General features: G+C 35.8%; 3 protein-coding genes across 3 annotated transcripts; 1 reads left to right on the top strand and 2 right to left on the bottom strand.

Annotated features, from left to right (window-relative positions):
- Positions 1-414: 414 nt before the first annotated feature.
- LOC145670954 (uncharacterized) lies at positions 415-82045 on the top strand. The gene is made up of 5 exons (XM_081739586.1): positions 415-833; positions 48472-49606; positions 54457-54586; positions 74833-74959; positions 80879-82045. The coding sequence occupies exons 1-5, from the start codon at positions 752-754 to the stop codon at positions 82018-82020; spliced, it is 2616 nt and encodes an 871-aa protein (XP_081595712.1). The 5' UTR covers positions 415-751; the 3' UTR covers positions 82021-82045.
- Positions 82046-86418: 4373 nt separating this feature from the next.
- On the bottom strand, positions 86419-131594 carry LOC145666757 (salivary endonuclease-like). Its single transcript, XM_081734313.1, has 2 exons — positions 131363-131594; positions 86419-87594 (listed from the first exon to the last, which is right to left on the bottom strand). The coding sequence occupies exons 1-2, from the start codon at positions 131460-131462 to the stop codon at positions 86486-86488; spliced, it is 1209 nt and encodes a 402-aa protein (XP_081590439.1). The 5' UTR covers positions 131463-131594; the 3' UTR covers positions 86419-86485.
- Positions 131595-178836: 47242 nt separating this feature from the next.
- On the bottom strand, positions 178837-198931 carry LOC145666750 (salivary endonuclease-like). Its single transcript, XM_081734301.1, has 2 exons — positions 198808-198931; positions 178837-180728 (listed from the first exon to the last, which is right to left on the bottom strand). The coding sequence occupies exons 1-2, from the start codon at positions 198866-198868 to the stop codon at positions 179587-179589; spliced, it is 1203 nt and encodes a 400-aa protein (XP_081590427.1). The 5' UTR covers positions 198869-198931; the 3' UTR covers positions 178837-179586.
- Positions 198932-243793: the final 44862 nt, after the last annotated feature.

Below are 243793 nucleotides of genomic sequence, written 5' to 3'. Positions count from 1 at the left end.
ACATGTAAATAAAACCCATCCAAGAGTTTGGAGCTCTTAAAAGTAGCTCTAAGTAGCAGTATTATAATCCACCGCCCCCCCAGAAATCCGGCCTGGATCCGCCACTGGCTTGAGCAAAAAATTCCTAAACGTAATTAATGAATTGAATTGTCATATGTGGGGATAAATTTTATTCATAAAGTCCGGCTTTCTAAGTCAATGTGTCCGGCTTTTTAATCATTGCCTTCTGGCCACCCTAGATATATTGAAGAGAAAATTGAAAACTGAATATGAGCATATAACTTTCAGTGGTCATTAAGAAGAAATTCCTTCTTCTCTAACACGTTTACGCAAATGAGGAAATATCTAGCTTATTAGTCATGTTGCCTAACAGCCCGCATTGGAAACCTCTGCAGTAAAAGACACCTGTGTGGGTTGGTTTATACTTTAATGGCTGGAAGGAGTAACTGTTTAAAATATTTGCTGTTACTATTAACGCACCTTCAATTAGACAAAGCACCTCTTCGAAACATATGCTAACATAAGTGTCCTCGAGTAAAAGAACTTTTTGTTTTAAATGACATTGTCGTGTAAGATGAAGTAAATATTTTGCTTTCGGCTATTTTTGAAACATCCGTCGACTGACGAAGTGGATATAAATGGACAGACATTTTTAAAAGTTCAGTGTGTAAATACTGTGCATGTGTATCGACGCTGTATTCACCTTGCTAACAAAAGGAATTTTGAATAACTGATTTTGCACTCAATCAAAATGGCATCATTCATTTTCTGCTGGCTATTTCTGATGCTCGTCATGATGATTATGTCTGTCAATGGCGAAATCAATGATACAGGTAACAGTTATCATTTGGTTTGTGTTATTATTGTTAGTAGAGATATTGCTTTCAAGGCTGTACTGTACATAGAGGACGGGATTTACCACTAAGCACACTAGGTTCAATAGGTCCAAGCTTAGGACTCAACGTTCTTAACGGTGCACATTGGACGAACATTTAATAAATAAAAAAAGACAAAAAGATTAAAAAAGGTTTAATAATAATAATAATAATAATAATAATAATAATAATAATAATAATAATAATAATAATAATAATAATAATAATAATAATAATAATAATAATAATAATAATTAGTGATTAGCAAATGCACATCCAGTCTTGGTCTTGGTCTTGCACTGGAACCTTTGGTCTTGGTTTGGTCTTGCTGCAAGAGTCTTGCAAGTCTTGCTTTTAAGAAATCTTATGCTTTTCATAGATAAATTTTACTCTGGATAAATTCTACAATAGTAACGGAAATACAATGTATGTTTCTAAATGTAATATAGTTTGCCTTCGTGTAAGTATGATGATAGTACAGGGTGCGTTCACAAAGTTTCAAGATTGGTCTCAGAATAACAAATGTATTACACATTTTTGTACAGCGATCTAAAAGTCTTCGAAATATGACCCTTAGGTATCAACACACTGCTGCCAACGTATTTTCAATTGTTCATAGGCTCCCTGAAAGTCTTCGCGTGCAAGGCTGTAAACAGACCTCGTCGAAGCCGCCTGGACGGCTGGAATCGTGTAGAATCGCTTCCCTTTCAGGTCTTTCTTGATTCGGGGGAACAAACATAGTCACTGGGAGCGAGGTCAGGGCTGTAGGGTGGATGCGACAGTACTGCCAAGACCTGAAAGGGAAGCGATTCCACACGATTCCAGCGGCCCACGCGGCTTCGACGAGGTCTCTTCACAGCCTTGCGTGCGATGATTTTCAGGGAGCCTATGAACAATGGAAAACACGCTGGCAGCGGTGTGTTGATACCTAAAGGTCATATTTTGAAGACTTTCAGTTTGCTGTACAAAAATATGTAATACATTTATTATTCTGAGACCAGTCTTGAAACGTTGTGAACGCACCCTGTATACAACATAAGCGATAACCTTTATTTTTTTCAATAGGTCACCACGCTTCACTATTTATAAGATAAATTACAACGTTTCATAATTTTTTAAAATATTTTTTAACCGATTCAATACTCCACTGGTTCCCAAATTGGAGAGACACATAAAAGAAAATCAAGGCGGCACAGTTTACTGAAATACTATGAATTGGTAAATTATTTTTACACTCTAAAGGCGTCAGATATTTTTTAAATATTCAACCAAGATTAGCTAATCTTTGTATTGAACAAACTTCCAATTAAATATTGAGATTTTATTTTACTGATTCCAATATGTACTCTATGGGACAGAAACATGGACATTACGCAAAAACGATGAAAAAAATATTGGAGACTTTCGAAAAAAAAGAGAATTAGCTGTGTTCAACGGAAAACGAATGAGATGTTAGAAATAGTAGCAGTAGGAGAGAAAAGAAGAATTTTAGATGTAAATAAGAGGGGGAAAAGGAACTGGTTGGGGCATTGGCTGAGGAGGAACTTTATTATGAAGGACATGATAGACACTAATATCTGCCATTTTCTACTACTTTTACATATCCCGGTAAAACGCCTATGATCTTCTGGTTCCAATTTTGAAAAAACAACTCCTCTGGCCCGCAGCCGATGGGGGCTGTATTTGGAAGTCAACACCTGTGGGAGTATCACCATTCATCTCAGCGACAGCGAGCACAATGGATTTGACACGAATATCGGTCATTTTCCATTATTTTTACATGTCTGGCAATGCTCCAGCCCCGGTCACTCCCGGCCCGCATATAATAGTGGCTGAATTTGAAAATCATCGCTAATGAAAGTATCACCATTGATCTCAGCGACCGCGAAAACTATGGATTTGACACTCATATCGGTCATTGTGGATTATTTTTACGTCTCGTGATCCTCCCCCGTTCCTTAGCTGATGGGGGCTAAATGTGAAAGTAAACGCGGTCTTGAGTTTCACCATTGAGCTCAGCGACCTCAAAAACTATGAATTTGACATTAATATCGGTCATTTTCGATTATTTTTACATGTCTCTGAATTCCCCCCTCTAGTGACCCAAGGCCCGCATACAATAGTGGATGAATTTGAAAGTCATCGCTAATGGTAGTGTCACCATTTATCTCAGCGACCGCGAAAACTATGGATTTGACACTAACATTCGGTATTCCTTCCCCCCCCCGTTGACCCCGGCCGGCAGCCGAATAGGGTAAATTTGCAAGTTAATGCGATTGGAGTTTTACCATTGATCTCAGCGACCGCGAAAACTATGAAATCGACACTAATATCGGTTATTTTCTACTACTTTTACCTGTCTCAGTAAACGCAACCCTGAGACCTCCCTGATTCCAATTTTGTCAAAAACGCTTCGCTTTGGTCTGGGACCTGGACAAAGGTATCCGTGACCAAATTTTGAAAACTTTCGGTCCACTCGTCTGGTCCACAGGTGGCACACAGATAGACAGGCAGACAAACAAACTCTTTATTTTATTTATATTAGAAAGGTGAGATCCACCGTTATTGTAATAGAGCGGTGCTTGAGCGGTTGATCATAGAAATTCGAAATCCGATGAGTGATAGGCCTAATTTTATAGCCTTGTTTTATTACAAGTTTAAACTCTTTAGTCAGTAGAGAAAAGGGCGTGAATCATGGGTCAGAGTTGATGACAATGGGTTTTGGTGGGTCTGTGGGTCACAGTGGGTGAGAGCGGTTCACGTTGGGTGGTGGGTCAGAGTGGGTCACGATGGTTGGTGGGTCAATTGGTCGTGGCTAAAGTTTTCATTGCCCAACGTCCTCTCTGAACTACAGTGTTGAAAATTAATCAGTGAAAATCAATTGCAATTGATCAATCAATTGAAAGTAACTGCTGTGGAAACCAATTGCAATTGAATTAATTGCCAATTAATTTCAATTGCAATTGAATGATTGAATTCAATTTCAATTACTTTCCATTGCAATTACTTTCAATCGATTGATTAATTGCAATTGATTCTCCTTTATTAATGGCCAACTGCAATTAACAATTAATCATTACTTACTTCAATTGTTAATTGCAATTAACAGTTAAATTTACAGGTTAATTGTTAATTCAATTTAAATTTGGAGCTCCTCCGTGGCTAAGCGGTTAGCGTACGCGCCCTTAGCACGGGAGACCCGGGTTCGATTCCCGGTGGGAGCTCATGTGGTTCGGATTCCACGTTAATCAGTAGGTCCACGTCTCACATAGCCTCGCTGCTGAAAGGGACGCTAAACTAAAATTCAACTCAACTCAATTTAAATTTGCCCAACACTGCTACCTATTCATATATCGTAATTGTGCTTATACTGATTTTTGGTGCTTTGTTTAATTTTATGATTTTTGCAAACTCGTAATACTTCATTTTTTGTTTTCTGCAACTTTATGATGTAACATTTTCATATCTCGATGTCAAACACATAATATCTAGTCATATACCGTAATTGTACTTATACTGTTTTAATATGAACTTATACTGTTATATGACTAAAGCATTTTAGTGAAGGGCGATCAATATTTTATTGGTTTTGGCTCAATATTTTGTAAACCTTGTTATATTAAATGCAAATAAAATTCAATCCCAGTCTGGTGCTGTAGGTCATTCACACATGCAAAGAAAACAAGGAAGTCTCATAATAATTTAAAACTATGTCTAGTTAAAACATTCTTCTAAATAGGAAATATAAAAATATGTTACGTAGCAATGTATCAAGGAAATAATAACACTTCCCACTTCACGTTATGAAGTAAGTCTAAAAATGTAATGGTAAGCGGAAGAAATGACGCTACCAAAACTAGGAAGAAAAGGTAGGTGGACGAAAAAGAGTTGAGAACTAAACAGAGTTCTGAAGTGACCGTCTGACTGGAAGGATCGACATCTCAAAATTTTCACTCGTCAAAGTCTGGGTGAGTACAATGCTGGTTATTAATTGATATCACACTTTATTATTCGACCTTGTCTCAAAATTCGTTTAATTCTTATCCTATCTTCAAAATTCATTATGACAGCTATTATAAATTTTAACGTAAGGCCTCAGCACCAGATTTGGGTAATTTTCTGATCTGATATCTCTACTTTTATTTCTACAATCTAATTCATCCATCTTAACTAATATTTGCTCTACCTAAAATTTAATGGTTAAGTTTATTATAAGAAGACTCTTCAAATTGCCCCCATGCTATTATGGTTATTAATACATTGAGTTTGTGTGTGGATAAAATTGTATATGTCAACGTCCGGATTCTCGGTCCAATATGTTGGCATATGTTATAGTGGAATAAGCGCCGAATTTTGTGGCTAGCGCCCGTGTTAGAAACACGTTATAGAACAATTTTCCGTTTAAAATATAGATATAGATCCCGAAGCCACACATATATGAGTAAGGAATTAAATCATGCAGAGAAAAATTACATGAAATATCAGATTTGTTATTATCCAGGATGGTGCTGATATATATGTTTGAATATGTGCATACCATTTCCTATAGAGAATTCTGTGGTAACTTACAACAAAGAAATATTACATATACATATAGATACGTTTTGCGTTCATGTTTTAGTTGTTTTTCATATGTCAGGCATTCTTAGGATATCGTATTGCGTGCATTGAAACAGGAAATGCTTATGTAGACATTAGCGTGTGCGAAGGTTATCTTGAAAAACGAAGTTAGTTTCAGTACAGAAATCACGTTCAAGAATTAAATATTATTCTTATAAAACTTATGAGCAGACGTAGGGTGAAATTAAGATCAGACATGGCGACCCCTCTATCTCTCTCCCATAATGTTTCTCTCAGTCTGGAACACCCAACCAAAATTCACGACCTATTGTAAATGTGTATAGCAATGTTTTTCCTTTTCCTAAATATGATCCGAAAGAAATGACTATTCAGCAATTCTTTTCTGCATTTGACGATACTATAAAGGTAAACAAATTATCCCCGGATGAGGCTAAATATTTAGTAATTACGTGTTTTTCAGGAAAAGATAAAGAAAGATTACGTGTTTTTATAAATAGAAAGCAGTTAAATTCTAAGTCATATGACACATTTAAGGAAGAAGTAAAAAAGTGTTTTAAAACACCGAAAGAGAATGTAGATATCTTTGCTAAAATTCAAAACAGAGTTCAAAAGAAACACGAGTCGGTACAGAGTTACATATACGATGTATTAGGACTAATAGATAAAGGAGCACCTACATTAACGGAAGCTCAGATTATTTCTATTTTGACAAACGGTTTGAGGCCATACTTTTTAGAAAGAGTAGGTGTGCAGCAATTTAATTCATTGGATGAGTTTATTCAAGGCTTGAATAATCTCGAAACGAATAGGTATAGGGTGAAAAATAGGAAGAAACACGAGCTTCATGCTAGACTAAATTCATCAATGAAAAAGGAGTTGCGTAAATTGGGAAAATTGCGTAAATATATGTCGTCGGATTCTGAAACATCATCAGAATCAAGTGAGGCCGAATTATCCGACTCAGATGAAGATGAAGATAATATAGTTTTTCGTCAAAATAGAAGATCGCGTAATAATATAAGATCTAGTTCGCAGGTTGCGAAAGTGACTAAACAGGACGACAATAAATTTGAAACTAGTGGATCGGAACGGAATAACAAAGAACATGACAAAATATCGCAGGCAATGGAGAATGTTCAGAAACAACTAGAACAATTAACGTTGAAAATGGAAAATTTTGAGGATACACAAAAACAATGTGAGGAAACTAATGTCCAGATAACACAGGGAAATAATTCTGCGAAACAAAATTTTAATCAGAACAACAGAGGTTTCCATAGAGGAAATTTTCGTGGAAATTTCAGAGGAAATTCGAGAAATTATAGACAAAATAATTATCAGTCACAAAATAGTGTTGGAACAGGTTCATATAGAGGCAAAGCTTTTAGGGGTAAAAATAATTTTAAAAGTAGAGGTCGAAATAATTACTACCCACAACGGTCATTTGCACCCCAGATGTATCAAACTTGGCAATTACCAGTAGTTAATGACCCTAATTGTATGTCACAGGGAAATCTGTGCATTCCACAAATGGTACCAGTACAACAAAGCTTTCCCCAATATGTAGTTCCTACTTATCAAAATATGCATTGTTCAAACGCAAATGCATCTCAAACGCAAGGTTTAAACTGAGTTCATCCGTGCATGACGGCGGTGCATGTTCGGAGAATAACAAAGTACAGCCTAATAATCAAAACCGTCAACAGAAAGATAATCTAGTCACATATAACGAATGGCGTAAAAATGCTAGAAAATCGAAAAAGGAATTCATTCAAGTCCCTTTAAATATAGAAAACGAAATAGCTAAGTTTCCTATAGACGTAAATTCTAAGACAGTTAATGCTATTGCTGATTCTGCTTCTACTATCAGCATCATAGAAAAATAATTGTTGCCCAGAAATGTAACACTTATTGAAACGCAGACTAAAGTGTCGGGTGTATCCCAGAACCCCGTAATTATAAAATATATGGCAATTGTTCGTTTTTGCATTAATGGAAGGACTTTTCACCACAAGTTTCGTGTCTTGGAACATTTTAAACCGAAAGTGTTAATAGGAAACGATTTCTTAATATTTCACCAAGCTAACTTGTGTCTAGGAAAGAATCTTTTAACGTTAACTAGGTTTGGATTACCACCCAAGAATACAGAAATTGATGTAAATAAGGAGCATAATGTGTCGAATTTCGTATTCTTTTTGGTTGAGGAAGCTCTTGCACCTAAATTTGTTGTAAAGAAAAGATCTATGCTACCAGCGAGATCTAAGGTTATAGTTCCACTTACATTAAAACAATCTAGGTCACATAAAGAAATTGTTCTTGAACCGAATCAAGAATTGCCGGAAAGGTTAGGAATTTTAATTCCGAGAGCTCTTGTGTCAGATAAGTCTCCAGTTATTGAAATAATAAATCCATTAACACATAAGGTAGTATTGAATGCTAATCTTGTAGTTGGTAAGGCAGAAGACGTATATATTCAACCGACAGATGTTATTACCGCATTAGAAGATGACGATTACATAAATTATGAATTTTTGGAAGAAGGTCAAAGGTTATTTGATGCTTCAAAATTGAAAATAGGAGAAAAAGCTAGTCCAGAATATAAACAAAAAGTAATAGATTTATGTCGGGAATTTGCCGATATTTTTACCTGGAATTCAAATAAATTAGGCCGTGCGAGAGGATATCAATACAGGGTGCAACTAAAGTCAGAGTTACCTACCTCTCGTAAACAATATCAAATTCCGAAAGCCTTGCAATCAGAAGTACGTGAATACATGAATACTTTAATTCAGCAACGTGTTGTGGAAAGGTCTAATTCTCCTTTTAATTCGCCAGTGTTATTTTTGAGAAAACCATCGGGAAAGCTGAGAAAAATAGCTGATATGCGACTGTTGAATTCAAAAGTGGTTCATCATTCCTTGGCCTTACCACCTATACATGATATAATTTTTTCCATGGCTGGACATGTTTGGTATGTAAATTTGGACGTCTCTTCAGCATACTTTAATATCGAATTAACACCAGATTCTCGTCCATATTTTGCCTTTTCTTTAACGTCACTTGGGACATTTCAGTATTGTGTTACTCCCCAAGGATTTGTAAATAGTGGTGCTGTGTACAATAGATTCATGTCTATGGTGTTGGCCAACCTCCATCCAGAAAACATAGCCTGTTATGTAGACGATTTATACATTTTTGACAACTCACAGGAACAAATTATTGAGATTTTAAGAGATCTATTTAAACGTCTTAGAAAATCAGGACTTAGAATTTCACTAGAAAAATCTCAATTTTTATTTCAAGAAATTTTAGCGCTCGGACACAAAGTGTCGCGTTATGGCTACCAAATCTCAGATCGGCTGTTAAAAGCAATTGAAACTTATTCTGTCCCAAAATCGACGAAGAATGTTAGATCGTTTCTCGGTTTGTGCAATTTTGTAAGGAAATTTTTACCTAATTACGCGGAAGTAGTACAAAATTTACAAAAGTTATTAAAAAAGGGCGTAAAATTTAGTTGGGACTCTACTCACCAACAGGCATTTGAGACATTAAAGAAGAAACTTTTGGAAGCAGCAATACTAGCTCCTTACCGGCCAGACAAACCTTTGTGTTTATGGACAGATGCATCCAAAGTAGGAATTTCTGCAATGTGTACGCAGTGTACGGACGAAAAATTACAAGATTGGACTCCCATTGGTTATTACTCGAGGCTTTTGACACCAGCAGAACAGAAACTTTCAACAATAGAACAGGAATTGCTAGCCGTATTAGCCGCAGTAAAGGCATTTAAATATTATTTAATAGGAAGGCATTTTTATTTGAAAATAGACAACCGAGCATTAGTCTACCTCAAGACAGCAGCTAATCTACCGCCCAAACTACTTCGTTGGAGTTTAATTTTGTCGGAGTATGATTTTACCCCTGTTCATGTTCGCAGTGAGAATAACCCTGTAGACTCGATGAGTCGCATTTCGGTGGTTCCCCCACAACCGGGAGACCTGTTATTAGAAGATTTGGACGAACAGAGATGTTTAGTAAATTTCCAAGCACCCGAAAATATTGAAGAAATGCAGAAGACGGACCCTTATTTTGGACCCATACACAGATGCTTATAGGAAAATAAGCAAGGAGAAGACTACAGGCTCGAACGGCAAGCTAGAGCATTTCAATTAATTGATGGAAAGTTATACAGTGCACATAGATTTGGAAATATCACGAAGCATTTATTGTGTATTCCATTCAAAATCAGAGATGAAATTTTTAACTTATTGCACGCTCATCCGTCAGCCGCAGCGCATGCAGGCCAGTATCGTACATATCAATTAGCGCTACAAAAGGTGTATTTTTCACACATGCGCAATTACTTTCGTCAGAAAATTAGACAATGTGTTTCTTGTCAAGTGAATAAAAGAGGAAGCCAAGTAGCTACTATTAAACCTCAAATATTTCCAAAAGCGGCCCCATTTTCAGTAGTCACAATTGATCAATGCGGCCCCTTTCCAACATCTTCTACATATCGTCACAAGTATATTTTAATTATGTGTGATGCGTGTACAAGATATGTCATAGCTGAAAGCATACCGTATTTAACGGGAGACACTATTGCGACTGCTATTTATAATAAACTCATCTTAAAGTACGGGGCACCATCATCTTTAATACTAGACCGTCTTCCATCTCATAAATCTAAGATCATGTGAGAATTAGCAAAATTATTGGGAATAGAATTGAAATTCATTCCAGTTAATTCACATTATTCTCTCAATTTGGCTGAGAAAACAAGTGACACAATTCAAAGAGCTTTACGTCACTACATCAAATCAACTGGAAATAATTGGGACATCATGTTACCGCAAATTGTGTTTGGATTAAATAATTTGAAGAATCAAACTACTAAAAATTCGAGTTTATACTTGCTTCATGGATTTGAAGCAAAGATTGTTTTTGATCTCCAATTTAATACTCCAATTCAAGAGGAAGAAAATATCGAACGGATGGAAACGATGCGTCTCGCGAGAGATGATGCCTATCAGAATATGTATAAAAGTTATCTCAAGCAATTGGAGAAATACGAAAACCTTCATGCGCAAACACAATTTCACCCAGGACAAAAGGTGCTCATTCAAAACGTGACAAGACATAAAGGAATACCAGCAGCATTTGATTTCCGTTATGACAAGCAAGGTGTGATACTATCACGTTTGCCCAGCTCAAACAAATATCTTGTTTCTTTTAAAAATGCAAAAGGAGCTGATATCCAAGATGAGATAGAAGTACGTCGATTAAAGCCGCTGCAATCTTCAACAGCAAATGAAAATGCGAACAAAGGACAAGAAAAGACAAACGTCATCCTTGAAAATATGCAACCAGTGAAACACAGCATAATTGTGCAAGAAGAAGTCTATATCTAAATTATGAAAATAACTTAAATAACATAATTAGTGAAATTCATGAAAGAAAAGAGTAAGTTAGAATATTTTTATTTCATTTCCTTTTCCCCTCTGTAAATACGGTTTAAGTTAGGTTATATGTTGGTGTGGTCTATTTGTACTAAATAGTATTCTTTGTGGGTGAGCGAGTATAAGGCGCTCTCCTAAAACTCAACCAAACCTTAAGCTAAAAGCTGCAAAATCGAGCTGCGGAAATGTAGTTCAAACCTTCATTTTTCGAACATTGAATACGATTTAGTACTCTTGTAACATTGTGTTGTCTCTTTCATCTATCTTTGGGGTAGAATAGGACGTCATTTCGATTCGAATCCCCTCCCATTCCCCTCCCCCAGAATAAAATTTTCGTTAGAGACATTAGCTAAAACTGATATTTATATATACATATACATATTGCATTTTAGATTAATTAATGTTATATTTTTTTGCATTAGTAAAGTACACAACCTATTATTTCGTTTTTCTCCTTTTATTTCAGGCAACATGAACGAAATCATTAGGAAATTGATCATAGCTTCAATTATTGTTTTCGCTAGTGTTGATACATACGCAAGTGTGCACGATTTAATTGAACATTCTCAGTTAACTTTACAGAAGTTCGGCGTTGCTATTCATAAAATTGGACTTTCGATTCAACATAGTGACCAAATTTTCGTTCCTTTAAGGATACATTTTGATTTGAAATTTGAAACAATACGAATTAACCATTGTTCTAATTCACATTTATTTGCGAAATCTTGGATTCAAAACGACACGACATTTTACGACCAATTAGCGAATCTCATTCCATGTCATTTCATGTTTTCGGAACAAAACAACACGTTAGCATGTGAATCTAAGAAGAAACGGTCCATATTCTTCTCAGCTTTATCTGGACTTTTAAGTCTTGGCTTTTCATCATATAATTATTACGAAACACAAAAGTTAAAGCACGTAGTTAACAATCTTAAAAATCACGATCAAATTCTCACTACTGAAATTTCAAAATTGAAGGCAGATTTTAAGAATCAAATGTCTATACAACATGACACTATTTTGGTAATACAATCGGCTCTTCATGAATTAAAGAAAGACATGTTTGAACAATATTGTAACCATCTGTCCTCTGATGCTTGGTTATTGGCTAAACAAGCTTACGAAGCTTCAAAAGATGAAACCTTACGTACTTTTAGAGATGTGCTATCAAATAAATTAACTTTTCGAATTCTAAATTCTATTCATGCCAAAGAACTTATTGCTAATCATTCTTTACTCAACTATAGTGTGTTTCAAAGAGACTTAGGTTTATTTTATACTATTACGAAAACGCTTCTTTTAGAGTATAATCCCAACATTCATACGCTATCTGTTTTATTAGACATTCCTTTAATTCTTTCACAAAACATAAATCCTTTATACCAAGTAACCAATTTGGGTTATTTATCACAAAATCGTATTGTTTCCTTCAAGCTTCCAGAACATGTATACTTATACCAAGATTCTCTTCACTTAATAGAAAAAGATCAGTGCCATTGGATTTCTTTCTTGTTTCTTTGCTACACTAATCAAATGTCGATCTTACCTAAAGCGAAATGTTTATCAAACTTATTGTTTCATAATTCTACAGAATTTTGTGAAATGCAAACCAGAGAAACAAATGCTAAGTTTATTTTCAAACATACTCCTTTGGGAATATGAACAATGGAAAACACGCTGGCAGCGGTGTGTGATACCTAAGGGTCATATTTCGAAGACTTTCAGTTTGCTGTACAAAAATATGTAATACATTTGTTATTCTGAGACCAGTCTTGAAACATTGTGAACGCACCCTGTGTACAACATAGGCGATAACCTTTATTTTTTTCAATAGGTCCCCACGCTTCACTATTTATAAGATAAATTACAACGTTTCATAATTTTTTAAAATATTTTTTAACCGATTCAATACTCCACTGGTTCCCAAATTGGAGAGACGCATAAAAGAAAATCAAGACGGCACAGTTTACTGAAATACTATGAATTGGTAAATTATTTTTACACTCTAAAGGCGTCAGATATTTTTTAAATATTCAACCAAGATTAGCTAATCTTTGTATTGAACAAACTTCCAATTAAATATTGAGATTTTATTTTACTGATTCCAATATGTACTCTATGGGACAGAAACACGGACATTACGCAAAAACGATGAAAAAAATATTGGAGACTTTCGAAAAAAAGAGAATTAGCTGTGTTCAACGGAAAACGAATGAGATGTTAGAAATAGTAGCAGTAGGAGAGAAAAGAAGAATTTTAGATGTAAATAAGAGGGGGAAAAGGAACTGGTTGGGGCATTGGCTGAGGAGGAACTTTAATATGAAGGACATGATAGACACTAATATCTGCCATTTTCTACTACTTTTACATATCCCGGTAAAACGCCTATGATCTTCTGGTTCCAATTTTGAAAAAACAACTCCTCTGGCCCGCAGCCGATGGGGGCTGTATTTGGAAGTCAACACCTGTGGGAGTATCACCATTCATCTCAGCGACAGCGAGCACAATGGATTTGACATGAATATCGGTCATTTTCCATTATTTTTACATGTCTGGCAATGCTCCAGCCCCGGTCACTCCCGGCCCGCATATAATAGTGGCTGAATTTGAAAATCATCGCTAATGAAAGTATCACCATTGATCTCAGCGACCGCGAAAACTATGGATTTGACACTCATATCGGTCATTGTGGATTATTTTTACGTCTCGTGATCCTCCCCCGTTCCTTAGCTGATGGGGGCTAAATGTGAAAGTAAACGCGGTCTTGAGTTTCACCATTGAGCTCAGCGACCTCAAAAACTATGAATTTGACATTAATATCGGTCATTTTCGATTATTTTTACATGTCTCTGAATTCCCCCCTCTAGTGACCCAAGGCCCGCATACAATAGTGGATGAATTTGAAAGTCATCGCTAATGGTAGTGTCACCATTTATCTCAGCGACCGCGAAAACTATGGATTTGACACTAACATTCGGTATTCCTTCCCCCCCCGTTGACCCCGGCCGGCAGCCGAATAGGGTAAATTTGCAAGTTAATGCGATTGGAGTTTTACCATTGATCTCAGCGACCGCGAAAACTATGAAATCGACACTAATATCGGTTATTTTCTACTACTTTTACCTGTCTCAGTAAACGCAACCCTGAGACCTCCCTGATTCCAATTTTGTCAAAAACGCTTCGCTTTGGTCTGGGACCTGGACAAAGGTATCCGTGACCAAATTTTGAAAACTTTCGGTCCACTCGTCTGGTCCACAGGTGGCACACAGATAGACAGGCAGACAAACAAACTCTTTATTTTATTTATATTAGAAAGGTGAGATCCACCGTTATTGTAATAGAGCGGTGCTTGAGCGGTTGATCATAGAAATTCGAAATCCGATGAGTGATAGGCCTAATTTTATAGCCTAGTTTTATTACAAGTTTAAACTCTTTAGTCAGTAGAGAAAAGGGCGTGAATCATGGGTCAGAGTTGATGACAATGGGTTTTGGTGGGTCTGTGGGTCACAGTGGGTGAGAGCGGTTCACGTTGGGTGGTGGGTCAGAGTGGGTCACGATGGTTGGTGGGTCAATTGGTCGTGGCTAAAGTTTTCATTGCCCAACGCCCTCTCTGAACTACAGTGTTGAAAATTAATCAGTGAAAATCAATTGCAATTGATCAATCAATTGAAAGTAACTGCTGTGGAAACCAATTGCAATTGAATTAATTGCCAATTAATTTCAATTGCAATTGAATGATTGAATTCAATTTCAATTACTTTCCATTGCAATTACTTTCAATCGATTGATTAATTGCAATTGATTCTCCTTTATTAATGGCCAACTGCAATTAACAATTAACCATTACTTACTTCAACTGTTAATTGCAATTAACAGTTAAATTTACAGGTTAATTGTTAATTCAATTTAAATTTGGAGCTCCTCCGTGGCTAAGCGGTTAGCGTACGCGACCTTAGCGCGGGAGACCCGGGTTCGATTCCCGGTGGGAGCTCATGTGGTTCGGATTCCAAGTTAATCAGTAGGTCCACGTCTCACATAGCCTCGCTGCTGAAAGGGACGCTAAACTAAAATTCAACTCAACTCAATTTAAATTTGCCCAACACTGCTACCTATTCATATATCGTAATTGTGCTTATACTGATTTTTGGTGCTTTGTTTAATTTTATGATTTTTGCAAACTCGTAATACTTCATTTTTTGTTTTCTGCAACTTTATGATGTAACATTTTCATATCTCGATGTCAAACACATAATATCTAGTCATATACCGTAATTGTACTTATGAACTTATACTGTTGCAAGATGTACTTTATATATATACACAGTGGCGTATCTGTTTTCAACATTGGAAGGGGGAGGGGCAAGTAAGACCGTTTCCTCAAATATTTGTGAAGTTGAAAAACAATCCTGTGAAGGATCAGGGAGCAGAGTTATCTTCAACATCGCGACACTGGCAGATTTGAAGCTTATTCTGGGGAGGGGGACATCAATTTCATCTCACTTTCCTTTGTGGTAATCGGACAGAAATCATCATATTTTATCCAAAAAACACATTTCAAATCGGATTGTTGGGGGGTTCAGTTTTACCCCAATTCCAAGATTGGAGGGGACATATCCTCCTCATCCCCTCCGGGATTTGCACCAGTATATATATATATATATATATATATATATATATATATATATATATATATATATATATATATATATATATATATATATATATATATATATATATGGATAGAGAGAGAGAGGTACATTTGGAAACTACAGTTTTTGTATATTTGTGTTATCTCTTGTCAGTGTTACCAACACTATTTTGTATTAGGCAAATCTTTAATTCAAGATTCGCCTATACTTTCTCTTGTGTTAACATCTGTAAATTCCAAAGCCTGAGGTTATTAATCGAATTTTGAATAGGCGAAAGTTGAAGTCACCTAATCTTCTGGTACACAGGATGCGATTTTCTCTGTTCCTTTTCTCAGTGAATTGCTTCCTTCTGCGTACCTACACCCATTTATGTATTTAATTAATGGAGTGGTTTATCTAGGTAGTAGGTATCATCTAGAAAAAAAGCATAAAATGCTTTTAGAAAATAGCACAAACAGTGTGGCAGCCTTTATGTTTGAGTAGACTTATTAATACATGCGTTTACATAATTAATTGAAAATGCCTTCTCTATTGTCATATATGCCTTTTATGTCACAGATTTTCACAAAAAAGTGTACTCTTTTAAAAAACTTAAGCCTACACCACTAATGTTAGGTATTTTCAGAGATTAAAAGAAAACGAAATTCAAAGAGTCACTTCGATCCATTGTAGTGTCTAAGTGTGAGTATGCGGAGCGTTCATTGTACTATATTAAACCATGTGATGTAATATGTAGCAGTTAAGATGGACATATTTAATATGACGTTATAAACAAGTGCAACGTGTGTCCTTTGTCTTCTTGAGAACAGAAAAACACACAGCACTATAAACATTCTTTTTATCACTTTCTTATCAGATAAACTTTATTGTTTGATACATTTTAAAGGAACTTATAAAAAGGACATGTTTCGTTGTTTTGCGTAAACATTTATCACAAAACCTTGACAAAAGACATTGTAATATACGTAATATTCTATTATGCATTCAATTACACTATCAACACTTATTTTCAGATAGAATAGTACTGCAAATTAACATTTTTTAAAAATATATAGCTATTATTAGGCTGAATTTCCAAGTAACAATTCTCAGTGGCATCTATTTCATTAATCTAAAACGAAACCGCATTCAGACTTGCACGATAGCAATTGCAATGAAATTGGATTCTCATAGCAATCAATCAAGAAGAATAAAGCAACACTACTATTAAATTGATGTGCGCATAAGATGGATGAAATGAAATTTCTAGCTTAACGTCCCACGATTATGCACTAAGCCTAGGTGAGGCTTTGATGATGATAGTGAATGGTGAAATGAAACAGGTGGGAGGAAACGGGAGAACTCCGAGGAAATCCACGAACATGGTGTTTGTCCACCTCAAAGTTCACTTGGTGCGAGCTAGGATCAAACCAGGGGTTCTACACACCAGAGATGAACTCAGCCACAGGGGTCCACTGCACACAGAAGGACCTTTAATACAGGTCCGTTCCGTTTGCCCATTTGCGATAAAAGATCATAGAAAATTAATGAGACGTACAGTCCGCAGCAAAAAACCTGCAACATAAGCATGTAAGTTTATTGTGAAACTACGCCTAACAGCGCAGGGAATCAACATAACGTCTAAGTGGTACGAATCACGCCAGGAGAAACCTCGGCGTCCTCCCCTGCGCACTTATTTTGGAGCAAAATACTCCGTCGTTTCACAATAAACTTACATGGTCATGTTGCAGTTTTTTTTCTGCAGACTGTACCAGTATGCACGAACCGAGAGCACTGTTGTTTTAACCCTCACAAGACAGTTAACACTTGCCGTCAATTCTGTATAAGGTTGAATTTGCTCCAAGTACTACACGATTATTGAGAATCTAAAGCAAAGTTCCCTTTGTTCCAAAAATGGACGTTACGAAAATGGACCAGCAGAAGTTTGAGTAACGTTGTGTCATCAAATTTTGTGTAAAGCTTGGCAAATCCGTTTCTGTGACATGAAAATTTACAAAGGTCTTATGGAGAAACTCAAAAACGGATGACAATTAATGTGAAGAGTCTCTCATGAGGTCAGGTCGTCAATTGAAGATGAGAATGATCAGTAGTAAGTTAAATTAGAACACGTTTACCGTCCATCAAATTTTAACACTGGATTTGGACATGAGAAAAGTGCTCACCAAGATTGCTCCAAAGAACTTCCATGTCACACAGCAGTCTTCATTAATAAATGAATTTTTGGCAGAAAAAAATCCTGTGATTCCTCAGTTTCCCTATTCGCCGGCTTTCACTCCGTGACATCTTTATATTCCCTTTACTCAAAACCACTAGAAAGTGGTTTATGTTTGTATGTCCAATATTGCTACCAAGAATGGGAACGATTCCTCCATCATTGTGTAACTGCTTAAGAGGACTATTTGAAGGAGACAAGATTGATTTGTAAAATTAATAAAATTCATCGTTAACAGAAAATATCTCATTACTTTTCTTGCACACCTCGCATTTCAACTAAAACGTTCAAATTCTTGCTTCTACTTTTATGTATATATATTGTTTGTATTATAAGTTAAAAACAGTATGTAGTTACTGTTACCGGTGCTGTACAAAATATAGGACTATATACTTTACAAACCGATGTATGTAGTTTACAATTTTACTCTGGATTCGTATTGTTTCGTGTATGTACAAAGTGTTAATGAACTATACCAACAAACTTTAAGAGGTGATTCCTTACACCAAAGTAAGAGAAAAAGTTGATAGGCCTATGGACCTATGGCGAAAAGTGCATAGTTTCAGAGCTAGGACTGTCCAAAATCGCGAAAAAGACAAATTTCAAGAAGCCCTATTTTAAATTCGAGAGACTGTGGATGGTGGTCCTTATCAGCGTAAAGGAAGTCACGCATAAGCAATCCAAAAGTGCATATTTCATTAATGTTCAATGGGTGCACAGATTATTCCCAGACATGCCATCAACCGAATTTTGAGATATGCTCTGACTTTATGATTGGTCCAAAGTAGGCAAACGATAAGCTTTGAGAGCAGTGAACACGGACATGAGAAAAGTGCTCGATGTCGGAAGTGCGATGTCGGAAGTGTTAAGGATCGTCAGCAGCACGGTTTCTCGTACTCGGGAAAACGCATGGTGCGATGTTTTCTTAACGCTTATAAGTGAAGTAACCGCGAAATATACCGTGACGAAATACATATCATCAAACGTTTTTCCGAACACAAAGAAACATGGAGCTGCCTGTTCCTAACAATTCCGACTTCCCTCCGAAGCATTGGATGTCCATTGTTGTCAAGGTTTACCTCCTGCCTACTTTGGACCCTTCTTGAAATCAGAGTATATCTAAAAACTCTATTGAAAGCATATCTGAGAACTACACCATGTAGGGAATACCCTCTACACCTATTGACAATTGATGAAATATGCACTTTTGGATTATGCATGTGTGGCTTCCTTTACGCTGATAAGAACCACCATCCACAGCCTCTCGAATTCAAAATAGGACCTCTTGAAATTTGGCTTTTTCGCGATTTTGAACAGCCTAGCTTTTAAACTATGCACTTTTCGCCACATGTCCATATGAACTTTTTTTTTTTTTTTTTGATGTGAGGAATCATCTCTTACAGTTTGTCGATATAGTTAATTAACACCCTGTATATTATAAACACGACATGGCAATTAAAGCACGAATTGTGTTTTTTGGTATTGTATTAGTATAGAGGATAAGAGGAATAGGTAGTAGGAGCAGAAGTTTGGTAAATTTTAGAAGGCCTAAGTAAATTAATGTTAAACAGTAAACAAAGAAAGTAAATAAAGAAAAAAACAATCCTATGAAATTAAAAGAAAATTACCGTGAAGTTTTTAACTTAATAAAGTAAGCCAAACGCTGAAATAAAGATAAGTTCACTCACACGCTGTATAAGAAATATATTAGTATAATCCCCTAATCCTCACAAATTCCAACAAGATGTAGTTACCTACAGTCTTACTTTGCAGGAGAATAGTGATCTAACCTGTGCTGTGGTTACGACTTGTAGGCTACGAGTCCTACGTTCTTTTCATTTTCTTTAATAGATCACTAGCGTAGGAGACCCGGGTTCGATTCCCGGCGGGAGCTCATGTGGTTCGGATTCCACGTTAATCAGTGAGTCCACGTCTCAAATAGCCTCGTTGCTGAACGGGACGTTAAACTCAAAATCAACTCAGCTGATAGCAGTAATGAATTTTGCTTCGCCCTTCTTCTAGAGAGGTTGAGTTGATTTTGAGTTTAACGTCCCTTTCAGCAGCAAGGCTATATGAGACGGGACCTACTGATTGACGTGGAATCTGAAACACATGAGCTCTTGCCGGGAATCGACATGAATTCAGAAACATCGAGGACAAATAAAATTCTTCCCTTCCTACTACAGAGGGACTCGAAAACCTCATGATCGTGAGTCTAATAATGATGTCAACCCGCTCGGCTCGAGCTCCGGCTCTGCTCGGTTTAACTGAACCAACAGCTCCAGTCGGTTCGGTTGAGATGAGCCATCAGCTCGAGCCGGCTCGGTTGGAATAAGCCATCTGCTCGGTTCGGTTAGGCGCAGGTGAGTCGTCGGTTCGAGGCGGCTACGTTGGGGTGAGCAATTGGCACGGCTCGGTTTGGTCCAATTGAGCCGAGGACTCGAGCCAGCTCGATAGGGTGAGGTGTGGACTCGGCTCACTTCTCGGTTTGGATCGGTGGTGACTGAGCCATGAGCCGAGCCGCTCGAACCGTTGACAACACTACAGTCTAACACCTCAGACTGCTCAGCTACACTCACCGGCTTCCACTGGGCCACTGCGGCCCCTAGCTTTGTAACAGTTTGTAATAATATTCATTATCTTCATCCTTGCAATCAGCTATCGAGTCACGGTGATTAAATTATTCATAATATGTATTTTATTTATTTATTTACTAAAAGATTTACGATACAGCCAAAAGGTCATTATTTTTGTAAAATGTTTATTATTTTCATGAAGCAAAGAGTGAATATTCTACTTGGGTTTAGAACTATCGCTACTACACTTTTAATTGAAAACTAAAGGTTTGTGTTCAATATTTCTGTCTGTTTTCTACAAATTACTTGCAGAGATTATTCGGATTAAATGTTTTATTTTAGTAATGTTTCATTAAAGTTTAGTCATATGTTAATTACTATTTCAAATATTTATAAATTTCCCCGTCCGATTAGGATAATGATTAGAAATGAAGTTTCCTCTGTTCATAAAATTCTTGATAATTGTAATACTTTATTTAAAGAGTGTAATTCTGGATTATTTGGAGATATTCAAATAAACTAGAATGAAGACGATAATACTAAGCAATATTATTAGAACAAAACATTGCTGTTTAAGAAATGGACAGAATCAAGCTTTTCTTAAAAAAGGGGAAACTAGGGTATGGGATTCGAACTGATGTTCGTGGATAAAAACAAAATTCTTGGGAGCGCTAACCGTCTACTCTACGAAGGTATGTTAATGTTCATGCTCTTAGTAAACGCATATTAGAAAATCACTACCACAAACTGCCTGATCGCTTCGCATATTTTGTGGCTTACTTCGTTTTATTTATTTGTTTAAGTATAAGATGTTTAATAACTATTATTATTAAAGCTGTGCAATATGTATAGTAACTAACATTATGAAAGATTTAAGTTGTATTTCTGATAAAGCATAAAATTCTCTCTCTCTCTCTGTAAATTTCGCCGCGCGTTTGCCACGCTTACGAAAATGGAACTTAGAATTTGGCGATGAGTTTCGGAGATTTCTTTTATTAATTATAACTTCTTTATTTCTTAATTTTTTTACAGAAATATTTTTTGGAAATATTAATATGTGGTTCCCTTTTTCTGCATATTTCTAAGAAGACCTATAAGATTTTCTATCATAAGAAAGAGATTTATTTCTATTTATGTAATTTTGAAAGACATGCGACAGAAATTCTGGACAAAAGTTTAATTTCTTTCATGTACACTCCATTCCTAGATACAGGCAAAACAACTTTCCTCCATTTTATTGTTCTTAAACAAATCACCTAATGACCCATACCTTTGGTTCGGTCTTACTTCTTAGCTCTAACCTTCATGTGTCTCGATTCGTTTTATTTTACTTTTCTATTTGTGCTCAAGAATTAAAAATGGTTCTGCGTGGGAATCTATCCGTGGATAGGGATGCACGCGAGACGAGACGAGACGAGAAATGGAAAAGTCTCGTCTCGTCTCGCAGCCTCAAATGTTGGTCTCGTCTCGCGTCTCGTCTCGTCTCGCAAACGTGAAGTCTCGTCTCGCGTCTCGCATAAAATTTTGAGTCTCGTCTCGCGTCTCGCGCGAGACTTTCTCGCATGGTCTCGCATATATTCTGGTCAAAATTTTGCAATGTGTTATTCTATGGCTGTTAATGAATGATGATGTGATATTCTGTCCGAAAACAGGTATTTGACCTAAAAGTCCCTTGGCAAGCTGAATCCTTGGTGGTATGCCACTGCTTTCCATGGGATGAATATTCATAACATCCTAAGGAGAAGGAACCTAAAGTTCAACATGGTATCCGAACTTGTGTCCCCCTCCGCTCCAAATTAAAAGAAAAGTTGTGCTGGAATTTGATTTCTGGACCATTAATTTTCGTCAAATTAACCCTTTCCGGTACCCGGCTTTTTGGGCTATATTTTAGACTTTCAGTCAAGCAGCTACTGCATCGTCACTATTTATCCTAGGATCATGCTTCATACCTCATTCTCTTCAGAATGAAGCGTGCTTTCAAGTGGTACCACTTGTATGCTCATACCATATACCAGGAGCGGGAAAAATGATGTCAAAGGGAAAATTACGGAGGGAATTTTTTCTCGCACTTTGGGCCTCTGTGGAGCGGCCCTGTGTGAACGTACGCACCTAAAAAAAAATCTGATAAATAGTACTTGGTACACTAAATGTGTGTGCCAAATTTCAAGTTTCTATCTTGAATATTAAGGCCGGAAGAAATTTTATCAGGAATTCTCACCATTCCCCAAATTACCGTAAAACACCATGATCTCAGGTAAAAAAATTTCCTGAGACATCCCTAATTACCCTAGGGTCATGTTTCGCCCATCATTCTCTTCAGCTTAGAACTGCCTTTCAGGCGGTATGACTCACATGTCTCCATCGTGTATCTAAGGCGGGAAAATCCCGAAAAAGGGATTTTTGGGTCTAAATATCCTTTTTTTCAAATTTTAGCCCCTCTGGACCCCCCTGTTTTAACGCAGAGATCTGAAAAAATCTGATAAATACTACTAGGTGGGAAGAATGTTTATGCACAATTCCAATTTTCCAGGTGCAAAAGTAAGCCCGCCAAAAAAATATATACTGACAATGTCCCATATACAGAGGGAAATTTTCAAACATTCCCTGAGACATCCCTAATTACCCTAGAATCATGGTTTGCACATCATTCTCTTCAGAATAGAACTGCCTTTCAGGCTGTACCATTCACTTGTCTCCAGCATGTATCTAAGGCGAGAAAATCCCGTGAAAGGGATTTTTTGTAAAAATTTTTCTTTTTCAACGTTCAGCCTCTTTGTACCCCCATGTTTCAACACAGAAGTACGAAGAAAATCTCGTAAATACTCCTCGAAGCCCGCAAAAAATAATACCGAAAATGTCCAAAATTCCCCTATACAGAAGTATATTTTCATAAAAATTCCCTGACACTTCCCTAATTACCCTAGGTTCATGTGTCGCACATCATTCCCTTCAGAATAAAACTGCCTTTCAGGCGGTACCATTCACTTGTCTCCATCATGTATCTAAGGTGGGAAAATCGCGAAGAAAGGGATTTTTTTGGTAAAATATCCCTTTTTTCAACTTTTTACCCCTCTGGATCCCCCCTGTTTTAACGCAGAAATCTGAAAAAAAATCTGGTAAATACTACTCGGTGGACTGAATGTTTGTGCAAAATTTCAATCTTCTACGTGTAAAAATAAGCCCGCCAAAGAATAATGAACATAGACCGGCCCCGCAATATTAAAAGAAAATATATATTTTAGAATTATGATGTCATCACCTCCTATGTCTCGACGCAGGAAGGTGTGAAACCATACGTAAGGTCTTCTACAATGTCTCTGGACTTGAAAAACAGAAACAAAACAAAAACGGTCGAAAAAGCTCAAATAGGAGAGTTATAACGCAATGTATACACGACTCCAAAAGTGCATTACCACCTGCAATTCTCCTTTTCCTGCAATAGCAGGCAACCCAAAAAGCTCGGCGGTTGGGTTGGTTGCGAATTCGAAAGGCGTTGGACAAAACCTCAATTTAGTCACAAATATATCAGTGTGGCAAACTGCAAATAAGGGAATAAAATAAATTGTTAAGAATGACAATTTTATTATTGTGATGGAGTTGGATGACATCAAAAGTTACAAAATGACTTACTTAAGCAGTTAAAACAAGATGAATGATAAGAAACAGATATCAGAAGAAAGCATTTCTCTCTTTCCCCCCGCCCCACCCAAAAAAAGAAACTCATAAAAAGAAAAAGTTACATAATATAAAAGTTTCATATAAAAGCCTAACAGCACAAAAACAAATATCTACACGAAACGAAAAAGAGACAAACACAGAATAGGGGACACCAGTGGCGTAGCAGACTTGCGGTCTTCCCATGCAAGATAAAGAGACAAGACCCTAGTTGTAAACCCCATTGTTATAATAATAATAATAATAATAATAATAATAATAATAATAATAATAATAATAATAATAATAAAATAATAATAATAATAATAATAATAATAATAATAATAATAATTATTATTATTATTATTATTATTATTATTATTATTAAAAAGTCGTTTCCTTTTCTAAATCTCTGACTCTGCCTGAGAGCATAAATGCATATAGCGATCATGTGTGCACCTTTTGTCAATTAGCGGTCCCAAAGGCCAAAAGGGATGAAAATCTCCAAGCAAGAGAAACAAAAAACTTTCTTACGGTAAATTCTAGTTCAAAGTTCGAAGTACTTGCTTTTCCACGTGATTTTTTGTTTCTTTCTTCAGGGAACAAAAAAGTTCTAGCGCCTAAGAAATTACATCATATAATATTGCAAATTTGCAAGTGGATGTATTTACATTGCAATGTTTGGTAATAAAGATATTATGGTGAGAAAACAATCTTGCAAAAAGTAAGTTTAATTTCTTCATCCATCGCAAGTCTTAGGGGACCTTTATACCTCGCATCCCCACTCCCCGAATATCGATATCGAAAATTTAGAATGATTATATTCATGTCCATATATTTGCGATATCGAATGTTGATATATGATAATATAGATATCGATAATAGCGATATATCGACATATCACAGGCCCAGATTCCGAGAAGTGATGCTTGAGATATACTGGAATCAACAATCAAATTCTAAATAAGTTTTTCATTTCCGTATCCAATGTTGAGGGGGAAGGGTGGGAGTCTACTTAGCTACAGAGGCCATATCAATTGTGTTCTCAAACCAGCCATTACACCAGCTGTTATCAAAGTGTTAAGTCAGCCATTGTCTGCGAGTTACCCCAGTTCCATTTGAAGTTTGAATTGAAAACCTGAATTACAAAACATCCCAAGTCCACTCTTTTTCTTCGTATTTTTCGTTTTCTGTTTTTTATGTTAGCATCTATGTTTCAGGGCTATTCACTTGCATAATACGTAAGTCCAAGTCAAAACTTTTTTAAAAATAAATCAAAATAATTTCAGCTAAACAGAATAGCATTCCAAGTATAATCTTCTTGTCTTTCTTCTAAAAACAAAAAAGTACTCCGGTGGACTTCGGATGTTCTGCAATTCAGATCTTCAATTTTATTTACGTTCTTTAACCATCTTTAACTCGCAGGCTCCTTGCTTTCATAAAAAGCATTTGTTGTGTAGATTAAAATCAAAAATGAATTAATCTATATTCTTGGGAACTTATTGTTGCATCAACACATATATATACAGGGTGTAACAAAAAGGTACGGCAAAATTTCAGAGGTGGATTCCTTATGGGTAGACAAGCAAAATCGTTCATATGACCATATGTCGGGAAATGTATCATTACAGAGTTACGGCCATTGAGCCGCCTAATGGCGGAAATAGTTATATTCTGGTCGCTCCTTAATGTGACTCAATTTAAACCTCAATAACTCAGACCCTAATTAACCTAGGAAGATATTTTTGATATCTATGTATTTCTAAAGGACGATGCTTTCCGCCTATATATATAGGTTGAGTCAAAAGTCTTGGACACCTGCATAAGTTTTAAAATCGACGGGAAAAGTAAAAAGTGATGATGGGAAAAGAGGTTTGATGAGGGGCTGCAACTTTTGGAGTGTATGTCATTCATGGCCGCCATCTCGAAATCCGCCATTTTGGATTCAAGTCTTTTTTAAATGGGAAAGTGTATGTCACATCAAATAACACTAGCTTGAGCTCAGAAATTTAGTGGTGTAATTTGCTTTTTTCTATCTTGTACAGTTTAGAAGTTATTAATGTTCAAAAGTGGGAAATTACCTTGATACTGACCCAGTTCTCTCTGTTCCAGGTGATCTAAAATAGGTCTGACACGTGAACAGAAGATCGAAATCATCCTTATATCAGTGGAACGCAGCTACCGAACAATAGCAGCTGACTACAACCGACGGCACTCAGACAGAGAACCGGTATCGCACAGCACGGTGGCTCACGTGAACACCAAATTCCGAGAGACGGGCTCTGTTCAAGATAGGGCACGCAGTGGGCGACCAAAGACTGTCACCAATGACGAAACTGCAACGGCGGTTGTCGCGTCGTTTGTGAAAAGTCCTACACGAAGTACCCGTCGTGTGTCCCTAGCATGTCCAATAAGCCAATCCTCCGTTATCCGGATATTGCACATCAATCAGTGGCATCCTTACAAGCTCACATGCAACATAAACTGAACGAGGATAACCCTGATCGCCGGTTGGAGTTCTGCATGTGGGCTACTGAACAACACGAACTGGATCCTGCATTTGTCAAGGGCATACTGTTCAGTGGCGAGGCGTATCTCACTTTGAACGGGGAGGTATATCGACATAATTGTCGACACTGGTGTGACGCAAATCCGATCTGGGTTGACCCGAGTCGAGAACATAGTCCAGCGAAGGTGATGGTTTGGTGTGGCATATGGGAAACCCGCATCATTGGGCCATTTTTCAGTTACAACACCTTAACTGCACCACAGTATCTGATGCTGTTGTAGGACTATGTGTTCCCTGCCACACTGAACGCTGACGGCATTTTCCCATCTTATTTTCAGCACCATGGACCCCTCCACACTATAGACTTGGTGTCCGTCAATGGTTGGATGAACAACTGCCACGGAACTGAATTGGTCGCCGTGGTCCCGTGGAGTGGCTGCCAAGATCCCCTGACTTAACGCCCCTTGATTTTTATCTATGGGGACATCTTAAGCAGCTAGTGTATGCTGAGACAATCCGTGATTTGAGACATCTGCAGGAACGCATCCAACAAGCCTGTGACCAAACATTAGGAGACATCTCCTCCGTGTGAGACTCCAGTCAGAGAGGTTGCAGGGACTACAGTTGTGCATTGCACGAAATGGACAACACGTAGAACATGTGTTGTAGCATTCAGTATCAAGGTAATTTCCCGCTTTTGAACATTAATAACTTCTAAACTGTACTAGATAGGAAAAACAAATTACACCACTAAATTCCTGAGCTCAAGCTAGTGTTATTTGATGGGTCATACACCCCCTTCCCATTTTAAAAAATGACGTGAATCCAAAATGGCGGATTTCAAGATGACATACACTTCAAAAGTTGCGGCCCCTCATCAAACCTCTGTTCCCATCATTACTTTTTACTTTTCCTGTCGATTTTCACTTATGCAGGTGTCCAAGGACTTTTGACTCACCCTGTATATTTTATGTATGTGTGGGAGTACCACGGTGGACATGGGAGGGTAATTACTTGTTTTTCGTTTGATTTTTGCATCAGCATTTTGGAGATGGCATTCCTTGGGGATACACTCATAAAATGCACATCAGCGGAAAGCTTAATTTTTGCAGAACACGTTGCTGCTAAAATTACCTTCCTATCTTAATCAGAGTTTGATATATTGAGGTTTAAATTGAGACACATTAAGGAGCGACCAGAATGTGACTATTTCACACCAGTAGTCGGCTCAAAGGCCGTAATTCTGGAACAATGCATTTCCCGACATATGGTCATCGGAACGTTTTTGCTTGTCTACCAATAAGGAATCCACCCATGAAGTTTTGTCGTACCTTTTAGTTACAACCTCTATATACAAAATCCGTTTTGTTGATTTACGAAATCATTCTTTTTTCCTCAAACAATTTACAAAAAGGGTCTTGAATGAGGTGGTCGCACTAGTAATGACATCCCGTAGCGTCGTTACGTAACACACACAGTATAAATAAAGCTTCAAAACCACAAATTGCAAGTTCTGCCGCAGATAATTCGGTAAGGTGTCTGCTTGTTGAGTGGGCAACCCAGATTCATATCATGGCTGGTACGGTTTGCTTTTTTTCCTTTAAAAATACGTTTCTATATGTTTATATTTCTTCTTAATAATTACTTTCTTGAAATCTTAAATTAGTCGGGGTTAAGTAGTCAGAAGATTAAAATACATGTATGACTACTTTATCCGTGTGTGTGTACTCATATATGTATCTTTACATATTTGTTTCTTTCTTGGGGCCGCGGCGGCTCAGTGGTAGAGCGTTCAACTTTGATGCTTGGGGTCCGGGTTCGATCCCAGTCCCCGACAAGTAAAATTTGTGGTGGACAAACACCGTGTGCGTGGGGTTTTCTCGGGGTTCTCCCGCTTTGTTAATTCCACCATTTCATTCATTACTCATCATCACCGTCTCCTTTAGCCTAACCGGCATAATCGTGGGACGTAAAACCCAAAGATTTCATTAGTTTCTTTCTTTCAACTAGTGTTGCCACGAGACCAGACAGAAACCTTTGATACGAGACACGAGACGAGACTGACTACTTGTCCCGTCTCGTTTCCGAGACGAGACGAGACGTCTCTTGAAATGCCTCATATCGTCTCATATCTCAAAAATGAAAAGACAGTTTTTGAAATTGTTTAAAAATGTATTAACTCGGAATAAATTATTGCCTTCGAAAGTATACCAGCGTTTATTATTTCAAATGAGGACTATCCTAAAAGAACAAGGAAGACCTAAAGTTATTTTTTAAATGATTCTTACAAACAGCTTTCATTTCTATTTTCCAACCGATTCAAGTTTAAATATTTAGTGATACTGTTCCAGATTCAAGTAAAATGTTAAACCATTCTTTGAGATCAGTGTTTCAGAATATTTCATTTCGAGGGCTGGTGGTTATATATATGTATAAAAATCCTTAGAAATACAAGTTCTCTTAATGCCAGTTTCATCAGCAACTAACCATTGTTCATGACTTTTCTCGTTCCGAACAAAGATAGAAATGTGTAGGCCTTTTCCTGTACTGAGTTTGAAAGGATGCTGGTTTGACAATAAAATTTAGTTTCGTTTTATTGTTTTATGATATTATTCGAACCAAAGTCATTTTTGAAATCAGAAAGTCACATGGGCCTTCTTATATTTTGAAGTGCCGCCAGAGGTTTTGAAAAAAGGATTTCAGAATAAGTGGGGAAGGCTTTCTTTCGACTGTACCTACGATATTGACAAATATTCCTGTCGTAATAATTCATTACTGGAAACCATTGGCGCCCGAAGAATTTTTAAGGGGGTCATCTCCTTGATTGCTATATTACATCTGATATTTAATATACGTAGTTTGCTATATTACACATATATTTTCGTGAGCAAGGGCGGCCGGGCCCCTTCCCCCTCCCTTCGGGCGCCCGTGGTCGAAACTAAGTAGTCGTTGTTTTAAGCAGTGTTTCTTCCAGACATGTTTTTGGGGTGCTGCCCCCTGGAACTCTAAGAGTACCCCCCACGGGGAGACCAAAATAATACATCTATAATAGAATAATACCAGCAGTACCCCCGGAATCCTAAATATACCCTCCCAGGAACATTTTATCTGAAAGAAACACTGATTGGAAGATTGTAGTCATGTTGTGTGTTGTGCTGATAACCAAACAAAAGTGGTTAAAAGCTGTAATTTTAACCACTTTGTATAACAGCTCCTTTTTGTGGGCCTCATCCGCTCTAGTGTTGCCACGAGACGAGACATTTCTGGTGTCTCGTCTCACGAGATTAGACAGCTTGAAGTCTTCTCTCGTCTCATCTCGTGGAAACACTACTTTCGACCATGTGGGTTACTGCCTCGATCTTGGAAATTTCCTCGAAGGGATTGTGCTATGAATAACAGATTTTATTCGAACTAATTGACTGACTCCGATGCAACATTGTTCCAATTTCGCAATGTAATGGAATAGACAAACACGTTTATATGGTTACATGAAGGCGGTCCCGTGTTCGATTCCTGGTGGGGGCACTCGGTCGAAAAATTTAAAAGTTTTTCAGGCCAGTCACCTTGAATGAGATTTTCCTTGGTTTTCCACATTCACACCAGGAAGATGCCAGGGTGATACCTTAGGTTTCAGATCACTTCCTTTCTTCCCCAATCCTTTCTTCCTTTCCTTTCCCCGGAAAGTGTGTTCGCCTAGAGATGTCATCCCTAGAACGTGACGGGTTAAATGGTCTCAGATGCCGAAAGCCCAGAAATCTAAATCCTAAATCCTAAATTTACAAAGTAACTTCTGGGAAACATTGTTCTTTCATAATATATTTCTATATATTGATATTTATTATTATTAATTGCTTTCTTTCATCTTTCCTACATTATTCTAGATTAGTTACCATCGGTTAGTTTAGTCACATTATGTATAGTTAAATACGGTTACGTATGTTTACTGTTTCTTTTCTTTTTTCAACATACATTCCTATTTGATCACATGTATTGTTAATAATTTATTTGTTGCATTTTTAATAATTTATTTCATACACACAACAGATAAAACAACTCATACATTTTAATTACACAGCACATAGTTCTTTGACATGGAGGGAAATCTCCTTTGGCTATAGGAGCATATAGTATTACCAATGGGGATTTCCCTCATCCCCCTTGTAATTCGCACATCGTCAACAGATATAGAACATTGTTGAACATTTCTTGAACCACTTCATCACACTCCTGGCCTTGTGACATGGTGCATTATTTTGTCGAAAAATGCCACTACCGTTGGGAAACATGGTCGTCATCAAGGGGTGTGCGTAGTCTGCAAGCAGTGTGCGATACGCGTCGGCCGTCATTGTGCCTTGCTCGAGCTATACTAGATACGTGGTCACGTGTATGTGCCCCAGAGCATTATTATTATTATTATTATTATTATTATTATTATTATTATTATTATTATTATTATTATTATTATTATTATTATTATTATATTTGAAGTACAATCAAATATCACGACATTAATTATTAGTTTTAATTAACGGAATTGAGCTGAAAATTAAATCTTGATTTTGAAAGATTAACCATTAAGTTTATGCGTTCGGTACCTTTCTAAAGTAATAAATACTGGAATTGGTTTCAAGGCTGTTTCTGACTGAATACTTTCTTCAAAATAATATTGGGTCAGTCCATATATAATCATCGAAATTAGAAAAAAATCCCCAGTCGACCATTTGGGATTTTGATGAAATTTGACACACAGGTACCTACATCCCTTGTAAGAGAGCCAGTAAGTTTTTATTAAAAAATAAAACATTACAGACTTTCTTACGATGGATGTAGGTGCTTGTGTGCCAAATTTCATCAATATCCCAGATGGTCACCTGGGGAGTGTTCGACGATTTATAATGGAATAACCCTATTAGAAATTATAGAAAGATTTTCGACACATTCGAGTCGAGTCAAGATTTTTACGAAAAGTCTCGACTCGACTCGTGTCTCGGCTCGAAAATTAGAGTCGAGAAATAAATTTGTCTTGACTCGTCTCGAATTTTACAAAGTGTGTCAACTCGAATTTCAGTCCAGATTCGAGACATGTCTCGACTCGTGCGCATCCCTAAATATTCATATTTTAAATGTGCAATAATACCTCGCGAAAAATGACCGCGAAGTTAATTTACCAAAGTCTACTTTCTTCTTGTTAGATTAGTGATCGTGGTTTAGGATAGATTATGTAAAGTCAGACATGGTTATGTATGTTTACAATTTCGTTTCTTTCTTTCAAAATGCATTCCTATCTGTTCCCATTTATTATTAATAATTTATTTCTTGCATTTATTAATAACTATCAGAAAAACCCATTATTCGCATGGTGGCTGTATTTGGAAGTCAACGCCTCTATAGTATCACCGTTGATTTCAGCGAGTGCGAAAACTTTGGATTTGACATTAATATCGGCCATTTTGGATTATTTTTACATGTCACTTATCATCTCCGGTACCCCGACCCTCAACTAAGTGGGGTTAATTTGGAAGTTAATGCAATCGGAGTTTCACCATTGATCTCAGCGACCGCCAAAACTTTGAATTCGACACTAATATCGGTTATCTTCTACTACTTTTACATGTCCCTGTAAACGTCTCCTGAGACTTCCTGGTTCGATTTAAAAAAAACGCTTCGTCTTGATCCGGAACCTGGGCCAAGGTACCCAAGATCAAAATTTGGTAACTCTCGGTCCTCTTGTCTGGTCTCCAGGCAGCACACAGATACATACATACAGACAGACAGACACACAAACAAACTTTTTATTTTATTTATATTAGATTAGGTGTATGTCAAACAGTGCTTCTTCCAGAAGTGTTTTTAGGGGTACTGCCCGCCCGGAGCTCTGAGAGTGCCCCCCGGAAGAGACCAAAATAATACATCTATAATATAATAAAAAATAGAAAGTTATCGATAGTGCCCCCGGAATACGAAGTGTGCTCCCCCGGAACATAGTTTCTGAAAGAAACACTGATTTCAAACACAACAGATAGAACCAACGGCGCCGACTTTCCAAAATGTATGTGGGTGCATATAAATGGCGGGACGAGTTATATGTTTTCAGGGGAGTCTCGATTTTTTGATTGATTTCTTTTTAGTTAAAATCTTTTATGAACACTGTCATAAAGGGCTGTGCTGTGATAAAGTAAAATATACCGGTAATATAAGGATAAGTTGGGACTGTCCTAGCTCAGTCGGTAACACGGCTGACTTAAACGTAAAGAAACAGGTTGAAACCCGGGTTCAAGTTTAATTCCTGTAATGCATATTCCCAACATATATAATCGTGGTATTTAGTGTATATTTTCAACAACTTACATGATGAACAATGAGTGCAAGAGGCAGTGATATTATCAAACGTTACTAAAAGAAATAATACTACATTCATACAAATTAAAATGAAAATGTCATCATAAAAGAAAATAATTTTAATGGTATTGCAAAAAGAACTTGCAAGTATTTTGAAAATGAAATCTTTGAGTCTTGCGTCCCACGGTTATGCCGGTTAGGCTAAAGGAGACGGTGATGATGAGAGATGAATGAAATGGTGGAATGAAGAAAGTGGTAGGAAACGGGAGTGCCCCGAGAAAACCCAAGAGCACGGTGTTTGTCCACCACAAGGTTCACTTGGCGGGGACTGATCGAACCCGGGATCATAAGAAGCACCAGAGGTGAATATTCTACCACTGAGCCACCGCGCCCCCTGCAAGGATTTTGTTGTGGACATAAAGTATAAAGTGACTAACTTAGTGTGTTCCTTGGTTGCCTTTGCAAAAACACATTTGAAACAATCAATTATGTTTTAGAGGTTAGAAATTTTAACTCCCATCTCTATGTTTTAATTGTTTATTTTTTAATAGTGTCAAGGGAGAAATATTTATTTTATTATGTTTATTATGTTTCGAAACTAAAAATCTTGCCTGCAGCGCCCTGAGTTGAGTTGATTTTAGTTTAGCGTCCCTTTCAGCAGCGAGGCTATATGAGACGTGGACCTACTGATTAACGTGGAATCCGAACCACATGAGCTCCCGCCGGGAATCGAACCGGGGTCTCCCACACCAAAGGCGCGTACGCTAACCGCTTAGCCACGGAGGAGCTCCTGCAGCGCCCTGACAAGATTATTTGTGTGAGTGCTTTAACCAGGGAACACCAAGGAGGCGGCGCACATAGACAGAACAACCCCCAGCATTTCTTACACAGTACAACGTTGTTTGGCATATAACGTTGCTCCTGTACTAGCGAGTTCCAGCTAGTTAGGCCTTTTATTAACAGCCGGAGGCAGCATTCTGTTATATCGTTGTAGTGAGTGGCGTGTTAAAATACTCCTAGTATCAGTTTTTTCATTGTTCGATTGACCTTGAAGGACCAACAAATGCCTTTTGAGGAATACAAGTTCCCTTTAATTCATGAAGTTAATATAGAAATGACCTTCAAACCTATGCTCTGCATAAATGCTGGAAGTCTTATAAAACGGTTTTATCCGTGTGTCAGTAGACCAGAGCCCTGCAAAGCCAGGCCCGAAGACGGCCCGGATGGATCTGTATTCTGTGTCCGTCTCGACCCGATCCGGCCCGAATCTCGAGCCGGGCAGAGAATGGGCCGGACTCTAAACTGGCCGGGCACAAAGGAGCCGGGCTCTAAACGGGCCGGGCGTAACCGGCGTGAGAACAACCAAGTTGATAAATCAAGTCACTCCTTCAATATGTAATGGAAAATGAGAAATATGTCGTGATAATATTGCACTGTCTATTTGTCCTCAAATAGGAAAATCGTGTGAAAAGTTACCCAAGGTTTGTTTTCTATATCCCTATACTGTCTGTCTATTTGTTATTTGTGCTTGCTCTGTCCAGCCATGTTTATTATACAATAATACAGCTCATGGACGTAAAAGTCTTATACTACACTCATTAATGCATTACAAGTAACAGAGAAGATATGTAAAACTTCTACACCGTATGTGATACTAATACTACAACTACTACTGCTAATACTATTATTACTATTGCGATTACGAATGCTAGTGCTAATTCCACTATTGCCGCCACTGCTACTACTGTTACTATTACAACTACTGCTACTACTTATTACTATACTAATACGACAGCGAATACCACTACTGCTATTACTAGTAATACGAAAACAAAACAATGCAAATGAAATCTTTGAGTTTTACGTCCCACAGTTATGCCGGCTAGGCTAAAGGAGACGGTGATGATGGTGGAATAAATGAAATGAAATGGTGGAATTAATAAAGTGGGAGGAAACGGGAGAACGTCAAGAACCCCCACACACGGTGTTTGTCCACCACAAATTTCATTTGGCGAGACCTGGGATCGAACCAGGGACCCCATCCTCCAGTGGTGAACGCTCAATCACTGAGCCACTGTTCCAGGAACACCTAATCCGCCCTGGCGTCTTGGTGATTTATTTTCTCATAATATTTTGTTATATTTGTAGTATCATACTATGATATAAAGAATACAGGAACATGTAACATCATTTGGTATTTGGCTTGCTAATTGAACATAACTACAAATTGCACTGATCTTATGAGCACGCCAGTTCACGGTTTTGCCGTCCGTGGTCTAAAGGTAGCGTACCAAATTCTACTTAGTAGGTCAAGTACTTGACTTTGTCATACGTTCTTTAGGTAACTACGGCTCAGGCTGTATGGATGATGATGGGATGAATTGGTGGAATGAAAACAGTGGGAGGAAGCTGGACCACACCGGAAACTTCCACGCACACGGTATTTGTCCACCACAAAGCTCACATAGCATCTGGGTGGTAGTTCTGTACGGATCCAATGAACTACGGAATAACGTAGCAGAAACTCCCTACTCTGTAAATATATACTGCTAATATTCGTAAGTTTCAAGCTTGTAAAAGAACGTAGCTGTTTTGTCTTTCTATTAAGGTTTACGATATTTCTATCGTATCTTGTCTGAGCTGCAAAACGAGAGGTAATACGTTTATCGATTTATGGTTAGGGATTGGTCCTTTAAAACATTTAATTATTTCGAGAGGTGATAGAAACATACTATCCCGCGAAAAACGTACATTTTCTTTTGTGACAGATGATAACACTACTTCAAGTTTCACTATTGAATTCATATTGTTTGGAAATCTTCGTTTCATACTGTGAAACGATACTCACTTCTTTTAGTTTGGTATTGGTACTGGTAACTCCTCTAATATATGCAACAAGTTGAAACTCTTAGTCATAGATTAAAAATGTAGCAATACACGTTGAAACCGAGCTTGGCTAACTTCAGCTACTTCTTTTTTGAATAGGAATTGGTGGAAAGTATTCTTGGGATGCTGAATTCTTGGAGGAACATGTCCTTACGACTCTGATATATTTAAAAAAGCCGTATCTTGATATCTCCTATTGTTTTGATTCCCGGAAACAAGAATTGAAATAGGAAATGATAGTTAATTGGAACCATTTCCTGTTGATCGTAAAAAAAAAAAAAAAAAAAAAAGCCGTATCCTGATATCTCCTATTGTTTTGATCTATGGAAAAAAGAATTGAGATAGGAAGTAATAGTCAATTTGAACCACTTCCTGTTCCGGTAGGGTGTTGACAATAATTATGGTATGTTGCCTAGAGACGGTAAATCGTTTGGACAAAAATGTTCTATCTGTTACTGTTTTTGCTCTACGGCGAGGAACGTTCAAACAGAATATGGCTAATTTTAACAAATTCTGCTTTGATCAAAGCTGCCACGGAAATGGAGGAGGCTATTCTTGAGACGATGTTCGATTGCAAAAAGCCACTTTTTAATATCTTTTACCATTTTTGCTCTACGGAAATCAGTATTGGAACAGGAAGTACTAGTAAATTTGAACAATTTCCAGTTTTAGTAGAGTTATATGGATAGTAACGATATGTTTGTTGAGAGGCTGAATCGTTTGCTTAAAACTGTTTCTAGCTATCTGCTGCCGTTTTCATTCTATAGCGATAAACGTTGAAACCGTTATTGAAACCAGAAGTTATAATAAATTCTAACTACAGCCGAATTTAGTATTGTAGATATTTGTCTTTAGACTCTAAATCGTTTGCAGAAACCACTTCTTACTACCCGTTATCATTTTCTTTATATATCGACAAACGTTGAAATCGGAAATGGCTAATTTGAAGCAATTCCGGTTTGAGTAGAAGGTTAACGGAGGAAATAAAATATATTCTTTGGATACTGAATTAATTGCAAAAGACCACATCTTGAAGCATTTACTATTTCTATTAGGCGGAAATTGGAAATTGAAACCGGAAGTAATAGTAAATTTCAACCATTTATAATTTCGGTAGAATATTTTGTGTACCCATGATGTTGACTCTAGATGATAACTCGTTTTCAAAAATCAGTTCTCACTATGTTACCGTTTTATGCTATGACGATGAAATTTGAAACTGTTGTTGAAACCGGAAGTAATAATAAATTTAAACCATTTTCAATTTTAGTAGAGATTCTGAATGACCATGATATGTTGCCTATACACGCGAAATCGTTTACAAAAAAAAAAAAAACGTTTCCATGTATGTTACCGTTTTCATCTATGGGTTAAATGTTAGAACCGGAAATTGCTAATTTGAACCACTTCTGGGTTCAATATAAAGTTAACGGATGAGATGGAACCTATTCTATTCATTGGATGAAGAATCAATAGCAGAAAACCATTTCTCTATACAGGGGCGGATCCAGGACCGACTTCTGGGGGGGGGCGGTAGGTTGTCATAATGCTACTTTTAAGGGTTCCAAACTCTGGGATGGATTTTATTTATATATAAAAAATAAGAAAGTTTCCTCTTCTGGGGGGGGGCGATTGCCCCGATCGCCCCCCTAGGATCCGCCCCTGTCTCTATATCACTTTCTGTCTTTGCTTTGGTATCTGTCAACAGACACACGGATGAAACCACTCTATAAGATTTCCGACTTTATGCACAGCACAGTTTGGTAGTTTAAAACCTGTCTTTGGTTCCATAAATATTATTAACACTAACATATCAATGATACTCTTGTGTATGATTCAAAAAGTTAGCCGTGAAATTTAATCTAGATTGGAAGTAGTTGTGGAAAGGCCTCTTGCTATAACAGATGTGTGGGTGTTCAGATAAAACCAACATAATCTTTCTATTTCACAACGGGTGAGTAATGCATAGGTCATTTCTACTGTATATCAACTTCACGGACCAAAGCGACTTGTGACTTGATGTGAAACCATTTGTTAGTTCTTCAAGGTCAATAACAACAAAATAGCTAATACTAGCACTACACGCGACCCATTACTTCGATAGGAGAGGCAGATTCAATAGACATGTTTACGTATAAAAGAAGCCCCCCGGCACTTAGGCTGGGTGGAAGCAACAACATTCTACGCGAAAGAACGCTGTTTGTTCTATCTGTTCGAGTTTGCTTGTGTGTCTGTCTGTGTGCGGCCTGGGGATCAGACGAGTTGACAAAAAGTTACTAAATTTTAATAACGGATACTTTTGTCCAGGCCCCAGACCAGGACCAAGTGGTTTTTATTTTAAAAAATCGAACCAGGGGTCTCAGGGGAGGGGGACGTTTACCGAGACATGTAATAATATTAGAAAATTGCCGATATTTGTGTCGAATTCATAGTATTCACGGTCATTGAGATCAATGGTGACACTTCAATTAGCGATGACTTTCAAAATCAGCTACCATTGCGTGCGGGCCGGGGTCACCGGGAGGGGGGAGATGTACAGAAACACGTAAAAATAATTCAAAATGACCTATATTAGTATCAAATCCTTAGTTTTCACGGTCGCTGAGATGAATGGTGATTCTTACAGAGGCGTTGAATTTTAAATACAGCTCCCATCGCTTGGGAGCCAGAGGCGTTCTTTTTAAATTTTGAACCAGGGGGTCTCAAGGGGCGTTTCCCGCGATATGTAAAAGTAGTAAAAAATTACCGATATATTTTCGTTTCGTTGTTCAGTTTGTTTACATAGATATTTTATCTGACCCATGCGAAAAGTGGTTATTTTCAGCTAGTTATTATTAAATGCAAGAAATAAATTATTATTAATATACAGGGTGGCCCAAAAGTACGTATACAGTACCGTACTGTTCAGCTCATTGCATTATATATAATTTCTTATTTTTATCCATCAGGTACACTTAGTTTCTTTATTATTTGTTCTTAATATGTTTTTACGTACATCTTAAGCTCAGAAGAGCCGAAGCAAATAAACTCATACACTAGAATGTTATAGTTGATCAATACAGAGGTGTATGCCTACGTTTGGACTACGTGAACAGATAGGAGTGCATTTTGAAAGAAAGAAACGAAAATGTAAACATACATAACCGTATTTGACTTTACATAATCTATCCTAAACCGCGGTCACTAATCTAAGATAATGTAGGAAAAAATACAAGAAAGTATTTAATAATAATAATAAATATGAACATCTAAAAATATATTTTGAAAGAAAAAAGTTCCCCTGGCAGAACTTGTTTACTCCAGACGCCGAAACGTTAACCAGAGTTGGAGTGGGTGAGTGGGTCAGTGGGTCGGTGAGTCGAGTTTTCTGAGTGGGAAGTGGGTCAACAGCATGTGACCCACCACCCACCGCGACCCACTGCGACCCATCACCCACCATGACCCACTCTGCTCATTGCATTGTAAACAGCATTTTCTGAACAGCATATTTTTTTTCACCCTCGACTCTAGCCATAGAAAGTAAAAACTAAAAAGAAGAAGAACATTGAAGAAGCAGTTGAAGTTAAATTTATATCATGGCAGTAACGGTGGTTCATATCAAGGACTGCCTAATATCAATATTAGGCAGTCAACTAATATCGATCGTTTTCGATTATTTTTAGAAATCAATCCTATATATAGAAAATTCCCCTCCCCCTTCCAACAAAAGGGAGTTTTAAAAAATGATATTGAGATTAGGGCCTAACTATGTATATGCCAAATGTAATTTCAGTTGACTTTGATGTTGATGATCACACATACATAGTTATATTAAATTTTTATATAATAATTCATACATTATAGGTGATTCAAAATAAAGCAAGTAGTTAGCTCCTCTAAAAACTCTTAGGCTGTGTCTGAAAAGTCAAGAAGTAAGTCCTATTGCTATTATTACAATTGCAAATATGATCAATTTCCTAAAGTTCTGCAAGAGTGCCTGAAGTTCTTTCTTCAATAGAAACAAATGAAAAAGAAGAAAAAAGAAGGCCTTGAAAGTAAAACGTAGACAAATTCACCAGTGCTCAGAAGAAGCTGTCTACAATGCACCGAGCAGAATGGGTTGGTGAGTCACAGTAGTTCGGTGGGTCAGCGTGGGTCAGAACGGATTGTTTGGTCAAAGTGGGTCACGGTGGGTTGTGTGTCGCAGTGAGTCATATCCTGTTGACCCACAACCCACTTAAAAATCTTAATCCAATTGACCCACTGACACTCCATTTTTTCAGTCATTTTTACCGAAATCCAGAATATCAACATTTTCGATTACTTTCCAAAATTGGCCCTGTAGTGGCGAAACGGTCAGTGAGTAGTGGTTGTGCCTATTAATTTTTTTCTCAGAATCACAATACCTACAACATATCACAGTTTGTCATTTTTACCGAAATCCAGAATATCACCATCTTTGGTTACTTTCAAGTGGCCTGGTTGTGGCCAAACGGTCAGTAATTATTGGTTGTACCCATTAGGACATTTTCTCAGAATCACAATATCTACAACATATCACAGTTTCAGTCATTGTTACCTAAATGCAGAACATCACCATTTTAGCTTACTTTCAAAAAAGTCATCTCGTAGTGTCCAAACGGCCAGTGATTATTGGCTGTGCCCATTAAGACTTTCTCTCAGAATCACAATATCTACAACATATCACAGTTTCAGTCGTTTTTACTGAAATCCAGGACATCAACATTTTCGGTTACTTTCAAGCAAGTGGCCTGTAATGGCCAAACGGAAATTGATTAGTGTGTGTGCCCATTAAGACCTTTTCTCGGAATCACAAGATTTACAACATATCACAGTTTCAGTCACTTCTGTCGAAATCCAGAACATCACCATGTTCCGTTACTTTCACGAAAGTGGCCCGGTAGTGGCCAAACGGTCAGTAATTATTAGTTGTGCCCATTAGGACATTTTCTCAGAATCACAATATCTACAACATATCACAGTTTCAGTCATTTTTACCGAAATCCAGAAAATCAACATATTCGATTACTTTCCAAAAATTGGCCCTGTAGTGGCCAAACGTTGAGTGATTAGTGGTTCTGCCCTTTTCTCAGAATCACAAGATCTACAACATATCACAGTTTTATTTTTTTCGAAACCCAGAACATCATCTTCGATTACTTTCAAGAAAGTGGCCTGGTTGTGGCCAAAGGTCAGTGATTAGTTTGTGTGCCCATGGAGACCTTACAAGATCTAAAACATATCACTTTTCAGTCATTTGTACCTAAATCCAGAACATCACCATGTTCCGTTACTTTAAAAAATTGGCCCTGTAATGGCCAAACTGTCAGTGATTAGTGGGTATGCCCATTCAGACCTTTTCTCGGAATCACAAGATCTACAACATATCACAGTTCCAGTCATTTTTACCGAAATCCAGAACATCAACATTTTCGATTACTATCCAAAAAGTGGCAATGTAGTGGCCAAACGGTTACTGATTAGGTGTTGTACCATTTTCTCAGAATTACAAGATCTACAACATATCACAGTTTCAGTCATTTTTACCGAAATCCAGAACATCACCATCCTCGCTTACTTTCAAGAAAGTGGCCTGGTTGTGGCCAAACGGTCAGTGATTAGTGGGTGTGCCCATTGAGACCTTTTCTCGGAATCTCAAGATCTACAACATATCACAGTTTCAGTTATTTTTTTAAGAAATCCAGAACATCACCATGTTCCGTTACTTTCAAGAAAAGTGGCCCTGTAGTATCGAAACGATCAGTGATTAGTGGTTGTGCCTATTAAATCCTTTTCTCAGGATCACAATATCTACAACATATCACAGTTTCAGTCATTTTTACCGAAATCCAGAAAATCAACATTTTCGATTACTTTCCAAAATTGGCCCTGTAGTGGCGAAACGGTCAGTGAGTAGTGGTAGTGCCTATTAAATCCTTTTCTCAGAATCACAATATCTACAACATATCACAGTTTCAGTCATTTTTACCGAAATCTAGAATGTCTCCATCTTTGGTTACTTTCAATTGGCCTGGTTGTGGCTAAACGGCCAATAATTTTTTGGATGTTCCCATTAGGACATTTTCTCATAATCACAATATCTAAAACATCTCACAGTTTTAGTCATTTTACCTAATTCCAGAACATCACCATTTTAGCTTACTTTAAAAAATGTGGTCTCGTAGTGTCCAAACGGCCAGTGATTATTGGCTGTACCCATTAAGACTTTTTCTCAGAATCACAATATCTACAACGTATCACAGTTTCAGTCATTTTTACCGAAATCCAGGCCATCAATATTTTCGGTTCTTTCAAGAAAGCGGCCTGCTTCTGGCCAATGGTCAGCGATTAGTGGTTGTGCCTATTAGGACCTTTCCTCAGAATCAGCAATCTACAACATATCACAGTTTCGGTCATTTTTACCGAAATCCAGGACATCGCCATCTTCGGTTACTTTCAAGAAAGTGGCCTGGTTGTTGCCAAACGGTCAGTGATTAGTGGGTGTGCCCACTGAGACCTTTTCTCAGAATCAGAAGATCTACAAAACATCACAGTTTCAGTCATTTTTACCGAAATCCAGAACATCACCATGTTCCGTTACTTTCAAAAAAGTGCCCTCGTAGTGTCCAAACGGCCAGCGATTATTGGCTGTGCCCATTAAGACTTTTTCTCACAATCACAATGGTTACAACATATCGCAATTTCAGTCAATTTTACCGAAATACAGGCCATCAATATTTTCGGTTACTTTCAAGAAAGTGGCCTGGTTGTGGCCAAAGGTCAGTGACTAATGGTTGTGCCTATTAAGACCTTTTCTTAGAATCACCACATCTACAACATTTCACAATTTCAGTCATTTTTACCGAAATCCAGAACATCACCATGTTCCGTTACATTCAAAAAAGTCGCCCTGTAGTGGCCAAAGGTCAATGATTAATGGTTGTGCCTATTAAGACTTTTTCTTAGAATCACCACATCTACAACATATCACAGTTTCAGTCATTTTTACCGAAATCCAGAACATCACCATGTTCCGTTACTTTCAAAAAAGTGGCCTAACGGTCAGTAATTATTGGTTGTGCCCATTAGGACATTTTCTCAGAATCACAATATCTACAACATATCACAGTTTTAGTCATTTTTACCGAAATCAAGAACATCGCCATCTTCGGTTACTTTCAAAATAGTGGCCTCGTGGTGGCCAAACGATCAGTGATTAGTGGTTGTGCTCATTAAGACCTTTTCTCAGAATCACAATATCTACAAAATATCACAGTTTCAGTGATTTTACCGAAATCCAGAAAGTGGCTATCTTCGGTTATTTTCAAAATAATGGCCTCGTTGTGGCCAAACGGTCATTGATTAGTGTTTGTGCCCATTAAGACCTTTTCTCAGAATCTCAATATCTACAACATATCACAGTTTTAGTCATTTTTACCGAAATCAAGAACATCGCCATCTTCGGTTACTTTCAAGAAAGTGGCCTCGTTGTGGCCAAACGGTCATTGATTAGTGTTTGTGCCCATTAAGACCTTTTCTCAGAATTACCACATCTACAACATATCACAGTTTCAGTCATTTTACCGAAATCCAGAAAGTGGCTATCTTCGGTTAGTTTCAAAATAGTGGCCTCGTGGTGGCCAAACGATCAGTGATTAGTGGTTATGCTCATTAAGACCTTTTCTCAGAATCACAAAATCTACAAAATATCACAGTTTCAGTGATTTTACCGAAATCCAGAACATGGCCATCTTCGGTTACTTTCAAGAAAGTGGCCTCGTTGTGGCCAAACGGTCATTGATTAGTGTTTGTGCCCATTAAGACCTTTTCTCAGAATCTCAATATCTACAACATATCACAGTTTTAGTCATTTTTACCGAAATCAAGAACATCGCCATCTTCGGTTACTTTCAAAACAGTGGCCCCGTAGTGGTCAAACGATCAGTGATTAGTGGTTGTGCTCATTAAGACCTTTTCCCAGAATCACAATATCTACTACATATCACCGTTTCAAGCAATTGCTATGAAATCCAAAATAACGTTAAGTTCTGCTGTTGGCAAAAATGTGGCTCTGTAGTTACCAAACGGTCAGTGATTGGTGGTTGTGCTTATTGAGACTTTTTCTCAGGATCACAACATCTACAACCCATCACAGTTTTACTGATTTTCATTGAAATCCAGAATATCACTATGTTTGGCTGTTTTCAAAAAAGTACCATTGTAGTGGCCAAATATCAGTGTTTGGTGGTTATGGCCATAAGGACCTTTTCGGAATCACAATATCTACAACATCACCGTTTTAGTATTTTTGTCCAAAATCTCGAATGTCGTTTTCTTCGGCTTTTTTTAAGAAAGTGGCCTCATGGTGGCCAAACGGCCAATGATTTTTGGTTGTGTCCATTGAGACTTTTTCTCAGGAACATAATATCTACAACATAACACGGTTCCAAGCAATTCCACCGAAATCCAATTTCCATAAAAATTGTTCGGGGTTCTTTCTCATTTCGAAGGAGCATTGCCTCTGCAAAACTTCTCTGTGAAAAACTTCAAAACCCGTATTTTGTACTTTGAAGTCATCTTTGCATCGGCAGAGTATCGTACCTTTAATTTGGTCCTTTTAAATCAAAGGTACCCTTTTTTAAAAGGGACCCTTTGCCTCCTTTAACCTGTTCTCCGTAAGAAACAACAACAACAAAAAATGTGTGCATTTATTTTCGGTCTAGTATATATGTGCCAAGTTTGAAGAAAATCAGATGAATAGAAAACCTTGTGAAGCTATCTCCTTTATAGTTACACTTTTTGGACTTGACAAGTCGTTTGTCCCGAAGTCCTCAATTTCTTTATTACCTCAAATTGCATTGTGAATAAATGCACTTGCAAATTTGCAATATTATATACTGTAATTTCTTAGCCGATACAATTTTCTGTCCCCGAAAAACAAGAACGCCCCCGACAAAAGCAATTCCTCGAACTTTCCCCTAGAATTTATCATAAGAAAGTTTTTTGTTCCTCTCTCTCAGAGATTTGCATCCCTTTTACCTTTAGGACCACTCATTGACAAAAGGTACTCACATGACCGCTATATGCAGACATGCTCTTAGGTAGGTCAGAGATTGGGAAAGTAGACGATTTTTAATAATAATAATAATAATAATAATAATAATTATTATTATTATTATTATTATTATTATTATAACAATTAGGTTTACAACTAGGGTCCCATCTCTTTATCTTGTATGAGAGGCCCGCTAGTCAGCTAAGCCATTGGTGTTCCTTATTCTGTGTTTCTCTCTCTTTCTGTGTCGTGTGGATGTTTGTTTTGGGGTGTTAGGCTTTTATATTAAACCTTTGCATTATATAATCTTTTTCTTTTTTACGAGATTTTCTTTTGAAAAAGGAAAGAAACTGCTTTCCTCTTATGTGTGTTTCTTACCATTCACCTTGTTTGAACTGCTTAGGTAAGATGATTTTGTAACTTTTATGTCATCCATTGCCATCACGATAATAAAATGGTAAGTCTTAACAATTTATTTTATTCTCTTATTTGCAGTTTGCCACACTGATATATTTGTAACAAAATTGAGGTTTGGTCCAACGCCTTTCGAATGTGCAACCAACCCAAGCGCTGAGCTTTTTGGGTTGCCTGCTATTGCAGGAAAGGGAGAATTGCAGGTGGTAATGCACTTTTGGAGTCGTGTATACCATGAAACACCCCGTATGGTACAGATTGTACCATGGGATCCCCAAATGGTTAATAGCATAATTTACAGCATAAATTGTTGCTTGATCCAACATTGTTTTCCAGCTTAGAGGTCTCCAGTAATATTTGGCTCTTCTAAAATATCGTCGCCACTATCAACATTTACACGTTTTGGTCGTTTCCTTCAAGGGTGATTTTCCATTATAAAGATGTTTTTATACCACCAAAAGCGCTTGTAGACAGCAAAAGAACTCCTCACAACACAATACGACCCAATTCTTTTGGTTCGTTCGCGCTTGTAGCAATGTTGCATTATCGCATTTTATAAACTTTCGCTTTCAACTTATATAGTGTTGCCAGATCTAGAAAATAAAATTACTCACAGATATAAGGCCATTCCTATCATCTCGCATCAAACCTATAGTGCCATCCTACCAAACCAGTGTTTGAATTAAACTCCCGAACTAGAGGGGGATGTTTTTGATAAATATATAGAAAGAAAATACTTATTCCATGTAAAAATATCATGTTATTTATGCGAGACGCACCCGGGATAAACTTTGACGAGATGGGATTTTCCCGCCATTCCCCAACATAAATCGCTAGTAGTAATGTGAAAAAGACAGAAACAACGGAAATATCACGTTTTGCAGCAATAGGGAGTCTTATTTGCTTTTCAGACTAAAAAACAGAAGTTCATGTATTCGTGCGCGCCCGCGTGTATGTGTTTGTGTCGCAAAATAAAGTCCTAAATCGATGCTGTAATAAATTTCCAATTTACAAAGCTTTTCTTTTTTAATGATGTTTAGAAACTAAAGAAGGCTTTAATTCTGAAAATCAACCTTGAATAATAATAAATCTCATAAAATGTCTATTGTCCCAATCACTTTTTTGTTCCTGGAGGCATTAATGCTCAACTTAGAAAATTCAATAAATGTAAAATCACTAAATATATAATTACATGTAATTCATAAATGTTGCGAGACTGCGAGAAGTCTCGCGAGACTTCTCGTGCGAGACTTAACTAAGTCTCGTCTCGCGTCTCGTCTCGCATGGTTTAGTCTCGTCTCGCGTCTCGCATAAAATTTTCAGTCTCGTCTCGCAAATGCGAGACGAGACGCGAGACGAGACGAGACTTCTCGCGTCTCGCGTGCATCCCTATCCGTGGACTACAAGTTGTTCAGAACACCTTGGTATCAAATACTCTACGAGGGAAGATGGCCAGAGCAGAGAAACTGATTTCTTTGTTCAAGAAACATACGCACATTACTCTGGCTTCGTTACCTGGATCTGTGTGTGAATTTACACAACTAACTCCGTCTTCAAATTTTAAACGTGATTTCGCCAACAAGTTATTATTAACTTTAACGCTACATGAAACGTTGATAAAGCATTAAAGGAATAACACAAATTACAAATAGTGATCGAACTTACAACTCTAGTCACAAGAACTATTCTATTGAAGGTAGCACCTCACCTTTCTATTTAGAAAAAAATCAGGGTCGATTCCCGGCAGGAGCTCATGTGTTTCAGATTCCACGTCAATCAGTAGGTCCCGTCTCATATAGCCTTGCTGCTGAAAGGGACGTTAAACTCAAAATCAACTTAACCTATCTAGAAGAAGGGCGAAACAAAATTCATTACTGCTACCAGCTAACAAATATTTATACTCCATTTCTTGTTCTCATAAAATAATAATTCTATCTGTCAATCCATAAATGTAATAATATTATTACGCTCATTTGTAAACCTAAAAATAATCTGACATAAAGTATATCTCTTCTGTTCCTATCAATAGCTTCGACTGTGTGTTTTTCTTTCTTTCTTTTGTCATCCTAATAATAATAATAATAATAATAATAATAATAATAATAATAATAATAATAATAATAATAATAATAATAATAATAATAATAATAATAATAATAATAAATGGACACTGTTTTCCTCAGAAACTTGCTACTTTAAGGTCTACAGTGTAGAGCTCTGCTGACGACAACACACTGGACATTGTTTAAAACAAGACCGAAAAACATTATTCACTAATTTATTATCTACGGTTTGAACTGCACGAAATTATCATATTTCTTTAGCGTCATACTAAAGGCCTGACTACTGCAGGAAACATATGTTAGTCGAACTCTAGTATGGCACTAATCACACGTCAGAACGACTCTCCATAAGGCCTTAAATGTTTCTTGTAAAGCGCAGATGATGTGATAATCCATCTTCCCCACCCGATCACGCCCAATTAAAACAATTAAATTGCATTACGGCGAATTAAGATCAGCTATGAGTCACATACGTGAATTTCATTATGAAAATTGAGATCCAGATCAAATAAGTGTTGTCGTACGTTAAAGTCATATGAATTTGTCTTCTTGTGTTTCTGCAGAAAAATATTTGTCTAATCGGTTTCATTTTATTATTATTATTATTATTATTATTATTATTATTATTATTATTATTATTATTATTATTATTAGTAGTAGTAGTAGTAGTAGTAGTAGTAGTAGTAGTAGTAGTAGAAGAAGAAGAAGAAGAAGAAGAAGAAGAAAATTGGGCCTACCCTCTTGAAACTATCGCCCTTCGCCACTTCTCCTGTGCCATAAATATAATGCTGCAATAGCACAAAATGGAGTTTTATTGTATTGTAATACACGAAGTATTCGTCACCAATCATGGTGGTGTCTAGTAGCGTCCGAAAAACTGTAAACAAATGAGCAACAAATTGAAGTTTTGTATTTGATCGTTCATATTGCATGTAAAAGCTTTAGTTAACTTATTTAACCAAATGACTATCAAAGACAAGTTTGATACAACATTTGATGGAAAACTATGACCATGTATAATTCGCTTAAAGTAGTGGAACGGAACAAACGTAATTTTGCACTGAGCAAGGAAAAGTCTTAATAACGCTGCTTAATTTTAATGATCTTGTTGAGATGTATTAGCAAGTAGTAGTGACATAATTCGATTTTCACTAGTTTTATTTAATAATACATATATATATTTATATTTTTTGTAGAATGTCGAGTATCCACCAGACAGGACTTATCGGAATATACACCGCTCATTCTAATGATTGGAGGACCTAAAACGACAAAAGGATTCTACCAACCGAATTCTAATGGTACCATCTCCTTTACGACTGGTGAAGAAGTTCTTTTAGCCTGTCCTGGAAGGAACAATTTATTGAATGCAACTGGACAATCTCAATCTGTGGCCACATGTCACTCAGGAAACCATTTTACAATAAGCAACAAACTATATCGTTTTTCTGACTTTAAGTGTACTTATCAACCATATCACATCGCACGAAGTATCGGTAACTGCTCACATTATTATGATTTAATACATATTGGTTTTATGGTAGGCCAACATTTTTATTCACTGATAGAAGTATGTTTTGATCAATATCTCAAACGGACATTATACTCAAAGTTTACTCAATTGACATCTATTGCTGGTAGACAGTACAATGTTTCAAGACCATATTTCATTGAAGGAAGATTTTATCCCAATTTCTCTCCTAGTCAAGCGTACAAGAGGGAAAGTCAACGTGAAACTATATCGATGAATCTTGGATCCGATAAACTGGGAGCTTTATATGTTCAGAACAATAACGATTTCTTTCTGGCTAGAGGACACTTAACGGCGAAGGCTGATTTTGTCTATGGATCACAACAAAGAGCCACATTCTATTATATTAATGCAGCACCACAATGGCAAATCTTCAACGATGGTAACTGGAATTTATTAGAAACATCCATTCGTAATTTCTGTGTTGACAGAGGACTGGAACTAGTCATCTATACTGGAACACACGGCGTGGCCACTCTTCCTGATGTCAACGGCTCTCAGAAGCAACTTTATTTACATAAAGATGAAAATAATAATAATCTATTTCCTGTTCCAAAATTCTTCTGGAAAGTTTTGTACCATGTATCATCTAAGAAAAGTATCGCTTTCGTTGGTGTTAATAATCCATATGTTAACGTAACATCAGAATATGTGTTATGTACAGATGTATGTGACAAAATTAACTACATCAGTTGGAAAAGAAAGAATATAACAAAAGGGTACTCTTATTGTTGTGAAGTGAATGAGTTCCGTAATGTTGTGGCCGAATTGCCCTATTTTGAAGTTACTGATCTGTTAACGTAAATACGCGATCGACAGTCAATCTTTCGAAACGTTCCTGAGGATCACTTTATAGTGTTTCCTGCTTTCTCAACTCTTATAAACACTTTTACGAATGTATTTTTAAATTAATTTAAAATGTTTTTGGTGTGAACTTGTAGACAAAGTAATTGTATGTTATAACAATTTTATTTTACAGCTACAGTAATAGGCTATTATAATTACATAAAAACATTATTTCATTTGAGAATTCGTGATAAATTTATTAATGATAAGTCAAAATAATTATAAATTACTTTTTGATAAAATTAGATTTAAAATATTATTCCAGACGACCATTAACTATAGTTTCAGACAAACACGATTTAGTGGGTCTGAGTCATCTGATATGATTTGAAAATTTCATATTGTTGGATTGTGTATTTACGGACAGCAAAGAAGAGGAAATTCTTACGGTAAATGTATTTACGTCTAGACTAACACTTAAATATAAGTAGCAACAACATGACAGTTCACTGAATTAAGTTGGGAAGATATAAAATTATTTTAAAACGAAATGTAATTAAGACCGGGCTTATTGAGCCAAGGGGCTATTTGAATTAAGAACAAATATTCGGTACGTATTTACTGCACGCAACAAGGTCATGAACTTCTGTTCAGTTGAGAGTTTGTTGTTTTGATATTCTCAATTTATTCAAAAGTTGCGAATGTTAACCTTCTCTTTGCAAGGTAAGTTGCAATGACTTATCTTTTGCCTGACGTAATATTATATACACAGCAATAACGATGCCAAGGCTTCTGATTATATGTAATACTGAAACGTATGTATATTGTAATATTTATATGGTAGAGACAATGACAGTCCGGGATTCTAGCCGTTCATCTAATTTATTCAATAAAAATATTACAAAATAGTCTTTGTATCTACAAAGTGAATATCTTAAAATCTTCCTTATGACCAGTAAAGTGAAGGAAGGAAATGTTTTATATGAGAACCCTTTAGCTCATAGCAGCCTCCAGGGCGTCTTGCAGCGACTCCAGAATACGGTACTTTTGGTAACTCTCTTAGCTCATGGCAGCCTCCAGAGGTTTGAGTTGATGTTAGGTCCTTAGGAATCCCCTTCGCTCATGCCACGGATTTTAGGCAAGGTAGTACTCCTTCGTCCAGGGCGACCTCATATCAGGAGCAAGTGTAAGTTAAATGATCAATGGTCAACTGGTACTTCTGTCCTCTTGGATTCCATTTTTATAGGCCATTTCTGGGCAACTCGTTCCTCCTCGGTCACATCTTTCTGGTTTTGTGGATCGTCTGCTATACTAACACTTATAAACAATAGCACACGTTGCTTGAAAAACATGTACTTACATTAAAAGATGGGGATCCTTACAATATGTATGAGACATAATATCTTCATATTGCGGTCGCCAATTTGGCACCTATCATGATCACGCCTGCAAGACCATTTTCTTATTCGCAAAAGTAAATAATGGGGCTAAAAAATCTATCTGGGTCAGAGGCTGTTTGGGTCAAAATTAGAATTGTGACTCGTTCAAGCTTGATGCCATTTCTGAATTTTTTTTTCACCATTGTATTTTACAGGACTTCGTGTGTGTAGACAGAGACGAGGGTAGTTCCTCCAGTTAAAGTCGTCATTTATAAGCAGACGCAATATTTTTTTTTCAAGTCACTTGATAACATGAAACAGCAACTACCTAGAGAAGAATTTAGATAACAACGTAGGCTCCATTGTCAAGTAGGGGCAGGGTGGGTCCGTGATAGAGCATTTGCCTCTGGTGCGCAGGGTCCCCGGTCAACTAAATTTGTGGGGGACAAGAACATATTCATGGGTTTTCTCGGGGTACTCCCGTTTCCTTCCACACTCTCATTCCACTAATAATTCTATCATCATTCACTTACCTTAATCATGCAGCTCCGTTAGCCTAAAAGGCATACACGTAGGACGTTAAACTGAAAGATTACATTTAATTTTTTCCATCGTCAAGTGAGCTCTCTACTTGAATTTTGGCAACTGGAACACTTGAATCGACGTAATTTTTCTTAACATAGCTGCTTTCTTAAATTCTTCCTACTCCCACGAAAAATTCAGGAGTATATTCAAGAAGAGGAAACCAACCACACGACTCTTTACGTGTGCAGGGAATGTTCACAGTGTCATACAAAATGAAGGTTGTTTGTTAATGGAAACATTTTGGTTTACTATTCTAAAGATAAAGATAATCTTTAAGGAAAATCATAGACAATCTGTTGTAACCAATAATAACCACAGTGACCAACATGAGTTCTTTATGAATTTTGCTATGAAAATGAATTGTGCCATGTGTAATACAAATGACAATCAGTGCCGTACTTACGCATGGGCCAACATGAGGCATGAGTCTCGTGTAACTTTGTTCTTCATACGCCAGTTCTGGAAAGTAGAGAAATTTGGCGGCAAACATTGATATTGAGGGGCGGCATTTTTAAATGTATCGGGGTGGAAAAGTATTTAATACTGCCCTAATCATAGTTAAATATTATTCTTAAGAATTGTTAGGAAAGATGATTCGATCGCTGTGAAACATGTAAACAATGGTATTCTTAGACACATACCGGCCTTACTTCTCTCCAGATCAGGGTGGTTCTCTATCTTGCAGATATTAGGGTAAGGACATGCCGAAGATACCTCGTGATCGAGGTTGAGGTTCAAGTGGCGGTCGCACCCTCGATACTGGCACAAACCCATGTATTCAAATGAATAAGCGCATGCCGAAGATGTACGCTACATCGCGACCTAGAGGTCGACCGCGAGGGTGAATTAGTGATCGCGATGATGAACAACTGAGTTTGTTTTTACATCGATGTTCAGTGGAAGCATCGCTGTGGCTCGTGTTTTCATTGGCTCTCCCTGAAGAGTTACATGGAATAAAGTCTTCATTTGTTTAGAATTTCGTCTGCAGAGGATTGTGTGTGTCTATGCTCCAGAGGTTTTGCTGCACGATTATATTTGATTATGAAAGACATATTAATAGAACTAATGAGGAATGTTCCAGCAATATGGAATAAGAAACACAAACAACATCATAATGGGCACGTTTCAAATAGAGAATGGAAGAAAATAGCAACTTAAATGGGGATGTCAGATAAGTTATTTATTTGAGAATTATACTGTAGCTTAGTATTATATAAGGCAGTGGCGGTCACAGGCTTTGGCGGTCACAGGCAGTGGCGGCCGTAGCTTTTGGGCTTAAGTCCGTAAATTGTAGAATTTTTAAAGAGAAAAAGAAGCTACTGTTAATCATATCTACGCTTAAAAACTCCACATCCCCCCCCAATTCCGAGATTAATAAAAAGGGTTTCTTCTAAATTCGTTATTGATATAAGGTAAAGAAATACTTTTAAAGACAGGCACGTATCCATAGGGAGGAAACGTCGAATAATGCAATTACAGTGCCGAAACCTCATTTGCTGCATTTAATAGCCCCTCCACCCCGAAACCTGAAGACATACCTGATTTATTTATTAAATTTTACTGGCAAACGATTTCTCACCTGAGTGCTGAAAGAGGGCATTTTTTTTTTTTTTTTTTACAGAAAATTAAATAAAGGGGAAAAGTCTTTGATTTAGAGTATTGATAGAGATGAACAAGAGATGAGACTCAAATATTTTTGCGAAACAAGAGACGAGACTTTGGTATTTCTCATATCTCGTCTCGCGTCCATCTCTATTTATAAACTGGTCCTTTGAATTTCAAAATGTGGTTTCGCAGTGATTTTTTTTTTTTTTTTTTTTGCACTGACGGAATAATTTCACATGCGTCACAGCAATGTTTCTCCTTAAACTGAGAACTTTACGGCGAGGGTGCGACCTCCTCGCTATGTGCGTCCTTTATTCATCGCGACCTAGACATCGAGGTAGCGACCGCGACTTAAACCTCGACTTCGATCGCGAGGTATCTTCGGCATGTCCCTACCCTTACTGTCACCAGTAAGTATGATTGTTTTTTTTTTTTTCCTTAGACAGCAAACTGAATCCCACTGGATGTTGGTTGGCCTCAAGATTAGGTTTCCACTGTTCGGCTGGTTTTGCTCCAAATCCCCAAATTTACAGATAGTGCTGTAAAGACGCCCCACTATCGTAACAGTTGTAATTACATCTCGCGCGAGACGATAATAACTATTCCTTGGTCACCACCGAAGCGTCACCTCCGAAAATTCTAGATAACGCACTCACTGCGATATGTTACCCAAGTTCACCGAGTGGGGGCGTGGTAGAGCGTTCACCTCCAGTGCTTGGGGTCCCTGGTTCGATCCCAGCTCGCGTCGTGTGGACTTTGTGGTGGATAAACACCGTGCTCGTGGGATTTCTTGGGGTTCTCCCGTTTCCTCCCACTTTCTTCATTCTACCATTTTCACTCATCTCTCATTATCACCGTCTCCTTTAGCCTAACCGGCGTAATCGCGGGACGTTAAACTTAAGATTTCATTTCCAAGTTCACCAAGCGAAATGACGTTTCCCATAAGCTGGAACTGAATCTCGACATGACAAAATTAACTTGCTACGAGTTTAGAACACTATTTGATATCGCAATATTAAACTCCTCTACGAAAAACAAAATCATTTGAATGAATAGATTAAAAATGTAATTATGGTAATCCATAATATAGCCAAATAAAGTGGAACAATTACATACTCTGTTTAGATAAAAATGTGTAAAATTATTTAATGACCTCAAATTCTGGGATAAGGCATTCAGGCTGTTATGTTTTTAAATCTTGCTTTTTGTATATGGTAGAAATGTTGATCGTCATTCAGTAGATCCCGTAGACAGTGCTATGTTTTTCTTTCGGTATTTATATGTAATAATAATAGCGATTTATATACTGCTTCGTATGTTATGGAAATAAAAAAGAAAAATCAAACAACCACAGAGGATTCTGATCCACCTCATGATGTCGATGTCGCAATTCAGTTTGCGCTGCTACACCCGTTCCGCACTCCAGTAAGTAGGTCTATAACAAAAGCTTAGTTTATATATATATATATATATATATATATATATATATATATATATATATTTTAAAGCTAAGTATAGTGTTTAACATCTATAAAAAAAAGAATGATTTTTGGAAAGAGTAAATATGCTGTTCCGCCGTTCATAAAAAAGAATGACACCTTTTTAAATGTGTACATATGTTCTCCTATTGTTCATTTAAAAATAAAATAAAATGTCATGTAGCCTACAAAGATAAAAATGAAGTCAATGATAAAAACGAAGTCAATATCCTATGTGTTAAAAAACGACTCTTCACTTTAGTAAGATACATAGAGAACACAACCATTCATAAAAAATGAATATTGTTTTTAACAAAAAATAGACTTTCTATGAAATTGTGGGATAAATAACGAAATTTGATTACTTTTTAATGCAAATTAGTTAGAAAATGCCATATAAGGACGTAAACTGCTCAAAAATCTTAAAATTTCAGCATCTTTCGGGTAAAATTATCGGTAAAGTAGACCAGTGATCCGCAACCTTTTGCTCCTCGTGGCACACCATAAATTATTTATAACTCAATACGCCACACCAAAATGTAATTTCGCTCATGTAATGTTGATATTGGCATTGCTAATACAAACATGTAATATAATCATTAATTATATTATTATATTTATTATTGTTATTAAACATAAATAGACTTCTGAATTTATTAATAATTTATGAACTGTAAGTCACTGTAGATCAACTGTTAAAATATAAGAAAATACGTACTTTAAGACCTTTTATTAAAATAAATAATTGTACTGATACTTTACACAGTAATGGAATAAAAATGAAATAAAATTTATTTTGTTTACACTATAATTATGAAAAATTCTCGTCATACCTTTCACCTTGTGCTGGCACTTTGGTGTGTGGCACATCGGTGGAGGATCACTGAACTAGACATATATGCTGGCGAAACTTAACTGCAATGTTCCTCTCATTTTCCCATCCGACTACGCCATTAGGCTGTTTCACAATCACAAGCAGAAGACTGCGTAGGAACTTGACAATTACATAATATGTGGTGAGAGAAGACGAGAACAGATACTGGGAGATAAAATAAAAGGTAAATGTTGTTTTCATGGATCAAAACCCATTATGTAAATTCAGAGAAAGTCAAAATTTCAAAATAAAACAAACTAGCTGTTAAGTTTAGAAAAAAGAATGGTACTCATGCGATGTCCGCAGATTTTTGTGGAATGCGTGTATGCATGGCAAACAATAACTTTCACTGGTGTAGGGAAAGATGGGAGAAATCAAATCTCTAGTTGCTGGGGTAAGATAGTCTATTGAATAAAAACAGATATGCACAAAGAGTGCACTTGACATATTTTTAACGAAGGAGTAAGGACTATGAGCGGTAATAATTAAGAAAGTAGTTACATTCTTAAGAAGCGATGATTGAACAATATTTTTATTTGTGTAGAAAAATATGCTGTCATTACAATTATCAGAAATATAATCTGGTATTGTTGTTTGTTTGTTTACTAAAGACCTCTTTAGTTTTGTGGCTATATAGATCGGAACGTTTCATGTTCCTCGTACATCACTTCGACAAAGAATTAAGGACTGAAGTTCGGGATTTCGACAACACCAATAACGCAGAAAGCACACCAAGTTAAGTTTGAATCCCGAAGTTATACCATTCAGAGACGTCGCAATCACTTCATATTAAGTAGAATCCAGTTACTTTTCTCACTCCAGGGTTATTTCTTCTCTTTTAAGATGCAGCAATACTACAAAAATTATTAGTGTCAAGTGGACCAGAATCCGGTAAATGCAGAGGATTTTATTTTGCCAAAGATGCTTTCTTCCAATACAATGCAAGTACAGCTGACGAACTCGCTACATTTTATCCACCATTCCAAGAAAATACTAGTGCACCATTTATTACGTTGAACTAGTTAAGGATCTAAGAAGGTCAAAGCTTTACTTCGTGAGATAATTCCTAATCCTCAAATAAAACATTCTAATTATAAGAGAAAACGGTCATCGGCTTCCTTTGAGCTAACTTGTCATGATTATATTAAGCAACTTGAAGCGGAGAATACATTGACATCTTCTATTAAATGATAGCAACAACTGTGATGTCTTCATCAAATTAGGACGGGAACAACTATTCCAGAGGGAAATTAGTATGACCCTAAGAATCAGTAGGACTGGCATCAGTGTATTAATTGTAATGGTTGGTGTCATGAAGAATGCTTTAATGATAATTTGAAGACCAATGGAAAATCTATTGCTTGTTCTAGTTGTTAATAACATCATGTTCTTTAGCTGATTTCAAGCACACAACTAGTGTAAGTTGGCTCCTTTGGTATGTTGGAAATTGGACTTATATTATTGTTATTTGTAGTTACCATTAACTGTTCTGCATATTTATGGACTATGTATCCAATTGAAATAAATAAACAATTAGCAATTAGTATAATCAATTTTTGTCATTCAATAGCTTAATCTGTCTTAGGATGTGCCTGCCGTCTTTGTCCAAACTACCCTATGTAATGCAAATATAAGCCACTGGTAGTCGGAAGGAATGGAATTAATAAAATATCTCACTACGCACTACACTATCAGTACGCATTACATTATCAGTTGCTTTCTCCATGCCAAATAGCAGGAGATTGGATGAAAGTAAGGGCTATAAATTTAAATAGTTTTATAAGTACTAAATATAGAGTTGCAACTTTCTCGTATTATACGGGACAACGTGAGCACAATTTTTAAATGAAGACTTTGGGACAAAAAACTGTCAAGTCCAAAAAGTAAAAGTGTAAAGGAGATAGCTTAACAAGGGTTTGTCTTCAACCGATTTTCTTCAAACTTGGCACTTATATACTAGACCAAAAAAAAAAAAAATCGATGTATTTTTTTGTTTCTTTCGAAATATAAGTTAAGGGGACAAAGGGCCCCTTTTCAGAAAAGGGTTCCCTAGATTAAAATGGTCACATTAAAGAAACGAAACTCTGCCTATGCAAAGATAACTTCAAAGTAGGAAATACGGGTTTTGCCGTTGTTGCTAGAAAAGGGTTGCAGGGGGCAATGGCTTGAATCACTGATCATTTGGTCACTACAGGGCCACTTTTTTGAAAAGAGCCGAAGATAAGACATTCTGGATTTCGCCAAAAATGACTGAAACCGTAACATGTTGTAGATATTGTGATCCTGTGAAAAAGTCTTAATGGGCATAACCACCAATCATTCATCGTTTGGCCACTTTTTTGAAAGCAGCCGAAGATAACATCCTGGATTTCGGTAAAAATGACTAAAACCGTGATATGTTGTAGATATTGTGATCCTGAGAAAAAGCCTTAATGGCATAACCACCAATTACTGACAGTTTGGTCACTACAGGGTCACATTTTTGAAAACAGCAGAAGGTAACGTTATTCTGAATTTCGTTGAAATTGCTTGGAACCGTGATATGTTGTAGATATTGTGATCCTGAAAAAAAGTGTCAATTTGCACAACCATCTATATCACTGACCGTTTGACTGCTACAGGACCACGTTTTTGTAAAAGAGCTGAAGGTAACAGTATTCTGAATTTCGGTTGCATTGCTTGAAACCCTGATATGTTGTAGATGTTGTAATCCTGAAAAAAAGTCTCAACAGGCGCAGCCACCAATCGATGACCGTTTGGCCACTACAGGACAACTTTTTCTTTTTTTTTAACGAGCAAAATGTAACGGTATTCTGGATTTGGGTGTAATTGCTTGAAACTGTGATATGTTGTAGATATTGTGATCCTGAAAAAAGTCTCAACAGGCGCAGCCACCAATCGATGACCGTTTGGCCACTACAGGACAACTTTTTCTTTTTTTAACGAGCAAAATGTAACGGTATTCTGGATTTCGGTGTAATTGCTTGAAACTGTGATATGTTGTAGATGTAATCCTGAAAAAAGTCTCAACAGGCGCAGCCACCAATCGATGACCGTTTGGCCACTACAGGACAACTTTTTCTTTTTTTTTTTTTTAACGAGCAAAATGTAACGGTATTCTGGATTTCGGTGTAATTGCTTGAAACTGTGATATGTTGTAGATATTGTGATCCTGAGAAAAAGTCTCAATGGACACAACTACCAATCAGTGACCATTTAGCAACTACAGGGCTACATTTTTTAAAAAAACAACAGAAGGTAAAGATACTCTGCAATTTTGGTAGAATTGTATGAAACCGTCCTATCACACAACCCGGAAAAGGGATGGGGAGAGTAGCGGCCAACATCATTTAAACATAGGCAACATTCAGATGTTCATCTTGCAATACAAAGGTAAACCCTAGAAAGCTCTAGACAATTTTTCTCAGGATCACGACATTTACAACATATCACAGTTTTACTCGTTTACACTGTAATAAAAAATATCGTTATACCCGGCTGTTTTTTTAAAAAATCTGGACCTGTAGTGGCCAAACTTTCATAATTCGATGGTTGTGTCCATTAGGACTTTTTTTCATAATAATAAGATCTTCAACGTATCTTAGTTTTACTCAATCTTACCGAAATCCAGAACATCGTTATACTAGCCTGTTTTCAAGAAAGTAACCCTGCAGTGACCAAACGATTAGTGATTTGTGATTGTTTCTATTGAGACTTTTCCTCAGGATGACAATATCTACAACATATCACTGTTTCTATCAGTTTGACCGAAATCCATAACATATCTATCTTCGGCTCGGCCGCTTTCAAAAAAGTGGCCTCTTAGTGACCAAACACTCAGTGATTAGTGGTTGTGCCCATTAAGATCTTTTCTTAGGATCACAATATCTACAACATATCACAATTTGTCATTTTTAACGAAATCCACCACATCACTACCTTCGGTTGCTTTCAAAAAAGTGGCCTCGTAGTGGCCAAACAGTCAGTGAGTGGTAGTTAGGCCCATTAAAACTTTTCCTCAGGATTACAATTCCACAGGAATCCAGAATACCGATACTTTCTGTTTCAGGGCCATGAACAATTTGAACAATTCCTCTGGATAGGATAAATCACTGAACCAGTTGTCGATGTCTATTTCTTTACATTATGAGTGGTTACAACTAATACAATAAAAGCTGGATAAAATTGTTTCTGAATATGGTGCAGTTGCTAATTATTAAAATAATAATAAAAACAATAGTTAGTCGTCTACTTACACCGACTCGAACCTGCTTGAAAAGGTAAGGTTAAATAGTTGTTATTATCATCGGAGCTAAACAATAATAATGACAAATATATCACTAATATAGAAAAGCGACTGTTACTGAGAGCATAGAAATGTAAACAATTTTGTATATGAAAACATTACATGTTTGTCTTGAGAGTTTAGAAATAAATATGTCTGCATAATATTAGAAACAATAAAAAAGCAACTAACTGTTAAAATGGCAAACGATTGATCAAAATGTTATTTTATACTGTACTGTATAGGAGGCTACCATTTAACCGAATTACGATTGGACAGTCAGAACCAAAGTCGGTCGTAAGTAGACGACTAACTGCAATAATAATGGTAAGTTCCGAATCGTCTCTCTAAAATTGTTCCTGTACTCATAAGCACCCCGGTCAAAAATTACTAAGTACTTTATTGGTCAATAAGGCGTTACATCACCACGAGCGTAGATTACAGCTTCATTTCTGTGGCATACTGTCAATGTCAATGAGACAATGACGTTCATTTTGCCTTATGCCTGGAACAACTTGTCCCTCAGAGCGGGCAACGATGGAGTGGATGTTGATGTCTCCTCTTCTCGGTCCGTTCGAACATGCCACAAACTTTCTACACAACGTTGAGATAAGGCGAATTTGAGTACCAGGTGAGGTGTGGAATGTTCAGTAAACCATTCCCGCACAACCCTGGCTCGCTGAATGGTGCAGTTGTGTCGTCTTGATACTGTGATTCCGAAATGTTACCATCTCGTAGAAACTTGCCAAATGGCAAAACGTTATTATCCAGAATGAACACGTAATCCACAGCCTTCATGCGGTTTGGGCACTTTTATTAAGACACCCACACCAGTACTCGAAATACACCGCACATAACAATCCCTCTTTTGTATAGCCCTTAGCACACACTCAGCTTTGTAGGTTTCTCTGGCCTGCCGCATCACCCTGGAGTAGCAGTCATTAGAATAGAGACAAAACAGAATTCGTCTGACCAGACAATACGTTGCTACTGGTTTCCAGTACACCCCCCACGGCAGGCGAGTTTTCTTCTGTTTGACAATTAGACTGGGGTGTACCCTGGCAACATGACTGAATATGCCAACAATATGTAGTTCTCGTCGCAGCGTTTGCTCAGAGACTTGATTACTGGGTCATGCATTATACTCCAAGCACTTCCTGCCGGGTTTGGAACCGTTTAGAGGTCGTTACAGTGATCGCGAGGAGTGATCTACATTTATGAATTTTAATACCCAATAGAACGAGTGGATTTGTCCCAGTCATGAACTCAGACCCATAAAATTTTGCCAGTGTCGTCTCTCGCTCTATATGGAGAACATCTCCTGAGAGTGCAGTGTTTTCGGATTGCCGCTAAGTTTGATTTTGTTGTTGTCATTGTTGTATATTACCATTGAATTCGAATAATTGTTAGTATTCATGTTATAATTCTTTAATTGCTTTTTTTTTTTTTTGTCGCTCATTTACCATTCCTCTAAGTTTGGCAACGTTGTTAGTGCACTTTTGCTGTTTCACTTCTTCTCAAGTGTGTGTTCGGAAGGCAGCTCCCGAATTGTTACGAATTCTCCCGATGCATAACACGTAAGGGAAAGCAATTCTATGATTCGTGTAGAACCCAGGCTTCACGAGTCGTTGCGACACAGCTGGAACATAACTCAGATAACACTCATTATTATCATATTGACGATATTCTGTTTCAAATTAATCATAAAAGTGATAAATAGAATTTACAACTGAAAGTAAAAGCAGCTGTAAAACGAATTGAGGTTAGTAGAGTAAGGAAAAATGATAGTGGGGTTGAAGTTCGTCTATCACCCGATTAAGCGCGAATACTGGGTTTTGATCACATACAACAAGAAAATATTGCACTTATGCATTATGTTTGTTATCCATCTGATTTACAAAAATCGCTACCTGCACATATGTACTTATAGCGATATTGTAGAACTACAGCTGGTAGGTGATACTGTTACTCCACTGTTACGTACAAATATTAAAGAGTACAGTGCTAGTAATGTGAATACCTTTGAAAATCCTCATTATATCCCCGTGCAACGTAAACAGTTTGATCAGATTATTATTGATGTAAGAGATGGCACAGGAAATCCACTTAGTTTCCAATATGGCAGTGAATGTGTAAAATTACACTTTTGCCGTTGTGATAATAATAATAATAATAATAATAATAATAATAATAATAATAATAATAATAATAATAATAATAATAATAATAATAATAAGGTAATAAAAATAAACGAGTGAGAATATTAATAGCAGCAAAATGCAATGGGAGTGTACGAAATCAGAATTAGATTTATTTGCGGGTCTGCTCGCTCAAACTAGTATTATAGGTAATAAGACAGTACCATATAAACCAGTGGCGTCAATGTCTGATAATGAACCCATAGTTCCAAGCCATGGTGATGATTACATTCATTTACCTATACAATGTTACATATTAAAGGTAAAATTATTAACCTGATGGTTCTAATTTAATGTCTGCTGATAAGAAATTTGGTCCTGAAAACGATTTTCTCACTGCAATGTTCAGTGAGGTACAGATATATTTGAATAATCATCTAATTTTCTATTCCTCGCATACATATCCATATCGTTTGTATATTGAAAAACTACTGAATTATAATGTGAATCCAAAAACAACTCATCTTCAGAGCACAATGTGGTTTAAAGATACTACTAGTTATATGAACAGTGTGGCCGATAATAATAATCAGGGTTTTAAACAACGCTCACTTCCCACAGCGTTAAGTCAGCCCTTTGAATTACTAGGCTATATTTGTAATGTACCATTACAGTTGAAAGTAATGGCAATTTTTTTTTACACACCCTGTACCTAGTAATTTTTTTTTTATTCAATTTCGGTTTAGCTACACAATTTATTTACTCTCTCTACTTCGAATTAAATATAATGAACCCAAAGGTTTCGTTAGTAACCATATTCCCACTGTATAATATATTTATTTACATTTTGATTAAGTGTAAATCCCATTTTCTGATATATAAGTTGAAAATTTCCAGGTTTACCATTCTGACGTCATACCGAAACATAGTTCTGTCATTGGATATAAATTTTCTTAATTTCAGACCAATGTAGAATTTAGTCAGGTACCTAATTTTTCCCTCACCCCCTCTCAGTAGTCCATAGTCACTTTCAGATCCGGTTATATCTGGATTTACCAAATTTCCATTCGCTTTGTAATTTCCGCGGCTAAAGTTTTCTTTCTGATTGGAGGAATTCTCCTACCTCTGGCTTTTTCGGCGCAATGTTATTAGAATAATAGAAGACACCTTACGAGACGCAGCTTATATTTTCGCCTACCTATCTGCGTTAAAAGGACTAGGATTTTAATAGAATTCAGGTAAAAATATGATTTAATTTCATAATTGAACACTGAAGGCTGTGTAGGAGCCCCCAAAACAGTGAAAAAAGCTACATTTTCCGTAAAGAAACAATAAGTTAGTGAAGCATCCAGTTCTGTTTTTCTAGGAAGCCATGTTTGCTGCCCAGCTATAATAGCAGAAGTGAAAGAGTGACTTTATTTTTTTTTGTTATTCCAAATTCAATTAGGGATTAGGGACATTACGACCTGATTAGTGCATGTTGGTCGTGTATACAGTAAATGTGATTTATCATTATTTATTTCGTAATTGCATGTATGTAGTAGGTTTGATAGTACTGTAAATAATCATAATGGCAGCTTAAGTTAGCTTAAAAGGGCTCCTATCCCCTTTTCCAAATTGAACCAGTTCTAGCGGGGGAATGGGTTAGTTATTGTTCGTTTTAGGGCCTTTTCCCCTCTCAGGGGAAGGGTCCCTCCATAAACCTCGTTAAGGTGCCCCCCGGGCATCAATTTTTGGCAATCATTATGTAAACAATTGGTCAGGTCAATTGGACCTAGTGTTACTTTTCTCATTTTTGACCCCCTTTAAATTAAATAGAGCCGACTGTATATATCGACGAGGGAGTAATGTATTTTAAATTTAATGTGTTAGGTTATTTTCGTCAACATGCATGCAACTAAATGGTGCATGTTTAGTTTAGTTAGTTGTCTTTATGTATAGTACTAACAGCGGTGTATGTAGTTAGTAGTTTTGTGTGAGTGTGTGAATTTTCGATTTGGACAGTGTATAAATATGCTTTAATTTAGTACCATTTTGCTAACATAAATAAACCAGAGTAAATATTAAATTTCTGATTAATAAGTACAAGTATAGATTTCAGTACACGGTAAATTATGCCTCCACTACAGCGCCACAGCGTCCGGTTTCGGTACTCAATAGTTTGTTGACAGTACGACATCGCATGACTTAGTGATTTAGATTGTTTGATTTTGGACAGTTATTCTCAAATTACTTCCCGTGGACATGGTTTTCGGTTCGGATGAGTATACCTTCGTATAAAATAGCATGAGATCTTACTGTACTGAAAATTTCAGCTTGCTAGGTCCAGTAGTTAATGAATAATCCGCTGAAATAAAGAACACCTATTTTCTTAATAGAAGTAAAGTCCATATGCTGTTACTGTTCGTTTAAAAATGTAGTATTAAGTTCTCTTTTCCCGTAGCTGTAGAAAATTCCATTGTTGCTTCAGTTTTATCAACAAATCAGAAATAGATTAATCGTTGACAATTTAACTTTCCGTAAATACATGTATGATTTTTTTTTAAACCTGCAAGGTAAATACAATTTGGGTGCTTCGAAATAAAGAGTACGTGGTTCGATGAATGTGATCGTGTGGTGGTTTGAGCGTGATAGATTGTGATAGTAATATATATATATTTATTACTGCGTAATGTAAATATGTGTATGGCCTGCGTGTAAAATGTACGAAATAGGGTGTTTATAAAATATTACTTCGTGTGGAAATTAGTAGATAATGAATGAATGTAATGATATGTTAATAATATGATATATAATATGAATGAAATGATGACCCCTATATTTAAATGGATAGGCCTAGTGAATTTTATATAGTGAAAATACGAATATGTTTACGAAGAAAGAAAGAGAAAAAAAAAATCTCTCGCGTTTTGACTTCCACACCAGTGCATTCATCCAACCGAGTTTGCTACTTGGATAGTAAATTATAGTTGGGAATTGTGTGTTACTTTGCATTTATGTACCTCCTAACAACAGCCCCAGATCTTAAGCCTTTCAATAGATAGAGTAGCATCATGTGGGAATTACTTCTAAAGGTTGACAGAAATGATAATTAAGAAAACCAACTGCTATATCCTGTGATCATCGAAAAGTACAGGTTTCGGTCATTTGTACCTTTAGCATTCATTGCCTCTCCGAGATTTTTTTTTTTTTGTTGCTTACCTTATTTATTTATTGTGCAGTGTTCATATAACTCAGTTCGGACTATCCGATTAAATTAACTGCTACTAAATTAATATTCATGGATAGCGTACCCGGACGTCGACCCCTAGTCCCCTTAAGTATTTTTCATGTTTTTTCTTAGTTTAATTAGATGAGGGAAATTAACGACGTCCCAGACGGTGGCATGTCTGCGCTGGGTAGCCATCGGTGATGTTTCGGTAATTGAAATCACCGATCCAAAATTCAGTTTATTTATTTAATTTTTTTTTATTTTTGGCGAATTACTAATTAGGGATACCTTAGCTATTACTCTAATTTCATCCCTATTCTGGAATCTTCTAGTTTCCAAGAGGTCGGATGATTTTTTTCTTTTCTTGAAATTCTAAATTAGCGCCTTCTCTAACCTTCCGGACGATTTCCGGGAACCTGCTGGTTTGGGCCGGATACGGGGATCGGATTTCAATCTTACAACCAAATTCTTGTGGGATTGGGATCTGATGGACACAGAACTTGCATCCTTGGCAGCAGGGCGTTCCTTGAGTCTACGTATTTGAGTAGACCACCCTTTTGGCATGTTAAGAATATTTTGGCTATGGATTTTGTTGAGAGCGAAATTCGATTTCTGTCTTTGTAGCGTTAGTTATTTCCCACTTAAGTCTTTGGCGCCACTATTTCTTCGTCTTCCTTCTTCTCTATCTCTCTCTGTCTTCATTACTTCGAGATTTTTTTTTTACTTTTTCAACCTTCCCCCCCCCGGTTTCTGAAACTCATGAAAACATACAATATTCATTTCACTTATTTCGATCGTATGTACTAACTGAGACATCGAGGGATGCAATTCGTGGAGGTATTGCAGCACAACTCAGGACCATTTTCGCGATATTCAATCCACCACGGGAGAAATTGACGGGAAGGTACACTATGCTTTCAGATTCCTAGAAACCTTCGTTATTCATTGATCATACAACTTATATCAATTGATTACTGATTTCTGGTTTTTATTTCTATTGATTGGTCATATAGTGTGTATGTATTAGTAGTCTGGGCCCACTAGTTTCCAATAACATTGATTTTTTTTTATATACATCTATATATGTGCTTACATAGTTTTAAAAGTTACGTGCCTGCTCAATTTGTTACATTTCCACCTCTTATGTCACTAAATAACACCAACTATTTTATATATATATATATGCGGATCTTTAGTAAATTGAAAATGATTATTGATTATCGGGTTTATACATAGAAAGTACAATGTTGCAACCTTATGAGAGAAAAAAGTGAATTTTGATAGTCAGGGTTTTTGTTTTGTCTTTGAGCCAATAAAATATAAATATTTATAAAATATGAATACTTGTCGAATATGAACGGTTATGTAGAATTTAAACGTCGACGAAATACTACGATGGATATTAAAGTGAAATTTATGGTATTGAATAATATGAATATATATATATATGAGTATGCATGTAATGGGCTCTGTATTTACCCTGGTTTTGTTTAGGTTGCCATAGGTTTTTGACACCCGACCTTTACCAACTATTTGTGACATATAGTGTTACCGCGTATATTGTAATAAATTACATTTTGTTGAGTGGTTACTGATGTTTGTAACTATTAAAGTTGAATATAATGTTAAATACCGCATGTAAGTAAAACGAGTAGCAGGTCGTAAGATAAGTAAAATAACCCTAATCCTCATCCAAATTTATTCGCAAGATCAAAGTGAAATTAATAACCTACAAAACAGTGTGCCCCACCAACGAATCTTCTATCAGTAGACTCTGAAACAAATCCTTCCCCTACGATCGGAAATTTAACTATTCAGTGACTAGAATCTTTTGACTACAAGATCTATACTATAAAGAAAATTACTGGTCTTAAATTTAATGAAGAGAAATTTAGTTGATAACTTAATGTGAATACCGGAATATGGAAATATGTTCTCAATGTCTGTGACTGGATTCAAAATTTTTTTTAACCTTGATAAACTTTGAAATTTTATATTGAGTGCGTCGAGTGACAAAATGAGAAATATAAATATATATGTGATATGAAGCGACTATTTGTCTATAGCTAAAACAAAAACAATTAAACACTCTCATGGACACAAACCACAGTGCAAAAGAGAGTTGGAAAAAGGAGCTATTATCGATGTGAGAACAAAGACTCATAAAATCGTCGAAATGTCTCCTCTTGGGACAGAGACCTAATAAAATGCTATTAAAGTATTTTTTTTTTTAAGAATGATTAACCAATTATATATATATATATATATATATATATATATATATATATATATATATATATATATATATATATATATATATATATATATATATATTTTTTAATTTATTTTTTCTTTCGTTTTCCGCAATGATATATATATATTCATTACAATGAATCCTAAATGTATTGATCTGTGAATCTCCTTATTTTTGTTTTTTTTTCATTTTTTTTTTTTTTTGTCAAATTCTCTTTCATGTAATTCAACTTTTAATATATATATAGGAAGAGAAATGTGTTATTTGATCTTGTTGCAAGTAGCGAATTTCTATGCATGTTAATGAAACATTCTTTCCATGTATTAAATTTTTCCATGTTATGTCCAACTAATTTTTCTTCTATTGAAATGTAATAAATGTATATAGTAATGTAGTTAGGTTAGCTTAATTTAACTAAATACAACCCGAAGTATACATTGTCCTGTATGAATGTGTGTGTGAGTGAAATGTAGGTTTAGTATTAAGTGCATCCATTATTTTGACATATATGTGTGATTTATTATAATTAATGGTAGTTATCAATTAAACTCATTGAATGTTAATACTAACTTAAGTTGGCTCTATGAAGGAAGTAAAAAGGACTGAAGTAGCCTGAACGAATGATCAGCATGGGAGAACTGTGAAAGTCAAAATCTTCTACGAATATGTAATACTCTGATTTTTTTTTTTCTTTGTGGTCGATTCTAACATGCCATCAACTTCGTCCTTTATTTTTCAAGTATTGGATATTAGTCTAGAACTTCTGGAAATATTGAATAAACTGTAAACTTAAACTTTCTCATCTATCTCGGATCTAGATCGGAATAATTTGGTAGTTGGGGTTAAATGGATCTAGATCGGGGATGTATGGGTTAACATGTGTCTACCCTTGATCACCTGAATACCAAATATTAACCCAATAGCTATTGGAATTCGATAATTATTCGCTTTCTTTACCATATTTTTCAAAATATGCAGTAACAGTTTCCTTTTTATTACCTTCTTACTTTACCTCTTTCCTCTTCTATTTTCCTTTTCCTTTTTCATCTTCTTCTTCTATTTTTTTTAATAAAACTGAAAAGGGGGTCGTGACTGGGAATCCTAGAGATAATAAACACGGTCATGTATTTAGTTATTTTATTTCATTCTCTTTAGAAGTCCGATAAAAAGTTTTCTCGTTTCGATCGAATCTAGTATGTTCAAAATTAAGAAACGGCTAATATATTCCAACGTAATTAGACATAAGCTGATAGCTTCATGAACATCCCCACCAGGGGTGAAGGATTCCCACTTACGACTTATTCTTTTCTTCAAACAGTTTTAGACTGACAAGCAGTGACAGTGGTTGCTGTGGCAACGGCCCCCTTTTTCCAGTTTTATATTCACGGTGACATTTTCAATCAGGAGAAATTTCTACTGAATGATATACAACTGCATATTACACTGATCCCGGTCAAATCCGTATTTTGTCTAATGGACGAGACTGGAGCTGAGGGGAAAGTTGTAATTACAGATGCAACACTGTTTGTGAAAAAGGCTGACGTATTGGCTGCTGTGAAAATAGCACAAAATAAAGTATTACAAAATCCTAAATTTGGAGTAAAATATCATATATCAAAGGTACAGATGAAGACAGAGGACATTATGGACACCACTCTTCCAGATCTGTTTTCCGGCATAGTGCCTAAACAACGTATTACTTTTGGGTTTGTTACTAATACAGTTTTCAACGGTACTTATTAAACAAATCCTTTTAATTTTAAGCATTTCAGTATGTCATCCTTTATGCTGTATGTTGACGTAATTCCTGTTCCATCTAAACCATTACAGCCAGATTTAGATAATAAACTGTATATATACAAGCATATTCTACGTTATTTACAAGTTCTGGTATTTATTATTCTAATCAAGGTAATGATATTTCACTTGCCGAATATCCTAATGAGTATACTCTAATGGTGTTTGATTTAATTCCTGATTCTAGTGCTAGTGCTGCATTTCATACCAGCCCACAGTGCCAGAGGAGCGTGCGCTTAGAGGTTCATTTTAACCAAATACTGGCATTTCTCGCAACAGCCATTATTTATGACGAGTTCTCCTCTGAACTAGAAATTGATTTCCAGAGGAAAATATATATTGATTAAGATGTTAAATACCCTTCAGTTTTATGAGACGTTACAACAATGCTGCAGATCAATTACCATGCTTTATGCATACATTTCCTGCAGTTATAATTATAACTACTGATTCTAGTAATAAGTCTTGTTAACGTTGGGTCGCCATTTATATTTCTAATTTACGGTATGGTGAATATTTTGATAGCTACGGTCTTCCACCATATATATAGCGTATCATATAAGATTTCTGAAACGAAACTATTTTATATATGGAACAATAGATGCATTCAAGGTGATTTATCTATGTTTTGTGAACACTATTGTTTTCTATATCTAGCATGACGTGCGTCTGGATTTCTTAAATAAATTCTCAAACATTACTAATGTTAATGATATTATGCTTTATTCGATTATCAAAATAGCTCCTGGCGTGAAATTAGATTCTCCGTAAACTATGTATGTTCGTGGGTGTGTGGTAGTGTACACATATTACAGTGACACAAACTATGGTGAAAGCCCTGCGATATGTTAAATAGTGTTATTTTTAATGGGAGTAATCTTTAGTAGGAAACCACCTTCTAAGAAGCATCATAAGCTTTCGTACCTTTCATGTAGGTTAAATAGTCTAGACTGTATGTAATCTGTGCTATGTTAAATAGAGGTTGGGAACATGTGTTTGTAGCCTTTCATAAAAAGTAACCAAAGAATTTCTAATTAATCTCTAAAATGGTAAATAGGGACTTGCGAAAATGTGTTCTTAATCTCTACTATGTTAAATATGGGTTTAAAAAACACAGTGCTTGCAACCTTTCATAAAATAATAAGGGGTTGAAAAATAACTTCGTAACCTTGCATATTCCCTGCTAGTAACTTAATCTTTGCTATGTTAAATAGGGGTTGAAAATGTGTTCGTAGTCTTTTACCAAATAATTAGCGATTGAAAACAAACTTCGTAATCTTTCATAAAAAAGTATTCGTAGCTTTATCATAGATAACTGTACACTGGGGCACAGGGTATCGTACAGCCCTAGGAAATCGACTCCTTGCTATCGTCCAGATGCGGTAAAATTGTCAATTATCAAAAGTCTGGTCAGGTGCTGACATTCTACTGGTAGTCCTACTTGAAAAGATAATGGAACCGGTTGTACCTAAGTATGTTAGGTGCTTAGAACGATTTTGTATTGACAACTATTTCAATAAATGGGACCAGGGTTTAAAGTAAAGTAGCAAACGTGCATGAACCTTATCGTCATAGTTACTATATTTGTGCCGAAAATTGTTTTTCAGGGTTTTCTGCAGGATTTTCAAATTGCGGCGTATTGAATAAGCTCTGGGGACCACCACAACGTTCTCCGCAATTTAGCTTTAACAGGTTTATTATTATTATTATTATTATTATTATTATTATTATTATTATTATTATTATTATTATTATTATTATTATTATTATTATTATTATAACCTGTGATTATGAAAAAATATTTTCTCCGGCCCAGATGGTTACAGTAAATTCACCTCTTGCGCAGATTTTGTAGACAAAGCCTTAAGTAGGTGCCTCACACTCACATTTACATCAGCATTCACAATTGGCTCAGAAGTGTCCTACTCTATTCACTGATTCTTACTGAATCTAAATCATTCTTATTCCTACAAATACTGACACTTTAAGTATTAGAATTGAAGATTACGGAATAAGTAATTAATGGAAGAAAAAACAATGTTCAAAATGAAATTCGACAGGATTATAATAAAAATTATTGCACACATGAATGGAACGGAGGAAAAAATATAGAACGCAATTCTAATAAGATATTACTAAAATGTATGAAAAATTTCATATTTTTCATTCTGCATTCAGAAGCTTTTGGTCTGGTCCTATACCATTTCGGTCACAATTATATTATTTTTGTAGAATTATTAATATCTTGCTGCTAAGCGAAATTTTGTAATCACTTATCCTTTTATTTCACCTTGGTTCATTTATTTCTATTAGTAGTTAAAAATAATTGAATCTAACGATCTGTTCAGTGATTCCTGCTTCGCAAAGATTTCGTTCAAGGAATCAGTCAATGTTTGATCACAAACTGGGCTATTTTATCATAGCTGACAAACCTTACCAACATGTCAGAGATGATTGCTAAACGGAAGAAAATTGAGTTGATCATATACTGGAATACATCCTTTCAAAGTGGGAAAGAATCAACAAAATTGGTGCACTCATGTCGAAATTATGCGTGTTCACACACACACACACACACACACACACACACACATATATATATATATATATATATATATATATATATATATATATATATATATATATATATATATATATATACAATTATACATATACACATACACACATATACATATATATATACAATTATACTATGGTATTAACACTCTCTGCTAGTGATGAGATTTATAGACGAACTAAGAAAACTAACAGTAGATCCTGACGACATTTATGTCTAACCACCGTGAAAACATACTCTTTCAAACCGAAAATATATCATTAAAATTGGTGTACATATGTTAAAATTAAAGGTGAACATATGAAATCGGTTAATTACATTATTAACACTATACTCATTGAAATGTTTCATAATCTAGCTCCGAAGACTGTGGTCAGACTTATATGGTACTCCCGCAGAATTATAACCTTTTAAACAAAACAAGATAAAAAAATAATCAAAATTAGTGCACGTATGTATATCAAAGTTATGCGTGAATAAATTGGTTTACGTACATATGCCAAAGTTATGTGTGAACAAATTGGTGCACATACTTATGTGTAAGTTATGCATGAACATACAACTCATACACACACGTATATCTATCTATATATATAACAGGGTGCGGAAAAAGTCCCGGAACGGTCCAATATCTCGCGAAACATACAAATCAGCAAAACAAAAATAACAGGTGTTAAATAAATAGTTTTGAAAATTCTATCTAATGATACCAAACCCAAGCCCCTATCTCCACTCCTTCGGGGTTACTGGGAGTAACATTAAAATTTTAAATGGAACCACCCATATTTTATTGCATTTGGATTTTGCAGAAAAACTGAGTGATTTGACCCAAAATTTGAAAACAATTCCTTCACACATGGCACTTGAATCGACACACACACAAAAAGAGGACTCCAAAACGTTATGAAAATATGTCCTTTCAGTATCGTACTTCGTGGCCGTACGGTTAGCATACTAGAGTGCGGAATCAAAGGTCGTGAGTGTGATTTCCGAGCAGAGTAAAATTTTTTATGTGAATTTTTAATATTCAAATAATGAATTCATACATTTTAACTTCTATTTAAAAAAATGTATTTGTCCATATTTATTAATCTGCAAGAAAATACAAATGGCGACAAAATGCCTTATTTTCGTTGTAAATAACCCTATGAACTCTAACCCTAATAACCGTATTACTAAGAACTACTTCATAGAGCTAGTTTGCAAAACAAATAATGGAAATTTGTATTCTATGTAACTTCAGAAAAGTAATAATTGAAGTTAAAACGTATGGAATTTATTTGAGGAGATAAAAGAAAACAAAGCCTTGAACGGGGACCGAACTCAGAACTCCTGACGCTGTAATCCAGTACGCTAACCGCACGGCTGCAGAGCTCGGACTAATAATGAGTATTTTCGTAACGATTTTATGCCCCGCCATTTTTGTGTATCGATTCAAGTGCTATCTACGAATGCACTGTTTCCAATTTTCTTGTGATTGTTGAATTAATATTGAACCACTCTTAAAACTGTTATATATACCTTGGGTCAAATCATTGTCAATTTTTTCTGGAGAATCCAAATGTGCAATTAGAAATAGGGGTTCCCATTTAAAATTTTAAAGTTATCCCCTGTACCAACGAATGAGTGGGAATAGGGGGCTGCCTTTAGTATCATTGGATAGCTTTTTCAAAACTATTTAACACGTGTTATTTTTGTTTTGCTGATCTTTATACTTCGCGAGATATTGGACCGTTCCTGACTTTTTCCGCGCCCTATATATATATTAATGAGTTAATGAGTGTAATCGAGGCATTTTTTAAATCGGTTAGAAAGAGCGCAACTTTACAGAATGGCAAAATATGAAAAAGACGAATAAAAGAGGTCCTAACAGTAATTTCTGTACAACTACCCAGAAAAAAATATATATTGGAAAAACTTAAGTAATGTCCTTCATGGCAGCTATCATGGATTTATGATGTCATAAATTATGTCGTCAGTTTTGTTACGTTGACACAAATTCAAACAAAACACCCGGCTTCAAGTAATAAATGGAAACCCTTCAGTTTCAAGTGATAAATGCTAGTATTGGTACCAGGACAAACTTTTCTAAATGAGTATTTCATTCTAAAAATTGTTTAACAAATAAACAAAGTTTTTGTTTTGAGACGTTAGAAACGAGACCTTTCAAGAGACATCTCATGTCGTGTGTGTGAGAGTTATATAAAAAGAGGCAAAGCAAAAGTTTGACTTGCCTCGCCCCAAACTCACAAAGCGTGTTTCGTCTCATACGTATTTCTATTCCTACTTTTTATTTGTTGCATTGAAAGTATTTGAGAACAAGATACTGAGACGAATACTCGGACCCAAGAGAAACGAGAATGGGGAATGCCGGAAACTTCGTAACGGGGAATTACATAATTTATATGGTTTACCCAACATTGTTAGGGTCATCAAGTCTATGAGGCTCAGGTGGGCAGGTAATGTAGCCAGGATGGAAGAAAGTAGGAACGCTTTCAAAATCTTAACCGGAAAACTACCATTAGGAAGACTTAGGCGCAGATTGAAGAACAATATTAAGATGGATTTCGCAGAGATTGGAATACAAAGTAGAAACTGGATGCGGTTAGCTAAGGATAGAAGTCAGTGGAGAGCTTTTGTGAACGCTGTATTGAACCTTCGGGTTCCATAGGCCATAGAGTTAGTTAGTTATCACTTAATGGTGCTTACTGAGAACGTGTATCATCTATATGATCTAAGGCTAACAACCTCTAGGATATCGAAAAATTAAAACAATAGTTTGAAATCAAGACTTTAAAAAAAATGTTGAAAGTCTTTGGGTTATGCAAGCTATGTGTTTGAACAGATTATATGTGATTGTGGACCAGACACGTGTATCCTTGGGTTTCACATAATAGCCTACTTTTTTATTATTATTTTTTAAGACATTGTATATTATATAAGAAATATCATAATAGATATGCTATCAGCTTTGTTTGATATCTGATTGATGATAAAAGGAAGTAAAAAAGATGCAACACACTTAGAATAGTTGGAATTATTCTTTAGATAGATAGATTTCACGGTCCAGAATGACTTGCTTTCGGTGGGTTATATTCAGCTGGCTATTGTTAACACCGGCATGGGTTTTAATGTTTCTATCTGTCTCTATAAATGGTAAAGCCGTTGGCCCACGTGCTACAGGTAAGATTTTAACAAATTTATTAACGTAAGAAATACGTATTAATAATTTCCACTATGTGGTTGAGCTCTAGAATAGTTAGGATTTCATAAAGTGTAACACCCGTCATAAAATAAACTATTTCTTTTAAACTTGGGAATAACAGCACCAGAAAAATCATTAGGGTTTTCATTTGTTTTGAAGAGATCTTGAACAACGTCCTTCGAAATATGTCCCAGGCTGAACCATCGATCACTGTGCTAAACCCAGATAGAAGAAGAAGCAGAAGAGAAGAGAGGCAATACTTACAAGGAGGCTGTAAGTCACCGATTGAATAAAAACTCTGCATACATGTGAACATTGAAAAATAATCGACACGTATTTTTTTTTTTTTTTTTTTTTATTTCAGCAACGGTGCGAGTTTAAGGGTAGAAGTCACCCTTTGAACGTTAGGAATGGTCTCCAAGTATAGAAAGAAAACAATAATTTAATGTAGAAGAAAACATACTGACAGGGTTTTTTTTTTCTTAGGACAGCTGATTCAGAATCTAACGTCAAAATTACAAAATTCAAAATGGCAGATCCAATATGCTGATTACAATTAGAAAACGTCTTCTGGTTTGAAATGTTTTGCTGTTAGCCAAGAACAATCATAGTCGATAGGAGTCACTTCGAGAAGGTTGCAGACCAATTTGAAACCACTTTCTTTAAGCATTTTAACGGGATGCTTGATTAAAGTAAGTTTCTGTACCTCTCAATATTGGGGGTACTTATTGAAAGTGAGTTCTCTTACCTCTCACTAGTCGAGGTGCATATTTAAAATGAGTCTCCTCGCCTCTTATCATAGTCCAATACAACCTCTTTAAGTCTAAAAATGTTCTACTGAAAGCATCAAATTCGGGAAAATTAACATCAAGTCTTGTGAGATCATGGTTTCAAGAGGTTTTTATCCCAGCGTCTAACGCAAAATCCGTTTTGTTATTCGATTCGTGGAGTGGTCACAATTCATCAACTTTCGAACCTATTTTAAGAACCAAAGAGTACCTCAAAATAGAAACAATTTCAGTAGGAACAACTGGTCGGATTCAGCCTCTTGATGTGTTCTTCTTTAGGCCGTAGATGGATAGGTAGGTAGATAGAAATAACTACTTTAGGACAAAAACATACAAGGTAGACAAAAGCAATTTTTTTACTGGATACCACAAGTAACAAATAGAGAACCTACACAGCATGCTAATATAAGGTGGTGTGACGAAATTAGGTAGCACTGCGAATATCTTGGAAACGAATTATCCAAGATAAATGTTTGTTAGAAAGTATTGGAAAGATCTTAATCCACCAATGGATCAACAATTGTTGGTAATGTTATATATGCGTTTCAAATATAAATAACCAATCCTCGCCATTACATTCATGTGATTCCAGTTGTCATTCTTCATATCTGAGCATTTGAGAATAAGAAACAAACGCTTATCCCTTGTTCTGAGAGCTCATATGTTTAACCCTGTAGCTGTAAGAATTTCTAAAAACAAAGATAGGCTAATTAAACTAAAATTTATTGTTCCTGGATATGACTGGGTAAAATTTACTGTTATGTCTGGGTATAACAAACGGTTCTGCGAACTGGAAATATTTTAATAACCGGTTCTAGCTGAATAGCACCACTGGGTATGCGTGGTACAAAAGCGGTTATTTGAAAGAAGAACACCTGCGTTTGAAAATCCCGAAATATTTTGTTTCAAAAATTGTGCAGCATTTTGCAATTTGTGCACAGTTATTTCCGTAATAAGGTGTGCGTGGTGTGAACAATGTTTATACATTATATTTTATTACGGAATAGCATTACTGTAAAACATTTTCTCAATAAATGGATAATTATAACAATTGAGCATATATAAGTTCCGACATAGTGAAAGGCAAGGGGACTCACTTTAAATAAGCACCCCCAATAGTGAGAGCTGCAGGGACTCACTTTAATCAAGCATCCCGTTAAAATAAGTACAGAAAGGGTTTCAAATCGTCTGTAACATTTTTACAGGAACCCCTGCCAACTATAGTTGTTCTTGGCTAACTGCAGAGCATTTCAAACCAAAATACTTTTTGTAATTGTAATCACCATATTGGATCCCCCATTTGAACTGTGTAATTTTGACGTCAGATTCTGCACCAGCTGTCCTAACCCCCCTCCCCTGCGTATGTTTTCTTCTACATTAAATAATTGTTTTCTGTTTATGCTAGGAGATCATTCCTAACGATTAAAGGGTGGTTTCTACTCTTAAACCCGCACCATTGCCAAAATAAGAAAATACGTGTCGATTATTTTTCGATGTTCTACAAGTATGCTAAGTTTCATTCAAATCAGTGAGTTACACTCCCGTAAGTCCTTGTCAGTAAGCACATAGCTGCATGGCATCACCCGCACAGAAGTACAAAGGCACCGAAGTCAGGACCGTCCATAATGTGGAGCAACCGCGATAAATATCGGGGAATGCTTTAAAAATATCTTGTTTTAAGTTTTCTTTATACAATTGTGATTTCTTCAAATTTGAAATTCCCAGTGTTCAGCTTCACCCGGATGTTCCTCAACCCACGCTGGAACAGCTCCTGCTGTAGGAATGGGTACATTATCACCCTGGAATATGGTGTCATTGCAAGCAAACTATATCAGGACCATAGCGTTGCGTATGGTTCCCTAAAATGGCGACATATTCATATAGGCAGTGACGCGACCGATAAACGTCAGCACAAGACCCACTGCAAACCAGGATATTACGGCCCACAGCATCACATAGCTGCCAACAAGTTTGACGGTTGAGCGGAGACATTGCGGGTCATAAGGGCGACTGCCACACATAAACATGATCCATGGTTTCAAATAAGATGAACGATAAATCATCAGATCATATCACACATTTTGAGTCATAGTGGTTCATATTGCATGTTCACAATACCATTGGTATTATGGTAAAACGCTGTCATCTCTTATCTGGGGTTTCACTCGTGCAACCCCACCTCACATGTCCATGTCCAATGTAACTAGTGGCGTACTGTGATTGTCGACACAGGCTGTGTCAGGTGATGGTTGAATTCCTCCATCATTTACACCACGGTTGCACGACGGTTCAGTGATAATCCGTTTTATGCTCGGTGGACCTTCATAACTCTGTTGTTCTTCACCAGTGTGATTTTGCCATGAGTTTTGTCATCACCTTGGACACTGTCTGTCGCGACACTCCCTACACACTTACCACTTTTCTCACGTTCGTACCACATAATCGAGCGCCTACAATTTGCCCTCTTTGAAAGCCAGAGAGGTCATTCATTTTACACTATCACAATTTTTCAATTTACTACATACTGCTGTTCTACTGCTTCTCACGTAGTACAGAGTTTTCCGTAACAAATCGTCACTACTAACCTGGTGTAGTGGTCCAAGCCTGACTATTACCAACCTAGACATCTGGAGTGTTTCCAACTGCAGGTGTTCCCATTAAAAAAAAAAAAAAAAAAAACACCCTCTAATCTTGATAATTAAGTTTTATTCTCCTAACACGATGAAGAAGTAGAAGGATATTCCTGAAATTCTATTATAAATTTCACGTCTATCCTGTCATATGTATCCACATAATATGGCTCTGGTATTTTAAAATAATGTATAGTTTGAACGTAATGACTTGACATCTGAGACGTTAAAAGTTTTCTAAATTATGAACAAACACATCACTCTTTTCACATGTACTTACAACGGTTGATTGAAAATGAATACGCGTAATTTTTTTAGTTGTCTTTCATATTTGAGCATATGACGGTTTGTTATTAATTTCAACTCAGTTAGCGATCAGTCATCTTTGTCGAACTTTATCTGGATAATGATTAATATATGTTAGCAGTTAAATAGTATTATAATTATAATATAAATCAAAGGTAAAACCTACACGTAGGTCTAAATGGATATTTAGTAACTAAATTATGATAAGAAAGTTGTCTTTACTACAAAGTATACTTAGCAAAAAATGAAGAATTTATTCACTGATACACTTTCCAAGATACACATCGATTCTTTAAAATACCCATGACAATGCAAAATATCAAAATTTACTTTATACTGCTTTTCAAAACGTTAAAAATTACTTTGCACAGTATAAAAGTGAATAACTTACTTGATTAACGCAATTGATTATTTCACTTATTTATATATATATATATATATATATATATATATATATATATATATATATATATATATATATATATATATATATATATATATATATATAACCTGTTTGTCCTAGGGTGCTTGACTTTTGAATCGCCCTGTATAAGGAAAATATCTCAATATAATGACTATTTTCAATTTAATAAAATAATTTAAAACATTATTAGAGACAAAATAAATATGTAAAATATACAAATAAACAATAATTATAGTTATATCAAATGTGTTACATAAATCCAAACAGCAAAATTTGTTGAAAACTGTGCCATGGTTTAGCATTTCGTCTATGAAGAGTACCAATACCCATTAACGTTACAGCAAAAAAAAAACATTTCAATAGTATATAGTTCTGGGTTGTGAGAAAGGGCCTAGCGGAATAAGCATGTGAAAACTGCCCCCAAGCATATCTGCACCAAACTTACACTATCGATTAACATTTATGAGAAACTCAGTTTCCAAAAGTTTCAGCCCCCCAAGCGCTTTTGGAGGGGTGCTAGGAGGGGGGAGGAAAATTGAAATGATTTTTTTCTCCTGAACGGCTGAACAGATTTGCATAAAAAAGGTTAGGTGTTCTCAACAAGAGAAAAGTCGGAAAATATATTTTGGAAATTTTTTGGGGTTGAAAATTGGTCAATTTTTTTTAAATTAAAAAAAAGAAAGAAAAATAAAAAAATAGTGGAAGACCAACTGGGACACCCACAATTTTTTGCCAGTTTCCTTGAGAGGGTCCCTAACAACATATATTGTTTTCATTTTGTTTGCAACTGTACCTCATAGTGAAAAAAAGGCAAATATACATAGGTCACTATCTATGTGGTATACGTATGATACTCACTGTAACAACTAGGATAACCAATACCTTTGAATGGGGGGATGAAGTTGTTATAACATTGGAATCTTATGATAACAAGTATTTTTTTTGTCTTAATGGTATTTGGTCTCTGAGGATGAAGGGGGTTCTCGACCCTGTTCGCACCTCCCTTGGCTACGCCACTGCTGTACATCAACTGAAATTATACATTCCCGCATTTTGTTTTAATTTTATATATAATAAATGTTCTGTGATATATATAGATATTTGTTTATTAATTGTTTATTAATTGTTTAAACAGAAATTTATTCAATTTCGAAGCTTTTTGCCGTTCGTAAAAGCTTAATTATGGTATAATTAAAGTTTGGCAGTGCCATTTCCAATGAAAAACTGTCACACCTAAAACTTTTATGGGCGCAATACGTGCCTTCAAACCTGCCTGTTGGTAGCCTGCAACGATACCAAGCTTCAACTGTTATGTCTTCAATATAATTCGTTGATTGCGTGGTCTCATAAATAACCTGCTGTACTGGGGTCCCGAAGAAATTTGTTACAGCGCCAGTTAAGTTTTAATGTTAACATGTCGAAGATTTCTAGCTGCCCACGACATTATCAGTGCTTATTAAGTTATTATGACTACTTCTTATTATTTTATGATTCAGATTATAATGAGCGCGGCATTGCCTCCTTCACCATTATCGCTGTCGCTCTTGGATAGTTTTTTTTCTAATGGCGGTGCTTTAAGTATGGCAGCGGCTTACTTTACGAATAAGCTTCCTATATAACAACTAAATAATATAAGAGTGACTTTCTACTCTCCCCATGTAACTTACCAACTTTATAATTCATGAATTTGCAAGTACTTCTAGCATGTAAGTAATACCATAATAAAGAAAATACTTGTTTTATTCGTAGGTTGTGAAGTATCTACCGATGGGGACTTAGCAGAATATGCACCGCTTATTCTACTGGTAGGAGGACCGAAAAACACCAAAGGATTTTATTTACCAGATTCTAATGGGATAATCTCTTTCGAAGCTGGAGAAGAAGTTCTTTTAGCCTGTCCTGGGAACAACAACACACTGAGAGCCACTGGACAAAATCAAACAATTGGTAAATGCCAATCAGGAAAAAGTTTTACCATAAGTAATAAAGAGTATAATTTTTCAGAGTTAGCATGTACAGACTACCCGTTTCATACTGCTCGCACTGTCGGAACATGTTACTCTAATTTTACTTTAGTACATATCGGGTTTGAGGTTACACAAGACTTTTACTCTCTAATTGAAGTATGTTTCGATCAATATTTGAGCCGGACACTATATTCAAAATTTACCCAATTACCAAATATCGCTGGTGAGCAGCACGGAGTTTCAAGACCATATTTCATAGAAGGAGGATACTATCCAGACTTTTCTGCCAATGGTGCATACAATAGAAACGGTCAGCGGGAAACTATATCAGAAATTCTTGGATCAAGTGAACTGGGAGCTACTTACATTCAAGATGGCAATGACTTCTACTTGGCACGAGGACACCTGACGGCTAAGGCAGACCTCATCTACGGTTCTCAGCAGAGAGCAACGTTTTATTATATTAATGTAGCACCACAGTGGCAAACGTTTAATGGGGCTAATTGGAACTCGTTGGAAATGTCTGTTCGTGATTTCTGCGCAAATAGAGAGGTGGAATTGACAATTTATACTGGAACATATAGTGTAGCTACCCTTCCTGATACAAAAGGTGAGGAAAAAGAGCTTTATTTACATAAAGATGAAAACAATAACTATGTACTTCCAGTACCAAAATTGTATTGGAAAACACTTTATGATGAATCCACTAGAAAAGGTGTTGTTTTCGTTGGTGTTAATAATCCTTATGTTTCGAAAATAACACCAGACTATATAGTGTGTACAGATGTTTGTGATCAAATCAATTATATTAAGTGGGACCGACAGGATATCAAAAAAGGTTATTCTTATTGCTGTGAAGTGAATGAATTTAGACAAACTGTGTCCGAGTTACCGGAATTTGAAGTGGTTGACTTGTTAACATAGTTTACATGTGTAGTTCATAACTTTTACACAATATATATATATATATATATATATATATATATATATATATATATATATATATATATATATATATATATATATATATATATATATGTACACTTAATCGCCAAGAACGTTTCATTTTATTGTAAAAACTATTTCCTGTTCAGTTTATTATGACAGGTTCTCTATAGCGAGAACAACTTTCTACAAATTCATAAAATTACTTCTCAAAATCTCGAATAATTTATGGAAATTATGTTTAATGACGTCTTTGGTTTCTACAATGTTATTTTTTTTCTTTAAGAAATTGTCAGAATCAAGCTAACCAGGAAATGATATATTTTCCTCAGGTTACCACTACGATAAAAATATTTGTCAAGTTTAACGCACAAGCAAATCAAGTCCACTTTTTGGTTATTTTAGACGTACTTAGTGTTTAACTTAAAATGTAGAAAGCAGGGCTAACTTTTCCAGGTACTTAAAGGTATCGCATAAACTTTACGTATCTTTTTCTCAAAACTTTGGAAATTGGACTTAGTTCCCTGATACTCTGAACGTCCCATACTTCTCTGACACTGAATTTGAATTTGCGTATACGTATAATCAATATTTTTGGTTGTTCTATGTTTTTCTTCACCCTGAATATCGTCTCTAAAGGACGTAAGGACTGAAGAAAAATAATTGAAGTTATATTGGGAAAGAAAAGATCTGTACACTAGTAAAGTTGACTTGGTAGATCAATAAGTGTCTCCAAACCAATTATTCTGTGCGTCAGTTTAGAGAAGAAAGAAACGATATTGAGTATTCCATTTTAATTTGCAAGAGATTAATTGCCATAATACGTTACATCCGATTCTACAATAAAGCATAGAACACTTGTAAAAATTCAATGTTATAGTAGACTGTACTTAAAATAATACTAAATTTATTGTTTCTCATATACAATCTTAGCTTTTAAAAACTACATTTTCACCGAATCACAGTGTTGCAAGACTTATTAAATTTCTGGTGCAATAAAATGAGGGTTGTAAGTTTGGATGAGAGAAATCTTGTGCAAGGCTATATGCCTATCTAAGTTTCTCTTCTTCTTTTTTTTTAAGTAAAGAAAAATATGTTATACCATATTTCGGATAAATATTTATAACTAATACACGTAGGAATGTCTCATTTCAAAATTAAAAAAAAATTGAAAAGATAAAAATAAAACCGTGCAAACACAATACAACTTATGACTATTACCCTAGTTACAAATGGGCTAAATATTTCGGGTTGTAAATAACGTGCTCGTATTTTCGGTCTATAAGAAAATACCTAGAAACAGACATTTGTTTACTTAATTGTAGGTACTTTCTAGCTTACTGTCTAAACTTCTTGCCATTCGCTATAAATTGTTTTTAAATTATTCGCTAAAATTTCAGAAAGTAGTGGTCGGTATAGCGAATGCTCTTAAATTATATAATAAACACTTTTATCAAATTATAACATAATTTACCTATTTATACATTTTTTATAAATTTTGTGTTAAATTTTATAATATATTTCCATATCTTTTTTTTTTCAAGATAATGTCAAATTTCGAAAGAAATAATGAACATGAATGGCTTTTATGCCATGACCTCACAGATATCTTCAATGAATGTGTCTATAATTTAACATTTTGAAGAAACTATTCTTTGTTTAGTTGTTATCAAATAAAAAAATGTTACATCTTTCACAAAAAGGAAACTTCAAGATTTTTTCTTTCTTGTTGCAACTATCTTCAACGTGTAGCGGACTGTTAACATTATAATAAGCTTAATCAAAGTTTGATCAAAACCCTTTTATCAATAATGACTTCAAATTCCACAACTTTCACATCCCATAAATTTTATTTTAAAAAAGTTACTCCATTGTAGCAGAAGTAGTCATCAGGCAACAGAAGAAAGCTAACAACTTTCGAACATAAACCAAACAAAAACAATTTCGTAATTTATTTAATTTTTTTACCTAAAAATTACATTGACACTATCATACAAGTTCAAACTGTCTGTATCAAACTTGGCATGCTGCTAGATCTTGATCTACTATACATACAATGTTTTGAAATATTACGATACACAGATAGTTGGTTCCTAAGCAATATGAAAGATGAAAATCAAATGAAGGGCGATTTTTTTAAACGAGACTATGCACACGTTTTACCAATCGTGTGGATAATTAAGTATTATCTATTGATTGAATTTTACTGCAGACTACTGCAACTAAATTTATTAGACATCCATAATTGAAATTATTTCTGCAATAATTATTTTTGTTCCTATATTTGAATAATGAACATTATTCAAAAACTTCAATAGCAAATTATTCGAATTAACAGGTAAAATCTTTTTTTTTTACATCATATGTGCATATTTTTTCTCAATAAAGCATAAATAAACCATGTAGATAATCAAAACTTACTTTAAATTACACACATGTTATGCATATTAAATAATATATGAGGTGACGATTAGATGTTACAGAACCATAACGTCATATTTCTACAGATTGACACAACATCTGGTTATTTACCTAAACTAAATATTTCTTGTAAATGAAAGATACTTTATTTAAAAAAATAAATAAAATTGAAGATACTTTTAACGTTATTTAACAGAAAGGTTAACAACTACCTGATTCAGTATCTATGGAGTATATCTAATGTTCAAGATTTAAGAACTCACTAATTCGTACTAATTAGCATTTGGAGTACACCAAATCCGAATTATGAATAGCTTACACACTGAAATTAAAACCTCACAGTTTTAACATTTTGTTCCATGTTTAACTACTGGATGCTTGAAAAAAAAATAGTATTCAGATGTACAAACTGTAGCTTGCAAATATATATCCTGATGATCTTTAGTTCAATTTAATTTAGTTTTAAATGTTCCTGAAGAAATAATGTCAGTAGCTCAGCCTTCATATTGAAGAAATACGTAGTTGATATTTGCACCTTCAAAATATTTTGAAAAGTGTTTCGATTAGCATTCACATTTATCTTCTGGCAACACAAAATGTAACAGAAGAGCAGACAGAAATTTAACTAATAGCAAAGTTGTAATTACAAAAAATGTAAGTGTATTCTACTTTACTTCAGCGGTACACTAGAGATAACGTTAGGTAATTTAATCTTCCATCTCTTCTTCCTGAGGTCGCGGTGGTTCACTGGTAGAGCGTTCACCTCTGGTGCATGAGATCCTTGGTTCGATCCAAGCTCGCGCCAAGTGATCTTTGTGTTGGACAAACACCATGTGCGTGGGTTTTTCCCGTGGTTTTCCCGTTTCCTCCCATTTTCTTCGTTCCACTATTTCATTCATTTCTCATCATCATCGTCTCCTGTAGCCTAGTCGGAATAATCGTGGGTTATAAAACTCAAAAATTTCATTTCACTTTTTCTTCTTACACACTTAAAAGCATTTGAACTAGGGACAGTCAAGGAAATTTTAAATGTAGGAAAAGTTGTATTTATATATACAATTTTATGTATTCAAAAGTAGATAATTTCAGTACCTACCTTTTATTTCTGGTTTGTAATTAAATTTGCACATACTACACATAGAAAAATGAAATATGAGTGTGCAAAATGAACAATGGATACGTAAACGTAAATAGAACTAATCCAACATCCACGCTTGTACACAGTAAATAACAAATACGCTAATATGTACAATGAATAGATAATATAAGAAAACTTTGTCCTGAATAACGTTACACAGTTTCTTTAGTTTAAGACTCATAAAAATGTTGTTTCCTCACTTTCTTCAATAAATGCGAAGAACATGCTATAATATTAATTTCCAGTTTCTTAAAATGAAGAATGAAAGATTAAATGTTCGTCTTTGTTTTAAAGCTGAATGTAGAATTACCTAATAAAGGCAACCAAAAATAATTTTGCTCAATAAAATTCTGCGATGCTAAAAGAGATATTTTCAGATTTCCGATAAACAAATACGAAACATTTCAGAACTTTAGCTAAATCCCTATACTATGATATGTATTTCTTATAGGGCTACATAATATACAAAGCTTATTTGTATATGTTTCTTATACAAAGCTTAAACAAGTATGAGAATCATTTATGTTCATAAATCTATATACCACCACGAAAGCAAAGAAACTTTTTTTTTTTTTTTTTTTTTTAAGAAAGCATAAAGGACTAATCTGCACTTTTAATAAGATTATATATACAATCATTAGCAAAAATCTGTGCACATACACCACGTGTTTCTCTGTCACTAACTTCAGAATGAATCTACAATTCTCTTTTAGACTAGAGAGAACGTACGTAATTCTCTACACAATATTGAAAGGTGTATTTTACTTGTAACTGATCAACATATTCGAAAGTTATTGACGAAATCACAGTTAGGGTGTTTGTACAAATTTTTGTAAGTGACTGTATGTGGACTTAAAATTACTTTAAAAAATTGTAAAAATGTTACTAAGTTAGTAGTTGTGTTACAGGAAACTTAGGCAGAAATTTCACAGTTTTCCTTAGTTCTTCAACATCACAACAGTAAATATATCCTTGTGAGAAGTTCTTTCGTTCCAAGTGCAGCCAGCTTAAAGAATCGCACACATCAGGACAAATAACAAACTCTTTGGTAATTGCTTTGAGGTAAGGATTATTAACAGCTATGAAACCCACTCCTCCTGTGCTAGCAGGATTGTACACAACTTTCCAAACTAAATTAGGTATAGGAAATTTATATCTAGAATTTTTATCAACAGATAAGAACATTTTCTTCTTAATGTGTCTTCTATCTCGTAATTTTAAATTACCATATGTTCCTGTATATATTTTCAATTCCAGATTTTTACTTATAGCAAATTTTCTGATAGAATTTTCTAAACGTTTCCAGTTTTCTTCATATATGGATTTCCAAACAGGTGCACTATTTATATGGTACATAGAGGCGTGTTTTTGAATACCAAAAATAAAATCTTCACTAGGTGACAACTCAGTTCTTCGTAAATAAGAGTTATTTTTAAGAAATCTTGACACTAAATGATCGGCATCAAGAAGTTTGCCGAATGTTTTCATCTGCACGCCTCTTTTATAAAAACCTGTTTCTTTGAAGGTCGAAAACTCAGTAGTGTTTTGGGCACCTGCAATCGTGGCTGCAATAGTGTGGTTAGTGAATAATGTGTTACCTGTATGATCATCATAACAAACAGTTATGAGGCTATAAAAGTGTCCATCAACTTCAAATCCTATTTCCATACGAGTAATTCCCTCTAAACATTCACCTGCTCGTCTTGATGTGTGATTAGGTGGACGTTTGCAATGTATTTCATTATATTGGTATGTTTTGCGCTCCATCATGAACTCCTGATCAATCTGACATCTAGCAGTTGCAGCTGTCTTGTCTGTCCCAGATACTTCATTAGTGTCTTTCAAATGTAAAAGTTCTGGACATGCAAAAATAACTTCCTCATTACTCTTCAATTTGATATATCCGTTGGCATCAGGGTAAACAAATCCGGTACCATCAGCTCGTAATAATAATGGCTCTAGGTCAGAATGCTTTTTAATGTTAACTTCACAAACTGAAAGAAAACAAAAGCATTTTAAAACACTTGATTTATAAAGGTAGACACTTACATGGAAATAATTGCTAATTGAAAAACAATTATTACAAGAATTCAAATAGTAAATATACCGAAAGTTAATTTTATTTACAATACATTAACAAAGTTCTTTCGCCTTTCGTTGAAGGCATGATGTATGTTTTGTATGTTTTGTACAGTGGCTCAGTGGTAAGTCGATGTAGTCGAGTGTTCTCAGTAGTTAGGTTGATGATCGATTGGTGAAACGCATTGGTGTTTCGAATCAATCTGAAGAGCATGGGTGTATTTTTTTTAACTATCCTCGAAGTAGCAGTGGATTAAGTAGAAAATCTTATAAGATTACTTTAAAAAGACTGGGGAAACAAATGTCCCGCTTGAAGCGATTAAGAAAAAAAAGTTGTAGAGCGCTCGTCTCTAGTTCTAGCCTAAGCCATATGATTCTGTGATAGACAACACCGCGTCCACGGGTTTTGTCAAGATTGTCCCATTTCCTCCTATACTCTCTTCCACCAATCCTTTTATAACAATTTACTTTCATTGATTATCTGTCTCCTTTAGCCTTTGTCTTATATATTTTTTCAGAAGATCTATATTATTACCCCTAGATTGAAAGTAAATGTTTATACTTCTAGAAACTACGTTCTTACCCCTAGATTAAAAATAAATGCCTGTAACGCTTCCAGAATCTCTATATTCCTACCCCTAGACTGTTAAATAAATCCTAATAACTGTTTCACAATACCTACATTCTTACCTATATTGAAAATAAGTGGCAACAACTCTTTCAGAAGTTCTATATTCTAACCCTTACGTTAAAAGTAAATGTCTTTTAAAAATAAAGGAGTATATCAATGTACTTCTACAATAATATGCATAACTAGATACACATATAGTCCTTGAGGCAGAGGGTGTGTGCGGTTTCATCTCGAGGGAGTAAAAGATACCTAAATTTGTAGATAGCCAATACTGTAAGCTTTGAGATTTGGTATGATACTTTTCGGAAAGCGGTAGCTTTCAGGGGGTAGCGGCCCCCCAATTTAGAATCTTAAAGACATTTTTACTTAGCTCAGTAGTCTTTTGAAATACCTGTATCATTATCCGTTTTGGTCATAGGACTATGAGTTATTTACCTCTTTGATTTGGAATTATATATGCTTTAAAGTGGTGTAACACACTTATCTATAGTACCAAGGGAAGGGAAGTAATGAGAGAAAATTTAAGAAAAAATTTCTAAAAATTCCCTTTTTACTATTTTCTTTGCTTATCACGTGACAACACTACAGAAGGAGTAAAAGACCCCTGTATTTCACAGTAGTCAATACTGTAAACTTTCATATGTGGTATGATACTTTCATGTTGGAGGTATCTTTCAGAGGATAAAACCCCCCTTTCTAGATTCGGAAAGAAAATGATAATGAAGTCCCGTGGTCTTTCGAAATTCCTATAACTCTGTTCGTTATGACCACAGAAGTAAACGTTGGGTCTCTGTGGATTTAGAATTATATAGGCTTTTAGATGATTAACACAACTCTTTCAGAAGCTCTATATTCTTACCCTTACATTAAAAGTAAATGTCTTTTAAAAATTAATACTGATGAAAGGGAAGTATATAATTAGGAAAAAATTAAGAAAAATTCCTTAAAAATTCCCGTTTTCAATTTTCTTCGCTTATTACGTGGAAACACTGCATGACGAGTAAAAGAACTTTATATTTTAGAGTAGCTTTCAGATATGGTATGATACTTCCCTGTCAGCGGTAATTGCCAGGGGTTAAAACCCCGTTTTTAAATTCTTTAGTCCTTGAAAGGTAAAAAAATTAGTAACGATTTCGAGAAAGGTTGATGTAAAAAAACAACTATGGTAAGTGTTTTGATCCTGGTTTTATATAATTGAGTAACTAACCATAAAAGATCAGGAAATTCTAAACTTTCTGTAGGGAAAGAGAAGTGGGCGCATGAAGGGGGATTATATTTTCACTTTAAGTTGTTGTTTTTTCGCAGAGACTTAGTTTGTGTCTGTGTTTGGGAATTGCTTAGTTTTGAAGTGAACTGAATGGGACAAGAGAGTAGGACTATAAGCTTTATAAATGTTTCGAACATGAAACATTTTAACTTTGAAAATGTTTCGATTTCAAAATATCACGGGGGGTATATAAGTTAAAGAGAAGTTCCTAAGTTATCATAGAAAAAATTACAACATCATTGGAAATATTGTACACATATCAAGATGTAAATGGCATTTTATTTGCATTCGTGCTTTTGAGGATCTGCAATAAATTATCAACGAACTTTGCTTGAACCTTCAGTTGTGTACTTCGTTCATATGATAATAGATAATGTTCAGAGCATGTTGCAATATGGAGTCATAGGCGCAAAACCATACTTAAAAAAAGTATAGGGTTCACGTCTTCATTTCAATATGAGTAACAGTGGAAAGCTTCTCATGTTCCCAGATACCTTGTCAAGAGAGGATTTTGTCAGAAGAAACGAGTTGTTTTCTAAACTACAAGAATTTGAGACATTAAATCAGTGTATGATATCTACTGCCAATCAACTGACAATGAGAAGTGATATTCAGAATTCTCAAGAAAAACATATACTATGAAACATGTGGCCAACTCCAAATCATTTGAGAGAATGTGAAGGCAACAATGAATTACTACCAAAATCCTTAACATTATTTTTCAAAGTTATTCTTACAGCCGACAATTCAAAATTAACAAGTGACAGAGCTTCACATTTAATATGGCCATTTGGACAAGATCTGGTGTTACTAAGGGAAAAGTCAAAACCTCAAAACACATTCTCTTACTGTTTACTCTACTTACTTCTACTTACATTGAATAGCAGAATTGTCGAACTAACAGAGTTCTTAAATCGATATGGTCAGGGCTTGTCCTACTATCGAATAGTGGAAATAGAAACTGCCATTGCCGACCAGAAAACATCTAAAGGGAAAGATGATCGTGAAGCTTTACCTGTAAATATTGTGCCTGTGAAATTTACTCAACTTGCTTGGGATAACATTGATAGGTTGGAGGAGACTCCGTCTGAAGCGGGAACATTTCACCTTGTGAATGGAATAGCAATACAGTTGTAATCAAAGTCACAGATTAATATTCTAGTTACAACAAAAATACTAGTAAAGACAAGACAACAAACTTTTCTTGGTGTCACGAAAGAGCTAACACCTTTAACACCTTACATCGCTGGGGAAAAAGTTGGTCCAATTGAAATTGGGTATGATGATTCTATTTGTGAAGAGTTCATTGCAGCGTCAAGGTCTAAGAACTTACTTTGGATTATGTTGTGGTGTATACATCCCCAGAATCACCTAATTCCAAGTTGGAGTGGATTCAACATCAATCTACTGAGGGATCGTGAAATTCATCTAACAAGCATTAGCTACCTACCAACAGTAAATTCTCCAGCAACCAGTACGACTACAATATATGAGATGCTAAACCTTTCACTCGTCATAAAAAAACAACTACAACTTCAGTCTTTAGTTCTAACTGCAGATCAAGCTATTTACTCAAAAGCAAATGAAACTGTATGGAAGAATCCTGAAAAGTACCGGACAATAGTTTTAAACCTTGAGTATTTCATACTTTTTGTAACTTCATGGGCATCATCGGTAGACGATTTCTAGATTCTGGTTTGTCGGAGCTCCTCTCCGAATCAGGAACTGTTGCTGAGGGATCCATAACTCCAAGTTTACAAGAAAAACATTATAACCGTGCTATTCGTATTATATTCGTATGCACAAGCTAGCATTTGAGTCACTGATGAGAATGCGCAATGAATTCATGTTATGGTTACAGTCCGAGCACAAAGATATATTTCCTATGTTGCGGGAAGTTGAAGGGCTCTGAATTTGAATGCAATGCAATGCAACCTACATTACCTTCTCCAATTGGTATTCTAATGCAGACCAAACAGTGTTAGTTAATAATTACAATATAGCACAAGTTGATGGGCATTTCTCGCCCAATTGCACCAAACATGGTTTATCTACAAGCATGTAGCAATGTTATTTGTCGCAAAATATTTCTGAAGCAGATCTACTTTCGACGCACATAAAGACGAACTGTAAAGTTAATCCAGAAAACATTTGAAAGACATATTTTGTATCTGTATGATAAATGTAGCAAGGCCAAGACTTCTTAATTAGCACCATGAAATGATCGTAACCCAAATTTTGTATGGAAATTTGAAAACAAAACAAAGTGTTGCACTACAAAGCACACAATCTTTGTAAAAGCATAGTGTATTAATATGTGCGCACAATCAAGTAACATATAGTTTAACAAAACTGTTAAAATTGTAGATAGTAAAAAAATCATGTGGACTGTTTTTATTTAAAAATTCTTACTTGTTCAAAGATTACTTGAGTATAATATATTTGTATCGCGTAAAAAGTGAACGTAAATGAATAACTATAATACAACGTATTAAACAAAGTATTTATAAATCCATCTCTCTTTCTCTCTCTCTCTTACACATACATTACACACGGAAAAACAGAGAACGAAACGAAGCTTATTAGCAACTTGAACTTGAAACTTCGTGACGTCATCCAATTTGGCCAATAAGAGATCTACTTGAGCCAAGTATGGGACGAAACTCTTGGGATCGGCGAAAATGCTTGCTGTGCATGTCAAACTGCCGTTCTGCATACACGAATCAAATATAGAAAGTCTCTCTTTAACTCACGACATCAGATTCATACGACAGGATAATCCAAGTACATTCAAAATCCCCATTGGAGATGCGCACACATATCACGTGATGCACAAATGAAACCTTAATCTCCGCCGACAGTCATAAGTCATAACGGATGATATACGGAGGATCAACATCCCTGGTTACAATTTCTTGTTGGACTCGATTACATAGTTGTCTTATGTTGCATTCTGTTTTGCATTACCCTATATATCTCGTAAAGTACGCAAAAGCAAATCGAATGACTATTCTCACGTTATTCACCGACTTCAAGTTAGTATCTATACGAAATTCCGTCCAATTCGGACGTGTAAGGTTCGGACCATTTCCTTGTTAGTGCAAAGGAATATAATCGATTACGATAATGGGTAATTATCCTTGGCGGAAAGGATTGAGATTCCTCGATCACATTTTATCATCATTCATCGTTTTCAACCATTTTTAGATAACATTTACTATATTACAAAACAATTATTTATGACAAAACTCAATGATACTGGTGACTAACACCTAGGTCTGCACCTGAAGATATTGTAAGGATCCCCACATCACAACAAGAGCACAAGTCGACACAACACGTGCTATTGATTGTAAACAGAATAGCAGACGAGAAACCGACACAAAAGACACCGAGGCACGCCGAAAGAAGACGGACCTCCCGAAAGAACCCGAAGAGGATGGATAAAAGGCGGACCACCGAGGGACCCAGCATCAGTCGTCCAACTGATCAAATCACCTACACCGCCCTGAGCTCGCACTGGACTAGGGGTGCGCCTATCCTTACCCTAGGTCGCACTGAACTAGGGGTCCTTAGTACAACCAAGCCTCGTGAAGCTACCTTAAGCTGAGGGGGTTATCCTTCAATACTCACCAGAACCGACAGGTGGCTTGGAGACTGCCTTGAGAGAAGGGGCATCATGCAAACACCTACTTTCTCTCATCTGGATACAAGATAGATACTATTTACTCTTTATAATCAAAAACGTCTTGTATTTAACAAATTTTATAATAAATTGGAGAAGGAGATAATTCTCGGTCCATTATTGACTCTACCAAAACATTACATGGTGATAGGCACCGGAGTTTGTAAGGGACGCTCTTTTTATTAACTTTTTAGCAGGCACAAGGTCAGTATCAAAATTTATCTTAGTTTTGCTATCAAAATTGAACTAAAATTTATATAAACTCCTTCCATTTTTTCTCTGACTTTCCCTAAGTGTGATTTATACCAGAAACTAGATCAGGTAAACAAACATACAGATCAAGAGAGAATAACACAAATATGATAGAGGGTGCATCTAATATCTCCTTTAATATGCCACATTGAACGAAGTATACGAGACACGTGCACGAGAACCCGGATAGGTTTTTCATGCTATTCGACCATATGGCAGCAATATAGTCGTGGTCACCGGCTAAGCAGAAGGAAATTCTATCGCTATATTTACAAGACATAGCACTAGATATCGTATTGAAGCTTAAAAACCAAAATCAATTTGATACGATATCGATGTATCTATGACGATCTAAGATCTACGTTAGTAGCATTATGCAGGCCAAAGGTGCCATCGTATAAAGCAGAACAGGAATTATTCGAGGTCCAACAAGGAATGGATGAGTCCATTGACTCATACTTTTTACGTAAGCTCCAAGCAATACTGCAGTTATTACCGGAAGCGACAGAAGAACAAAAGATCCATCATTTATCCTTGGGATTACAGAGGGATTTCCTTAATAAGATAGCATTTGAAAAAGGTTTGCAACGGTAGAAGCTCTACAGACGAAATTAAACAGTTTGGAAGCCACCAATGATCTTTTGAGGAAAACAGAGCATGCAGAGTTATCACAAAAACTGCATATACTATATGGCCAGAATCATATACCTAACCCACAGAATACATTCTATGGCTTACCAACCGAACCGAAGACAATGTACAACAGCTATATCATCATACCTATCGTGTACAAACACAACCAGTTACACAACCGATGAACAGCTATATACCTACATATCAACAACAAATTTATCCTTCAATAGCGGTCTGTCAACTCAACCCTCAAGAATTTCAAACCTCAAGTCAAGAACCTAAGACCGTTCCCCACCATGAGCAAAATCCTCCATAAAATGACATCTCTACTTTGACCAATAAAATGGCAGAATTGTCGCTGATGATAGCTGAGACGAGTTACAGAAACCAACCGAAGCACAGTAACCAGGGAAACAGCGGAAAGAAAAAGCGAGAACAAACCCAGAACAATCAGCAAGCTACACCCACGGAAGATCAAATTTTGGTGTGCCCGATATGCCGGAAGCGGAGGCATGGTGCATCTATTTGTTCCAAGAGTTAAAAAAACGTGTGAAGCAGCCCCTTGACAAGGGGGCCGACAGTCAGTATCACTCGGAACTGGGAAATCAAAAAGAAACTAAAAAGAGCAAAAGCCTAAATTACGAAATTCCTATGATAAAAGAACAATCAGGACAATTGGCAGAAAAACGGGAAAACATTGTATTAGAGGACGAAAATAACAGATCTCATTTAACAATTAAAACTAAAGCAGCCCTCAGAATGAGATAATTGACACAGGAAGTACGGTGTCCCTCTGGACAGCCGACGCCGTACCCCTGGGACAAGTCTAATTCCTTTCCAGACAATGGTGAAATGAATTTCAGGAAATAATATTAGTTTGAACCAAATAGCATTGATAAAATTTAAAATAGGTCAAACAACATTTACTCATTACTTTAGAGTAATCGACAAGACTATGCCAATAGTTATAGGAATTTACTTTCTCCAACGTTCGCATTCCACCATCGATTTAAACGCGAATACAATCTCGTATAAACGTCCAAGGAAGCCACAGCTACCACTTGAGAGCAAATATAATACGCTGTCGGCTTTTACGACTCAGATAGCATCGCAGACAGACCACAACTGTTTGTAAGTGACTAAGCAAATAACATTACCTCCACGTTCTCATACATTCATACAAGTTGCAGGAAAGAAAAAAATAGTTGACAAGGAATTCCTGTATGCATCATTGCTTCCTGGAATACGCGAAAAACATAGGTTAAATGCTCTCGACCAGAAGATAGAAGTAAACAAAATAACAATTTTAATTTCAAACCCCAATGCCAATAGCGTCACTTTAAAAAAGAATACACTAGTGGCGGTTCTTGAGGAGGGGCACAAAGTCTCTTTCAGCGCCTTAGAAGAACCATTTTTTAAGAAAGAACATATCACTTTAAGATAAAAGAGGAAACGGAAGAACGCATAAAATGCACAAAAACACTTTTTAATAAATACATCTTTGACGTTAACCTCAACCTGGACAAAAAGCAAAAACAAGCAGTTTATGACTTATTGTTTAAATATAGAGACGTTTTTACGTATGCTCCTGATGACATCGGATATTTTAGGGGATACGTTCATAAAATTAGGATTTCTAAATCTGCCGTATTCCACGACCGTTCCCTACCTATTCCATTACATATTAGAAATCAAGTAGATAAACAGATTCAAGACCTAATCAAGGCAAACATAATCAGGCCTACAGTCAATAACGAATTTTCTTCTCCACTTCTGGTGGTCAAAAAGTCTAACACACAAGAATTTCGGATAGTCCTCAATCTACAGAAGTGTAACAGTTACACCAAGTAGTTATCAGTACCATTTCAAACAACAGAGGACGTTCTAAACTCCATAAAGGGAAAAATCTTCATAACTATTGATCTCTCGAATTCATACTTCTAAATCTTGTTGCATCCTAAGAGCCGTAAATACATGACCTTCGAGATCAATCATACCAAAAAATTATACGAATTTTTGAGATGTACGATGGGCCATTGTACATCAAGTCAGAGCTTGTCTATAAGCAGAGAATGATTTTGGAAGGACTACCAGATAGGATCACAAGTTTTGCGAAGACGAGGTCACCAGTTCATATAATTTTCCTAACACCTGCAGGATTTAGAATTATTATTTCAGAAACTTAGGAAACACGATTTTCGGGTATCACCCAAGAAGACACACATTGGCTACCAGGAACTTAAAGTATTAGGTCACCTTGTTAGTGGGGAATCCATTAAAATATCTTTAAAGATAGCCAAGAAGATACGGAATTTTAAAAGACAGACTACTAAGCCGATTCTCAAAAGTTTTATTGGCCTATGGTTACTTTAGAGCGCACATCAAAGACTTTACAATAAAAATTGAGTCTTTCCGGCAATTAGTAACCTCTAAATCTAAATGGACAGAGAAGCATGATGTTCTCTTTGAACAATTAAAAGAAGACATATTAAACGCCCATCACTCGCTCATTTTGAAGACTCGCTAGCAATCCGCATCAATAGCGATAGTAGTCAAACTCAGGTAGGAGGAGTACTCGCTTGCTATGACTCAGAAACTGATACAGAGAAGGTGGTTGCCTATTGTTCTCGAAGATTAACGAAAACTGAGCACAAAGCTAGTATATGGCAAAAAGAGTTGTATGCTCTCATTTATACATTGCGCAAAATTTCGTTACTTTATACTAAATAGAAAATTCAATCTATACGTACAAGCAAAATGTATAGCGACGATGAACACACAACCTGACAAAGTCGGAAAATACACAAGATATAAACTATTCTTAGCTGATTTTGATATACAGTATTTACCGGGGTCCAAACATCGAGCAGACATCATCAGTAGGCTCGAACAAATCCAAGATATTAGTAAAGACAAGGGAAAAGAAGACAATGACGATGAAAAGGGTGAGGACTACCATGCTTTTAAATCAAATAGTCTTCAAGTTAGTATTGTAGAAGCAGGAGACAACAATCTTTTACCCAACATCGCAAGGGAACTGCGTAAAAGTGACAATTACAAAGACATCATTTCCGTTTTAGAAGGAAAGGAACCGGACAAGATCTCCACGGTTATATCAGCAAGATTTTTTTGTCTCAAAAATGACATATATAGAAAACAAAACCACCCTGATTATGGCTTACTATAACTTCTATGTATACCGAAGTCGTTAGTCAATTTGTGGTTCACAACCTTCCACCGCCAGGCGACCAACCCGCATTTTGGGTTTACAAAATCGTACAAAACAGCCATCAAGAAATTTTATATGCCGTATCTCAAAAACTACCTTGCTCACAAAATACGTACGTGCGAGGATTGCCAAAGTTTAAAGAAACTACCACAGAAGAAACAGGCCGAACTACTACATCAGCCGGTAGGAGAGATAGCAACAACATGGATATATGACGAACTAGGGCCTTTTACAAGTAGAGAAGGAAGAAATAAGTACATAATAGTAGGCACGGAACTAGTCACACGATATGTGATCGCAAAAACTGTAGACGCCATAAACGCGGAAAATATAGAGAAATTTTTGGAACATGATGTTATCCAAAAATTTGGAGCATTTACAACGTTGTATTGAGACCGATATCCAGTACATGGAGCGACTCGTTTACAACATTTAGCGCAGAAGTACGATTTCCTCTATAAGTACTCACCTGCATATAACCATGCGTCTACAGGATTAGTAGAACAGACCAATAAAATAACCTCCTGGATAAAATTTGTTGTAGGCTAATCTGCAACCATGGTACCTGAAGTCGATGCGGAATGGAAATGGACGACATTTGACATTACGGAAGGAGTACAAGATGGTGTGAATATTGTGGTTAATCTCCCACATGGAGTGAGCCATGATAATAGGAACAAATCAAATAGAATCCATAGAAATAAAAATTATTAATATTTCGTTAATTTCAAGCAATGTAGATGACGGCACTCAAATAGACAGGGGTCGATCCAGGTGGGGAGCGATTGCTGCGATCGTACCCCCCAGAAGAGGAAACTTTCTTATTTTATATGTAAATAAAACCCATCCCAGAGTTTCGATCTCTTAAAAGTAACTCTAAGTAGCAATATTACAACCCACCGTCTCCCCAGAAGTCCGTCCTGGATCCGTAACTACAAATAGATGCAACCTAAACAAAAGAGTATAACTCAAGGGTACTCAATCTTTTTTAACGTGAAACCTCTGTTAATGATAATAATGCTCAAAGGCCCACATCACTTTGTGTTTGTGCACAAAACATAGTAATATTAATATTAGTAAAGTGCTTGTAAAATAATTTATTTGTAGTCTGAACAAGTTTGCTAAGAAAGACTTATTTTTCAAACATCACATTTCAAAATTGTGCTTTTAATGACACTAGTGATACTGTTTTCTCATCCTGCATAATTCTTTTATATTCGGCTTGATCGAAGATAGTCGAAGTCTCATGTCAGGGTCAGCATTTAGTCGATTGCGGTACCTTATTTTCATCGCTGCATACAAGAAAAATCCCTGCTCACACATATAAGTGCTGACAAGTGAAAAAAGAGCTAGAATAGTCTCCACAGATAATTAGAATACTCTTTCTTAATACCACTCCAAACTCCGCTAACGGAACTTTCTGAAGAAATCCTTTGTAGTGTAGTCATCATCATCATCATAGGTATTCTGCCTTTATTGGCAGGTCACTTGCCGCAGCTGAGAAGCTTCCATGCTCCACGGTCCTCCGCTAACCTCTTCGTCTTCGCGTATGATCTTTCTGTTTTAATATCATCAATTAATTGTAGTCTCCTTCGCCCTCTCCCTCTCTTTCCCGCCACCATACCTTCTAGGACGTCCCTCGTGATACAATCTCTTCTTAGGCAATGTCCCAACCAGTTTCTCTTCCTCTTCCTAATACTATCTAAAAGTGTTCTTTTCTCACCCACCATTTCTAACACCCTCTCATTCGTTTTCCGCTAGACCCAACTAATTCTTTCCATTCTTCTCCACACCCACATTTTCGAAGGCTTCCAGTCGATTTTCGTCACCTAATGTCCACGTTTCCGCCCCATACAGTACAACACTCCACACGAAGCACTTTATGAGTCTTTTTCTCAACTCTTTATTCAAGGTCCCACAAAACAAACTTTTCTTCCTCCTAAAGGTTTCTTTCGCCATTCCTATCCTTGCTTTTATTTCACGTTCGCACTTCATGTCATTACTAAGAATACTACACAGGTATCGAAAACTATTCACTTGTTCTATTTTCTTCCCTCCTACTTTTATATTTGACACAGACCTTTTCGTTCCAATCACCATGGCTTTTGTCTTTCTAACATTTATTTTCATCCCATATTCTTCAAAGCCCTTTCTCATTTATTCTAACATTTTATTGATTTTCTTTTCAGATTCTGCAACAAGCGCCATATCGTCTGCAAATCTTATGCATCTAATCATTCTACCTCCTACCGAAATACCATCATCATCATGTAGGCTCTTTTTCACTATATCTTTTAGATAGACATTAAACAGTGTTGGCGAGAGGCAGCATCTTGGTCAAACTCCCCTGCCAATTGCAGTCTCTTCCGTCATTTCTTCCCCTATCCTCACACTTACTTGTTGGTTCATGTATAAGTTTCTTATGAGTCTTCTATCTTTCCATTCCAACCCTATCTTCGTTAGAACTCCCAACAACAATTCCCAATTGACGCGGTCAAAGCCTTTTCTAGATCAATGAATACAACATACACCTCTCTCCCTTTTTCTATAAATCTTTCACCGATCGCCATTAATAATACAATTGCATCTCTTGTGCCCTTGCCTCTTCTGAACCCGAACTGCTCCTCCTCAACATCTTTATTTGTTCTTTCATATAACCTTCTGTTCAGTATTCGGAGCAGAATTTTAGCTGAATGAGATATGAGACTAATAGTTCTATAGTCCTGACATCTCTTTGGGTTCGATTTCTTAGCCATTGGTATCATGATCGTTTTCAGAAAGTCTTTTGGCCATTCTCCTGTTTCATATATTTCATTGCATAGTCGCAACAATTCTTTCTTTCCCTTGTCTCCTATATTTTTAATGAATTCAATTGGTATGCTATCTATTCCGGTTGCCTTTCCATTCCTAATCTCGGATATAGCCTTTTCAAACTCATCCCGCAGAACACTAAATCCTTTATCATCCTCGTCTACTTCATTTTCTACTTCAGCATTTAGGCTACATGGTCTATCCCTACTCTCATATAAGTCTTCAACGTATTCTTTCCACCTTCCTATGACCTCATTTCTCTCGCTGACTACCTTCCCATTCTTATTTTCTACTGCCATTATAATACCCCCTTGTTTCCTCCGAAATTCCATAGATTTCACCTCCTTGTACATTTCCTCATATTTCCCAACTCTTTCTAATTTTTCTATGTCCTCACATTTTCTTTTGTAAAACTCTTCCCTCGCTCTGTCTGTTTCTCTTCGTAATTCATTATTTAACTTCCTGTACATCTTTCTGCCCTCTTCTGTATCAACCTGTTTCCACATCTTCCTCTCCCTCATTTTCTGCAACATCTGCTCTGTAACCCATGGTTTCTTAGCATTTTTGTGTTCGCGGTAACCTACTGCTTCTTCTGCAGCCTGCTGTAAGCAACGTTTAATATGTTCCCACCGTGCGCTACTACCTGCGCCTATCCTTTCCTCGTTTGAACATTTTTCTTCGAATTTTTCAACGAAAAGATTTCTTATTTCCTCGTTTTTTAAGTTTTCAGTATTCAACACCTTGTTACCTACTTTTCTTCTGCCTACATTTTTCAGTTGAATATCTACTTCGGCCAGCACAAGATTATGATCAGAGAATATATCAGCCCCGGGAAGGGTCTTCGCGTTCTTTAAGCTATTCCGATACCTGTCCTGAATCATAACATAGTCTATCTGATATCTTCCGCCGTCTATTGGTGATTTCCATGTATATCTTCTTCTCTTGTGCTGACTGAACCAAGTGTTCCCAATTACTAGTGAATTCTGTCTACAGAAATTCACCAGTCCCTCTCCCCTTTCATTTCTTTCTCCTAAACCATATTTGCCTATGATACTACCTTCCTGTTTTTCTCCCACAACTGCATTGAAATCCCCCATTAGAATTATGCATGCACCCTTCTTCTCCCTATCTATAATTTCTTTTCTCATAAATTTCCTCTACTTCTTCAGTTGCATGCGACGTCGTCGGCGCATATGTCTGTATCACCACTAGATCCTTTGTTTTCCCTTTAAGTCTTAACATCATGACTCTATCATCAATAAATTCTACTTTCACTACCTTCTCCTTTAAGCGCTTTCCAAGAATTATTCCTACGCCATTATGACCGCCCTTTTCATTACCTGAGTAAAACATTCTATATCCTTCGCTGTTCAATACCCCATTATCTTTCCATCTAACTTCACAAACGCCTACCAAATCTAAATTATTTTGTTTCATTTCTTCTTTAAGATCTTCTAATTTTCCTCCCTGTACGTACGTTCCATGTCCCTATCCTAAACCTTTTGTTCTTCCTTGTCTTTCTTTCTCTGTCTGTCTTCCCTCCATTATTACTTTCTCGTCCAATAGTCCTTCCCAAGCCATCCCCCTCCCGGAGATCCGAATGGGGGGATATTTCACCTCCGGAACTACATTTTGACCTGCGAAAGACCATTGTTCATATGTTCTCTTTTTGCTGCCAGCAAACTAGGGAAAATAGAGTGGTGGTTTCCCGTTGCCTTCCACCCCGCAGTATCCCAGCCGTTGAAGTCACTCTGACCACGCCTGGGACTAATGTCCAAGTTGCCGTACCAATCACTATGATTTCCGCCAACTTGGCTACTGGAGAACTGCTGCATTTTCCCAGAACACTCTTCGTCTGGCTACTCCATTTAGACCAATTCGGTAGGGGTGGCCCTTCTGGTAGTGAACTACCACCGACACAGCTCTAAATGTCACTGTAGCACGCAATCCTCCCCACCCGACACATAAGTGTCTTCGTAAAAGTGGTGTTTATCGAGTCAGATATAATATCAATAAGTTTCTCATACTGCTGTGTCGTCAAGTTAGGAGGTTTTTCTTAAATTACAAAGAGATTCTTCACGCAGGAATGCTCTTGCACTCTAGTTCCTTCGGAAAGTACTGCACGACAGACTCATGCAGAACCTCAAGATGTCGGACTATCTCACCATACAGCTCACCTGGGATCTGATCAGGACCCAATTCTCTACAGAATTCTTGAAGTACAGGAAAACATTTCAATGAACGCTTGCGAACACAGCTGCTCCAACATTGAGATTTTCTCTTGAGTACTAATATTTTGTCATGGACCGAAAATATTGTGATGTTTCACCTTGTAGTCCTTGAATAGTTTAATTTATTTTAGTAAAAATATCTGCCAGAGAGACAAGCCTGGAGACCTAACACTTATCATGCATGCGATCTTGAAAGTCAAATTGCTGGTCTGTAAAAACAGCACTCACTTCAACCCTCAATTCAAACAGTCGAACCACGCGATTGCCACCTGACCTCTTTGTGGAGATGCAATGTTTGGTGGATGCTCCCCAAATTTTCACAGAAAATCTTAAAAGTTGAGATTTCAGTGCCCTTGAATTTATGAAATTTTCACGGAATCTTCAAGGAATCATCGAAAACTTTCTTAAGATGAAGTAACTATTTCTTTACAGCAAGCAGATAACGATGAAAAATGCTATGATTGTTAATGCAACTTGTAGAAACTTCCTTTATTCGCAATACAGTACCAGCAGTTTCCGCCATCATTGCACTCGCCCCATCGCTACAAACATAAGCGCATTTGTTCCATCCATGGCATATTATTTTCAGTTAAAAATGTATTTAAAACGTTGAATATTTCCTCTCTCGTTGCGTGACTTGTTAGTGGTTCACACAGAAGGCCTTCTTCAAGATGAAGTTAATGTTAGTATCTGGCGAAGATAAGCAATACTGCAAGTCCTTCTACATCATCCATTTATAAAGAACCGAGATCATTGCAGCCAACGAAATCACTTTTCACATTTTCTGCTAAATCTTTTATTTGATGATATAGTGTCATTTGAAAGTGATATTGAAGCAATGACTTTACATGCTTTATCGTTTAGCATGCACTTATCCATGTCCATAGCACAAGGTTTGATGATTTGCTCTTCAATAGTATGTGCCTCTCTCGCCCGCGCAACTCTGTAACTGACCAAATAAGACGCTTCCGTGGAATTTTCATTCTCACCGTCAGTGTGAGACTCTTGCAACATTAATTCTTGAGCCTGTAACAATTCGTCGCGCTTCTATTGAAAATATTTAATTGACTTATCTTGATGACCTTGGTGATACGATTGAAAATTCCGACGTAATTTAGAAGGAAACATGAACTGTTGGGAAACAATTTTCTACTTGTATAGCACACTGCGGCAAAAAATCCCTGGTATCAGTAAATCTAAGAGACAAATAATTTTCATGGTACTTACGCTTCCTTGTTGTTCCACGAGGTTCATTTCAAGTTGATTTAGATACTTTTTCTTTATTTGTATTGCCTTCTCGTGAACTGTTTTCAATTATCGATACATCTTTTGTTGAATTCCCATCCGCTGAATAAGGTAGGACCTGTACATCAGACTTTGAAACACGAGAATTCGATGGGTCACAATCTTCTGAAGTCGACTTTGTATTCTTCTTCAATGTTCCAAATTTCAGCCACTGATCCATTTCTTGCACAAAAACATGTACAACAAACTAACAACTTTTAGTATTGCACAACAATTGACAAGTTACAAAGTGATTTTTATGGGAAATTTTTTCTACAGTATAGCTAGTTGCGTTCATGTATCTCAATAATATGTATCTGAATCAAAATTTTAAAATATACACTACGTGTGTATGCATTAAGTGTCGTGTAATAGCAAGTATTCTAATATAAAAATATTAAAATTGCTACATAGTCTGCTTGTGCTTATTAAGAAAATACATTTCCAGCTAAACGAGCAAAATAACTACAGAATACATGAATTGTTATTAGAAAAAGTTTATCTGGTTGCTAGGAACATCTGACGGGCAGTTTATATACTTTTACAAAGCCTATTGTTTTCTTCCCTCCAGAGGTGACGTAGGTAGAGATGGAAGACAAAATCCATGAGAGGAAAAATATTTTAAGATATAAATGGTATTTAATCGGTGGAATGTAAACTCTGACGAAAGAATTACAGATTGCAAATGTAGAGAAACTGAAGCAAACATTTTGTTGTGAGCAAAATGCGAAGAAAATTGCATTTTGTTCACAACTGATAGTTATCAGAAAGCAATAAATTCAAAATACACGGAGATTCAGTGCTGACTAAGAATTTCACAGTATGTGAAGCATCATAAACATCTTCCAACCAAGAGCAATCTAAGAATATTGTTCCATTGAGGTGAGTATTTTTATTTCAAGATAGCAATCTTATTTTATTTTAAGAAAAGGCAAATAACCTATTCCGTCAGTAATTCACAATGCTCTGACAAAATCAATTATCTTGTGATACTTTTCAGTTTCTATGTCCATTCCAATGATCATGTACTCAATGATGAGGAACTTTTATGTAGTTATTTCATTATATACGCAGGCTTATATCTGAAGAAATAGTGGATTTTTTTTTTTTTTTTGCTTTTGAAATAATAATAAATTCACAGAAACTTTTTTTCGCTTTCTTGCTACACTTTAAATAATGAAATGGAATATTTGTACTCTACGAACTCGTTTTATGTTCCCTGCACTATACACACATACACTCAGAGACAGAGTGAGAGAGAGGGGGAGGAGACAGAAAAATATTATGTGTAAATTTTTACTTGCCAACTCAAAATATTAGAAAATTTGCCGGTTCCCGAAAGCTAATTGGAAAAGTAGTCTATGATTTGTTGCTGTCTAACTTTCCTCTACAGAAATTCAATTTTATAGCTCAATGTGCAGTTAAATATAGTAGAAAATTTTCCACCTATCATTACTATAACATAATATTCAAAATTATCCGGCTTATGAATAGTTTTCCTATTTCTTTCTATATGGTAATGAAAATTTTCCGATTCATGAAAATTCCTTTTACTTTTTTCTACAGAGCAATAAAACTTTCCGATTCATAAAAGATTGTTTTATTTTTTGGCTCAAAATGATGAAAATTTTCCGACTCATAAAAAAGTTTTTTTTTTCAATTTTTCCATACACGACAGACAATTTTCGATTCATGAAAAATTGTTTCACTTCTTCCTATATAATACTGGAAATTTTCTGAGCCATGAAAATTTTCAGATTCTTTAAACGATCTATTATTTTTTAACATTTCTGTACATGAGTTCAATTAATTTTATAAGTTAATGAGGAATTGTTACCTGGCCACTGATATTTGTTTAGAACGGAAAATTTTCCGGAAAGATATAGCGGAAAATTTTCCACCTTAGATCACTACATGTACTTTATTTATTTCTTATGATTGTAATGAAAAGTTTTAGTTGAGAATATCTGGTATCTTACTGGACAAGGATTGAATAACTTGTCATCTGACGATAGTACAGTAAACTAGTATAGTCTTGAAATAAAGTAGAATGACTATTATGAAAGAATATGAGAAATATGAGTTGAAGTTTCCCTAAATTCTTGTGTTCTTTATACAAATGATGAAATTGCTTTGAATGTTTTACTTTGTTAAGTAATCAAACATCAACATCCTGTAAAAAATTGTTCATCAGCTCACCTAATCAGCTGTTTTCACATAGATATAATAATGTTGCAAGAAATCTGGTTAAAAGAAAATATACCATTGAAAATTTGAATCTAGAACATTATAACACAAAACGAAGATTGCTATGGAGGTATAGGACGTAAATTTAAAAATTAAAGTAAAAATCAACAAGTTAAATATAAATCACACGAAAATTAAATTAACTTACTTTCAATAAAAATAGAAAACACTTTTAAAAAGTACAGGGTGAGTAAAAAGTCTTTCTATTCATTATATTAAAAAAGCGAGTGTAGATAACCCGGATTGGTAATTGTATTGACACGTTAGGCCGAGGACAACCTTTATGGTGCTTGTCAGATAAACGGCTTCCATATTCCTGTCTGCCATTTTCAAAAGATTTAAATGGGAAGGGGATAATGTGAAATATGAAACAGGGCTAGAATATTAAGAAATATGTAATCAGATTTAACATATCTGTAATAACAATGAAGTTATAATATCATAAAACTCAGATTACATCTTAAAAATGTATTCAATGTACTGGTTATGTATGTTTGCTGAGTGTCTCTCAAGCTGTATGAACATGGAGCAATGTCTCATGTGTGGTTTGTACACATGCATCTTGTATCCGTTGTTCCAAATGATCGTGATCTCTAATCTCTTCGCCATATACCACTTAAGCTGACCCCACACCTAAAATTCCAATGGTAATAAATCAGGTGATCTGAGAGGTCATTCCATTGGTCTACATCTACTAATCCTTGACTACAAAATTGTTCATCTTCATACGGACAATCCTGCAGTCCATAATGAGATGGCGCCCAATGATGTTGATAGAATGAGGGAAAGTTGTAATCTGAAACTGAGACTGAGGAAAGAATGAGTTGTTCTAACATGTCCAAGTAACCATCTGAATTTAAGGTGCCAGAGATAACAAATGGGTAAATTACACGTGTCCCACAGATCCCTGTCCACATCATAATTTTTCCTGCATCAACCATTTTACATGGATTTGTCGGCTTGAAGTTATCTGCAGACAAGTAACGTAGATTTTGTTTGTTTACCTCCCCTGAAGTATAAAAATTGCTTCATCAGTATGTACAATTTGCATTGTCAAGTTGACTAATGCCGCAATTGTTCCACTGCCTATTCACAAAATTGCAGTCTCCGATCTGTTTGATCCTCAGAAAGACACTGCTACAGCTGTAGCTTGTATAGATGCGTCTGTAACATATTGCAAATTGATATTTGCCTGGCGTGTCAATCCGGTGATAATCAGCGTGTGCTTCGCTGTGGAGACTTAACAAAAGAAGAGAGCACTGCCGTAGATGTGTCTTTGTCAGTGTCAATTCTGGTTTGAGTTTCATGTTATTATAACTTCAAAGTTATGAAAGTTTTGTTAAATTTGATTACACCATTGATTTTCTCTTAAAATGCTAGCCCTGTTTCCTACGTGTATATCACACCTCCTTCCCGTTTAAAATTTTTGAGCAAGATTCAAGACGGCGGCCGACGCACTATAAAGGTTTCCCCTCGACCTAACGTGTCCCTATAATTACCAGTTCCGGCTATCTACATTCGCTTTTATTTTATAACTGGTGGTAAAAGAACTTTTGACTCAAGTTGTATATATATGTACCACCTCAAGCTGTATGTATATATATGATTCATGACAGAATTTTGGGACTCAAACTTCAAAGAAATAAACGATATACATTATATAGCAGGAAGCTATAACACACAATTACGTTGATGGGAAAGTACTAAAGGAAGCACAGTGGGAAATGATCTGGTACAAACTTCATCCAATTTTCCATATTTAATCTTGAATCATAGGACCTCCACCAGAAAAACATGAAATTGAAACATTATTCCTGACTTAATAATTGTCAAAAATCATTTTCAAACATCGTGGCAAATATACTTCGAGACATGTGGAAGTGATATCTTTTCAATTATATTTCAATTACATGAGATAACATTAACGACAAAATTAGATAACCCATTATTCAAAACTTTTAAATCAAAGTTACAACTTGTTATAATTGGAATTGAATGGAATAACTACAGAAAAAATGATTAAATATGTCCAATGTAAGAATTAGAAAATAAGAGAAAATATCTTCAATAACAATAATATATAGGAACAAATTTTTAATTATCTTAAATTCTTAAAAAAGATAGAACTACATCCAAAGATGATATGAAACCTATTTGGCAAAATATTCTCTCAAAAAGCAGTAAATAACTACCAGAGAACGTATTAAATGTTTCTGAAAACCAAAAGTAAAGAAGATTCTTTTTAAAATTGCCAAATATCTAGTTTTAATGAAGAAACCTTTACTAGAGACAAAGTTCGCAAAAAATTCTGTGAAAAAACTTCTTACGAGAGAAGGGTGCGATGTCACTTGTATCAAATTTGATGTAGGAGTCGGTAATGGGAATAGAAACAAACGTGTGGAAGCATTCGTTTCGCAGGTGTTCGGAATCAGAAATAATGGGCCCTACATTTTAGGAGAAGTATGGCCTGTCAATCAGATATTGATGGGACGGAGCCTTTACTCACTGTTGCGGCCAATGCAGAAGAAGTTAAATAAAGTAGAATGAAAACAGAAAAGATGAGCTGAATAGAAAATGCTCCAATGTCCGCCCTCAGTCGCAACAGGCGAATGCCGGGATACTAAATCTATCAACTTCCCTTGCCATTAACCACTTTATCTCTTGTCCATTGGATGTGCTTCAGTTGTTAGCCTAATAAAATGATATTAAAAAAATAAAGAAAATATATACATAAATTAATCATGGGCGTCGCAAGAAGGAAGAGGCCGACATGAAGTTGCTGTATTTCTTCACACTAAGATGCTGTCAGTACGCAAGTATTAAATGTTAATTTAAAATATATTTCGGGATTAGTAGTGTTTCAAATGGGAACGACTGTGGACGGCCATTACAAAAATAACCGTTTGAATAAATACAAGACTGTTGATTAACACAACTATGTCAACGCAAAGGATAAAGGAAATATTTGAATTTGGCCTACTCACCGCTGGAAAGTAGCAAAATGTATTCGACAGAAGTAGCTTCATAACAACTTTGTTCAAAACTCCAAATATAACTCACGCATGTTTCACAAATACTGCATTTTAATAGTGTGAACACAAAGTGAACATAAGCGTTTCGTGACGAGGATTTATTTCTGTGTATATATTTTCTTTATTTGCTTCATATCATTTCATTAGGCTAACTAGTGATGTATACACAATAGGCAAGAGATAATGTGGGTAATGGCAAGGCCAGTTGATAGATTTAGTATCCCGGCATTCGCCTGTTGGGAATGAGGGCGGATATTGGTGCATTTTCTCTTCAGCTCATCTTTTATCTTTTCATTCTACTTTATTTAACTTCTTTTGCATGCCGCAACAGCCAGTAAGGGCTCCGTCTGTAATATCTGATTGACAGGCAATACTTCTGCAGAACTGTAGAGTCCATTATTTCTGATTCCGAACGCCTGCGAAGCGAATGCTTTCACACGTTTGTTTCTATTCCCATTACTAACTCCTACACCAAATTTAATGTAATTATCTCTGAGTGACATCGCGCCCTTCCCTCATTAGCAATCCTCCAAAATAATCAAATGGAACTTAATTTAGGAACAATTAAAAAGAGATCAAACACAATAACACAATATGGAAAATAATATAGATTACAGTAACTGGGTTAAAGGACTACATCAACAACTACTGACCTCTGTCTACGTTAACAATTCACGAAAAGAAGTCATAAGATACTTAGGGAAAGAAAGACATATTTTTTGAATTCACTTTTTTTAAAAATAGAGTTTGATACTGTATTGAGCAATGTTAAAAATAATTCATCACTGGACTTTGGTGGCGGCTATTGTTGGCATTACAAACATATCTTAGAAGATGAAGAAAAGTCTATATTTGCTATTTATAACAATATATGGGAAATCTCTATAACTCCAATACAATGAAAGAAATTCTTTTTATATCTATTTCAGAGCGAAGAAAAGTGATAGGATAAATGGAAAATTACAGACAGATTGATTGCTTTGCTACCATGTTCATTTTAAATGTTTGAAACATTTATATTAAATAAATTGACATAGTTTCTGGATAACAGTAAGATATTTCCTCATAATAGAACTAATTTCAGCGAAGAAACATTCAGAAAAGTTATAAAAATAAAAATGTCTTTTGACAGTCAGTTTGGATATTTAAAAAGCTTATGATTTTGATATTAGATATGTTATTCAAACAAAAATGTATGGGATTGAATATCTCTTAGAAATTTATAAAAATAGCCCATAATGTAATGATATGTAGACAAAACATATAATGCTTCTAGTCTAATTTCAATTGGTTTAAGGCAAAGGAGTAAACTCAGTTCAATATTATTTAACATATACCGGTATCTGTTAGGCCTAATAATAGAATTACTGAAGAAAACATATGTTGATGACATAATTCTTATTGAAGTAACGAAAGAAATCATGGAGTGAATTCTTTCAAGAATATTTGTTTGGTCTACGATACATGGATAAAACTGGACTGAAACAAAATTCACTATGTTCGCTAAAAAATAAAAACTTAACAAAGCACATTAGAAATCAATGGAAATTCATTAGATAACACCAATAATTTAAAATAACTTGGTCTTGTTTTAGATTTAAAAATTCTTTGGTCTTGGTTTAGGTTCAGAAATGAAATGGAAGCACCATCTACACTATTTAATAACCGAAACACGTATGAAGTTTCAATGCAAAGAAGTGGGGAGTGAATCAAGTCATATTAAGCAATATCACAAAACAATGTACCAATGCTAACATTCTGTATATAAATATATTCTATACAAAAAATGACACGTTTTTATGATAAAAATAGTTACTACAGTATGATACACTCAAAACTGTACTATCACGATCATCGCATTGCCCGAAAAATATAATATTATAGCTGACAGGAATCATTCCAACAAAAATACAATTTCTTACCTTGGCGGAAAAGTTTTTACTATGGAGAAAATGAAAAATGATGTAATTGAAAAAAATAACAAAATTAAAGTTTTTGCACAACAGAAAAATGTTCCATTGAAAAATAATCTACAATGGATAGCAAGGACATGTAAAAGAATATGAACATAAAAAATCAAACTTCCTTTCACTCTCATCCTTTGCAAGTAATTATGGCACATGTATTGAACCTGTACTGAACATGTTACCAAAATATAATCAACTGGATAAATCAGAAAATTTGAAAAATATACTACCGTAATAATTGCAAGCTTAAAATGTAAAAAGAAAGAACAAATTTAAATTTAAAATAATGATGACAAATTTTAAAGGAGGAACATTTGGCACAAGACAAGCACTTCTACTAATTAATCAAGTAGGGTTTGTTTCACATTGTGAAACAACGGTAGACGTCAAAACTATGCGAATTTAATATTGAAACCGGAAGTGGTTGGCGAAAATTTGAAGAAGTTCACAACCCCAACTTTGATGGCCAATAACTTGGGACCCAAAGATTTGCACAAAAAGATGTTTCAGACACTTACTAAGCAAGTTAAGATCTCCTTGCCAAGTTTGGCCCAGAGTGAATGAGTTCTGTAGATCGTGTAGGGCAGTGCTCGAAAAGTTTTCTTCTGATCCAGGCGAGAGTTCTAGAAACGGGGCGCCACAATAATAAAAAATAATTTAACACATAGGCCTACATTTTTGAGCCTTAAATTAACAAGATGTCACTCACATTTACAGTCACCATGACAACCTAATGCCAGAGATTTTTCGATCTCTGGCGTACGATACACATACTTTCCTTGAAATTGATTTTTAAGAAAAGAAATTAAATGAAGGGTTAGTAAAGGTTACATTTATAATTCAAAAATTTCCAAAATATAGAATATGTCATACAGTGTGTAATAAATGGCAAACATGCTTTGCTTTAGTATGAGCAATCTGTATGTTCAATAATGATCTTCACATCTTCTTTTTAAGTTTCACCTCCCAGGGTTATACCGGTTAGGCCAAAGCAGACTGTGATTATGAGAGATGAGTGAAATAGTGGAATGAAGAAAGTGGGAGGAAGTGGGAGAACCCCGAGAAAACCCATGAGCACGGGTTTGTCCACACGGTGCGAGCTGGGATCGAACCCGGGACCCCAAGCACCGGAGGTGAGCTCTCTACCACCTTCACATCTATGCTCATTCTTCGTACAGGAACAATAAGATTTATGAAAAATACTTGAAAGATATATGAAATTGAAGACTTTGGGCCGAAAACCTGTTAAGTCCAAAAAGTGAAAGTGTAAAGGAGATAGCCTCACAAGGGTTTCTCGTCTTCCGATTTTCTCCAAACTTAGCACTTATATACTAGACCGAAAATAAATCGACACGTATTTTATGTTTCTTTCGGAAAATAAGTTAAGGGGGCCAAAGGGCCCCTTTTCAAAAAATGGTACACACTAAAGAAACGAAACTCTCCCGATGCAAAGATGACTTCAAAGTAGGAAATACGGGCTTTGTTGTTTTTGCGAGAAAAGAGTTTCAGGAGGCAATGGCTTCCTTCGAAATAACAAAGAACCCCTCACAATCCTTACGAAAATTAGATTTCGGTGGAATTGCTTGAAATCGTGACATGTTGTAGATATTGTGATCCTGAGAAAAAGTCTCGATGGACACAACCACCAATCACTGACCATTTGGCAACTACGGGACCAAATTTCTTAAAACAACAGAAGGTAAGGATATTCTGGAATTCTGATGGAAAAGTTCTATCCCACAACCTCGAAATGGGATGAGGGAGAGTAGCGTCTAACATCATTGAAGCACAGACAACATTCCGATGTTCATCTTGAGGGACAAAGGAAAACCCTGGAAGGCACTAGGCAATTTTTTTCAGGATCATGGCATCTACAACGTATCACAGTTTCATTCATTTACACCGTAATCAAATATATCATAATACCAGGCTGTTTTAAAAAACTGGATCTGTAGTGGCCATACGGTCAACAATCGATGGTTGTGTCCATTAAGACTTTCTCTCACGATGAGAAGATCAACAACATATCACAAATTTACTCATTCTTACAGATATCCAGAACATCGTTATACTTGGCTGTTTTCAAGAAAGTAACCCTGTGGAGACCAAACGATTAGTGACATGTGGTTGTGTCCGTTGAGACTTTTTCTCAGGATGACATTATCTATAACATATCACGGTTTCTGTCATTTTGATCGAAATCCAGCATATCACTATCTTCGGCTCAGCTGCTTTCAAAAAAGTGACCTCGTACTGGCCTAACGGTCCGTAATTCGTGGTTTTGCTCATTAAGACGTTTTCTCAGGATCGCAATATCTACAACATATCGCAATTCCACTGAAATTCAGAATACCGTTACTGTCTGATCTTTTTTTCTATTTCTTTTTTTTCTTTTCTTTTTTTTAACAAAAAAAAGGCCCTGCAGTAGCCAAACGGTCAGTGATATATGGTTGTACAAATTGAGACTTTTTCTCAGGATCACAATATCTAACAACAACACGGCTTCATTTATTTTTACCGAAATACAGAATACCCTTACCTTATCTGTTTTCAAAAATGTGGCCCTGTAGTGGCCAAACGGTCAATGATGGGTGGTTGTGCCTATGAGACTTTTTCTCACGATCATAATATCTACAACATATCACAGTTTCAGTCATTTTCATCGAAATCCAGAATATCTCACATCTTCGGATGCTTTCAAAAAAGTGGCCCTGTAGTGGCCAAACGGTCATTGATTGGTGGTTATATCCGTTAAGACTTTTTCTCACGATCAAAATATCTACAACATATCACGGTTTCAGTCAGTTTTACTGAAATCCAGAATATCATTATCTTCGGCTGATTTCAATAAAGTAGCTGTGTAGTGGCCAAACGGTCAGTGATTTTTGGTTGGGCCCATTGAGACTTTTTCTCAGGTACACAATATCTACAACATACCACGATTTCAAACAATACCACCGAAGTCTAATTTTCATAAGGATTGTGAGGGGTCCTTTGTCATTTCGATGGAAGCCGTTGTCCCCTGAAACTCTTTAATCGCAAAAACGACAAAACCCGTACTTTGAAGTCATCTTTGCATCGGGAGAGTTTCGTTCCTTTAATGTGTCCCTTTTAGTCAAGGGGGCATTTTATTTATTTATTTATTTTATTTTATTTTATTTTTTTCTTTTGCAAAAGGGCCCTTTGTCCCCTTAACCTATTTCCGAAGAAACAAAAAAACACGTGTCGATTTATTTTCGGTCTAGTATATATGTGCTAAGTTCGAGGAAAATTGGATGACGAGAAAACCTTGTGAGGCTACCTCCTTTACACTTTCACTTTTTGACCTTAACGAGTTTTTGCCCCAAAGTCTTCAATTTCTTTGTAGTTTTAAAATAATTGTTGATACAAATCCGATTTCATTGGAGTTCTTAAACGCACACCCCATTTACTCTCTTAGAGGTCACATTTCGTAAAATTTCATCTTATCGTATCCTAGGGTACATAGGGAAATATTTATACAAACTTTGGAAGTTTTACGTCAAAAAGTTTCGGAGATCTCAAAAACAGCAACAAACATTTTAAGACCTCTGTTTTCTCCTTTAGAGATTGAATCTCAAAAATTCCGTCTAATATGCAATCTAGTGTACACTCCGCATCAAAAAAATTGCGACAGCTAACGCCGTGCAGCTAGCCACCCAATATACACCTTCTTATCCCATAATCTTGTCTGGTAAAGAGACCTCCTCTCTCTCCTCCCTTCTTCTCTACCATACTAAAATTAGCTAACTACATGAACGCAATTCTAATTTCAAACTACACATGTATTAGTATTGATAAAATGAAATAACAAAACAAAGGCGAAACAAGATTCATAAGTTAATTTAGGGAGAAACTGACACATACACAATGAAAAATTAAAACCAATGAATATCTATTACACAGAGGTTCAGAAATGAGGCAGAGAGAGAAAGAGAGAGAGAGAGAAGGCTAGAGAAGAAGAAAAAGGAAAGGGAGAACAGATAATAATGTGGAATTTTAAACTTAGTAAGAAAAGAACCTAACATTATAAAGTTCCGTTACCAGAAATCCAACAGTAATATAGAAATAACGTTTGTTTATATATTTTTTTCAGGACTGTTCGAATATATAGAGGATGCTTGAAACATTCATGAAGTCACTTTCGAAAGCGTACTCAATTTCCAGTAGAACTCTAGATCTCACAGATACATCTAAGATAATGTCAACAGTTTAACACATGGTTTGTTTCCGCGTGGTTCGGTTGTAAATGCGGTAGTGTTCATTGGACGTACTGATGCAAACTACATTCTAATAAACCCAGTAGGTAGCGTAGGTCATATCTTCCATTCCAGACTACTAGTGCAAAGTGAACAAGAAAAAGAAAAAAACGAAAGGACAAAGGAAGAAAGAAAGAAAGATAAAATTGAATGAGTGCTATTTTACTGGTGAATTTGTATCAGAAATATCCTATATTAAAAGTCCAAACCGTATCATAATGAAAAGTTACAAAGGTTCAAATGAAAAATTGGATGTTCCTTATAGATGTAGCAGACCTTGCATGTTTCAAATTTCAACGTGAATAAATCACATTGAATTATAGGATGGAAACAAATTTGTGACGAACTAGTATAAATAAAATTTTGTTTTCAAATAACCAAAGAGGTTGCCATTTCCTAGTCTTTTCCGAAGATTTATCTGTTCCGAACATCCAGCATCACTTTCATCTCTTGCGGATATAACGTTGTAATTTACACAGATAGAATGAACACGCTAGAGCTCAAACGGATCATAGTGTCAGTCGGATGATGTTGGGTAGCTTATGGACCACCACTGGGTCGAGGATTCAAACCAGTAGTGTCCCGGTAATTCGACTGAGACTCGGTGAACCAGATGATAAAAAAGATATGTTGCTTATTCCGTTGCCTTTAAACAATATTTCAGAGATGACTAGGACTAGCAATGTTATGCCCAGAGCACGAAAAACTCGACGCTGAAGTTATCAGTTAATTACATATTCCAGACCAGGCCTATAGGTCTCTTCCTGCGTTTTAACTTTGGAACATGCGCACGCAGATGAAGTGCTTGTTTACGTGAGAGAGAAGGGGGAAAAGTGAAAGATGCAACGACAGGATACGGAAACGTCACGAAAGAAAGAAAGAGAGAGAGAGAGACGAATATAAATATGAAACATATTTATCATTACAGTGTATGATTAAGAACGCACACACTGTTTATTCGAATTCTCGCCAGTGATGCTTTGTAAATTCTCCAACAGAAGATAAATCTGTGTTTGCAGCCATTATTTTATACGAAAAAGTTAAACTACCTGACGGGGAATCGAACTCAGTTTTTCTGCTTGGAAGGATCAAGCTTCTTTCTGTAAGGTTATTTGCACGTAAATGGACAACGAAATTCATTTATTCGATGACCTAGAGAGAAATTAGTGCCCACTAATAAAGGAAACCACATTAAATCAGGAAAAAAATACAGAAATAAAAATATATTGTGCAGTAATTTCTCCGTGCAAATTCAAAAGTACACGAATAATAATAATAATAATAATAATAATAATAATAATAATAATAATAATAATAATAATAATAATAGGCTATATTATAAAATTGAAAGTGACTGTTACTAATAGTCTCTTGAATCAGCCGACCGATCTCGATCAATATTCGCCATTGATAATGATCGAACCTGGGAGTATTTTTATCTATTCGTTTTGATGGTGTTACTTAGGGGAGGGGGAGGATGGAAAAATATAAAAAAAAATAAAGAAAACTTAAGTCTTGTATCAAACGACCAATCTGGATGAAATTTTCAACATAGATTACGTTTGTGCATGAAATGCTTTTAATTATTTCACTCTGATGGTGGAATATAGGGAAGGGGGGACGGAGAGATATACAAAAATCAATGTAAATTAAAAATAAAAGTTAATATGTTAATGAGTTAATAAGTCTTGAACCATCGGACAGAACTGCATCAAATTTTCAACACGGATGAAGTTCGAGCCTGGAGTGGTTTTCATCTTATCACTTTGACGGTAAAACTTACAGGAGTGGAGGGTAGGGAAGAGATATATAAAAATAAATAAAACTTAATAACTCTTGAACCACACGACCTATCTCGATCAAATTTTTAACATAGATGAGGTTCGGGCCTGATATGTTTTTTATTATTCCACTTTGACTCTAGAACTTAGAGAAGGGGAGTGGGAAAGGGATATATATATATATATATATATATATATATATATATATATATATAAACATAAATAAAATTTAATAAGTCTTGAACTACCGTACCAATCTCGATAAAATTTTCAACCTAGATGAAGGTCGAACCCGAGTTTTCCTTATATTATTTTGATGATGTAACTAAAGGAAGGAGGAAGGATAGCAACATTTAAAAGAGAGCGAAAAATGACCGATATTAGCATCGAGTATATAATTTTTGGAGCCGTTGAGATGAACAGAGACTATAAGCCGTCTCTGATGCCGTTTAAATCCAAATTCAGCCTGCAACATGGAGGAGGAGGAGACATAAAAATGATCAAAATAACCAATATCATTGTCGATTTCATAGTTTTCCGGGTGGCTGAGATGAACAATGACACTGAAGATGCCGTGCTACGCTATATGGGAAGGGGAGGAGAGATATAAAACTCATCGAAAATGAATGATATCAAAGATCTCTCAAATGTAATAGTAAAAAGTCACTGAATAACGGAGCATATTATTATTATTTCTCAATTTTGCGCAGCAAAGAGGCCAATTGATGCTAATAATAATAATAATAATAATAATAATAATAATAATAATAATAATAATAATAATAATAATTATTATTATTATTATTATTATTATTATTATTATTATTATTATTATTATTATTATTATTATTATTGGCGTACTTTTGGACTTGCAGGGCGAAGTTATTCATAATATGTTTCTATTTCTGTAATTTCTCCTCGATTGTATGTTGTTTCCTTTATTAGTGGGCACTAATTTCTCTCTCGGTCGTCCAATAAATGAATTTCGTTGTCCATTTAGGTGCAAATAATCTTACAGAAAGAAGCTTGATGCTTACAAAGATCAAGGCTGAAGTAAGTAATATTTTGCTTCTTGTTACAGGGGGCATAGCAGCGTAGCGGTAACGTAGTAGAGTTACGATCAATACAGTTCTCCAGCATGGGTTCAAGTCTTCTTCACGCCAAAGCTATATTTTTTACAAAGTGATAGTGAAGAATCGATTTCTCATATTAGACGTGCAATGCTTAAGAATTTGGAAGCAAACACCTTTATCAGGATACAGACGATTTACGAATGTTGGTTGGGAAAGGGCAAGGGATTTAACAGGATATTCCAAACACTTCATTGGTCTGCAATAAACACTTTTCGTGTTATCGTTCTCAAAAAGAAATATTACAGCATTTGTTGAAAAAAATTTTGGGTAAATGAATCGGTGGTGTAGTGGTAAAGTTGAAAATCTGGGTTCGATTCCCCATCAGGTAGTATAACTTTTTCGCATAAAATAATGGCTGCAAACACAGTTTTATCTTCTGTTCGAGAACTTTCAAAGCATCACTGGCGAGAATTCGAATAAACAGTGTGTGCGTTCTTCATCATACACTGTAATGATAAGTATGTTTCATATTTATATTCGTCTCTCTCTCTCTTTCTTGTAGTTTCCCTATCCTGTCGTTGCATCTTTTTCTTCTCCCCCTCTCTCTCACGTACACACGCACTTCATCTGCGTGTGCTTGTTCCAAAGTTAAAGCGGAGCAAGAGCACGATAGACCTGGTCTGGAGAATGTAATTAACTGATAACTTCAGCGTCGAATTTTTCGTGCTCTGGGCATAACATCGCCAGTCCTGGTCATCTATGAAAGAAATACTGTTTAAACGCAAGAGAATAAGGAAAATATCTTTTTTATCATCTGGTTCACCGAGTCTCAGTCGAATTACCGGGTCACGACGGGTTTGAATGCACGATCCAGTGGTGGTCCATAAGCTAACCAACATCATCCGATTGACACTATGATCCGTTTGAGCTCTAGCTCGTTCATTTTATCTGTGTAAATTACAACGTTATATCCGCAAGAGATGAAAGTGATGCTGGATGTTCGGAACAGATAAATCTTCGGAAAAGACTAGGAAATGGCAACCTCTTTGGTTATTTGAAAACAAAAATTATTTATACTAGATCGTCACAAATTTGCTTCCATCCTATAATTCAATGTGATTTATTCACGTTGAAATTTGAAACATGCAAGGTCTGCTACATCTATAAGGAACATCCAATTTTTCATTTGAATGTTTGCAACTTTTCATTATGATACGGTTTGGACCTTTAATATAGGATATTTTTTATGAAATTTACCAGTAAAATAGCACTCATTCAATTTTATCTTTCTTTGTTTCTTCCTTTGTCCTTTCGTTTTTTTCCTTTTCTTGTTCACTTTGCACTAGTAGTCTGGAATGGAAGATATGACCTACGCTACCTACTGGGTTTATTAGAATGTAGTTTGCATCAGTACGTCCAATGAACACTACCGCATTTACAACCGAACTACGCGGAAACAAACCATGTGTTAAACTGTTGACATTATCTTAGATGTATCTGTGAGATCTAGAGTTCTACTGGAAATTGAGTACGCTTTCGAAAGTGACTTCATGAATGTTTCAAGCATCCTCTATATATTCGAACAGTCCTGAAAAAAATATATAAACAAACGTTATTTCTATATTACTGTTGGATTTCTGGTAACGGAACTTTATAATGTTAGGTTCTTTTCTTACTAAGTTTAAAATTCCACATTATTATCTGTTCTCCCTTTCCTTTTTCTTCTTCTCTAGCCTTCTCTCTCTCTCTCTTTCTCTCTCTGCCTCATTTCTGAACCTCTGTGTAATAGATATTCATTGGTTTTAATTTTTCATTGTGTATGTGTCAGTTTCTCCCTAAATTAACTTATGAATCTTGTTTCGCCTTTGTTTTGTTATTTCATTTTATCAATACTAATACATGTGTAGTTTGAAATTAGAATTGCGTTCATGTTGTTAGCTAATTTTAGTATGGGAGAGAAGAAGGGAGGAGAGAGAGGGGGTCTCTTTACCAGACAAGATTATGGGATAAGAAGGTGTATATTGGGTGGCTAGCTGCACGGCGTTAGCTGTCGCAATTTTTTGATGCGGACTGAACAAGGAGATTATTTCTTCAAAGTTTCGAAGTTCAATTCAAAATTTTGGAGGCCTAGTAATTATGAATCAGTGAGTGAGTCAGATTTACTTGTAAATCGAAAGCTGAATCAAGATTTATCTTTCTTCATTCATTTCCATAATTACTGAGTATTGAAATTGTATCCAATATAATAGGAAATATTAAATTTTGAAGTTTATTAGAAGTATTAGAGGTATATTGACAGAAATTATACAAACGCTTTTTCTTTCAGAAAAAAGGGGAATGTTTTTTTTTTAATTTCAAATCTTTTTAACACTAATCCTGACGCATTGAGCATTCCAGTCTGTTTTGTAAACATGTACGGAAATTATGACGTCGCGGAATGGTGACCTCTGCTCATCCATTGTAACCGGATGTAAAATCGGACATTTGAATCGCTTAACCCAGTATAGAATAATGCACAATGTAATAAATAGGGATAATGTTGTTGGAAAATTAATAAATTCACATACCACGAAATTCGCATAATTTAAAGTTGTACCCCGGATCGTAGCACACATGAAAGTTCTACCAACAGACATTTTATGTTTACAATAGAGATATTTTCGCCTTAACATCCACGTTCACGGACTACGAAAGTCTAAAGGAACTGTCATGTTTGCAGAACTTGAGTTTCGATAGTATTTGTCCAAAGCTGGGTAATGTCATGCATTTTCATGTAGATTACTCTGTGTGGGCATCGTATGTAATGTGCTGTATAAGTTATTCTCGAATACTTGTTACAGACCCATTAATCCCCGATCCATAACAATGCACATTTTAAAAAAATAAATCATGGCCGTTTTTACCAGATATAATAATTGTCCATATTTATTCCATATAATTGCAATTTGACGTTATAACTTGTATTGTCTATATTATTTGTGATAATAATACTGTTTATTCAGTTTGTTATAATTTAATGAAGTGTTTATATACTCTAGCAGTGCGGCGTCACCCGTTCTACTTAACATGATTTTGTGTGTATTATTTACTATGGTAAGTGGAACAGAATTAGAAAATTTGTGATACACAGTGCACATTCTATAGCCCCAACATGGCCAACCCGTGCTGAGAAAGAAGGGACTCCCTCGACGGTTAACACCTCACATGTACTGTGGTATATAGGAAACGTTGAGGGGAAGATTGGAACTCGGGAAGTGCATGGGAACACGTTACTCTCGTTGTATCATGTGCCAATGTCCGGCACCGTTCTTGAGAGCCAGTATATTGTCAGGATAACAACCTACGGGAAATGAATGCTTCAGCCTGATCTCTAAATGGCAACTAAACTTTGCCATCGGATCTGGAAGGGTACGTGTAATCTTGTTCCAGGTTCACCGAAGTAGGTAGTGTCAATTGCACTTCCTATCGGTCTAGGTGAGAGCTCACCCCCTATCTTCCAGTAACCAGCTTGTGTCCTTGGGCTCGGGACACAAGACTAAGTTGCATCTCAACACGTAAGAAAGATTGGTAGTTGCTGTGCCCAGTGGGGTGGATCCAATGCCCTATCCGAAAGATGAATGTGATACTATCCTCAAAGAGCGTCATATTGGGTCCAAGAATGAATATTTTATTCTAACGCATTCTCGTACCTCAAGAGTAAGAGAGGCAGTGGGAGCAATCGTTATCCCACGTTATTTCAATAGGTGCAACTCCACAACGCTACCAGAGTAGCCATCACTCACAAATGACCTTTCTCTTTACACCAGTCATTGGATCTGGCAATTAACGGTGTACTTCTTCCGTAAACAGAAGTTCCGTATTGTTTGGACTACCCTACCGACGGAGAGCACGGTGGTTCTTCGCAATTGATAGCCTATAGGTATCATTGGGTTCGGAAGGTAGCTTAAGTACAACGTGTACTTGGTACCTAAACATGTAAAAGTTAGGTAGTTTCTTATTACTTGGACAAGCCTACCAGGGGATGGAACTACGGTGAACTCCCAAATGACAATGTCTGTACGCAGACGGCAGACATCAGTCACTGCCTCTGGTAATGTACGGTGTAACTCTATCGTAATTAGAAGAAGTCCTGTAGTGCTTGAATGAAATCTACTGGGAGAAAATATAAGTTTACTGGCTGAAGAAGGCCCAACCAGCGACTGAAGAAAGATGTTGATCCCAGATATCTGGGTAAAGACTTCCGATCCCAGTGGAAAGAAGAAATTCTATAGAATAGGGGCTGGCATCAAACTCAAACAGTGGCCCAACACGTAACATGCGATCAGGGTTGAAATACGGCAGTATCTCGACGTACTCGCAATATCTCTTACGTGGAAGGCGGTAGTAGTCATTGAACGATGGAGGTAGTCAGGGCCTGGAATGATCAAGCCCTCTCTGGGATACCTGGGTGTCCCGGATTTGATTGGACCCTGCTGGGCTGTAGTCAAATCGTGCAATGCAGTAGCTTGTGCTTGCACTGGCGTGAGGTGTACTTGTCCTATAATGCACGAGTACCATTACTGCGAGGAAAGATCTGACTCGCTACCAGGACCGTCTCGACGAGTATGATAAACTGGTAGGCACTTAAGACTTCTGCCTTGGCCGCGCACTGGGCGTATCCCATTCACATCATATGAGTATAAGTTTACATCGCTAAAAGTGAACCAAGATTGTGAGACAAACCTTAAGGTTACACCTTGCGCACAAGGGCAATTGTAGTCCAAGATTGTAGAACCACAGGCTAGATGGTAAACGGTTCCAACCTATTTAAAAAAGTCGATACATTGCAGCACGTCATTTCCAAGTGTGAAATACGTGACGGTAGACCATTTCATCTCTAATGTATATTGTATTAATATTCTTATTGCTTTAGAAGATCTGGAGATTGAATTTAATACTCCAAAACTTCATAAATCATGAGATTTGATTTAATACTTCAAACTACTCACACATATATAGATATAGGTAACAAATATATTCTAAACTAAACATTTAGAATATACCTAGGTAGTAGAAAACATTAATGTAATAGAATATAGTCTAACTTAAACTTATTTTGAAATTGAGAACTTTCATATTATTTGGTCTTGTTTAGCATATAGTGAAAGATTAATAATATGATGTGGTAGCTTCCCTGATACCGCTAAGATTCATTTCATGTAGGTTATTTATGCAATTATGATAGTGTAATCAGTATTTGTAAAGTTAAATTCTAAAACAGTTATAATATTGAATGTAAGTTGCTACATTAAATACATCAACTATGTGTAACCACTTGGATGGAATTAAAGTCGTGAAATTGATGCTATTTGTTGACATCTAAGCTAAATTAAAACTAAGTGCCTCTAAAAGACAAATCGAGAATTTGAAGGAAAGATTAATATCGAGAATTTGAAGGAAAGATTAATATCTGAACATAAGGACCATCATATATTAGTTACCTGAAATACGTATTTACAAGTTTTTATGAATCTACAAATAAAATGATGAATTAATAATGAGTCTATGAAGCAACGAATAAAAATAAATATTTAATGAATCTATGAAACGACAAATAAATGTTTAATGAATCTATAACGAGATAAACAAAAAATTAAATGTTTAATGATTTTATGAAGCAATAAATAAATGTTTAATGAATCTATGTAGCGACAAATAAATATACATGATGAGTATATATAATAATATAGTGAGTTTGGAATATATATAATGAGTTGTTATTTTAAATGAATTGACATATGACGTAATAATACAAAACAGGTATTAACTTAATTATGTAGAGTATGAATTCTTCGATAATCGAATAGACTGATATTTCATTACACGTCTAAAAAAATTTAGTCCTTTATTATTACTGTCATATTTATTGTCTGTTATTCTCGACTTGTCCAATCAGAATGTATTGAAACTAACCATCCATGATAGTTGCTATATTGTTGATGCTACTTAAACTGTGGAATATCTGTGAAGATTGATGTTCCTTAAAGAAGCGTATCAGATGTTGTTGGATTAATTGCTGTTTTAGTGTTACTTGTCTGTAGTTGTCATTTCAATTTCTAATGACGAGATTCCTTACTTAATTAACTTTCATGTCGTCTTTGTCTAATGATACACTGATGTTGTTGTCCTAATCGGCTTAGTCTTAAACCGTTCTGAGGTTGTAAAGTACACTACTCAGATGGGCCGTATTTAACATTTATGCTCCTCCCTCAATTTCAATAAATAACGGTATAGAAAATTAGGACACGGAAGTGGATAATCAATATTTAAGTGGAAGCAGAAAAATAAAAATGTATACGATAAATAAAATAATAATATATTTTGATATATTAGTAATAATATACTGTATAGAAATATATAAATAATAATAGTACAAAATAATAAATTTTCTCTGACGATACCTAGTTTGAGAAAATTTGCCATCTCGGATCATAACAAATGTTGGTTCATGTGTAAATATAAGTCTAGTATGTTGGCTGTTATCTTTAGCAAAAATACGAATGGTAATAAATATTCTCCCGAAAGTCCTCCATGATTTTCAAATTGAATAATTATACTAAATTAAATCGCGTGAAGATGGCAAATTTTTGGTTCAGAGAATGTAGGGAGTACACAATTAATGACAGAGCAACTACATTTCGCAAGTGTATATAGCTGCTACTAATCATCATACTCTACAATCATAAGTATAAATCAACTGTTAAAAGCAGCATTTACATATTGTACTGGAAAGAAACGCAAGAAAAGACGTATCTTACACTGAATTTCACAAAATTTTTTTGAGGTTACAAACATTAAAATTCGAACATCATCCACTGTCAAGGTTTTAATTTGAAAAGAACATAAACATTGTTAAAACTAGCATTAGAAATCATTATACTCATATTTATAAGTTTTTACAACTCAACATTGACATTTTTGGGTAACGCAGACCTTAATATTATTTGAACATATCAAATGTATGATAATTAAGCAATAAATTAACAAATATATATATATATATATATATATATATATATATATATATATATATATATATATATATATATATATATATATATATAACTAATAGGTCTAAAAAATTATGATGTCTGTGCTCAGTGTTTCAAAATAAATTAGTAATAATAATGGAAAAGGTTTATTCCCACTCTCTACCTTTCCGACTTGCAATTCTCAAACTCCGTCTTATTCTGAGTCTAGGGCAATGATAGCCAAACTACATCTATCATGAATCATGAAAAATTTTTCAAATATTCTTCCGTTTACTTGCACCTACGCCTTAAAGTTCGCATTTTACAAAACACTGTCTTATTCTTCGTTTAAGATTTAAGAAGAAAATTTTATAAAAATTCAAATTCATCCGCATAAAAGTGTCGGAGATCGATTGAAATTTTTCAAGTTCTCTTCTCCCCCTTGGGGTTAGCATTTCGCAAAATTCCATCTTATCTTTCCCCACAAGTTCAGTGAATTGGATATTTCAAATTTCGGAGATTATTAACAGTTTTGAAGATTGATGAACGTCAAAAATTACTTCAAGGCCTCTTTTTCTGTTCTCATTTTGCTGTTCTACTAGCGTTTATAGCCTAGGATTCAAGAAGAACATGTGTAGAAAATTTGAAGTTACTTAGGCCCAATGGTTTTTAAAATCTACTAATGAGTGAGTCAGTGGAGTTTTTTTCTTTTATAAATTATAAGTAGATATCAGTATTTCTGTTCTAATCTAATACAATTATTTACCTAAACTGGTGGAAAAAATAACATGAACTGTTAAGATCCTTCCCTTAGCTTACCCCCGCTATTTTCAATTTTTGTGAACAACTTTAAGTGAATAATAAACAACATCAAAATTGTGGAAAGTAAACCAGCAGTATCTACAAAACGCTAATAAATAAACTAATAACCGCTTCGAACGTTTCCTTTTAGACTAGAAATGTATGTGCGCAGTTTATAACATCATAATTCTTGGGTATCCAAATTTATACACTATCAAAAGGCTTTGAAAACAATTTTAAGTTTATATAATAATGTGTTGGAGATATTAATTAGCTTACTTCCTTCTTTTTGATGTTCTTCATTGGCAGTCAGTCATTAAAATTTTAAAAACGCAGCTAAGGTTAGCGAGGGTCATTAACCTATATTAGACCAGTCATAGTATGAAAATTAGTTGAAAAAATCCTTATAAGCAAGGGACTTTGTAGATAGATGTATTAAGTTTCTTTGAAAAACATACTAAAAGTCCCCAAAAATCGCAAGTGTGCTGCGGCCGCCATATTGAAAAATGGCCGCCGCAAGATAAGAAATGGTTTTAAAGTTGCTATCAGTTTTTAAAAATACTTATAAGCATGGAACTTACTTTATAGATGCATTTTGTTAGAGTGAAAAGCATACTAAAAGTTGGAAAGAATTACAGGTGTGCAAAGGCTGCCATATTGGAAAATGGACGACACAATATGACATCTTAGTATGAACTTGTAACTAGAAGAAAACTTACAAGAATGGGACTTCGCAAATAGACGCATTCAGAGGTAGTGAAAGACAAGGTATACTTAAAGCCATCAGAAGTTGGAAGTGTGCTATAGCCGCCATTTTGGTAAATGGCCATTCTATTTTGAAAATTATTTTAAAGCTATCATCCGTTTGAAAACTCTTAAACATGAGTATTTGTGAATAAATGGCTTTAGTTATAGTGAAAAGCACAAACACAAAGGGCATCTCCAATGACTCCCTACTTTCTTGACCGGTGAGTAATAGAGTCGATATGGATATGTTGAGAGCCAATAGGCTCTATATTTCAAAAATACGTTGGTCTCGATGTCACAAAGTGAGATGTGTTCGAACAGGAGTCGAAAAACCGATCAACAGTACCGACAGTGTTGTGGTCACTTCTCGGGTCACCGTGCGCCAGTAGAAATGCTTCCGGTAGACATCTTTGGATCTATCCTATTCTCCTGACTCTGCTGCGTAATTCTATGCCGCGCACTACCTACGAAACCACAGAGATCCTGCAGGATCTTCACAAGAAGTGACGAGAACCAGCCCAGAAGCGCGGATTGTTTACTACTTGTGGGGGCGCGTGTCTCTGGTGACCGACGGGTCCCTCGGACAATGTGGGTATGGAGAAAACGTGTAGACACGCTAGTTTCCGAATATGCGAATCCTGATGTCACATTTGAATTTCTTCCAGCGTCAGAACCCAAAACAGCCAGACACTGCTGATCGCTCTCTGCTATTTCGAGGCATGAGTCAGCTGAGCTTGGTGTGTATGTATGAGTCAGGGAATAAATTGAACTTCGGCTCTCCCATAACACACTCCTAGCTACGAGCCTGCTGGATATCAACCAAGACCAAGAATGGGTTCCTACTAGAACCAAACCAAGCTCAGCTGACGCATGCCTTGAAATAGCCTAGAGCGATCTGGTTGTTTTGGGCCCTGACACTGGAGCAACTTCAAATGCAACATTGGAATTTGCATATTTGAAAACTAGCTTGCCTGCATGTTCTCCCCATATCCATATTGTCCGAGGTGCTCGTCGGTCACCGGAAACACGTGCCCCCACAAGTAAACAATCCATGCTTCTGGGCTGGTTCTTGTGAATACCTTGCTGGATCTCCGTGATTTAATGGATAGTGTGCGGCATGGAATTACGCAGCTGGGTGAGGAGATGAGGACATACTCAAAGATCTCCATCGTAAGCCTCTCTAGTGGCACACGGTAACCCGGAGAAGTGACTATAACACTGTCGGTACCGTCGACCGGTTTTTCGACACCTGCTCGAACACACTCCACTTTGCGACATCGAGACCAACATATTCGTAATCTACAGAGCTAACCGGTTCTCTACTTACCCCTATCGACCCTGGTACTCAGCAGTGAAAATGTTGGGAGTCAACAATGCTTTGGGTAGAGATGCCGAGAGCAGATATCCAAAGCAGGGGAAATATTTTTACTACACTTGTATGGTGGCGAACAACAAACATTGGACGATCTACGGCACTATAGGCAAAATAACATGATATCCAAACAACCTTTCAACATGACCTTTGACCTTCCACTACTACCTCCTACAAGTGACTCAGCTGTCCAACACTCGTATCGTGTGTACCTTCCGGTCCAGCTATTGAAACACAATAAATTGAACCCAACTGACTTGGGATGGGTACAGTTTTGGGAAATGACTTGCCTCCAGTGCAGATGACAAGGAGTCCAGCACCTCCAGAGTTGATGAAGTTTATTTCAGGTTTATGTCGATCTACATGCTATAAAAAATGTTACTGTAGAAACTCGGGTTTGTTATGTTCTGCTGTGTGTAAAAAATGTAAAGGACTTTCCTGTATGAACAATGTTAATACAAGTTATCTATTTTCTGATGACGAGGAAGATATATACTAAAAGTGGTGATTGACATAATTTGATTGCATTTGTTTTATTTGTAAAAACCAAGGATCTTATAAAATAGAGGATCTGCCCTTACAACAAAATCTTGAAGCCATACGTCACAGTTTCGCTCCCCTACTCTGCCCACTCAACCCAATAGGATCTCAATGTTTTGAGCCAACAATCGTGGCGTAAACGAAAGTAGCCAATCAGACGATGGCGGAAACGAGAGTAACCAAGCAGACGTGCCGATGGTCGGTTGATTTTTGGCTTCATGGATTTAATAGGATGACGATACATATGGGCAGATCCTCTATTTATAACATCCTTGGTAAAAACATCTGCTTTTCATTTATTTTATTTCTAATAAAAAATTTTGCAAGGTATATATTTTCAAAGGCCAATTGCACAGAAAGTGCAAAGGTTGCTTATATATATATATATATATATATATATATATATATATATATATATATATATCGTTCTGTATCTTGCAATACGTCGTATGTTAAAATTTGGGTATTTTAAGTTAACACCAGTATTGGATCTGGGGGCAGTTATTTCATCACCTGGCAAAGTATCGTATGTATCTGGCTAAAAAAAATGTATATAACATGTTTGTGTAAAATTTAATTTTCACTGATGCTGATGAGAAGAAAAAATATATCAGTACCCTTGATGTTCTACAGAAATAAAATGACTGTCATATTGTAATGCACCGCTATTATATAGCTGAGCGACACATTATAAAACACCCCTGAGGATGTTTTAAAAGGACACCGGTCCGTATCAGATGATATGGAAATCACAAAATCTAAAAAAAAAAAAAAATCGAATCGTTTTTGGATAAAAAAAAACTTGTATGAAATAAGAGTAAAGGAGACATTTTGTAAGTTAGGTAATATGGATTGTGAAAATATGTGTCTTTAAAATTTGTGAGCCTCGGATCGAACATCGACGCTATCCGAACTGTAGTTCGTATATAATATTGTGATTAAAATTAAAACCATAAGATAGTACAATGAATAATTTTTATAACGCAGAAAAATGGATAATTAGCTGGATGATGATGCCTACATGTATATATTGATGTGATCCTAGTGTCTTATTACTAAATTCAGCCCTTGACAGAATATAGTGATAAATGCAATAATAATAATAATAATAATAATGTGAGAATAAATATTGAAAATAAGTATAATTATATGTGATAAGTGTATGTTAATAATAATAATAATAATATGTAAATTGATGAAGAGGCTGATAAAAGAGTAACCGAATTAATCTCCAATAAAATATATCTAGCACAGTGATAATTGAATATCATCCAGTAAATAGTACAAGGAATCATATTCTGCATGTACGTCTGATATGGATAGTAGAAATGATAATATTCTTTACTGTGGAAGTCTTCATCAACACGCAGAACCTAAAATGTGAAAAACTATAAAGTGTAATAACCCTTCTACACTGTGGTGAAAGTAGGGCAGTACAATATTGCAATATACCAGAGGTAATACAAGAGGGTTTCTGTATTTTATTCATTATTGCTAAATGCATGTGTATAAAGAATTCATAATGTCTTCTAATTGTTTCATATTACAACATCCAGATTTCAATATGGCGAGCATGACACAATTGTGCTTTTGGGAGGATTTCAGTATGTTCTTCACTACCAGAAAATGCATCTATCCGCATAGTCCCATGCCTATAAGGCATTTCCTTTATTGATCACAACTTTAAAAACTTGGGTTTATTACGGCGGCCATTTTTCAATATGGCGGTTTAGCACACTTGTGAATTTTGGGGACTTTTAGTATGTTGTTCACAACAACTGAAACCATCTATTCTCCAAGTCCCATACTTATAAGGTTTTTTTTATACTAATCACAAAATTTTGAGCTAAAATGACTCGTCTAAAGTGGCAAATCTAGTGAGAATGTAGTCGTTCTAGCAATTATTCTATATTATAAAAATTAAACTTATTTCAACCTCAGAAATAACTTCTTTCTTCATTTAATATAGACGTTTTTCAAGTTTCAGTTATATGTCATGTGTTTTATATGATTAAAATTTAAATTTTAATGAATATGGAAGATAATATTTTATCAAAGAAAGAACAAACATTATGTTGCAACTTAGAGGATTTGCTCATGCTAGGTTCTCAACTTCATTACCAAATTAATTAGTTAAAGGGGGAGAAATATGAAGTAAACAAGTTCAAATATTACGAGGATGAAAACTGAAAATGAATTATTAATTTCTTGAATAAAATGAGAGTAACTGATATATAGAGAGTATTATTCCGTATAGGTAACATGAAGACAGAAAGGAAAAAGAAACAAGAGTTAAATGTTAGACCAGAATTGTTTAACTTCCCCTTTTCCCTTTAACAAATGTAATTCGATCCAATTGTACTTGGTTTCAGAGATCAGTATTTCAAATCTAGACAATATATTGAGAAATGTAAACAAGAATTTCACTATGTTTATGCAGCAAATAGGATATAAGATGCAGATAGGTAAATTATGCTGTTCTCTCTGTGTTACTTATGCAGTACCTTCATATCAAATCTCATGAAATCAATGGTAGATTTTATGATTACATTTAATCCTTTGATAGACAGACTTAAGTATGAGTTTGATAATACAATAGTATCAGTGATAATGGTTCAAATGAATAATAAGAATCACTGACTACTACTTAACTAGTGATGCTACTGAAAACCTTCATAGTTGCACCACATAAAGATTAGAAGAAACACTATTTCACCATAGAGATGCGTTATCCTATTTGGATAATGATCATTACTTATCCTAAAATATAGAAGTACTCACTTATATTGTTAATGTAATTTTTATTTGCTTACTTTGACTTGATGGCCTTGTTTGTAGTCCTATGAGTACTGCAATCGACACTAAATTAAATATACACCTTGTCATAGTCATTTGCTTCAAGCTTAATTCCATAGTTAACCTTCAGACGATATTATTCATTGCTTCTTTCCTGTAGTGCATAAAATCACTTCGAAACAAAGATAAGAAGCGGAAAGGCATTGTTTTTCGAACTACCAGCATAGTTGACTGTTCTGTTAATAACGATTTGGTGTCTACAACTGCGAATTTAAATGTTTAAAGCGTAGCTCAGTTCTTCATTGTTTAAGTTCTTTTTGCTTTGATAGCAGAATTATCGATATGAAATGAACGGGAAACATTAACTACTGTAGATTGTAAGTGGATTACTTACTTTTCTCTCATTGCTTTATAACATATTCTGCAAGCTATTTATTTGAAGTTAAAATGCAGAATTTACTCTTGTTACAAAGTCAAATTTTAAACACAAGCCATGAGATGTTGTGTAATTTTTATTTTTTCATTTCTTTCTTTGTTTCCATTAACATGTACTTTTCTAGTTCTTGAGGTTTATTAAATATCATGGATATGACGAAGACTTGTCGCTTTTTAAATGTTCTTCTATAATAAAATGATTCATGAAGAAATAATTGCTAACAGCTGCCAAAATACACAATCAGACAACCACTCTTAATTGTGTTTCCACATTACACAACACTGACTTAAAACAAGTACTTCTAGATTTGAAATCCAATTAATGAAACAAAATTAACAATCAAATAACAGGTTGCGTCTGAAGAAGTGCTGTAGAACTAATTGTGTTCAATTATATAATCAAATAATCACAAGACAACTGGAACAGCATACATTTGTTTCACAAACAATATCATAAAACGAAGCATACTATGCTAAGCTAACGAAACATGAAGTATAACAATTTAATCTAAACTAGCTTCTATTGGTATCTATGTGATGCTAAGAGTGAAACAAAGTTTAATATCCATACACATGTTACTGGAACAATGTTTGTATTTATGATCTTTGAGACCGAAATTAAATGTCTCACTACCGAAGGCAAATTCATGTTTTCGTCAATAATAACAGCATTTGTATTTAAATTAATGATTCTTCACCGGTATTCTACTTCTGCGTTTCAATTTCTGCTGAAGAGTACTTTTCTTTACAGAATAAAACTATTTTGTTTGCATACTCTTTGGTACTTTCCAAATTGCAATAATAGAGTAGCGATTCCTGTTTGATGATTTCCTTTAATAGATCAAACGTAAGCTCTAAAACGAGTTGGAATTACAGCGTCGTGGTACACAGATTTGATTTTAGTTTTTCTACAAAGAGATCTTTTGAAAATTGTTTTTGTTTTCTAACTTGAGCAGAATTTTTTCTTTTAAAAAATATTTTATCTATTAAACAATACAGAATCGTCCAATGGTTATTATATTCTAATATTAGCATTATTTCTATCCCTAAAAGTCTTTTTAAGAGGTCCAATTATTTGTCAAAGTTTCTGGAATTTAACAAATTATGTGCAAATAGTTTTTGGATATGAATTTCCAAGATCAAAATACTTCTTTCTTATGCTTTTTGTTTTTCAAGTACAAAACTGACTACATATCCTTGCTCATGTATGTGTAATGCCCCGGTATTCTGAATCTATACCGTCCATATCATATATTTTTATTTTGTGTTGTGTAGTTAAATTTTGTTTATTTGTATTTCTAAAAAAGTTCATTTAAAATTTTAATTATGTTTAGTGTTAAATATTTAGATGTGCGCAATGAGTTTTGTGGCCCGTATCATCCCTAGAAACAAAGATTAAAAGAAGAAAAACATGTATTAAATTAATGATTATCTGTTTTGATCTGAAAAAAAGTTTTGAACGTCTGAAAGAAAAGAGGAAAACTTGCTGAAGATAATTTAAAATTATTCTTGAATCTTATGATATAAACGTGCTGAAAATTATAATAAAATCATTCCTGAGAAGCTGTAACAGGTAACTTAATAATTAAGAAATAAAACAAGTTATTGTTAATTTTGAAGGTGGAAAGTAAAATAAAGAATGGCTATGAGGTAAGTAATCTTTGCTTGGGAAGCTAATCCTCCCGAAGTTTCTTTGGCCTATGTTTAGCAGAAGGGGTCCAGCTCTTTATTCTAAAAAATGTTACAATTTTGGTAATTTCTGTTCACATTCGGTTAGTTTAGGGTAGGGTTGGTTAGTTTAAGTTAGGTTAGGCTAGTTTAGGTTACGTTAGGTTAGTTTAGTTTATGTTATATTAGTGTAGAAGTCCCGCATAATTTCCCAAAAAATGACAGAATTTCGCTTTTTTCTACTAATATTACGTTAGTTTAGGTTAGTTCAGGTTAGCTTACGTTAGTTTATATTAGGTTAGGTTAGATTTGGTTACGTTATGTTACGTCTAAGTACTTGCATCACTCATTTCTCCTGTAAATTTTGTGTTTTTTGCGTGCTTCTGGACCCCTTGTACTAAACATACCCCGTTTCTTTTTTCACCTGATAATATGCACTCCTCGCTTATATACTGATATAATGACAAAATTTCAGTAATCAATGATTGGCCTCACATTTCAAAATTTCTTATAATTGTTGAATATACATATGGTACTTAAATTTACATAGAATATTCATAAACTGGCTACACATTATTGTAATGGAGCAATGTGTTCGCAAATGTAGTAATGGTTTGGAATAGGATTGGCCAAAATTTTCCGGAATCCGGATTCCGGAAATTTTGTTTTCCGGAATCGGAAAATTTACTTTCCGGAATTCAAAAAATCCGGGTTTCGGAAAAATTCCGGAATTCGGAAAAATCTGGAAATCGGAAACATTCCGGAATTCAGAAAAAATCCGGAATTCGGAAAAATTCCGGAATTCAGAAAAAATCTGGATTTCCGAAAAAATCCGGAATTCAGAAAAAATCCGAAATTCCGGAATTCAGAAAAATTCCGACATTTGGAAAAAATCCGGAATTTAGAAAAAAATCGGAAAATTCTGGAATTGGCCATCCCTAGCTAGTAGCTGTTAAAATAAAAACACAATAATGAATATATATACTGTATTAGTTTCTTGTAGTTGGATATGTCTTTATCACTTACGTAGACATTTGCTACTGCAGTTATTTACTGCTTTATGAGGAAGGTCTTATTTTCACAGACAAAAAAGTCACCGGTACGTCTCAAACATTATCGCGTTCCCACCTGCAGCTGCTCCAAAGCTCTGCAAACTACTTTTTAACCAGACGAAAGGCAGTGAAGGAAAAGAAATCTCAACAAATATTCTAATAATATTCGCTTATTGTCAACATACCTATGTACAGTAAATGCAAATTTATAATTTACGAAGTATACAATGTAATTGTTCAATAATTAACATAAGCAGACATTCATTAATTTCCACCCGATACCCGGCGCCTCCACCATGTAAAGATTTCTCGGGTAGAGCAATAAAAAGTACTCGGGATTTGGACTTTTCCCTTCACCTTTTTTTTATTACAAAAGTTTTATGTACACAAATTATAATAAGTATTCCTCTAATATTTAGGTAAGATTAGATAGGAGCCCGGTGACCAAGCGTCGTGGGCTTTGAGGTGAGGTACTCTCGGTGACCAAGCGTCGTGAGAGGGGTGTAGATTAGGTATCTCTCTTTCGGTGACCATGTGTCGTGAGAAAGAGGAAAGGAACCCGGTGACCAAGCGTCGTGGGTATAAGGATAGGTACCTCTCGGTGACCAAGCGTCGTGAGAGGGGTTTTAGGTGTTGTGATCAATCCGGGAAGATTGATGTTGGTCGAGGTGTGCAGGTCCTTTTTATTCTGTCTTATCGGCTTCCATCGTCGATTCTCGTCCTTCCGACTGTTGGCGATGGTGATCGACTCCTCTTCGGGATCGTCGTCTGCTTGTTTTTATTTATTTCTAACACATGCAGTTCACACGTGGTTATTCCCTGGTACGGCAACGTGGGGATCCTTACAATATTAATATAATAATTAATAAAACTAATAAGTGGGTGATTGATGACTCAGTGGTAGAGTTTTCATCTATGGTATTCTAACCCAGGACATGTCGGTTTTCGATGGCTAATTTTGTGTTCGAAAATTTTCCCGGTGATACTCTTGGTTCCCTTTCTTATATTTGTTCCATCATCACTCATTAACAAATTTAGTTTATCAAAATTCTATGGCCATATATTCATTCTGTCCGTCAGTGAAACAAACAGTCTCAAAAACTATCTGATGGATTACCATCAATTTTGGCCATGATGTACAGAGTCAATAGTTAAGAATCGAGTTCCCTGATGAATGTAATATTCAAACCGGAAGCGGTACAAATCAACCATTTCCGGTTTTAACGTTAATCATTATATAGTAAATATGGTAATAGATAGCGAGAAGCGGTTTCCAGTAATCGACATAGCTATATAACATTCATGTAGATAGAATGTTACCCAATTTGTGCATCTGCTGAAAATAATGAGCTTAGGTATTTAGAGAGCATTTTCCGCTTTAGAAAATGTGTGCTTGGTAAAGAATGTAGAGAATTAGCTGAGTCAGGCACGTAGCTAGAATATGGTAATAGGAAGGGGGTTCTGTCACGAAATACTGTGGTTATTTACCAGGGGCTCAATCATTCTAAACTATTTTATTGGCAACATATATTGGTTCTTTTAGCCAAGATTTCTAATGGGGGGATGATATGAAATACTGTGGTTACACACCAGGGGCTCGATCAATCTAAATATTTTACTGACAACATACCCATATTGATTGGTTAGGACAATAAAATGAGGATATGTTAGTAAGTATTTTAATAAGAAGCTATGAAGAAATCTCGAGTAAAAGAATATAAAAAAGTATTGAAAAAGATATAGTCTTCCGAGGTCATTCGAACGGTGTCGAGAATTTTGCGCCTGGGAAATTTGCGCCCTACCTCAAGAACAGGGAAAATTGCGCCTGCGGTGTACCTCCACCGGGAAGTTTGAGCCCTGCGAAATAAAAGAACCTATTCGAGCTTACGCATTTGCTCGGAGGGGCTGACATTACAGCATAAACAATCCTCCCCCCACAACCATGCCATTTGTGATTTATTTTCATTGTGGCTATATAAGGGGAGAATAAACTTCAATATAAGCCAAAAGAACACAACGGATCAACGCAATCACTGCTTCTTCCAGAGATGATTTTGGGGGAACACTGGCCTCCCCTGAGCTCTCAGAGTGCCCCCTCGGAGGAGACCAAAATAATACGTCTATAATATAATAATAAATAGAATAGTACCAGCAGTGACCCCCCTCCGGAATACTAAGTGTGCTCCCCGGAACTTTTTTTCTGAAAGAACGACTGAACGCAATTGTGTGTTTGAAGTGTAATTCCAGCAAGTATACACACTGTACATAGTTTTCTTGATAATATTACTGACCTGATTTTGCATTCACTTTACATTTTCTTTTCTATATTTTGTGTCCTGAAAAACCAAACAACTCGCAAGGATTGTGAACAGAGATATCTGGGTAGAGCCAAACAGCCTTTTGTAGATTAAATTACACTCTTTGATTATATTAATAAATAATTATATATCAGTCATTTATACTTTTATTGTAAATTTTGTAGTGTAATGAAAAATTGTATTTGTATGGATTGCCCTTTAGTGAACTAAAATTGTATTTTTTTTCATTTGTTCGGAATATTATAACGGATGAAGTAACTCACTGAGACGATGAGAGGCAAGCCTAGTTCAAGTGTGAGTGGAAGTTACTTTACACAATACAAAAATAAGTTGAATTGTAGGGCGCTAACATCCCAGTGCAAATATATAGCCGGCGCATTTTTCTCTCTTTTTGGGGTAGGGCGCAAATTTCCCGGGCGCACAATTCTCTCATTCAAGGAAAATATAATGACCGTGAAGTTGACAAGCCACTTATGTCAGACCCCAATTTAGTGCTACGTTAGTGTTCGATAGTGACGCAAATCGTTAGTACTCCACAGATAAAGTGTGCTTTTTAAATAATGGATATAAGTCTTTTAACTGCATGCCAACACGCCCACTTCTAAGAATCATCTCAAAAATAAGGTTTACCGTTAGAGCCAGTAAGTGCTCATTAGTGCCATTAACATTAACGTTAATGCCTCCATCGTACGGCCCTTTGAGTAATAATAACACCACGCTCTTTGCTAGAGTCTCAATGCGTCCCTATATTCTCGCGAACATAATGCGCAATGTGGATGTCCCCTGACCAGTGTTGGGCAAAATCAATTGAAATCAATTGCAAATGATCAATCAATTGAAAGTAATTGCTCTGAAAATCAATTGCAATTGATTTCAATTTGTAATTGACAATTAATTTCAATTGCAATTGAATTCAATCATAAAATTTGCAATTAAATTTTCGTCAATTGTTAATTGTTAATTGGTCTCCAGGCAATTGAAACTTTTAATTGTTAATTGTCAATTGACAATTGAAACTTGTAATTGTTAATTGTAATTGTTAACTGCAATTGAAATCAGCAATTAAATATGAAGATAAGAAGATGTGTGTATATTGTATTGTCCACTTGTTACTGTTTTACATATTTCAAATAAGGTACTTATAAGAAATGCTGGATACCTACCATCCCTTTCCCCCCTGGGAAGAAAGCCGTGATACTAACAAGGGAACCTTCCGAAAATGATAGTTGCAGTGAAAGATATGGCCTATGCCTATTGAAAGAGCTGTAACAGAGATGAGCATTCCCAAAAAATTAGCTGCCCATAGCAATAGGTTCAAGAAATATAAGGGGTGGAAGTTCGGGAAACAGCAAGGTTGGACAAGGGGAAAAAGTGCAAATTCCGAAAAAAAGGGGGGCACGGCAAAATACAATGCTGACAAGTGATGTATAGAAAGAGACTTGCCACAATAGGGAACAAATGAAGGCCACCAGTGGGGTTAACAGAGTTGCCAACTGCAATGAAAAGTACATGTTTTGCAAAGAGCACTATATGTAGTGAGTACAATATTCAGTGTCATGTAGAACATAAGATATGACGTGTATAATCAGTGGTACAATCTAACAAAAGAGAATAGAAAAAACAGCAGTACGAAAAATACGGAAAAGACGAAGTTGGCCATAATGCGCCACACTTGATCACGAGCTGTGCATATTAGAATGAACAAAACAAGAAGCATCAACTATGCAGGAAACCGACGTACCTAGAGTCGAAAAGAAAAACGAGTTCCAAAGTTGGCAGCACTGGCCATGAAAATCCAGACAAGTCTAATATAGTTAGGCCACTCGCTTCACAAAAAGATAATTCCGGCAAGGGGCATTATCCTTCGCATCATTTGTACATGCTCGTCCACATTGTGCCTGCAATTGTTCGATGAGACAATGGTCCAAACAGAAGATTCATTTGCAGTGAGCACAGCGGAATACTGCCAATCCGTCATACATGGTACAATGATCGCCTATGAATGTCTCGAAACAGTACTCTAGAGGTGTCGGACCCTTTGGTGGTCTTTCTATCACATATCCACACCAGTAGAAAGCAAACATAATCAAAGGCTTCTGCTGTGTGTTGCTGTCTGCAGTACTATCACCGCCTATATGATGTATCAAAAGTGTCCCACCTAACACTGCGACTGAAATAGTTTCATAGCGAAAAAAAAATGTGACACATCCAGTTGTGCAGGAATGTGCCCATGTCAGCGGGCGAGAAACTTCTGTGAGACGCAAGTGCCCCCAAGCCCCCCATCATAGGGTCCCAGGGGCCAACTTCAAACTTTCAAATAGCACAATCGGTCGAGTTATATTTCTTTCGATAAATCATGGAATATGCAACAACGCATATCAGAAATATTTACTATATGGGATTTCAAAATGGCCGCCAAAATATCTGCTTGGTGACAAGAACAACTTGCATTTTTGGCGGCCATTTTGAAACCCGTGCTTCATATGGCAAATGTTTCTTATAGGCGGTGTTGTATCTATCCAGAGAAATATCATCCGCCCCCTGTTACCATTTGAAATGTTGCGGTTGACCCCTCAAGCCTTATGATGGGGACCCTGAGGACTTGCTTCTTACAAAATTTTCTTGGCCCTCGACATGAGTGCAATTGGATTTGCAACATCTCTTTTCGCTTCGCAGCAATTTGAGATCACAATGTTCGATGCCATGTTAAGACACAACATATATTTGTGGCGGCCATTTTGAAAAACATGCTTCATATAGCAAATGTTTTCTATATGTGTTGTTGCACATTCCATGATCTATCGAGAGAGGTACCACTCGGTCCCTGTTGCCATTTGCAAATTTGAAGTTGGTTTCTGGGGCCCTATGATGGGGATTCAGGGGGCACTTGCTTCTCACAGACATTTATCATCCCCTGACATTGGTACATTCCTGCACAACTGGATCCGTCACATTTTTGTTCGTTTCTCAAATCTTTCAGGTCACAAAGTTTGGTGGGACACCCTGTATATTCCCACATACGACCCAACCATGACATAATGTTTACTTATATTATAGGTTGTTGGCTCAACCCAAACATTTCATGTTTCCCGACTTGGCATTGCCTCAATCACTCTAGCATAGATGCATTCCGACTGATGCCTGTTGCCGGAATTTTCTTTTTGTGAAGCGAGTGGCCTAACTATATTAGACTTGTGTGGATGTTCATGGCCAGTGCTGCCAACTTTGGAACTCGTTTTTCTTTTCGAATCTAGGTACGTCGGTTTCCTGCATAGTCGGTGCTTCTTGTTTTGTTCATTCTAATATGCACAGCTCGTGATCAAATGTGGCGCATTATGGCCAACTTCGTCTTTTCCGTATTTTTCGTACTTGTTTTTTCTATTCTCTTTTGTTAGATTGTACTACTGATTATACAGCCATATCTTATGTTCTACATGACACTGAATATTGCACTCAATTCATATAGTGCTCTTTGCAAAACATGTACTTTTTATTGCAGTTGGCAACACTGTTAACCCTACTGGTGGCCTCCATTTGTTCCCTATTGCGGCAAGTCTCTTTCTATACATCACTTGCCAGCATTGTATTTTGCCGCCCCCTTTTTTTCGGAATTTGCACTTTTTCCCCTTGTCCAACCTTGCTGTTTCCCGAACTTCCACCCCTTATATTTCTTGAACCTATTGCTATGGGCAGCTACTTTTTTGGGAATGCTTATCTCTGTTACAGCTCTTTCAATTGGCATAGGCCATATCTTTCACTGCAACTATCATTTTTGGAAGGTTCCCTTGTAAGTACTTTTTAAATATATTATGTTTATGGTTGTACCCCCTCGAAAGAACTCTATATGCCCGTCATGCATACAATAGGAATGAGCACGAGTGAGTTCGAGCGAGTTTTCTTTAAAACTCGACTCGACTCGAAGCAGACATCTTTGAGTTCGACTCGAGATCTCGGCTCGAAAAATTACTCCCAACTCGACTCGAATTCGGATCGAGTTTCCAGTCGAGTCGAGCCAATTCGAGCTAAATCCTTTGTGTAGTTCCAAGTACTACTATCTTCAAGTATCCTACATAGACAATATAATTATCAATGATACTACTACTACTACTATAACTAATTATTATTATAACACTGTGTACTTGTATAAACATGGAATATAGGCGGTTTGTATCGGAATACTAAAAATTAGTTGACTGTCGATCTCGGTAGTCAAGAAATCTTCAGGAGGCAAGGACATCGGTCACGAGGTTCTTGGTTTGAGTTCAGGAGGAGCAAGTATTCGGGCTCGAGCCAAAAATTGTTAGAAGTTATGGGACTTCAGCCAAACATGTTTAAAACTGCTCGACCCGGGTTTAGAGTTGTCAACGACTCAAGCGGCTCGCTCACAGCTCATTCACTTATCGAGCCGAACCGAGAAGTGAGCCTAGCCAACAGCTCATTCAACCGAGCCAGCTCGACCCGATGGCTCACACGAGTCGAACCGAACCGAGCTGATTGCTTACCCCAACCGAGCCGGTTCGAGCCATTGGCTCAGTTAAGCTGACTCAAACCCAGCCTATGGACTCGTTTCTACGGAGCTGGTTCGAGCCATTGGCTCCAATCGAGCCGAGTCAATAACTCGTCTTTACCGAGCCGGTTCAAGCCATTGGCTTAATTGAGCCCAGTCGATGCGTAATCCCAACCAAGCCAACTCAAGCTGTACGCTCAGTTGAACCGAGCCGGGCCGGTTGACATCACTATTCCGGTTGGGCTTCTACTTTGGCTAAAAAATTGGACCATGCAGTTCTCAGCCTTGATGGTAAGAACTACAAAAAATGATATAAAATCTTTAGTTTTACGTCCCACGGTTATGCCGGTTAGGCTAAAGGAGACGGTGATGATGGGAAATGAATGAAATGAAGAAAGTGGGAGGAAACGGGAGAACATCGAGAAAATCCACGAGCACGGTGTTTGTCCACCACGAAGTCCAAACTGCGCGCGCTGGGATCGAACCAGGGACCTCAAGCACCGGAGGTGAACGCTCTACCACTGACCCACCGCACCCCCTGGTAAGAACTACAGTATATACTTATATTGGTACTCACTTCGTCATTAACTTGTTCCACCACCAACGAATTTTGAGGTACTTTGTTTTGCATCTTTTGTGCGTGTTTTGTGTCGCTTTGTGCGCCTATTCCCACATTTTGTGCATCACCGGAAGTGGGTCAAAATGGGCCTACAAATATGGCGGAACAAATTATTGCTCTTCCGCCACCAATAAATTTCGAGGTCGTTTCCTTCACATCGTTTTGTGCCGTTTTGTGCGTCTACTTCCGTTTTGTGCGTCATGGGAAGTGGGTCAAAATGGGCTTCCAAGATGGGACGAAAATGAGCAAGAGTTCCGCTACTATCGAATTTCGAGGTCGTTAATTTCACATCGCGTACCCTTTTGTGCGTCACTGGAAGACGGTCAAAATGGGCCTCGAAGGTGGGACGAAAATGACCCACTGCTCCACCACTACCGAATTTCGAGGTCCTTCCTTTTGCATTGACTACTGAATTTGCGTGCTGTTTCGTGCCCCCCATTTCCACGTTTTGTGCGTCACCAGAAGTGGGTCAAAATGGGCTTCCAAGATGGGACGAAAATGACCCACTGTTCCGCCACTATCTAATTTCGAGGTCATTAATTTCACATCGCGTACCCTTTTGTGTGCGTATTTCGACGTTTTGTGCGTCACTGTAAGACGGTCAAAATGGGCCTCGAATGTGGGACGAAAATGACCCACTGCTCAGCCACTACCAAATTTCGTGGTCCTTCCTTTCGCATCGACTAGTGAATGTTTCGTGCCGTTTCGTGCCTTTATTTCCACGTTTTGCGCGTCACCAAAAATGTGTCAAAATGGGCCTCCAAAGTGTGACCAAAATGACCCACTGTTCCGACACTATCGAATTTCTAGATCGTTACTTTCGCATCGTTTAGTGCCTTTTTTTAAAAAAGTTTTCTGCACCTATTTCTCGTCTTGTGCATCAGCCAAGGTGAGTTAAACGGGGCTTTAAAGTGAGAGTTAAATGGCTCACTGTTCCGCCACTATCGAATTTCGGGGTTGGTTCTTTCGCATCGTTTAGTGTGTATTTTGTACCGTTCTGTTCGCCTACTTCCACGTTTTGAGCATCACCAGAAATGCGTCAAAATGGTCCATCAATGTGTGACGAAATAGAGCCATTGTTCCGCCACTATCGAATTTGCAGGTCGTTTCTTTCGCATCGAATAGTGTCTGCTTTGTACTGTTTTGTGCTCCTATTTCCACTTTAGTGCGACAACGAAAATGGGTCAAAATGGCCTATAAGTATAGCGGATTAACTTAATGCTGTTCCGTCACCATTGAATGTCGAGGTCGTTTCCTTCACATTTTTTATGTATGATTTGTGTCGCTTTGTGCATCAGTGGGAGAGGGTCAAAATGGACCTTGAAAGTGGAATGAATATGTATTTTTCTGCTATATTTGTAGGTCGTCTTTGACCCACTTTCGTTGGCCTACAAAACGTGAAAATATGCGCAGAAACGGTAAAAACATGCACTAAACAATGCGAAAAAGCGACCTTGAAATTCGATACTGGTGGGAGAGTGGATCATTTTTCTTCCCACATTGAATGCCCATTTTGACCCACTACCATTGATTCACAAAACGTGGAAATAGGCTTACAAAACGGTAGAAAACACGCATAAGATGATGTGAAGGAAACGACCTCGAAATCGTTCCTGACGGAACAGCATTAACTTGTTCCGCCATATTTGTAGGATAACATTGACCCATTTCCGGTTACGCAGAAAAGGAGAAAATAGGCGCACAAAACGACACAAAAAATTTCCATGTAATTAAGCTAAATTTCCATTTAAGTTTGTAAGCTTAATTATATGGAAAATTTTATACATTTTTCCTTTACGTTGGTCTACTCTACGTTGATTTGGGACTTTTAAATTTTATTCAGTTTTCCACTGAAAAGTATCTATAATTCAACAAGGAAATAATTATTAATTATAATTATAATTATTATCTATATAATTGAATTTATTGCAATTTGTTCCATAACAAACACTTTACCATTTCGTACTAGCTGTTATGCCCGTTCTTCGCACGGATCAGATAAAATATCAATGTAAACAAACTGAACAACGGGAGAACAATTAAGAAACATTTCTAAAATTGGATATATTTTGTGTGAATATATATCCAACAACGTACATGTGTTTTCATTGGGAAGGCCGATGGGGGCTGAATTTGAACGTAAACACTATCAGGGTGTCACTATACGTCTGAGCAACCCCACTAAATATGGATTCGACACAAATTCTACTACTTTTACATGTCCCGGTGAACCCCCCCTCAGACCCCCTTGGTTCGTATTGTGAAAAAAATCTCCTCTGGTCCCCACCAACCCCCAACCAATACCGCGAAAACTATGAATGTGACACTAACATCTGCCATTTTCTACTACTTTTTACATATGCCGGTAAAAGTCCCTATAATCCTCTGGTTCCAATTTTGAGAAAACAATGCCTCTGGCCCACAGCCGATGGGGGCTGTATTTGGAAGTCAACGCCTGTGGAAGTATCACCATTCATCTCAGCGACAGCTATGGATTTGACACTAATATCAGTCACTTTCCATTATTTTTACATGTCTCGCAATTCCCCACCCCCGGTGACTCCCGGCCCGCATACAGTGGTGGCTAAATTTGAAAATCATCGCTAATGAAAGTATCACCATTGATCTCAGCCACCGCGAAAACTACGGATTTGACATCGGTCATTGTGGATTATTTTTACATGTCTCGTGATCCCCTTTATAATGCCCCCCTTTCTTAGCTGATGGGGGCTAAATATGAAAGTAAACGCGGTCTTGAGTTTCACCATTGAGCTCAGCTATCCCGAAAACTATGGATTTGACATTAATATCGGTCATTTTCGATTATTTTTACATGTCTCGGAATTCCCCCCTCTGGTGACCCAAGGCCCGCATAGAACGGTGGATGAATTTGAAAGTCATCGCTAATGGTATTGTCGCCATTGATATCAGCAACCGCGAAAACTATGGATTTGACACTAATATCGGTCATTTTGGATTACTTGTACGTTTCGGTACCCCCCTCCCCCGTTGACCCACGGCCCGCAGCCGAATACGGTGAATTTGGAAGTTAATGCGATCGGAGTTTCACCATTGATCTCAGCGATCGCGAAAACTATGAAATCGACACTGATATCGTTCTACTTTTACATGTCCCGGTAAACGCCCCCCTGAGACCCCCTGGTTCGAATTTTGTTGAAAGCGCTTTGCCTTGGTGTGGGATCTGAACCAAGGTATCTTTGACCAAAATTTGGTAACTCTCGGTCGACTTTTCTGACCGGTCCCCAGGCCGGTCCCGGTAAACGTCCCCTGGAGACCCCCTAGTAAGAAATTTAAAAAAGCTCTTGGTCTGGGGCCTAGACCAAGCTACCCGTGTCCAAATTTTGAAAAGTTTCGGCCCACTCGTCTCGTCCACAGGCCGTACAAAGATAGACAGACAGACACACGAACAAACTCTATTTATTTATATTAGAAAGGTCAGATCCGCAGTTATTGTATTAGTGCGGTGCTTGAGCGATTGATCGTAGAAATTCAAACTCCGATGAGTGATAATTTTATAGGCTTGTTTTATTACAAGTTTAAACTCTTTAGTCAGTAGAGAAGAGGGCGTGAATTATGGGTCAGAGTTGATGACAATGGGTTTTGGTGGGTCTGTGGGTCACAGTGGGTAAGAGTGGTTTATGGTGGGTGGTGGGTTACAGTGGGTCACGGTGGGTCGTGGGTCACGACGGGTGGTGAGTCAATTGGTCGTAGCTAAAGTTTCCATTGCCCCACGCCCTCTCTGAACTACAGTGTTGAAAATTAAACAGAGAAAATCAATTGCAATTGATCAATCAATTGAAAGTAATTGCTGTGGAAATCAATTGCAATTGAATCAATTGCCAATTAATTTCAATTGCAATTGAATTACAGAATTCAATTGTAATTACTTTCCACTGCAATTACTTCCAATCGATTGATCAATTGCAATTGCTTCTCCTTTATTAATGGCCAACTGCAATTAACAATTAACCATTACTTATTTCAATTGTTAACTGCAATTAACAATTAAATTTACAGATTAATTGTTAATTGTTAATTCAATTGAAATTTGCCCAACACTGCTCCTGACGTGCCCAAGTTAGGTACTTTTTTTTCAACTATTGTTTATCTGTTACTAGCAGCGTTCACCCCGCTTCGCTGCGGTCACCCCGGAACGCAATAAACTTTGTTACTTAGATAATTTTTACTTTTTCGCTTTCAAATTGCAGTAAATGTTAACATTATAGCGCCTGTCATTTATGTTAACCCGCCGAGTGACACGGTCATGCGGATTGCAGTAAATGTTAACATTATATCGCCTGTCATTTATGTTAACCCGCCCCGCTTCGCTGCGGTCACCCCGGAACGCAATAAACTTTGTTACTTAGATAATTTTTACTTTTTCGCTTTCAAATTGCAGTAAATGTTAACATTATAGCGCCTGTCATTTATGTTAACCCGCCGAGTCACATGGTCATGCGGGTTGCATATAAATACGTTTATTTTTACCTATGATGAACTAATAACAAAGGATTTGTACGTATGGACACTTGAATGGTCAATTATCTCAAGACACTGGTAATTAAAAATTAAAGTGATATGATAAAAACCATCTAGGGTCCAAATCCTAACAACCCCCCAAAAATGAAAGAAATTGGTTCAGCCGTATTAGCGTGATGAGTTCACAAAGGATTTGTGCGTTCTCTTTTATATATATAGATTGTTTATTGTTTATTGCTAGTCTGCAGAATAGTCCTTATATTAATATGCCATTGTTCTTGATAATCATTGCGTTTTTCTAAGCAATTTGTTATTACTGTTAGAAGATATAAAAAAACAACAGATAAAATCTACTACTTAACGGTTCATATTTTTCTTTTACAGTACATAAACGATTATTAATAATAATAATAATAATAATAATAATAATAATAATAATAATAATAATAATAATAATAATAATAATAATAATACTATTCCAGCATAAAAGTTATCAATTGCATCACACTGGTAACAAGCGACGCATTTTTTAACTTCATAAAAATTCGTTTCTCACGATTTTCTGGAAAGGTACGTATGATAACATCTTCATTATAGCAAGTTGTTTATCTCAGTGTGATATATGTCATACCTCTGGACAATATCACACTAAAACAAAAATTTAATATTAGGAGTACATCGTACTTTTGGACTACATCTCATTAACCATTGGAAGATTGAGTAGTATATACTTTAGGATGTAAGTTTCAGCTTAACTTGCATCATACATTCTTAAAATTACAAAAAGGAAATTTGTTCGTTTGCATTTGAAAAAATTCTTAGAATTACAAAAAGAAAAAAGAAATTTTCCGAATTCCGGAATTTTTCTGAATTCCGGATTTTTTTCGAAATCCGGAATTTTTCTGAATTCCGGATTTTTTCCGAAATCCGGTATTTTCCCGAAATCCGGAATTTTTCTGAATTCCGGAATTTTTTCGAAATCCGGAATTTTTCTGAATTCCGGATTTTTTTCCGAAATCCGGATTTTTTCAAATTCTGGAATTTTTCCGAAATCCGGAATTTTCCGATTTTACTTTCCGGATTCCGGAAAGTAAAAATTCCGGAATTGGCTATCCCTAGTTTGGAAATATATCCTTTAGAAGTTCATCAGCAGGAAGATGTCATTATGACGTATAAAAATATAATCCTTGGTACTAAAACGTTAATTTCGATTCCCTAAAAAGAAAATAATTTGACAATTAATGTATATAAAAATGAAGCTACGTGGTAAAAAGGTAATAAAAGTAAAGTAAATAATAAAGAAATATGTTAATAAGAATTAAGGGAATATAAGTATATACAAATAAAAGAAAATGAATTGAATGAGGATTTCGATATAGTGATAAGATTTTAACAAGTACTGGGATCACTTCGATACTGTTGATACGTCTGCCACGTCAAATACATCCGTGAACCTGAAAGATCAGAAAACAGCCAGCTTTGTAACTTACTTAATATTTTGAAAGACAAACTATACAACAATTGTTCAAAAGGTCAACTAAAAAGACATTAGAATGATAAGAAGTACAAATAGAAATCTCATATATATGTATACATATATATACACAATTCAATGCTAACAAACTTATTTGGGAATTAATATTTACTCTTTTAATATTTATCTGGAAACCTACTGGATACTTACCTTTTGAAAAATTCCTTACCTGGATTTATACTAAATACTTACTTTATGGGAAACAACCTTAGTCTACTTGAAATTCGTCTGGAACTTACTTCATTACTTTCTATCTGAACTTATCCTTTTAAAATTAAACCTAACCTACTGCTACTTGGAACTGATAATGCTTACCTGAATTCTGTAGGCAAATAATAATTATATGTACAACACTCATTCAAGATGTTGAATATAAAATTTTGGAAGTTCATCTGAGTATTTGAATACTATTGTGTAAGCATTTGTAAACCGTTCATCAATTGCATATGTTGATAGAATCAATAATATATTTTTTTGGAAAAAATCACTGTGTGTAAAATTCAGTTGATTTTAGTATTAACTTTGTTCATAAATTCATTATGTCATGTTTTTTTCAGCATTTTAAATGGCATTGTAATTAGTTTGTTTCGTGTGATCTTGTATGTTTTGTCACGAACCGACCTAACCTATTTTTTTCTCAATTTCGCAAGTCGAGATGTCGACGTTTGACTGAGGCACTGGTTCAGTTCTTTGTGGTTTTCAGGAAAATGGAGAACTGCACCAAAGAACTTCAAGATCGTTGTACGGGGTTGATACAATAACATCTGGACATATTTGTTATTTCTAATCCATTAAAACAATTGGAGGAAAATAAGTAAATTTTGTGATATATATACATGGACGGACGTTTTAAGATAATAAATTTTATAAAATGGAGCATTACAGGAAATAGTCGAGTCAAAATACGGTTTGACCTGGGCAAAATTGCAACCTTTAGTTTTACTCCTGTATTTTGTTTAGGTACCCCACCTGATGAAAATATCCAAAATCCGACAAAATCGGACCACGGGAACACCTCCAAAAACGGGTTTCAAAATGGCGGACCATGGTTTTTCGAAAAAATCGTAGACCTTTACGTTGGCGGTTCTAGTAGTCCTCTTAATTGACACAGAGACATGAATGATACCTCGTTGAAACGCTCATAGACAACAAATTCCTACGAAGTGACTTTTGTACCCATCATGCCCAACCCTAGAAAAAGAAGAAGAAGAAAGTTGATTTTTTGTTTTTTCTCTTCTAAATTGATATTTCTTGGACCCTTGCAACACTGTACGTCCTCATACGCCTTCAGAAAAATTCCCACGCGTAGACCAGATATTGGTAACAATAACATTAAAAAATGAAGGACGTAGGTTTAACAGTAAGGGAGATAAAAATTCGGAACCAGGGACCAAGGAGGGTCACTCTGTATATTTTTTACAGTGGTTTAACTTATGTTTCTTAGATCTAGCATCCTCCCTAATTGTCACAGACATGAAGCATACCGCATTGGAAAGCTTATGAAACCCTTTTGCCATTGACGTATTGTTTGTGCCCCCTGTGCCCAACCTTTAGAAAAAGAAGAAGAAGAAACCTTGAAAAAATTGGGAAAATCTACACTTTTACCTTTCTTGGGCTCTGGCAACCCTGATAATCGTTGTACGCTTGAAAAAATCTTGTTTCTTTCTTTAAATTAAAGGTCGCTTTAATATAAGTACTATACATAAAACAAAAATATTTTCAAGCAAAAGAATGGGAATAACGAAAGACTTTGGGAGGAAAATTACACATATACATCGTCATCGCCTACGCTAACACTGTCCTCACCATATTCATTTAAACAGTTAAAACATTCAGTTTCTTGACACACACCACAAGCAATAGCACATGGAAGGCCATGCTTTCTGCAAGTACAATGCGTTGTTGCACACTCGGTAACACAGTTGCAATGAACAATGGTGAGCAAATTCGCTGGAGCTGGTGGTAGATCACATAAGATTGGGTGGAGCTCACCATTCCTTTCTTGCCAGCCCCATTCTGTAGCGTTTGCAGGTTTCGACTTTTACACCTGGACCTGGTGGTAGGTGCGAAGAGAGTGGAATTTGGTGGAAGACGCAGTTGGTGGCAGTCTTTCTGGAGCTACGAAACATTTGGCTGTTGTGATTTTTGCACTGAACATGCGATGTCTAAGACGAGTGAGTTCGATGTGATCATCACCCCCAAACAATAGAACCATTGCTTTATGCCCGGCTTCGATTATTGCGCTTGCTGGCTGGCCAGGAAAACAAAATACAGAAGCTATTTCTCGAAGTCTAGAGTATTTCTGCATTTTTATAAATGCCGTCTGCTTTCCAAGCCCATACACTCGTGATGTGCTGTCGCAACCAGTAAAGGCATGCAAAAAGAGATGTTCACACAAGCTGGGACTGAGACTTTCACGAATTAGGTGTATGTCATAATCGGGCTTAACGTTTTTTCTTGTATTTATGTCACTGCGGTAGACGAGGCGGAATGGAGTCGGTTGTGAGTAATATAGGAGTAAAAGTAGTACGTCTGTGTCTTCTCCAATCACAAAAGTGTGATAGGTTTTGGAAGCTGTGGCTGCTGTTGTGGCTGTCAGAACATCAGCATCTCCGTCAGCGTGAAGCACTGTGCAACCTACTTTCTCTAGGTGGACTGTTATGAGGTCGATCATTTGCTCCTTATTACTTTTGTTGGACAAGAAGCTGTCCTTTTTGCCCACGAATTCCATCGATGGCATAAAATGCACTGTTGGACTAGCACAGGATCCAGCTCGACGGCGGTGTGTGACATCTTTCGTTGATGGTGATCCATACCCATCAAACACGATGGTTGATGTGCCATATTTACGAACTATATACTCAGCAAATGATGCAGCGATATTGTCGTACGAACTGCCTTTACAATATTGTAGTCTATGTAACAAAGATCCTCCGTCTAAGACATACAGAATATTGTCTGGCTCCGTTTCCTCAAACTGTGCGGTCTGCTGCTTGCTGAACTCTAGTATCACATGAGCCAGTGGGGCTTTGTCTGCCTTACGCATCATGCTGGGTGACTCAAATAAAGCTGGTGGGTAGGCACATAATTCATGAGCTAAGGTCTCCTCTAAAGACGTGCTGCCTGCATTAGCGACAACTAACAGTCTTTGAAACAAAAGATTCGAATCGACGGAGATATCGTTGCTGATTTTAACACTACTCGGGGATGCTAGAGTTTTGACTTTATCAGCATGCTTCCACTTCACAGTGAACATGTCTTTGCCAGATAGTTTCTTCGCAAGCTCTTCCCCAACTGAAAATAAATTATGGACGTTGACCGAGGAATAAGCTATGACGCCAATGACAATGTTTCTCAATGATTTGTCTCCGTCAAATGGTGAGATGGGCTGCAGTCGTGCAAGAATGCGACGTGTGTCACTGATATCACGTGACATTCTTGACATTTCGGCTTCTTTATGTTGTTCGCTAGTGACATATGCTGTGTGAGTAAGAGTTTGCATCGCCAGATTATACTCGGAGCATGCTGGCATTGAGAGCACCCACAAAGATCGTTGCATCTCCGACATTCCACTCCCATGGGTTAGACCCCCAGTGGATTTTAGCGATCTCAAAAGAACCTGCTCTATGACTAGATCAGAAGACAACCCAGCCCAATAACCGTTGCTTCTTCTAATAACTCCGAACCCATTTTGAAAGCTTTCGTGAACTGTTGGATTAACCGATGGCAGCGTTAACATTGTTTGCAGGTACAAGCATGTCGACTTCAAATAATTGAAGTGTCCTGCTGCAGCGAATATGGGAATGCACTCTGCTATAGCATCAAGGTGATCCTCCCAGCTTCCTGTTCGGTCTGCTGCCACAAGTTTCCTTGCTGTAGTCAACATGCGCTGGTATGCAAGCTACAACTGACTTGTTTTTGATGTGTTAATAAGTTCTGACTTTCGTTCTTCTATTTTTTTCTGGGCTTCTTGAAGAAGAGTTGAAGAACTAGCTCCAGTTACATTAATCTCACCCGACAACAGACTCTGGTAGAGAGAGTAAGCATGTTGATAGTTCTGTGTATTCCGTTATTGGTCTCCAGAAAAACATTCTCCACAAGCAATGCACTTAATGCGAGGTCAACCATCATGTGCGCACGGAAGGCTCTTGCTACGGACTTGCCACTTAACATATGTACAACCGAATTTTCTCCATAAACCTCATGCAAGATTTCACGTAAGCCTAAACCATCCATCAGGGAACCAATTGCTCCTAGAAGGTTCATCAGAGTATGAAATGAGCCCAACAGGAGAACCGTGTCCTTAATACTGGTGTTATGTGCTCTGTCATGCAGGATACGTGAAGCTTTCCAAAACAGTGGTTGGTGTTGGTGTGACTTTATATTTTCTCGCAAGATTATTCAGGTACACTAAAGTGGAATAGATGCATGACATATCAGATGAAGGGAGGTCAATAATCGGTAAGCAGAGAACAGTGGATTTCCCTGGATGATGAAGAGATGGATCTGCGTGAATGGCCTGCATCATTCCTGACCAGTTTGGAGTGCGTGACGGAAAGTGCCAGGAAAGTTTCCACAAAATGTCCAGGGAGCTTTCGTTCGGTGATGGTGCTGTTACCAGTTCACAGTTGACCTTTTCAAGAATAGCCCTGGCTTCAGTGTATGCATGAATGGGAACACTGGCAAGGGACTTCACATCAGCATCAGAGACAGGCTTCCTAAGAATGGTTAGACTGCTAGTAGTGGATGGAGTAATGGCCGCCAACATTCCCATATCATGGAATGTGCCTAAACCACTCAGCGTTTGGAGATTATGGTCTACATTATCCGCTGCAAAGAGGAAAGTCTGGTCTGCTGACATTTCGGTCACACGATTACCAAATAAACTTGCAGCACAGCGTTCAAACCGCTGCACTTCCGCGTATGAAGAGCAAAATCCCAGGTGATGTAGCGTGTCAACCAGGTGTTTCAATCGATAGTGGTGGTGCAGCTGCACAGCAACACCTAACTGCAGAGGAGCTAATATAGCTCTTGGTCTGGCTGCTTGCATCAAACACTGGCCAATCGATGCTATTTTGGTTTCATTGTCCTTTCCGGCAAAAAGTGTGGCACAGAATAGTTTAAGGGTAGGTGGAATGTACTGAAGGGATTCCTGAATGGTCAACTCGCTGGGTGAAGGATATGTATCACTTCCAGATTGTAGTTTGGATTTTATGTCGATTTTGATCAGTCGAGCTGCGGTTTCTATGATTCTATGTTTTTCCTTTTCTTCATCATGCTCTCGTGGGAAATCACGATATGCCCGTACAATGTGATTGGCAGTTTCTCGAAGTGTAATGAAGTCATTTTTTCCACTGTCACTAGAAATTATAATTTTGTCACCGAAGTACTCCATTAGTTGACGCTTCATGTGCCGTCTGTCATATGCAATGTGATCAGTCCCTTCAAGAAATGTGCCCATTTTTGTAACAAGTTCTCCAACAGTTAGTTGCTCATCATCGTGCTCTTCCAAATAACCACAGATGCGCTAAAATGCACGGATTCTCTCATGATTTGTAGGTCGGCCAGCCCGGAACTTTTTTGACGCTGACTGATTATCGGTGCAGTATTGTTGAGGAATTGCTTTACCTGTTCGAAAGTTGATACTACATGATCTGCGATAGACACAATCTGCTGCATGAAGATCAGATGAGAAGTACTCAATTCGACCTCGGACAGTTTGTGACCAGTTATCGTTTCGTTCATTGCAACACTTTAAAATGCTGTGTGGCAATGCTTGTGTTTTCACTCGCACATTTTCTGATTTCAACACGTGACGGTCATCAAATAAGACAGGCGTTCCGCAAAACAGGCAGTCACTGTTGCTGTTGAAGGACCCATCCGACGAGCGAGTAACTCGTTTTTGAATCGGCGATGACGTTTTTCTTTTTAGGGCAATCGCAATATCTTTCTTATCAACGTAACGTTTGCGACAAGAGACATGAACCACCATACCTGCAGCGGCGAGAATGTTACTACCACGAGCCTTACTGGCAATGTTCACTCCTTCAGCTCCCTTTTCTTGAAGTGTGATGAGGTTATCGTTAGGATCTTTTACACAACAATTTTTAAGGTTGCCAGAGCCCAAGAAAGGTAAAAGTGTAGATTTTCCCAATTTTTTCAAGGTTTCTTCTTCTTCTTTTTCTACAGGTTGGGCACAGGGGGCACAAATGATACGTCGTTGGCATGGGGGTTCCATAAGCTTTCCAATGCAATATGCTCCATGTCTGTGACAATTAGGGAGGATGCTAGAAACATAAGTTAAACCACTGTAAAAAATATACAGAGTGACCCTCCTTGGTCCGTGGTTCCGAATTTTTATCCCCCTTACTGTTAAACCTACGTCCTTCATTTTTTAATGTTATTATTACCAATATCTGGTCTACGCGTGGGAATTTTTCTGAAGGCGTATGAGGACGTACAGTGTTGCAAGGGTCCAAGAAATATCAATTTAAAAGAGAAAAAACAAAAAATCAACTTTCTTCTTCTTCTTTTTCTAGGGGTTGGGCATGATGGGTACAAAAGTCACTTCGTAGGAATTTGTTGTCTATGAGCGTTTCAACGAGGTATCATTCATGTCTCTGTGTCAATTAAGAGGACTACTAGAGCCGCCAACGTAAAGGTCTACGATTTTTTCGAAAAACCATGGTCCGCCATTTTCAAACCCGTTTTTGGAGATGTCTCCGTGGTCCGATTTTGTCGGATTTTGGATATTTTCATCAGGTGGGGTACCTAAATAAAATACAGGTGTAAAACTAAAGGTTGCAATTTTGGCCAGGTTGAGGGTAAAATTGCTCTAGATTTCCTGGACTAAAAATATTTTTGGCTCGCCAAAAGCCAGGATGATGATGGTTTGCTATGAGAACTATGATACAATGAAATTTAAAGACAATTCATTTTTGCAAATTTACAATCAATTAAAATGGGAGTACATCCGCTCAGAATTCCACCATCTAGGACATGACAAGGTAAGATTGCACGAAAGTGGACATTGTCAAAACTATAATAAAGTCGTTTTTGAAATTGGATTATACAATTCGTTTTAGAGTTTTATTGTGTTTATGAGGGTGAGATGGAACAAAACGAAACGAAGGAGAAGTTTTCCAGCACGTAAAGTAAAAATAAATTAATGACGCATAGTGTTGGAGAGAGCAGTGAAGTGAATGTTACTGTTTGCAAGTGTTGTAACCTAGTGTTGAGCGGCACGGACGATGCAAGTAGTACTGGTAGGAACAGTGATAAGGTTATAGCGTGTGACGTCTGTAATTGTTAGTATCATTTCAAATGTTTAAATATTGATGAGGCTCAATACAGTAACCTAAGTAGACCAGAAGTTTAATGGATATGCGACTCTTTCAAGAAGAAAATGGAAAATTCTGAAAATAGTGAATTGGAAGAGGAAATTTTTGTGGTAAAAGATGGGAAATCTAATATAACCAAGGAAAAAGACAAAATGAAAGTAACAAAGATATCTGAAAGGAAACTGGTAGGAAACAGAACAAACCAGAAATCAGGAGAAATTAATGGCTCTAAAACAAGGAAAGGAATTTCGGAGAACCTAGGTGACAACATTTACTATGGATTCAAAGTATGATGATGATGATTCTAACACAATGGAAAATTTATCTACAGTGGGCATGATGAAGATTATCTTCCGATAATTGAAGAAGAGCGAAAATAACATCGGAAAGAAATTATCTGATTTTGATACACGCTTAAAAACTTCTATAGCTAAATTTGAACAGGTCGAAGATTTTAAGAAAATTCTCCGGGAAGAAATAGTAGATTTTGAAATGGTAAAGAAAGAAATTCTGGAAGTAAAAAAGGGGGAATCTAATAAGAAACGCATCGAGGGAGTGGAAGAAACACTGGATGAAGTTTTGAAGAAATGTGATAACTTGGACACGAAAATCGAAGCCGTCAGTATGTCATAGAATCACTGCACTGAAAAGATGAACACCAATACGGTAAAGTTGAAGAAACTCGAGGAAGATCTGAATCGGCGAATGAATAAAAAAGAAAAGGAAATGCAAGAATTGAATATGTCGAACAAAGACTCATCTGACTCGGAGAATGATGAAACGAGAAGAGTGAAAGAAATATCGAGAATACCAATTGCCAGTAGTTCAACAATGTGTAGCAATACAGTAACTACTACTGCTAGCAATTCGGTCGGTCAGTTATATAACCATCAAATACAAACTATGTCAAGCGTAATACCTAACAACAACTTGCGATTGAAAGCACCGGCTGGGATACTGAGTAATGATGTGACGTGTAGTGGACTTAAACCAATAGGCACAACACAAAAGAGTGAATCCAATTTAGCCATGACAAATAATATACCAGGAGGAACTAGTCAACTTGCTGCTAGTCATTACATCAATGTTAGCGATTTAGCACATTTTCCTAAGTTCAATGGAAAATTGAATGGCACGTCGAAAACTTTCATTGAGGAATTAACGAAAACTCTGGGAATATTGATCCTAACCGAAACTCAGAAGTTGACTATCGTATCTAAATGTCTGAATAGAGCCGCTGGAGCTTGGTACAGAAATATTCAATCGGAAGTGAAGAGCAACGCTCATTTTGTTCGACTTTTTCATCGTCAATACTTGTCCCCTAATGTCGAACGCGCACAAAAACAACTATTACAAGACATAAAATACGATCAGAGTAAACATTAATCCGTGTATAATTTCGTATGGGACCTAGTGGAACGGTACCAAAGTATTTCGAATAAAGTGGATGATGAGGAATTAATGGATATTTATAAAACAGTATACCCACGGACGACGCAAAAATCTTGGGAGCTCATTCGTATAAAAATGTGGTTTGGGTACAAAACCTCGCGGCCAGAACCTCGCGGCAACAACCTCGCGGACCAAAACCTCGCCTGGCCAAAACCTCGCCTCCCAAAACCTCGCGGGCCAAAATCTTGCCGAGCCAAAACCCCGCCTGGCCAAAACCTCGCTGCCCAAAACATCGCGGGCCAAAATCTCGCGGGGCCAAAACTTCGCCATCCAAAAGCCTCGCGGGCGAAAATCTCGCCGGGCCAAAATCTCGCGGGGCCAAAACCTCGCCACCCAAAACCTCGCGGACGAAAATCTCGCCGGGCCAAAACCTCGCCTTGCCAAAACCACGTCTTCCAAAACCTCGCGCCCCAAAATATCACCATATCCAAAATCTCGCCTGACCAAAATGTAAATGTTCCAACAGATGATAAGGATGACGGTATAAAAGACGCTGTTTCAGAAGAAGTATCACGGGTATTTGACCAAGTCCCGCGATACCATATGAAAATTCTATTTCTGTATTAGATGATTTCAATGTGAAGGTAGGGCGACAGGATGATTTAAACTGGTTATAGGGAAAGAAAGTCTGCATAAGGAAAGTAATAACAACTAACGGGGTTAGTTTCGTGAACTTTAGAACATCCAAAAACTTAAAATTTTAGCAAAAATCTAATAATATTTATGAAAGTATGAAATAATAAATGAGTTCTTACGACGTCCCTTGATTATGTCCTGTAGGTTAAACGAGACGTACATGACCAGGATGAAGGAAATGATCGAATAAGGAAAGTGGGAGGAAACGGGAATAACCCGAAAAAGCCCACGCACACGATGTTTTGTATATTATTATTATTATTATTATTATTATTATTATTATTATTATTATTGTTGTTGTTTGTAATGTGGATTTGCATATTAAGAAACTCATTGGGTAAATTTTAAAGAAAAGTTTTATTCGCGGCGAGGTTTCGGCCCGGCGAGGTTTTGGCAACGCGAGGTTTTGGCCAGGCGAGATTTTGTCCCGCGAGGTTTTGGCCACGCGAGGTTTTGGCCCTGCGAGATTTAGTCCCGCCAGATTTTGGGCGGCGAGGTTTTGGCCACGCGAGGTTTTGGCCCGGCGAGATTTTGTCCCGCGAGATTTTGGCCGGCGAGATTTTGGGCGGCGATGTTTCGGCCGCGAGATTTTGTCCGTATCCCCAAAATGTGGATGAGATGCTTTTGAAGTTCACAGAAATACAAGGATTCAATCGTAAAAACTATCGAAATGAACCAAGAGATACCGGTCGAAACATTGTACACCGCGTACCACGCGTAAATGACAAACGATTTAAAACCGATTCAGCTGCAGAGACGGATAGGATAGCACCACCAAATAAATCTCCTGTTTCTCGATGGTCAAACATGAATACCCCTACGTAAAATATCAATGCCCCACTAATATACGAGCAAAACAATACATATGGACAAAAAGGAAGACGGTGGAAAATAATTACTTACCATCACCAGCATGGTATAGAAATAGAAGAAATTACTTCTGGAATGCACCCTCGGAATCAGCAGGACAACTGAGAGAACAAACAACACAGACGGAGAGCGTCTAAATCATCATAGGATCAACTACGGTGCAAGAAGTTGTACCAAATCAGGGAAACTAACAGCGCAGCGTAAGGAAGGGGTAATTGGTTGCGAATATATGTCCCTTAATGTAGGAGAAACTTCGAGGCACCCAGTTAAAGATATTTTCCAGTATTACGGGCTTTTCGTTTTTAAAGAAGACCCCAATCTTTTTAAATATGAAGAAGTTAGACGAAAACAGCAAAAAGACCCCTATTGTCAGATGCTGCTAAACAAATTAAATACAAATCAGAATTCCTCGTACATAAAGTTGCAAAATTCAGTATTTTTTGTGAAAAATATAAAACACTGTAATTGGTTGCTAGTGATACCCAAGGAGATGGCACCGGCGTTAGTTAATAAAATTTATGAGAAGGGACATTTCGAACAAAATAAATGTTTGGCTTTCTGTAGCTCCGTTTTCTACTGGAGGACTTTAAAGTCAGACATGATAAACTGTATTCGAAACTGTTTGCATTGTGCCGCTACAAAACATACCAATCGAAAATTAGAGCAAGGAGACTACCATCTTGTGGCCAACCATAATCATGAGAAGATTTGCATCGACCTAGAAGGAAAATTACCAAGAAATGGAGTCCAAAGCTACATTTTGTCGGTGGTAGACGTCTTTTCCAGATTTGTTTGTATCTATCCTTTGCGAAATGCAAACACCGCAGAGATCATGAGGACGCTGGAAAATTCTATTTTATACATTTCCGTATCCGACAGAAATAGTCCCTGATCAAGTACAACAGTTCCTCTCAGCTATGAGGAAAAAATATTGTACTGAACATACCATCAAGCATTGCACAACAACACCTAACAATCCCAGAGGCAATGACATCGTAGAAAGGAAACACCTGAATCTGAATCGGCTTATTAGGTCGTACTGCTCAGAGAATCAAAAGAAATGGAGCACAATGTTAAAGACTATACAAGATCTACTGAACAACTCGCAAAACACGGTTACTAAACAGATACCAGCCGAGAAGTTTCTGTCCCACTCTACTATCAATCAATTCAAAAGAGTGTACCGCTGGCCGATTGAACTCTATCCTATTGATTATCACGATAGAATCCTTGAAGTGCAGAATCCGGTGTTACCTGTCTCGAAATCTCCAGTGGAATGCAAAAAACGAGCCATTGTATTCCAACCTGGGGATTTGGTAATGAAACGAACACATTACGTTTCGTCTGCTTTCAAAGATGAATCAGCAAAATATTTGCGTTGCTACGTTGGGCCTTATCGAGTGTTGAAATTATTAAGAAATTGTGCTGTGTTAGAAAATTTGAAGCGAGAACCAGCTGGAACACACAATATCAGGAATCTCAAGATATATAATTGTACTGAGGAGGAGAAACAAAAACTGACAGAGAAATATGACAATGTAAAACAAAATTCTTAGATGCTGACCAAAATTCTTTTCCTAATTTTGAGGAAACAGTAAGACAAACGACCTCTCCAACAAATATACATTTACAATTGTCCTTTGTTATCGGAGAAGAGGAAGAGGGGCAGAAGTGTATAAACGATACTTGCTTTTATCCATCTCCGACTGTACGAGGATCTATACGGAACATCTCATTAACGGATATATTTGACTCTGGAGCTGAAGTAAATTTATTATCAGAGAATGTGTGGAAAAAATTAATCAAGCTTTACCCAGCAGCGAAATTCCGTCCGTATACAAATGTCTCACTAGGAACCCTATCTGGCATCGAGAATTGTGAGGTAATGGGCTTGCAAGTATTAAACTTAAAGTTGCAAGGACATCTATTCGAAGTACCTTTGTTCATTGTACGCAACATGAAGCCAGATTTGTTATTGGGAAGTCCATTTATGAACCAATATAAGTATATTATTGATGTTAGCCAAAAGGAGATTACTTTAATCAAATCGAGAGACAAATCAGCAATATCGCATAGAAACCAAATTTTCTACGACTTTCAATACAAAATGTCAACCTATCAGCCGGAAAGCGAATTTCAAAATTTAACTGAAGGTAGGGCCTAATCAACTTACATATCCTGAACAAAACGTAACTTCAGACCAGTTGAAAGATTAGTGAATAATCGACAGGACTTGAATTATTATGACAAGACTCGGCTAAACCGCTATTGGAGACATATAGACATCTTTTCACCGAATATCCAAGGAAGAAACAGAACCATATTGAATTATTCTCACGGACCAGGAGCCAGTTGTGGGAAGCTTATACAGTGTACCTCAAGCAATGAGGAAGAAATTCGAGGAAGAGCTACGAAAGTGGATCAAGTATGGTATTGTAGAAGAACGTCCTTCAACTTGTCGCAATCCCATGCATTGCGTGAGAAAGACCTCGGGTGGAGTCCGTCCAGTATTATACCTAAGAGGTCAAAAGAAGAAAGTAATAGCCCCAAAAGTTCAAGTTGAACCTATTGTAGATATTTTGTCGAGATTGTCGGGCACAAAAGTGTTCTTCTCGTTCGATTGTACTGCCGGATATTATGGTATTGTCCTTCATCCAGACTCATCCGAATGTACTAGTTTTGTGTACCTTGGTAGACAATTCTGTATGAAGATTCTACCGATGGGTCTTCGATCTTCTCCAGCAATATTCCAGGTTACAATAAATCGATTCTTCGGTATGAACACCAGATCGTTCATTACAATATATTTGGATGATATACTATGTTTTTCACCAGACATGGATGATTTTGAACATCTAAACGCTGTAATGAAAATCTTTAATGATGCCAATTTCTCACTAAATTTCAAGAAGTGCAAATTCGTACAGAAGGAGATCAAATTTTTAGGCCATATGGTAAATGGACGTGAGATGAAAGTTGATCCGAAGTCAAACGAGGCTATAAGATGCTTTCCTGTTCCGAGAACAAAGAAACACCTAAAATTGTTCCTTGGAATTGTAGGTTGGTGTCATCGCCACATATCTAACTACTCTGAATTAACGGCACCTTTATTTCGACTGTTAAAAAAGGATGTTCCATTTAAGTTCAATGAAGAGGTTTTAGAAAGTTTTGACAAACTGAAAAAACTAGCTAATGAACCACCAGCGTTGGGGATACCGAATTTCGATTTGCCATTTCATATCTTTAGTGATGGATGTTCAGAGAATCCAGTAGGATATCCAGGACAATACCAAAATGATTCGGAAGATATAACTGTTATTTCTTATGCTAGTAGACGACTCAAGATACGAATTATTTGTCTATATTTCAGATCGAATTACTAGCAGAGCTATTTTTATGTGACAGATTTTCTAACTACATTTTGAGAGATCGGCAGTTGTTCACTGTGATAATCGTGCCGCTACACATGCGTTTTCATTGAAAAAATTAGACTCTCGAACAACTCGAATTATCCTGGAACAACTACCGTATGATTTCCGTTTCGAACACATAAGTGGAAGGAATAATTCTGTAGCTGATATACTGAGTCGCTACCCGCCGGATAATTCCATTGTCAAAGAAAAGTCACTAAATGAGGACAAAAAGTAAGACCTTATTAAAATGAATTAAAATAATTGAACTAAAGAAATCATGAATGCTGACAAACTATAAAATTTTATTTAGTAAAATTTTATTCGTGACTAGTCGGAGACTGAAATGCTCCGGTATTCTGAATCTATACCGTGCATATCATATATTTTTAATTTTGTGTTTTGCCGTTAAATTTTGTTTATATGTATTTCTAAAAAAAGTTCAATTTAAAATTTTAATTATGTTTAGTGTTAAATATTAAGATGTGGGCAACGAGTTTTGTGGCCCGTATCATCCCTAGAAAAAAAGATTAAAAGAAAATGTATTAAATTAATGACTATCTGTTTTGATCTGAAAAAAAGTTTTGAACGTCTGAAAAAAAAGAGAAAACTTGCTGAAGATAATTTCAAATTATTGTTGAATCTCATTTTATAAACGTGCTGAAAATTATAATAAAACCGTTCCTGAAGAAGCTGTAACAGGTAACTTAATAATTACGAAATAAAACAAGTTATTGTTAATTTTGAAGGCATTTATTCCGAAGTTGGGTGTCCGCTTTCGCCACGTTTTGCCGCTGTCATCTCCTCTCCACAGTTTCTGCAATTTGTTATTAGGTTAATTAATCCGTGCTCTTCACAAACTTTTAAAAGCTTTTGCTCGTTATCAACGTGTTGCTTCCCAAAGTTAAAACTGTTACTACACTGCCCTTGTACATTCGTCACATTGATAACATAAATGCTCGTTTCTTTTGCACAATGCAACTGTTCGGTTCCCTTGCGCCTAGTAGTTCAATCAGCTCGCCGAAGTCACTTGTTTGTAACCGTTTATATATAACAAATAAATATATTTTTCGAGATCCTTATATATTATCAAGCTCACAAACGATCAAATTATACATATATTCCCCGTAAATTTTAAAAATTTTGCCAAAAACGGACGCCCAAATTTGGAACTTAACCCATTTTGAAGGTGCAAAGTAAAAAAAGAATGGCTATGAGGTAAGTAATCTTTGCTCGGGAAGCTAATCTTTCCGAAGTTTCTTTTTTCACCTGATAATATGCACTCCTCACTTATATACTGATAGAATGACAAAATTCCAGTAATCAATGATTGGCCTCACATTTCAAAATTTATTATAATTATTGAATATGCATATGGTACTTAAATTTACATAGACTATTCATAAACTGGCTGCACATTATTGTAATGGAACAATGTGTTCGCAAATGTAGTAATGGTTTGGAAATATATCCTGTATATGTTCATCAGCAGGAAGATGTCATTTTGACGTATAAAAATATAATTCCTGGTACTAAAACGTTGATTTCGATTCCCGAAAAAGAAAATAATTTGACAAATAATGTATATAAAAATGAAGCTACGTGGTAAAAAGGTAATAAAAGTAAAATAAAATAATAAAGAAAATATGTTAATAAGAATTAAGGGAATACAAGTATATACAAATAAAAGAAAATAAATTGAATGAGGATTTCGATATAGTGATAAGATTTTAACAAGTACCGGAGTCACTTCGTTACTGTTGATACGTCTGCCACGTCTAATACATCTGTGAACCTGAAAGATCAGAAAACAGCCAGCTTTGTAACTTATTTAATATTTTGAAAGACAAACTATACAACAATTGCTCAAAAGGTCAACTAAAAATACATTAGTATGATAAGAAGTACAAATAGAAATCTCATATATATATACAATTCAATGGTAACAAACTTATTTGGGAATTAATATCTACTCTTTTAATATTTATCTGGAAACCTACTGGATACTTACCTTTTGAAAAATTCCTTACCTGGATTTATGCTAAATACTTACTTTATGGGAAACAACCTTAGTCTACTTGAAATTCGTCTGGAACTTACTTCATTACTTTCTATCTGAACTTATCCTTTTAAAATTAAACCTAACCTACTGCTACTTGGAACTGATAATGCTTACCTGAATTCTATAGGCAAATAATAATTATATGTACAACACTCATTCAAGATGTTGAATATAAAATTTTGGAAGTTCATCTGAGTATTTGAATACTATTGTGTAAGCATTCGTAAAACCGTTCATCAATTGCATATGTTGATAGAATCAATAATATATTTTTTTGGAAAAAATCACTGTGTGTAAAATTCAGTTGATTTTAGTATTAACTTTGTTCATAAATTCATTATGTCATGTTTTTTTCAGCATTTTAAATGGCATTGTAATTAGTTTGTTTCGTGTGATCTTGTATGTTTTGTCACGAACCGACCTAACCTATTTTTTCTCGATTCCGCAAGTCGAGATGGCGACGTTTGACGGCTACTTATTCAGAACTTTGTGGTTTTCAGGAAAATGGAGAACTGCACCAAAGAACTTCAAGATCGTTGTACGGGGTTGATACAATAACATCTGAACATATTTGTTATTTCTAATGCATTAAAACAATTGGAGGAAAATAAGTAAATTTTATGATATATATATGGACGGGCGTTTTAAGATAATATATTTTATAAAATGGAACATTACATTCCAATGGTTATTATATTCGAATATTAGCATTTTTTTCTATCCCTAGAAGATTTTTAAGAGGTCCAATTATTTGTCAAAGTTTCAGGAATTTAACAAAGTATGTGCAAATAGTTTTTGGATAGGAATTTCCAAGATCAAAATACTTCTCTCTTATGTCTTTTGTTTTTCAAGTACAAAACTGACTACATTTCCTTGCTCATGTATGGAATGATACTAGTAGCAGGTCATAGGTTTCTGTGTATTTCAATTTCTTAATCAAATATACAGGTAATATAAAAAAATCTAAAAACACTTCATACAGGACACGTAAGTTTGGTCCTCCACTGTACAACACGTGATGCGGTTGTCGATTGTTTTTTGTTTTCAACGTGTCGTGTGTATTTTCCTCTTCCGTCAGCAGTAACCTGTTCACCTGTGAGTGTGGTGATCTGGAAGTGACTCGGTAAAATGGACTACCTGACAGACTTCCAAAGAGGCATGATCGTTGGTGCTCGTCTGGTTGGAGCTTTAGTGGCAACAGTGGCGAACGTTGTGGGAGTAGCGAAAGGCACTGTGTCCAATGTCACGATGGCAAACATATTTCATGGGCAAACGATGTCTGCAAAGCACAATAGTGGTCGAAAGACAATCCTGTCAGATAGGAACTGGAGGGCATTAAAACGGATTATAGCAGCTAAAAAGAAGAACACTGCAATGAAAATTACGTCCGAACTCAATTCCGGCCTACAGAACCCGGTTTCATCGAAAACATTGCGACGGGAACTTCATAAAATGAAAATTCATGGCAGGGCCGCTATCGCCAAACCCTTGGTCACAGCAGTAAATGGAAAGAAGCGTATCCAGTGGTGCAAGGACCACAAGACGTGGAGTCATGAGCAGTGGAAACACGTAATGTGGTCCGATGAATCGACCTTCACCTTGTTTCCAACAACCGGTCGTGTTTACGTAAGGAGAACACCATCGCAGGCCTATGATACAGACTGTCTGCTCCCAACTGTAAAGCATGGGGGTGGTTCTCTTCCAGTATGGGAAGTGATATCGTGGTTTTCTGCAGGTCCCATCATAGCCCTGTATGGAATAATGAATGGTAAGGCATATGAGGCCATTTTGGGGGACCAGGTTCTACTAAATATTGTTCCCTGATGGTGATGGCATATACCAAGATGATTTGGCACCCTGTCACGCTGCAAAAACGGTGAAATCATGGTTTGAGGAGCATGACCAAAAGCTATCACACCTCCCCTGGGTCCCACAATCACCAGATCTGAACATCATTGAGCCATTGTGGCTTGAGTTAGAAAGGCGTGTTCGGTCTCATTACCCTCAACCACCATCCATTAAGGAACTGGAGCATGTTTTGGAGGAACAATGGTTCAAAATTCCACACACCACGATTCAGAAGCTGTATAGTCTATTCCACGTCGGATCCAAGCTGTTTAGGACGCAAAAGGAGGCTCCACACCATACTAGGTATGATTTTCACACTTTTGCAAACAATTTAGATTTTTTGTCCAACCCTTGTATGTGCCTTGGTATTGCTATATATATAGGTGTGTGTGTGTGTGTGTGTGTGTACAGGGCCGGATTTAGGGGGTGCAAAGGTGCACGTGCACCCCCCTTTGTTGTAAATATATACTACCTAAATTGGGAAGCTAGCAGTGAAAATAGGAACACTCAGAAATTTTCTGTTGTCGTGTTGCCGTTTGGGTTTAAAACAAAGGGAAGTTTTGCAAAATCAACAGTTTAACTAAATTTTCTAAAATTTGAAAGAAAAGGATTAACCGAGAGTAGACACTTAGCATTTCTAGGGCGATTCCTCATTCACACCAAAGATGTCTAAAGGTCTGAAAACAACTCATTTGATTCAAATCCTGTTCATTGGGAACTAAAAGCCAGAACCCTTCTTGCGTACGCCATTGCCCACAAAATATCCTTTTTATTCTTCAGTTTTTGCTTTATGCGCATTTCTAAAAGTAATAAGAACGAAAATATAATGTCTCCTTAAACGATTTACTTTTTTACCTATTGGTGAATCTTCCAACTCTATTCTTATGAGAATTTAGTCAAATCTGTTCCAAAATGTACATAAAACAATAAACATACAAAACTCTTACACTTTCGTTAATTTTGAAATGATGTTGACACTTTCTGACTCACAATTTATTCAGGAATTGACTCAATATCTGAATATTTCTAGAACATATTTAATTTTCGTGCTAAGGAATTCAAACTATATATCATAATTCTCTTCTAGTCACCTTAAATCTTCCTTAATATACGAGAAGGACTAATTTTAGCATGTTTTGCTCATTTTTGAAATGGGTCGGTATTAATAGTATACCTATATGGAAAATGTAATTAGTTGCCTCCAGCCTATCTTTCACGAATGAAAGAGAGTTCTGTTAGTGCAGGTCGGGTAATTGGTATTCTTCACTGCTTGAGTGTGACGTAATTTTGCTTGACGTTTTAAAACCTTGAAATCAAAATCAAATACTAACATACATACTTTCAATCTAAACTCGCCATTAAAGAATGGAGTAGTGAGTGTTCTAAATAGACAATAAGGGGATGAACAGTTATATATCTACTCACTATTAGATCAGTCGTAAACTATGCACAATGAGCTCATAAATATTTCTTTTAGTTGAGCATCTTTGTTTTAAATCACTTGGAAATACTTGTGGTAAGTATTGAGCACTTTTCCACACAATTCCTGCTTACTAGAATATTTCAACTTCATTGGTAATTAGAAATCTGAAATGTACTATTTATAAAAAGAAAGAAAGAAAAATCAAGTGAGAACCTAAGATTTGTTTTATTCTTATTCATTAGATACATCACAAAATGCAATAACAATGGCAAGGGTAATTAATCCAAGTTACCTGCATTGAGGTCTAATCTGAATAAATTAAATTGTACTTAATTGATTGTGATTTTGGAGTCAGATGTGTTCTATACGATCTACCTATTGTAAAAGTTCAAAGATATTTAAGGTTACAAATTGTTCATGTTTCAAAGTGTATCAAAATTTAAAAGTGTATTAAAGGGAGTATAAAAATCTTGTACTTATTCGGTCATCAGTTTTTCTCTTGTCAACCATAGCTTTCCATATAACATACTCGTAATCTTCTGTTTTCACAATCTGAAAATAAGACAGTTACATATATTACAAAATCTTCCATATTTTCTACTTCCTTGATTTCTCTCTCCTCAAAACTTTGCTTCGGTGCCTATATATGACCTATAGTAGAATTTAAACGATTTCTTATAGATGAATGGTTTGAATGCTCATCTTCGGTAGAAGTGATTCGGGCTTAATTTGTGATATGGACACAGTTTTCAACGTTGACTCATGGCCATGAAAAAATTGTAAAGAGAGGACCATACTTGAATGAAGATGGTGAGAACTTGGATTTTGAAACTAAGAACTTTTCGATATGCTGAGCACAATTCGAAACTGAAAGCAGTTTGGTAGTCTAAAGTCTACTCGCTTTCTTGCAGGCTTTTTAAATTGGAGTGTATTAAATGAACTTTGAAGAGGGTACATCCATGGCTATACTGGTATCCAGTGAGAGACACCATGACATCGCCAGGAATTCAGTTTTGAAGTTTACAATAATAATGATAATAATAGTTGTGATGGTAATGATTGAAATTTAACATCCCTTTTTAGCACCGAGGCTATACGAGACTTGCAACTACACGGTAGAGCGAATCATAGTAATGCAATCAATGCTCTCCCACCGCGAATCGAGTCCGGGATCACGTAACATTAGATATAGTTTTGTCTGGAAAATTAAGTTTCGGAGATGTTCAGATTGTGATACCAAACTTTCAGTTATCTTATTGAATTATCATGTTACTTTAAAATTCAGGAGACGATATGCTGTTTAATATGGCAATAAGTGATCATTTTAAATATCAACATACACATACACACACTCACACTTAATAGTGACACATACATTCCTAATATTGACACACATACTTTCTAATAGAGACTCACATACTATTTGTAAGTTTGCACTTTAGTGTACTATGGTCAAATTTTCCTCATTTTTACGCTACACAAGCAGTGCTCATTGGCTCCAATACAAAATTTGAGACTTGAAATAGATGTTTTCCACAAATCTGTTACCAGCTATTCAGCATTGTCGCAATCATTTCAGCTTAAGTAAGGTTATGATAATCTCAGTTTAAAACGCATTGAAACTAGTCGCATTAGTTTCATGTGGGTATGTCCAGTACTTATAGCTTCTCCTTATATCTGACTACAGCTATATTATTATTTATTTATTTATTTATTTATTCACCTGTGATATTTTATGACTCATAATAAAAGTATTTCAGAAAACACAGCAATGATTCCTCAAAATAAGAAGCTTTGTTGCTCACCTGAGTCATAGAAGATCTTAAATAATTCTTAATTAGCTTTAATTTAGAGAAGTGCCTTGAAAACTGGTAACGCTAATTATAATCGTAAAAAAAAAAATCCACAACATTATGACAATTTTGAACAGAAGTACCGACGTTAAACTATTGGATAAATAGTAAAAGTTTAAGAGGGTCCTAGTTCATAATATCTCCTTGTTGTGCTGATCCGGTGATGACTAATGTCCGGATTTGTATGTAATTACATCTTTTTTCCTTCATATGTAGGTTCGTCAAATCCTTAAATGTTTGTGATTCACACCTGTAGGGCGCTTCAACTCAAGTTTCATATTACATATTTTTACATATTTTGACCAATATTATATATTTCTATGGTTTCTATATATTTTTTTACGTAAAACTGTCTTAAAATTTTGCGTTTACTGAAATTTTAATTTAAAATAAAAATAATAAACTCTCAAACTGTGCAAGGCTTGCATCTAGAATCAGTTTTGTCATGTCTATGTTTTCGTTTCTTTACCGAAAGAGAAATATCTCTCTCTTTTTTTATTTGTCAAATCATGTTTCGCAGAATTTTCGCCTAAAACAAAAGAAATATAAGAAGAAACAAGTTAAAAAAGCCTCCCTCCGAGGTACATTAGCAGCGCCCTTTATTCTCAACTCTGGACGAAGACAGATCACTTGCCTGACAGGCGACTGGCCAGGAAATTCCTAAAATGAAGTTTATTTGATTGTTATCGGAGGCCGGACGGAAAAAAAAGATGAAAGCAAATCCTGCAATTCAAGTTAAAACTGTAATCTAGTGTGCTTCCAGGAATTTACTGCAAGAGTTCGTTCCAAGAAGCTGTTGACAATGACAATATCATAGCAGGTAACCTAAGCTTTCAAAGAACTTTCCTTGTTCAACTGAATGACAGAAGGACAGTACTCTAGTATTGCAGTTGCAAAACGCACGCGTTCTGTTTTGACTGTCGAAGTTAGAAATGGCTCCGGTTGCCTCAACTTTATCCGCGAAATTGCGGTCGTGGGTAACTATCGATGATGCGTTTACTACGGACGGTAAAGTGGTATTGTGTCAAGTGTGTGATTAAAAAAAATGGATGTTCAATGAAATCTCAGTTAGAACAACATGTACGAAGTGCACTCGATGTAAGAAATAAAATTTTGCGAACTGCAAAAAAATAAGTATTCTTGACACAAATGCATCAAGATACTTCAGTGAGTGAGTTTTCCAAAGACTTGTGCCAAGCAATGATAGCAGCAAACATTCCTTGAAACAAAGTTCAAGTGACAAAATACCGTGCTTTTCTGGACAAGTACTGCGGGCGTCGAATTCCTGACGAATCCACTCTTCGAAAGTGTTATCTCGAAGTTTCTTGAAGGGAAGCTATAGATACCATTAGGGCAGAAATAGGTAGTTCATGTATTTGGTTTTCTTTGCACGAAACAACAGACGTTTTGGGACGTTATGTAGCAAATTTAGTAATTGAAAAGTTAAGTGAAGATGCTTCATCTAAATCCTATCTTATTGCGAGTTAATTGCTGGAACGCACGAATCATTCCACGATTACTCGCTTTGTAAACGATGGCCGGGGGGAGTTGTGGCCGGGAGGAGTTCAGGAAGAAAAAGTCCTTGTTCTCTATACAGACAGTGCAGCGTACATGTTAAAAGCGGCTAGAGCACTTACACTTTTTTACCCTCACTTAAATCATTTCACTTGTATGGCCTCACTTCATTTCAGCGTGTTGCTGTAGAGGTGAGAGAAAACTTTTGCGAAGTAAATCAACTAGTTTTTCCCACGAAAAGAATGTTTGTTAAGGCGCCACAACGTGTTCAAGTTTACAGAGATCAACTGCCAGACGTGCCACTTCCTCCGGAGCCTGTGCTACCCCATGGGGCACTTGGATACAGGCAGTACATTTCTACAATGAACATTTTCAAAAAATTAAGCCTGTTGTTCATTCATTTCCATCGGAGTCTGCTGTGTCAATTGGCATTGCTCAGAAACTGATTAATGACTCAAAAGTAGCGTGTGATATCGCATATATAGACAGCAATTTTGGTTGGCTACCTACAAGCATTAAAAAGCTAAAGACTGTTGGGCGGCTTCTTCCGGAATCTATGGAAATCACAGAGGATGCAAAGAGACTGCTGCAAGGTGTGTGTGGAGATGTAGGAGAAAAAGTTCGAAAGAAACTAAATGCAGTGCTGGAAAGAAACCCGGGTTACGACAGCCTATTGGCAGTGTGTGAGATTGTCAGTGGTGAAACAAGAACCTCCCCTGAATATATTTACCCCAACTACAGTCTCCTGTTGAAACACGCTCCTGTTACCTCATGTGATGTGGAGAGATCATTCTCTGCATACAAGAATATTTTATCCGATCGCCGACAAAATTTTACTTCTGATCATTTGGAAATGTACCTTGTAACCCATTATGCAACAACAAACAGTTGAACTGCAGGCACATCTTTTGTAAGTACTTTATTTCAAATTAAAAATGTTCATTAGTTGAAATATTCTTCAATCTTAGTTCAGCTGGTATTGTTTAAAAGATATAGGACTGCTTTTCCCTGCATGAAATAAATATATATAAAACAATACATTTCGTCTTAAGTTGCTTTTAGTATTTAAATTTGTATATTGCGTATAATTCATTTCAAGATTGGGCTGTGGTGACGGATGCGCATCCTGGATCCGCCCCTGCTTCCGCACCATCCGTTTTCATATACTGTAAAATTTTACTAATTTGGTCCTTGTGTGAAACGTCTGGCGTACTGTCCAAAACGTAGAAACCCTTTGCTTCCTTAACTTGCTCAATAATGTCGCTCCGCCCTTGCTCCTCCAACACGCTGACAAACTTATTCCGAATGTCGAGTGAAGGCATTTACCCAACATCCAATGAAAAATTATCTTTTCTTACGTTATTCAATTACAGTAGAAATGTAATCAATAGTAATAACAATGAATTTTATCACATGTAACAACATATAATCACATTTAGTACTCAATACCTACTATACTCAACTGCAATCACCAGCTGAAACCAGATTGTAAGTTACCTAGTGATATTTAACATACGTGCAGTAAGTATTGGGATCTAAGACGAATTACTAAGGAAATTATCAACGCTGATTTTCGTTCAGACATAAAGTTTTCAGCCACTTAGGAAAACGAAGATTGAGTACAAACATTTAAAAAATGATAGTAGTCATTTTCAAAGTTTATTTTTTTTAATTTGATCTTTTTTCCGCTTAATTGATTGCCGCCAGGAGCAGTCAGCCCCTCAAATCCCCTTTTGTTACTCCGCTCATGTGCTGTAATGATAGCGCCAAGAAAAGGCTGTCTGATTAAAGTTTGGCATCCCATTTCAGCACCATATAAGTCGTGAATATACAGTTTAAGGTGGAATTCGAGTCATCGTAATACGTTCAAATATCTTGAATGTTCTTAAAGTGGCGTAGCTAAGGGAACAAGGGGACATCTGTCCTCGGGTGTAGCATCCAGAGACACCAAATTGATGTTGCATATCTATGAGTGAATTTCAGGATGAAATGATTTTTCTTTTAGCCTCTTAGATGTACCTTAGTAATGTATGCACTGTTAGTTACATTCATTTACGATTTACTGCAATTTTGTTTTTTGCTATTATTTTGGTTATTTTAGTAAATTCATTCTAAAAATTTAATTTATATTCCATTCTTTGAGAAGAATATGGCTACAAATCAACTCATTTATTTAATTACAAACCAAATACTTGTAGCTAGGTAAGAGCATCTCCTTTTCTTCCTTTGCTTGAAGGTAATTCGTAAATCTTCAGTCATTTCTATCGTCTGGTCCATATTTATTAACTAATGTTAATATAATGAGCATGCATTCAATTGGGTTAGGATATAAAGACTTTGAAGTTCCTTTTGTAGCTTGAAGAAACACGTTTAATCTTTCCTCCCCCAGTGTTACGTGCAGGGGCGGATCCAGGGGGGGGGGCGATCGCCCCCCCCCAGAAGAGATAACTTTCTTATTTTATATATATAAATAAAACCCATCCCAAAGTTTGAAGCCCTTAAAAGTAGCAGTATGACAACCCACCGCCCCCCCCAGAAGTCGGTCCTGGATCCGCCCCTGGTTACGTGTTGGGATAATCAATGTAGATGCATGTGTTGCATATGTAGATGCAACTATGTGTTAAGCATGGTTTACAAAACAATTAGAAAAGGGAGAAGGTAAGGTGAGTCGAATCTTGGTTTTCAGCTATGAAGGGTATATCTGCTTTCTTGTGTGTGTCTGCTTTTCTTGTGTGTCATGTCTGTTTGTGTTGTTTTTCGTGTCTGCTTGTTCCCATATGTAGTCAGTGACTGTTCATCTTTGGAAACCGAAAATGGATTTAATATTTGAAACACACAAAATGACTGCACATGAAAATTTCTGTAGGCATCGGGACAATTTAGCAACATGGAAGAAATGGAATAAAAAAAGTTTGATTTATAGTCTTAAAATCAAATTGCAGAAGAGAAGGAAAGATGGCGATAACCACTTAAGAGGGTGTTTCTTGTATGTGCAGCAAAATAAAGACCATCAATATACCTTCCACCAGAAACATAAAATGAGCTCATCTAGCTTCTAACTTCTACAATTAGTGAAAAACTGGTGCATGCATCCAGAGAATGAATCTACTCCTGCTCACCAAAAAAGAAAAAATAAATCTCGAAAATCATTAGATATGTAGATACAAACTTTAACTTAAATATGTATATATATGTAGTTGTGAAAGAGTATTTTTAAGGATTCATTCAAGCCCATAAAATAGATACTGTAAGTATTGCAGACATAATATTATAACAACTCGAGAAGAATGACCTTTTGAAAACTGTCGACAGAGTGTTGTGACAATGCATTTGTAATAATTAGTTTAAGTTAGAAATGCAACAAACTTGCTGCACTTAACTCGAAAGCTTCATTTGTTAATAGTAGTAACCACACGCTTGATTTAGTTGGAATTCATGCTGTTAGTCATCAGGTAGCAAATATGGCACTTTTTAGTACTGACGAGGGACATCACCCAGGTGTCCGGCTCCGATTTCAATGAAATTTTGTTTTCTGAAAGAGGGCATGTATGCATTATTTATGATGACAGATTTTTTTTTTTTTTTGCCATAATGCATGTTTTCTATATATATAGGCTAAATATGTATATATAATTTTTAAGAGTTGTGGTGTGTTTATTAGATATTAATAACAAAATTATTAGATATTAAATAGCAAAATTCAGAAAGATTCCTGGATGCTTATCCCAACACTATTCATGAACTGACAAATCACAACTCTTAAAAAATATAATACATTTAAAAAAACATGAGCCATGGAAACAATGAAAAGTGCCAGTTGGAATCTTAAAACATGCACTGAAAATTAGGAGTGTTGCCAATTTGAAATATCGAATAATGGACGTTTGGTGCACATTAGAAGCAGACCTAAATTCATACTAGTTAACTATAGAACAAAAATAAGCATACCATTGATTTTTGGGAGAAAATTGTTATTGAAATGAGGTGTAACATGCTATGGTTTTCAGTTTTCAAACCTTCACTTTAATTCAAAATGGCGGAATTTAAGATGGCTGCCGTCAAGGTTCTCCGTAACAGTTGCCTCCAGAAGTAATATGTATTGTCGAAGCTTTTATCCACTTATTATCGTTAATTTGCGGGTTACAAGCAGAGGTAAGGGACTTCATATAGTAAGTATAAACAATTATTATGCCTGTAACTTTTCCCCAGATGTGCGTATCTTAGAACTAACTTCATCATTGTTTTCCTGATTAAATTCTAGCCCGAAATTATGTATCATATTACCCTATTCCCATTTTCAAAACTTGACCTTAATCCAAAATGGCGGATTTCAAGATGGCTACCGTCAAGGTCATACCTACCATACTTCTTCCCTCTAGGCCTTATACTCATCAACATGGTTTTTCTTTCATTAACACTCCGTTTACAAAGGGACGAATGCAGTAATATCTAATAACCACATCACAACTCTTAAAAATTATTTAAAAAATAGAAAACATACACCATTGCAAAAAAAAAAATTATTTCATCACAAATAATGCATACATGCCCTCTATCAGAAAATAAAATTTCATTGAAATCGGAGCCGGATACCTGGGTGATGTCCCTTGTGAGCAAGTTATGTTTATTTTTCGCGGTCAACTCCGACGGAAAACTGCTCTTGGCGTATCTCTGAAGTCAGTCAGAAACCCGTCGGAGTGCCAGAGTAGAAGCTTTAAACCGATACATGATGAACTAGAACACTTGAAAGAACTATTGGTCGAAAACTCAGAAGCAGAAAATAATGTCATTCATTTGTTACATCAGATTTTTAACATTTGAGTGTTTTGGTTTTTCTTTCATTTTGGAATAATATACTTGCTAAAATTGACCGCCTTCCGAAAAGGCTTCAGGGCTACAGTATGGAATGTACCTCAATATATTCAAGTCTTACAAGGGTATTTCCTAGAAAAGAGTGATGTCAAATGCAAGAATTCGTTTGAAAAGCAAGGGAACTATGCAGTGCTTTTGATGTCCAAGTTGAGAAGCGGCAGAGTTAAAAGTAGAAAATGAGTGGAGAAACAGCAGAGCTCACATCAGAAAATGAAATACTACGACTGACGAAAGTATGGCTGATAAGATACAAACAAAAATGGGAAACAGATTCATCAGCTTGAAGAAACTTTACTCTAATTTTGGCTTCCTTTTAGACAGAAAGGAACTGATGTGCACAACTAATGTAAATAGTTTGAAGCAGAGATCCGTTTTTATTAAAAGTTTTTATAGTACTTGACTTGGATGGTTTAGGGATGTTCAGTGAAATAATGAACTGCCGAATGCTATTCAAAACAAGGGCTTATGACACAAGAGGATCCGCTTAACTTCATTGTGCAGTGTAGGAATGATGCATCTCCAAACCTGAGAGTGAATCTTCAGAATTACTTGACTGATGCAACATCTACTGCCAGTTTAGAAAGGCCTTTTGGTAAGTTAAAACTTACCCTGTTCTACCTTAGATTATCCATGGAACAGGAAAGATTGATAACTTTGGCTATACTGAGTGTGGAGCGGAAGGTTACCGACAACATAAATTTTGAGAAACAAATCGATAAATTTGCAGCAACAAAGGAGAGGAGAATTTATCCTTGAACTTATATAATTGCATCTACAACATTACATCAAACTATGTATTTCTTTTACTTTACGTTAAATTTTCAGGTTATTCAAAGCAATGTTTGAAGTTTTCAGAATGCTACATTTGACTAGCACTTTAGCATGAAGTAATTTTGCATTAGTTTTTAAAAATGCATTCTTGTTTCGTGATTCTGTCCTTTGTTATTCAATTATTAAAGTGCCGTTTGAGTTTTTTTACGTCCCACGGTTATGAAGGTTAGGCTAAAGGAGACGGTGATGATGAGTAATGAATGAAATGGTGGAATGAAGAAAGTGGGAGGAAACGGGAGAACCCCGAGAAAACCCACGCACGCGGTGTTTGTCCACCACAAAGTTCGCTTGGCGGGGACTGGGATCGAACCCGGGACCCCAAGCACCAGAGGTGAACGCTCTACCACTGATAAAGTGCCGTTGTTGCCTTAATTATTATAATCTTTTCGTCCTCATCACACCATAAAAATATGCCACGAATCACAAGTTTTTATGTTCTAAAGCTTGAAAATTTCTGGGAAAGCATGATGGACCTTCTTATGGCTCACACCTTGTCACAAGGGGGAAGGAGAGGCGTGAAAACTGACTTGTTGCTGGGAGCTGAAAACCGTAACTATGTCTCTGTGCTGTCCCACTGGGAAGCAATCCCAAGACCATGAGAGTGAAAGACATACACGCTAGTCATTAAATCACAGAGAGAGCACGAAGAAAAGAGAAATATGTTGTCAAATATAGTTCTTAATGCAAGTCACATGTGTCAATAAAGTATTGACTGTGAGAGTTCGGGATTTAGTATTACAGCTCCCCGAGTCGCCAAGTGGTAAAAATTCATACTCTCTGTACGCATGAATCAGCATGCCTTTGTTGTAAGAACCCGCATGTAATTTGAATTTCATGCTAATATTGTTCCCCCTATATTTCTTTCTTTCAAAATATTGCAGAATTCAAAGAATAAGCTTACAATATATTGGAATTAATATTTATTAACAGGGTTTTCTAAATAATACAAGTAGTATGTGTGTTATTGTTAGGAGACGCAAACACTTTCTAACAGTAGATATACTCTCCTAAACGCCCATAAACATATAAACAATCTACCTCAGCAGGATAACAATTGTGACTTATTATTGAAATACATTCTAGTGCCATAACATTAGTTTTCTTCCTTATTTTCTCGAAAACTACACATTAACATTTACATTCAAATACCTCGTTTGGCCAGCTCGATGTGATTTATCAATTGATATATATATTATCTTTGGACAATATTAGTGTAATGTACTGTTGCATTGCTAATGTCGTAATGAGGGTACACTTCAATATCAATTCCAACTTAATAGGTGTCATGCTTACGGTACAGAAACAATTTTTGAATTTGCAATAATAATAATAATAACAATAATAATAATAATAATAATAATAATAATAATAATAATAATAATAATAATAATATTTTATCGATTTTTTCGAAAACTACGCATTAGCACTTACACTTCATACCAGCAATATCATTTTGTTTATCTCGAATATATTTATCAATTGGTGTATGTGTCTCATCTTTGGATAATTGTTTCCTGTTGAAACTCTAGCAATATTGTAGGATTTATTGAGATTGATTCAGTTGTCATAATGTCGTACAAAGAATAAGAAATATATTTTTAAATGAAATATGATGTCATATGATTTTTGTGATGAACTATTCAATAAATAGCTTTCCGTAAACAGTATCATGAAAGTACTAGGAAATTGTGCAGAGAGCTGTAAGATTATTCGTAGATTTTTTTAAAAAAAATATAGGACAGCGAACTGATTCACACGTTTAAAGTGTTGGTCCACATAACGTAAATAACTGGTACTGAAATTTTTTAAAAAAGGGAAGAGTGCTTAGCTTCATACAAATAACGTTTCTTAATATATAATCTGTCATTTCCTTTTTATTTTGTGTGGTCGTCAATTTTGAAAAAGATTTCTGGATCTGTTTGATATTTTACTACTTTACTTTCTCACTTTATATGTTTCATATTAATTATAAAACACAATTGTTCCGTAATGTTGTATTTTAGAAATGACAATATATTAAGTTTTTTTAAAGAAAAGCTTTATTTTATTTCTCTTTCTAGGTAAAAATTATTTTCTAACACCAAAAATAGGCAATATACTTCTTGAAAGTAGCATTTATTGAAATTTATTTTTCATGTTTCTTTCTTTGTAATGAACATCTTGTGCCCTAAAAAATTAAAATGTCTTATAGATGTATGAAATGTTTTTTTTTTTATAAACATGCTTATTTTCAGTCTCGTACGTTGTACGTTTTTAAAAAAGAATACTTTTACTCTTTGGAAAAATATCTACAAATAATTAAATTACATTTATGCTGCAATAAAATGATATTTTGGTTCTTTTAATTTATCTTTATCTTGTAAATATGCAGAATTTGTGCTTTTTTATTTAAAACTGTGTAAATAATCAGAGAATAACGTATCACCATAACATATTCACGTAACGTATTCTATTAACATTTTAATTTTTGTGTTTAATACTAGATTAGATTTGCATTGTAGATAACACAATAATAGATTTAAGTGCACTGCAACTATGATATAAACAATACATATGTGCATTAAATAAAATCAAAGTAAAAGCAATATATTATCTGTGTATACACATCTGGCAGAAACACAATATAAAGCAAACTATAAAATGTTTGCTGTATACACTGTATTATATCTATACATTTTATGTTCAAACATTAAATTATCGATATCACAATGATATTGTATCTGAATTTTTTGAGTGTTAGCAAACAATAAGTTCGGATGTGATAAATTTTCAATATATTTCGTATTTATTGAGCAATATAAAGTTACATTTAATTGCTTTATTTAAAAAGTCTATTACCGTTCAACCACTAATATCACTTTATTATCAAGGACCATATTCTTCCTTTTTATTTTCCATAGGAAGTCATAATATTTACAAATCATAATTATTCGTTCTTTCCGTTGGCTGACTAAGACTCCCGTTAAAAATTATTCCGTATTATTGAACAGTTTGAAACGGCTGACATACCCAATTAACACATCAATCAATGATTTGAAATAGTCACAAATGCTACTAATTTAGTGTTATTGTATGTAATTAACTGTCTAATGTAGATAATATAAATTTAAAAACTAAAAATGGAGATAGCGAGTGAAAGAATGAGTTAAGCTCTGAGATGCTAAATTCGAATGCTTCACGTACAATTAGAAAAAAGAACTTAAGGCAGTTTATTAGTTGACTTGGTATTACCTGTTTCTCTTACACTATAATCCATTATGTTAGGAAATACATACAATATTGCTTTCTTACAAGTAGCAAAATCGTATTGCTCAGCACTCCTTTATTAGAGATCTAATAAACCAGTGAATGATACTCTTCTAAATTTGTTTGATTTAAAAGAAATCAAAAATACTTATATTGACATTATTATTTATGCTCTCAACTAATATGATGATAAAATATTAAGTATGTAAAAATTTAATAAATATCTTTCAGTTCATAGGAGTTTTGAAAGTTAAACTAAAAGTGGAATATTATTCAGGAACTCAGGAAGAGCTTCTACCGCATTTCTAAGTTCATGAATTTCACAACAGTAAATGTAGCCTCTTTCGAAATTATCTTTGTCCCAACTAATCCACTTAATATTTTTACACTTATCTGGGCACAACACAAAATCACCAAAACTGTAAGCTGCATCTTTCTTGTTAACACCAACAAAGGCAGCTCCTCTCTTCGACTGCGGTTCATAGACCACTTTCCACAGAAAGAGTGGCACAGGCATCACAGAGCGTCCATCCTCAGTAGAACTAAGGAAGATCTCTCGAGTTACACTTTGATTATCTGGCAGTGATAAAACATCATCAGTTCCTGTATATATGTCAAGATCCACTTTTCTCGAAGCAGCCATCGAAATACATGATGCTTCAAGGTCCTTCCAGTTTCCTGATCTGAATTTGTTCCACATGGGAACTGTGTTCAGGTAATAAAACGTTGCACTCCGTTGACTGCGGTAAACAAATGCATCCTTATGTGCAAGCTGTTCCATTTCTAGAATGCTCTTGTCATCAAGTTCAACTTTATCTGGGTCATGTTTAGGAAAAAGTATTTTCGCCAAAGTCTTTCGTTGATTTGCATAAGCTTCTGCAGGTGAATATGTAGAATATGGTTCTGTTGTCTCTATGTAAATGCTATCTCCGTCACGCTTTTGACCAGCAAGTACATTGTGAACGAGTGTAAAATTAGAATATAATGGATTCCCTGTGAATGTGTCAAAGCAAACATTAATCAAGGTAAGGAATTCATGTGAGGGACCGATGTCAAAACCTATAGCAAATTGTTTTGATCTATTAAAATTGCATTTGCCAATAATTCGTATAGTATGATTTGGGTGAGTAACACACTCAAAATCTTTCACACTGAGATATGTACTATCATGTCCGTGAATAGAAAATTTACTTGCTTGCTCACATTTAAGGACAACTGTTGATGAGTTCGTTATTTTAAGTTTATTTGCCTCTCCTGAACATGCAAGCATGATGAACTTTCCACAGTCAATTCGTAAAATCCCATATTTATCAGGATAAATAAAATTCTTTCCATTTTCATGTAGGATCAGAGGAGCAGTGTGTGGGAGTTCTTTTATGTTTACACTGCATTCTGGAAGCAAAAAGAAACAGGTATTATTAATATACCATCATTATATAAGAAGAATTAATGTATGTAACAAACAACTAGATTTCTTATTGTGACACTATGTATGCAAATTGAACAGTACAAAGACACAAACACTTTTTATCCAGTCAATTTTATAGCCAACATGGAAAGTTAATCCATGAGAAGATATTTAAACTTGATGAATGAAAATTAGATAATAAGAGCTTGTTTAAAAATTGGGTTTTAAAATATTTAATAATTTTTTGAATATATATACATATATATATATATATATATATATATATATATATAATTCCAATGTGCTGTATTTTACTTGTTCTCTAATATTAATTTGTGGATAATAATAATAAATGTAAGTTTTTAATTTATATTATCATGTCATATTTTACAAATATACATTTAATGTTTTGAAGATTCGTTCGTATGTAAATGTTAAATTGATTTCCTATTTTTTCACTTTTATGGGAAAATTTAATGTACAATTATTTTCCTTTTGAAAAAAGTCTTATGAAACGCAAACTACATAAAAACATCTTTTAAGGTGGATCACCACCCGGAAATCAGTACATATTTTAGCTCATTGCCTTAACTACTGCACAATGAAACGTTACATATTATAAATATTGTACTATAAGATAGAGTAAAGTTTCAGCTACAGCACAAGACACTGATTCATTTGGTTGTGTCTCCTGATATCGAAAAATGTAACAAATAAAAGAAAATATTTGATTTCTTTTTCCAATGAGCACACAAGATGGCACTTGCTGTAAGATCTTATTAGAAGTGCTCAGTTTTACGAAATGTTTATTTGTATGTGTAAAGTATTTTAAAGTAACGATCTTATTACGAAATAGATATATTGTTTGACCGTTTTTCGTGTTATGTGCCATTTAAATATTAATTTACATTTAAGGAAATAGATTTTGAGACGAAACTTGCGCAGAACGCCATAATGCGTTGTTGCCAAATTTGTACGTTTACTGTACTAGTCACAATAATAAAATTCCTGGATTCTAGCGTTGCAGTTCGAGAAGCGGAATTGCGGTAAGGATCGAAAACTAATTTCTCTAGTAAGTATCCAAGCAGAATTCCATAATTACTTCCTTTATTATCTGGCACCAGTAAACACTCGACACTATCTGGCAACACCGCACTATTCAAACACCGTTTAACATAGCACTGTAAACACCTAGTGATCCACCTTAATCTTTTGGGTTTCTAATCTCATGCACAGTAAGGAACACTTCTGGATGGTACACTTTTGCCGTAAATTTCCATATGGGTACACCATCCAGAAGTGTCCCTTACTGTACATAACAATAACATACCCTACAATGTAAAATTCTATTGAACAAGGTAACAGATATAAGACATGATCTTGATAAAATCATAAACATCTAATCTAAAAGGAATATATGGAACATTGAGTTATGAAACTATTTCTACTGAACAAGCAAATAGATAAAAAATAGATATTGAAAATATCATGCATCACCAATTTAAGTGGATTGTTTTTACATTTATTTTCAAAACAATTTGTGTTGAACAAGCGAACAGACGTGAAACAAAATCTTTACAAACCATTACAAATTGAACAGGAAAAGATATTTAATTTTACTTTTAAAACAATTTGTGTTGAATATGGGAAAACATAAAAAGCACGAAATCTTGAAAACTCATAATATCTTCAACTCAACGGGAACACTTTTAGCATTTATTTATGAAACAATTTGTATTGAAGAAGCGAGTAGATGAAAGCACGAAATCTTCAAAATAAATCATACCCCCAACCTAGCAGAAATATGAATTTTTTTCTTTATTTATGAAAGAATTTCTATCCAACAAGCAAGCAAATGAAAGATTTGAAATCTTGAAAAGATACCACACCGAAAATCTAACAGAATTTTTTAATCTTCCATTTATAAAACAATTGGTTTTCAACAAGCAAACATACAAAATATATAAAATTGTAACAAGATTATACACACCCAATCTCAATGAAATATTTGATATCTTTTACTTATGAAATAATTTGTATTTTCGAAGAAAAGAATACATGCAAACTTGAAAAGATCTTATATCCTTATAAAATCTAACAGGTTTAACATTTTAGCTTGAACAAGTTAACAGAAAAATATGAAATCTAGAAAAATCATTCGCCCAATCTAACAGGATTATTCATCCTCTTTTATATTTAAAACAATTTGTAGTCAACAAACAAAAATATGGAATTATGAAAGTTTGAGAAGACCATACATTTCAAATTTAATTGGAATATTTTTATCTGTTATTTAGGAAACAATTTATATTGAACAAGCGAACAAATAACACGTAAACTGGAACACCCATACATTGTTAGTCTAATATAAATATTTTTTATCTTTTATTTATTAAACAATTTCTATAGGACAAGCAAAGTGATAAAAGATATGGCATCTTGAGAACAGCAGCTTAATGTAACATCAATATTTTTATATCTCATATTTAAAAAAATCCACTGAACAAGAAAACAGATAAAAGATATGAAATCTTGATATTAATCATATACCACCAATCTAACACGATAAATTATTATCTTCTATTTATGAAACAATTTGTTTTGAACAAGCAAACAGATCAGAGAGATGAAATCTTGAAAATAATGTCATACGCAAATTTCTACTGAACAAGAAAAATGATAAAAGGTATAAAATCTTGAAGAAATCATGCACCTTCAATCTAGCAGGAATGCTTTTACTTTTCATTTTTAAAACAATTTGTATTGAACACATGAACACATGAAATGTGGAATCTTGAAAAAATAATACATTCCCAATTTAAAAGGAATATGGGTAATTTTTATTTATAAACAACTTGCATTGTGCAAATAAACTAATAAATCTTGAAAACACATATTCCCAAAATTAATACTTTTATCGTTTATGTATGAAACAACTTGTATTGAATAATCAAACGCGAGAAATACAAATTCTTGGAAAGTTATACAGCCCTAATCTAACAGTTACAGTTTCTTTTGTACATAGAACATAAAACAAGCAAATAGTTAAAAGATATGATATCTTGAACAAAATCATAAACCCAATCTAAGAGATAATTTTATATCTGATCAGAAAAAGATATATTAAACGAGAAAACATAAAAAGATATAAAATCTTGAGAAAATCATACACCCCCAATCTAAAGGAATATTTTAATATTTATTTATGAAATAATTTCTACTGAACGAAACAATGAAATCTTGCGATAATCATACATCCTCAATATAACTGGACTATTTTTTACATTTATTATAAAAAATATTGAATAAGCTAACAAATAAATACATGATATCTTGAAAAATCGCATTCCCAATCTAGCCGGAATAAATACTTCATTTTAGTTTGTAGATCATTTTGTTGAACAAGGAAACAGATAAAAGCACGAAATCTTGAAAAATCATACATTTGCATTCCTACAAACAATTTTACTTATGAAATAATTTGTACTGAAGGGAATAGACAGAAACATGAAACTTGAAGAAAATGATACACCCCAACCCAGGAGAAATATTTTATTCCTTATTTATAAAGAAGTATATATTGAACAAGGGAATAGATACAAAACGTAAAATCTTAGAAAATTATGCATGCCTCTTTAAAATGAATGTTTGTTAATTTTTAGTTATGAAACAACTTGCATTCATCAATAGCAAATAAAAGATATGAAATTTGGAAAATAACATACCCCGAATACAGGAAGAAAGTTTAACTTCTATTCATGAAACAATTTATGTGAACAATAGACAAAAATATGAAGTTTCAACAAGTTGATACACGCCAATCTCATACCAATATTTCTTATCGTTTGTTTCTTAACTAATTTTATTGAACATGAAAATAGATTAAAGATATTTTCTTGAAAAATCATATACCAGCAATCAAATTTTGTTACCTTTCCTATGTAACAGGAGAATTTATCTCTTATTTATGAAACAATATGTATTGAGCAAGCGAACAAATAAGAAACAAAATCTTGAAACAGCATACATTTCCAATCTAAAAGCAATATTTTCTAATTTTTTATTCATACGACTTTCCATGAACAAGCAAACAGATAATAGATATGAAACCCTAAAAAACTTATGGAACCCGGTGTAACACAAATATTTTTATCTTTAATATTTTTTAAAAATGTACTGAACTAGAGAACAGATAAAATATATGAAATCCTTAAAAGATCGTACACCCACAATCTAAAAACAATATATTATCTTTTGTTCACAAAACAATTTCTATAGATCAAGTAACATGAAACATTTGAAAAATTATATATATATCCCACATCTAAAGGAAATAATTGCTCTCTTTACTTATGATTGTATAGAAGAAGCAACACTAATAGGAAATAAGTAATATTTAAATAATCATAAATCCTCGACCTAAAAGGATTAAATATTTTTTATTTACAAAACAAGTTATGTTGAAAAATGAAAGAGATAAGGAGCATGAAATCTTGAAAGAACATACATCAAAATCTAACAGGAATATTTTCACCTTTAAATTAGGAAATAATTTGTATTGAAGAAGCGAACAGATTAGAATAATGAAATCGAAGAAATTATACATCACGAATCTAACATGAATACCTTTTCATTTTTATGCATGGAATGATTTCTATACAACAAGCAAACAGATTAAAGATTGAGATCTTTAAAAAATCATACAATACAATGTAACAGGAATAATTTTTACATTTCGATTTTCTATTAAAGATTAAAAATAGATTTCCAATTGAACAGTAATATTCTTTATCCTTTATTTATAAAACTATTCCTATTGAACATGCGAACAGGTAAAAATCATGAAATTTGAAAAAAAATAATACACTCGCAACAGGAATATTCTTATTTTGTGATAATTAAATAATTTATATTGAACAAAGGAATAGATAAGAAACATAAAATCTTGAAAAGTATCATGCTCCATATTCTAAAAGGAATATTTACCAACGTTAGTTACGAAACAATTTTCATTCTACCAACAAACAACTAAAATATGTAAAATTTGGTAAGATGACACCCCGATCTATCAAGAATATTGTTTGATTTTGATTTATAAAAAACTGTATACATAAGCAAATAGATAAAAATATATTGACAAGATCATGCATTTCAATTTAACAGAAGTATTTGATATCGATTAGTTGCTAAATATTTCTATTGAATATGGAAATAAATAAAAGATATGACATCTTGAAAAAATTAATAATCAATAACCTAGCAGTGGATTTTGTTATATTTTAATTATTAAACAATTTGTATTGAAAGAGAACAAGAATATGAAATCTTCAGAATCCATACATCACGAATCTAAGAACAATATTGTCATTATTGTTTTATTGATAAAACAATTTCTATAGAACAAGCAGACAAAAGATATGAAATCTTGAAAACATCACGCAACTGAATGTACCACGAATATTTTTTAAAAATATTTTTAATATTTGACACAATCTACCGAACAAGAAAACAGGTAAAAGACATGAAATCTTTAAGAAACCATACACTCAGAATTTAAAGAGAATATCTTTTATTCTCAAAACAATTTCTAAAGATGAAAAAATAAATAAGATACATGAAATCTTAAGAAAAATCATATATCCTCAATTTACGAGGAATAATTCTTTTCTTTATTTATAAAACATTTATGCTGAATAAGCAAAGTGAAAAGATTATACATTCCCAATCTAACAAGAGGAAATATTTTTCTTTTATTTATGAAGCAAATTGTGTTAATTACGCCACAGGAAAAGAACATAAAAGTTTGATAAAATTATACATTTGAATTTAACATGAATACTTTTCATTTTTTATTTATGAAACAATTTGCAGTGAACAAGTAAATTGATAACACATATAAAATCTTAGAAATGTCCTTCATTCCCAATTTATGGGGAACGTTTTCATCTTTTGTTTGTAAAACAATTTGTATTTAACATCTAAACAGATCAGAAACAACAGAAATTTTGAAAAAATCATACATCCCCAATCTAACCGGATGGGGAATGCATGAGTTTTATTTATGAAAATCACTCTATTTTTATATTTTATTTATGCAATTTGCATTGAACAAGGAAAGAGATAAAAGAGCATGAGATCTGGAGGAAAGTATGCATCAATAACCCAAAAGGAATATTCTTTATCTTTTATTTACAAAACAAGATCTATTGAATATGCTAAGAGATAACTCATGAAACTTACAAAACAATCTAACGCTTTGTTCTCGTAGGATTATTTGTTATATTTTATTCATAAAACAATTTGTGTTGAACAAAGGAACAGGTGTGAATCTTGAAATTTTGAAAATATATATACATATCTAACAGGAACATTTTTCATCGTTTTATGAAAATATTATTATTGGGAAAGAGACTGGACAAAACACAAAAGCTTAAAAAAAATATACCTCCCAACCTCGCAGAATATTTTTGTCCATTGTAATATGAAATAATTTGTGTTGAACCAGGAAGGAGATAAAAATATAAAGTATTTAGAGATGTATATATCCCGAATCCAACAAAAATATTTTTTATTTTGTCCTTATGAAACAATTTCTATTGAACATGTGAACAGATAAAAATTATGAATCTTTATTAAAAGTTCATAAACCCCACTCCTAATAAGAATATTTTTATTTTTTATTTATTAAACATATCATACTGAACAAGTGAACCGATAAGAATCTTAATATCTTCAAATATCACATATCCCCATTTTAACGAAAATATTATCTTTTGTTCATAAAACCATTTCTATAGAACAAACAAAGACAGAAAACATATGAGATCTTAAAACAATCATATAACCCAATATAACAGGAATATTTTTCATACCTCATATATTGAAAAGTTTGTATTGAACAAGAAAACATATAGATGTGAAAGCTCGAAAAAAATATAAAACCGCACTCTAAAAAGAATATTTATTATCTATTATTTATGAAATAATAGATATTGAACAAACGAACAGGTAGGAGACACGAAATTTTCGGAAATATCATACATCTCTAATCTAAGAGGAATATTTGTTTTCTTTATCTACGAAACATTTGTTTGAAAAGCTAACTAATAAATTACATGAAATCTTGGTAAAAACTATACGCTCCCAATCTAACCGAAATACATTTAACTTTTATTAATAAAACAATTCCTGCTCTACTAACAGATAATATATATATATGAAATCTTGACAAGAAAATACATCCAAAATTTAACAGAAATGCTTTTATATTTCATATATGAAAAAGTCTATATTGATCACGGAAACTGATAAAAAAAATATGAAATCTTGAAAAGATCATACATCCCGAATCTAACAAAAATATTTGTTGTTTTTTATTTATGAAGCTACTTTATTGAACAAGCGAATACATAAGACACATGAAATCTTGAAGAAATCATATTTTTGTTGTGAATGAATTTGTATTGGAAAACAAACTGATAAGAAATATGAAATCTTGAAAAAAAATCTCCATTTCATAGAAATATTTTTATCTATGAAAGTAAGTTACTGTAGATTTTAGTTTAGCGTCCTTTTCAGCAGCGAGGCTATATGAGACGTGGACCTACTGATTAACGTGGAATCCGAACCACATGAGCTCCCGCCGGGAAACGAACCCGGGTCTCCCGCGCCAAAGGCGCGTACGCTAACCGCTTAGCCACGAGGGAGCTCTCTAAGATTATTGAGAGACGGTTTCGATTCTATCTAGTAAAATATGGAAGAAGCTGAATAGCCACATTTTTCAAAAAGATCGAGATAAATGAAGTCAGATTTGACCCCCCTAAAAAATTGATGTCAATGCCTATAGTTTGAAATGGTTGCTACACTAAAAGAAAAAAGTACTAAATTTTCTGATATTGAAAAACTAGAGATACTTGTAATATCAACAACCGGTAACAATCGTCAAAGTGTTACGCCACGCCACTGTGTCCGACCATGGTTTCTATTTCTTCTGTAATTAGGCTCAGTTACATTACCGGTACATATGGATTTAACATCACTTTTTACATGGGGATCACACTTTAGTCTCACGTGAATGTATCGAAGTTGATCTCGATTAATGTTAGTTCGGCTCAAGTTGTCACTATATTGTACCATTGAAGAATTTTTCAAAATTTTGCAACGCAACGCACTGCATTACGTTCTGCGAAGACACCATCGGACCGTTCACCAACATCATTCTGGTCCTTTTGTTGAATACACAATTCAACACCTCCAATTCAGTTGAACAATCACTACAACTCGAGGATTGGTTACCTTCAAGAATTGTTCTGGGATGACGTGTAGATTCCCAACCGATACATGTGGGATGTACATGATTCATGTGCTCACATCTTGCACTGCACCTTCTTGAATACGCTTTTCTTTAATGAAGTCCAATTCATCCTGTAATCGTTTAATTCGGTTGTCGCGTTCTTCTACCACAGTCTCGATAGCCTCCATACAGTCTTGAATCTCAGACCATCTCTGTACTACATTACCGATTTCTTTATCATAATGTTCAAATTTGGCTACAATTTGTTGATTCATTTGTTGTAGTTGATGTTAAATGCCATCATTATGATGTTGGAACTGTTCTTATCTTTCACCGAAATGTTGATCTTGTTGGTTCACTCTCTGGTCCAGTTTTTCCAATTGCGAATTTACTTTTTCGAACTGTTCTTGAACTTGGTCCTGGATCTTCTCAAATTGCTCATCATTACGTCGAGCTTGATCTTTGATTTGCTGTGACTGGTCTTTGAGTTGCCGGGATATTTCTTTCAAAGCTTCCAACATGTTGTCGGATGAATTTATTACTTGGTTGTCGATTGTTCCAATATCGGTAACATTCATAATGTTCCTATATGTAGTCCGGCCACTTCTTAAAAAAGTACAGTTAATATATGGCTCAATCTTGATCGTTTTCTACTATACTTCGAAAACAATACAATTATTTTTCCTTTCCACTCTCGGGTTTCCGGCACCATATACAACGATTAATCATCAATCTTTTCCTTCCTTCACTCCCCGGGTTTCGGCACCATATACAACGATTAAATCCACTGGTTCCTTTCGTAATAAGTTTGAGTCATTAAATAATACACACTCCGTCCCTTAGTTTGGTTCCATTTATTTATATTTATCTATGTTGTCCTGACAACGACGTTCCAAAGTCTTATTATTTAACATTGACAATCATATTATTTGAAACATTTCTTTCTCTTCTTCTGCAGCCAGCCTAGTACATATTTAGAATAACTTATGACCCAAAATTACAAATATACAATCTGTTGTAAGATCATACTTCCCCAATCTAATAGAAATATTTTTAATGTTTTATTTATAAAACAATTTTTACCGAACAAGCAAATAGACAAAAGATGTGAAACCTTTAAAAAATTATAAAAAACAATTGAGAGAGGATTTTATATCACATGTATTAATAAATTTATTGAACAATGAAGCTTATAAAACGTGAAAAACCTTGCGAAAATCATAGATCCTAATCTAACAGGGTTATTTTTATGTTTTAATTACAAAATAATTTCAATTGAATAGTCAAGCAGATAAATTATTTTTGTACAAAAAAGTCACACATTCAAAATCTAACAAGCATTGTTTTATCTTTTATTCATAAACGAATTTCTATTGAACAAATAAATAAATAAATAAAAGATACAAAATCTTGAAGAAAACCATACAACCCAATTTAGCATTTTTTTAATGTTTCATTCATAACATTCTACTCAACAAGGAAACCGAAAAAATCATGAAATAAACAATTCATACATTTCTAATTTGACTGGTATATATTTATCTTTCATTTATGAAACAATTACAATTAACATGTAAACCGATAAAAAATGAAATCTTGGAAAAATAATACATCTTGAATCTAATAGTAGTATTTTTTTTATCATTTATGTAGAAAAAGTTGAACCAGTGAACAGATAAGAAGCATGAAATCTTGAGTAAATCAGATATCCTTAATCTAAGAGAACTAATATTTACATGTATACAACAATTTGTTTGAATAAGAAAACAGATACCTAACAAAATGTTATAATATTTATCTTTTTTATATAAAACCATTTCCGTTGGACAAGGAGACGGATAAAAAGGCTGAAATCTGGAAAACAATTCCCCAATCCGAGAAGAATTTTGTTATATTTTACAAGAAGTACGTGCATAAGTGCTAGGGGTGTCTGAATATTAAAAGAATGTGTGTTGTCTTTAGGAGATGACAAATAGCAATAGATACATTTTATTGCAATAGAATAAAAATACTGTAATTTATTATTGGAAACGAATGACACACATTTTAAAGCGATGAAACTTCATTTTCCTCATTTTCTCTAAAGCTGTGCACGTGAATTGAGTCTCAAGCATGTTATATTGTTCAGCTTGATATTATTTATTGATTGATGTGTATTACATTCAGATTATAGTATAGTTAAACAAATATAGAAAGTTCAAATTTAACGTGATTTTTGAGCTATATCTGATTAACTATTGCGTGTATGTTGTCTTTTTACTATTATTTCAAAGAGATTAATAATAGTATATTTCAGTAGTAGTTTCATTACTAGGTAGTAGGTGGCATGGTTGTCGTATAACATTATTTTTTATGATTGAAAAAGATTCTTGATGAAACAATTTGTAATTAACAAGTGAATAGATAAATTAAATGAAACCTTGAAAATAACTCAATTTATAAATTTTGTTCTACAGTGAATCCTTGTGATTGAAGTCTAATGATCTCTAAAGTTACAATAAAATTATATTTTTAACTAATCCAATTGTCTCCAATATACTGATTTGTACAGAAGTAATTAAGATAGATTCGCTACTGTATATGAAGACAAGAGAAAAGATACATATAAAGGTTTAAAGCCTCAATTTGCATCATGTAATACAATATGCCACGGAAAGCTAGTAACTTCATTGTTAAGGTATGCCTTTAATGACCTTATTTTCTTTTTAAAAATACATTGACATACAACGAAATATGTCTAACTGAAATAATAATGTACTGATGAACCAAATTTCTGAGGATTATTGCATAAAATACGTAGTAATATTGATGCGAGGAGATCAATTTCACACATTTCTAATTGTCACGGATGTTTCATTGCATTGTCATATGTCTTATGGAATGTTCATAACATCTTGCCACTACACAGATTAATCTGTCGCTAAGTGAAATAAAAAATATGTTCTATGCGCAGGTAGTTGTAGTTACTGGAGTTAGTTGTTTGTTTATTGAAGTCAGGCGTCCCTTTTCAGCATTGAAACCAGGGACGCCAAGAACAACCAAAGACTGGCATGCAAGTGCAGTGCATCGCGAATACAGACACAGTTTGATGAAAATGTACACATAATACTTCATGTAAAAAATTATGTACACACACTGCATAACTTCATTAACTACAGGAAATATACTGTAGCACTATAGTATTTAATAAAACTACTGTATATTAAGTAATATAGTGTGTTAATAAACAAATCTGAGTAGACCAAAAATAGCTTTACAGTTGTTTCACTATTGGTTTCCCCTTTTAGAGCTAGCATCTCTAATAAATTTCCAAACCAGTATTCTATATCCTTTTATCTACATCCTAAAAATATTAAGCTGGTTCCTCGTATACCGGTCTTAATTTTTATTGCCTTTAATATTTTCATTCTGTGAATTGATACATGACCAAATTGGTTTGGAGCTAGACTTTCTGGATAAGGTTATCTGGTCAGATGAGGTTGGCTTCAAATCGTCAGATCACGCAAACAGGCATAACTGCGTGTACAAGTCTGATGACAATCTTTACGTTACCATAATTTCTCAACTGAACTAGCTTCGCATCACAGTGTAAAGCGCATTGTCCAGCAAAGGTCTTGTTGGACCAGTGGGTCAAATTATCTAGAAATGCTTCGTGACGTGGTAATGCCACAACTCATCACCAAAGTCATCTTCGCAGAACTGTTCTTTTAGGAATATGTAATATTTCCCCATGATACTTTTGCAGTAAGGAATGATCTTACCCTCAAACCTTTAAACAGCGGGAGTTCAGTATAAGGGATAGCATCGAATGCCCACCACAATCATCTGATTTAACATCAGTTGATTTTTGGGAGTGTAGGAAATAACAAGATTTGCGAGAAAAATCTGTACACACTGGAAGAATTAAAATAGTACATCTCAGAAGTATTTATTGAAGTTGATGCAGGTCAGGATTTGTGTTGTACTCTTTGTAGGTATTATACAAAGGTTCGAAGTATGTTTGAATGATGAAGGAGATCAATCTGAGCACTTATGAGATAGAAACATAAGTGAATATAAGGAAAAATTTTAGTCCTAGAAAGACCATGCTACAAAATGAATTACTTTTTGTTACAAAAAAAAAAAAAGTAGTGTATTCCAGTTGAAAAAAAAAGTGAAGATAAACCTTTCATCAAAAGAAACAATAACAAAAAAAACAAAGAATTTGAATACATATTAATCCGTATAAACTACATGAAAAAGAACTCGCGGGCAAAATTGAACCACCTCTCCTTGGTCTTTCCAGGGTCAAACAAACATGATTGTAGCAAGTACATATAAATGTACTGTACAATGCATGCCTACAAAGTATAAGACTACTTTGGTCTTGTCTGTATGTTTTGAAATGTATTTCGAAGAATTGAAAGAATTTCTATATGGTTAATATATACGACTTTGGCGCGAAAGACCCGAGTTAGGTTCCAGGTGGAAGCTCAGGTAATTCGAATCCCACGTTAAGCTGTAGATTTGCATCACATATAGCCTCGCTGATTAAAGGTACACTCAACTAAAATTCAACCACCAAGAACTGAACCTTTTCTGAAAATTCATGTGTTCAATTTTCTCCCTCTCTTTTGCTCCGTCCTGTGGGCAGCCATGACCAAGGCTATATGAGACATAGACCTAAAGTTTAAGGTGGAATCAGAACCACTGTAATGCTTTCATATTTCAATGGTCTCGCACCGGGAATAGAACATGGGATCATGAGCATCAAACGGACGCGCTCAAGACACTGGAAAAACGGGAATGACTTATACCTAGGTAGTTTCTCGATTATACAGAAAGGCCGAGATAGAAGAGGCCACGTATAATACTGAACGTGAAATTTGCATCTTTCTGAGTGTTATTATTTCTTAACGTTAGTGCGGCGATCGAGCTGGGTCACATGATGTCATATGATGTCGAGCGGCTGTTAGTGATCAGTGCTGCGTTATCAGTAGTCAGTTTGAAGCTTGTTGTGTGTGTGAATCAGGAGCGTCATTTAGGGGAAGCAGGATGGGGTAATTGCCCCCACCCCCAAGAATTTGAGGAATGCATCATATACTTTAATCGATTGTCTACTAATATACTAGTGCAAAACATGAAAATCTTATGTCGGCAGTGCTCTTGACCCTCTCAAGCGAAGTCTGAAATGCGCCCCTGGTGTGAATACAGTTTTGTAGAATGTTTATTTCAATCGGACAAAGAGTGTTAAAACTTACTTTGCATGTAATTCGTTTAACACGTTAAATGAAAGATTCACAATAAGATATCCAGAGACAGCTGTTCCTGACAAAAGTGGTGTGCAGAAATTAATCACTAAATTTAGAGTAACAGGTTCAGTCGCTAACGCCAAACGTAGCCGTCAAAGACAGTTTGTTCGCCGGAAAATATGGAACGTGTTCAAGAAACTATGATAACACAGGGCCGCATAGGTTCTGTTGTTTTTATAATTTTGGGTGTTTTATATGTATTTGAACATGCTGAAACCGAAACTGGCACCAGTTTTCTCATATCACATAAGAATTTCTTACAATTCACGATTTATATGTTGATTGCAGTATGCATGTTTAAGCGTAATTCAACTGATTGACGCTAGATGTCACCAGTACGTGATGAAATTATCCAGGCGGTAATGAAAATGAATTTGTTTTAAATGTAAGGAAGTTTAACTTAATGAAATTAAGTGAAATTTTTCTGCATGAATTTTTAAAATATTTCTATATCTAATCTTATCTCATTTCAAATAAATTTCATATTTAATTATCGCAAATCTTAGATGTGCTTCAATAGTATGAAATGTTAATATCTTAGGCTAGTCCTCTTTTGTAGTTCGTTGAATACTGTGTTGGCATGGCATCTCGTGGTTGTAAGAATAGACCAGATTTATTTTGTTACATCTGTGGTGAATTTTTTTCCACACAAACAGAAACAGAAAATTACAGATTTTGTAAGAAGGGCATATTTCACATACTTCCGTATGGAACTTGGAGATCAAGATAAATCGTGGACTCTACACAATCTGTGTAGATCTTGTGTGGAATCGTTACGAATGTGGAGCACTGGAAAGCGGTCATCTATGCCATTCGCAGTACCGGTACCAATGTTGTGGAGAGAACCCAAAAACCACAGCGACGAGTGCTACTTCTGTTCCTGTGAAATTGTAGGACACAATACTCGAAATAAGACAAAGATTGTGTATCCCAATATTCCTTCTGCAATGAGACCTGTGCTGCACGGCCTAGGCTTGCCTCTTCCGACACTTCCATCAAGTTTTGAGTCCGTAAGTGATCCTAGTTCGTACAGTGATTCAGTGGAAAATAGTGAAATAGAAGATGAAGTTTACAACCTCCCTAGCGGATCTCGTGACCCTATACCACTCACTTAACGCCAGCTCAATGATCTAGTTAGAGACATAAATCTGTCTAAAGAATCTGCTGAACTTCTTGGTTCGAGACTTAATGAAAATAACTTGCTGGCCTGTGGAACATTTTCCTGGTACAGATATCGGGAAAAAGAATTTGTGCAGTATTTCTCAAAAGAAGGTTCTGTCGTGTTTTATTTGTGATGTGTCAGGTTTGTTGATCAAGTTAAATTTCCCTTGCTTTTCTAGTGATTGGAGATTATTCATTGACTCGGATAAAACAAGTTTAAAATTTGTTCTGTTATATAATGGAAATAAGTTCCCCTCAGTTCCTATTGCTCATTCTGTGTCACTGAAAGAAACATACGACAATGTGCAATTTATTCTTAATAAAATTAAATACGAGGTACATGGTTGGGTGGTGTGTGGAGATTTGAAGATTTTGAAAATGAAATGAAATCTTTGAGTTTTACGTCCCACGGTTATGCCGGTTAGGCTAAAGGAGACGGTGATTATGAGAAATGAGTGAAATGGCGGAATGAAGAAAGTGGGAGGAAACGGGAGAATCCCGAGAAAACCCACGCACACGGTGTTTGTCCACCACAAAGTTGAAGATTTTGAGCATTGTACTTGGGCAACAAGGTGGGTATACAAAAATACCATGTCACATCTGCGAGTGGAATAGTAGGGCACGAAATGACCACTGGGGAAGGAAACAGTGGCCATTATGGAAAACACTGAACGCGGGATCAAAAAACATCATTCAACAAAATTTAGTCAGTCCTGAGAAAGTTATACTTCCTCTCCTTCACATAAAATTAGGATTGATGAAACAATTTGTTAAGGCACTCGACAAGGAAGGCGAATATTTCAAGTTCATATGCAACAAATTTCCTTGACATTCATGTGCTAAAGTGAAAGAAGGTGTCTTCGTTGGCCCAGACATTAGGAAGTTAATGAAGGATAAAAACTTCGAGGCAACAATGACTAATGCTGAAGGGATGCTTGGATAGCATTTAAAAGCGTGGTGGTGAACTTCCTGGGGAACCACAAAAGTGCTGATTACGGAGAAGTTGTTGAGAATATGTTAGTTAAATTTCAAGAAGTGGGTTGCAACATGAATCTCAAGTTGAGTGTTTTGCATTCTCTTCTTGATTACTTTCCACCAAATCTCGGAGAATAAGTGAGTAACAAGGCGAACGGTTCTAACAAGACATGAGGGATATGGAGAAAAGGTATCACGCACTTTGGAGTGTTAGCATGATGGCTGACTTCTGTCGCACATTGCACACAGAAACTTCAGAAGAAAATCATAAGAAAATTAGGAAACCTTATAAGAGAAAGCGTGCTGAAAGATGTGAAAAATAAGTATGTTATTTGACTGTGTTGATTTCCATTTTACAACGTAGACCTATATATTTATGTATATATTTCCACATTATATGTATATATGTAGTACTCTGAATATGTAGAGAATCTTACATTCTTTTCTTTGTCTGTCTGCATTCACATTAAGGAAAACATGTTCAGTTATTTAGCATAATAATCTCTTTAGTCTGATAGAAGATAAGAAATAAGGTATAATAAAGCAGTATTGAATACAGAAGAAGGCCCAAATTTTGACATTGATTTGTAAGAAAACCTTAGGTGACAGGGAAAAACGAATTCATTATTCGTAATCAGCTAGGAACAAAGAATTAAGTTCACCTATTAATCAAAAAACAACACGAACTTTTTTTCAATTTGCAGCCCTGTGTAATTAGTCCACGGAAATCAACTAGACATCTATCCTCCCAACTAAACATCAGACGAAGGTCATGCCAGAACATGTTGAAGCAGTTACATGTGTACGAGCGTACAAAGTAAGGGTCATACAAACATTACAACTTGCGGATTACGCACAACAATAACACTATTGCGAATGGTTACTTACACATATCGCTGACGGTTATCAGGATCCAAATATTTACTTCATCACAGACGAAACATGGTTTCACTTTAGCGGGTACTTGGACTCTCAAAACACGCTATTGGTCAACAGATAATTGCAGCAAACACTTTGAGGTACTTCTGCATGATTTGAAAATATGCGTTTGGTGTACAGGTTTAGGCCAACATATTGTAGGCACCATTTTCTTTAATAGCAACGTAAACTCTAAAATGTGTGTAACAGAATTATTGCAACCATTCATAGCGCAGATAACGGAGGAAGAACGAGAGTATGCGTATCTCTAGCAAGATGGCGTTACGGCACGTACGGTTTTCAATGTCATACGTTCATGAAGCTTTCGGAGAAGAACGTACAGTTCCCTCAGGTTTATGGCCTTCCAGATCGCCGATCTGTCTACCTGCGATTTTTATTTGTGGGGTAATTTAAAGGATAAAGTCTACAGTAACAACTGACATTAAAGAGTTAAAAACAAGCATTCGCAATGCGACTGCGAAAATCATACCAAAATAATTGACAAAAGCTTTCAGAAACGTGTTGAGACGAGCTGAGTTGTGTATGAAAGTTCATGCTGAACATTTTCAGCACTTTCTGTAAACTATTGACCTATTGAGTGTTGAGTACGTTGCTCTTGATAATACTATATTGTTGCATAATAATAATTTACTATTCTGTAATCTGTATTTACAATAAACGAGTTATAAGACATGGGGCTTCTTTTATCTTGGCCACCCTGTATAATGCGATATGGAATAGTTCAATTCATGAAATGAAATGAAATCTTTAAGTTTTACGTTCCACGGTTATGCCGGTTAGGCAAAAGGAGGCAGTGATGATGAGAGATGAGTGAAATGGTGGAATGAAGAAAGTGGGAGGAAACGGGAGAACCCCGAAAAAACCCACGAGCACGGTGTTTGTCCACCACAAAGTTCACTGGGACCCCAAGCACCAGAGGTGAACGCTCTACCACTGAGCCACCGCCCCCCCCCCCAGTTCAATACATATAATACTTTATAAATAGAAGTACTTTTCTGTCATACTGAAAGGCAAACTGTTAATTTGCTAATATCATAATCCATAGTCTTATAACACAAAAGCCAGGTTACGATCATTTTTTTAAAAAAATAGATATGCTGTTATCTAAAATCCTGTATTCGAATAATTAGCATCAATCGTTTCCGCAGATACCATACATTATTGTGATATAAACAATCCATTGATAAATAATGTTGATAAACGACACTTTAAAGAAAAGTAAAATCGTTTCCCAATTTATATATACGTTACATATAAAGCAAAGTATTGCATAGTTTCAACAGTATCTAATGTTTGTTATTTTACGTGTGAGATGTAGAATACACACATGCATGTTTACTATTTCATTGATACAGCATGCAGATCGTCAGTTTATAAAGACAATAGACTTTTAAGAACTCTTACCTGAGGCATGTAGAGTATTAACAAAATGTGTAAGTACCATAACACTCAAAAACTCAAGCATTCTTCTTGCATTACGTCTCTATACGACAAGCAAAGCAGTATTTTAATTGATTTGTCATGTGAGAAACAGTCAATTTCAACCAACATGTTATCGCCAACAAGTCAATATAAGCATCAGGAACATTTTCCCATTGCTTCAAAATGGCTACTGATTGATAGAAAATTATTTCTTAAAAGACATCCCCACTCATAAACAGTCACTGAAAAAACTTAAGAATTACTATTGAAACTGACTAGGGAAAGCAAATATATCTTAATACCACAAGGTACAATCGCGTCTGTGGTTAAATTCAAAATGTCAACTACTAACCTTGGACCAGTGTGTATTAACAATCAATACTCCTACATGCAAATTAAGCTTAGTAGAGCTTGCAGTGTTGAAAATTGATCAATTATGATAGTTCTTAGTTCGGATTATTCAACTTAGTAATAATACAAGAAAACACAATGTAATTACAACAGGATTTATTTTCTTTATTAATTTTTCAGCTTTTCATACAAACTTGAGGCGCTTAGTTTGTCCAATAATGAAGTGCGAAACTCCTGTACACGTGCTCGCCCTTTATTGACGAGGAAAAAACTCTTTTGTTTCCACATTGCAAGGTGACTTTTCTTCTGTTGATAAAACTTAATATGCATAACACGAGTGAGCAAATGTTGGAAGTAGTTAAAACATTCAAATCCAAACAGAACACGTATAAAGGGCATGAAAATAAAAAGAAAGAAAAAAGTAATGAAGTCTTTAAAGAAAGGGTGTTTACCTTAAAACTATTTTATTTAAAGGTGTACTTTCTATTGTACAGGGTGGTCCGGAATTTGGTGTACCCCCCTTTAGTTTCAAGTGTTGGTTATGGTAGAATGTCCGTACACAGTTACCTTGAAGTCTTAAGAGTCTTAAGAGACACAAACATCGGTATGATCACCATTCATGTCGTAACACAGCTGAATTCTGCGCCAAGTTCTCGCAGATGTTTTGCGGAGGTACTCCGGAGTTACGAGGGTGAAGGCGTATTCCATAGCTGCTCGTAATTCCTGCGTTGTGTGATATCGAGTTTTTCTTACTTGTTGCTTTCTGAAACCCCAGAGAGCATTCTCTGGTGTTGTCAGATCGGGACTTCTTGGAGGCCAGGCAAAGGGAGCTGATGAAGATACACAACCTCTCCAATCCAGCAGCCAGGAAACGTCTCCGCAGAAACATCTTAGAGAACTTGGCGCAAAATTCAGCTGTTACGACATAGATGGTGATCATACTGATGTTTTTTATGACTTAAAACTCTTAAGACTTTAAGGTAACTGTGTACAGACATTTTACCATAACTAACACTATACTGTTGAAACTAAAGGGGGGGGGGGGTACGACCACTTCCGGATATCCTGTACTTACTATTGTACTTTATTGTACCTTATATTTAAAGGTATACTTATTATTGTCTTTCTTTAAATCGTAATCAATGTTGCTATAGGTCAGGGTTTCTCAACTTGGGGGTCCAAGAGGGTTTCATGAGGTCACGAAGATAAACGGAAGAGAAATATAATTAGAATCTACTACTGGAAAATGTTTTTAAATTTTATTTTGAATTTTAATTTTATTTTGATAGATATATTTTTGTTTTTATACATACTGTTAAGAATAACAAAAAATATTTCTGCTACACATTTTCAACTAGTGCAGAGTTGCTTAAAACTCAATTTAATGAGAGCTTCATATTGAAATAGCAGAAAAATACAAATGCAACAAAACCTGCATATTGAAATACAATTAAAATTGAAAGCTAATGAGATACCCGAGCATGGTGTGATTTCAAGAGTTCGGCTATGTCCGGTTCAATCTTCGTGACGCACATTATAAAGTCATTTAAAATACTCAATATTTTTTTAACAACTGACCAAATCTTTTTAACAAAAATTAAAAATCACATTTTTTTTGTAATATGGCCCAAAATTTAGGGAGTTATGAAGTTTTAAAATTTTCAAACGGCCTCCATTTTGAAACAGTATGACGGATTGGATTCGATATTTGTAATATGAATGAACTGACCAAATTTGGTTTTAATCCATTCGCTTTTAGGGAAGTACTGTATCCACTATATACAAGAAATGGATTCTATTATTGTAGAAATAGATGAATATCGTGAGATCTCCACAATAGGTACCGATATATTAAAAATCCCACACATATTTATTACAAACCAAAAATTATAAAGGGGTCACTGGCAAGAGGATGTGATAAAACGGGGGTCGTGATAGGAATTAGGTTGAGAACCACTGTTATAGGTTATAAAATCGTAGAGGCTCCCATTTACATTAAGTTGAACACATTGAAAGATCATTGCTCATCTAAAATTAACTTAAAGGTAGACAAAGAACATTAAAATTTTAGAAAGTGAGCTAGACAATAGCTGCTAAAATATGTGTTACTAAATTAGCTAATAACTATTTCCAGTTAGAAGTACCTGGAAGGTTTTTCCAGGGGTGGAGGAGACAAACCACAAGTAAAGTTGAGTCACTAACGTACTCGCAAGTGGTCTGGGATCGACTACCGGTGGGAATATTCAGAGGCGGACTGGAAGTACAAGGGCCCACCCGGAGAATGATGCTTATGGGCCTTCATGAATACCGAGTTGGTCTGGAGTCTGGACTGCCCTTTTAGGAATGAATCCTTAGCTGGAGACTTGGATGGATAACCTCGCCGCCACGAAATGTAAAGTTGTGTTATGTATATCTATAGCTAAGTATTATTTCGCTTTGTCCTTAGCTACTTCTTTTTATTTTATTTTTTTTCTGGGGCGATTTTTCGAGTAGCTTGGAGGTCTCCACGCGGATTGATCCGGCACTGGCCGTGGGAAACGTCTTCCCCTTGTCATTTCTATTGAGGTAAATTACTTTGTGGCTGACATCCTACAAATTCAAATAAATGAATGAAAGATGTTATATATATATATATATATATATATATATATATATATATATATATATATATATATATATATATATATATATATATATATATATATATATATATATATATATATATAAAGATACGGTATGCTTTACCGCTTTACCGCTTTACCGCTTTACCGCTTGAGAAGTTGGTAGAAAAAACAGTTTTCGCTGCTTTGGATTACTTCAAGCTGCGAAAAGTGCATTATTCTCTGCTTCTTTGTTTTTGATATCCGGATTTTTCTTTGTTTCGATTTTGTGTTAATCTTGTACCTTTTCTCGATTCCATCACTTGCAGATTTTAAAGAAAACCAAATTTGCCAAATGAAACATTTCTACGCTTAGAGTATCGCATATCGAACGTAATCCTTACAATTTTGGCGTCACAAAAATATGCAGCTATTTGCGTACAGTACATTCTAACCGTTAGAACCTTTCTATTTACAAGTGTGCCCCTGCTGGCGCTGCTGTCACGTGTGTTTCTTCGTACCTCCCTCAAAAGACGAGGGACAAGTTGCCTTGACCGAAATTCTTCAATAGTTAAATGTGAACAGGGTTGCCACATTGACGAACTTCGCTGTCCATCGTCTTGTTAGCCATTCTAAGTTCGATCTTCACCCACCAAGACCAAATGACTGAATGACAAATTGGCAACACAGCCGAGGTTTATTCCCAAAGCCAAGAGGAAGGTTTCCTTCGTATTCGGCAGGGGAAAGGGCTGAAGTATGTTTCACATACTTTCCGAAGGCATACTTAAAATAGAAAGGCTGTAGCAATGGTTCGCAAACCTGGCGGAATTGTAGTGAAACTCAACTAGAACACTCCGAATAATATGTACTTAGCTATAATGGAGTTCTTTTAAACCTCTTTCAATTCTACCTTAAATAAAGAACAAGTTTGGGTTACAACAGTGAGCGCAGTTCTTTTTATTTTATCGAGGTTTTAGATGGTAGTAAAATCAATCGGTGTTGCAACTTAATAACAAGAAAAAAAAAACAGTGTGATTTTATGATTGTAAAATGTATTTTCTAGGGATTGGAAAGGGTGAAATTATGCGTTATTGCTAATCACTATAAAATGAAGTGTCAAGAAAATATCAGATAGCTCATCGTTAATCGGGTTCCAAGTTATGACAGTGATTAATTGTAATATCTTTCCGTGTACTGTTTGCTTTGAGGGGCCCTTCGTATTAAAGACCCATATGACCTGTCTAATCCATACATTTCCCTAGGATAAATTGTTCCACGTAATACACGCATAAACACAATTTAAATTATATTATTTTTAATGTTACTATTAGTAGCGTAACTAAGATCGCATGTCCCCAACTCCACGCAATATTCTCAAATGGGTCCCCTTCAATATTCGTGCACTATCGTTAGGTATACCGAATTGGAAACCCCATCTTGCTATTCCCCTTTCTTTTCATGAACTCGAACTTTAAAAAACCTATGGTTGCATCATCTATGGAGACCTCCTTCTACCCGAGTTTTGCAAACAAGTAAAAAGTAGAATCGTAAGTTAAGAAATAAAGATTTGGAAGAAAGGAGTGGTGCGTTTTCATTGGGGTTCACTATTTCCCGTATACTTTATCCGATAAAAATAAATTGTCCCAATCTAATGCCCTGTTAATTCCCACAGCTTTGTAATGTCTTTGTTACTCTTAAGAACATGCAGAATATTCCATGAAAATCCTCCTGCAGTAAGGAAACCGTGTTATAGACATGGAGTTGGAAACACGAGTTGTGGCGTTGAAAAGAAACGGGTCCCCTGAGCACAGCAGTGATGTTAGAAATTGGTTCCGTGGCCAGAAACCCAAGAATTCGGGCCCCACATGTTTGGGCTCAGGTCCCTTCTATTCGATATCAAGTATATTGCGCTGACCCTTACTGACAGGCAGCATCACAGTATTGTCTTGTAATGTTCGGTTGAATAACATTCAGGCAGGATAATAAGGAAATTTACTTTTGTGAGTAAAACGCATGGAGAATGTGGCATGAACATCCTTTGGGGCCCGATTTCTTGGACTTCGGGCCGCGGGCCAGATTTACGACATCACCGGTGTGCTCAGGGGAAATCGATCCCTTCCAGTGCAACCACCCACGTCCAAAAACTCCATTCTTCATTGATGAATAAAAGGGACTCTATCCTATACTTTCGGGGCCTAATATCTGGGGGCATTAGGCACGGGCTCGATTTGTGACATCAACGCTGTGCTCAGCGGACCACGAACTTTCCATTGCCACCTCCCACGTCCAAGAAATACGTATTTCATTGGTGAATAGAAGGGACTCAAGCTCAAAACTTCGGGGTCCGATTTCTGGGGCTTCGGGACATTTTTGTGACATGACCGCTGTGCTCAGAAGACCCTTATTTATCACTGGCAAACATGATTTGTTCAGACAGCTGAATAACTATTTGAGAGCTTTTTGAAGAACTAAACATCTCGTATGGGTCTGTGAAAAGCATTTTAACTGCCGATTAAATGCGCAAATGGCTTCCTTCTTCATTACGAAAGAGCATCGTGTCACATTTTGGTTTTGATCCGCGAGATTATGGCCGAAAAAATATTCCTGTCTGTCCACATTCGCTGTGCTCTCAAGATATTGCATCATGCGACTTCTGGCTCTCCCCCAAAATTAAAACCATGCTTAAAGCAAAACGTTTTGACACAATTCTTGACATTGAGATGGCCACGACAGAGCACCTGAACATCCTTCCAGAAATGCTTCCAGTCATGGATTCAACGTTGGGATGAGTGCATTGCTAGCAAGGACAGTACTTTGAAGAAGATTAAATCAACTTCCATGTAAGTTTATTACTTTATTTCTAATGATCACACCTCGTACATGCACAGTTTATAACATCATAACGGCTAAGCACTCAAATTCCTGTAGTAACGAAGGATCACGAAAGCATCTATTAATTCATCTAATAGTATATTGCAAATACTATGGTTCAATTTCTAAATTTTTTGTGATCTTCATTAAGTTCATCAATCTCTTTGGATCAAAGCTCCCAAACCTGTAAATCAGCGATCTGTTTGATGAAGTAAACAACTTATGCAGGTTTGAATCTGCTGACAAAATTTCAGATTGCAACTCCAAGAAAACAAAGATTGACATTCGTAGAGTGGAAATGTTTTCCCATTTTCAAACGTTTTCTGTTCCATGAACTGAAATTAAAAAAAAAAAAAAAACTGTCTTCCGGGTATTAATGCACAATTCAGAGAATCTTCTCATACATGAACACTAAATGGAAAAGCGTGTCGGAAGTGATGGTTAGTGTGAAATGTAATTTCCAGATCCCATATGATTATACCGATAATTCATGTTTACAACTTTATGACACTCTCTTGAAGCGCCCAGTAAAATACATTCGTTTCAGATGTATGGTTCGTGATAAACTGCGATTCCAGAGGACACAACATACTTCTAACCAGCAGATCAGGGCCGTTTTTAACCTTCCCGGTGCCCTAGGCATTTCAAATTGCTGCTATTTCCCTCCCACTATTTTCAGAGCACACCCCTCCTTCAGTTATTACCTTGCCAGTTTTGGTTCGAGAGAGATTTTTCCTTAACTCTCTTACTCTTTTCCCTTTTTTGCTGTTTGGAGAGTTTTTCCATTATTCACTACCTATGGACCCGTCGTGTCACAGACTGGCAACCAGCAGGCGTAAGAAAAGGATAGTGGCATGGTTTGACCACTCTTGTTCATTTCTTACCTTACGGCATCACAGACCACCCACCCACCATTTTGTAAACTAATATAGTAAATTAATGCAATCGCTCGCAGTTACAGTATAGAGCAATTATATTATTGTATGAACTGTTTTCAGCAACTATTATCTTTTTCATCGCTTATCGGTTTACTATCTTTTGCTTTTAGACATCCTTATTTTTGTTGAGTCACTGTCATTGTACTTGTACAACAAAGGTTTACTTCGAGCTTTCATCATTGCAAAATCCTTAATGACATCATTGTAATCAATTTCCATTCTAATATCATTTTAAGTACATAGCAAGATCAAACTGTTAAGCTTTTCATTTCCCGTAGTAGATCTCATTTCAGTCTTTCCTCTCTTAAGGGCTGAAAAGCCTCTCTCTGCTGTACAATTTGTCACAGGAAGAGTCAAGTAAATTCTCATTGCGACTTCTAAACTTGGGATGGTACTTTCCAACTTGTTTTTCTTGATGTAGGAAAAGTTTCCTCTTGTTGTTGTTTTCTCCACCTTTATATACATTTTGAAATGTTGACACTCTTACACAAACTGTTCTTCATCGATGTCTTTAGGAAAGATTTGAGCCAAGTATTTCGCCTGTTTTGTCACATCTTCATTCTCCTTTTCATGAAGATTTCTGAATATCTGCTCGAATCTTGTCTTGAGAGCTTCGTAGCAATGCCGTCTTTTGTTTAATTGTGTTACAAGATTGTCAATAATTGGTAAGAAAACTCCAGCTCGAAATATGCCTCTTGGAGTCATTCTCTCAAAATATAGCTCTCTTTTCTCATCTGAAAATATTTCTTTTCTGATTTTTTCATAGTTGGGCTCAGGCACGTTAGCTAGTTGCAATGGTTTTACTTCGTAATCATCAAAGTTGGAACTTTCTTCAGATAAAAACAAACATAACGTTTGTAACTCCTTAATAGTTGTAAATGGACGGAGGTTGCATTTATAGATTTCTCGTAAATTATTATAATTAAAAAGTGCACAAGGAATTTTTCCACAATCTCGGCTTTTGACTGTTAATAACAGAAAACACGTATTTTTCCTAATATTATAGCACGGCTAACAAGAGATGGTCTCTGACGTTTCTTACCAGATGCGGTGGGACATTGCAGCCCCTACTTTGATACCAGTGTTACCAACCACGATCACTCTGTCTTATACCATTAATTAAATTGCCACTACAGTTGCACCGAAAAAAAGCTTGACACGCAAGTAGTGGCAATGTCACTGCGAGCTGTCAGAGACGTTCTCTTACTGGACGCACTATAGTATAGTTAATAGTTTGTTTTCACTCCCCATTTATCCTCAGACAACTGTCCTTAAGTATTCTTATTTATCAAGTAATATAAATCTCTATTTTCAATTAACAAAAGTAAAATTATATGTGTTACATTTTCATTAGCCTCCGAGATCTAGTTTGTTTGTAACCAGGTTGCTCAACCGGAACTCGGAAATTACGTCCTCTGCACCAGCATATTTAATTTTTTTCTGTTTTTTGCCCTACAATTTCCTGCGCGCCAAAATCTTTTGCGGCCTAGGCATGTGCCTAGCTTACCTAAGTGGAAAAGTGGCCCTGCAGCAGATGTAAACCCTAAAGACAATAGTGAATGCACAGCAGATTTGGCAAGAATGGTAGAGGTATTTTAATATAAAAATCTCTTATCTAATTGTACTAGCACACATAGAAATAATGCAATAATGTGTTACGTAGATGTGGATACGGAAATGCATATAGGCCCAAACACCTTGAACATAGGCAGTGACACAAATTCGTTACTCTTTGTTATGAGGAGATTTGTATTACTTGTAATACATAGTGGCGAGGTGAGCGAGATATCCTGGAAGAGTCACGGAATTTGAAATTTCTAGAAAAGTTACGAAATTCTCAGAATTTCTGCTACTAGTCAGGGAGATTTCAAGCTTCCGAAAGCATAGTGCAGTTGTGTAACAGCGTGGACATGTTTTACCATAATTTTTCGTCATCGCATCCTTGCAATATCAAACATGTTATTTCAAAAATAATTTTCTACTGCTCCTTTAACCTGTCATTTGGAACAGACAGTAGTTGACGGAATAATAAAAACAAAAACAAATATGTGGAAAGAAAGTTCTGTTAACATTTGATTCAAAATGGAATGAACTATAATATGGTGATGAACTATAGTATGGTTGGATAAGGTCCCCCTAACTTCTACCGGCCTCGCCAAAATAGTTGGGCTGGCTACCGGCCTGATGCAGGCCCGCAACCAGAGGGGGGCTAGGGGCCTGGCCCCCTAAACTTTTCATGGCCCCTCCTGACCTTAACACAAAATGTTATTATTAATACAAAAAACATAATTTAGCTATTTGTAAGAGAATTTTTAATAACTTGCCCCCTAACATATTCATGTCCCCCCCCCAAACCTCTGTGGCAGGTTGTGGGCCTGTCATGATGTCGTGTTAATAGACCTCTACGTATACAGTTTCCTGAAGAGTTTGTTAAACTCTTCAAGAGATACATGTATTGGTCTGAAGGACATTGAGTAAGACTCTTTAAATGTCGCAAATAAGATCGAGTTCCACATTTAGAATTAAATAACCGGAAACGGTGTTCATTCTTGTATCTCTAACCAAATCGTTAACTTTAGTTCACCAGAGTATTTCCGTGTGCTTATTTATTCATATCTGAATAATCTATAAACCCCTGAACTGACCCACAGTTTCGAGAGTCAAATGGAAAGCTTTTAATTAACGTGAAAGTAAGAAGTTGGTGTCTCTTGAATTAACGAGCGAATTCTTGAATTTATTTTGTGTAGCACCAGTACGAAAGTAAAGTAATACGTCAAATTGACGAATACTTCCTCTTATTTAGGTTTAGCAGAATTACCACTCACAACATATGTACAGTGGGCCACAGAAATTCTTGATGTACAAAGTCCGCGAGATAGGCAACCCAACTGACGCCTGCTCCAAGATTAATTACGCCTGGTAGTAGCTAGCACAGCAGCATGAAGTTGCCCCCATCTGTTAAAAGCACAAATCGTAAAGAATGCTTTTGTGCAGAAGTGGAGCAAAATGCTGGCTGACGAAATGACAAAGGAAGTCTTTGGATACTTGTACTCACAGTGCTTCTTGTTTGTATGATACACACGAAAAACTATGCATAGCCACTTTAAAAAATATAAGGTTAACAGAGGCGCTAATGAGAAGATAACAGTCGGGGGACTTAGTCAATCTTATAATTAACTCAAATGAGGATTATATAAACAAGTTTACTTACTTCAAATAACTATACATATCCGTGAATCAAATAATATACGGATAGATTATGCAGTACATATGGTAGGTTACTTTTTTAATTAACTCAAAGTTTTGCGGTAGTTTTGAAACTATTAACAATAGTCCTACCTGCAAATCAATTAAAAGTATGGATGGATCATTTGGGGGGAAGAACCCAATCCCCAATGAAAATTTTGGGGGTCTAACAGGGCGTGAGCTCCTAGTTTCCGGCGATACTGATTCATACGTAATACTACTTCGAAAGAAGAAATTGTTGATTTCATTATTCGTTAAATAATTTTTGAAAATGCTAACTATTGGTAATTTATTCGTAATGGAGAACTTATCCGTATTAAACTAGGCCTATTTCCCGTTAACTTGCAGATATAACTTAGGTTTCATGATTTGTATAATATTTGTGAAATTTTACACATTGAGACACAAGGAGAAAAGGGGAGAATATATTGTCAATAAACAACAACTTAAAAATGCACGAAATTAACGAATAATATCAACTCGTTTCCTCCATTCATTTTTCTTGCTTTATTTTCAAGATCACTGAATTTCTCCACTGGGGATTATCTTTCATTTAACAGCATCCAACTGGAGCTCAGCCTTGTAAATGAAACATTTTTTAAAAGTTTAAACGGCGAAGGCGGAAATCGAACCCGGGCCGTCAGATTAGAAAACTACAACTCTAGCCACTCATCTAAAGCGTTACTTCTTTCGGCTTGCCTAAACAAAGAGCCTTTTCTCTTCATTCAAAACAGTAGCTTGTTAATAGTCAGATTCATTGGCAAAACACAGGAATAACATTATGTAATTGACTCGAAGGGCATTATATCACTATATTCACTAAATTATCAACATTACAGATTTTTAGAAACAAAATGCACAACTCCTTTATTTTGAATCAAATACGGCGCGTGTATTATACTCATAAACCAACTAAAGACAAATCAATTGCTGCGTAGTAATCGTGGTTAAGTGGTTCGACCAGTAATCTGAATATAGTAGAATCAAATTGGATCCATGAGCTACAAGTACATTTTTTTTACTTTAGAATTTTTCATGGCGATCGATCGGCGATGACACACGTTTTATTTTGTTCTGACATTTGAATACTCGGATATTTCAATACTTGAACTATCAAATCTTCAGGAATAAAATTAGTAATAATAATTATTATTATTATCTCATAGAAGATTAAAAGCTAAGAGCTTATTATCGCTCAAGGCATAACATTACAACCAGAAATGTAACATTTGGCAAGAATATTTCGGTTTTGTTTAGTGTTGTTCACGAGAAGAGGATTTCTCATCTCGTTTCTGATACAAGATGAACAAAATTGAGACGAGAGTTAACATATTACATTTAAGACGGGACAAGGCTAACTCAAATTATCGTCTCGCTTTGGAGATGGAAATCGAGACGAGACGAAAAGTATCGCAAACATTTCTCGTTTTATCTCCATTCTCAAAATAGTGTATGTCCATTCTTTAAGTAACAGTTGCTTTGTAGACTGAATCTTATACGTTATTTTGTTACTTTGTATTTCGGAGCTCATTGAATTTATTATGGTCTGTGTAGGTATTTTTGTAGCAAAGCTTTTATAATTACTTCTGGATATCCTAAAAGTTAGTTTATTATATGCCTTACTGTAAGTGATATTAAGTTATTTTTATTACAGTTATCTTCCTCGAAACGTACACTAGAATACTTTCTACATGAAACTTCAGTGGATCGCTTTGGTTTAAAATTTTGGTAGTTGCAGAGGTGTGTCCTGGAGGTCCAGAGACCCTCCCGAAATCCCGATTTATCTGTAAGTTTTGCCTAATTTTAGGGCAACTTTAAAAATGTAATACTATTATTATCATTATCACAATAATAATAAAAATAATAATAATTTAAGACCTCAATATTACGTCCTATTGCAATGTAAATAAGCTTACTGAAGTTGAAAGGAAAAGAAAAAGAAAGGATAAGAGATAATGATAGAGAAAGGATAAGAGCGATTAGTGTACGAAAGGAAATTAGAAGGTGTCAGCTCCTGGACAACGTTAGTATCGAAACTTCAGATGCCTAAATAGAAATTAAGTAGGAATTGTCTTCACCATGATACACAGTAACACGCTTTCTTTGGCTAAAAGACTTTGGATTATGTATCTGTTATATTGATATTTTAACAAAATATATATACCAATATAAGAAAGAATAGTTCCTATTTACAAATTTTGGTTGAACGGATATATGGAACTTGTTGAAAATAGCGAACGAAAATATTATTATTTCTAGCAATAGGAGTAATAGTGGAAGACGTTCGGAATAATTGCTCGGATACAATATCGTTTCAGACATATTTATGACTCATACTAGGCCCTATGCATGACCCTTAGGGGTCGTATTCATGAATTGTTTGCTAAACACGTTATGTTTTCCACCACAGTACGAATCAAGGTTGTAGACAGACATGTGACGTCAGTTTGCTAGCATTTCCCCTGTAAATAAAGCAGTCTCTACTCTGACTTGTAAGACCGAAAGAAATTTAGCATTTTTTTTCATTTTATTACATATCAGAAGTATGAATATTATAGTTCATAAGAAAAATTCACCCCAGTGAGAATCGAACCCGGGACCTCTAAATTACGAAACGAATGCTCACGCCACTACGCTAAGACTTCTCTGTTAAGTAAGAGTCAAAAAGCACTCGTTTATAAGGCAAATTTCACACGTTTATAACGACGAAACACACTGATTTCTCTCATGATAAAATACTATAATCAAGAGACTTCAAATTTAAATTAAAAAACACAACTATACATATAGTGCCTCAGACCACTTTCTTTTCTGATTCACCGAAAGTATCTCTGAATCTTGCTATAATTGCAATTACAAATATCAATAACGAAAAATGCCTGAAGTTCTTTTTTCACTTACAAGGAAAAAGCAGACTTTGGTAAATTAACATCGGGGCCATTTTTTGCAAGGTGATTGTGAACGTTTAAAGTGTTCATATTACAAACTGGGAGAGCGCAATGGCCTAATATAGCATAGAAAAAGTTCTTAAAGTTTTCGACTCGCCGCATATGTCGTACGTTGCGCAAATTTATTAAGTGACGGCGTCGCAGAGTCAGAAGCATTTGTGACTCACGTTCTAAGGGTTATGGGTTCCCGCTGGTGTCAATTAATGTGTTTTTTGTTTCTTGCTTCAACCAATAAAGCAGCCACTTTAGCTAGAAGTAAAATGTTAGTTCTCCATACCTTTATAATGAATTAAAACAATAGAAATATTCAAACCAGTTGTAAAATCTCAATATTTCATGGTAACTGACAACAAAATATAATCTATTTCGTAAATATATTTATATCATGAGTTATATTATGGTTACCACAGTCGTTGTGTAAAAAATGTTCTTATGCTTCGTGTCTACATCTGTTGACAGTGTGTGTATTTCAAACACTGGTACAAATGGCACTGGGGATGAAGGGGACATGTCACCTCCAATCTTGGAACTGAGCGATTGTACCCCCAATAATCCGATTTGAAATGTGTTTTGGGGGATAAATGTGATGAATTGTGTCCGATTGCCTCAAAGGAAAATGAGATGAAACTGATATTCTCCAGAATAAGCCTCAAATCTGCCCGCCTAACAATGTTGAAGACAACTCTGCTCCCCTAATCCTCCACAGTATTGTTTTTCAATATCATAAATATTTTGAACATCGCTTTTAAAAATTTGAGAACGGTCTTACCCTTCCTCCCCCCAATATTGGAGACAGATTTTCGCTGCTTAATAGAAGTGGAATAAGGGGTAATCACCTTTGGTTATAGTAACATTCATCGAGATTATCGTCTATGTTTAGTTTACTTATAAGACCAGTTTGGTGTTCATTGTTACAACGTAATATGTCACTTTCCACTGAAAATACTGTTTTGGGATCCTGACGTGTTCAAAACACGAACACTTTTAGATCTTCAGGATAAGCTCCCCACTTTCTAATTTTGGATGTCAGCAGTTCTGCGCCACTTTTGACAACCCCAGATAATTTACTTCAGGTTGAGTATCATATGGTGAATAGATAATGATATTTTGGTTTTGTGAAGTTAAAATCGGTGGAAGATGATGAATCTGCAGTAGAATTTGGCAATGTAGGTCAACATTGTTCGCCTTTTGCTCTTCATCGGGTGAAACACTGGAGTAAGGTATGGGAAATTGTGGAACCTTTAGTTCTTCAGAGTGTGGCATAGTGACGAATATTTCAAGGAACATTTGAATAAGTAGCAGTCCACTTTTTCCTTTTTGGATAGACCTTTAATTGGAAGAACTATGCGAAATAGCAGTTTCAAGTATGATCTGTCGGTTCTCTCCATATCATTGCAACTGCAAATGGCACGCATGGCCTTTTTCCGTGTACCCAGTCCCGCAAATTTGTAGAACAAGTATTACAACATATATGTGGTGCTCACTTCTTGTCCATATCTCCCACTTTACAACCAAAGTACAAATGATAGGCTCTCTTTATAATAGGAGTGAAATTCCACTTTTCGCTTCACTTCGTAAAAAAAACAATTTGGTCTGCACTGCAAACACATTTACGCGACATGTTTCTGCTTAGTATAGTCATAAAACGATTAATAATAATAATAATAATAATAATAATAATAATAATAATAATAATAATAATAATAATAATAGCACCCACCCACCAACCCAATATCTCACCACAACTACGTCCTAGATGGCAAATTGTAACTACAAAAGAACGTTACACAACATGTTTTCTCTGGCAAATTCTTCAATACAAATTAAACCGTGAAGTGGTTGATATTTCTTTGATAGCGATGAAGTGAGAGCAATATGGAAAGTCAGAGACTACGCAGGATTTTATTTAGGGAGGGATCCTAAGCTTTTCGGGGGTCCAAATACAATTTGAAGCTAAATTATATTAAAATTAGTAAAATTGCACCTAAAATTAGACAAAATTTACAAACAAGTCGGGTTGTCAAGACCCGCAGGACCCACCCCTGCGTATGTCCCTGAGGATAGCAATGAAACTAAGTGTCAAACAATGGAAGTTTGTTGAAATAAGTAGACAGCTCCTGTTGCCACGAACCCTTAATTTGCCCAGCAGAGCACATCGGGTGATAACGTATTTCTTTGAAACCCGAACCAATCTTCAAAAACTAATTTCATATCCGTTATCAGCACCCTAAAACTAGGAATGCAATGGATATACCCGATTGCAATGAAATGAGCTGACCGAGCTTAAACTACGTAATCAGGAAGCGTTTTTCGGTGATTATTCCTCGATGGCACATCGGATTTTTGATTTCGACCTATGTTGTCACTCATCACGACATACTCTATCAGCGTGCTAAGTTTGGTTGAGATCGGCCAAACGGTCTAGGAGTAAGCGTTTTTCGGTGATTATTCCTCGATGGTACAACGGGTTTTTGATTTCGACCTATGTTGTCACTCAGCACGACATACTCTATCAGCGTGCTAAGTTTGGTTGAGATCGGCCAAACGGTCTAGGAGTAAGCGTTTTTCGGTGATTATTCCTCGATGGTACATCGGATTTTTTATTTCGACCTATGTTGTCACTCAGCACGACATACTCTATCAGCGTGCTAAGTTTGGTTGAGATCGGCCAAACGGTCTAGGAGGAAGCGTTTTTTGGTGATTATTCCTCGATGGTACATCGGATTTTTGATTTCGACCTATGTTGTCACTCAGCACGACATACTCTATCAGCGTGCTAAGTTTGGTTGAGATCGGCCAAACGGTCTAGGAGGAGTTCGCGGACAACCAAACGGCTAACCCGAGTATAAGAACTTCGCTTCGCTCAGCTCAATTAGTAAGAATTGGTTAGTTTTATAAATATATATATAAATAGTTATGTATATATAACTATATATCGTATAACTATATCGTATAATATAAATAGTTATATATAACTATCGTATCTTTCGCTAAGCCGTTTCCCTGGTGAGTGACGCAGACCTTTTCTATTGTACCGACCGGTGGCATATTTGCGGATACCAAACGTTTCAGATATCCTCTGATCGGATTGGCCGATACAGATACGATATCACTGGTCATGACCTACATATAGCACAAAGTAAACGCCCCATGCTTTCGGCCCTCGTAACCGAGTGAGCTAGCGCAACATGCTAGTAACGAAAATCGTTTTTGGCGTGGGTTCAAACCCTGTCTAAGGAAAGTTATCTTTATTATTTCTAAAAAAATTTATAACACTTTTTTCGTTAAAATAAGATTAAAAATAACATTCAAATAGTGATTTAACGATTATTTTTTAAAATTTTCATTAAACTTCTTTCATTAAAATAAGTTTGCCCTTGTACTATACAGATCCATAGCAAAAGTAGTAATACTAGTAGTAAAAGTAGTAGTAGCAGTATTAGTATTGGCATTAGTATTAGTATTAGTAGTAGTAGTAGTAGAAGTAGGAACGGGTTAGTAGCCCCGCAGGGGTTGGTTGGGTTCTGTTCTCGACATCAAATCGGCAAGAATACTGAAACGTTTGGGATCGGCAAAAATGCCGACCGGTGACGTACAAACATGGTGGTCTTCGTTTTAAGCGCACGAGTAGCAGACCGGAATTCAGTCGCAAATTTCGACTAGTTAGAATCGTTGCATGAGCGAAAGGAAGTGCTCCCCGTAATCAGCTAGCTCTGACGTTGTTTTTAGAGAAATAAAACAAATCATTTGAAATGTCCATTGAAGACTCAGAGGGTATTCACTAAGTTATCAACATTACATATTTTTTAAAAACAAAATACAGAACTCCTTTATTTTGAATCAAATACGGTCTATTATACTCGTACCAAATTTCATATAAGTAAGTTCCCATGTTAAGCGGTTTGCATATCCAGACTCATAACTACGAAAAGATTTATGATCACTCCAACCCCAATCATTTCACAGATTCAACCTGTCGTATATAAGTTATTAGGACGTAAAGTCGAATGTAATTTATACGAAAAAGATTGTTATACATTGCAAGACCTGTAACATCCAAATATCCAGCATAGTCGTACCGACATAAACAAAAGCGAGTGTGGAGCAGAAAACCACTTTATACAAAAGTCAAAAGAGACGCTGTGTAGGGATGTGAAATAGTTGAGCGGTTTGAGTGAATAATCTGTCAATCAGAAGTTTATGTGTTCAAACCTTATAAGTAGAATTCGTCTTTTTTTAAAGTGTGCTCCTATTTTCATCAGAGGACTGAGAACGTTTCTTTGAACAAGTCTTTGGCAACTACTTTTCTTTCAAATTCGATTATAACGGCACATGATATGAATTGCAAATTTAAAACTAATAGCTGAAAACAAAATATTAAGTATGTTCAATATTTAATTATTATCCTTTGATTTGTAATGAAAACTATTTATAAGCATTGGTGAAGATTCTTCCCGGGGGATTGTCAATATATGAAGGACGGAAAACATCTGAAACAGGTATTAGTCCACTTTGAGCATGATCGAAGATATGGCTTCGAAGGGGGAATTTTTTTATGTCGACAGTGTCTCAAATTCTCCCTCAGGTCACCCCCTGAAATCATGACTGTTTCAAAGGTTTTCTTAACAAATAGAATATTACATTCATTTCTCGTTCGACGTTTTGAAATGGCAAAATCGTAACTTAAAGAGAATTATAACACGTACAAGAATAAAGAATTATAGAAATAATGAAGTAAATATTATCGTGTAAGTTATCGATTTCTAGTCGGATTAAAACTCGAATATTCGTGTGGATTGCACTTTAAAGCAAATCCTATCTATATATAATTTTTACTGGAAAGGCATGTTTAACTCCAATTACTTAATCATTATTTTTAATAATATATTTTTATTTTAATATTTTTACTATTCAATGTTGTATACACTTCATTTTCCAAGGAAACTCTAGCAAATGTATGGTGGACTAGTGAATATTATCAAATAAATTATCATTTAGTTTATGTAAATGCTGCATCGCCTCATTTTAAATTTCGTACTTTAATTAGTAATAATAATAATAATAATAATAATAATAATAATAATAATAATAATAATGATAATAATAATAATAATAATAATAATAATTGTATTACTAATAATAAAATCATAGTCGTTATCTTTATCAGAATGTCTGGCTTAGTCGATAAATGAATTTCACGACGTCTCTATTCGAAGTTCTATTTAATCGAATCCGATAAAACACAAAGAGAAACTTCGAGAACAGGTAAAAGATAAATCTTACTTTGAGGACTCGAACTAATCTTTAAGAGTGATCTATGCGCAAGCGTTTTAGACTATTTTTTCTTTTCTTTAAGTTAACTGATTCACCGAACGTATCTCAGTTTGTCTCTATTTTCTACTCTGTATACACATTTTACAGTTATTTGCAATAACCCTGAACACAAATATTGACAGGGACACAAGCACAAAAACATTAAAAACAGTTAAATTTCTCCGAGCGGAAATCGAACCCGGGACGCCGTACACCAAAAACACACGTGCTAGCCATTAGACCGACAGGGAGAGCAAATGAAATGTATTTTGTAGTGTCTGAAGTTTAAGCCTATTTCACCCTGACGTAATATGTCTATTGACCGTATGTTTATGTTCACCGTATTGGTTACTTTGAGGAATGATGTATGTTATTGATATAGGTTCTATTACATATTCGTCCATAAATATTATATAAAGTATAAGAATTATTCGTGATTTGAAATGGAAATTCACTGGTGAATGCACAGTAGACAAGGAATGCACTTGGAAGGAGAGTTCGACAGGGATGATATCTTTCGCCGACATTGTTTAATATCCATCTAGAAGAGAGAGCAAAGAGGATTCTACATAATGGAGATATTATTTCGTTAGGAGGTAAAATTATTAGGTGTATACGGTTTGGGGATGATATGGCTGTTGCAGAATATAAAAAGGTGTTGAGAACTTGAGAAGAGTTTGTGAAGAATATAGGATGAAAATAAATGTTAGAAAGACAAAATCCATGGTGACTGGAACGAAGTGATCGGTGTCAAATATAGAAGTAGGAGTGGAGAAAGTACAACAGGTGACTAGTTTTGTCTGACAAGTAACACTTCCCAAGTGTAACACTAGGATTTTGATAAAATTTGCCACATAAAATAAACGAATATGTTTTTTTATTTTCTGCAGAAAAATAGTTTTTTAGAGGCAAAAGCCCCCACCCAAAATTTTGGAAGTTGACGCCCGAAAATCAAGAAGAAGTGCACCGAAGTGGATGAAATTGTGCAGAGATATTGTGGACCTAAAATTAGGGAATACATGTTTCGTATTTTCCTAAAAAAAATCGGTTGGCCGGGGTACGGACCCCTCCAAAATTTTGATCATGAAATATCAGAAATGCTGCTAATAGTATGTCTACTGCTACATGCTACTAAATGCTAGTAATAGCTACTAATAGAAGTGCTTAAAGGATATGAAGAATTGGAACGAAATTTTGTTGCAGTGACAACACGCCAAAATGTAAGGAATACAGATTTTTTATTCTCTGCGGAACAACGGTTTTAGGGGGCAAAAGCCCTCACGCAAAATTTTGAAATTTGACGCCCGAAAGGCAATAGGAAGTGGACTGAAGTCAATGAAACTGTGCACAGATATTGTAGACGTGAAATGAGGGATTACTGTTTCGAATTTTTCTTTTAAAAAAGAGTTAGGCGAGACACAGACCTTCTAAACCGTTGATTACGAAATATCAAAAGTGCAATTCGGAGGGGCCTTGGCTCTCATACTGTTTTAGGTCCAAGGACCCCTCCAGAAAAAGTGAATTTTACCATAGTAGCGCAGGAAGGAGTGAACCGAAGCAAATGAAATTGTGTGTAGGTATTGCATGTATTAAATAAGGTCTCTCGTGTTTCCCAAGTGTCCGCATCCGATTTGCTTCAAATTTGGCACATAACAGTAAATAGGAAATAAATCGACACGTCTTTTTGTTTATGGGGAACAACATTGTAAGGGTTAAAGGCGCCTCACGAAATACTATAAAATACGCTATACTGTTTGTGCTTACTGTTGATGTACCAAATTTGAAGAAATCGGATGGGGACACATGTTGAACACGAAATATAATATCTACACCCAATTTCATTCACTTCGGTCCACTTCTTCTTGCCTTTCGGGTGTCAACTTTCAAAATTTTGGGTGGGAGCTTTTACCCCCTAAAATCGTTTTTCCGCAGAAAATAAAAAAACACGTATTCGTTTATGTGTAGTATCTACCTGATGAATTTTATCAAAATCGCACTTGGCTCAGTGGTAGAGCGTTCACTTCTGGCGCATTCGATCTCAGCTTCCGCCAAGTGAACTTTGTGGTTGACAAACACCGTGTGCGTGGGTTTTCCTGGGGTTTTCCCAGTTTTTTCATTCTACCCTTTCATTTATTTCTCATCATCACCGTCTCTTTTAGCCTAGCTGACATATCCGTAGGACGTAAATCTCAAAGATTTCATTTCATTGTGGAGTTTAACGTCCCTGTCAATAGCGAGACTATATGAGACAGAACCTACTGATTAACGTGGAATCCGAACCACATGAGCTCCCGCAGGGAATGGAAGACCAACTGAGTACGTAACAAGTATTTTCATGAATACATGTATCATATAGAAATCTCTTCAAGTCTGATACAAAAATATTATTATTATTATTATTATTATTATTATTATTATTATTATTATTATTATTATTATTATTATTATTATTATTATTATTTTACGTATTACTTGAGCTGGAAACTATAGTTGCAGTATTGTAGAAGGAATATTGCCTAACTGATAATGCTTATGAGAATTGTTAGGTTTCTACAAGGGTAGATCTACTCTTCCCACCCTGGGAAAGCAGTAATTACGTAAATACCTCTTCCACTCTACAAATAAAGCACTGATTAGCATATAGCACTGGAAAAGGATTAAATTTTAAACAGGAAAGTAAAACTTTACATATTCTTTTTTTCTGTAAAACAGATGATTGTTTAGCTTTAGTGGATGAACGTTAAAAAAAAGTAATGGAACGAATTAATTTCTTTATACGACAAATAGCTGTCATTCCTAAAGAGAGCAGAAACATAGCAAGTAAACATAAATCGAAACCTCTGCTGAGCTAATACTCACAGTAGGGGTGTTCGATAAGGCTGAGGACCTATCGAACTTCGGGACTGAAAATTTATCGAGTTGTCATCGGTTACTCGAAACCTTTCGAGTATTTGAAATTATCGAAGTTTCGGGTATTATCGAAATTTCGAGTATTATCGAAGTTTCGGGTATTATCGAAATTTCGAGTATTATCGAAGTTTCGGGTATTATCGGAATTTCGAGTATTATCGAAGTTTCGGGTATTATCGGAATTTCGAGTATTATCGAAGTTTCGGGTATTATCGGAATTTCGAGTATTATCGAAGTTTCGGGTATTATCAAAAGTAGTGATGGACAGTTCGGTTCCTTCACCTCTCCAATGATTCCTTCTTGCAGCCAAACTAGTCAAACAACTTTTTTCATCTGGTAAGTTATTGCAAAGTTGTATTTGTCAGGAGAAAGGAAAGCGTGCAGAAAGAGATTGCTTTTTCGTCCCCTCCCCCCCCCCACACACAAAGCGTTCATTTTTTTCCTGAATTTTCTCTCTTGTTTGTTATTTGCTAACAGCTAGTGTATTAGTGTTAGCATAGATACGGTCTTAAACGTACAAATAGGGTAATTTGCTCTTCATACGATATAGTATACGCCCAACACCTCAACCATATTAATCACGTACGGTGTTACTAAAATGTTATAGCAAAATTTTATTTTTAAGCCAAATGTGTTATCTTCTGTCGTGTTTGCTTTCTCTTAATGGCCACTAGTTCACACATTGCCGCAATCAGATATAATGATGCTTTGGGCGCAAACCTCCCTTTAGCCTTTCAGTAAAATAAATGTTAGTCAAATCAGTGGTGATTTCAGGGGGTTGTTCAGAAGGAATATTTCCCCACAAACATATCTCTGATCATGTTCACCGTGGCTTACCAGTATTTTTGCTACTTTCATCTTCTGTGTATTCAAAATCCCCCGGGGTAGGATTACCATAATTTCTGGATATTTTTAAGAATGGTGTGTGTGTTTATTGAGAAGTTAAGAAAAGTCTAATCTTAACTTCCTAAAATGCTTATGCTCATTTTCTATACTTAAAATATATTTTTTATATTATTGTCTTAATTATTTTCCTGAGTAAAATATTCTTGCGAAGAACACCTTATCGTTATTGATTTTTTCATAAATATCAGCACAAGACAGAATTGCAAGCCAAGCACTTGACCAAACACAGCGAAATTTCCTAGTCTTCCATTTTCCCTAAAATTTCGGGCATTAGTTAATCCCAGACAATTTTCCGGATCGGGCTTGAATCTAGGACGTATGATAAGACTACGCGGGGGAAACCTTGAAATCATCACTAAGTTTAATGAAGGTGAAAAACGGAATAAATCTATTTCCTCGACAGTGAATATACAGTGTAGCATATGTTCTATACAGTTGGTTTGTACATTATGATGAATCCACACACTAGCGGATCCAGAAGCGCCGTTTGGTGAAGACAGATTGCTTCCTGGACAAATAATGTAGGTTTTAAAAACGTAAGAGTTTGGCATCAATTTAGAATAACGTGGTGCATTATTTTATATAGAGTGTTTCAAAACAACACCGCCAACGTTTGGGTTGCCACATTACCTAATTTTAGCGGATACCACCAGATTTTCAGGTCTTATATTCGTCCCCCGCTTAATCATCTCTTAATCACGAAAAACCACCCGCTTTTTTGGATTGGAGAAAAATCTAAGACGACTTTGTTGATAAAGTGTTGTTATATTCAACGTAAACCGCTACATTTCTGTGTCAATCTTAATCGCGAATGGACAGACGACAGAAACAAGATGAACGCAAAAACTGTCAAATTATTACTACTGGTTTTGTACAATATGAAAGACGCAGTGGCGTATTTAGGGGGGTGGCTTCCGGGCTTAAGCCCCCCCCCCCGAAATGTTACTTAGTATAGTAAAGTAAATGAAATATCTTGCAGAATTTTCACATTTCCAGGCAAAGCCCCCCCCCCGAAAGTTAGCAAAGCCCCTCCCGAAACAAAATCGTAAATACGCCACTGGAAAGACGTATCATGTGTAGAACTAGGGGCGGATCCAGGGGGCGATCGGGGCGATTGCCCCCTTCCCCAGAAGAGGAAACTTTGTTATTTTATACATATAAATAAAACCCATCCCAAAGTTTGGAGTCCTTAAAAGTAGCAGTATGACGACCCACCGCCCCCCCCTTAGAAGTCGGTCCTGGATCCGCCCCTGCGTAGAATTTTATGATAATATTTTATGCCATCGAGATTTCTTAAAGGAAGTTAAAGGGCATGAAAAATGTAAAAAAAAATTGGCATAATCATACACATTTTGGTTCAACCTATGAATACTAATGTATGATCTCATGGGTGCGTATTTCTTTGATAACATTCTGTCCAGTTCAACTGAACACGTCTATGTTGTTACGTAATCTATATGTTCAACTAGTCTTTATATACTCAGAAATGATTGCAAATTGAACCTACGGATCCTTAGCATATTGTTTAGATTAGATTCATTATTAGTATCTTTTTCTTTTAAAATGTTTATACTGTATTTCATATATTGTGAAACTGTGGTATTTTCGTATGTTAGTATGATTTCAAGTAGGAATCTTTGAAAATGATGCGAAATTTTATGAGATGGACCAAGACTCCTAAATATGTTTTAGCTTTCTTACGATAAAAGTTTAGAAATTATTTTGTATTCCTTAGAGAGAAAACCGTATGAACAACATCTGCCATATGTCGTTTGTTTGTTTTTTTTTTTTTAACTTGTCTTACAGATATCCTTATTAGAGATATTTTACTGTAATACTTATATAATACTTACTTTACAATTCGAGACTCACACTTGTTGAACTTAATAAAACATTAAAGGCAAAAACTAAATTTTCTTTACTTTAGTTTTGTTAGAAAAGTACATTGGAAGTGTCACTTAACAAAGAAATCGCTTAAAAAAAAAAAATAGAAGGATCGTCAGTATTTGTAATACACAAGTTCACATCAGTACTTACGGTTTAGAATCCCCCGCTTTTCTAATTTCAAAATATGGCAATTTTATCCTGAGACCAAGATAAAACAAAAAGTATAGACCAACCTGGGTGCACAAATGCTTCCTTTTGGAGTTATAGGATGCCGAAAACATGAATAAATGAACTTTATATGTCCATAGCTCCAATACTATATGATCTACCGTAGTCCGGTCAAGATTTCATCTAGGAACTAGTATGTGCCCTATCCAAATATCCAAGTTTCAGAATGATCCAAATATCCCACATGATCTTTTCGCTGACATTTTCACTACAGTAACTTAAACACACTTTCCAGCACCGTTTCAGCTTGAATTAGCAGTATAACCTTGTTTCCCATAGAAAAATCTGATTACAACCGAAGTGCAATGTAATCGCAATCGATTTCAAAGACATTGGCTTCTTGTTTCGGAAAAGAAAGAAACAGTGAAAAGTAGTCTATTGTATGCAGGACACGACAGGAGAGATAGGGTCTAATATTTCTTTCAACAACTGCAAAGCAAGTAACTGCACGACCATCTTTCTTGGAAAGTCTGTTTGCAACAATATACGAAGCAGCTGAGAGAACTCTTGAGGAAATAATGTTTTCTATTTTTCCTTAAGAAGTGATCGGAAGTTATTTTAATTTCATGTGGAAATTGAATCAGAGCCATTGAAATGTAAGTCAGAGGATGTGTGTTTCTCTCCCCTTTCCCCTTCATCCCTTTTGTCCCTCCTTGGTTCGATCCCCGACCAAGTAAGTTTGTGGTGGACAACATCGTGTCCGTGGGTTTTCTCGGCGTACTCCCGTTTCCTTCCACATTCCCATTCCACCAATTATTCCATCATCATTCACTTGCCTTAATCATACTTCTTCCTTAGCCTAACAGACATAATAGTAGGTCATTAAACTGGAAGATTTCACTTCATTTCATTTTCCTTTAGTCTTCGTTCTGTCATATGTAAAGTTCTCCCTTGTGCATAGCACCATGCCATGAGGGCATGTAGGGAGTGTGCCCTCAGTCGTAGATGAATGTGGTGTTGTCGGCACCACGCTTCGGCCGCATCCCCCTCCCAGGTACGCATTGAATCTGAGATTGGTAATGCCCAGAACCGCACGGCATCTTATGCACAAAATCAAATATCGTAAAGTGACCAAGAGCAACAGATACCTGACATATGCATTTAGACCAATCCTCTATAAAATCGGACAATTCATTCGAAAGTTATCGTAGCTTTCACACGCCTAAGCTCAAAGTAGGAACAAATACTTGAATTCGGGAAAAATCCCCTTGTGGTATGGCAATAGGTTTCTGGTGAAAGCAAACGAGAGCATTTTAAAATGAGTTCCATCAAAATCGGACAATCCGTTCGAAAGTTATCGTCGGATGCGACATGCAAACAGACAGACAGGACGGCCTGTAATAGGGAGTTTTGCACCCAAAATTCTCAAGGTTTGTTTCACGACAATCTCAAATACTCGTAGGCATTCGAGCGCCGGAGAGTAAATTTTCGAAACGAAAGTTTGATAAGTCTTCAGCCTTATCGAATTTCCTTACCTCTACCTATATCAGTAGCTATCTCTATACAGAACTGTAAATTAAACCCTCGAAATCATATTAAAATTATTTTTCTGCCTGCCCCGTTATTGGCGCAATCGGCAAAGTGACTATTAGTAGACTAATGGTGTCTTGGATTCCAATTCCATTCAGGTGATGCATGTTTTCTCTTCCTCTTTCTCTCTTCTGACAGACTGCTTAAACCTTATACAGATCTGTGGGGAAAAAACTTTTCCTTCACTTCATTGCTAAGGAGAGAAGTTTTAAAATAAACACTCTGCATATATGTAATACATATTATATACAACTATGATAACCTCGAATTCATTGTTTCTTCCGAACACTCCGATAATCCCGAACTTTTCAAACTATTGAAGCGACTCGACAAATGCAATCATATTGATATATTTCTGTATTTGCTGCTTTCAAACAATTCGAGACTCTCGAAGAGTTCGAGTGTCTCGAAGTTGTCTAATGTTTCTTACATTTCGAGTGCCTCGAACACTTCGAAAGTCTCGAACATTTTGGGAGTCCCAAACATTTTAGGAGTCTCGATCATTTCGGGAGTCCCGAACATTTCGAGAGTCCCGAACATTTCGAGAGTCCCGAACATTTCGAGAGTCTCGAACATTTCGAGAGTCTTGAACATTTCGGGAGTCTCGATCATTTCGAGAGTCTCGAACATTTCGGGAGTCTCGAAAGTTCGATAATTCGATAAAATTAAAATTCTTTATCGATGAAACGGTTTTGAAATCTTATCGAATTGTTATCGATTACTCGATTATCGGAACAGCCCTAACTCACAGAACAGTGTGTTAACATTTTGATTTTGTCTTATGCCTAGAGGCATTTACAAGGTCAGTACAATATTGTCTGTTAACGTGTACAAATTGCTGGAAGGAAAGTGGCACAGAATACTAAACACAGTTGTGCAGTGCTTACTTTAAGTCAAACAACATATATCGAAATAAGAAGTGAATTCTGGCTGTTAGCAAATAAAAAAATTAGTTTTTATGAGCTGTTGGAGCAACCAACTGCACATACTGATAGAAATAGAAACTACTGCTAGAAATAGAAGAGATTTAAATGCTTCAGGAAAGTAAGAATATGCATCGTAGCAATTTAATCCCGACTATGGACAATTATGACCGCAGCGAGATTCGTACACGGAGTCCATGACTTCCTTAGTAGTCCATGACTTCGTCTAAGCAGCGACTATTCGCTTGCTTTTGCTGGTATATCAATGCATTTCGGGCACAACTTTGGAACATGAACATTGAAGTGAAATAATTAGAATGATGGGATTGACAGTTTAAACTGTCCACTAATGCAACCCTAGTTGGGCATTAGAACATTACGCAAACTCTATTTTATATACAACCATTATTATACATTTCATTTTCATAAACTTGCTCTTATGATAACAATACCGATTTCCTAATTAAATTCAATGTATAGATAATTGTTTAGTTGAGTTGAATTTGAGTTTAGTGTCCTTTTTAGCAGCGAGACTATATGAGACGGGACCTACTGATTAACATGAAATCCGAATCACATGAGCTCCCACCGGAATCGAACCATGGCCTACCACACTAAAGGTATAGATAATTGTGTCTTTTATAGCAGCTAATATCGACTTTGTGGTGGGTTTTCTCGAGGTTCTCCTGTTTCCTCACACTTTCTTCATTCCAACATTTCTCATCATCACCGTCTCCTTTAGACTAGCCGGCATAACCGTGGGACGTAAAACTAAAGATTTCATATCATGTTTCTTGCTATAAAGTACAAAATAATTAAACATTTGATGTAAATAAATGAGAAACCTAAGATATTGCAGATTACTGAAATTGCGAACTAACCCAATTTTAAGCATTATACATCTATATGATTGTTCAAGTTGCTTTATAAAGATGCAGATTATGAATTATACTAATTTTTTCAACGAAATGAAATTAAATCTTTAAGTTAGACATCCCATGCATATGTCAGGTAGGCAAATCTCACTGTGTGCAAGCTGGGATCGAACCAAGGACCCCATGCACCAGAGATGAACGCTCTACCATTAAGCCATCGCGGCCCTATGAAAAATATAACCATATTTATTCTGCTCCTCTCTCTCTCTCTCTCTCTCTCTCTCTCTCTATATATATATATATATATATATATATATATATATATATATATATATATATATATATATATATATATATATATATATATATATATATATATATATATATATATATATATATATATATATATATATATCAGGAGCATGAATAATATTTATTTTGGACATATGGTTTCAAGTTGATATTTAACTCAGAACTATGTTCTTAATGAGTTGAGTTGATTTGGAGTTTAACGTCCCTTTCAACAGCAAGACTATGTGAGACGTGGACGTATTGATTAACGTAAAAACCGAACCACGTTAACTCCCGCCGGGTGGTGATGATGATTTTGACGCAGCTTTCATTTATGCCACACATAAACTTCGGAAGACAGTGCCCCATATTTAGGAATGTTTTGATATCAGGAATCATAGGCAAAAAGTGTGGACGTCTACTGCTATTTGAAATAATAACACTTTGTACCAGGTTGGCAACATTGTCAACCCAATAAGCTCAAATATTGATTAGTTTCATTCTCAATGTTAGTATAAAAGTGGATATAGTATACATGAAGCTGCATCAGTTCCCGAAGGAGCAGGAAGCTCATACTCTTAGCGATTATTCATTGAGTATGTACAAACTTACGAAGGGGGTAACAAAGCGACTTTTATTTACTTATCGACTGATACGAAAATAAAAAAGAACGTACCTGTACTTTATATCTGCATGTGTAGTGCCCTTGTACTTTATCTATGAGTGTGGGGGGGGCGAATTTAACGCATATCGCATGTCTTGTGGGCAAGGTTCTAGATTACTGGTCCCCCTTCCCACTGACCAGCAATAAAAACAGAAAACAACGTGCCCTGCGGGGCTCTAACCCGCCTTCACTCGCTAACGCTCGCTCGGCAATATTGTGTAAATTAAATGTATAAACTTTAGTACAGAGAAAAACCCATCCAGCTACAAACCTACATGGGGGACCAGTAATCTAAAACCTTCCCTGTCTTGTGCACAGGGATACTTCTTACTATTGCACCACTTCTACATGAAATGCCATAAATTTTCATGTAGAAGTGGTAATAGAACACAGAAGAAACGCAGATCAGGGGGTTCTCATGTATACTATTACCATAAAAGCATTTGCATAGGCATAATTCCACTTGGTTGTATTATTCTCATAATATTGAACATTTAAATTTGCTTTCCCATAGTTAGCCAATGTAGGGACTCGACATGCTCCATATCCCTTTGTTTTGGCAATCAATTTGAGTATAAACAAGCTATTGTTTTGAGCGAACAGAAAACACTCTTATTTTTAGGCGAGCCAGAGTAAGTAACACTTTAGGTGAATGGTTAGCATTGTGGTTTGCCAATTTCCTGGCCCGGGTTCGATTTCCGCCCGTTCCCTTTAGTCTTTTTAAAATGTTTCATTTACAAGGCTGAGCTCTAGTTGGATGCTGCTAAACGAAGATAATCTGCAGTGGAGAAAATCAGTGATGATGTAATCCTGAAAATAAAGAAAGAAAAATGGATGGAGAAAACGAATTACAGAGTTAATTCTGTTAATGGTTCTATACTTGATATTATCCCTTAATTTAGTGCATTTTTAAATTGTTAATTGACACTATATTCTCCCTTTTCTCCTTGTCTCAATGTGTAAATTTTCACAAATATTATACAAATCAGGAACCTTCAGTTATATTTGCAACCTAAGGGGAAATACGCTTATTACGGATAAGTTCTCCAACTCCTTTGAGTGTTATCGAATTTTGCATTTTTAATATTTACAAATAAATTACTGCGTACCAATATTTAGCATTTTCAAAAGTCATTTAATGAATAGTGAAATCGGGCAAGTTCTTCTTTCGAAGTAGTACTACGTATCAATCAGTGGAGCCGGAACCAAGGAGCTCAGGCCCTGTTAGAACCCCAAAATTTTCATTGGAGGCTGGGCTCTTTCCCGAATGATTGAGCCATATCTTAATTGATTTGCAGGTAGGACTATTGTTAATAGTTTCAAATCTCAGCGCAAGGCTTTGTGTTTACTTAAAATAATATCGTACTACACATACCGCATAATCTATCCGTATATTATTTTTATACGCATATAGGTATAGTCATTTGAAGTAAGTTAACTTGTTTATAATTCCTCACTTGAGTTAATTATAAGATTATTTAAGTACGCTGACTGTTATCTACTCATCGGAGCCTCTGGTGTTCGTATATATATTTTTTTTTTTTTTTTGGTATTGTGCTGTTTACTATGAGTACAAGTATCCATAGACTCCCTTTTGTCATTTCATCAGCCAGCGTTTCTCCTCACTCCTGCACAAAAACACACTTTACGATTTGTTCTTTTTCCCAGTGGGGGCAACTTCATGCTGCTGTTCTAGCTACTATACCAGGCGTAATTAATCTTGAAGCAGGCGTAGTTGGGTTGCCTATCTCGCGGACTTTGTACATCAAGAATTTCTGTGGCCCACTGTACACTACTTGAATTAACCTACAAACTTGTGTTATGGAACAATATTCTTAAAAGAAAATTTGTCATCTCAGGACAGACAATTCGCATAATTGAAATAAACGCATAATCAAACTATGATGTAACCGTTGAGCACTATCATCTTCTTCAGTTGTCAACAAATATGTTTTTCATCTAGAGGCAAGAATGTTTAAATATTGCTATGGAAACTACGTACAGTGATATTGTCTTCAAACCTATTTATGTGGATGGTTTTGTTGAATGCATTGATAATTTTTCCGCGTTCTTGAGAAGTCGTTCTGCTTATGAGCTTTCTTGCTAATTATAATCTGAAAAATCATGTATTCCAAATCACAGAATTCACAATAAACTTATCTGCGGTATCAATGAATTGTGCACGTAAAATGGAACACTCCAGTGTACAAAAGAAGCCTTGTCAGTCTATAACCTTGAATTCACTTCGCGATATGGATGCTACGACGTGTTAATTCAGAAGTGAAAAAGATACATAAAAACTGCAATAAATTCGAAGAAAATGTCAGAAACAATTGTAGGTAATTTTGTAGTTCCGCCTCAGGTAATCTTGTAAGAACCTTTATTTCTTAAAGGTGCTCATTGGAGTTTACAACCACGGAAAGGGAAAACAGTTTTGTTACAAGATGAAATTTCAGAGTTACTATTGAACTTTGAATATGCAGGGAAATTTTAAACTCTATATGACATTTGTTTGAAATTTTGAGTGTGGTTTGGTACAAAAATCTTAATTTAGCATGCTTCAAGATCTTGTTTCAAAATCAGAGGATAAAAATAATCACTTCAGACATACAGTCATTGAAACCCTAATAGCATGGACAGTGACTACATATGTACGTTCTGCATTGAGTGCAAAAATATTTTATAGAGTAACGCTGGATTAGAATTAGGCTAATTTCTTTTTAGTGACAGGAGTACATGAAAGACAAACATAGAGATGTCAAATTACGATATTCAACAATTGCTTTGTAATTGAATGATAAAATATACGAAGGTTTCGTACTAATTTCTACAAATTAATGGTGAAAATAACTCAAGAAAAAGTTGCTAATTACATAATTGGGTAATAATTTTATGCCCATTACTATATGTATATATTTCTGTATAGGGTCTATGTCGTATGTTTTATTTACCTTTCTTTCTTATTCTTAAATAGAAACTAGCATGGTGTGAAGCTTTTACAGCTGAAGTAGGGTATCCCTATATATAACTGATATTGAGAATACATGTAAAATTATCCTAGAAACATTTCATGAGGCTATTCTCAGTAGCTAAGATATAAAAATTGCAAACCTATGCAGATAGTCTCCTATAATGCTGTAGAATTTGCTTTGAAAGTTTTCTTACTCTTTTCTATTTTATTTTGAATGTAGCTCTGTGTGGACAGCACACATTGATACATCGGAAGAACAGGAAGCTTTTGAGATAAAAAGTTGGAGAAAAATGTTGTACATACTATGGAAGTAACAGAGGACTTCAGTGGAGGAAGGTATAGCATGAATATATTGAAAGCACCAAAGGAAAACCTATGTAATTTGGCCATGATGAAGAAAACAAGAAACACTTTGTTTAGCTACTTAATTCGCCATTTGAATCAAATGCCATATTACTTAAAGGAAAAGTCGTTGCAAGAAGCAAACATGAAAGAACAAGAGAATAAAACTACTACAAAATAGGCGGATAATTGAGTCCTGTATGTTATCCACCAATTTTTGTTTTGAGGAAGAAAATAAGAACATTGTGTTTTGCGAAGATAGAAATGAAAAAAGCTTTGGTCAAATAAGTGGACATAACGTAATACATAAAGGTGGTAGCTTATTCGGAAAACAACGAAGTGATATTCTGCTTGTTGAAGGCACTTGAATAACTTCAACAGTAGAACAATACTAAAAAAAGTAATAATCTAGAAACAATTCTCCAACATATGTATATACATGTATATATATTGATGAGATAAAATAAAAAAATGAACTAGTAAAACTAAAAGTATTGGGTGATGTTCTAAGGTTCAGCCTGTAATGCGCCAAATCTCACTAACGCCCCCCATGCCCAGACGCCATTAACTGTTTCAGTGTTATCTTGCTCTTGATGACTTTAAAGATGTTGTATCAGAATCCTTTACCGCTTCAGCAAGACCAACAACACAAAACAGCATCTAACGTGCAATGAGTCAGGCGCTAACATAAGAAAATATAGGCGCAGAATCCTCTACGAGAAAACGTTCAATTCTCACATTCGAAGATCTAAGCCTATGGCTCAGCAACGGAGTCGTCGTTGTTCCCTTTCTTTATCCGAGGAAAAGTATAGGTCCGTGGTAAAATGAATCGTACGTGCAGGGAATTTAAAATTTACAACGCTCTGGCAAATGGATTTACTGAATGTTCCAGAACGTAATCAAAATGAACTAGTTGATACCAAAAACATAAGACGTTAACTAAACTTAATTTCTAAGAGCTTTTTAATGATTCTGTACACATTTCATTTCCCCTTCCTTGAGTTACTTTTATAGAGGTTTTATTTTTCTTTTCTTCACATTGCCAATAATTACTTTTCTTCAGGACATTTTCCTTCTTAGATCGATACCCTGCTTCTCTTTTTTCCTCCGATTCCTTATAGTTAATATTGTCATCCTTTCCAATTTCATATTTTCCTTTTTCTTCACTATAATGTTCTCCTTTTCTCTGAAACTCACATTTCTCTTGTAAGAGTACTTCATTATCATAATTCATCTCCTCTTTCATGTTTATTTGCTCTATCTTCCTGACAGAGTGTTACGAGTCGATTTGCTCTTCAAGTTAAGAAATCCGGCTTTTTTCAGTGTCTTCATTGTCTGTAAAATTATCTTGGTGTTTCTCTTTTTCATCTATTTTTCTGATGCTAATTTAACTGTTCTATGGGTCTTTCAATTCGTCTATCTTGTCTTGCCAGTAGAATGAGAATTGAGAAAACACTAAAGCTCATATCCTTTTTCAATTCTTTTTGAAACTGCATGTTCTGTTTGAACATAAGCAGCAAAATCTCATTCAACGTCATCTCATTAAAATCAATCTCGTCGACATCTTTCTCTTTCGTCTCATAGTCTTCTGTTGTCTCTTCCCGAATACCAACAAACAGGATTTCTTCATCATATGTCCTATTATGGACTTCCATTACTTTCTCTTTTGTAGACTTTCTATTCATTTCGTTTAAGCTTTTTCCCAAGTGATCAACAATTTCTTTATTAATCTCTAAACTTTTCTTCTCTCTCCTTTCTAGTTTCTCCTAAAAATCTCTTCATTTTTATTTTTCTTATCCTCTCGCTTCTTTCCATCTTCCGCTTCATATTTCTCCTCTCTTCTTTCAACTTTTCCACCACTGCTTTCAACCTTTTCTCTCTTCTTGCTTTTCTCATCTTCAATATCAAGATTTGTTTTGCTCTTTTTAGCTTCTATGTTACTATCTTCTTTCTTCTCACTCTTCTGCTTCTTTTCGTCTTCAGTATCACGTTTCAACTTCTTTCTTCCTTTCTTCTTTCTCTTTTCAGTATCGCTTCTATTCTTCCTTTCTCTTTCCTTTTCTTTAATATTCCTTCTTTTCTTTCTTTCTCCTTTCGACTTCCCTTCTTCAGTATAGCTTCTTTTCTTCCTTTCTCTTTATGCCTTCTTCTTCTTCTTCTTTTTCAGTATCGCTTCTTTTCTTCCTCTCTCTTTTCGCCTTCTTCTTCAGTATCACTTCTTTTCTTCCTTTCTCTTTTCGACTTTTCTTATCTATTATCACTTCTTTTCTTCCTTTCTCTTTTCGCCTTCTTCAGTATCGCTTCTTGTTTTCTTCCTTACTTTTTCTTATCTTCATTGTCAATGTTACTCTTCCTTCTTTTCTTTTCCTTTACATGTTTTGTATTATCTTGTAACATACCTTGTTTGTTACAGACAAGTTAATAGGCTCAATGTGAATTTTGAATTATATTACTTATATTAATATCGTAATTTTATAATAGGGCAATTTAAAATATCCTTATGTTTATTATTCTTTCGCAAACATTGCGTTGAAATGCAGATTTTGTTGTGTTTAGACGTTGGTTCTCTTAGTAAACTGCTCTTGAGTTTGTTTATCAATGTTCTTCTTCTTCTTCTATTGAGTCGCCCATAGTAGGAGAATATACAGGCATAGGAGCATTACGGAATGAGGCCAGTTTATAACGTTGATTTATAGTTCAAATTAAGGTTGTAGTATTCTTTCTTACTATATATTTTGTTCATGAATATCTATATTTTATGCGAATTATCTTTATTTTGTTTAATAAAGCTGTAATAAAAGTTTCACCAAAATTTCCAACAGCGGGAATGAGAGAGAAGCGAAACGGTGAAACGACTGTCTTTATATATACTGTGTACTTCACCAAAAGCCGAACAAGAGTGGCGTCGTAATTTTCTTTCTTCTGTTAGAAGAAATTTTATTTTGTGATGAACTGAGAGCGTGTTCGTCGTTTTACTCTGCATAATAATAATCTCCATGAAGTGAAATTATAGTGAGAACGTTATTCTCCCGAGGTTTTGGATGGAAGGGAGATAATTCTAACATATAAAAGGTGGAAGTTGATCCCGCACATGGTGATTCTTGTGTAAGCTGAATAATGGCGTAAAACCTAATTACTTCTTCTAGTAGCAGCACTTCAGGTAACGTGACTAACTTTAAGTCTATCTACAATGACTATTCTGCATGTGAGCCTTGAAGTAAAGTGAACTTAATCTTGTTTTCTGGGAAACTTCAGTAGTAAAACTCGAACTGCCAAAGGTCAACGGATATATCTATATTTAGTTCAGTTGAATTATTTTGGAACACGAACCTACTCAATAAAACTATTCTTTCTTCGTATTAGCTACAGTGGTTTATCAGAGTTAGAATAAAATCTACGGTTGTTTATTAGAGTTAAGATAACGAAAGCACGGGTGTTCTTCAGAAGTATAAGTTACTATTTGTGAGTACGAAAATGTATAGTTCACGAGTGTATCTTATACACGACACAATGTCCGAGTAAAGAGTTCCTATGGGGGAAACCTTCTTCCATGGGGGCCCAGCCTGTGCGCGGCCTCGAATAGTCTTAGCCAGCCCTCTCATTATGTAAGTCGTACGTAGCGTAAATCTCTCTCTCTCTCTCTCTCTCTCTCTGTTGTGAAGTTCATTAAGTATTGAGTTAACCGTATTAGAAATGTATGGGAATATTTTCTATTAGAGCTCCAATTTGAGTAAATTTGAGTATAATAATATATATATATATATATATTGATAGTATTTATCAGTGCTTCTTGCTATATGTGTTTACAGTTCAAGTGATTTCATGGGTAAGGTTGCCATTTTACGAAGACTGTCTGAATAGCATCTATAGTTCTCCAAAGTTTGTCCACCTTCGGTTATCATATGTTACAGTAATAAGTTGAACGTTGTCCCTCTGCTTAGATTGCTGGTGTTTCTAACTACGTTATGTCAAATTGCTGTTTGTTCAGTAACTGTCTGTCTATAAAAGAAATATATGTATATCTCGTCCATTCGTCCAATGTTGTCTAGTTAATAGATATATATACAAAGTCTCATCCAATTGTCCTGTATGAAGTGTATTATATACTATCGTGTCCATTGTCTACCTAATCCAGATTGTCTAGTATCGTCTATTATTACTGTCCACCTAACTTGTCCGCCCGAAAGGGAACATTATTACTAAACGTCCGAGTCATTAGTTGCTGTGTCTGCCCCGTGGATGTTCGGCTGTACACATTACTATTTGAGTGGCTACGGCATATTGAATTATGCGAAATGTGAGAACGGAAATTCTATCATGCTGAAGTGGGGATTAAGACATCAAGTGTACTATATTTGACTTCGTATAAATTGCATTACATTATAATCGATAGTAGAATGCGCCCATGGTTGGAGCTGCCGAACGGGGATGTCAGTAAATATTACCTCCGTTCCTTTATTGATTGTGTTTGGCACTTGAACTGAACCGGAAGCGGTAACCCTTCTTTCAGCTGACGCTCGCTCAAGCGAGAATCACTCTGTTTTGTTATTATGTCGTACCTATGACGAGTGATGTGAAACTCTTAACTTTATTTAGTTGTCTGCGACTGCAATATGGTTATTTCTCTTAAGTGGTGTGACGAAGTGTCAGGTAATAGTTTCTAACAGTTACAATACAATCTACTTCGACTGTTGGTCTATGGACAGTTCTCTGGTAAGAAAAAAGAAGTTAACAATAAAATCTGATAGTGGTTGATATTGTAAACAAATTGGATATGAGATTGACAGACAGAATTCTAGATGTGTTCTATTGAAGTTTTTTTTCTCACAATGTTATGATACTATAATGAATATACTGGCACCTTACGTTAATTGTAGAAGTGTGGTTAACTACCACACCAGTCTGAGTTGAAGCATTGTTAATAAATCGTATCTGAAATGAATTTTCTTTTTCAAAGTACTTAATATAACTAAGGTAAAATATTCATATATACGTACATGTTTAAGCTGAGCTTTATTAAAGGAGTTGAGTGGAGCTATTACTCTCCCTTCTAATCTGCATCCACCGGAGGTAAGTTTCTGGTTCTTCATTCTTTTTGTTTCCGTTTTCGTTTATTAGTTTTCCGTTGCGCGATAGATTCCCTTCTCGATTCCTTTCGAGGTTGCTAGGACTTCGAATTAGGGATCAAGAAGTGAGTTCAAGGGAGGTGGTCGTACGTATTGGAAGGAATCAAAACTTCCCTTGAACTAGGCTTTTAGATTGTAGCAGTTGTTATACAATTTTTGGCGAACCAGCCAAGGATTTTTCTGACGGTAGGATTGTGGATGGAAGGAGAGTAAAAAAAAAAACAGAGAGAGAGGAGAAAGAAAATGAGAGTGAGGCAGACTGTTTGGTGACGTGCACTGGTAGGGTTACTGGTGTTGGTTTCTCCCAAGGGAAGTATTCTATTGTATTGATATATACATATATATATTGTGTGATATATTTTGTGATAGTGTTGTTGTGTACTTGTTAATATGTCCACGTCTGAGCGAATTTCAGTTGGGGGCAGTGTTGCTAGCTCCGATTCGGATAGAGAATACGCGTGCTGTAATCAAGGTAATAAGTCTGTAATATCAGAAACTGCTGAACGGGAAGATTCAGTCATGTGTGAAAAGTGTACCCGATGGTATCACTTCCGTTGTGTCGGGATAAAAGAATCCGATAGCATGTTTGAATTAATAAGTCGGGATTCATACCAATGGATTTGTCAGGGTTGCCAACCCTCAAATGGAAATGGGAAAATCGAAAAATCTTTTGAAAATGGTGGCTTGGTTAAGTCCAACCAAAATGAAGAACAAGATGTTCTAAAATTTCCTGTAGTTACTTCGTCCCCTATTGGTGGATCCGAGAGTTCAATGGAAACGCGTTTGTTTGCATTTTTGCAAGAAAGGTTTGATACGCAGAATGAGAAACTGGACAGACAAAACGAAAAGCTTAATGAAAAGTTTGATAGGCAGCATGATGAAATTTTGATCTTAGCTGAGAAAATTAACGAAGTCAAATTAGAAGCACACAAAGAAATAGTCGAGGAATCGAACAAACTACGCGAACAAATAAATGTGATAACTGGATCCCAGTTAGAACAAGAGGCTCGACTGCAAATTGTCGAGAGTGACCTCTTGAAAGTAAATCAAAAGGCGGAAGAATTGCAAGGTGAATTGCGAAATTTGCCTGAATTAGTTGATACTAATAGCAAGGAGATAACTTCGATTAAAGAAGGATATGAAACTACTGCCACTATTCTCGAATCGGTTTGTGATGAACAGAGAAGCTTAACCAAAAGAGTCTCTGTTTTGCAACAAAAACTTGAGCTTCGTTATGAGCAGCTTCAGAAGGAAATTAAAGAAGCTAGAGCGAAGTTTCCGGTTTCGAAAGAAATAAATATTGAGACTGAAGGGGGAGACGATAGTGTTGCTCCTAAAAGAGTTTGTTTCACAGATGTCAGAAAGGATAGGACGTCTGCTGAAAAGAGTAAGTTTGATTATAGTGATCAGCCGATTCCACATTCGGATGGAATGTTATTTAATGGTGCTACTACAGCAACTAATACTTCCTGGTTTTCTAAACCTATCCCTAGTGTTCCGACGATGAAGTCCCCGTTTAATTTAGATACGTTTCCAAGTACTGGTAGAAATACCGTGCCTATCTTTGGCAATAGTAGTTCTCCGGTCTATACTATGTCTAATTGGAATTCGAGTCACTCGACTCCGAAATACTCATCATTCAGTCAACCCAGTTGGGGTAGTTCCATTAGTAATCCAATCAACCCTTTAAGTCAGTGTTCTACACCTTTCTATAATGTGTCTAACTTAAGTCCTTTTGACAATGGTCCTATATGGTCTAGGATTCCTGGTCAGCAATATAATTATGAATCTAAACAGATTTCACTAAAAGATCTTACTTATTTTCCTACTTTTGGTGGAGAAATTCGTCCTGGAGCATCTAGAGCTTTCCTCAGAAATTTCAAACGTTGTATAGACAGATATTCCGTTTCGGATTTTGAAAAGATTAGAGCTTTTCAAAGTTGCTTGCGAGATGGAGCTGAAGTTTGGATTCAGTCTGTCCTACATGAAATCCGTTCATTTGATGATTGTATCCGGCTATTCAAAAGTCAATATTGTAATGAGAAGACCGAGCTGATGCAGAAAAGGTATCTCCAATCTTTAAAGTATGACAAAAATAAATATTCCTCGTTGCTAGAATTTTCTTGGTTCTTGGTTGAAATGTACTATAACATTACCGAAAATCCTAACTTTCAGGAACTTTCAGGATTAATTTTGGGAAGCTTGCCTTACGATGATGTAAGATTATTATCTGTTAATCCAAGTCAGAACTTAGTCGATCTGATGATTCAGATTGGGAATTTGTCTTCGATTACAGGTCCGCGTACCGAGTTTGAACCTCCTTCTAGGAAGAGATCATTTATTAAACAGGCGAAGGTTATCAAAACTAACCAAAACTTTAATCAGAATAAAACGGTTGATAGCAGTTGTCAAACTGAAAAGAGGAACCCGGAGTATTCTCAGAACTTTAATAATTATAATAATAATTACAATCAGAACTCGTTTCGAGGTAATAATCGCAATCGACGATTTAGAGGAAGAGGAAATCGGTATCGAAATAATGGAAATCGATACTACAATAACAATAATAGTTATAATAACGATCGAGTAGAAGAAAATGATGGATCTAGACAGATGTCTAACAGTCACAGTGAAGAGTCTCCGAATTCGAGAGAACAGGTAACCAGTTCGGAAAACATGACTCGCAGCTGCCAATGAGAAAGGGGCAGGCAAGCTGCGAAGGACAAGACCCCTTTCGAAGTATTTGCACAGTGACCTCGTCAAACTCTTCTGATTCTACAAATCCGTTTTTAGAATTTCATGTTAATTTTGTAGTCGAAGACGATTATGTCTGTTCCTCGTCTGAGTACTATTTTTCCCCTTCACCCATGATAAAAGGGAACATTGCGGGCATAGATCTGCGGTGTACGGTGGATAGCGGCGCTGAGCTGAATTTAATGGATTGGGAAGTATGGAAACGTCTAAAATTAACCTTCCCAGCCGCCAAGCTACATCCGTATACTAGACTCACTTTAGGAGCCTTTGCAGGAAAAGAAAAATTCCAAGTACAGGGATTACAAACTTTTAATTTAAATTTTCAAGGTCACCTTTTTGAAACTCCTATATTTGTAATGAAATACTTACGAACTGATATCATCTTAGGATGTCCCTTCCTGGATAAATTCAATGGTATTATTGATCGAGGTAAAAATGAAGTTAGACTCCAAACTTCATCTGGAACTCAGATTTCCTTACAGACCATAAGGCCTGAAGTATTATTTGTTGGAATTTCGTCGAATCGTGTGGAAGTTTCTTCACCCACATGGCCAGTTCGAGCTATTGAACGGACGGATAAGAACACTTCTTTAGTGACTTCAACCATTGAGGAACCTCAACAGTCAGTGAAGCAGTCTACGACATTTCCGATGAATCCTGTTGAACATTATTCATCAGAGGATCCAGAGCCTAATGTTTCTGAGGTTGAAATTCAGGATTACGTTAAGTCGAGAATCGACTTAGATGAAGATTCGAAACAACATTTAGCCAGTATTCTTTTGAAGTACCGATATTTATTTTCGGAGTATCCTAGACGGGTGCGTGCACCACTCTATAAAATTCAATTAATAGATGAGAAACCGATAGTAGGACCGTACTATCCTGTTCCCCAAGCACTTCAACCTGCTTTTGAGAAAGAACTTCAAACCTGGATCAAGCTTGGGTTAGCCAGGGAACAACCTTCTCCGTATCGTAATCCGATACACTGCGTACGCAAAGCGTCAGGAGGAGTACGTCCAGTTTTGGACCTCCGAGCTCTAAATCAGAAGGTTTTGGCGCCGAAAATTCAGGTGGAACCCATAGGCGAAATTTTGAACCGCGTAACCAAGGCGAAGTATTTCAGTTCTTTCGACTGTTCCTCTGGATACTATGGAATTGGGTTAGAACCCACATCATATCCATGTACTAGTTTTGTATACGCAGGTCATGAATATGTAATGTGTGTATTACCGATGGGTATTAAGAGTGCACCTTCAATTTTCCAGAATATCATGTACTCTTTCTTTGATCAGACTACTAAATCTTTTGCCACGGTCTACCTAGACGACATTTTAATTTCTAGTTTTTCCCTCGAAGACCACTTCGAACATTTAGAAAAGGCCTTTGAAATTTTTGCTCGTGCCAATTTCTCATTAAATTTTCGAAAGTGTCAGTTCATCCAACCCGAAATACATTTTCTAGGACACATTATCAGTGGAAACAATATCAAGGTTGATCCTCGACATAATGAGCCCATTCGTTGTTTCCCAATTCCGAAAACCAAACGGCAATTAAGAGCATTTTTGGGTTTAGTAAATTGGAGAAGAAAATTCATAGCTAATTTCTCTGCTTTAACATCTCCTCTATATGATTTGTTGAAAAAGGATAGGAAGTTTGTGTTCACTCCTGATTTATTAGAGTTATTTCACAAACTAAGAGAACGGGTAAGTCAACCACCGGCTCTTAGCCAGCCTGACTTTTCACTTCCATTCCATATTTTCTCAGATGCCAGTGGAGAAAATTTAGGAGGATTTCTTGCGCAATATCTTGAAGGTGAATCGTCCCCAGTCATTATTGCTTATGCTAGTAGAAGGGTAAAGCCACATGAGCTGTCCTTGTCCATTTTCCAACTAGAAGTATCAGCTATTCTCTTTCTTTGCGACCATTTCTCGCAATATATTCTAGGTCGTCCGACGATTGTACATTGCGATAACGCAGCAGCTACGCATGCGTTTACCATGAAAAGTTTAGATCCTAGAACTACTCGTATTCTTCTAAAACTTCAAAGATACGATCTACAATTCCAACATGTGTCATCAGAAGACAATTTCATTGCTGATATACTTAGTAGATATCCTCCGGAACTTCCTGGAGATAGTACCCATCTCTCGGTTAATTTGTTGTCTAATCTTGACTTTTCCTTTCTTAATCGTGAGGAATTCCTTCAAGGTCAATCTGACGATCCATTTTGTCAGAAAGTTCGGGAATCTCTCGTTAATCCATCGGAAGTCTCTGACTTCATAGAACATAAAGGTCTTCTATATCGTAAGAATGTTCGTACAAATCAATGGGTTCTCATTGTGCCACAATGTCTGGTTGATAACATTGTTGAAGCAGTTCATCTGCGAGGCCATTTTGGAGTGTATAAATGCTTGTCAGTATGTCGTAAACTTTTCTATTGGCGTAACCAGCGAAATTCTATAAGGAAATATGTGAAAGATTGCACTCGTTGTGCTGAGACTAAGTTCGCTAATCGGATCATTGCTAAGGAAGCATGTCAAATAGAAGCTCAAGCTCCTCATGATAAGTTAGGAATAGATTTGGTAGGAAAGCTACCTTGTAGTAATGGGTATTACTATCTTTTGTCGATTATTGACATTTATTCTAGATTTGTTGTCTACCTACCTCTTCGCACAGCACATGTAAAAGAAATTATTTCTGTCCTCAAACAAAAATACTTCTATTGTTTTCCATACCCTCGGGTAATCATATCGGATAAAGGTTCACAATTTACCTCACGACTCTGGAATTCTTTTTGTCATCAACATAATATAAAGCATCTTCAAACGTCTAGTTATTCGCCAAATGCGAATGGAGTAACTGAAAGGTCTCATAAGGAAATTAATCGAATTCTTCGGTTGGAGTGTAATACTCAACAAACCAATTGGAGTAAGGTCATCAAAATGGCTCAAGATCTTCTGAATCATTCCATTTGCAGTAGTACTGGGAAAACTCCTGCGGAGTTATTTCTCTCGTATTCTGCTACAGAAGCATTTAAGCGTTCATTCCCGTGGCCTCCTGAACTACAAAAAGAATCAGAAGCCCGGAAGCATATAGTAACTTCTATATGTAACCCTAAGAAAGAATGTCAGAAAATAAGGAGGATTGGAAGAGAAGTAAAATTAAAAGAAGGAGATTTAGTGATGGTTAAAACACACTATCTTTCTTCAGCTGTTAAGAAAGAAACTTCTAAGTATCTTAATTGTTTTATTGGACCCTTTTTGGTTCATAAGCTCCTAAAGAATTGTGCAGTTTTGCATAACTTGTCTGGTGAGTCAGTAGGTACTCAAAATTTTCAAAACTTAAAGATATTTGATTGTTCTCCGGATAAGCGGAGGGAATTATTATCTAAACATCCTAATCAAGATTTAGTTTAAACAAATATTGTTTGTAATTATATTTATATAGTCTTCATTTCTTAAGTATCGAGTCATAAATTCAAAAGAAAAAAAAGAGATTTTTTTTCTTTTCCAAGGCTCGGTGAGAACTGTAACATACCTTGTTTGTTACAGACAAGTTAATAGGCTCAATGTGAATTTTGAATTATATTACTTATATTAATATCGTAATTTTATAATAGGGCAATTTAAAATATCCTTATGTTTATTATTCTTTCGCAAACATTGCGTTGAAATGCAGATTTTGTTGTGTTTAGACGTTGGTTCTCTTAGTAAACTGCTCTTGAGTTTGTTTATCAATGTTCTTCTTCTTCTTCTATTGAGTCGCCCATAGTAGGAGAATATACAGGCATAGGAGCATTACGGAATGAGGCCAGTTTATAACGTTGATTTATAGTTCAAATTAAGGTTGTAGTATTCTTTCTTACTATATATTTTGTTCATGAATATCTATATTTTATGCGAATTATCTTTATTTTGTTTAATAAAGCTGTAATAAAAGTTTCACCAAAATTTCCAACAGCGGGAATGAGAGAGAAGCGAAACGGTGAAACGACTGTCTTTATATATACTGTGTACTTCACCAAAAGCCGAACAAGAGTGGCGTCGTAATTTTCTTTCTTCTGTTAGAAGAAATTTTATTTTGTGATGAACTGAGAGCGTGTTCGTCGTTTTACTCTGCATAATAATAATCTCCATGAAGTGAAATTATAGTGAGAACGTTATTCTCCCGAGGTTTTGGATGGAAGGGAGATAATTCTAACATATAAAAGGTGGAAGTTGATCCCGCACATGGTGATTCTTGTGTAAGCTGAATAATGGCGTAAAACCTAATTACTTCTTCTAGTAGCAGCACTTCAGGTAACGTGACTAACTTTAAGTCTATCTACAATGACTATTCTGCATGTGAGCCTTGAAGTAAAGTGAACTTAATCTTGTTTTCTGGGAAACTTCAGTAGTAAAACTCGAACTGCCAAAGGTCAACGGATATATCTATATTTAGTTCAGTTGAATTATTTTGGAACACGAACCTACTCAATAAAACTATTCTTTCTTCGTATTAGCTACAGTGGTTTATCAGAGTTAGAATAAAATCTACGGTTGTTTATTAGAGTTAAGATAACGAAAGCACGGGTGTTCTTCAGAAGTATAAGTTACTATTTGTGAGTACGAAAATGTATAGTTCACGAGTGTATCTTATACACGACACAATGTCCGAGTAAAGAGTTCCTATGGGGGAAACCTTCTTCCATGGGGGCCCAGCCTGTGCGCGGCCTCGAATAGTCTTAGCCAGCCCTCTCATTATGTAAGTCGTACGTAGCGTAAATCTCTCTCTCTCTCTCTCTCTCTCTGTTGTGAAGTTCATTAAGTATTGAGTTAACCGTATTAGAAATGTATGGGAATATTTTCTATTAGAGCTCCAATTTGAGTAAATTTGAGTATAATAATATATATATATTGATAGTATTTATCAGTGCTTCTTGCTATATGTGTTTACAGTTCAAGTGATTTCATGGGTAAAGTTGCCATTTTACGAAGACTGTCTGAATAGCATCTATAGTTCTCCAAAGTTTGTCCACCTTCGGTTATCATATGTTACAGTAATAAGTTGAACGTTGTCCCTCTGCTTAGATTGCTGGTGTTTCTAACTACGTTATGTCAAATTGCTGTTTGTTCAGTAACTGTCTGTCTATAAAAGAAATATATGTATATCTCGTCCATTCGTCCAATGTTGTCTAGTTAATAGATATATATACAAAGTCTCATCCAATTGTCCTGTATGAAGTGTATTATATACTATCGTGTCCATTGTCTACCTAATCCAGATTGTCTAGTATCGTCTATTATTACTGTCCA

This window comes from Thermobia domestica, chromosome 1 (assembly GCF_964235325.1).
Source record: "Thermobia domestica chromosome 1, izTheDome1.hap1.1, whole genome shotgun sequence".
NCBI classification, from domain to species: domain Eukaryota; kingdom Metazoa; phylum Arthropoda; class Insecta; order Zygentoma; family Lepismatidae; genus Thermobia; species Thermobia domestica.
Note: the sequence above shows the minus strand (reverse complement) of the source record. Positions and strands in the feature narration are given on the sequence as shown.

Bases quoted from the DNA above. Each gene is read 5' to 3' on its own strand.
- LOC145666757 (XM_081734313.1), bottom strand. From the start codon at position 131,462: ATGGAATTAAGCTTGAAGCAAATGACTATGACAAGGTGTATATTTAAT. The intron at 87,595-131,362 runs GTAAGCAAATAA...GTTTTCTTTCAG, and splicing joins AACAAGGCCATCAAGTCAAA to TTTGTGAAGTTAACATTAAA.
- LOC145666750 (XM_081734301.1), bottom strand. From the start codon at position 198,868: ATGCTTGAGTTTTTGAGTGTTATGGTACTTACACATTTTGTTAATACT. The intron at 180,729-198,807 runs GTAAGAGTTCTT...TTTTGCTTCCAG, and splicing joins TAATACTCTACATGCCTCAG to AATGCAGTGTAAACATAAAA.
- LOC145670954 (XM_081739586.1), top strand. From the start codon at position 752: ATGGCATCATTCATTTTCTGCTGGCTATTTCTGATGCTCGTCATGATG. The intron at 834-48,471 runs GTAACAGTTATC...TATTTTTTGTAG, and splicing joins TGGCGAAATCAATGATACAG to AATGTCGAGTATCCACCAGA. The intron at 74,960-80,878 runs GTAAGATTTTAA...TTTTATTCGTAG, and splicing joins CGTTGGCCCACGTGCTACAG to GTTGTGAAGTATCTACCGAT.